The following is a 288,358-nucleotide window of genomic DNA, read 5'->3' on the forward strand; positions in this document are numbered from 1 at the left end:
AAAGAGGGCATGAAAAATGATGGAACCAGTGTCACCATTGTATGGAAGTCCTTTTGCATATGACAATGCATTATGTTGACTAAGATAAGTGAGAACCAATTAACTCCACTGCTTATAGTTTTGTGTTGTCAAGGTAATTAAATATTCCTCATCCATGATGTACTAATCAATGAGCTCCCCAAAATACAAAAAAATCAATCAACACCCACCCCCCCGCCCACAACCCCAACGTATGATTTGGGCACTTTATAGGTAGTGTGTGTACAATAGGCCACTTGTCAAAATGTACAAAGTGGACTTTTGATTTTGTTGTATACAATTGCCTTTTGAGGCTCAAATCCATCACTAAGCACTGTAGCTCAAATGTACAACAATTTTGAAAAGTAATCAAAGCAATACAGTGTAGAAAATGACCTATTTCTGAAAGTGGTATTTTCATATACACAAGCCTATAATTTGATTGCAGATCTAGAAAGTAGAACAAAAATTATTCACTTTCAAAAACATGGAACCTGATTTGGAGTCTAGATGAGCCCATACTAAGCATTTGATGTTGCAAAATTAGGATTTGTGATTTGCAAAAAATTTTAGGAATAGAGAGCTCAATCATCCTCTATAATTATTTTTCCTCAATCACCTTTGTTGTGTCTCCAAAAATTAGATGACTCTAGATTTCACCTCAGATGTCCAATTTTAGTGAAACGAAAGTTGATTTGTTGGGTTTTTGGACCTTCTAAATATGATGCCAATAACTAATTGGCACCAACAAGCTCCAATCTTCAATTGCAAAAAATCTCTCCTGCTAGCCCGATGGCTAATATCTTTCCAAACAAAATAGGCAAATCCAAAAAATAATGTAGAGAAATTGTAGAGACTGAAATAATAAAATATCTAGATCTGAAAATTAAATTTAGATGTCTAAAATGATCATACCAAATTTGTAAATTAGGTCTTCAAGTGCCAGTTTGCAAAAATAAATTGCCTCAAATTTGACTATGGCCTAGGGTAGGCAAATTTATAGTCAAATTTCACTGAATCGATGTTCCAGATGCAATGGCAAGGTCTGCTTTGGCTCTAGACACTTCCAATGACTATGATACTCTAGATCTGGGTCAAGGTGTCCTCAGAGAGATGAAGCAAGATTGGTCTTCAATGGCTATGTGAAGAGAATTTCCCTTAGCTTTGATACCATGTAAGAATTTGGTATACCTCTGATACCATGTAAGAATTTTCTTTAGGGAAAAATCACCCAAGATCAAGGAACTCAAGTACAAGCACAACAATAGACCAACAAGGTATGATTAGAATAACAATATCCAAAATTGATTTATTGTCATACACACTAGGAGTGCCTGAATATAAAGGCCTAAGGAATGCTTCTAGAATGCCTAGGAGTCAACACACTGATAAGTCTTACAACAAGGTACATGTCCATCGGGAGTGGATTATCCTCCATTAAGCATAGGAATAATTGCAATGATAAGAGGATAAACCTACAAAGGTGTAGCACTTAAAATTATGTTGTAGACACCATGTGCTAAATTAGGAGTGTGAATAACTATGTTGTCTACATGATGACTCAATTAATTATGTAAACTCCAATGTTGTAGACACCATGTGCTAAATTAGAGTTGCTTACTCCAGTGTTGTTAATGTAACAACTCATATGAGTATTCAAACTCCTAGGTGTTAACCTAATAAATAATAAAATAATGCATTGACCTAAATAAACTTAAGTAAAGTGTAAATAGTGAATAATTATTTAAACCAATAGAGTTTGAGTTAGGATTAGATTAGGGTTACGGTTAGATTAGGTTTTGAGTTTGAGTTAGGGTTAGATTAGGGTTTGAGTTAGGGTTAGGACCTTAGATTGGGTTTTGAGTTTGATTTAGGATTATGGTTAGATTAGGGTTATAATTCTAGGGTTAGATTAGAGTTTGAGTGAGGGTTAGGGTAAGATTAGAGTTAGAGTTAGAGTTAGGGTTAGATTAGGGTTAGAGTTTGAGTTAGGGTTAGATTAGGGTTAGAGTTTTCAAGTTAGGGTTAGATTAGGGTTAGAGTTTGAGTTAGGGTTAGAAATTAGGGTTTGAGGTTGAGTTAGGGTTAGGTTAGGGTTTGATTTAGGGTTAGGGTTAGATTAGGGTTAGATTTTGAGTTAAGGCTAGATTAGGGTTTGAGTTCTAGGGTTATGGTTAGATTGGGGTTATAGTTATAGGGTTAGATTAGGGTTTAAGTTAGGGTTAGGGTTAGATTAGGGTTTCAGTTTGAGTTAATGTTAGATTAGGGTTAGAGTTTGAGTTAGGGTTAGATTAGGGTTAGAGTTTTAGGGTTACAATTATATTAGGGTTTCAATTAGGGTTAGGGTTAGGGTTAGATTAGGGTTTGAGTTTGAGTTAGGATTAGATTAGAGTTTGAGTTAGGATTAGGATTAGATTAGGGTTATGGTTCTAGGGTTAGATTAGCATTGAGTTATAGTTAGTTAGAGTTAGGCTTTGGCTTATAGTTAGGGTTAAGAATTAGAGTTAAAGTTCTAGGGTTAACAATAAGGGTATATAGATAAAGTTTGGGTTAGCAAATTAGAGTTATTGTTATGTAATTACAACTTTATAATTAGGATTATTGTTATATAATTACAACTTAATAATTAGGGTTTGAGTTTGAGTCAGGGTTAGATTAGGGTTTGATTTTGACTTAGGGTTAGATTAGGGATTCAATTAGAGTTAGATTAGGGTTTGAGTTTGATTTTGAGTTAGTTAGAGTTAGGGTTTGGCTTAGGGTTAGGATTAAGAATTAGAATTAGAGTTCTAGGGTTAACAATAGGGGTATAGTTAAAGTTTGGGTTAGCAAATTAAGGTTATTGTTATATAATTACAACTTTATAATTAGGGTTACAAAAATACCTAGGTTAAATATGTAGGGTGAACTAAGGTTAGGGTTAGGGTTAGGGGTGGAATTAGAGATAGGATTACATGATTAGGGTTACAATTATAGATAGAGTTAGGATTAGGGTTAGGGTTAGGATTCTACAAATAAAGGGTTATCTAGCTAGGCTTTGAGTTTGAGTTAGAATTAGAGTTAGGATTAGGGTTAGAACTAGAGTTAGGTTTAGAGTTAGGTTTAGATTAGGGTTTGAGTTAGAGTTAGGGTTAGATTAGGGTTTGAGTTAGGGTTAAGGTTAGGGTTAGATTATGGCTAGAGTTAGGGTTTGAGTTAGAGTTAGAGTTAGGGTTTGGCTTAGGGTTAGGGTTAGGATTATAACAAGGGAATTATATATAGGTTTAGGGTTAGGGTTAGTTTTTAACAAGTATTATTATGTGTTTTCTAATGTTAAATACTAATTTTTTTCTAAATTTGTTTCCTAATATTAAATTAATGATTTTCTAATATTTTAACTTTCATTATGTTTTTTAATATTTTCTTATGTTTTTCTAATATTTATTAATATTCTAGAGTATTTTTAAAAATATTTTATAATGTTTTTCTAATATTTTATATTATTTTTTCTAATTTTTTTAAAAATATTTTTTCTAATAAAATTAATATTTTCTAAATTTGTTTCATAATTTTATACTAATATTTTTCTAATATTAGTGATTAATGTAAATTTTTAATTTTTTTTTGCAATTCTTTTTAATATTTTCTAATATTCTATAATAATATTTTTAAAAAATATTTTCTAATTTTCTCTAGACTAATTAAAAATATTTTTCTAATATTTTGTAATATTTTTTCTAATATTTTCTAACATTTTTTTCTAATTTTTTCTAATAAGAATAATATTTTTCTAAATTTGTTTTGTAATGTTATACTAATATTTTTTAATTTTCTAGATTAACAATTTTTTAATATTTTCTAAATTGTTTCTAATATCCTAGACTATTGGTTTTTTAGTATTTTATACAATGTTTTTCTAATATTTTGTTATTTTTTTAAATATTTCTAATACTCTATAATAATGTTATAAATATTTTCTAATATTTTCTAATTTTCTAGACTAATGTTTTTAAATTTTATTTTTTTTAATGTTTCTCTAATGTTTTCTTATATTTTTCTAATAAGAATAATATTTTTCTAATAAGAATAATATTTTTCTAAATTTTTTTCATAATGTTATACTAATATTTTTCTAATATTCTAGATTAACATTTTTTTAATATTTTCTAATATTTTTCTAATATTATAAACTATTTTTTTTGTAATATTTTCTAATATTTATCTAATTTAACACTAACTTTTGTCTAAATTTGTTTCCTAATGTTAAATTCATATTTTTCTAATATTCTAGTCTAATGGTTTTTTAATAATTTCTAATATTTTTCTAGTATTTTCTTATAACACTAATATATAATTAACATATACCAAAAAATTATAAAGAAAAAATTAATATAATTAAAGCTAACATTAATAAGCATTAAAAACATTAAAAACATTCATATAATGACATGAAAACATTCAAGCATAAAATATTCTTTGTAAACATCAAAAACATTGAAAATAAGCATAAAATATTTTTTGAAAACATAAAAAACATTCAAATAATGACATAAAAATATACCTAAAATAGTACAATGACCAAAATTTGGAGGAAAATGACACAAAATGATGCAACTCACTCAATACTCTGGTATGTTTGCTTCAACATCTAAAACAAATCTATACGCCATAAAAATGAATAGTACAAATGGAAAATGGGGGTTTAAAATCATAAGTCATCATAAAAATATGTTCATGCGAACATAATTGAATGATATGTTTATGTTAACATAACATATTTTACACATATATGTTTCCATGAACATATAACTCTATTATGTTTGAATGAATATAATAGATATGTTCACATGGACATGTGAAAAATGGGAATTATGGTTTGTAGAATTTCTTCGTGCCACAATAGTGGCACCCATTATTGTCCAAGGATCATCCAACATCATATAATTACCTCTCACTTTCATCAATCTACCTTTCCCCATCAAGTACTCTCCTTCAAATTTAGCCATAGAGTTGGGATCATGCGATCTACATGGATATTTGTTGCAAACTAGGGAATATATTCAATGCACACCATGGTTTGGTATACCATATATCCCTCCACCATAGAACCCTTAGGATGTGTTTTTTGTCAAACCAAGCCCTTCATAAATTTCAAGTGCTTCTCAACCATCCATATTGACCTAGTTTGTACAAGTCTACACAATTCAATCTCCTCAACTTTATGTATGAGTTAGTGTTCTTGAGCATTGAAAAAATTTGGAGGTAGACACTTTTTCATTTCACACATAAATAGGGGAATTTTTATCTTTGAATATTTTATATCTTTTTTTTTATCAATTTCTTTAGATGATAACCACCTGAAACAGATTCAACTCGTAGGAACATATAAACAAGATTCTAGAAAAATATACAATAAATTACATAGAAAGTAAAGCAAGTAGTAAATATAATATCTATACACAAATCTAAGAAATAACACTTCTAACCTCATGTATTTTCCAAGATTTTATATAACTTGTTTAATGCTATTGTCAAACTGGTGTGAGATGGGATAGAGGTAGGATGTATTGTAATAATTAAAAAATGATCTTTTCAATATATTGTAAAATAATACAATAAAAGTTACATTTAATTTTACAAATATATTATAAATAAAGAATATGACTTACCTTAATGAAGGTATGACAATCATGTGTTTTCAACGCTGGGCCAAAATCACCTTTCTTTGATAAAAGATTGCTTATATTTACAACAAATCCTTCAAAAAAATTTGTTTTTTTATGACTTCTTTTAATGCATCATTTTTTTGCTTCATTAATAACTAAGGAAAGACACTTGTATTTATGTGGTCTTCGTTGCTATTTGATTCAATGCAATTTTTTAGTGCATGATTGGATTCATGAATATCATTGAAAATTTTGGCAATTTTTTCTCTATCATGCCTTCCATCCAATATTTTCCATAGTGTCTATATTAAATTTTTTACAATATACATAATATCAAACAAATGGATGATTAGGAGATCCTTGTAGTCCTGTAACATACTAAATTGAGTAGGATAAATCTTTACTTCTCTAGGAAGTTAGTCATTAATGCCTTGCAAACCTTCACAAGCATCAATTACATCATTATTAAAAAAAAGACAATTTCAAAATATAAATTTCAAACAAAAATCATCATATAAATATTACGTTGATGATTTAGTCAATTATATTCCAACTTCCATAAATGAGGTGTCATTCTTTGTGGCCTTGATGTTATTTCTACTTTCCCATTAAAACATATTTTTCATTAATTCTATACTTATGATTATTGTGGAGAAACTGCCTAAACTCATCGAACACTTGATTTCTTAAACTTCTTGAATGATGAGATTTCATCTTTGGACCACAAATTGGACATGTGAATTTTCCCTTTGTTTGAAGACTTAAAAGATCATGTATGATTATCATGTACAAATTAAACATACAAAAATAATGTGCAAGAACTATAACATATCAAAAATATGTGACCTTAACAATATAGCATACCACAAAAATGAGTTAGCCTAGGGGCATCATGTATTGTCCATATAAGCATTGTATGGAATTTAAATTATCTTTTTCCTATTGGTATAGAGATATCATGCATAGTAACCTCATTCCATAACTTCAAGAGCTCATAAATAAGGGGCTCAACATACACATTCATATCTTTAACTTGGTACTTACCTAGTAATTGAATGAACATAAACATTACATAATTATTATGACCATTTTGATGTAGTATTTATAAATTAATTTAGATAACTATTAAATGAAAAAATACATGGTACAATCATTGAAAAAATTATGTGCTCCCTCTTTATGGACATCCAAGGAGGAATGTCATTGTTAATAACAAAAATAGGCCACACTAAGTAAAGAAATCTCATATCTCTGAATAGATTGACACTATCCACTGAATGAAAGCTTAAGCTTACAAGATTCCTTTTTAAAGTGTGGCCATATTTTTTCTATGTCTTTAAATGTAGAACCATTTGCAAACATTCACATAAAGTCATATTGACTTCTATTTTGTGCATAGAAATCTGTAAATTGTGCCAAGCTAGTGCACCTAAATAATCGTTCAAGATGTGGAATAATAGGAATATACCTAAGAACCTTGTAAGGCACCTTTTTTTTAATTTTATCTAACCAATATCTACTAATATGATAATCAATATATTTAGTTGCAAATTCATGTTGTTTATAATATAGAATGTGATCATTGGGATGTACATGTATTATTTGATACTTCATTCCAATTTGATTCATAATGGTAGATAATTATTGGTACAATGAGGTAGAATGCTTGATGGTAGTAACAAAAACTCACCTATCAACCTAAAAAAAAAAAATGAATTGTTAATATAATGAATAGCAATGGTATGCTAGCATTGAATATGACAAAAATGGCATACCTTAGCATATGTGACATTGCGACATTGGATAAACCATTCATAACCTTCAAGTTCACCAACACCACTATAGTAAAGAGAAGAGTTGTTTGGGAGACTTGGTATGGGGGCTCTTATGCCTTCTCAAGTATAAGTATATCAAGACCATCTTCATTATCATTATCAGATGCACTAGTAGCATCGTTGTGATCATCTATATTAGCTGTGCCAATACCATCTTCATCAATCATGTCCTTTGGCACACTATCAACTATGCCAATACCATAATCTTCTATTGTGTTCTTTTTCACATGATCATCTTCTTCCGTGGGAGTGTTATCTCTAGCTTGGAAATTCACACCTCCATGTTCCTCAAGTTGGAAATCCGCATCCACCAATTGACAAAAATTGTGCCCCCCTTTAATGTGACCATGTTGCCTACAATGACTCTGGGCTATTGTGATTATAATTGTTTGATTCTTTAAGCCCTTACATTTTTTGCAAGGAAAATTACATTTATTAAAATTTATTCAAAACTAAGACTACAATCTAGCAATTAACTCGTTATTTTGATCTAGGTTCATATTTCCAGGCGTGGTCTTTCTTCACAAGAAAATAGTCAAGATATAAATACAAAAAATCCAAACATACAAGAATTAGTAGTATCTTGTATACAATTGAAAACAATAAAATATTACAACGTTATACAAGATTTACAAATACACACAAATGATGCTCACGGTATTAGGCCAACCAATTTGCAAAATCATCTTTCCTAATATCTTTCCTCCACCATAATTTGGACTTAGTATTTTCATGTGATTAAGAATTTTTTCATTTGATAATACCACATCAATGTGCATGCAATGACACACACACACACACACACACACACACACACACACACACACACACACACACACACACACACACACACACACACACACACACATGCGATCACATACATATATAAAGTACAATCATGTGAAAATTTATGGAACCAAATGTGATGGAACTTAGATTAAATGGTATATGAAGGGTTACTTTATTCCTAACCAATTTTTGAAACATATGATGAGGTGGACTATGAAACTTTTACATTGGAAGTCTCAATATCAGTGAGGGGTGGTAAAAGGTGTTACATTGTTAGCATCCTTAGCATTTTCATTTCATAGTTCATGGTTATGTAATGAAAAAATTCTATTCAATAGTTCATAGTTCATGGAAAATTCTTTCATGGTTATGTAATGGAAAAATATTCACCTTGGAGGGTCATTTGATTATTTCATTTTTCATAATACTTTTAAGTTGCTCTAAAATAAAATTTTCCCCAACCTCCTATTCACTTGATATGTAGATTTAATCAAGATCACTTTAATTTTATTGAAATGAGATACTCTATTCTTCTTAATAGAAATTGAACAAGGAAATTTGAAAGTACTTTAGAGGTTTCCTTGAGACTTTTCTCAATCAAGTCCTTGGTTTGAAGTTCCCACCTCCACAAAAAATAGATAACTAGATAAATAGATAACCTTTGCCTTAATTCTTATTAGAATTTATAAGTTCTTTTATCAATAGAAATTTATATATTCCCTCCCAAAGTTCTTCCATGGTGATTTGGTGCCTCATTATGATGATTTCTATTTTAAGTAATTATTTTCTGGCTTCTTTTATGTTTTCATGGTATCTATTTAATACAAGTATGTTCTATGTAGTCCAACTAAACTATTGTTGTTGGTATTTCTAGTTTATTATTCTCTCTAACTTAAAATGTATTTACTTATGGCTCAAGGTGGCAATAGTGCTAGATACTATTGCTTCCTACATTAGAGAACCAATGCATTGACTCTATTTATGCTTTAAATTTGTGCTACAAAGTTATCCATAATTATGTAATAATGGCTTCTACAATTTGATCAAAAGACTCATAAAATATCACAATCCTCTCAAATGTATGTCACAACTCTACATACATTTTTCCTTTGATCTTCATATACTATTCTCTCTTAATTAATCTAGAGTATATATTATATACTTGATTTTCTTATGTCTTTCTCTTCTTACCCAATGGTTCTATATCTCAAATTACCTTATCTATTACATAGTTTTCCCAAATGGTTCAATACTCAATCTGATATGCTCATGTTGTTCTAGATGAGTCTCTCCATTTTATATTTGTTGAGCAAATTGCTAACTAGCTTTGTGTGCATTGTGGCTTAAAGACTGGTAGTTCTTCCTATCATTTTCTTAGGTTGTGTGATGATTTGGAAGTCTAGGTTATTGATCTATGAAGCTTTGATTTATTTATAGATTTATCTATGTGTGAATAGTAAGATGGATTATTGTACTTCTATTGCAGATTGCATATGGTTTGCAAATTGCATACAATTTCTCATTTGGTATTCCAATCTTATCCTTTTATTTTTGTTGCACATTATACCCATTGTTATGTTGACCCCATATGTATCTGTTCTTTTATTGGATTATTAATCTTTTATGCTGAGTGGTTATTTAGACTACTTGTTTGATGATTAATGAGACTTCTTGCTCATGATTAAAATAGAGTAATTAAGCTTCTAAAATAGATTTAACTAATGTTCTAAAGAGATCTGTTATTTACTTCTTTGGAAAGAACTAGGAAAATAGTTGTAGCCTTGTTTTATAAGAATCTAGACCTTAAGGTCTACAAATGTGGTAGAATTGATGTGGAGAGATTGTATAAAGCACCTTCAATAGTAGATGTTGAGAAATTTATTTGGCTAGGGAATTTCCTATTGAACAATAATGAACTTGGTTGGGACCAATAAAGAGAAGCCTTCACAAAAAAAACACTAGTTGTATATTCATGTTTGTTAACAATGTTGTTGCAAAACCTCTATAGATTCTTGCTAACAGACTTGACCTACCTTCCTAATGGGATGAAGGATTTTATAACCACCAAAAAGCTTGATCATTTATTAGAGGGATATGCTTGCACAAACAAATTTTGAAAGCATTCAACAAGAGGTGAGCAATTCAAAGGCATTACTTCTCTCCTAGAGAAAGAGTATAGGTGTGGAGGATATTTTGAATATGTGCGATGGGATTCCTTTACTCATAGATCATGCTTTTCTAGTGGTTAGAAGAATCCTTAAAATTTAAGTCTATTAAGGAATTCCTCAAAGAATCCATAGTAGCTAGTGAAGTCACTAAACATGGTTTATAGCTCTTTAAGCTGTTAGTAGTATGTTGGTATCAATTTATACTAAATGATTTATCTTTTTTGGATTTAACATCCATGTGCTATTTAATGATTAGTCTCTATATTATTTGAAATTATGCTTTATCCCATTTGATATAACTTCCTTGAAAACTTATAAAGATAGGGCTAATGTTAGGTCACTCCAAAAACAAGATAAATATAATGAAATATGAATACTCATATTTGTATTGTCTCTATGCTATTGGAAATCTTAATTGCTAAAATAAGAATATTCAACTTCATACATCTTACTAAATATGGACTATTATAGTTGTCTTACAACACATGTTAATATTGTAAAACAATAATACATAAATAATTGATTCTATAAATCAACAAAGACATACAACCTTAATATTCAACTTTCAAATGATAAATTTCATAAGATGAAACTTAGTACTAATAGGGAGAGGATATATAAGCACAAGGTGATGACGGGCCACACCACCCGTACCAACTCACAACCAAAAATGCTTTAGAAGACAAGAGAGATGACAAAATGCTTCATAAAGCATCCATTAATACATGAAATTCATTAGAATATTCTCCAAATGGAAAAACTCCAAATTCTTACAATATAAGAGAGATTTCTCACTAAGAGCTTCTACAAGAAATTACATCCGAAGAGCTTCTACTTGAAGAGCTTGTCTTGAAGAGCTTCTATTTCTCCAACTTCCATTAGAAGAGCTTCCATTTCTTGAACTTGATTACAAATGATAATAAGCCTTGCTTAAATAGGCACTTCTAACCCAAGACATTAAAAACACAACCAATGTGGGATAAAAGGTAAATACAACTACCTTTAAATAAACATTAAATTTCCACCCAAATACAACTAAGCACCCAACAAATATTAAATGCATGATTTAAGGAACTTGCCACCTACACACCTCGATTAATGGAATGACAACTATTTTTATTATTTTCTATTTATGCCACCCATGCACCTTGAAAATAGAGATTCCTCTTTTCTCCACTTTTCCTATTTTCTATTTTTAATTATTTTCCTTCCATTTTCGTCACTTCATCATGCATCACAAGGTCTAATAGATGAGATGCTAGTTGGCTTGTTAGGGGCCTGCACTTATCCACATCATCCCTAGTATGTGTTAGGGGCCCAGAAGTAAAACAAATATAATCTAAATTTAGAATTATATAAAGCCACAAAATGAATAAATTTGCATTAATATTAGTTGTTAATACGTGCATACAAACAACCATTCAATTCCTTTCACTTTAAACAATCAACCTATCCACATCACTGACATGTTCTAAAGCATAATTTATTAGGTCATTCAATACAAAAACCCAAAACATGTCAACTCAAATGATAAACATATCCAATTCAATACAACAATCCATTTACATGCAAATGAGGCTCATCACCTCAACTACAACTAATGCATTGTCACGTAGAAGTTCATTAACCCAAAATAAGTTGACAATTGTTGATTTAGTCTAAGTACTAAGACCATTAGTGCCTACTAAGACATAACCAACCTAAAACATTTGGAATGACTCTATCTCATCATTCTAGCCACACTATTTCTTCATTTTACCTCAAGTTCACATCTTGTGGTCATTTCAATTTTAAACCAAACACATTAACAAATAAAATTGGATAAGGTTAGCAATGAACATGGAAAGGGCATTCAAATATGAAATTAAAGCAATTATTAATGAATTATTACAATTAAAGCTAGAAATGAAAAATTCAAATTGATAAGAGTACCAAAATTAAAGACATAACAACAAGCTTCAAATGTACAGTTAGACTTGAAAAAAGGCATTCATCAATTCATGCCATTCAACACCCATTGAAGGTAGATTAGCCTCAACAAGAATATTCTTATCTATTGAGCTAGTTGAAACTTTAGTGACAATTTCAAATAAAATTGAATTGGTTATTAAAAATTTAAATAATCTTGAGAGTAGGTTTTAAGAAATAAATAACAACATAAAAAATTTAATATAAAATATTGACCACATGTGACATTGAGATCAAAGAACATGAAGTGCATTGTTGGCACCTTCAAATCATGTTGAAAAAATTGATTGAACCTCACAACCCCACATGAAAGTAGAGTTAAGGAGTGATCCATTGATTCAAGTGCTTAAATGAATCTACTCTAAGGCCTACAGAAGACAAAATATACTGAAAATATATTTGAAGATTTCAATCTAGTGTAACCCATAAATGTATATGATGCCCAATTCCTCAACCTTTTTTAGATGGCTAGTCCTTGTTGGTTAATGGAAACCACTTAATGGAATTTGGGTGTTTATTAAAAGTCATGGAATAAACTCCTATGTACAGATTTAACTCTTGTTAGAATTTTCCTTGCACTCATAATAAATGATGGAGGCCAGATTTGGAATGGGATTTGAGTATTTTCCAAAGCACAAATAAGGGCGTGAGAATTGGTTTAATTATTTTCTTTAAAGAAGTATGATTTTTTGCATTGTCATAGCCACATACATTTGCAAAAAATAGGTCAAGTTGAGGCATGTGGTTGAGTGAATCAAACAATTTGTGATGTCCAAATCAATCTTTGCAAATCTATTTTCATGATCTAGTAGACAAAAACTTTTGAAATCTCTATGAATGGTTACTTGTATAGTTGGGTGGAAAGAAATACTATGATAGTTGAATGAAAATACTAACCTAAAATTTCTCCCACGCACACAGACTGCATCCAAATTACCTCCTCCAATGAAACAAGAAAGTGATACCACCTTTTTTCTTTTTCTTTTTGTTTATGAATCCAATTTTGTCGAGACTTTGACCAAATTAGGTTTTGTCAAAATTTGGACCAATGCGGGCTGCATAAAAATAAAAAAATGTATTCCACAAGCTAATTAAGGACTTGGTTGAAATAAAAGGTAAAAACTTGACCTATAATGTACTAGTGATAGATACTTTGATTTGATTCTATAGTTATTTACTTCATTCTTTCTTTGGGATGTTTTATGATGCAGTGAGTGATTTAAATAGATTATTTTAATGTGGTTGAATAAATGGTCATTAATTTGATTTAATGCATTTATTGGTTTGGCTATATTATTATATGCAATTGCACTTCATCATGTTGTATAGTGTATAGGATTTATATCCCCAACAGTGACACATGGAATTAGTGATTCAATTGTTCTTACCTAGTCAATGTCATCCCTATATGGACAATGTATCTTATTTAATTGATTAATTAAATCTTTTTATGATTTAATAAATATGGGATCATTTGAATTATGTGATTATACTATTTGATTTAATTTTTTAAATTCCCAACAACCTTGTCATAGTTGAATTCCATTTAATTGGAATTACCCAATTTTGTCTAGGTTGAGGAAGGGTTGTTTTAGTGGGCTAGTTAATTTCCTAATATTATATTCCACTTTTAAAAGTGAATATATATCTCAAAATAGAATTATTTCCTTATTGCTCACTTGCAAAATAGGAATTCAAAGAGAAAATTCTAAAATCCTATCTAAAGAATTCACCATTATGTTTGTTATAGGAGCTATGGTCATGGGATCATCATGGGGTTGAGCTTGTTGGATCAAGCTCAGGGAGACCTTTGTTTGTGGAGATTTTTGAAGGTGACCATAGGGTAAATATTTTATTGTGTGTGTTCCTATTTTAGCTCTTTTGGCTGAAAGGTAGGGCTCTCATATTTTATTGTTTTCACTTTGTTTTGGAGTTTGTTTTTGGTAGGAAATAGTTTGGAGGGAAATAACTATTGTTCTCCTTTATTTTTTCATGGTGGATCTACTCGGTTGCATGGGTACAAGAATTTATATCTTTTTGGAGTTGCGGGTTTGAGGTTTTGTGTCATTTTGTTGGTCATTTTTGCATACAGACTCTGAATCCAAATTTTATTTGATATTTGTGACTTTTGTAACCAATATTATAATCGACTTTAATTTTGAGTTTTTTATTTTTTGTTTTTGCCTCAATTTGCATGTCACCCTTATTTCTTGAGTTTTCTTGGCACTGTAGTTGGCCATGGATCTAGATTAGATCTATAGGGATATCTTTTTAACCCTTCATCAATTTTTTATTGCATTGGAATTTGTGTCAAATCTTTACTCCTATATATAGGTTGGTAAAGTGATTTTTTATACTTGTGTTTTATATGTTTCTCATCCAACCCTTGTTATTTATGATCATCATGTAGTTGGTGTGCTCACTCACAAGCACATCCAAGCTCCTAGTTTCTTGTTGGTTGAGTTATGTTCATTAGGGTTGGATTGGGAAACTACATTTCCTATAGGCACTTATCGTGTGATGGGCATGAGCATGTAGGGTAGACTGGTGGAGGGGCTTCTCTCATAACCCCAGGTTGTGTTCCCAACAAGGTATACATGCAGAAGTTTCTAATAAGTGATAACTAAATAAACTCATGAGTAATTAACTAAGATAAGAAAATATTGCATACCCATATGGCTCCTCCAAAGGTATATGCTTATCAATTTATCTGAGAGCCATTGTCTACATGGCTCATTTTGGGACACAACATGTTGGCCTCCTGAGAGAATCTTGAGGGGAAAGGTTCCATACAATGTTGAGCTTGGGAGTCCCAAGTGATCTACTCTCCACTAGAATCCCTACATAGTAGATCCATAAAGTGTCTGACCAAGACCTATTTTATTTCATTATCTCAAGATCTTGGTTTTAGTCCTCTATATTGTATGGCATGAGTGTTAGCCATGAATGATTGTCTTGTATGTGTTTGAGGTCAGATCACTATCTCCATCAACACAAAGGGAGTGGGCCTATGGGTTCCACATGGTTGGGAGGCATAACTATCTTTACCACTGTTGGGGACTGGTGTATAGAGTTGGTCTTTCTCCATGTTTGGTTATAGAAATGGATGTTTGCATGGTTCTCCATATCTTCTGAAGTATATTTCTATGTGATTTATGTTATTTTAGTTGATAGAGATAGTTAATTTATGCTCATGTATGTTCACTACAATGTTACTTTTCTACATGATTACTTGATGCTAAGGATTAGATGTTTAGATGATTTATTCATCCTTTCTAGCATGCTTAACTATTTTGCATTTATTTGAGTGTTCAAGCCTCAATATTTGTGGATTTGATACTCCCTAGTGTGGAGGAATTATCCTATTTTTACACTTCTCATTTTGTTTTCCTTTGTGTTTTCATTGATCCTCACATGAGAGAGGTGACTCCTCACACAAGAATGCATTCTTTGATATGATAAATGCATTCTCTCATGTGAGAAAGACTTCTCTCGTGCAGAGAATGGTGAAATCTTGCAAATATTTTATACTCTTGCACACGGCCAAGAAGTTTCTTGTATGATCTTTTATCTTTCTACTAGAGATTATTTTGGCCCCTTATTATATTCTCTCATGCAAGAAAGCATTCTCTTGTGCACAATGAGGTACTTCCTCATGTGAGAATGTATTCTCTTGTGCAAGTTTGTAGGGTTGTGTTTCCTCACACAAAAAATAGGGAGTATTTCTAATTTCTTTCAGGAAACGTGTTTTGGTGTTTGGGGTACTCTTTAGGGTTGCACACTTTTCTAGATTTCATAACTATTTAACTTTCATGGTTGGTTGAACATGTCAATAAGTAGTGACACTTGGAGCTCATTAGATGTATGGATTTTTTGGTTAAGTCTTCCACTATGATCTTTTGATCAATTGCATGTTGATGTGTTTGATTCCATGCTTGCTCTTTTAAAAAAAATTGTATTGGCTTTTATGTATGCTTGTTTCAAGGATCTCTAAGTGGGGCAAGATTTATATGCTGGTCGATAGTGGCACATGGAGTTATTGATTTGATTGTTCTTACCTAGCCAATGTCATCCCTATATGGTTGACGTATCCTATTTCATTGATTAATTAAACCCTTTGGTGATTTAATAAATCTAGACTTATTTTTATTATGTGATTAGACTAGTGAGTGTGTCTATGCATTTAAAGGTTTTCATTTGTTGCAAAATTTATTATGGAATATTGTGATTTAATAATTTTGGAAATTTTATATTTGATTTAATTAATTTAATTCTAGGGAGGCTTGTCATAGTTGAATTCCATTTAATTGGAATTGTCCAATTTTTCTAGGTTGAGAAAGGGTTATTTTAGTGGTCCAATTACTTTCCTAATATTATATTCAATTCTAAAAGTGAATATATATCCCAAAAGGGAATTATTTATTCACTTCTCACTTGTGAAATAGGAATTCAGAGAGAAAATTCCAAAATCCTCTCTAAAGGATTTACCATTCTATTCACCATAGAAGCTATGGGTGTGGGATTGTCACAAGGTTGAGCTTGTTGGATCAGGCTCGAGGAGACCTTTATTTTCTAATATTTTTAGCAATGACCACGGGGCAATTTTTTTATCATATGCATTCCTATTTTAGTCCTTTTGGCTATGAGGTAGGGCTCTCCCATTTGATTGTTTCGGCTCCATTTTGGAGTCTTTTTTTGGAGGTAGATAACTAGTGTTCCCCTCTATTTTTGCATGCTATCTCTACTTGGTTGGATGGGATGAGTTTTTATAGCTTTTTGGAGTTGGGGGTTTGGGGTTTCATGCCATTTTGCTAGTTGTTTATACATACAAACTCCAAACCCAAAATTTATTTGATATTTGTGACTTTTGTACCCAATATTATAATGAGTTTTAATTTTGAGTTTTTTTTTTTTTCCATTTTTTTAATATCTTGATTTGCTTGTCACCCTACTTTCTCAAGTTTTCTTGGCACTGTAGTTGGTTGTGGGTCTATATTATTTGTAGGGTTATCTTTCTGACCCTTGATGAATTTCTTATTGCATTGGGGCTCATATCAAATCTATACTCTTGGATATAGGCCATTTTTGTAATTTTTATACTTGTGTTTTATATGTTTTTGATCCAACCCTTGTTGTTTATGATCATTGTCTAATTGGTTTCCCCACACACAAGCACATGAACATGCATTTATCAAGGACTTGCGTGTCCCAAGCTCTTAGTTTCTTTTTAGTTTATTTATGTTTATTAGGGTTGGGTTGGGAAACTAAATTGCATATAGGAACTCATCATGTGATGAGCATGGGTATTTAGGGTAGACCAGTGGAGGGGCTTCTCTCATAACCCCAGGTCATGTCTTAGTGAGGTATACATGAAGAAATTTCTAATAAGTGATAACTAAATAAATTCATGGGTAGTTAACTAAGATAAGAAAATACTACGTACATGTATGGCTCCTCCAAAGGTATGTGCTTATCAGTTTATCCAAGAGGAAAATTATTTACATGACTCATCCAGGGTCATAACACATTGGCCTCCTGAGGGAGTCCTAAGGGGAAAGGTTCCATATGATGTTGAGCTTGGGAGTCCCAAGAGACCTACTCTCAACTAGAGTCCTACATAGTATACCCATAGAGTATTTGACTAGAAACTATTGTATTGCATTATCTCATGATCATGGTTTCAGTTCTTTGTACTATTTGGCATGACTATTAGTGATGAAGTTTTTTCTTGTGTGTGTTTGAGGTTAGTTTTGTTAGAATATATAGTCCATTGATATAACTAAGAGGGGGGGGTGAATTAGTTATCCAACTAATATCACAAATAATAACTTTAAACAATCTTAACAATATGATTAATGTAAACTAAAACCACAACAAGATAATCATACATAATAACACTAGATACGATAACTAGGGAAACCCTTGATCAAAGGGAAAACCTCAGTGGGGATGGTACACAAAAGATGATGTAATAATATAAATATTCCTTATTAGAGGATAGATCTTGTTAGGAGTCTATTACAATATTCAGTACAAATCAATCCCTTATAGAAACTTTGAATCCCTGTTATGATATTCCAACCCTATTATAAGTTGTGCCAACCTTTTTAGGAGTTGTGGAATATAGTTAGACCCATTGCCCAAACAACTTCAATGATAAGACCAATGAACCCATTGTCCAGATGATCTATGTATTATTCCTTGCAAAATAGTAGAACTAGATTGTACTTCCTTCCTCTATCTCTATCCTATTAATTAGACTTTGACTCCTTTTGATCTTATAACCAGGTCTCAAACTGTGCATCCAATAATCCCTTGGATTGCTTACAGGCATTCAATCAAACTCTGCTTCTTTTCATACTTCACAAATACAATTATCACAATACTTCTACATTCTTTTCAAATAAGGAAAACATCTTTCCTTTATACCATATCTTCATAATAATTCCTTGAGTTGGCCTTGAGGCTTTCCCAAATAATTAAAATAAGATATATAATTAATTACAATTACAATAGCATTGTTCAGTCACAATCTCTTACAAAACATTACATGTGTGACTCTAGGTATTGCAAACTCGTTAACATTATCATCTGACTATCCTCTATCACTTATTGATTATGCATCATCTCATTATATCTTGGCTAAAAGATATAATGCAAACATTAGAGGCTGCTAAATAGATGCTATATTTTTGCAATGGTTATAGTAAATAAAACACAACTGTCATACATCTTCAACTCAAACTTTTTCCTCTTAACCAAATCATCAGGAAACTTTTAGGAATATGTCCTTAACTATGTATCACTTAACCCTTACTCAGTTACTATGTAACATAAGTTCTCTGAGTACTATTCTTCCAGTCTCTACAAAAACCATACTATGTTGTCATCATTAATAAACACAATCATGGATACAACATGCCAATGTTTTCTAATGCTTAGGATACTCCTGCAAAGTATTATCTTCAGCATTCATGCTAACAATCTCCCCCTCTACCATTGATGGATACATAGATGAAAAATAACTAAGTTTCAATAATACAAAATTGTATATCTATTGGAAGCATGAATACTAATGATACTCCTATGGAGGAGTATTGTAGAAACATGATTAAATAATTATCATGATGATATGTTACATTCATGATTGTGTTTTTCATTGATGTCAACATAGTATTTTTTTGTGGTATCTGACATAAGAACAAAATTAAAGATCAAGTTGGTACAGACAAATAATTAAGTATTTTCACTAGAAAGGTTAAAGGGAGATACTAATAAGTGTCTAGCATATGCAACTAACCTAAGGAGCAAAAGATATTAAGTCTGGAAGAAGTTATGCAAGTTTTGGTGAATACTATTATGAGATAGAGTTTATAGAAGCATGTTCTGGTAAACTTGTTATATCTCTTAGTATAGTTTTTATTTTGAGAAGTGAGATTAAAGGCATGTTGAAGACATGTTGGAGATGATGTGACTAAGCTCACTTGTCATGATATTACACATATAGAAAGTTATTCAAGTTACAAGGTGAAAAATTGATGTTATTGCTAGGTAAAACATGTTCTTAGTGAGGTCCTATAATAATTATTTGAGGCATAACAACTGACTCAAGGGAATTATTTATGGATTCAGTATAAAGAAAAGACATTTTCCTTTGTTATGTATGAATGATTGCATGAAGTATGAAGAAGAAGAAAGAGGAGAAAAGAGATGAATGCTAAGTAATTATGAAGATAAGAAGAGAAGAGCAAAGTTGAAGAAAAATTCATAGTTATTCTAGAATATTGTGATTTAATGGTTTTGGAAATTTTATACTCAATTTAATTATTTTAATTCTTGATAGCTTTGCCATAGTTGAATTCCATTTAACTCGAATTGCCAAATTTTTTTGTGTTGAGAAAGGGTTTTTTAGTGGGCCAATTAATTTCCTAATATTATATTCCACTTTTAAAAGTGAATATATATCCCAAAAGGGAATTATTTCCATACTTCTCACTTGAAGAATAGAAATTAGAGAGAAAATTCTAAAATCCTCTCTGAAGGATTTACCATTATGTTCATTGTAGGAGCTACGAGCATGGGATCATCATGAGGTTGAGCTTGTTGAATCTAGCTTGGGGAGACCTTCATTTGTCACAATTTTTAGTAGTGGCCATTGGGAAATTATTTTATTGTGCATGGTCCTATTTTTCCCCTTTTAGATGTGAGGTAGGGCTCTCCCATTTTATTATTTCCACTCTATTTTGGAGTCTATTTTTGGTAGTAAATTGTTTGGAAGCAAAGAACTAGTGTTGCCCTCCACTTTGACATGCTAGCTCTACTTGGTTGGATAGGTATGAGTGTATATAGCTTTTTGAAGTTGAGGGTTTGGGATTTCATGTTATTTTATTAGTCATTTTTGCATACAGACTCTGAACCCAAAATTTATTTGATATTTGTGGCTTGTGCACCTAATATTAAATTGGTTTTAATTTTGAGTTTTTTTGGCATTTTTTCTCCTTGATTTGCATGTCACCTTGCTTTATCAGTCTTTCTTGGCACTATATTTAGTTGTGGGTCTAGATTATCTGTAGGGATATCTTTCCAACCCTTGATGAATTTTTTATTGCTTTGGGATTTGTGCTAAAGCTATACTCCTGAAAATAGGTCAATTAAGTGATTTTTTATATGTTTCTCATCTAGCCCTTGTTATTTATGATCATCATGTAGTTGGTATGATAATACATGAGCATGTGAGCATACACTTATCAAGGTCTTGCAAGTCTCAAGCTCTCAATTTCTTGTTGGTTGAGTTATGTTTATTGGGGTTGGATTGGGAAACTACATTGCCTATGGGCACTCACCATGTGATGAGCATGAGTATGTAGGGTAGACTAGTGGAGGGGCTTCTCTTGTAACCCCAAGTCATGTTTTTGATGAGGTATATATGAATATGTTTCTAATAAGTGATAAGTAAATAAATTCATGGGTAATTAAATAAAATAAAAAAATACTACATACTTGTACGACTCCTCTAAAGGTATGTGCTCATCAATTTATCTGAGACCCAGATTGCCTACATGACTCATCTGTAGACATGACACATTGGCCTCTTGAGGGAGTCTCAAGGGAAAGGTTTCATATGATGTTGAGATTGGGAGTCCCAAGCTATCCACTCTCCATTAGAGTTCCTACATATTAGACACATAGAGTGTCTAACGAAGACCTATTGTATTGCATTGTCTCATGGTTTTGGTTTTAGTCCTTTGTACTGTTTGGTGTGAGTGTTAGCAGTGGATGACTATCTTATGTGTTTTTGAGGTCATATCACTATCTCTATTAGCATAGTGGGAGTGGGTCTATGGGGTCTACATGGTTGGGAGGCATGGCTACCTTTACCACTACTAGGGACTAGTGTATAGAGTTGGCCTTTCTCCATGTTCAGTTCTAGAGTTGGATGTTTGCACGGTTCTTCGTATCTTCTAGAGTATGTTTCCAGGTGATTTATGTTATTTTAGTTTATAAAGATAGTTGATTTATGTTCATGTATATTCATTGTGATATTAATTTTCTACATGATTACTGGATGCTAAGGATTAGACATTTAGATGGTTGATTCATCCTTTCTAGCATGCTTAACTATTTTGCATTCATTTGAGTGTTCAAGCCTCAATATTTGTGGATCTTGTACTCCTTGGTGTGGAGGAATTATCCTATTTTCTTAGTTCTCATTTTTTTTTTCAATGTACTTTCCTGATCCTTACATTAGAGAGGTGATTCCTCACCCAAGAATGCATTCTTCCACACGAGAAAGCCTTCTCTCATGTGGAGCACTGTAAAAGATTGTACAAGATTGTATACTCTCACACATGGCCAAGTAGTCCTACACATGATCTTCTATCATTCTGTCAATGATTATATTTTCCCCTTATTGTAGTCTCTCATGTGAGAAAGCATTCTTTCATGCACAACAAGGCAATTCCTCACGCAAGAAGGTATTCTCTTGTGTGAGCCTATAGGTTTGTGTTTCCTCACATGGAAAATAAGGAGTATTTATGCTTTCTTTTAGGAAATGTGGCTTGGTGTTTGGTGTACTCTTTAGGGTTGCATACATTTCTAGGTTTCTTAAGTGTTTAACTTTTAGAGTTAGCTATAAGTGTTAGTAAGTAGTGATGCTTGGAGATCGTTGGATGTATGGATTGTTTGGTTAAGTCTTCTATTGGAATATTTTGATTAATTGCATGTTGATGTGTTTGATTCCATGCTTGTTCTTTAAAAGAAAATATATTTGATTTTATCTTTCCTTGTTCCAAAGATCTCTAGGTGGGGCATTATAGCTCTCATGTTTATGATGTAAACTCATGATTTGAAAATTTAGCACTTGGATAGATTAGATATGATGATGATATTAACCCATTGTGATGATAGTTATATAAGAATTAATATTATATGACTGATAATAACTAAAATATGTGATCATAAGGAAGCGAGAGAAAGTGAATGCAGTTAGCTAATATTTTGTAAAAGATAAAGAGAGAGTTATCTTAACATGCAAGATGTAGAAGCTAAACTAAAATTAACCTTGAAATGCAAACCAGTATGCAAAAGATGTGTTTGTATGGGACACATAATTAGACTCTAATCTTCCTCATCAAGCATTATTTAGGGAAATCAAAAGATCATAGAATCATCACTAGTATAACTATGAGGATATGAATATGGTATATATTGGATAGATATGTGGGAACCCAACCTAAGAATCAAAGACATATAGGTCAAGATGACTAATGCAGTAAGGTTCCCAAAGTTTGATATAGCAAGATTACACCTATATCAAGGCATAGGCATTAGGATAACCCCTGAGTGTGGTCTTGTAGAAATAGACAAGGATGATATTTTGTGGAGCCAAAATGTCAAGTAGGATAAGCATGAATGCTCAGGATACTTTAGATCATCAAAGTATACCCACAAGTAGAAAACAAGTAAACATACCCCATGCCCCCAATCTTCTAGTCCATGACATCCTTGAGAGACTATCAGGGAGAGAACACTTAGCAAAGAAATTTTCATAGACAACACATGAAGAAAATAATGTCAATCAAGTCTCAACAAATTTAATATTCAAGTGTGTGTGTAATTTGTATGATCACTTCTTTAGGATTTGCATTTGATAGTGAGAAATATCATAGAATCCCATATCATAACTAATGTATCCAAAAAGTGTTGAGAAACACTCAATGTCAAGGGGAGCATTGAGGAACATTGTTTAACAAGTTTCCAAATAAGTAGCAACACATAAAGAGACCTTGGTAAGCTAAAAAAATTATGCCCCCTAGAACCTAGATGAGAGTCAATTCCAAGCTAGGCAAGGGAAAGTGGGAATGAAGTGAATGGACATAACGTACGACTGATAGACATAGGTGCAAGAGTCTTGAGTAGCACCTATTTGCAGGTTTTCACCACTTGGAAATTTTCTAAGGATTTTTTTATGATTTTATTGGAATTTTAAAAATCTTTTTGGTGATATATCAAAGCACCTATTGCTAGGTTTTCACTAAGATGATCATTTTTTTAGGATTTTTTTCTATTTTAAGGATTTTTCTAGCATCATATATTTTATTTTTTAAGGATTTTTTAGGACCATAGAATATGTACAAATAACTAAGAGATAAGAGCCTTTGGCCCAAGACTTCTTCAGATGAATAATGTTGATAGGCTTAGGGAGTTGTTCTCCCTTGGATGTAGATAACTGATACACACCACATCCAAATGTAGCAGTGATAATGTAAGGACCCAACCAATTAGGTTTGAACTTAGCTTTCTATTCTATGTTCTATTGATTATTTGGGTTCTCTCCAAGAACAAGCTCACCCACTTGGAATTCATGAGGATGGACTTTCTTGTTGTAATTGGTAGACATCCTCTTCTAATAAGCTTGCACATGGTCAAAAGTAGCCTTTCAGTGCTCATATAGAGCTTCAAGCTCATGAATCCTCATAGCTCTATGGTCCTCATCAATGATTAATCTATGTAAAGAGACTCATAGAGAGGGAATCTCAACTTCTAGTGTAAGGAAAGCTTCAAAACCATAGACTAGTGCAAAGGGTGTAGCCCTAATGGGAGTTAATATGGTGGTTCTATAGGCCCATAATGCCAGATTAATCTAAAAGTAGCAATCCTTTCCTGAGTTGTGAACTATCCTATGTAAAATATTCAATAATATTTTGTTTGAAGCCTCAACTTTTCTATTCCTTTGGGGATAGTATATTGAGGACCAAGATTGATTAATTTTATTTTTTTTGCCAAGTTGTCTTATGTCCTTTTTAAAAAATACCCCCCATTGTTAGTGACTATGGAAGAAGGAATACCATAGTGGAAAATGATGTTATTTAGTATAAATAGGGTAACATGTTTTCTTGTAGCAATGGAAAGTAGAATAGCTTCAACCCATTTAGTGAAGTACACATTAGCTATGATAAAGAACTTGTGTTCATTAGACAAACATGGATGGATCTTGCCTACCAGGTCAAAGGCCCATTACTAAAAAGGCTAGTGTGTAATAAAAGGGATGAGTTCATTCCTAGGAGCATGAATCAAGTTTCTATGTAGTTGACACTTCTTGTAAGATTTAGCATATTGAACAATGTCAACTTGCATGGTTGGCTGATAATACCCCACCGTAAGCAATTTCTTAGCAAGTACAAGTCCATTAGAATGTGACCCACAAAGTTTTCGTGAAATAAAATTTAGATTATGCCTTTTTCAGACTTGTCTATCTCTAGACACCTAAGGAGTGTTTTGTTTAAGCTCTTTCTATGCAGGTCACTAGAGATGAGAGTGAAGTGGGAGGCATTACAGATGAGTTGGCACTTTTTCATTATGTGTAAGGTTTCCAACAATTAATTAGTCTCACAAATAGGATAAAATGGTAGAATAGTGGGAAAAATCATGATCAACAATAGTTCAAATCATGTAGTCATAACGATAGTCATAAGCATGATGGCATAGTTCTTTCACTTGGAACTCGAAGTGAGATTCATTCTCTTGTAGTTGTAGGATAGATGCTAAAGTTTCCATAGCATCAACAACCTTTTTTTTTGCACTATGAATTTGATGGAAGGTAAAAAATGTGAAGTAATTCCTTAGGGCACCAACCATTGTTTTTTAGGGTATTAGCTTGTCATCTTTAGGTTGGTACTCATTATTGACTTTATTGAAGACAAGTTTGGAATCTCCATAGATATGTACCTCCATTATTCTCCATTCAAGAGATAGCTTGATTCTATTAAGAAGAGATTCATATTTGACTATATTATTTGTGCATGGAATAGCAGTTTGCAATATTTGGAGATGGTGTAGCAATGAGGTCTGACAAAAATAATTCTAACACCAACACCATTTTGAGTATATGACCCATCAACAAACATCTTCTAGGTTCTTTCTGTAACATACATAATAGATGCATTTGGAAAGTCAATCTGCATAGGAGCACTATATGTGATTGGTAACTCAACAAGTTAATTAGAAATAACATGTCCTTTAATGGCCTTATGTTAGACATATTGAATTTCAAATTTAGAAAGAATCATCATTCATTTTTCTAGTCTACCCATAAGCACAACCTTACTCAAGAGACATTTCAAAGGATCAGTTTTGGAAACTGGCCATGTGGTATGTGTGAGCATGTAGTAGAAAAATTATTGTGATGCAAACACTATAGCTAGAAGTGACCATTGGGTGGTTGATGTAGTATATGGCCCTTGCTTTCCCATTTTCATCATGTTTTGCTAATAGAGCTCCTAGGGAATTTGCAGTAGCTGAGATGTAGAGAATCAATGACTTCCCTTAAGTTGGAGGCATGATAATAGGTGGATTTGATAGATACTCTTTGATTTGAGCTGATATTTTATCACACTCTTCATTCCATATGAATGTTGATCCTTTATGTAGATTTTTGTTAAACAGTTATGATCTATCAACTAATTGAGAGATAAACCTCTTGATTGACTAAAGGAAGCCTTGCAGACTCCTTAGTTGACTAATAGTCTTTAGAGGTGACATTTCCATGATAGCTTGAACCTTTTTTGGGTCAACCTAAATGCCCTTAGCTGAGATTATGTACCCTAATAGTTTGCTAGATATGACACCAAAAACAAACTTTTTGGGATTAAGCCTAAGTTGAAATTGTTCCATGTGGTCTAGTATCAAACATGGGCCAGACAAGTGAGTGATTTTTTTAAAAGATTTTGTGAGGGTATCATCAACATAATCTTCCATGTTTTTATGCATCATATCATGAAATATTATAGTCATAGCCCATTGGTATGTAGCACCTATATTTTTTAGACCAAAAGGCATGAATTTCTAGTAAAAGGTTCCCCATGCACATATAAAAGCCATTTTCTCTTGATCCTCAAGGGATATCTTTATCTAATTATACCTGAAGAAGCCATCCATAAGGAAGTAAATTTCATAAATACAATCATGTCCACTAGCATATCAATATTTGGTAGTGGAAAGTCATCCTTTTGGAAAGCTTTATTAAGGTCTTGAAAATTAGTACACACTTGAATGGATTTTTCATGTTTAGAAATGGTGACAATGTTTGAGATCCATTTGGCATAATCAATATCCTAAATGAATTTAGTGCTCAAGAATTTTTCTAACTCATCTTTCATAATTAGGGCCACATGTGGATGAATATTTCTAGTTTTTGTTTAATAAGTGTGACACCAAGAGCCATGGAGAGATGGTGCATAGTAAGATTTGTATCAATTCTAGGCATGTTAGCATAAGTCCATGCAAAATAAATCTTTTTCTCCTTAAAGAACTATGTGAATTGTTATTTTTCCTTTGTTGATAAAGATTGAGCTACATGTATTTCCTTGGGAGATTCTTCAGTACCAAAGTTAATTGGTTGTGTCAGTTCTAACAAAATTGATGATCTATCCTAAAAGTAGCTGGGAAGACTACCCAATACATCATCCTTAGGAACCTCAAAGAGGTTTTCACCTTTAGATATGTCTTTATTTTTTACTCTTTTTTAGTTTAGACACCACTACAAAGTGTTTTTTGCCATCTAAACTCTTATTTTTCATTTTTCTCTTTAATTTGTTAATGATGTATTAGATGTTTGTTTTAGTCATATCAATTTTCAGTTCTCTAGTGGAAGATACCATATGTTCAATGACATTTATGTAACATGCAATCTCATAATTATTTTGGAATGAGGATAGCTCTGGTCTTTGATTTTGAATATACCAATATATGAGATTGGGGTGCATGAGAGAAAGTGAGGTGGAAGCTTCAAGGTTGTTGATGTGAGAGGAATCATCTTTGGTTATGAGGGAGGTTGAGCCTATAGAGAAGGATACAAAGGAATCCAAATCAAGATATGTCCTAAAAGAATCAACATGATCCACTAAGGAAGGTTGTGAATCCAACTTATTTGACCCTAAATGAGACTCATTAACTACATTTAGTTAGGTAAAACAGGCATGTATCACATCCACACCCAAAACACAAGAGGCTTTAGAAAGGGATTACCACTCATGACATAGTGCAAGGTAGTGGAGTCCCTAAAGGAGATTTATTATCCCTCAACTATATAACCATGCAGTGGAAACACAACAAAAAGAAGCAAAAATGCAAGATCTGATACCAAATCATAATAATATATTCATAAAATATAACTGATTACATGCAATGTGTTGGGCTGTAAAGCCTTCCCGATTATGGCCAGATACAAAGCAAGTAATAGTTCTGCAAGATCCCTCAAGATCCAAACCCAAGCCCTAGCTAGTCCAGATCCACACTCTAGTAGAAACCTCCAAGGAAGATCTCAACTTGAGCTCGCAAGCCCACCAAGCATTCTCCTTGTTTTCCAAGCTATAGCTACTAGCCCTTCTCAAAATTCACTCTCCTAAGCTCCTCCTTTTCTCCACACTGGATCATTGATTCCTAAAGACTCCCACCCCAACCCCTACTTATATCAATCTAAGCCAAAATTTGGCCTAGAACAAAAACTAAATACAAATACATAAATTAAATGCCACAAGTCAGCCTCCTACAACAATTAAATTCCCAAAATTGATGTCTTAGTAACATTGTGATATCTCCTAGATCAAAATGAATTAGAACTCGAGCTTCAAACCATAGGTAGAAATCTAGGACCTCTTCAATATTTGAAATTTTCATCCTTTAAATCATTGTGGAAAATTAGTTATATAGCCTAAAATAGACACCAAATTCCTAGACCATGCCAAGCAACCAAAGACCATGCTAAGCTCCCAAGACCATGCTAGTGAACTCCATAGACCATGCCAAGCTCCCTAGACCATACCAAGCTCCCTAAACCATGTCGAGCTCCCTAGGCCATGCTGAGCTCCCTAGGCCATGCCAAGCTCCATATACCATGCCAAGCTCCCAAGACCATGCCAAGCTCCCAGTGTATGCCGAGCACCAGTATTCACCAAGATCCATAACCGTTAACAAAAACACCTCTCAAACATGAAAGATTGTAAAAAAACCCAAGATGCTCCTACATCAGAAACCCTAGGTTCAAAAATATGTTCTAGTAATTGGAAGAACATCTTCTAGGATTCAACACATAAATCCCAAATTGGTCCTTCACATACATATCCTTTGAGTCTTCAACTTGTACACTCATTCCCTTATTTTTCTTCTTCACATCCACCACAGGTGTTCCATAGGTCTAATTTCCATGCTAATCTCCAACTTTCTTAGAATTTAGCAACTCAACTTGGCCGCAAATACTCAAGTTCCTCATACCAAGCTCTTCATTCTACAAAGGAATCAGGGAAAACTTCCTAGCACCTTTCTCAATTATAAACATATTCCTAACACAATCATGCATAACCCTGCAATCATACTGCCAAGGTCTACAAAGAAACACATGATAACTGTTCATATCCACAATATCACACAACACTTGATCCTTATATTGCCCAATTTGGAAATCAACAAGGCATTGCTCCCTCACTTCCAAAGCATGCTCACCTTGTAACCAGCCAATCCTATAAGAATAAGGATGTCTCATTCTCTTCAAACCAAGTTTTTGAACCATCTCTTCAGCAACAAGGTTATCAATACTACCACCATCCACAATAACTTTGCAGACTTTACCACCAGACTTACAATGAGTTTTGAACAAACTAGTCCTCTAACAAGAATCCAATGTCCTCTCACCAACCAATACTCATCGAGCCAACAAACTCTCTCCTTGCTCAGGCTGACTCTCCTGGGCTTCAACCTCATTCGCAATAGTATTTGTCCTACCAATTGGACATTCAAAAGATCTATGCCCCTCTTGACCACACTTGAAACAATTACCTTTGGACCCACCTCTACCTATCCTTCTCCTTAGTTCCATAGGTTTTGGTTCACCTTCTTCTTTTGATTTAGCTTGTGTTGAACTATCCTGCTTCTCCTTCCCTCAAGAACTACCTCGATTCTTCCTCTTTAGTTTCTCCTCTGCTCTCAAAGCATACTAATAAGAATCCTCAAGTGAAGAAATATTTAGCATATCAACCTCATCCTAAATATTGAATCTCAAACCATTAATATATCGTTCTACCTTCTATTTTGACAATTCTCGATGCCCAAACCGAATAGTTAACTTGTAGAATTCTTTTGTATAATCTTTTATAGTCATATTATTTTTCTTTAGATTTTTCAACCTCTTAAATAGCTCAAGTTCATAATAATTAGGAATGAACTTAGCCTTGAACTTAGTCACCATCAATTTCCATCAAGTGATCTTCATTTCACCTTCCTCTTCTCTATCTCTTTGTAGTTCTTTCCACCAAAAAGTAGCATGTCCCTTTAGCTTAGTCTGTGCCAACCTTACTCTAAGTGGATCCTTAATATCCTCAAGCTCAAAGTAGTCTTTTAATTCACCAATCTAATCAATCAAGTCTTTAGGATTCAAAGTTCCTAAAAAATTAGAAACGTCCATCTTATGCTTTAGCTTCAACTGAGATCCAGGTCGAGCAAACTGACCAGCCCTAATTACAATAGGTGTCTCCACATGATTAGATCTATCCTCACCACCAGATCTAGTAACTTCAAAGTCTTCAAAAACTTCCTCATAACTACCTTTAGTACCCACATGCCTAGGTACACCACCTAAAGCACTCACAATTTTAGCAATCATGTCACACTTCATTGATGCTATCTTTGCTCTAACATTCTCAAACTCAGATATGATATCTACTCTAACCTTCTCTGAAATCATTTCTTCTTTAGAATCAGTAAGATCAAAAATTTCCCTAGGGTCCAATCTTTTGGGAGGAATCTTCCAAAATTTTAGCAAACCCTAAGTAAAAAATCCATGAACAAAATCTACCTCTTCAACCCAAGTCCTAGTGCAAACTGCCTCAACTTCGATGATCTATCCACACACTTAGGAACAACCTTCTCTTTGATACCACCTAACATAGTGCAAGGTAGGGGAGTCCCCAAAGGAGATGTCCTAGCCCTCAACTATATAGCTATGTAGTGGAAACACAACAACAAGAAGAAACAATGCAAGATCTAATACTAAATCATAATAATATATTCATAAAATATAACTAATTATGTACAATGTGTCAGGCTGTAAGGCCTTCCTAGTTACGGCCAGATACAAATAAAGTAATAGTTTTGCAAGATCCCTCAAGATCAAAACCCAAGCCCTAGCTAGTCTAGATCCACACTCTAGTAGAAATCTCCAAGGAAGATCTCAACTTGAGCTCGCAAGCCCACCAAGCATTCTCCTTGTTTTCCAAGCCACAACTACTAGCCCTTCTCAAAATTCACTCTCCCAAGCTCCTCCTTTTCTCCACACTAGATCATTAATGCCTAAAGACTCCCCCCCCAACCCCTACTTATACTAATCTAATCCACAATTCATTCTAGAACACAAATTAAATACAAATACATAAATTAAATGCCACAAGTCAGCTTCCTACAACGATTAAATTCTCAAAATTGATGTCTTAGTAAAATTGCAATATCTCCTTGCTCCAAATGAATTAGAACTCAAGCTTCAAACCATAGGTAAAAATCTAGGCTCTATTCAATATTTGAAATTTTCATCCTTTAACTCATTGTGGAAAATTAATTATATAGCCTAAAATAAGCACCAACTTCCTAGACCATGCCGAGAAACCAAAGACCATGCCAAGCTCCCAAGACCATACTGAGCTCCATAGACCATGTTGAGCTCCCTAGACGATGCTGAGCTCCCTAGACCATGCCAATCTCTCAAGACCATGCCAAGCTCCTAGACCATGCTAAGCTCCCAAGACCATGTCGAGCTCCCAGTGTATGCCGAGCACCAGTATTCACCAAGCTCCATAACCCTTAACCAAAATACCTCTCAAACATGCAGGATTGAAAGAAAACCCAAGATGTTCTTGCATCAACTCATATTCTTGAAATTCAATACTTTAATCATGAGCCACAAGTTCAAAAATATTTCTCCTATTTTTCTTTGTAGTAGGATTATCAATGTCTGACTCATCAAATTCAAGATGCCTAGATGTGGATGCTTCAGAAGTGTTATTATGAAATAACATATCTTCTCCCCAAATAAGGTAGGTAGAATGGGTGAAGTAATCTTCATGTGTCAAAGAAATAGTAATGGGTTAGATATCATCTTTAGATTCACTATCTATGGGGACTTCTATGTCAAACTATAGAAATTTATCTTCACCATCGTAGCCTAGGCCTATAGTGACTTTTCTCTTTCATCCCTTCATGTGAGTTAGGGGTTCTAAAAGAGAATTTTTATTTCCATTCAAAGGTCCTTGACCACGATAACCCATTTTTTCAAAAATTGATAGCATTTCCCATGTCTCTTGGGAGAAATTGGGGTAGTTAAGATGATTTCAATGTTATTATCTTCCTCTTTATAGATCCAATCTCTAACAACTTGATTGTCCTTTTCATCTTCTGAAGGAATTGATGATTGAACAAAAGTACCAAAGATGGTCATAGCAAAAGCCAAAGGCTTTGTTTTCTCAGATGGTTTATCATAGGAGAGTGGAGAAATAGGTAACATTGCAATGGAGTCCAAGGTGTACTTCATTTGTATCCTCATAATTTTTATCATCTTTTGCATTCTAAAAGAGATGGTATAATGTATCTAGAGGGTTTATTATGTGGCACTAGTGACTCTATAATAGTAAGCATGTTGATAGACATAGAATTAATTCCTAGGATCACTATTTTTGCACCATTGAATGGAAATTTGATACATTGGTGATATGTTGATGGTACATCTTACATTTCATGGATCCATGGTCAACCCAAAAAAATATTGTATGCAAGTGGGATGTCTAATACTTGGAAGATCACATCATTCTCAATAGGACCCACATGAATAGGAAGCACAATTAGGCTTTTGGAAGACTATTCAACCTCATCATAGGCTTTAATAGTTACCTTGAATCTAGAGTCAATTACAAATTCTAGCATTCCTAGTTGTTGAATTACACTAAAGGATACAATATTTAACCCAATACCACTGTCTATCAATAATATTTGGACTTAGGTGTGATAGATCTATACTTTAATGTAGAGAGTGATATTATGGGGATGACTAAGAGATTTTTCATCTTCTTTAAAAAATGTAAGATAGTGAGGTGAGGAAATGTGGTTTACCAAATCTTGGAACCATTCAATGTCAATGTCTATGGGAAAATTTATAGTGCATAATTATTTCTCTAGGATCTCCTTATGCAAAGGAGACAACTCTAGCAACTCAAAAATGGATATTTGCATGAGAGTCAGCTAGAATTGACTTACAAGGTCATAAATAGATATAGTAGGTGGAGCCATTTTTTTGGAAGATGAGGCATTCTTAGGATCATTAGCCACTTTGAGAACAACCTTAGATTACCCCCTGGTGATAGCATCAAGGTCTCACCATAAGAAGAGGTAGAATCTACCACACTAGGTCTAGTGTTTTTTAAATTTTGATGAGGGTTGTGTTCTCAAGACCACCTTAGGTTTCTCATTGTTAGTATTATCATAACTAGGTTCCTCATCAAATTTAGGGCCCATCATGTATATTCTTTAACTTATGGGCTCAATCATGTTGATCACATTGTTTGTGTTGGCACATGCATTGCTAATTGTGGCGTCATTACCCTTTTTGTTTTCTTTTAATGTATCTCCTTTTTCATATTCGGATAATGGTTGTTTAAAAACCTTATTGTCATAATTCTTAACTAAGCATCCCTAACAACTTTTTCTTCATCTATAAGATCTTGGATGGAATCTTTAAGCTTGTACCAATTATCTGTATTATGACCCTTATTCCTATAGTAAATGCAATATTGATCATCTCTCCACCAATCAGGTTTCAAGTGTGAGTCATAGGGTCAGGAATTGTCAGGTAGTGTGATAAGCTTATTAGCAAGAAAATTTTTTAAGACTACTTCATATGATTTGACCATTGGTGTATAAGTGTGTCTTGGTTTAGAGGACCTCTTAGCTTTGTCAAAAGATTGTGGCGTTGAGGCCTCTTCTTGTTTAGTAGAATATATGGCATTAGATATCTTAAAGGTTGATTCATTAGTCTTAGGAGCATCTACAAATCCATCATTGAATACATTCTTATTTTTATTCCAAGGTTTACCTTTATCTGTTCCATTTCCATTACCATTTTTATCCCTGCTGGGAATAATGTCATTCTTTTTTATAGCAACATTTTTTATTGGGTAAGCACTTTCAACCATGTCATTGAATGAGGTAAATAATTTCTTCCTAAGATCATAATATAACTTGGATACATGCGTGTTGACAACAAATGTCAATTTTTTCAATCTTGGGAATGTGTCAAGGATACCTAGAATGTAATGCTCTCCAATGTTGTAAATATGTAGCAAATGGTTCCCCCTTTCTTTTATGTTACACAAATCCAAAATAGTAATAGGATGTTGTATGTTATAGGAGTACTATTGGATAAATCATTGTACAAGTTTATCAAATGGTTTAAGGGGAGGTGAAAATTTAGTGAACCACTCCATGTCTTGTCCCTTTAAGCTTCTAGGAAATAACCTTATGAGGTATGTGTCCTTATGCATGAATTCCATGATAAGATCATAGAAGCTATTATCATACTTCGGAACCTCTATATCTCAAGGAAATGACATCATGTAGAGACTTCTATCAAATGGAAGAGCACATATAGATTCCATAAAAGATGCATTGGGTTGTTCTCTTTCCATTTTTAGTTGAGCTAGATGAGTTTGTAGCTTTTAAATTTCCTTTCTTAGGATCTCAGGCTCAATTGGTTATCTTTTCTATATGATCCTCTGAATTGTTGAGGTTGTAGCTTGTGTCAGATTGATTTTATCATGAAATACCTTGTTGATGGTAAATCATCTTTAAGATAAATATCCAATATATATAATATATATTATATATGTAATATAATATATATTATATATGTAATATAATATATATTATATATGTAATATAATAAATATTACATATATGCTTAAAGATGAGTTATACATATGGTTATTCATATTATTAATATATTAACTAATGATTAATAACTATAGAGACATGTCTCTTCATGAGACATGTATCCTATTCTCATATTTATGAGTCTTGAAATCTGCATTTAGAAGATATCAATACAATGGAAATGTTATTATATTTGCAAAAGTGATCTTAGTTACTCAATATGAGCATCATAGTCATGGGGGAGTTTTCATCCCCAAGAGGTCATGTGTTGAAAGCATTGGTCTCTATTTTTATCTAAAGCCTTTAGAATAAGTTTTTGGAGAAGTTTGTCTTGTTGAAATCTCATGAGGTCCTTACTAGTGACCTAATTATCTTCCTCACTCTCATGATGTGATTGCAAAGGCCTAGGTGGTGAGGGACATCCCACAACATGTGTCCTTGGAGATATTGGTGGCATGTTATTCCCATTATTTCCATAGAATGGGTTTCTATAGCTATCATGAGCACATTAGTTTTCAAAATTAGGTATGTGGGTACTAGTCTCAACATGTGTATAAGACGTCTCTTTAGTGGCTATGTATCTAGCTTCTTCTAGTCTTTCTCTATCCAACCAAGCTTGTAATTCATTTTGCAAAAAAAATCCTCTAGGTGATAGTTCCTCTCTTGGAGATTCATGATGAGTGAAATACTATTGGTAGTCCTAGGGGTGTCAAAGGGGGTATCAAAGAAAGTCTCAAAGTAGTAAAGTGGATTATGTCAAGTAGTAGTGTTGGCCTCCTCCTACCTCTTAAGGATAGGCTCTTCCTCACAAATTTACCTATAAGGATGTCTAGTTGAAGTAGTAAATCATGAAAAAGTAAATGACAGACAACTTCCTTGATCAACTTGAACTCTAGTCACAACTGGCATTTAAGGATAAGTCTTTAGTGCAATGAGACAAAATAGGGCCTTTTGGGGTTAAAACTTGTATAGTCAAAATGATCTCTTGTCAAAAGATAGAATGGAGCAAACAGCTTATCAAAAGAGCTCAAGAATTTATAGCACTAATGATTCTAGCCAAGAATTGAGCAAGAAGATCAATAGAAAGTAGCCAAGAGAATGAGGCAAGTGAGTTATTGACAAGTGAAACATAAAAACAACAACTTTGTATCTGAGAGACTAAATCCATCTTTCATCTTTAGACCATACTAGACATGGAGATTTTAGACCAAATTGTGGTAAGACAAGGCAAAAAAGCCCTAAATTTAGCTAGAATACAATCTAAACTAATCCCACAAGTAGACAAAACCATGCGATGGTTAATAGTAAACCAAGTGATAGAAGTTCAATAGATTATATCATTTCATAGTTCATACAATAGTTAAGTGATATTTCTTTGATAGGCGATACTTCCTAGCACATTCTATAATAGTATATAACATAATAGGGCAATAAAGTTTGTCAAGCAGTGCAATACTTCTTGAAAATCAAAAGTATCATACAATATTTCTCAGAATTGGCATGAGATAAAGGGCTAGTAAAATTTGTAGTACGCGATTTGCTGCCTAAAAACATCTATGTTTTCATTCATTTTTTTAAAGTGTTCAAGCTAGAATATAGTCATGACAGAATAAAATCTAGTTTGCAATAGTAGATACAAAGGTTTGACAAAAATGGGGATATAAACATGTCTTCAAAAATTTGAACAATGGACAAAGCAACCTTGTCAACACAAGTGCTTGTGATATAAAAAATAAAACCCTATGAATACTAGCGTCATGTGTTTGTCCAAAAAAATTTCACATGTCTATCACATTAAAATACACATCAAGAAGAATTACCTAAGGGTCATAGATCATTACTCAAAAACTTGGCCCACACTTGATGACCTCTTACCTTACACAAAGTAGTTTTCCACAATAGAGGTTGGCTTTTTCATTGAGGTTCCATTGGCACAACCAAAGGGACACAAATGGAGAGTGTAAAATATTGGTGTGATTAGGTGGTCCACTAGGATTATCCTTGTACCAAGATGTTGATCAAATAATAAGGATGTCTTCTAACCCTAAGGTGTTTAGAAAGGGTCTCATTTGTAACACTCCTCTTACACCTAATAAATAGGACACCTTGTCAGAGATAAGTAACAAACCTCACAACCACACGAGTACCTTGAGCATTCTCTCTTAGTATTTTTCTCATGGTCCCAATTCCACATGTACTTCTACTAAATGAAGACATGTTCTACATCCAAATCCAAAGTGCTTCCCCCAAACGTGACAAATAGGTTAATTAAGACCACTAAAAAGTGGAATATTCCACTCACTTTTGAGATTCAATGAAGGGCCAAGATTTTTGATTCACCACAAGGGTGAAGAGCATACTCTCCTACCAAAAAATGAGACTACTTGAAAGCTTTATGTGCCTAAGAAAGAAGCAACTAGTATAGGTTGTACACGGAAAGGAAATAAAAATCAAGCATACTTGGTTTTTTTGTTTACTACTTTTCTTGGGAAGCCATAGAAAATGTGTTAGTAGCCCATTTTAGCAATTTTTCTTTGACATGCATTCTTTTTAATAAGGAATTTAGAAAGAAACCTAGGCAACCTTACAAAACTAATGAGCTAGTACACCAAAATGGTTAGCCAAAACTATAATAAACCTATAAAAGCACTGGCTAGACAACAAATAATCCAAAAACCCAAAAATAGAATGCTAGAAGAACTCAAAATTTTGATTAAAAACCTAAATTACAACCTATTTCTAGACTAGGGGATACTTTCTTCTATAGAGGTCTTGTATGATACTTGAATGTATAGTCAGGTGATACTTTATGCCCATGTGATACTCTGTATTAAGCCAAATGATAGAATCTAGAACAATAGTGTGATAGAATACCAATACATGTGTGATACTTATGACTAGAAAAGTATCACACAACAGTTATAGAAATTGTTGTATGATACTAGAAAAGTGCCACGTGATAGTTTTGATTGAAAAACAAATACATAATAAAAAGTAAAAAAATACAAAAAAGAAGGCAAAACATGGTTATTTTGACCCATGTTGGGTGTTGTTAAGCTGTCATTTTGCACGATGCTTAACAAAAGGAATCCTTTCAAACTCTTCACTTGAAAATCTCATCTAGAACCAACTCCAAGGTTCCAGGTGATCTTGCAACCTACTAGAATCCACTTAGTAGAAGATAAATGTGAGTGTTCAAAAGGAGACCTTTTTTAGTTCTAAAAAACTTTGAATAAGATGTTGAAACTGCTTACTATCTCAAAAAAGGTAATCACAAAAAAAAAATCTTTTTTAGTATTTTTTGGTTTATGATGAATGCAGTTTAACAATGCAACTATATGAATTCATAAATTAACCAAGTTTTTGTAAAATAAAATAACAAAAATAAGGTAACGAGATTTTGAAAGAAAATGACTTGAAAAATAAATCCCTAATAGACATAAGCCCTAGAAAGAAAATTTCTACTAGTTAAGCCTTTGAAAAGATCAGTAGGTAACCAATGAAAATAGGAACAATGCTTTCTTAATTCCACTGATGCAATCATCAATGGGAATTTAGTAATTGTAAGATGTTTCACTTCTCATCAAATTGTAGGGCCACATAAAGTACACTCATGCATGGCAAAAAGCTATGTATGAATAATAGGTGATCTCTTCTCCAACTAAGTACATTAGTGGAATTTGTAATCATGCAACAAACACAAGAATTAAAAGATCACTCAATCAAAATAACATAAAAAACCATTGGCTCCATTACACTCCATGAACATACATCCACAAAATATAATGCACTCTGACAAGAATCCCTACACTCAAAATGAGAGCACCAATAGAATATATTATTACATCAAAATAATGGTCTAGCATGCATATTTAATTCCTCAATTTATAGGCAATCATCTCCTCAATTTATGTTGAGAGTGATAGATTCCTTCATGAAAATATATGCTTAAAACTAATCAAACAAATCTAATTATGTACAAATTGACTCTCTAAATGGTGCTAAGTAGGACTCCACACTTGTTTATATTAATTAATGGGTGCATGAGCCTTTACATGGCTTAAGAACAATGAAAACATGAGAAAATAAGAAGGAATTTTTCAGATGATGTAAGAGTCTCTAGATATGCCAAAAATAGAATCCCAACCTTCTCTAGATGTTTGTAGGAGTTAAACTACTATCTGAATGTGTTTCTAGTACACAGAAAGCTCTAAATTTGGAATTGGTAGTTAACTTTTAGTGCACCTCTAGTTTCTTCAAAAAAATTTGGTACACCTTTGGCCTTGCACACCTTGCACACTTTTGGAGAAGTGCACCTTAGTGACAGGTCCAATAATCCAAAATTTTCCCAAGTATCAAAACTAAAATTCTAGTATATGGGTTTTCTTCCCTCTTATACGAGAGGTATGTCTAGATGTTTGGTCTTGAACTTCCCTATGATCTTTGTTAGTTTGGAAAAATATGGAAAATCCAAAGCATCATACTTATTCTTTTCTATTTTTTAGTAGTTTCTAACTTCTATGCGAGTCTCCAAAAAGTCTTCTAGATTTACATCCAATTCTATCAATGCCTCCTTTGTCTTAAATGCTTGTATAATGTCTTCATCAGTCAAAGCTTCTCCAAAGGTCTTCCAAATTTTTTTGACAACTTCTTTCATAGACATGTATTTATCCCTTGACTCATTTTCAAAAATGTCAAGACAAGAATCACTGTAATACTTCTTAGCTTCCAAAATCAGCTCTTGGGTTTGATCCTTGAGCTTATGAATATTTGTTAGGGTAAACCATAGACAGAGAAAAAAAAAAAAAAAAAAAAAAAAAAAAACTACATGCAAATATAACCAATAACAAACAATAATAGATCACACAGAAATGAACACAAGGCACCAAGATTTAATGTGGTTCACCCAATCCCTGGGCTACATCTACCAAACAACAAGTTTGATCTTATTACAATCCAGTGATTACAACTTGATTACAATCCGTAATCCCTTACAGCTCAATACTGCTGCAAGAACCAATTTTGCATCACAACATAATGAAAAATACCCAACCCTAAGCTCTTTTTATACAAGTATTAAACCACTTTAGGGTTATACATATGTCGGCTACCATGTTGGCCATGGCCCAAAATTTTTTTTCGAGGCGATGCCCTGAACCCCACTATTTATGAAGTATGTACAGTACTTTTTTGATCAGTCACCACAATCTAACAATCTCCCACTTGGGGACTAATCAGGCTCCACACTAAACAACAATCTCCCACTTGGAGACTGATCCTGTAGCAATACCACTACCACATGGGGCTACCACTGGATCAAACCACCTTGGACTCTACTATTCTTTTATTCATGTTCAGTCTAAAAGACCAACCGAAGCTGAAGAGGAGTTAAGCTTCTCCCTTGTTACAACCTTTGTCATCATATCTGCTAGATTGTCATTGGTATGTATCTTCTCCAGCTTTAACTCTCCATCCTCCAAAACTGACCGAATGAAATGGTATCGCAACTATATGTGTTTGGTCTTAGAATGCAGAGCTGAATTCTTAGCAAGATGAATGGCACTCTGACTATCTATGAAAAAATAATTATCCTTCTGAGGATGCCCCAATTCTTCCAAGAAGAACTGAAGCCATATCCAACAAAGACACATTTCTTTGATTTAGCTTCTAGCTTGGTTCTATTTTTAGAGTCTATATGAGCAAAAGCTTCACAACTGAAGGTCTTGAGAAAAGAATAACTCACCTTCTTACCAGTCCATGCTTCCTCTGGAATACCACAACCCAAAGGAGTAGAGGGACCTCTATTAATCAAATATACTGTAGTATTGACAGCCTCCACCCACATGTGTAAGGGCAACCCAACATGCAACCTCATGCTCCTTGTGTGCTCCATTATAGTCTTGTTCATGCATTCAGCCACTCCATTTTCCTATGGAGTCCTTGGAATAGTTTTCTGTCTACGAATACCATTAGTGGAGCAATAATCTTCAAATTCATGACTGCAATACTCACCACCATTATTAGATCTAAGATGTAAGGAAACTTGGTAAGAAAGAATATAACCGTTTCCACATAACCCATAATATGTTTGAAATAAACATGGAATTAAAATCCACATGCAAGAGAATAGACAACATACCCACAAAATTGTGACACAAGATATACCCTGGGAAACCCTCATTGAGGGAAAAACCCAACCTCTAAAAGCATCCATCACCATGTATTATTCAGCAAAAATACCATTTCCATATAACCATGGAAGCCTTCATGGCCATAGCCACAACCGAGAAAACTATGTGAACAAGCATGAATCCACACATCCCATGCCATGCTTCCAACCTTCACAAATGCTCCCTTGGCTAACCTATCAAGCCTTGTCCCGCTCAACTCTTGTCTTTCTCACTCTTTTTTCTCTCTCACACTACAACAACTACCCTTGTGGCTGCTTATATAGTAGCAAGTCCCAGAAAACCACCAAGTGGTATTACATAAACCATGTGCTAAAACCATGTGCTACCTAACCCACTGACCCCACATTTAATATTGGGCATTTAATTCTTTTCCCCAATATTAAATAATTACATGAAATATTATCACAATGTTACAATACAACTCATCAAGAATATTCCATGGGATTCTTTACATGTTGCACATCCATCTAGGCACAACATCACATAATAAAATAAAATAATAAAATAACAATATTATGCAATGTGTGCAACACCCATTATCTCAACAATATTCATATGTAATGTCTCCATTGCTTTATTATGAGCAAAAATCTTCTCGATTCAATAAACTATCTTATTCAATTCTTCCCTTGTATATACATCCATAAGCATATGATACTTTTGACCCTTTATTGATTGTAATGCTTGAAGTTCTTTACCCTATGTATGTACCTCATCCATCAATCCAAAATCCTAGTTTAGTATAACAACCAACTTGTCCATATTAATTTGCATATGGTGGAATAGTTTAAGGTTTCCTTGTATTATTTTCACACCTTTTTCCTCAAAACTTTCCTACCATTGCTGACATGCCTTCAAAAATGGATCCAATTGTACACCGTCCTTCTCCTTCCTATCAAGTGTTGCTCCTAAAGTCACTACAAGATGATCAAGGTCCAAATGACCAACCACTTCATGAAAATAGCCTCTTAAAAAATCATTATATTTTTGGAGTCTCAATAATTTAGACTCATCTTGTTCTAAGTGTCTAAACACTTATTTAATACTTGTGGTGACCAACACTTTAGTAGTGTCTGTAGTGGGCTTTCCTAGAAAGACTTCTCTAATTTGATAATCTTTTAAGGTTAGATCTTCAATATCTACATGTAGAGGAGGGATGGAAACATGAACCAAAAAGTCCTAATTTTGGTTCTTCATAATGAAGGCCAATATTCATGCATCACCTATAGGTGGCTCAAGTTTCTTGAGGGCTTCAACTAACTCTTTCATTCCCTCATCCACACTATAAAACAATTACCTTTTTTTCCAAAACATCACCTCCCTCTTAAACTAGCTTGGAGTACTTCCCATTAGAGACATATACTTAGTTGAAGAGGGGGTTAGAACCACTAGACCTTTTCCCTTATCTCTCCTCTCTGGAGTCTTCTCTTTTAGTGAGAGATATACATAAGGCATCCTTGTGTCTATTGAGTCCATAGTCCTCACTTCTATATCTTGAGAAGTTTGTTGAGGTTTTTCATATATTTACCCCTCTTCTAATACTTCATCAAAGGGTCTTTGTTGTGTCTCTTCTTCCTACACATTTTTTACTTTCTCTTCATTAATAGGAGGAAGAGGAGTGGCTGAACCTTTATCCAAAAAAGATAAATCTTGACTTGGTGATGGTGGGGAACCTAGAGGTCCTTGTGGAAAAGGTGGGAATTGAGTCCAATCTTCTTGCAAAGGCTAAATCATTGGTGTATCCCTTATATTGTCACCCATGAGTTTAGTACCCATACACATAAAGTCAAAATCTAACATGTTAAAGATATCAGTACCTTGACCTTCTTGTTCATCAATCCACTATTGGTGCTCATCCTCCAAAATTGGAACTTGAATAGGTTGTGTGGGAATAGATGGAAGCATTATAGTGGAACTCCTTTTCTATTCTACCTTAGTCTCCCTAGCCAAATGAGTCCTCTAAATCAATGGAAGGTTATCCTCTTCATATTCTTCATCCTCTTTAGGAATGGTTTTTGGGACTAAAGGAATAGGAGTAACCTTTCTTTGCACTTTTTGTCTTCTAGTCCTTTTGATTGGAGTTTTAGTCTTAGCTCTCTTAGGAGCTAATATAGAGGCTTCTTCCTCTTGAACATGTGGGAACACCTCTTGTGCTTCTTCCTTAATTCCTTTTCCCTTATCTGACAATAGCACTTGTGGATTATCCTAATTTTGAGTGACTTCTACATTTTTGGGCTCTTGGTTCTAAGGTGCTTCATCCCCTTAAACTTCAGGCTCAACTTGCTAAGGATTAGAATATCTTTTTCTTTTATTGTTTCCATTTTTTTCTTTAAAGTATCCAACATCCCTATCATGTTGATACATAATTTCTAGCCTAATTGGAGATTTACCTATGAATTTTGGTACTATAACTTTTTCCCCTTTTCCCTTTATTGGCTAGGATATGGCCTAGAAGACTACTGTTTGACAAACTAGGTCTAACTTGAATGACCTCTTAATCCATTCCTTGGTCAATTGGATGATATGACTCACCCTATAATTGATATCGACATTTTATTCTCTATTGATTTTTGTATTCATGATCGTTTGATTGCATATCTTATCCTAATTATACATGGGATCCAAGACATCTGAAGTATCTTGTTGAACAACCTTTAGTGGGACCTTTATTTTCAAGGCACTACCTACCAAATAAAGAGTCATCCTATAATAATCCCTAATCCAAATATTTTAGTTATCTACTCCATTCATGCAATGATCCTCTATGGCATCTTCATGTTCAAACTACTTTCCTACCAAATATTAAACTCTGCCAATATTGTCAAAACATGGATGAGGGGAGTTATAGTCCTCCAAGGGATACTGATCCCATTTTGAATCAAAATTCATGATATACTACTTCTTCTTGACTCCTAAAAAACCTATGGTGATGGGCTATATGCAAGTCTTCTTATGTTGTTTCCTCACTCTATCATATGTAGATGAGAGTTGTCTCACAATCTCTAGTAAAATGAGCCTAACCGATGAATATCTCTGGAGTTTCTTTGGATTTAAAGTTATACCTATTACCTTTAGGTAGGTGAAGGTCTTGAATTGGTGTAGTAGGCACCTATTTTTGCAATCCTTGTTGATGCTTGTATTAACATCCATTTTGCATAATCCCCCTCAATGAACTAGATTACTATAAAAATGAAAGCATCATTCACTATTCTAAATTTTTTGTTATGATTCAAGAGATTCTTCTTTACTAGCTAGAGGTATACCAAATAAGACCATTCATTAACATCTTGCATGCTTCCCCTCTTAAATAATCTAGGATAATATGTGTTCCTTGCTGCTAATAGGTATACCAAATAGGCTGTCATATAAAACCTTGGATAGGATTTGACCACCACTAGTTGCTCATCTAAATTCTCAATAAGAACTATGGCCCAATCAACTGGCATTTTGGCTATTTTGATGGTCTCAATGAAATGTACCATCTAGATGTTCAAGTGCCCTACTTTTGGTAGACCCATAATCTTGCTCAAATGCATAATGGAGTACCCAATATCATCTTTCTTGTACAATCTATTCATGTCAAATTTTCCATATTTTCAATCCATATGTGTTCTATCAATCAAATATGAGGATTGAATGATTTTTATAGCTTTCTGCTCATTATCCCTCTACCACCTTTCTGCTTGATCATAAGTTAACCTTACATATTGGTCTACCCTTGGGATATGGAAAAAATTCTTGATATTCTTTGGTCTTAGGTCTAAGATGAACTCTCCTATGATACTCTTTAGCACTCTCTCTTTCAACACATAATTCTTTGCAATGGCCATGACAAGCTCTGAAGACTGTACTGATGTAGAATGTGAAGCAACATGAACCAACCCTAACCTGATAAGTGTTGAAATGTTGTAGGGGAACCTTGAAACATAGGGCCCTCACCATCTTCAATTTTGTTGTGATATGCTCCAAGGGAGCCTTTCTACTTAGAATAAAGGTTTGAGGACCTAGGTTTGTTTTGGCAACATTAACTAGGGGATAGGGAGTCATTAAATAGCCTTGGAATCAAAGTATTCCTTGTCATAAAGTAACAAGTGATATTAAAGCTTAAGGGAGTCCTTCTCATTGGAGTCCTAGAATAGGTATCTAGCCTAGGGAAGGGTCTGTAGAATTGAAAAGCTAAGAAATAGCCAATCTGGCAAGTAGGAGATAAAAAATGAAAACAAGAAATTTTCATAAAAGTTGCTATGCAAAAAAAAAGTTACAATTTTTGCAATAAATTGCTGATTGACTTGCAAAAACACTTCCAAGCATGGTAGAGGCTGATGGAAGAACTAAAGGTGAGGGGAAAATACCTAAGAGGGCATATTTAATCTTCTAAAACCCTAAAGTTTCTAGTAGTGTGTGTGAGTGTATGGACTACATATTGGAATGTTGGTTTTTGAATGTAAAAAGGCAAAATTGAGAGTAATGAAAGCTTTTTTAGTGTTACTTTGGTTTTTGTATCACTTTGGAATTTTAGATAGACTTTTTTAGGACATCCTTGTTTTATTATAATAGGTGTGTTTTTTTTTCCTTTTATTATTTGTAAACTCTTTCCATTCTAGCTAGCTTGTTCTCCTGAATCAATCAGTTGGTACTAAAAGAGATGTAACTCACTATACCACTAGAGAAATATTACAACCTCTTGGGGATAGTGAGTGTAATTTATATACTTCCTCTTGGAATAAGGAAGGGCCCTCAAAATCCATGGAAGCAATTCTAAGCTCTTTCCCTAGGTGAGCCAATGCATACCTAGCTAGGGAGCATTAACATTGCAAAGCTCCAATATAGTAGGGTTGTGGAAATCATCAGTAGAGTAGTTATGGAGGGTAAAAGGGAATAAGTGAAGGCCCCTTATGAAGAATGATATGGTTTTGAAAATCCATTAAAGCACCTAGTGGATCCAAATAGCAGAATGGCCTTGTAAAGGCCTAAAAACCCTTAAAACCCTCACTTTCAACAGAGGTACTGTATGACCATTTTGAGGTTTAAAATCTTAAAAATCTAAGAGTGCTCATGAAATGAATGGGGCTATGAAGAAAGTTTTAATTTCTTAGTGGAGAAAATTTGAAGAATTCCTTGATCTCTAGGAATGAGAGGACTAATTGGGGCTCTTTCTTGTAGCCCTATTTTGAAGGGGAAGTGTAAAATCAACAAGAATGGTAATCATATTGAGTTACCTTGGAATAAAAAATAAGTGTATTAAAATGTCTTATATCACTCCCATGACCCTACAAGTTTAGTGTGAGTAAATTAGTCAAGAAATACTTAGAAGAACTTGAAAACCCTGAGTGTTCTCTACCTAGTAAAGGAACCCAGCTAATGACAAGAAGTGAAGTTTGTTCATGATAGGAGAGTGGGGCTTATATTGGAGGATATTTGCTAAATAGGGATCCTATAGTTGTATTTGGTGATCTTTTAAGACACCTTAGGTCTTAGATCCAGACTAGAAGCATGAACTAGTGATTAGTTCATCCACATCTCCCTATCAAGTGGTATCAGAGCCTCGTTAAAAGGTGTGGGAAAAGTAAGTGCAAAGCAAGGTGAATGTTGTCACCTACTGAATCTAGTGGTTCTAGCAAGATGGTGACCAAGGTTGAATTGGAAAAGAAGGTAGAAGAACAAGAGGAAGACAATAAGTCTTTGAGGAAAATATTGGTACAACTTGAACAATTGTTAAGCGAAGTCTAAGACACAATAGATAAAGTCAAGGAAAAGATGGAGAAAAAAGAAGAGTAGGAAGCCAAAGAGAAAGAGATTGAGTTGGAGGAAGAAGCTTGAATGCTAGACCTTGTTATACTAGAAGAGCCTTTCTTGAAGGTACTAAAGGCAATAAATAGAAAAGCCTTAGAAGACATCCCTTTATTCAATGGTAAGATGGATCCAGACCTCATCATGGAATGGATTGAAGGAATGGAGAACCATTGTAAATGTGATGGTGTCTCTGATGCTCAAAAGGTCAAGGTGGAAAATTCAAGGTTAAGAGGTACCTCTCTAACCTGGTTAAAAATTTTTCAAACAAAGAGGGAAAAAGAAGGAAAAAGTCCCATTATCACTTAGAAAGGAATGGTGGCTAAAATTAGGTTAGCTTATATTCCTAAAAATTATGAGATAGTGTTATATTGGAGAAGGCAGAATCTTAGGCAAAAAGAGATGGATGTGCACTCTTACACTAAAGATTTCCAAATGCTTAAGGTCTAAGGTGGTGGAAGATAAAAGCATTAGGTTGGCAAGATATTTGAATGGGCTTGAGTGGTCCATCCAAGAAGACATGAGTCTTGTCACCCCTAAAATAGTCCATTAGTGCTACCAAATGGTTTTAAAGGTGGAAGAGAAAGCAAAGAGGAAGCAAGACCATACCACAAAGAATAAAGGGAGAGGTAGAGATAGCAAAGGAAATAGGGAAAGCTATGGAGGTAGAAGCAATGATATTAGGTCCCAAGGTGAGTCAAAGATAATTGAAAAAAGTATAGAAACTAGTCAAAGAGGTGGTTTAATAAGAGGTAGAGGAAGAGGTAGATCACTGGGAGGAAGGGGACCATCCTACTTTGCTGCAGTGAAGTAATACCACTGTTAGCAATTAGGGCACCCTACCTATAGGTGTGCTAAAAAGGGATTAGCATCACAAGCAAAAAATAAAAAAGCATACATCCATGAAGATGCTTCAAGTGTGAAGTCACCTAATATCTAGTTGGATTCAAAGAGTGGTGAGAATTTAATGATAAAGAGGATTCTGATTAAAGAACTAGTTAAAGGAGAGCCCAAGAAAAGAATATAACTCTTTAGGGTGAGATGTAAAATTATGGGGAAGGTCTGAAAAGTTATCATAGCCTTAGGGTCTACTAATAAAATTATTTCAGAGGAGGCCATAGCTAAACTTGAGATTCCTAAAATACCTCATAGCACTCCTTGCAAGGTCACTTGGTTAAATAAGGAGCAATATATTTTGGTGAATGAGCAAGCATGGATTGAGTTCGCCATAGGAGGATATAAAGATAATATTTTATGTGATGGTTTGCCTATTGATGCATGTCACCTATTATTAGGTACGCGATGGTAGTTTGATAGAAAATCCATACACAATGGTGAGCTCAACTTATACGCCTTTAAGAAGGATGGAGTGAGTTATCAAATTCAATCACTACTTGAATTGGATAATCAAGGGAGTGGAACTGATGTACTAATCGAAAAAGAATAAGTAGTGTGTTATGTTATTATGGTGAAACCCAAGAAGGAGAGAGAGACTAAGAAGGAGGACATACCTCATGAGGTGCAATATATTTTGGATGAATTCAAGAGCATTATATCAAATGAAACATATATAGTCTTGCAACCTCAAAGAGTAATCAACCATCAAATAGACTTGGTTCCAAGGTCATCTCTCCCAAGAAAGGCATCTTACAAGCTAACTCCTGAATAGAATAGGGAAGTTGCAAAGCAAGTACAAGAACTGATGGGTAGAGGGTTGATAAGAAAAATCATAAGCCCATGTGTTGTGCCTACTATTTTGGCACCCAAAAAAGGAGGAACATGGAGATTATGCACAGACACCAAATCCATAAACAAGATCACAATCTGGTATAGGTTTCCCATACCAAGGATTGAGGACTTAATAAATTGCCTAGGAGAGGATAAATACTACACTAAGATAGACCTTAAAAGTGGCTATCACTAGATAAGAATAAAATAGGGAGATGAGTGGAAAATAACTTTTAAAACCATTGAAGGACTCTACGAATAGCTAGTCATGTCATTTGGTCTCTCCAATGCTCCAAGTAAATTCATGAGACTCATGAATGAGGTGTTGAAGAACTTCACAGGTAAGTTTGTGGTAGTCTACTTAGATGATATATTAATTTTTAGCATGAATAAAGAAGAACATGTAGAGCATATTAGAATTGCATTGTCTAAGCTAAAATAGGAACACCTAACCATCAATCCAAACAAGTGTGATTTCATGAAGTAGGAACTAGTCTATTTAGGCTTTGTTCTATCTCAAGGAGATCTTAAAATGGATGAAGATAATGTTAAATTTTTCTTTGAGTTGGCCAACTCCCAAAAATGCTAGTGAAGTGAGGAGTTTCCATGGCCTATCTTAATACTATAGAAAGTTTATTAGGAATTTTAGTGGGATATGTGATCCCATGATGGACTATCAATGGTGGAATAAAGACCAAGTTTTTGTGGACACCAACAACAAACAAGGGTTTGAGACATTGAAGAAAGAGGTAGCTACTAAGCCTATCTTAAGGTTACCTACTTATAACAAACCTTTCGTTGTAGAATGTGATGTGAGTAATAGAGTAGTGGGAGGAGTCTTAAGTCAAAGAAATAGACCAGTAGCTTTCTTTAGTGAAAAGCTAAATGCAACAAAACAAAAATACTCTTCCTATATTTTGGAGCTTTATGCACTTGTTCAATCCCTTAGGAAATGAAGACATTATCTTTTTCCCAAGGATTTTGTAGTCTTCATTGATAATCAAGCTTTGAGTTTCCTCAACTCCTAAGAAAAACTAAGCCATAGACATGTCAAGTGGGTGGAGTATTTATAGTCTTATACTTTTACCATAAAGAACAAGTAACGGCAGCTCAATAAAGTAGCAGATGCTTTGAGTAGAAGGTTGCTCACTATCCAAGAAATCCAGGTAAGGAGCATAGGGTTGGATAACTTCAAAGAACTCTACCAAACTTATGGAGACTTTGCATTCGCATACAAGGTATGTCAAGAGTACCTAAATCACTTTCATGCTGATTTTGCAAACTATACATTGTAGAATGGGTTACTCTTCAAAGGAGGGCAATTGTGTGTACCAAAAGGATCCATGAGGGAGAACCTCATTCAAGAAAAAAATAATGGGAGTTTGAGTGTTGTTTTGGCTTAAATAAGACCTTCAAATTGGTTCAAAGATACTACTATTGGCCTAAAATACAAAGAGATGTCAGAGCTTATGTTGAGAAATGCATCATATGTCAAAGAGCAAAGGGGACTTCTACAAATGCAGAAGTCTATCAGCCTCTCCCAATACCAAGGAGACCATGGGAATGTGTAAGTATGGATTTTTTGGTTGGTTTACCTAGAGAAAAAGAGTGGCTTTGATAGCATCTATGTGGTAGTTGAAAAATTCAAAAAAATGAGTCATTTTATTCCAAGGTCACCCATGATGCAAGTCATATTGCTTATTTATTTTTTAAGGAATTTGTGAGGATTCATTGCTTTCCAAATAGCATTATATTTGATAGGGATAGCAAATTTATGGGACACTTTTGGAGATCCTTATGGAAAATACTTGGTACCCATCTATCATTTAGTTCAGCCTACTATCCTCAAATTGATGGTCAGATTGAAGTGGTCAACATGACACTTGGAAACTTGTTAAGATGCTTAACTAAGGAATATGGTTTGACATGGGATTTAGTCCTTTACCAAGCAGACTTTTCTTATAATGAAAAAATTAATAGAACTATAGGCAAGAGTCCCTTTAAGATTCTATATGGGATACATCTCAAAGGTGTATGTGAATTGAGAAACCTAGATGGTCACGTACCTAATAATGATTATGATGAAGATTTTAGTCAATCTATGAAGGAAGGGCATGTTAAAGTAAAACTATCCCTCATTGAAAATAACAAGAAGATCAAGGACAAAGTTGATCTCAAGAAAAGAGAAGTGCAATTTTGTGTATAGGACTTGGTCATGGTTCACCTAAACAAAGCAAGAATGGAAAAGGGAACTTCAACAAAGTTGCAGATGAGAAGACTTGGACCATGTCCTATACTAGCCAAGTATGGGTTGAATGCTTACAAGGTTGGGCTACCAAATGATGTAGCCATTTCCCCCATCTTCAATGTAGTAGACATAGTTAGATATAAAGGACCTATTACTAAGGTAGATCAACATATGGAGGAATCTAACAAGGATGTTAACTCTACCCCATAAGCCCAAGATCTAAGCAAAGAAGATATTGGAGTCTCAGGTTCATAATAAGACTAGACATTGAACACACAAAGAACACCTCATCAAATGGAAAGGTAAACCAAACTTAGAGGCTACATGGATCCCTAAGAATTAGTTCAAGCTTTAGGGTATAGATCTCCACCTTTTGTCTCTAGAGGGGCCTTAGCTTCTTTGGTGGGGAGTATGGTGTAGGGGCACCTTGAAACATAGGGCCCTCACCATATTCAATTTTTTTGTGATATTCTCCAAGGGATCCTTTGTATTTAGAATAAAAGTCTAAGGACCTAGGTGTATTTTGTCAACATTAACTAGGGGATAGGAAGTCATTAAATAGCCTTGGAATCAAAGTAGTCCTTGTCATAAAGTAACAAGTGACCTTAGAGCTCAAGGAAGTCCTTGTCATTGGATTCCTAGCATAGGTATCTAGCCTAGAGAATGGTCCCTAGCATTGAAAATCTAAGGGATAGCCAATTTGGAAAGTAGGAGATGTTAAAAGATGAAAACAAGAAATTTTCATAAAAGTTGCTATGTAAAAAAAAGTTGCATTTTTTGTAAAAAATTGTTGATTGAATAGAAAAATAAATTATAAGCATGGTAGAGGCCAATGGAATCCATATATTTGAGGAGGAAATACCTAAGATGCCATATTTAAACTTCTAAAACCCAAAGTTTCCAATAGTTTGTGTTTGTGTATAGACTGCATACTAGAATGTTGGTTTTTTAATGTAAAAAGGAAAAATTGAGAGTTTGAAAGATTTTTTATTGTTAGTTTGGTTGTTGTATCACTTTGGAATTTTAGATAGACTTGTTTAGGACATTTTTGTTTTAGTAGAGTAGGTTTGTTTGTTTTTCCTTTTACGGTTTGTAAATTCTTTCAATTCTAGCTAGCTTGCTGTCTTGAATTAGAGAGTTGGTACTAAAAGAGATGTAACTCACTATCCCACCATAGAAATAGTATGAGATCTTGGGGATAGTGAGTGTAATTTATTTAATTCCTCAAAATCCATAGAAGAAATTTTGAGCTCTTTCCCTAGGTGAGCCTATGCATGCCTGACTAGGGAACATTAACATTGTAGAGCTCCAAAACAATAGGGTTGTGGAAATCATCAGTAGAGTAGTCACAGATGGTGAAAGGGACTAATTGAAGGTCCCTTAGGAATATGGATAGGTTTTTTCTAATCCATTAAAGCACCTATTAGATCCAAATAGAATACTAGCCTTGTAAAGGCCTAAAACCTTAAAACCCCTCACTTTCAATAAAGGTATTGTACAACTGTTTTGAGGTTTAAAACCTTGAAAATATGAGAGTGCTGATGAAATTAATGGGGATATATCAAGATATTTTGAATTTATTAGTGTAAATTTTTTGAAGAAATCCCTAATTTCTAGGAACAAGAGGGCTAATTGGGGCTCTTTTTTGTAGCCCTGTTTGAAGGGAAAGTGTGAAATTGGTAAGAAGGGTAATTATATTGAGTTATCTTGGAATTAAAAAGAAGCGTATTGCAAGGTCTTACATCACCTGCATGACCTTGAAAGTTGAGTGTGAGGATTATTCAAGAAATACTTAGAAGAACTTGAAAACCTTGAGTATTCTCCACCTAGTATGGGAATCTAGCAGCTGGCAAGAAGTGAAGTTTGATCAAGATATGAGAGTGGGGCTTAGGATTGGAGGATATTTGCTAATTAGGGATCCTATAGGTCCATTTGGTGATCTTGTAAGACACCTTAGGTCTTAGATGTAGACTAGAAGCATGAACTTGTGATTAGTTCATCCCCGCAATCCATAGTACACATATCCCACCCAAAGAGTCCATCAATGTCCACAAGTCCATAATAAGTACAAAAATTCATATCATGCATTAGGCTCTATGACCTATAAAATAGAGATACATCATGATACATCAAAAGTACAACATATCACTACTCATTAGTACCCTCATTCATTGGATCATTTTCATGAATGATATATGGATCATCACCTAGCACCTATGGTGGTCCTAGCAGTCATGTTGGAACCATCTGTTATAATCCTTGGTGGGTGGCTTTCACTAGCACCTCAACATTTTGGTGCAATAGTTTGTACCATGTTCATACCATGCCACATCCTTAATATTAGTTTATATAGGGTTATGAATAGTCAAATTTTGCCTACCTTAATTCTTAATTAAGTCATGTTATCATTATTATATTATTATTTGGGTAGGTAGGTTGGCCTAGGTGTTATGTAGGGTTGTGTATATTCAACCTAAGCATAATTAGGTATATATAAGGGGTTGCAAGTCTTATTTCAAGATAATATTGTGAAGTGTGTTTCTCATTAGAGATATTTGGAGGTTTCCCCCTTGAAGTGGCCTATTACTCTCAGCTATTATCAAGTATTTATATAATATTTCATATTATTTCTTCTATTGTGCAATTTATTTCTTTGCAAGTGGTATAAGAGCCTCCACCCATGTTCAAGTTTCAGAGCAGGTGGTAATACTGACAGTGCAGTGTTCATCCAAGGATCATATGGCCAAGGGAGGGCCCACTTTGTGGGTGCACATCTAGCCTAGAGTCTGGACTATGGAGGGTGGTGGGATGTTATGATCTTGGTGGGGCGACCTTCACTGGCACCTTAGGGTTTTGGTGTAATGGTTCATACCATAATCTCTATTGAGACCCCCATCCCCCACCCATTTTTCTCACCTCCTCTAGCCACATATCACCTAATTCCCAAGCTCCATCCCTCTTCCATTCTTACCATTGACCTTGAATCTACAACTCTATCTAGATCTCTTTAAACCACCTTTTTGATGTAATCCTCCAGTGCTCCATCTATTCTCCCACCTACCTCCATCCCCATGTTGGTAGTGGGCCAATGTCCCTCACAAGGTTTGTGACATGACTTAATTGCCTCTTTTGGTTCTATAAGACTATTGGTTGTATTGGGCATTGACAGGTCAATCTTTTGGTGCAACAATAACCCTGGCCTATCTAATAACTAGTATCAAAGCTTGGTTATAGGTTCAAATCCTATAAGCCATGACATGTGATGCTAGGAGAGGGATTATTGGTAATGGGAAAGCATCCCTCATAGGATTTTTGACATCTATTAATTACCTCCTATGGTTTTATAAGACTATTGGTTGTATCAAGCATTAATAGGTTGATCCTTTTGTGCAACAGAAACCCTGTCCTTTCTAACATCATGTGTGTGTACATGTCATACTCGATCATGTAGGCCTCCTATAGTGCTTAATCTGATCCATGGGCATGATTTCATCATACTTCCCATAGTAGAATCCCACTCCCCCCATATGATAGCTCCTATTTTCACTAATCTTGATTTTCAAAATTTATGGTGAAAATATTAATTGAGGTTGTAATTGTTAGGGTTATAAATTTTGTTTTCATTTACAAAGGAAACCCTAGCAATTTTTCCTTGATCCAATTATTTTTCATTATTATCCCAAGTGTAAATTTTAGTGCCCTAGGGCTTTAAATTTATCCCACATTATAAAATCTTCATGAAATTCAAGCTTAGATCCCTACCCTAGGTTTTGAAACTAAGTGGGTTTTCATTTTGTCTTTTACATCATCTTCTATGATGTTATGATAAGAGGTTAGGTAGAGTAACTTGGTGAAGAATTTTTAATGTCCTGATCCTAAGATAAAGTGTTGTATCATAGTATTGTGGATGAGAAAGATGGTCTTCCTGATCTTACAATTTCCTTTATATCGTATGATCATGTGGTGGTTTGACTAGTTTGCATTTTGGCCTCTACAAAATTATGACAAGGGAGGTCATTGTAGCATTGTGAACAATGAAAAGAGGTGTTATGATGTTACAAAGTAGCGGACATGTTAAGATCATAAAGGAAATACTTGGTTGTTGTGATATTACAAGACACTTATGATCATAAGATCATAAGAAGATTAAAGACAAATAAAGGTAATGACATGTTGTCAGATAGGTGTCCATTTTTTGATTGGCTAGACTATGGTATGAATACTAGATGTATGCTTAGTTAGAGTAGTGGGACTAGAAGACATTTTATAATGAGTTTTTGATTAGCATATGGTGATCTTTGATCTTACAACATATAGTTAATTGTGAGATCTCAGGGTGATAAATGATGTGTTCTAATGCCACAATCATAAGATCGTAAATGAAAATTGCAAAGCTCGTAATGCTACAATAGAAAGAATCAATAGTTTATTAGAGTATCATAGAGGTTTCAAAGGTAATCAAAGATGTTATGAGATAACAAAGGTGACCTTGATCATAAGATCATATGGTGTAAAAGGTTAAGATAAGATGCTACGACACTATTTTTCATAAGATCATATAGAAAGAAAAGGTCAGTGCTAATGTCACGACAAAAAAGGAATCATAAGATCATAGAAGGGTTTTGTCATGGTTTCTAACTAGTTGATAAGGTTTTTCCAAAGGGTTTTGTAACATCAGGAGATTTTTTCTTTAGTGGTAAGATAATACGAGAGGTTTTCTCATTAGTCATGATCATAGCATCATAGACCCTATTTTGACATTAAAAGTGTTAAGTCATTTTTTTGAGCTAGAAGCAACAATGAACTTCTTGACTAGTGAGATTCAAGCATAGTACAAAAGGTGCATGGCTAGAGAGTAATGGAGATGCTCCCCTAAGTTGATAGAATAAGTTGATATTATGTTTCAAGCATATTAAAATCAATGCAAAATGAACATTGATTTGTATATATTAAATGGTAAAGATTTTCCTACTTTACAATTACAGTTTGCTATTTACAAAGAAAGAAAATTTGAGCATTTTTAGAGCTTCTAGTGCAATACATATTATCATTTCAAAGCTTTGAGAATGCTTTCCATATACTATGTTTGCTAGCATATTGTCAAGATGTCTGGTAAAGAGGTGGGGGAAATTCAAGCATCAAACATGGGAGTTGCAGAGCCTTCAATCTCTAAGGGTGGGAAAACAAGATACAAGAAACCAAATAGATTTGTAGAGGAATGGATAAAATTGTTCCCTGGTTCTTCTAATGCCAATGCTATATATGATCAAGAATTTATAGATCCATATGCCCTTTGCAAAGATGTCATATGCCCTGATGTTACTAGTTTAGAGCTTTTCAAGTATTTCTATTATAACAAGGAGAAGAAAATTCCTATGTGTAACCTATGGAAGAAGAATTTAGTTAAATTGATTTTTCTAGAAGTATTTATAGATGTAGATTTTATGAAATCTCTTTTTCATTGCTACAACCAAGCCACTAAATCCTTTCATATGAAAGATGGAACCATCCTCTACACTCTTGACTGAGAATCATTTATTGAGGCATTTAGACTAGATGGAGCTATGGGCCATCCTATAGATTTAAAGGATTTGTAGAGGAAATTTGAGGCAAATACCAAGGCTTATACTAGAAAATCTATGCTACAACATATTCCAATGGATTTGAAGGAAGTGGGTGATTTCTCTAAGAAGGTAGAAAAAATGATGCCACAAGACAAGTTCAAAAACTATTTTGAAAAAATAGTATATGGTGTCCACAAGGTGGTTGGAAAGTATGGGACTTATGGTTTATGGAGCTAAATTCATAATTTATAGAGATGTACAAGACTCTTACCATGGTGGGAAGTATGATTATGTTAATTACATTCTGGAGGTGATGAAAGAAAATATTTCCAAGGCTCAAAGTGGGGAGCTACAACATTTCACTTTCCATCATTATTCACTACCGATGCACCTAATCCTCTACAAGACTGTGGGATATATAAGATCTAATTTCATTGATCACACTTCTGATGCAAATGAAGTTCTACTAGTTCAATTTTGGACACAAGTATGGGACAATAATTATCATTTTTTTGATTCTATCTCATTTTTCAATAATTTTAGTGTTGTAATAATGAAGATGCTAGGTCTAGGTTACTTTAGGGCACGTGAGATTTTAAAGATCCTTTTGAGGCTTTCCCTACATCTTGAGAATAAAATATTAGATCATAATTATGGGACATTTTCTTATTCCCAACCTTTTCTTTAATGAGAGTTTATGGTTGTCCTTAGCCACCCCATTTATTGCCAAAGTTTATCCCTCCTAGATTAGGTATAATTGAATTTATTTGGAAATTATTTATGGTTAATAGGGAGTATCTAGGACCCAAAGTTCATAAGGGCACTTTCTTGTGCACATGTTTTAGGATTGGGGATTTTACAATTGGGAAAGAGGCCCTTGACTACATACATACTTTCCTGCACCACTACAATTTCTCAATTGGCCCTTATAGAATGTATGCCCTTGACAATTGGATGAAGATCACCCTCAAGGAGATGAGAAATTATGTCATGCCTAGCACCAAGCAATTTCCACATGAGGATGTTATTCCAAATATGGTTGTAGAGGGTGAGGCAACTAATAGGCTAGCAAAGCTAGATGATGTTTTAAGAGTAGAAAATGAATTGAAGAGAATAGATCCCTAGTTTTTGGGATTCTACATGTATATTCCTTATCCTTAGAGGATTAGGAAGATAGTTATATACCATGTTGAGATTATGGCTAAAATGCCAGAAGGCCCAATGGGAGAAGAACATAGGGTATACCCAGACAACCTTGAACCTGATCTGACTTTAGACATAGGAGAAGAAGATGATGTCCCTCAAGCATCATGGTTACAAAGGGAAACAAAAGATAGAAAATTGTCCATATCCTTGCTTAGGTGAAACAGAGGACATTGGAGATTTTACCTTGCAATAGTTAGTATTTTGCAAATTTAAGGAAAAATTATCTCCAAAGTATGATTAATGTAGCTAAGGGTATGCTCACTAATTTAGTATTAGTAGTAGCAAGGTTGGATGATAGAATCATACAATCTCAATAGTTCCTTAAGCATGATGAATTCATCAAATCCACTAAATTCAAGAGCTTTCTATACAAGATAAAATAGAATGAGCTAGTATTGAAGATGAAACTAGGAGAATCTGATGGATAGAAGCTAGAATTGGTAGAGAAATTATAGGCCTATGATCCTAAAAGTGAAGTAATGACTCTAGAGGAGGCTAGGGATCTTGTACAGAGGAGTGGTATAAGAATTTATGCATGATCAAATAAGGAGGTAGGAGAATGTCATTTCATATGAGGCATTTGGTGCAGATGGATTGCAGAGAGGGATTGGTTTCAACATTGACACAAAATCTCTAGCAATTTGGAGTATGGATCCTTCCTCTAATAAGCCAAAAATTAATGGATGTACAAAGCACTGAATAAGGTAACATAATTTTATGAACCCTACAGGGAATCTCTAGCATAGAGATTTCTAAGGCACTGAAACACTTTTCATTTATGAATAAAGCCAAGGTAGAGGAAATAGAAACTAGACTTTCTAAATCCATACATGATTACATAGATGTGAGGAAGCTTTATGAGGATAAGCTAATAAAATCCCATGTGTATAAGGAGAGAATTTTAGAGCTTGAGGCCAAGATCCAAGCACTTGAAAATGAGGTTGCATCTCTTAGATAGCAACTTACATAGGCATAGTAGGTAGTTGTTGTAGAATAGAGAGAAGAATAGGAAGATCAAGAGTAGCTGGCTAGGGATACAACTGAAGCCCAAACACAAGAAGTGGATTTGGGGGAAGATGAAACATCAGAACCTATCAGGATGAGCACTAATGTTCAATCTACTTAGTAGGGAAGTGATAGAAGGATTGTTGTGCTTAGGAATATGATGAGCCATAGAATTGAAGCTTTGAAAAAATGTCAAATTAGGCTCACAATTTTTATGTTGCTTTACAAAGTGCTAGGCAATTTTGCAATGAGGCACTTTTATGGTTGTCACCTATATTTAATCTTTGGGGGCCATGTACTCAATTTTTGGAGAGGCTAATTGTACTAATGGCTAAAAAGCCAAATTTTCCTAATAAAATAATCATAGTGAAGGAAGGCCTAGAGATAGTAAAAGAATTAATTGGTTTCTTCACTAGGACGTTACAAACTATACATGGGAAGTTAAAAGTTTTATCTCAGGGAATACAAACCTGTATACCATCAATTATGGATACTACTAGCACAGTGATAGATTGGCAAGAGTGGTCTAATTATTTTGATAATATTTTGATTCAGGAGGCTACAATATCAATTTTTGAAGACACTTCTAAAATTTCATATAATAAATTAATTGATTCCCTATTTAAGGCAGAAATAGATTTGAATAAATTTATTGCTAAATCAAAAGCAATCATGGATGCTAGGTGGACCAAAGCCACTTAGGATTTGTAGGAGATAAAAACTATAGAGTGGCCCACAAAAAGGGAAATTTATGTCTGGGAAGTGGTAGGAGAGATTAAATCTCTATTAATAGTAAGTAGTTGAGATATTTTTCATACAGGTTAGTGAAGGACAAAGAGGAAAAAAATAAAAGGCCCAATATAAATGTTCTTTTACTATCTCAACTACTTTTCTTCTTCTGATCAATCTTTTGGAAGAATTTTCTACAAACCTTTTTGTTCCCATCTTCCAAAGTTTTTGTATCCATTCTTATTTTGACATGTGTCCTCCTCTCATCTATAGCTTGTTGCAATCCTATTTATGGATTTCCAAGATGAAGTGTAGAGGTTAGCTATCTGTAGAATTTTCTCATTGTCATGTATTATTTTGTAGTCCATCCATGTATTCTATAGTTATTTGAATGAGTTCACTTATTGTATACTTGAATACAAAAAAGGTGAACATTTGGTACCTATATTTTTTTCTTTGAGTTATATCATGAGTTTTCTATTAGTAATATAAAGATCTGAATAAGAAGGATTTTTCCTTAATTATCATTATCTTTGAGTTTTGTCTCCTTTCTCATATATCCATAATCTTGGGACTAAATGAACAAGTTTCATTTAGTTTAATGCAATTTACACAAGTTGTATATCTATTGTTGATTGTTGCTAATTTAAAGAATTAGGTGATTACTTTTTGTTATGGATAAGGTTTAGGGTTTGTGAAAAGAATGAGAATTAGAATGAAACTTAGAGTTAATGTTGACAATTTTAATCATAAATTGATTAAAAAGGTCCTAACCTACTAATATTTAACTTTATATATCCCAATGGATAAGACATTGGTCCATTTAAAAGTTCAAGAAATACATTGATGATTCACTTAATTGTAGAACATTCACAAAAACAAATAAATTTACCATTTAATGTATCAAGAACCTAAGCATTGGTCATCACTTATTTACATCTAGTTTTTGGTTATAGTTAGCTATTGTGCTTAGAAAGTTTATCAAAAAATTATAGAAGAATATTGACCATTCCTACTATAGGGGATAGCCTTGCAAAAAAGAATATCAAATTAATAAGATCAATCCCTTAGGTTTTCCTGCCTTGGCCCTATAGAGCCTAAAGTGAAGTGAGTCCTAATGACTCTGTTAATGTTGGCCCAAAACTAAGATTTAGCCTTGCTAAATATAGGATTTAGCTCATCCTTAGGTTTGTCCCTATCTTTGCTTCCTGGTATCAAGTTTAAATATACTTGGTATGTTTCTTACAACAAATAACTCCAACACCATAGATCCTCAATCTCCCCCCATAGCCTCCTCAACTAATCTATCCCTCCACCCACTATCACCTATGCCCTCAAAATAACCACCTCCACTAGAAGCATGTCTTGCTCTATCTATAATGCATCCACCCTCTCCTTGAGCATGTACCTCTCACTCTCTAGTGCCTCCAACCTCTCCTCCCACCTATTGTAATCAATCTAGAGCCCATTCATACTCAACCTATAACCTATCATACTAGCCCTACACCATGTATCACTCCCTTCAGAGTTGATCCCTCTCATCCTTAAATTGGTCCCTCTCTCATTGTGTATCTTAGAGTAGTTAACTACAATGACACATACCACATTTCTAAACCACTATCCTCTCCACTAGCCAATGACCCTCTACCACTTGATCCTCCTACCAACTCCTATGTCTTTTATGCATCCTCTAGCCCCTATGCTCCATACACATGCATAATCCCCTTCTTCTAATCCCCCTCTTACCCTACATCATAGTTCAAGTTACCTCCCTCACCACAACAAATTCTCTCAGCACCTAAGCTCTCGCTACATCCTTGGGCCTCCAAAATTGATTCTTGTAATTGTATGTAGACCTAGCATCTATTGGAACTACATGCCAATCCTAGTTGACTATTAGCAAGTCCTACCAAGATAAAAATAATCCCTCCCTACATAGGAACTATTCAAACTAACTCGATGACTCTCTTGTAACCCACTAACCTATTGGACAAAACTATTAGAACTTAAAGTCCACCAAGATAACTAATAGGGGGCAAATTAGTTATCAAATCAACATTGCATTTATCAACCTTATTAAACCTCAAGCATTTGATCAATATAAACAACAACCATAAGATGTACATATAAAATAACACTAGATATGTTAACTAGGGAAACCCTTGATTAGAGGGAAAACCCTAGTGGGGATGGTACCCAAAAAATGGTGTATTACTATATAAGTTCCTTGTAAGAGGGTGGACTCTTTTAGGAGAAAATGAATTATTTTTAGTACATATCAATCCCTAATAGGAGACTTTAAATCCATGTATAGAGATTCAAACCCTATTAGCGTTAGAAATAGATAATACTAAGAGGGGGTGAATCAGTATTCTACAAAAAAATTCCCACAACTAAATATTATTAATTACTTTATAACTTGTATATGAAATTAAACCAACAATATTGAATAGTAAATATTACCATACACATAGAGAACTCATAACACCATTATTTTTTAATTAGGGAAACCTTGGCCAAGGGAAAACCTCAATGGGGATGATACCCACTAGATGATTCACTAAACAATAGGATCCTATTAAGGATATTGATGCTATTAGGAATCTATGAAGTACATATAGTGTCTCAAGTCCTTGTTAGAGGACTAGGCCTTGTTAGAAGCCTCAACCCTATTAGGATTTTCTTCAACCTTGTTAGGAGTTGGTAGAAAAAATACAATGTATGCAAGAAGAGACCACTGCTCTAACATGCAATTATACAATTTAGTTCTTCACAAGAATAGATATACATACAATACTTTCTATCTAATGTATTTTTCACTTGCTTTGATCATATATCAGATGTATTTTGCATATCATTGACTTCACATCAATCACAAAAATCACATAGATCATATATATGTTGCATAGTTCATCATATATCACACTCTTATTTTCTCAAGATAATATTTTTACTTATACCTCTCATATTCATAAATATCTTCTCAGTTGACCTTCATGTCTTCACATGCTTGACATGATATAAAATAATTTATGGAATAATATCCACATAATTGGCTCATCTTGACTTATTAATTATTTTGTTTCCAAAATAATTCAAGTCGTACAATCCAATTCCTTGCTATGCTTTGTTTTGCTCTTTTATATCTTTCATTGTGTTGTCCATACACACCTTAGCACTTGTATACATCATCATGAAAATTTCATAGAGCTTTCCTCAATTGCACATGATCTAACTCTCACTAAGTCATTCATATACATCACATCTTCTCTCTGTGTTGCTACAAACTATCTAAAACTTAGACAATTTTCTATCTCTAAATGCATAAATGAAAACCATTAGTACATTTATCTGACCATATTTCCAACAATCTCCCCCTTTTTCATTGATAGCAACATTTGGGAAAATTTACTAATTCCCAAAATGATGTCATACATAGTAAAAAAAAAAACATGAAACTACACAAAACTACCTTCAAAAAATAACAATTTTATTCATGTTTTTATGGATCATTACATTCCTTATCACTCCTTTACTTTGATACATAAGTGTACTCCCCCTTACATATACAATATAAAAATTACTACTATAAAATTTTACTTTACATATTACTACTCCCCCATTGACATCAATGGCAAAGGTGTCAAAAAGTGTATCAACAAAAAACTAGGTGGCCTGCTACTAATCAACTTGATATTTTGGAAAAGCAATCTACATATACAAGTTTCAATCTTTCGACTTCCTTCTTCTACTTTTCTTTCAATGTATCTAAAATAATTAGTAGTGCCCATAGTACATAAGATGCCACTTCAACTTCTCTTATGTTAGTATAGGCAGATTTTTCATAGGATGTCTTTGTTGTAAGACATTCCTCCAATTGCCTCTACAAAATGCTGATCTTTCCTAACAAAATTTCTCTAAGACTAAAAAATCTCTTTGTTGCCTTCTCCTTTGTTGGAAATAGAGATGGAGTAACTGAGAGGGGAGGGGTGAATTAGTTGCCACAAAAATAAATCCACAGATCCTTAGATGTCTTAAAATATAGTTGTTGTTGACACTCGGTAACCACACAAATAAATGTTGAAACTTGATAGATGTTCTGTTAACTTATTAAGCATTTAAAGTGATTAACATGCATGCATAAAGGAAATAACATGAACATAAGAGACACCAGATTTAACGTGGAAACCCAATATGGGAAAAACCACCAAGTAACTAGTCACCAATTTTCACTCTTCTGAAGTGAGCCCTATTAGGAGCCAACCCTGTTAAAGGTTACAAAACACACTATTAGGTGTGACCCTGTTAGAGGATTTAATCACCCTATCAGGAGTGGCCTAGTTGGAAGTCTTAAGAACAATTCAACTGAATTGTCACCTTTTTAAAGGATTTACAAAATGCTTATTAAACCAACTCTGTTAAGAGATTTTGAATCAATGTTACAATGATTAGAAAGCAACAATGAAGTGATCTGAAATATATGCAACTTATCTTTGCTAAATACAGATCTTTGTTCTGCTTCACTAGATCCTCACTGATCGAATAGAACTTTGCAGCTCCATAAGGATATCTAATCCTTCCACAACATTTGCTCATATATTCAATATTTGCTCATTCCATTTACATCCATACATTCGCACTCTTATGCATCCATACTCTTGCATATATATGAATTCACAACTTGACCTTTCATATATACCTTACAGATTGTCAAGTCGGCTCAATTACAAGTTACAACTAAAAAAACATTAAATCAGTCAGCTGCAAACTTTGCACTAAATAATTAAACTTAATTCTTTAGAACAATAAAATTCTTCGCTACCCGACCCGGTTCGATGACCACTGCTCTAGACTGGTTTCCCCAGTGTTAACCAAGTGAAGCTTGGTAAACACTACAAACCTTGCAATTTCCTTCGGAGACTGAGTTAACTCAGTAAATACTGACCTTCCTTTACTTACCAAGTTAGCTTGGTAAAAGCTAACTTTCTCTTCGATGACCGAGTGAACTTGATAGACATTGACTTTCCCTTTGTTAACCTTGGGAGCTTGGTTAACATTAACTTTTTGCTACAAAATCCTTTGATGCCCGAGTGAGCTCGGTAAGAGCTAACTTACTGTGTAATGTTCAGGAATGCTCGGTAGTCACTATAAATTGCTTTGCCAACCATCTAAGCTTGGTAGACTCTATCTAATGGCTGATATGACATTTGTGTAACATCAAAGACAATACACAATTAACAATTGTATCCAACAATCTCCCTCTTTGGCATTGATGGCAACACAACATGTCATAGCAGAATAAAATTTGAAAATAAGTATTTTTTTTTTAATATGGAAACACAACATGTTAACATAAAAATTCTCCCTCTAAGATAGAAAACTCTCCCTCTTACAGTAATCTCCCTCTATGAAGGAATTACATAGCAAACTCTTTATCTTAAACAAATTTCAGATAGATATGACAGTAAAACTCTCCCTCTTTGATAACACATGCCAAAGACAACTCAACTCAAATGAATTTTAGTGTACCTTTAGTACTAATTCATATGCAATATTTTTTGATTATGCTGCATCAATTGATAGATCTTCAACCTGGTATGAGTTGATGCATCACTAAAACTTCATTTTAGTGAACTTCAGATAGGGGAGTGACCCCTAACTTACCTCTTAGATAAAATAATGCATCCTTAGGTAATGGTTTTGTGAATATGTCAGCAATTTATTCCTTTGTATGAACATATTCCAATCTGATCTCCTTATCTTGAACCAATTTTCTGACAAAATGATATTTTATTGCAATGTGCTTGGTTTTGGAATGCATCACTGGATTCTTATATATGTTGATTGCACTTGTATTATCATAGAACATAACAACTGGTTCTTTGATTTCTACCTTCATGCCTTCCAACAACTGTTTAAACCAAACAATATTAGAACAATTTACTGCTGTAGCAACATACTCTACCTCTACTGTAGATTGGGATATACAATTTTGCCTTTTGCTTGTCCAAGAAACCAACCTCTTTACAAGAAAGAATGCACCTCCACTTGTACTTTTTCTATCATCAAGGTTTCCTGCCCAATCTGCATCAGTAAACACTTTCAATTCTAGATTACCTCCAAATTTGTACCATAAACCATAATCCTCAGTTCCTTTCAAATATCTCATTATTCTTTTGATTGCCATTATGTGATTTTCTCTCAGTTTTGCTGAAAATCTTGCTATAATACCAACTGCAAGGGCAATATCTGGCCTAGTATGAACAACATACTGCAACTTTCCAATCATAGATCTATACAATGTTTGATCTACTTCTTTTGATTCATCTTCTTTGGTAAGTTTTAATCTAGTACACATATGAGTCCCAACTGGTTTACAATCTTCCATTCCAATCTTTTTCAATATCTCCTTGATGTATTTTGATTGAGTGATGTAGATACCATTTTTATTTTATTGAATTTGAAGACCAACAAAGAATTTGATTTCACCAAACATAGACATTTCAAATTCGTTGTTCATTTGTTCTAAGAATTCTTTTCAAAGATCATCATTTCCTATGAACACAGTGTATCTACAAATATCTCTGCTAAAACAATCTTATCATCTGATCCTTCCTTTATATACAAGCTACTAGTATCATTAGTTCTTTGAAAACCAATCTGAATATGATAGTTATGCAATCTTTCAGACCATGCTCTAGGGGCTTGTTTCAGACCGTACAATGCCTTGTGTATTTTGTAGACCATGTTCTTCTTATCTGGATCAACAAAACCTTCAGGTTGTTTAATGTAAACCTCTTCATCTAGTATACCATTGAGGAATGCTGACTTTACATCCATCTGATAAATTTTGAATCCTTTGTGAGTAGCATATGCTAGTAAGGTTCTGACTCCTTCCAATCTTGCAACAGGAGCAAAAGTTTCTCCATAGTCTATTCCTTCTTCTTGAGCATATCCTTTGCATACTAGTCTAGCGTTGTTTCTTGATACCTTACCATATTTATCCAACTTTTTTCTGAATACCCACTTAGTTCCAATCACATTTTTGTCTTTAAGTCTAGGTACAAGAGTCCATGTCTTATTTTTTTCTATCTATTCTATCTCTTCATTCATAGCTTCAATCCAACTATCATTTCCCAATGCATCTTTGATATTTCTAGGTTCAAAATCAGCAATTAAACAAGTACCTTTCAACTTATTTCTTGTCATGGATCCTTTAGATTTATCTCCAATGATCTAATCTACTGAATGATGTCTCCTGACATACTTAGCTAATATAGGTTCCTTGCCTTTTGAATGAATTTCATTATTATCCTCTTGCATTTCAACTTTAGGTTCTGTCTGTTTTGGCTTGGTAGATATTTTCTCTATAGATGTTGGCTTGGGTCCTTTAGACTCGGTAGACACTTGCTTGGCAGTCACTAAATTTAACTCAGTTTGTTGTGGCTCGGTTTGAACTTCCTGTAACTCAGTTACAAATGACTCAGGAGTAGAAAATTCCCGATTCTCTGATGTAACTAGTACTGTATTAGGTTCAATGAAGACAAACCTTTTATAATCTTTTGGTTCCTTTTTGCTTTCTTCTTTAGTCCTTTCTACAAACTCATCAACTTTCACATGTGCACTATCTATGACTTTGTGAGTAGACAAGTTCAAACATCTATACGCCTTACTTTTGCATGAGTATCCAAATAATATACCTTCATCACCTTTCACATCAAATTTTCCTTTTCTAGATTCTTTCAAAATGTAACATTTACTTCCAAATACTTTAAGGTAACTTACATTAGGTTTATAGCCATACCATAACTCATAGGGGGTTTTGAATGAGTCTTTCTTCAGTTGTACTCGGTTCAGGGTATGAACTGCAGTGCTAATAGCTTCCTTTCAGTATTTGATAGCAATGCTCTTTTCAATCATTAAAGTTCTTGCACAATCCATGATGGATCTATTCCTTCTTTGAGCTATTCCATTTTGTTGGGGTGTTCCAGGGGCTGATACCTATCTTTTGATTCCTCTTTCAATGCAAAATTTATTAAACTAATGTGAAATGAATTTTCCACCTCTGTCTGAACTCAAGCATTTTAATCTTTTCCCTATTTCCTTTTCTACTTTGGCCAAATACCATTTGAACTTTTCAAATGCTTCTGATTTATTTCTTTGATACATGACTATCATCATTCTTGAGTAATCATCAACAAAAAGAATGAAGAACTTTTCTCCAATATAGCTTTCAATTCCAATGGGTCCACATAAATCAATATGCACAATTTCTAATATATCTTTAGACTGATAGTTTTTACTTTTAAAACTAGTCTTTCTCATTTTACCAATCCAACAATTTTTGCATAGACCAACCTCAGGTTTCTTCATGTTAGGAATGCCTCTTACTTTCTTGAATTTTTTTATCTTTACCAAATTATCAAAATTTACATGACACAACTTTTTATGCCATAACCAACTTTCTTCAACTTGAGCAATGAAACATGTTCACATTCACCTAGTTCAAGATAGAACAAGTTACCTTTAGTTTGAGTACCTGATCCAATCAGCTTTCCTTTGCCATCCAACAGTCTTACTTTACCATGCATGAATTCTACTTTGAATCCATTATTGAGTAGTTGTGCCACACTTAACAAATTATGTTTTAGTCCTTCTACCCAATAGGCTTTGTCACATATAAGTTCTTTGGTTAGAGAGATTCTTCCTCTTCCTTTTATACAACAAGGTTCATTGTTACCAAATCTTACACTGCCACCATCGTAGTCTTCAAAGTATTCAAACTTAGTTTTGTTGCCAGTCATGTGATGAGAACAACCACTATCTATGATCCATTTATCATTTTTACTCATATTAGAAATGAGTTTCGTTTCCTCATCATTATCAGACTCATCTTTCACAGCAATGTAGACAATTTCATCTTCTTCTTGATCATTAGAATCATTAAAATCTTTAGCCATAAAACATGTTTTCTTACCTTTATCCTTGAATGATCTGAAGTCTTTCTTGCCAACTAAATTGTATCCTTTCTTCTCATCTTTGTTGCTTGTTTGGGCATCTAGCAGCACTATGACCAATTTCTTCACATGAAAAATAGATTAAAGGAAATTTACCTTTATATTTTCCTCTACCTTTAGAATATTTCCTTGCTAGTAGAGCTTCAATTACTTCAAGATCACTGTCTAAACTTTGGTCTAATTCATCTTCACTTTCTGACTAAGATTCCTTTTTCTTTTTACTATTTTCCTTGAGCGAAAGCTTGGCTTCAAATGCTGACTCAATGTTCTTAGAAGCTGGAACATAGTTGTCAAAGTTGTCTAGTTCAAATGCAGTTAATCTTCCAACTATGTCCTCTAGGTTTATCTTATGATTTGCTTCACATCTTCTTTCTTGAATTGTAGAAACTCTGATTGCATAAATGGGAAGTAGAGTTCTGAGAACTTTACTTATAACTGTCTCTTCCTTGATATCTCCTCTAGATGCTTTGATTGCACTGACACATGTTTTGATTCTTTCAACATAATTTGCAATTTTTTCATCCTTTCTCATTTGATCAAATTGTCCTCTCAGACTTTCTGCTTTGGCTCTTCTAACATTATCATCTCCTCCATAGATCTCTTTCAAATTTTCCCACATTTCAAAAGCAAATTTGTAATCCTTGATATCATCAAATTCTTCATAACTCAAAGCAGATGCTATATCTATCATCATAATGTTGCGGGTCTTCTTTTCAGAAATATCATTGACAGACAGTGTACCAGCTGGTTCTACATATTTTTCATCGAGGTATTTTAGTCCTGTGTCTCCAATAGAAGCTAGATCAAGTCTCATCAACCCTTGCCATGCTAAGAAGTTGTTCCTGTTAAGTCTTGGAATTTCCTTTTTATAAGACATCTTGATCTTTGGCTTAGATCCTTGAAATCTTATCCTGCAAGAACCAAAAGCTCTGATACCAATTGCTGGAAATAGAGATGGAGTAATTGAGAGGGGAAGGGTGAATTAGTTACCACAAAAATAAATCCACAGATCCTTAGATGTCTTAAAATATAGTTGCTTCTGACACTTGATAACCACACAAATAAATGCTAAAACTTGATAGATATTTTGTTAACTTATTAAGCATTTAAAGTGATTAACATGCATGCATAAAGGAAATAACATGAACACAAGAGACACCAGATTTAACATGGAAACCCAATATGGGAAAAACCACCAAGTAACTAGTCACCAATTTTCACTCTTCTGAAGTGAGCCCTATTAGGAGCCAACCCCGTCAAAGGTTACAAAACACACTGTTAGGTGTGATCCTATTAGAGGATTTAATCACCCTGTAAGGAGTGGCCTGGTTGGAGGTCTTAAGAACAATTAAACTAAATTGTCACCTTGTTAGAGGATTTACAAAATGGCTGTTAAACCAGCTCTGTTAAGAGCTTTTGAATCATTGTTACAATGATTAAAAAGAAAAAATGAAGTGATCTGAAATATATGCAACTTATCTTTGTTGAATATAGATCTTTGTTCTGCTTCACTAGATCCTCACTGATTGAATACAACTTTGCAACTCCATAAGGATATCTAATCCTTCCACAACATTCGCTCATATATTCAATATTCTCTCATTCCATTTACATCCATACATTTGCACTCTTATGCATCCACACTCTTGCATATATATGAATTCACAACTTGACCTTTCATATATACCTTATAGATTGTCAAGTCAGGTCAATTACAAGTTACAACAACTAAAAAACATTAAATCAATTGGCTGCAAACTTTTCACTAAGCAATTAAACTTAATTCTTTAGAACAATAAAATTCTTCGCTACCCAACCCAGCTTGGTGACCACTGCTCTAGAATGGTTTCCCCAGTGTTAACCAAGTGAAGCTCAATAAACACTGCAAACCTTACAATTTCCTTTGAAGATCGAGTTAACTCGGTAAATACTGACCTTCCTTTACTTACCGAGTTAGCTCGGTAAAAGCTAACTTTCTCTTCAATGATCGAGTGAACTTGGTAGACATTGACTTTCCCTTTCTTAACCTTGGGAGCTCGGTTAACATTAACTTTTTGCTACAAAATCCTTTGATGCCTAAGTAAGTTCGATAAGAGCTAACTTATTGTGTAATGTTCAGGAATGCTCGGTAGTCACTATAAATTGCTTTGCTAACCATCTGAGCTCGGTAGACTTTGTCTGATGGCTGATATGACATTTGTGTAACATCAAAGACAATACACAATTAACAATTGTATCCAACACTCCTTATCAGATTCCAAGAATCTAATCACATCATGTATATTCTCAACTTCTGCTCCACAGTCCTCAATGCTAGTCTCTGGGAGTTGTAACTTAGCAATGAGTATTTCAAGTTCACTCAACTTATGCTTTATTTGACTCTCTAATTAGTCAAGTACTTGTATGATAGTATGCACTATCCATACAACCTTTTTCCTTCATTAATGTGCTTTCTCAATTTCTTGATGCCTCCATCAAGTTCCTTTAGATCATTCCTCACATTGGTGCATATTGTATTAAATAATGGTGCATTATGTTTAGCATATGCTTGCACTGAAGCTACCTCTGCTAGAGTTGTGAATTCCTTATCAAAGGTTTTCACCAACTCCTTAGCCTTTGACTGCAAGTCTTTATTTGTTTTACTTTTAATAACTATCTTTTGCATTCTATCCAAGGCTTTAGTTAATGTCTTCTCTAAAGACTTAATTGATTTGTTCTTCTCAAACAACTTGCTTAATGAGCTCATCAATCCTTTCTTGTCTTCATTGTCTGATACTATTGTTGATGGGATAGCTACTGGTACTACAATAGATATAATTTTTGGGGATACATAAGGTATGTTAGCCTCATGCTAAAACACTTCCTTCCCAATTTTTGACTCCACATGTTTTAGATTGGGAAAGAATGTTGATTCTTGCATTACATTCTTCCACTTATGCTTAATTTCATAATCTTACTTTTTCTTCTCCTCTTCTTCTTTCTTTTTCTTCTCTTCCTCTTCCTTTATTCTCTTTTTTTTTGCTAATCTTTCTATTTCTTTCTTCTTCTCTTCTTATTTATTCTTCTTCTACTCCTCTTCTCCTTCATCATCTAAGCTGGAGTAAGCTATAATATTGTCAACAATAGTTTGTCCATAGACTGCAAATGGGTATTCTTTTGTGTCCAGAGTTATGTGCATACTATCCACTTGTATGGATTTAGTACCCATAACAATGTGTTGTGGGGAAAGTGCCTATTATGTCTCCTTTGCTTCTTCCTCTTCACTAGAAGGTGTACTTTCTTGTACATAGACTGAGCTCATAGGTTTGGACTATGCACTTACCTTTGGAACTATGGTCATGTATTTTACAATTGCTTCCTCTATTTCTTTTCTAACATCTTCATAATTGCCTCCCATCAGAAGAATTTCTCTTCTTTTTTTCCTTAGCAAGGTCTCAATACCCTTCAAAATTCTATTAGAGTTCTCCTTTGAGTCAACTTCATAGAATTTATTTATCATAGTGATCCTCAAATTAAAATATTCTTCTAATAATCACTTCTTAATTTTTATAAGCCTATTATATAGATCTTCTAGTATCTTATTCTATATATTCTCAAACTTTTTATTTTCCAAATTCATATTCCTTACAATGGCATTTTCTAACTATCTTCTATCCATATTATACTGTACAAGTTATAATTCTTATTCAATTGAACAAAATTATCATCATTTATTATCTATATGCTAAGGATGTCTACCTTTGGTTTCCATACTCCTTTTCTAGTTGTAGTTCTACCTTCATCCACATCTTGCACTACTAGTCTATCTCTAGCTTCATCCTCAGAACTCTCAAATTCATTAACTTGCATCATCTTCCTCCTCTTGCTTGGTCCACTAGTGGTTTTCTTAACCCTTTTCTTTGGTGATGGTGCAGGTTCTCGCTTCATCTTCATGAATTTCTCATATTTCCTCTATATTGTAGGTACTTCCACCTCTTATTTATTTCTTGGCTACCCACTTCTTGTCCTTATAGGTTACACTTGCACTACTATTGCATAAGGTGCAATGGGGGCCTATGCATATTATTTCACTATTGTCATGCCTTTTGAATGTATTGCTACAAAAATAAGAGTTTCTCCTAGCACTTTAGATTGTCCACGTTCTCTCATTTCCATTGCAATACCTTTTACCTCATTGAATTCCTTTTAGGTTATTATTGATTCCTTGAGAATGAAATTTGTCACCTTTTCTACTTTCTTCTTGCTTTACTTGTTGTATAGTTTAGAATGAACTATTCTCATTTTATCCTCATAAGTTCCCCATCTAGGGCACTCTATTTCCTTCTTAGATTGGAGTGTGATCTACACATTGTTGGAATTTACAAGTGGGAAGAACACTTCTAAGAGGGGGGGTGAATCAGAAGTAACAGACTTTAACTGCTAAATTTTTTAAACTAAGATCAATCACATGAATTTAACATATCTAATTAACATGAAAGTAAAAACATGAATGAAAATAGATAACACAAGATTTGATCACCCAGAAACCCTCCAAAATGAGAAGGTAAAACTGAGGTGGGGATGACACCTACAACTTATCACTGTAGCAATATGTAACTGGTTAAGGTTACAAAGTTTGACCACCATCAATGGTCTATCTTGTAAAAGGCCTACCCTATTAAAGGCTTTACAACCTATTAAAATTGACCTATCTAAAGGATTTACAAACATTCACTTGGAATGTCACCCTGTTAAAGGATTTAACACCTTGTTAAAGGTTCTACAAGATAGCTATTAAGCCAACCTATCTTTAGAGGATTTTCATTCTCCTAATACAATGGCTAGAAAGTTTAGTATAATGTATTGATTTTATGAGGTACAATCTTCAATTTCTAATTCCAAATCCTTGTTCTATTTAATCTAATCTAATCCTTCCTGATCTGATATAACTCTATGCATAGTGCTAATGCTCTGTTCTAATCAACTTGATTCTACAATGTTATTTTCCTCTAAGTCTTCACACCCCTTTTACTCCCTTCAAAACTTTGCTAGAATTCACTCATGCATTCCCACATGGCCTCTTAATCTACTAAATTATGGGGTATCAACCTCCTTATAAAGGCTTCAAGACTTAGGGTTAGGTATGAATCTCCGATTGAGATTCATCCATCTTTCCTACTCAACTCTTTTCATATTTCTTGATTGGTTGCCTGCTTTCTCCATTTTCTTGATTAGTTGCATGTTGATTATATAAGAAATATAATAGATTTGATCTTATCTTTTAGATCCTTCAAGATTCATCTTGAGTCAGCTCAAAAATAGTTTACATTTGAGTTTGTGAAGGCACAAACTCATATGTTTATTCTATGTTACTTGACACTTACTGATTGTTGATGCTTGACACATATAGGATTTCTATCTTGCTTGGCTCCTATAGTAACTCTGTCTCACTGGGAACCTATACTTTACTCAGTACATATACTAACTTGGCATCTATTATCACTCAACATCAATTGCCACTCAACACTTGAAACTTTCTCAGCACTTGAATAACTCAACACCTGTTGAACTTCTGGCTCGACACATACTATAGCTCAGCATCTATATTATACTTAGCATCAACCTTAGAATTTTCTGAAGTGTATTGACACTCAATTTTTAAAAAAATCTAAGACCAACATGCATAGCCTTCTATGAGCTCTATGCTCATCTCATATCCCATGGGCTCTATAAACTTTACGCTTGGTATCACAACTTCCATACAGGTGTTATCAGTTTCCACCATGAAGCATATGTCATCCTTACATTTCTCCACCATGGAGGGAGGTATTCTGTACCTCTATTTCATCTCTATCTAAAAGCTCTTTATTATCTTGTCTATATCATTATCTCTAACATTATCTAACTTTGATCTATAGCATTGAGTCACCATCTTCATTGTGCACTCATGACTATCCCAATTCATCATTCTAGGAAACTTCCTTGTACCATAGAAAAATAAATTGGTCAGTAGAGACTCAAGTCTAAAAATTTAACTCTTTGATTTCTTCACCTTTGTAATGTTATCCAACAATTACAATCTGATAATCCCACACAAATTAACTTTTCTCCCTTGTACTGCCATCACATAAGCCGCATATAAAAATCTATTTGGTACTAAGCTAACCCTTGATTCATAGTTGAACTTGTACTCTAATATTTTTCTTAGTAGCTTTACTCCTTTGTCTTGAATAGAATCTAGCTTCATTTTTCTTCCATCAAACCTTGTATTCAATTTTTTCTCAACCATCTTCCTAGCATTATTCTCATTAATAGGATTACAACCTTTGTTACTCAATCTTGTGACCTTATAAATTAGGTCACTATCAATAACTATCTGTACATCACCTAGCCACAACATATCATCATGTACCCTACTCAAAATTATTCAAGTCTAACCATAATTATCAAACTCCGTATAAAACATATACTTCACTAGATTTAAGCCATCTAGGTGCACATACTTAGACTTCAAGGTTAGATCATTGTTATACATTTTTCCCAAATCCTAATGAACATCATCATCACCAATATTTTCTATCTTGTAGTGAATATAGCTTTTGATATCCTCAACATGAAGCACATTCTCCATAACTTGCAAAAATATGCCCAATGAGTCATCGAAAAGTGAAACAAATGAATGTTTCTTAAAACATATTGTGGTCTATCACTTATGTCATACATGGTCTAACTAGCCATTGAAATTGTAACTATAAACACTAAAAAAATTGGATTCAAACTCCATGAAATACCTTAACAATATGATTTAGGGCTTCTACAATTTTATGATTGACAAACTTTTCTTCACACTTCACTATCAAATCTCTCTTCAATTTTCTCAAGACACTTTGCATCAACAAATGGTACACACTATCTTACTTGCGATCCTTAAATCATTTCAAATTGCACTACATATTAAAGGTGTATTTATGAAAAATTCAAATACTGTGTCTATTTACTAATAAGCTTCTTTTATGGGTTCCTTGTCACTGAGATCATATCTAGACTTTCACACTTGACATTTCTCTCTATGTCCTTAACCTTTTTTTAACTACATAACTTCGAACTCTCTCTCTCTCTCTCTCTCTCTCTCTCTCTCTCTCTCTCTCTAACAATAGTTCTGGCCAACTGATACACTGCCTCTTCTAAAAGTGCTTAATTCAAGTAGGATGGGTCACAAACAATCTGTGACTTCAATGTTTTATCAAGTGAATCAAAATATTGTTCCTCCAAAATATTATAAGAGATTTCTATATCCTTAGCTACCACAAATGCTTCTTTGAATTCATCAACATGTTCCTTAATTGCTTCTTCCTTCTAGCTATTGTTACTACCATTATCATTTCTTCTGTCATTTCCATTGTTGTTCCTTTTTTTATTAGGATTCCTACTGAATTTCATTCTATCCATTCTGCAATATATCATTTTGTGTCTAAATTTATTACATAAATGACATATAGGTACATTTTCTTCTCCAATTAGTTATATTGTGATTCTCGAGTGCTCTACAATTCCTTGCAATGTGTCTAGGATTGTTACATTTGTAAGACACAAACTGGTTCTTCCCTCCATTATATTTCTCTCCATCATTGGATATCTTCTATGATCTTCCTCTTTCATTACCTATAGGGTTAGTATTCCTAAACATTCTACTATTTTCATTATTACCATCAAACTTAGGTTTCTTACATTCTCTACTTTATGTCTATAACCATGAAAATTATAACAATAGAAAATAGTAATAAGTTTAAAAGACTTACCTATGCAATCTTTTTTCATATGTCCAACTTCATTAGATATGAAACATCTACCTCTGAACTCATGTATTACTTCCTTGGGTGGTTCATCTTTCTTAGGTTTATCAACTTGCTCTGTTATCTTAGGTTCAACATGTAGAACAATTAGTTCTACCTTGATACTTTAGGAGATGTGCTTGGTTCAACCTTACCCAGATCAATTTCCTTAGGGGATTCAATAACTAGATTGGGCTCTCTTCTTATTTCAACTTTCTTGACTGATTTCTCCCCAATCAGATATCTAAGTCATGTCTTGTCATAAGAAGGTCTCTAGTGATATATATTGATCTATCTTCTCACTACTAGAATAAAGTTTCTCTACTTGTTGCTTAGCTTGTCTCAATTCTTGTTTCATAATGATATTGTACTTTTCTAATTCTACATGCTCAATCTTGATAGTATTTAGTTCAGATGTAACTTGATTTAATTGGGATCTAAGATTTTCATTCTCAATTTTTAGTTCATGTTCATTCTTACTAGCATTTTTCTTAAGACTCAAATCAACAACTTATAATTCATGTTTGAAAATCTCATTTTCTTTCTAAAGATTTCCTACTTCATCATTGTCACTAGTCTATGCAGTTGATTCCTTGCCATATTTTAGGTCATCAATCTTGTCTTTTAGTTTACCAATGAAAACTTTTGCATCTTCATATCTATATTTTAGGTTATGTCTTTCTTTAGTAAGAAGGTCAATCTACTCAAGAGCTTCTTCAAGGTTTTTCTTCAATTGTTCCATATCTATAGGGATCATACTCAAGTTATTAAATTTCTTCTAAGTAACTATGCTCTGATACCAATTGTTAGAAATAGATAATATTAAGAGGGGGTGTGAATTAGTATTCTATAAATTTTTTCCCATAATTAAATATTGTCAATTACTTTACAACTTGCATATGAAAGTAAATTAACAATATTTAATAGTAAACATAACCATGCACATAGATAACTCATAAAACCATTATTTATTAACTAGGGAAACCCTAGCTAAGGGAAAACCCCTTTGGGGATGATACCCACTAGATGATTCACAAAACAATAGGATCCTATTAAGGATATTAACCCTATTAGGAGTCTATGAAGTACATATAGTGTCTCAAGTCTATTTTAGAGGACTAAGCCTTGTTAGAAGCCTCAACCCTATTAGGAGTTGGTAGAACAAATACAATGTATGCAAGAAGAGCCCATTGCCCTAACATGCAATTATACAATTAAGTTCTTCACAAGAATAGATATACATACAATATTTTCTATCTTCCATATTTCACACTTGCTCTAATCATATATCAAATGTATTTTTCATGTCATTGACTTCACATCAATCAAAAAAATCACATAGATCATATATATGTTGCAAATTTCATCATATATTCCACTCTTATCTTCTCAAGATAAGATCTTTACTTATACTTCTCATATTCATAAATCTTTGCTGAGTTGGCCTTCATGTTTTCACATGCTTGACATAATATAAAATAACTTAAAGAATAATATCCACATAATCGACTCATCATGACTTAGTAGTTATTGTATTACCAAAATAATTCCTCAAATTGTACAATCCAATTCTCTATTATTCTCTATTCTACTTTGTTGAATACTTGTATTGGTATTTCAATCATATCTCATGTCGTGTTGGTTGTATACACTTGGGTACTATTATATGTCATCATGAAAATGTTATAGAGCTTTCATCAAGTGTTCATGATCTAACTTTCAATGACTAGTCCATACACATTACATCTTTTGTCAGTGCTATTGCAAACTGTCTAACACTTAGACAATTTTCTATCTCTAAATGCATAAATGAAATGTTGAATATATGTTTCCATCACTACTACATTTAACCTCATTTTTCTACCAAAATTTTTAACTATCAACTAAATAAGTTTAGGTTGGTCAAAATGTTAAGGCAAAAATTTCTTATTTTTTTACATGTAAACCCTGTGTTGGTCAAAATTTTGACTAGGCCTTACATGTAAAAAAAAGAAACATTTCTTACTTGTATGTTTTTTGCATGCATTGGTTCATTTGGGTTTTGTGTGTTTTCACATGGTTTTTGCAATGTGTTGAGGCAAGTTTAGTTCTGGTTGGTTTTTGCATGGTTTTCCAGCACGCGTTCTAGGAAGTTTGGACTCTTCAGTGATTTTTGCATGGTTTCTTACTACTAGGTATGATTTTTGCATGGTTTCTTGCTGCTAGGTATGATTATGATCTGCATGCTTAAATCTCTTTTGAATTTAGATAAACACATGGGTTTCATAGCTAGGGTTTAGTGGATTAAAATTTGAGCAAAAGAAAAAGAAACCTCAAAATCTCTTACTCATGGATTTAGCCTATGTCCAAGGGCTTTTTAGAATTAAATTTTTCCAAAATAAAAAAAAGCTTCAAACTCACTTGCTATTGGATCAAGCCATGAATGATCATTGCAAAAGTGTGTCACATTTTGTGGTCCCACATGGCATTTAGGATTACATTTTTTTCCATTTTACACTTCCAATTTCAAAACCCTCGATCCATGACCTCTTTATTGTGTGCATACAATTCAAGAAATAACTGTGATTTTAACCCACAAATCTATAAATTTTGCAATAGATTGTAGCTTGCTACACATGAAAAAGAAAAGAAAGCTCATGGTTTGGAATTTTGGCAAATGGTTTTTTTCACTTTGCCTTGGGATTTGAAAGAAATGCATGACTTGTGTCTTAAATCCTGCCAGTAGCAAACCAAATCTATTCATAATCTCATGATTTCCCTTGTATAATGTGAGTGGGTTAAACCCTCGCCTTGATACCATATTGAGAGAAAGAGCTAATACACAATATAATATTTGTAGCTATTGTAGTGCCAATTATGTTATATAGAGTTTTAGACATGTACAAAACAAAATCTAAATGTGATACTTGTCTAAGATTGTAAATACCAAAGTCTAATAATTGCTGACATAACTGTATGGTGTGTGGTCGAGGGCTAGGTCCCCCTCTAATGAGCCCAAATTAAGGTCTTTAAAACCACACAAAACTTCATCATGTACATAATTTTCTAAAATTTTATCACTATATTTTGTGTAGCACCAAGTCCGTACCATTTCTAGTGTTTGTCAATGATGAAGACTTGAATACTCTCACTATTGTAGTCCTTATCAGTTTTTGTTACTACTTAAGATGTGGGTAAGGCCCATAAAACATTAGGGTTAAGGTCACTGGCACAACAAAAGAATCTATTCTATTCTTTTGGATGCACTTTTTGAGTTGAATGACATGGTGGATAGTTAAGCATTTCTAGTATATTCGAGAGACATGATGGAGATCCCTGAGGTTCCCAAGGATCTCTTGATGTCTCCTTGTAGTTGCCAAACAATTTCCCCAAAAACATGTAGTCTTTGAGGGAGACGTCTCAAGGACATCCCCTCATAGGAGATGGTGGCGGCGATATAGAGAGTGACATTTCTTAAGAATCTATTTGCACATCCCATGGACATCCTTTCGAGGAAATGAGATGGTGGTGGCAATATGGTTAGTGACATGTCTTAAGAATTTTTTCGCACATCCCATGGACATCCTTTCAGGATATGGTTTGTTTTTCAGGGGGATGCATCCTTGTGAAACACTAAATTTTACTCGTAAAAAAAATGAGGGCTTTTATATTTCTTTGTAAGTTTATATCCCAATAATGTTTAGTGTAAAAGGTGTAGGACTACTCCAAAAGTAGTGAGCCATGTCCCATTACATTATCTTCTACATACTAAAGAACTCCTCTTAGGTAAAAGTGAAAATAGTTAATTTTAATGTGCTCTTCTTTTCTCTTTTTAGTTGGGATTTTGAAAAAAAAAGTATTGAATTTATTTCTAATCTCTGTACTAGAATAGAAATGAAATAACAAGATCAAAATACCCCATTTTAAGAATATAGCATTAATATTTTTGTGTCCAAGTTATTTCTATCTTAAATATGGGTTACCTAATTTCCATTTACACTTATGCAATGCATTGTAAATGGAGTGATACTATGTTTTCATTTACTTGTATACCTCATTAGTCTCTTCAGCATCTCCATCATAAGTAGAAACTAGCAAAATAATTCCTCAATCGTCAAAAGTGTTGTTAGAGTGATCTGTCATTGACTAGATATACAGAGGGCTATCTATTGTCTTTTGTATGGCTAGGATCATTGCATCTTATTTACAAGGGCTACCATGGAACTATTAGTTATTTTGTAGTACTAACATCTGACCTATGAAGATTATTTTTTCTGTCATCTAGTTGCATAATATGTTGATAAATTGCTTTTTGACTGGTTTAAGATCTTCTAAAAATGAACATGTTAGATACCTAGAATAGAGTGCAGTGCATACATATTTCTAAAGGAATTAAGCAGAACATCTTTTTTATTTGTGTTGCTAGTTTTGTTGGTTTTTTTAGCCCTTAATGAATTCTATATTCAGCAGACCTTCCCCTTCATTCTTCTAGTTGGGTGGTTGTAGAGTCACAAACAAACCTCTCCACTTGCTTAATTACATCCACACCTACCATTTGCTCAAAGTTTATAAGATATCAGATCACATGGAGTATATGTTCACAATATGTTATTAGTCTAGATGGCATTCTAAATTTTCTTCATTAAACATCAATCAGGGTCATACTATATATTAATGAATCTTTATGGTAAAGTTGGTGGATTGCTTCTAAAATAGTAAGCCTTATTCTATCACATTATCTCTTACCTAATATTTAGGAGCTGAATATTTTTAAATGTTTATAGGAATCCTCATAGGTAAAAGTAAAGTGGATTTTTCAATTTTTTCATGTTCTTTTCATTTTAATCTACTAAATTTATTTGTAATCTCGTCACCATGTTGACATGAAATAACAAGACCAGAACTCCTTATTTTTTCAATTGTATATAGCATTATCTTTTGTCTCCCCAGTTGTAGTTGTTTCAATTCTGTGGTAATTGAATTCCATTTACATTTTGTAATTTTATCATTGCTATGTAAATGGCATGCTACCATGATTTTGTTTACTTTTACACCTCTTTAGTCTTTTTAGAATCTCCATAATAAGTGAGAAATATTAAATTAATTTCTCATACCTACCTTCTTGTGTGTTGTTGTTTAAATAATACTTGTTCTACATTCTATCTTGTTAACTTTATTACATAGATTAATTTGTTCTATTAGAGTAATCTGATAGAGACACACTGAAATCTGCCTTCATCATTTTGACTATAACCACTAGTCGACAATTGTTTCTAAACCTAAGAATCATATAATGTTGCTCATAAAGAATCTTATTGAACTAAATTTATAATTATTAGAGAGTAGTAATAACTTCTATACAAATTGGATATTGTGATTTCAACTTGGATGCTTTATGTTAAATTTATTAATTATCATTTCACTATTTATCTTTGATTTTCATTTAGCCAGGTGGGTTGATGATATTATCAGTAGCTTCTTTATGGTTCTTTTAAAGTGAAAATGGTTTTTTTGGCAGTAACTCGAGGAGGGCTGAGGGAATTTGTACCAAATCTCTTCTTGAGTGTTGGGGAAGTCAAACTTAGGGCCAAAACTTGCCACATAGTGACCAAGTAGTCCCCTTTAGGACCAATTATTGAGGAGGGTAGGACCTCCTCTTCTAGTACTGATTTACCAAGGGGGACATTCCTAAGGTGTACTACAATAAATTTGACTGCAATGACTAAGCACTTACCATGACACAAACCCTACGCATTGTGGAGTGCACCTCTATAATCATCATTTCCTACTTTTCACACCCAATTACACAGAGGGAATAACTAGCTATTTGAAATGCTTTTTAATATAGCCACTTACGTTGATTCATGCATTTTCCTAGAACTACTAAAACACAAATCATGCAATTTTCTAAGATTGATTGGTCTAGTGTGTTGTGAGATGATGGATCCATCATTAAATGACCTACAAAGCCTCAGGGACTCATCCTTCCATCTCATTGCCATTAAGTAATACTAGCTAAAGTTGTCAAAAGCCTAGAATATTTAGAATCATGCCTATGTTTATTTGAAAAATCCACTTTTCTAAGAGATACATGTCCAAACTCCAAAAAAATACTACCTTTCAAATTGTAAGAGCTCAAGTTCAGGCTTATCAAGGTTGAGAAAGTGATGATTTTCTCACTAATGAAAATCTAAATCTTTAAACCTTGTCTCCCAAGATCAAAGCACATTATAACAAGATCAAAGCTATCTTTATTAGTGCCATACATTCCATGTAGAAAGAGCACATGGGTCTCCATTACATCACATTTAATTAGGATTTGGAAAAGATTCTTTCAATGCTTTCATAGTTAAAACTTCTAATGTTTTAGTTGTGAAATCCATTGGAATCAATGCAGGATTCTTAAGACCACTGATTATTGGAGTTCCAGTAAGAGGTGATAACATTATACTCATTATTGGTTTGGTAAAGTTGTGAGCAGTCTGCTGCTAATGAAATGTAGTGAAGCTTCCTACTCCCTTGAAGATATCTATCCGATGTAAATTGATGTCATTGAAAATAATGTCAAACACTTGCTTCCCAACAATAGTAATACCTAATTCAATTTTTGGAAGGTGAGAAACCAAATTCTGTAGTGCAACCTTGTATCAACATACTCATAGTCTACATTAGAAGTCAATGTAAGAGAAGTTTGATACAAATGAGCTAAGAAATAATCATGAGCTTGATTTGTACTCTTTATTAGATTTTGGGTAGACAATGCCTTGCTTCCATTGAGGCTATTAACACCATTGATGTTTGATTTTCAGGCACACCCAAAATTATATGTATCATTCTTAAAGCTAGAAGCAAGAGCCACATGTCAGGTGGCAACAATTCACCAAGATTACATGCTTACCAATTGAGGGTGAAGCATAAGACAATGAAGTTACCTAATGATTTCAAATGACCCAAAAATAGGGGCATATGTAGCAATGCTATATAGGCATACTATAACTTCACCATCTTTTGCAAAAATAAAACAATCTGAATAAGCAAAAAACTTGGCAGTTTCATCTAACTAGTGTGATCTCTGACTGAAGAAGACTTCCCTTATGGAGTGCACATGGCTTATATCTGATTGGATCAATAGATAATGTGGCAATTAGTAGTCCATGCCCATGACTTAACAATCTTTGATGAATTTAAGTGCAATTTATCCCTTCCTCATGAATGCAAAAATTTGTACTTTAAACTAGTAGTTGTAGTCATTCATCCTTTCCACAATGGATGACTATTTATGAGAAGAAGCTAGGGATATATTAAAATTTTAAGAAAAGTTGGGAAATGTTTCTTCTCAATTAATATGGAGGATGAAGGTAGTTGAAGCTCAGTCAGCATTAGATTCCTTTTGTGGTTTGAGGTCTTCTAAATAGGTTGTATATGTTGTAGTCTAGCCTGTCTATAATTGATGCCTTACATTTTTTCTCTATTACTGCTACCAGCTATTATGCTCAAACTATATTGATTTTGAATATAATTTCATGATTGTAGATATGAATCAATCTTAATTATTATTTTCACAATTTTCCCATGCAGTGTTGAACTTAGTAGTTTTCTGGGCTATTTTATTGCCCCACATTTGGTAACTTTTTTTTTTCTTTTCATGGATTTGTCTAATTAACATTTATTTCAAGATAAAATTTCCTTCCATAAATAAATTACTATATGTTTATTTGATCGAGAGGCTTAAAATTATTGCAAATCAATTTTTGTAAGGTCTTTGAATAATGTAAAGCTACACTTGGTTTCTTCTTCTTGTTGAACTCAACACTTTTTAAATGCTATTTCTAGTGTTGGACTTATCATAGAGAACTAAGATAAGTGTTCTCATCTAGGTCAGTTTCGAGGCATTTTCATTTAGCTTATAATGTCATTTCTAAAATCTTACCACTTGAAAGTTAAATCCTAAGAGGCTATGCACATACTGTATGAGTTGCATAGAGATTTTGAATTCTTTGGTTTGTGTATGGTATTTTGTTAAGGAAAATGTTATTGATCTCTTATTTATAGTTGGAAGCAGCTATGAAGTGGTAAGTTAAGTCCCAAAGCCTTTCCTTGCATTGCATTTTGAAAGAAATTTTATCTTTTCAGTTCCCATTTTAACTTTAAATCTTGCAAAAAGATCCAAAATTCACAAAGGCTATTCTCAGGGATAACTTAGATGCTTTTTAAAATATTCTTAAAAGATTCCATCAAGAAAGGTTGCAGCAACAATGTATACAATAGGAATAATTAGTAAGTGAATTTTTTATTCTTTGTTGACCTTGTACATTCTACTTATGGTTTTGAACTTCTAGGTTGTGCTTGTCTAAATGAAGGTTTTCCAGGAGGAAAAATTAATTCTTTTCTTGCTTTGGCATTTAGATTTTCCATGGTAGTGCTTATTGTGCTTAATGAATTCATTTCAAGTTTTCATGTATTCTTGTAGATGAATTAAATAAGTGATGTTGTTACTTAAACATGATATTGATTGTTTGTTTCTTTTTTTTGTCAATGAATTTGTTTTATCATGAAAAATCCCCTTTTCATTTTGATATTTACTTGGAATGTGTAGCAGTCTGTAATTAGTACTTATATTAATCCTAACCTTTAGCTTGAGACATACAAAGTTTTTCTTGTTTAAGGTACTGCCTCTTTTTTCTTTTGTAATTCCATAAGGGCTTTGTATGTGGTAGGTACTTCTTAATTCTAGTCCTTTTGATATTGATGCACAATAGAAGATTGAAGAAATGATTCAATAGGTATGAATAATTAAAAAAAAACTTACTCTAACAATTGCATCCATTGATGTAGCACTATGTGTCATGTTGGAAGAGGCCTAACCCCACATTAAAAGGGAACTAGATAAGAAAACAAACTTTTTTGTATGAATTTGATGAAGATACCCTAACTAAGCTTAACCTAGCATGAAAAGAGCTACAAAAGAGCTAGATAGAAAATAACCTAATTTACACTAACATGCAGCTACATTCAAAAGAATTTTTGCATTTTCATAAGATACAAGATTCCATTTTAAAAAACTTACTTGAACAATTGCATCCATTGATGTAGCACTACATGTCATGTTGGAAGAGGGCTAACCCAACATTAAAAGGGAACTAGATAAGAAAAAAACTTTGTTGCATGTATTTGACAAAGATAGCAGGTTCACAAAATTTTATAGCATAATAGTGGGAAATACAAGCAATAGTTTGATTAGCTTTATAACACTCATCAGTTTTAGGTGGACACAATTTATGGTTGCATCTTCAAAAAGAGTAGGTCAATGGTCCAAATGGAAAATAGTGACCTTGTCCATCAACAAGAAGACAAGTGATAATGGAGGCACCCTATCACAACTTGCCTCTAGTGCTCAAAGCATAATTACCTTATCCATAAATCCCACCACTCATGCACATATCAGATGTTGCTAGCTACTATAGAGAACAAGACCAAACCATGACCAATGCCATGAAAATGACTACTAATAAAATCATTGATATAGTGGTCAATGAAATGAATAATTGACAAATTCCACTCCATCCAGTCATTAGAGTTGGACAATTTTGGCAAAAGAGAAAATGGTTCACCATGGACCAAAATCAAGAAAACTTACCTCATTTGTTACAATTAGGAGCAATGGGACCTACTACTTCTCAAGGATAAATGAATGATCAAAGAAGTAACATAATCATCCAAATAACAATTCTGGATAGAATTCTAAACTTTCTAGAAAAAATAAGATTACAGTAGTTTCTACATTTTCTTATTCTACATCTTTGAGGCCCTTCAGAGTGGAATTTGCCCATGGAATTTATCTGAATGCGCTTAAGAGTTAAAAATCATTTCCTTAGCGCATTAAAATTAGTTCATGATCTAAGCTTTAATGCTGTAAGACTTCCAAGTTCCAAGCCATATCCAAGTTTTGAATTCCAAGCTTCAGTGCATAACCTCAACAAATATGATTACATCATGATGTCTCAGAACATGGTCTAAAAGATTATTGTACTGAGTTGTCAGATCATAGTCTCTTACCATAAAAATAGCTACATGTGCAGCAGCGCCAACTATGAGAAATCCACCAATCCACATATGGTGCATGAACAAATATAGTTGGGTACCATAGTTAGCTATGGTAGGCTAACTATGGTACCCAAATATCTTTGTTCATGCACCATATGTGGATTGGTGGATTTCTCATAGTTGGCACTGCTGCACATGCATCTATTTTTATGGTAAGAGACTATGATCCGACTACTAAGTACAACAATCTTTTCGACCATGTTCTGAGACATCATGATGCAATCATATTTGTTGAGGTTATGCACTAAAGCTTGGTTCATATATGTGGACTTGTAGATGCTTATGATAAATTCTATACTTGTAGACCCAAACTTGGGCAACAAATAGTAAATTTAGAGATTGGGATCAATTTTTAGGGATTAGTGGCAATAGGCTTTGAATTGGATACTATTATTTGGTTACTTCCATGTACAATATGCCATCTTATATGCTATTTGATACATAAAAGAAAACATATCCACGAGCCCAAAACATGAGAAAAGAGGGCATGCACATGCAATTCTCACCATTTTTTATACAAGAATTTAAAAGCTACATCATAATTTATGATAATTGTCTATAGTTTAGAATGTTTGTGTATATGAATTCATAGTCAATGATTTGATGAAAATCATGTGCATGTTTTCTTTATAAATTAGAACATATTTGTTGTTGATTTACAAACTTGAATCTAGTAGAAATGGTGTCAATTAGCGATTTATTGAAATTTATGCTATAAACTTACTTGGACATTGAACTAATGCATTATTGTGAACTCTCAGGTTCTCTTATATGATGATTATGGAAAGATTTTAGATTATAAGTTCCTAACAAATAATGAGGAAATAGAAATTGGTAAAAGCCTAGAATTCGACAGTTCCCTCATAGAGATTTATGATACCATTGAGAAGGAACCACATTTTGTGGGCATAAATAATGAACATAAAGAGTTACCATTAACAAAGAAAGGATCTCTTTACAAGAAAGAGATTCATGGTACAATTGAAAAGAAACCATGTTTTCTAGGCTTAAATAATGAACAGAAAGAGATTTCATCAGCAAAACAAGGATTTCTTCACAAAGGAGTTCTTGAATGTCTAGTTATTTCAAAAGGTTAGGATCTATTTAATGTATTAATGCATATTTCTTATCTGATGATGAAGCACCACTTGATGCATAAGATAGTAAAGAATTCTTAGAGTACTAATAAAATTGTAACACATGATAGCATGTTCAATCTTTTTCCCTTGTTAGCAACAAGCATTAGGTGTTTATAGTGTTAAATAGAAAGAAATATATACTTGATAACAATTTATTGCAAAAATTTTATTATAATGGAATATGCTTCATTGAATACATTTTTCATTAGTTAAAGTGGTTGAAGAAACAAAGAAATTGGGACAGTGGGTCAATCAAGGTGAAGTCAAAAAGAAGGATTCAAATTTGGAAGGTTGGTATTCGCAAACATAGCATGAAAAATAATCTACTCTTACAACTCTAAATTTTATGTATATAATGTCCCTTTGTGGCTATGAAGGAATGATAGAACTATTATTCCAATCTCTAGTTCTTAGTTTGTCAAATAAAAATGAATTAAGAATGTAATGGAAGATATTGACACGATCTTTGATATATAGTCGATGGAAAATATATGCACAATGTTAGTTATCTGTTAATTGTAATGTCTGATATATGATTATGATGCATACAATATGTTTTATATGGAAATTGAAATGTCTAACATGTAATGGATCTATCCAATTTGAAAGATGAATTTTATCACTTGTAGTGATTAATTATGCTATCTCTGATTTACAATGGAAATATGCAATTGTTATTTATTTCTTATAGCCACATTGCAATATCTGATAATCTATAATATTATTCATTGGAAAGTAATTGGTTAGGAGCAAGTAGTGGTGTGTCTAGTTATTAATGAATTCTTACACTTAAGTGTATGTTGTCTCTGATAAACAATATTAAGTGTGTGATCTCTTAGATACTATCTCTGTTATATGATATTCATATTTGCTCTAGTAAAGCTCATTAGGCTATTGTCTTGTAAAACAAAGCATATCCAAGATGATAAGAAAAGAGAAGTAATCTATTATTGATGATTTTGAAAGATATCCACTCTTGAGGCATGAATAGACATGAGAATGGGATGCATCCGATCTCCTTGATTATCTCCATTGCTTAATGATGCCACTTATGATTATATTATCTTAGAACCATTTGTTTATTACTTGAAAAATTATTTGCAAATAGTTATTGGTGTGGACTTAGCTAATCACCATAAAATTTATTTCTCATTAAAAAGACATACAACCATGCTACCAATATCTCTTGCAATGGATCAATACCATTCAGTGGCAATTGTTAGAAATGTCTATTGATATGTTGAATCTCATTTGAACCCTATGATGGATAAATGATTGGAATCAATGCTATGCTGATAGTTTTTATTAACTAGAAATATTTATTCCAAGAAACCATCTTATTTATAAGACTTCTCGATCTCCTTACTAACTGAATATATACTAACTCCACTATATATTAGTAGGATGCTTGAGAATGGTTTCAGATCTTCTATTTACATTTTGGTTAATTTATTTTTTTTCAATTTTATTTTGAAGTTATGACCAAAATTTTGTGATGCATGGTCCAATTTGGCCAGTGCATACATGCTGAAAGGAAGGTTGAGTAAAACTACAGAGTGTTGTCATCAAGCTCTTCATCTAAATCACATCTTGTAAGCCTCTCTCTCTCATTGAAATTGTACATTTTGTATATACTTCAAGACTTGCCTGAATTTTATGGTTGTGATTTTTTTGATACACTATACAAGTTGATGGATACAATAACCTTGGAAATCTATTAAAGGTGCAAGGATTAACTCAACATGTAAGCTCTATGCTTTTTCTCTTGATGCTTTGCTAGCTGATATAAATTCAATACTTGAATGCTAGAGTTCTCAGCATGGTCCAAGAAATTTTCTTCTAAAATATTTTACATTGGCCTGATTGGTAAAGTTCAACATTGGAAATTGCTGAACATTTTTTATTATTTTAACATGATCAGGCATACTTATGCTATATGGAAGCATTGCGCATACAACCAACTTTTGCAATTGCTTGGTCAAATTTGGTTGGCCTATTTATGGAAGTAGGAGATTATATGAAAGCCCTTGCACATTATAAGGTTAGTTGTTATTCTATGTGTAGTATATTTCACACATCACTTTGGGTTTATCCACAATGGAGTAGATGTTTTTAATGAAAAAGATGTGCAACAAAATTGTAGTTTTTAATTCTCATGGGTATCTTTTCATGAGGAAAAACATCCTAGAAAAAATTGTAATTGTCATTCTAAATTGGTTGGTTTTTATATGCAAGAAGCAATCAAACTTAAACCTAACTTTGCTGATTCTCATTTGAATCAAGGGAATGTTCTTAAGGTAATTTTTTGTTGTTTGGAGCTCTACTATTCACTTTCAGCTATGGAAAATTGTGCTCATGTTCATTTTTTATATATATCCAATGTCAAGCTATGGGAAGGCCCCAAGAGGCAATTATATGCTATAAGTGAGCCATTCAAATAAGACCAGACTATGCAATTTCTTATGATAAATATTCCTTTGAAAATTTAGGCAATGGATCTTTTAGAGGGGCTTGGGTAGGGGCTAAATCACACAAGTGTCATTTGTTGTATTATGTTGTGTTGAATCCCTGTGTGGTTGTATGTTCTATGTTTTGGATGATATTTTCTTGAATTCTCAACTTTTAAGACCTACCTAAATATGGTGCTTCCTAACAATACCCTTCTCATTTCTACTTGTCCCATCCTTTTCTTTCATGAAGGTGTGCAGATTGGGACACTAGTGTTGGCATGCATGAAGTGTGTGTCTCAGCCTATAGTTTTCCCAAGTGCTTGTTTGTTCTTGAGTCCTAGCAAGGAATCTAAATTGAGTTTTGCATGTACTGTGGTTGCTAAATTAGGTTCCCTCACCATTGTACTTAGTCATTCAGTTGGCATTAAGCAATGTTGTGAGGCTACATTTATACAATCTTCACTAGGCTTTTTAAAGGAGTAGTAAACTATATTGTTATTTGCACAATTGGACAAATGCAACCAATGCCATGAGTTATGGGTTAGTTTAGTAAGAAATATTAGGCACAAGACATCTTAGGTAAGTGGTAAGGTTGATTTTAGTGATAGGGAGTTGGTGGATATAGTATGTTTTGGATTGCAGGGAATCTAGCAAGCATTGATTGTCAATCTATGGTGCAAGTTAATCAATGAGGAGGAGTTCTTAAACCATATTGTGAAATCAAAAAATATGAAGTGCCTCACACCCTTGTAAGTATTTTAATATTCTTAGCTTCTTTGAGGCATTCTATAAAATAGTTCACATGCCTTGCCTATGATTTGACATTTTGCATGCATCTTGCACTCTCTCATCCAGTTGATGATGGATTACAAGGAGTGATATAAAATGATGATGCTAAAAAAAATACACAATCAAATCCAAAATGAACTTTCATTACAAATGGATTGTGGAAATCTGATATTGTTAATGTTGCATGCATGTTAGGAAAATACCATCATGTTGCACGCATGTAAGCATGAGAAGTATTTGAAATACTAAGTATTTAAAACTTTCTAAACCAAATCTATTCAACAAGTCTTTCAAATATTTAGTCAGTGATAGGAAAATACCATCACTATTCTACACAATCTACAAACCCAAGACATTTTTCATCTCACCAATTGTGCTCATCTCAAATTCCTTCGTCATTTCAACAAAAAATTGTCACTTTCTTCATCATCACCTCCAAAGATTATATCATGCACAAATATCACAATAATCAACAAGTCATTCTCAAATTCTTTCAAATACAAATTTCTATCTACAATATTTTTAGAAAATCCTAATTTTACCAAATACTTGTCAAACCTCACATATTAGGTTCTAGGTGCTTGCTTTAATCCATACAATACTTTATTCAAGTTATATACCATATCTCCTTGTTTTGTTAAAGGAAATCCTTCAGGTTACTCAATGTAGACTTCTTCTAGTTATCCATTTAGAAATGTTAACTTCACATCCATTTGATACACTTTGAACTTGTTTGCTGCATAAGCCAAGAACATTCTCACTGCTTCAATTCAGGCAACATGTACAAATGTCTCCTAATAGTCTATACCTTCTTGCTATGAATATCCTTTGCATACATATATCTTTGTTTCTTACAACCTCTCCTTGTTCAATTATTTTATTCCTAAAACCCCACTTAGTTCCTACAACATTTTTTTTCTTAGGTATATGAACCAATTCCCATGTCTCATTCTTCACAATCTAAACTAGTTCTTCCTTCATTGCTTAAATCCAATGATCATCCTTCCAGGCTTCATATGCATTTTTAGGCTCTAATTATGAAATTAAACATCACTCTTCATGTACTCTATTTCTTGGCATAACTCCTTTGTCTTTACATCCAATATTATAATCAACTAGGTGATTCTTTGTCAAATTCTTCTTTGATGTTAATATCTCAACTCTTACTTCTACTCTAGGTTCAAATCTTGGTTCTTCACTCTATTCCAAAACTTGAACATAATTCTACAAATTATTTTTATTCTCATAAAACAAGTCAACATTTTCTTGGTTGGTCTTAGGATTAGCTTATTCATCAAAATTATAATCAAGTATTCCTTCTTGAACTCCAAAATTCTCATCCACTTTCTCATTTGTGCTTTCAATAATAGTCCTATTCCTCTAATTAAAACATATATAAAATTTTTTTTTCAATGAATAACCAAGAAATATACCTTCATCACTTCTTGATATAACACTTGCTTCCAAATATTTTGAAATAATTCATTGATGGTGCATGTCCAAACCATAATTCATAAGGATCCTTGTTTGTACCTTTTTTAGATCTACACTTTGTTCATTGTATAATTTTTTGTATTAATTGATTCTCTCCATAATTTCTTCGATACATCATTTTCAAACATTGTAGATCTTGTTTCTTCTATTACAAACATATTTCTACTCTCAACTATATACCATTCTTCTCAAGTATTTTAGGGATTGATAGATATCTTATAATACCATTCACTTCACAAAAAGTATTAAACTCATTCGAGCTAAACTCGCCACCTCTATCAAATCTTAAACACTTAATCTATAATCTAGACTCATTCTCAACTCTATTCTTGAATACTTCAAACTTCTCAAATGCTTCAAACTTTTCTCTAAGAAATGCTACCCACATCATTCTAGTAAAGTCATCAACAAGAATCATAAAGTACTTTCACCATAGAATCCTCTTTTCTTTGTAGGTCCACTCAAATAGGGGTGACAAGGGCTTTGAGAAAAGCCCCATGCTGCCCTTTTGGCTACCCAAGAGTCTTTTCTCAAAGCCCCTTGGCTGTACTCTTGGCTTAGAAAGGCCTAATTTTTGGCTAAGGGTATTCATACAAAGCCTATCAGCCAAAAGATATTAAAAATAATTTTTCCTTCATTTTTAAAATCAATACAAAATAATCTTACAAGGAATTCATTATTTTTGAAGAAAAAAGAAGAAGACTAAAGACAATTTGAAATATTTTGATAATTTTTTGAAGACCAAAGAAAATTCAAAATATTTTGATAATTTTTTGAAAATTGAAGATGGGACGACAACAAGGAAGACAATGAAATATGCAAGAAATATATCATCTGGCACAGAACAAAGAAATTGTGGAAAAGCTTTAGCAAATTATCACAAAATAAGAGAAGGAATGTACATGTGTAAATTCATATGGATGTGTATATTTTCAATTTTATAATTAATTTTCTAAATTCATTCATTTATATGCATGTAGGTCTTAACAAACAATAACAAGATGAGCAACTACATGTTGAAGAAGATTTGAATCATGACAATCTGGGACATGGCAATCTAGGACATGATAATTCAAGACATGAAGTAATGGAAGTTGGAGAAGGATTAGGATCAGTTTCCCAAATTGGCATGGATGAATGCATAAGACTACCCACAAGAGTAAAGGAAAATATCACTCATAGAAATTTAGATTATTTACTTACAATGGATGTGGATAAATTGAAATTAGTTGATGATTAAATTGTTAAGTCTTTCCAAAAAAAGAGTTTTAAATAAGATAGTAAAATAAATATCAAGTAAATTTTATGTTTTGAAAACACTTGAAAAAAATCAAGTACTTGCTCATGCTCTTTTACAAAAAAACTTGGAAGAATCATTAAAATTGCTAGGTGTAGACACAACATCAAAAAAGAGAAAACTTTCTAACATGCAAAGTCATATTATTGAAAATGTAAGGAAAGGTTTGAGCTCTATAGAGAAGAAAACTCAAATTAAAGATAAGATCACTACAAGAAGAGTTATGTTGCAATCTATTATTGGTAGTAGTATACCCCAAAATAGACAAATATCTTCAATTTCATCACATATAGGTTTTAGTAGAGAAACCATATCAAAATATATTAAGAGGAGAATGGTTTTTGATGATATCACTTTGGAAGGAAATTGGGAAATTATGTGTAGAGCTCCTCATTATGGTAGGATTGATGATAGAATAAAAAAAATTGTAATATCATTTTGGAATGATAATTATTTTCCTTCATCAAATTCTAGAGATTTTCTCAAACATGGGGGTAGAGATAACCTTTACAAAACTCATACAAAAAATTGGTTGGACATAAAACAACATGAAATGTATGTCTCATTTTTGAGTTCAAATCCTAATATAAAGATTGGGTAGACATTATTTGAAAGATTGAAGCCATATTATGTTAGGAGAAAAAAAGTTTTGAAAACTTGTTGTCATTATGATATTGAATTTGAACTCCACTATCAATTTTATTGAAAATTTATAGAAGAAACTTTTGGTTATAAGAATGCCCCTCCTAGCAGATGAAGTGAGTTCATCTCATATCATTTATGTGACAAAATAGATGATCCCATTGGTAAAATTAATTACATTAGAGGAACATGTGATATATGTTCTAATTTATCTCTTTTTCCTTTGAATAATGAAGATATTGATGTCTCAAAAATGATAACTTGCAAGGGTTACAAGTATGTAAGGAATGAAACCAAATTTGGGAAAGGTTTTAAAAGATTAGAATATGTTGAAGAGGAGATGACTATTGGAGAATTTATGGACAAATTTAAAAGTTTGATACAACCATATATTCATCATGCCTTTTTTGTAAATAGAAAGAACAACAATTTCAAACACTTAGAAATAACTTTCCACTTGGAACCATTTTGTTAGTTCTTGGCTTTGTAGAAACCTATCCATTCATTCATCAAAAGGCTATTAAATCAAACTACTATTTTTTAGATTAGATTACTATTATGGTACAAGTGTGCTATCATCATGCATGGTGAGATCTAGATGGTATTCAAATCATAGATGAAGCATGAGTCATCAAGAAAGAATGTCACTTCTACATAAGTGATGACAAAGACCATGATATTCATTATGTAGAACATTGTTTCTAGAATTTTTCTACATATATCAAAGAAAGAGGCATATGTATTGATAAATATTATGTTTGGTCAGATGGGTGTGCTATACAATTCAAATCATGTCAATCATTTTATGCACTTTTTTGATATCATTATAATGAAAATATACCACATGTATGGAGTTTCTTTGAAAGTGGACATGGAAAAGGTGAACATGATGATGTTGGAGCATGTATCAAATGTTCTCTATGAAAGTATCAAATAAATTATATAGGAATTCATATAAATAATTCACATGATGTTGTTGAATGGTAAAAGACACATTTTGTATCAAATGAGCTTGGTGGATCATCAAGAGTGAGTCAAATAGTATCATGTAGAGTCTTTTGAGAGATATCAAATTAATGTACATGCACATGTATATATTTTCTCTTATCTAATTTAAGTTATACACACATGTGAATATATATTTTCATCTCTAATTTTTTAGTACATACTAAATATGTGTCTTCAATTTTGGATATAAAAGTTATGCATGGTTGCAAGAGGATAGAAAAAATATGATCCTTAAATTATATTAACCATCACAATTGGACATTGTACATGAGAAACTATTCACAATTTTTTTGTTATTGCATTGCTAAGAATTACAATGAATGCATTGTGGATATGTAGGTCTATGGACTTTGTGCCACTTTTTGTTACTAATAAAATTAATTGAGATGAAGATAAAAAATTTGATGACATTCCTTTGATTTCTACTAATTATAACCATATATCTAGACTACTTCAAATTGGTAAGTAAAATCTTTAAAATAATAAATAGATATATTTGTTAGTTAATAGTTTGTCTTCCTTGATATTTTGGTTTATAACTTGACTCTTTACTTTCCCAATGGCTTATGGAAAATAAAAATTTAACAACATAATGGGTTAGTGTAATAATCTATCAAAAACCCTTGAATTGAAAGGTACAACTCCCTTATGAGTGCAAGATATATAATAAATTTTTCTTTTGAGTTTTGGGGTATGTTCTTAACCAGAGAGTAGAAGAGGTTAAAACCCAGTTTCTCAATACCTTAAACAACCTAGGCAAAGAAGGGGACTATCTCATAATATGAAATCTACTCAAATTAACAACATAGAAAAAAGGAAACATGTTGGACTAACTATGATAGAAGGAAGAAAAGAAATATAGTGAAGTAAGTAATTCCTAGATTACAAAGTTAGCCAATGCTTTGACAATATCTAGATTGTTTATTTCTCAGCCACTCCCCACACCAGTTTCTAGCTCCCTTATGCAAAGAACTAAACTAAACACACAAACCACAATGAATAGAAGACTAGCTTATGTTGAAGATAGTAAAGCATACAATCTATTGAACAAAAGATATAAAGCCAAGTTCATTCACATTCATTCAACTTTCAGCATTAACACATTCATTTCACAAACTCTAGTTAAACTAAATGAATAACAAAACTTAAAATAAACTCAGAGTCCCACACCATAGTCCTAGCTATAGGGGTTTTCCCAAAGTAAATTTTTCCAATCCTATTTACATCTTAAAAGGTTACATATATAGGCCTTATCAAAATGGCCAATTACATTGGATGATTTCTCAATAGAGCATTTGTGAATAGAATGATCTAAAAATAGGACAAGCCTAAATCATTGACCATTACATGGATTAAAAATGCCAAGAATGGTTATAAAAAGAAAGAGAAGGTAAGAATGATAGATGTTTGAAGAAGAATCAAAATTAGCATGCCTTCTTGGAAGTAATTTATTTAGCTATATATGCTTTCATAGCTTCAGTTACTTTATCTAGCTCTTTAACACCTGGAATAAGGATATTGTCAGCTTAGATCATCAAGTAATCATGCATCTTTGTAAGTTCATCAATTCTAGCCACTCTTAATTGGAACTTCTCCATTTCTCTTTTGATGACCGCATCCACTAGTGATAGTTATTGGATCTTGGCCACTTCAAAGTTGAGCAGGTCAACGACTTCATCAATAAATGTAAAGAATTTGGACCTCATTATTTTGATGTCCACCAACTTGCCATTAGTAGACATAAAGGACTCTGTGTGCAAGATCTTCAAGTACTGAAAAAACTTATCAATGATATTTTGCACCAAGTTGTACACATCCTTGAGTTCATTTTTAGATCTCATAGAGTTTTCTATGAAAAATTCCAAGGATTCCTTCTAGTGAAATAGTGACTCTTGGTCATTCATTAGAATCTCATGAGAAATGACCACATTGGTTTTTATGTCTATCACTTCCTACAAAAGGGCCAATTACTCTGTCAGCTTGTTTTTTTCCTTCTATATGGTTGTTTAATAATCTGAGGTAGCCTCTTTGATCTTGTGAGGCAAAGCTTCCTATGCTAGAAATAGATAATACTACGAGGGTAGGGTGAATCAATATTTTTAATCTTTTTACCCACAACTAAATATTATTGATCACTTTACCACATGCATAAGAAATTAAACCAATAGTGTTGAACATTAAAAACAACCATACACAAAGAGAGATCATAACACCATATTTTTTTAACTAGGGAAACCTTGGCCAAGGGAAAACCTCAGTGGGGATGAAACCCACTAGATGATTCACTATTTAAAGAATTTGGTTAAGGATATTGACCCTGTTAGATGTCTATGAAGCATGTATAGTGTTTCAAGTCCATGTTAGGAGACTATGCCTTGTTAGAAGCCTCAACTCTATTAGGAGTTTCTTCAACCTTGTTAGGAGTTGGTGGATCATATACAAATGTATGCAAGAAAAGCCCACTACCCTAACATGCAACTATATAATAAGTTCTTCGAGAAATAAGTATACATACAATACTAAGTTATTTGATGTACTTTGAAAATATTATAACTAATGATTCTTCACATAAGAGTGGTTGTGGACATATTAATCTATATCATATATTTGCATCATATAGCAAAGTATCGCATTCACTTGTTACTCACATTTCACAAGATCATAACAACTTTGAAATTGCTAATCACTGAATCATCATCCTCCCTTTTTTATTTCCTCACTTACTTCACAAATAAAGTTCTTTACTTATACAAAATTTTTTAGTAAATTCTTCCTTATTTAGCTCATATAATATCATTAGAGTTGGCTCAACAAGAAATTATAACTTCAAACAATAAAACATGTCATTTAACTCATTCTGCTAATATGCTCTATTTTGCGTTGTGTCATCACTGCATCACTAATTCCTTCATAACTCGAACTTGATTTAGTGTATGAACATGCGCACTGGTATATGTCATAATTGTGATGTCATGCACCTCTAGTTAACTACACAAGAGAATATTCCAAGGGAATATTTTGTTATCATCAAAATTGTCCTACTACTGTAACATTGTCTGATACTTAGACAGTTTTTCCTTCACAAGTGAACATGGCTAATCTAAAAAACAAATATGTTGCCATAAATGATAACCATAACTTACCTTATTTGATTGATTGGATATATTTCCAATAGTCTCCCCCTTTGGCATTGATAGAAACATTTTGGGAAAATTGGCTAAGTCCAAAACATGTTGTCATACCAATCAAAATAAATAGCCATAACATAAATAAAACATTTGTATTCATGTTATGAAAGATGTTTACATCCCTTATAACTTCCTATTACAACTTATTGCTCCCTCTTACATATTCCAATTACTTGCAATACAATTTTCCATATATCTCCCCCTTTGACATCAATGACAAATATATCAAAAAGAGACTATAAAAAAAATGGTAGCTACACATTAAAACTTAGAAAAACTATCACTGAAATTGGTCTTCAATTGTTCAAATTATTTCTTCCAATTATCTTTTAGTGCATCAGATACACTGATAAGCACACATAAAGAATATGCTACCAATTTTGTTGCATTCAAGTCTATAGCCACAAACTTGTCATATGAAGATTTTGCTAACAAGCATTCTTCCAATTGATTTTCTAGAAATGTTATCTTAGGGAATAAGTATACTCTCAAAAGAGTGAAACTCTTTAGAATTTTCTCCTTTTTGTCATGCCCAAACTTCGGGGCAAAAACGCACACAATTTTTTTTTTTTTTTTTAAATTTATTCATTAAAGGGTTTAAGATGAAAAGATTGAGATAACATTTTAAGTACAGGTTCTCTACATTACGTCTTAAGATTATAAACATGAGGACGGTTGCATCGTTGAGGTTTTGAAACTTTTGTTATAATAATGATATGCAGGATTTACTTAAATAACAATGTAAATGAAAAGAAAATTAATTAAATAAATTCCCCATTTAAACTTATTTCAAAAAGGCCATCAACCCTTCTATACTTTATTTAATTAGGACGGACTAAAATGATTATAACAATTAAAACAAAACACTATTAACTATACTTAGATTAAATTAACATCAATGATAAGACTAACTAAATTACATTAAATTTAACTAATTCAAAGTAATAACAATTTAGTTACATTATAAAATTTACTAACTAACTAACTAACTATATTAATAATAATAATAATAAAAGATTAAACCAAAAACTATACACAACTAACTAATAAACAAATGACAAGGTAAAAGCTAACATACAGTATAGTACAAAACCATACCTAAATGAAAACTATCTAATTCATAATAAAACATATGCTAAGACTTAAACTAATTTAGAAATGAAATTAAATAATAAATAACAATTTACTAAACTTGATTCTAATACTAACACATTACTAACATACTCTACTAATTAACTAAACCTAACCTAGGACTATCCTACCCTCAAACAACTCATGTCACCACCTACACTCTACCCTAGACTCCACTCTACACTCCACAAAAAAAACTAGCGCCTACTCATCCTGACAAAAAGGGAAAAAGAAATAGTTAAATCTAAGCCAAACAATATATCATACCCATGAAAGCACATTTTCCACTTGGCCACTTGCCAAGTTGACCCCACATCCCTATTGGACACTCCCAAGGCTCAGTGCTCTAATCAAGGAAACTGAGCGCTTCCCAAGGCTCTCTGCCCGATACATGCGCTGACCCTGGAGGAAAAGGATGCTGATGCAAGCCTGACCAAGGATGGGATGACTTGGGAAAAAAAAAAGGTGGAAGTTGGGGCTTAACTCCAATCTATTAAATCTTACCAAAAAATACAAGGCCAGAGGAACTGAGCGCATAATCATGAAGGTTAAGTCACTGCACCAGATAAGATGGGGAAAAGATAGGGGGGATAGGTGACATCATCCCCAATGACATTGCACATCAAATTTTTAAAAACAAGGCATTTGAGATGTGACACCCAAGGTAAGATGGGTAAGTATTGATATCATAAAGTTTTGTAGGTGAGTTAGGATATTTAGTTATACTTTAAGTTTTATTTCTTTAGAAGATAGAATTTTTTTATTTATTATTGTTTTATTTTGAAAGGAAAATTTGAATTAAAGGATCATTCAGAGAATATTCTTTGTTGCTCAAATTTATTAAGTCTTTTTTTTTCCTATACATTTTCCAGTGAGCAAATTTGCTCCTGGAAGTGCCTATTCTCTTTGAAACAAATATTATGAACCAAGATGCATATGTTTGAGATAAAGATTTCATTATTGAACTAGGTTCCAAGTGATCCATAGTTTCATTAATCCATTAAGCTATCATGTTAATGCAAGAGTGTGCATGAGAAAATCTCTTAGCCTTTAAATTTGAATTGCATGTTCCATGCATAAATATCCAGTGCATACTATGAGTTCTAAATTTCCTTCAATTGAATACAAAGATTACAACTTCTAAATTTCATTGATACCATATGAGAATGGAGAATTTGATGCAAGGTAAGATATCATATGCATGATTTACAAAGGTGGCGAATAATTCTATTACAACTTGCGTGAATCTATTTGTGAATTTTGACAAGAATGGATATATACCGAGGAAACCACATTGTTGAATTTGTGTTGATTACATCATAATTCTTATACAACAATCTATCAGAATTTATCATATCCAATGCTATTTCTTTCATTACCACAATTGAAATTTGAATGATCATTAATCAAGAACATTCATCTATCCACTATTCCTTCACAATATAAACCAAATTATGAATTCACAAAGAACATTGCAAGGAACTCCCAAAATCTCCTTTTTTTTCTATTATGCAATCTGGTTCAAGACTCCATCAGGAAAGAACCAGTAAGAAAAGCCAATTTCATTGCCAACCATTCACAATATAAGTTTACATATAATTACATCAAATTCACAATACAATGATGATTTCTTCAAGCTTCTTCACAATACTTTATCCCTTCAACTTCAATTCTTCATGGAACCACAAGGGGAAACAAGGCTAACCCAAGGTAATTCAACACAATCAGAAAGACCCAATTCAACATACACCCATTCGGTTTAACACACTAGATCCATCCATAGGACCTTATTAGCGGGGGGGTGTGGATTTTCCCAATGGGAGATATCAATCACCATACCTTAACATAACCCTTTCGGGGTTAAAACTCAGGAACTTTCTTTGTTCCTCAAATGCCCTTTCGAGGTCGATTCAACAAGAATTTTCTTTCCTTTCCATACTCAAGATTTCACAATATCAACAAGGTATGTGATGATCGGTAGGGGCCCATACACCCTACCCTTTTTTCCCTCCTCTCATCATGAAAGGAGACTCTGCACCACTGAGGTCCAACTAAAGCCCTACCCCCACATGGCCACTTCTTCCCTATCCAAGGGTGAGTAATGCCAAATACAACCCCATGAAAACCCCTCAATACAATACATCAAGATGAACAAGAACACATCAAGAACAACACAAAAGAACCCCTCCAAAATCAATCCAACATACAAGAAAACAACAATAACAACACAACACAATGTGCAAGAACAAGCATGATCAAAACATGGAGAAAACCAAAATACAAAGCCAAGAATCCTACCTTCACCAAGGTGTGATGGTACCAATGGAGGTTTGAGAAGAGCTTCCTTTTCCTCCTTCCCTCTCCCACTATCTTCCAAGCTTTCTCCAAAAAATAGAGATTGGGTGACCCCCACACTAGACCAAGGAAGGCCTCCAAATAAGCCTCCAACTCAACCACCCAAAAGGATTCATAACTATTTCCACCCACTAGCCACTCTAGAAACTCCTAACTCAACCTACACCATGGTTAAACCTTAAAAGGAGGTGGGGTAAGACAACTCATGACCACCACTTGCAATTTTCGCACAAAGGCAAAAAGGGGACTTTTGAGTGACCTCAAAAGTCAACAAAAGGGGCTTAGGGGTTGGAAAAGACCCCTAACCCATACCCATACCCCTTGGGTATAATTATTCCATGTTAAAAGCCTTAGGAAAGAGGTTAGAGCCAGAATTAAAAAAATCTAGGAATAAAATAGGTCTATCTAACAACTCTAACTAGAAAATTAAGCACATGAACATTTTACGAGTGTCTAGCGACACTGAAAGAGCATAATTATGAACAATAGGGTTTCCAAATTTTAGCACATGGAGATCAGTTTTGTTCCTCCATAGGGTTTCTTGGCTAAATATCTGCACACTCATTGCACACATTAGTAGGTCCCAAAAATCACATGTACATATATACGTATCAGAAATTTACATAATTTGAAACATACATAAATCAAGGTTTTCTTGCATCCTACTTATATCCTTAATCATAAAGATTCCAATTCAATGTGTTAATCCCACATTTTACTGATTTCATCAACATACATATCCATGAGCATTAAATGACAATCATCAAATATATCTGGAAATAACATCACACAATATGAAATAATAAAATATGTTCTAAGCATCAGATAATGTCTCAACATCTCGAGTCGTGAATAACAAACAAAAAAAAAATAAGGGTAATGTATCACTATGCTACGATGGGTCAGGGCGAGGCCTCACACTTTTCTTCTTGTAATTCCCTTACACTATCATGAAGTACCTATATTATATTCTTAATGGTGTTTATTTTTTGATTCTGCCTCAAAAAGTTGCCAGTGACTGTTTGAAGCTCAGTGACTTTCTCCTTGATCTAATCATCAAATTCTTTTAGATGAATGTATGCTAAGTTGCACTTAGCATAAGCTTGTTTTCCTTCCTCTATAAACTACCTTAGTGTTTTAATACATATATTCAAAGTTTCTATACCATTTCTAATATTAGTGCACATGGTGTTTAGAAGTTTACGATCATGCTCAATCTATGCTTGAATGGTAGCCACATTCATGATTGTAGTGAACTCATTATCAAAATCTTCACACAAAATTGTTGTGTGCTGTTGAATATCCACTAGGGTGTCAATAGGGCTTACTACCTTCTCCATCTTGTCCAAAACTATAGTCAAAGTCTTCTCAATTGACTTGACTAATTTCTTCTTCTAAAGAAGTTTTCTCAGAAAAGATATAAGATTCTTTGCTTCATCTTCTTCATCAGATTGTGTTGTAGTTGCTACTGTTGTTTGGGTAAGAGGAGTAGAAATTCCTACTACTATTTTTTTTGTCAGAGGCACAATTAAGGTACCTATTTCAGTGCTAGTCTCCATCTTCTTTAGTAGGCTCTTGATCTTTTTCTTCATTAGAGCTACTATAATCTACAATATTGCCAACAATGTTGACACAAAAATCCTTGAATGGATCCTCTATTTTGTCAACTATCACTTTGGTTTTATCTGTTTGCATAGATTCACTACCAATAGTGATGTGTGGTGAAGATCTTGGTGTCACTATTGGTTCAAAAATATGAGGAGGACTGCAAGCTATAGTACTATCTTACTTTGACTGCGCACTCTACATAAGTGTCTGTCTAGCTTCTTCTAGTTGTGTACTTACTTTAGGCATCTGGCTTGCCTCCTTTGTCTATGCACTATCTCTAGGCATCTGACTTGCCTCCTTTTCTTATGCACTTGCCTTAGGCATAGTAGACATGAATGAAACTATGACCTCTTGAGTTTCCTTATTAACTTCCTCATAATTTCCTCCCATGAGGAGAATGGATCTTTTCTTATGTCTTAGCAATGGTGCTATACCTTTTAAAATTTCTTTTACATCTTCCTCATCATTTATAGAGTGTAGTTTTCTCACCATATTCATTCTTATTTGTCTATCTTCTTCTATAACTCTGCTCTTCCTATTTAGCAATCTATAATACAAATCTTTGGGTACCTTCCCTTTTATCCTATCAAATCTCTTATCTTTCATAATCATGTTCCTAACTAAAACATTTTCTAGCTATCTCCTATCCATGTTATTATAAAAATCATAGTATTTATTCAATTGTAAAAAAATGTTATCATTAATGATTTGCATGTTTAGATTTTCTACCTTAGGCTTCCATACCTTTCACCCTGTTGATGTCTTAGCTTCTTGATTAGCTGCTTCAATTGGTTTTTCACTAGTCTTCTCCTTAGATTTAGACAAGCTAATCTATAAAATTCCTTTTTTACTCAGGCCACCAGTAGTCTACTTCATTCTCCTTTTAGGAGGGGTTATGATCCTTGTAGACTTTCTTGTAGTAGATGCTTCTTCTATCTTTACTAGTTTTCTTGGAGGTTGCTACTGTGCAACTATTGCATAAGGCATAGTAGGAGCCTACACACTTGTTTGGGCAACTATGAACTCTTCAGTAGGTCCTACCACTACAATGGGTGTAGGGGTTAAAAGCTGAATTTGGCCACTGACCTTCATTTCCATAGCTATTCCCTTTACCTCATCAATTCTTTCCTAGTCATCCCAAATTCTTTCAAGATATAATCAATAACTTTCTCCACCTTTTTCTTGGAGTCCTTCATTACTTGACTAGTTTTAAGTTCTCTCACCTTCTTAGTATATGTTCCCCATCTAGGAAAATTAGAATCAACTTTAGAATGAACGATTATCTATTCATACCCTTCAATCAAATCCTCACCCATCTAATATCCCATAGGCTCAATGAATTTCACCTGAGGAACTACTACCTCCATACATGTGAAATCTATTTCAACCATAAAACATAATTCATCCTTATACTTCTCTACAAGCTCAGGAGGTACCCTATACCTTTGCTTCATTTCTTCTTGAAAAGACTTCATTATTCTATCAATGTCACTATCCATGACTACTTCAAGTCTTGACCTATAAGCTTGAGTGATTTTCTACATTGTGCAATCATTTTCATTCCAAACTATGATACTAAGAAACTTGTTAGTAGCATAGAAAAGTATGTGTATTAATAGGGATTCGAATCTAAAAATTGCACTCCTTGATTTCTTGATTCTTGATATGTTGTCCAACAATTATGTTCTATCAATATCACACATGTTAACTTCTTCACCTCTTACTTCCAAGTAAGTTGCATAAAGAAATCCTATAGGGAATGAATCTATCCTAGATCCATGATTATACTTATATCCCAAAATCTTGCAAATGAGTCTCACTCCATCATCTTGAATTGAGTTGACCTTCATGTTTCTTCCATCAAAATATGTGTTGAGATTTGCCTCAACAAGTTTATACACATTCTTAATATTTATTGGATTACTGCCTTGATTGCTCAATCCTATGACCTTGTGAATTAGGTCATTGTCAATACAAATGATAGAATCTCCTATCCATAGAAAATTATTATGTACTCTACTAAGAATTATCCTAGTCAATTCATTATTGCCAAAATCTGTGTAGAACATATGCTTAACTAGGTTAAGATGTTCTAGAAATCTATGTTTAGGTTTCAATGATAAATCATTGTTGCACATCTTCTCTAAATCCTTATGAATCTCTGAGTCACCTATGCTTTCAATTTTACAGTGAATGTATCCTTTGATATCTTCTACATGAAGAACATTTTTCAAAACTTGCAAAAATGTTCTAGTGGAGTCATTGAGTAAAGAAACAAATGGGTGTTTCTTGGAATTGTACCTAGGGCTATTGCTTATATTATGAACTTCTTTTCTTGCCATTCTTGAAGGATTATGCTTAATAATTTAGAAAATACCTCAATTTTGCATACTAGGGTTTCAGGTGACTTTGCGTGATTGAAGGCTTCTTAAATTCTTCAAATCTCACTTCAATCTTGCACACAAACTTTGCACAAGAAAATGATGTATGCAAGTTAGTTTGCATCCTTTAAATCTTCCACAATCTATACTTGTGCAATAAATGCATATCTGCCACTAGTTTAGTATATTATCTCTGTGCAATAGAGAGTTTAATCTTCTTATATGTCCTTATCCTAACTTTATCAAGGAATGTGCACTTTATTATAGACCTCTATCAATGTCTACTACATGTTTTCAACTGCACAACCTTTGATACTTCCTCTAGTATTAGTTATCAACAACTAGTACTCTATTTTATTGGGGATGCTTAATTCTGGTAAGAAGAGTAAAAAATAATAAGTGACTTTATTGTCTTGTTAGGTACATCTTTTGGAATTGTATGAGAGCTTCCTGGTTCCTTTGTCTTTACAAATGATTCCTTTAATTCATTTGTCTACTCCTTCATTTCTTTCTTCAAACTATCATTATTCCTTCTATTGTTCCTTCTATAACTTTGATTCCTATTTAGGTCTCTTCTATCCATTCTACAAAACCTCATTGTGTGTTCAAAGTTATCACATAACTGACATATAGGTATGCCTCCTTTCTATTCATTTAGCTTGTCATCAGGTATTCTACAATTCCTTGTAATATGTCCACATTTTTTGCATTTGTAGCAAACAAATTGTCTTCTTTCTCCACTTTCATTTTTTTGAGGTCTTTTGTTTCTTGCATGGTTAGTGTTCCTATGCATCCTACTATTTGCATTATCACTATCAAATTTAGGTTTCTTACAATATATTGCATAGTGACCATATCCATGACAACTATGAAAATAAAATTTTGAAATAGGTTTGAAAGACTTACCTTTGCAATTGACTTTAGTGTCTTTAGGTTCATCACACCAGGAAAAAGATTCCTTTCTTTTGTTATTCATATCTTGATTAGATTCTTTGACTTTCTCTGAGTGAGCAGCATTCTCTTTTTCTTTAAGTGTATCACTTGTCTTAGTTAGATCCTTATTGACTTTAGGAGTAACAAGTTCTTTTCTTTCAACAAATTTCTTGGTGGATTAACCAAGAAAGAATATAAGTCCAATCTTATCATAACTGTGCCTTTGTGCACATATTTATTCTTCAATCTTATCACTACTGGTATATAATTTTTCAAGCTACTACTTGGTTTGTGTTAGAATCTGATAAGATTAATAACCCAGAAAACTAGTGCAAAGAGTAAATATCTAAACTATGAATGCAAATGATATAAAATCAAAATAGATACATAGAGTTAGTCTCCAAGAGAGTAATGCAAATGCTGGAAGAAAAATAGCATTAAGAGGATGCAAAAACAAGAGATGCAAATACAAGCTAGGTAGCATGCTTATATAGGCTAGGAAGAGGGAGGAGGTGGCAACACCAACCAATGAGGAGCAACCATCTATCGGACTAAAGATAGAAAAGTATCTTTCCAAGATAGCTAATGGATGCTCACATGTAGGAAGGTGACACCTCACAACCATTCACCTAATAAGACATGCATTATTAACCTAAGCGAGATTATTAAAAGTGTAGGAAAAACCTAGCAAAATAGGAAAAATAAAAAACTACACTAACACCCCCCCATAAGCGAAGCTTAGGTGGATATAGAAATGGGTCTTGGCAAGTCAAGCCTAATGAGGTACCCATGTACATAAAATTCCCCCAAAAGAGAGAGAAAAGAGACTCCCCAAAGAAAATTAGGACTCCAAGTAAGAGGAAGAGGCCCCCCCAAAAGATGAAGCATCCCACACCCCCAATAAAGCTTGCAAATTTTGTCCGGTAGATCCACTTACATTGATCAAGTTTTCTTCCCTTAGGAAAAGGGACAAGATCCCAAGTGTGGTTCCTCATTAAGGAACTATACTCTTCCTGCATAGCTGTATCCCACTCAAAAATACCAAAAGCCTCATGAAAGGACTGTGGATTTGAGGCAGTAGAAATGAAGATATGTAGAGCATCCTGGAATTGTGAACAAGTCTGCTTGGTGTCTAATGGATCCCCAACCCAATCACCTACAAACTGCAAGGTCTGTCTAGCCCAAAGTGGACCAGAAGATGGAGAATCTAGAGGAGAATCATCAACTTGTGAATGATGACTAGGAGAGGAAGGAGGTGAGTCCTCTGAATCACTCTCTGCATCAAAAGTGGAGGTAGAAGACTGCTCAAGTGAATCTGACCCATTAGAAGATCTATCATGTATTCCAAGTGACTCCAATGTCAAAGTAGAAGGCAACCCTATGACCATGCTCTGTTGGTTAAGTTGATGCCATAATTTTCTCACATCATTAGAGTGAGTGAGTGAAGCAGTCAAAGGAGGATCAAGAACAAAGTGAGAAAACATATAGATTCATGACTGATGATCTGCTCTCCCAACTGCAACTGTAGAATCATTGTGCAACTCACGTATCTCCACTGAATTAGGAGTGAACTCAACCCGCTTGCCTAAACTTGTGTGAGTGATCTGGTGTATCGATAGGAGATTAGTTGACAATGAGGGTACACAAGGAACATCATGGAATGTGCCATCCCCCACATCAATAGACCCTCTCCCACTCACCTCAACAAGAGTGTTATCACCCATCAAAATAGAAGGCATAGTACATGGCTCCAAGGATGCAAGTCCTTCCTTAGATGAAGCCATGTGGTGTGAAGTACCCGAATCAAGAACCCAAGTGGATGGTGAGGAAGCAACTGCAAAAAGAGCCTTGCCTTTTCCTTTCCCCTTGCTATTTTCTTTTTCTTTGTTAGACCCTTCATTAGAACTTTGTTTGATAGACTCAGGAACACTGATATTATTCTTCTCAAGAATGTATGTCAAGTGATCAAGTTGTTTCTACAAACATTTATGTTCATCATGACCAGGTCTTTTACAATAGGCACATTTTATCTTTTCTTTCTTAGGCTTATCGCCCTTGGAAGATGGTGTATCAATAATTTCTTTTGAAGAAATCGATATCTGATCCTTCTTCTCCTCGCTATTCTTTTGTTTCTTGTCCTTACTATAGTTGTTACTGCTTTGTCCTTGTTGTTCTTTTGTGCCTTGGTTGGCAGCCAAGGCATGTGACTTAGAGGACTTAAGAATGCCCATCTGGATTAGCTTGTCCTATTCTCGAGTGAGATTGACAGCAAAATCATCTAAAGATGGCATGGTGAATTGAGTACCAAGTGCACCCTTAGTAGCATAGAAGGTAGAGACAAACACAGAATATTCTAAACTTAGCTTAGAGAGAATACTAAGAATTAGTTGTTCATCTTTCTTTTCAATTCCACATTGTTTTAACTGCAGCCTTAGTTATTTCAATTTGGTGAAGAAATCTTGGATTGTGTTGAAATTGCTTGGACTCAAACTAATTAATTCATTTTCCAACATATGACCCCTCATTGAATCTTGTGTGCCAAATAGTGTTTCTAGCTTTGTCCATTGGTGTATCCAAAGACTCAATGTGAAATAGCAAGTCAGGAGAAATAGACAAACACAATGTTCCAAATGCCTCATCACATTTGTTAAACCACTTAGGCTTATCTTCATCTTTAGCAGGTTCAATTTCAAGTCCCATAGTTATCCTATTTAATCCATCTTTCCTTAAGTGAATTATCATGTGTGATTTCCACTCAAAGTAATTGTATGGAGTTAGGATGGGCATATTTGTTTGATCCATGATGAAGAAATGCAAAGAAATGCTAAAAAGAAGAGAACCCAGCCACGACAATGCCCCCCCCCCTTTTACTCAATCAAAGAACCCCCCCAAAGAAATATGATTTGACATTTTATTTTAGTGCATTTACAACTACCACTAGAAAGAGATACTTAGTGGTCTTGATTTCAATGCATTACAAACCCTCATGAAGAGCATATGCTAAAAGTGAAACTTGGGCACAATAATCAAATAAACAAATAGCACCACTGCGATCTACACAAAAAATCATGCACTTTCAAAAAAAGAATTGCCTCGATACAAGGTCGTATGAGAAAGTTATGATCCTCCGAAGTTTCCAAAATGAGAACTGTGCACAGTCACGGCTAAGAATCTGCAATTTCTGAAGAATTCATGCATGAAAATCAAAAACCAACTTCACTAGTGGATAGAGCACAAAAAAATAGCCAAGTTCATAATAAGAATCATCAAAATCGGAGTCTGTATGAGCAAGAATGAGACATTTGAAAACTGCATTCAAATCTGTGACTGCCAACGGAGAGGGGTATGGCTGTAGCTTTGCATGCTCGATTCTGAAAAATATACAGCTTGCATGCAAAATCTAAAAGATACCCAAATAGTTTTTCAGGGCTGCGAACAAAACGCAGAAAGCATTTTTCTTGCTGATGTACAAAAGATGTTGCTATAGTGTAAATCAAACGCCTTTAACAGTAAAAAATGGCTCCAAAAATCAAAAAATGACCCCAGCAACCAAAATATAACATGCAAATGCTGGATCAGCTTCTTAAGTCCATCAATGGCATGCTGGAACCTGCAAAACTGATTGAAAACTCCAAATATGCAAGTTGGTTGTTAGATTTGAGATTGAAACCCCAGAGAAAAATTGTTTTTGTCAAAACTTTTCTGATTCTCAGGATCATCCAAAGATGCAAGAGAAGAGCATACTTCATTTTTCAAAAAACTATAATAAAGTTTATTTGCCCCCCCAAATCTCTCAAATAAGGAAACTAAAATCTACTCTTGCACATAGAAAAGCTCTGATACTATGTTAGAATATGATAAGATTAATAACCCAGAAAACTAGTACAAAGAGTAAATATCTAAACTATGAATGCAAATGATACAAAATCAAAATAGCATCATAGAGTTAGTCTCCAAGAGAGTAATGCAAATGCTGGAAGCAAAATAGCATTAAGAGGATGCAAAAACAAGAGATGCAAATACAAGCCAGGTAGCATGCTTATATAGGCTAGGAAGAGGGAGGAGGTGGCAACACCAACCAATGAGGAGCAACCATATATCAGACTAAAGATAGCAAAGTATCTTCCCAAGATAGCTAATGGATGCTCACATGTAGGAAGGTGACACCTCACAACCATTCACCTAATAAGACATACTTTATTAACCTAAGCGAGATTATTAAAAATGTAGGAAAAACCTAGCAAAATAGGAAAAATAAAAAATTACACTAACAGTTTGTACCAACTCACCTTTCACAATAGTGTTATATTTTTATAATTCTACACATTCCAACTTAATAGACTCTAGTTCAGATGTTACTTTTCTTAACTGGGATCTTAGATTTGCATTTTTAGCTTTTATTTCAGAGTCAATCTTTGCTCCATTTTTCTTAAGACTCAACTTAAGTTCAACTATCTTTAACTTATATTTTAAGATCTCATTTTCTTTATTCAAATCTTCAATGTCATCATCATTGATTTGATTAGAAAGTCCTTTCTATTTTAGGTCATCTATTTTGTTCTTTAATTCACCAATGTAGGCTTTTGCATCCTTGTATCCATCTTTGAGGCCATCTCTTTCATCAATAAGAAGATCAATTTGTTCAAGTTCAGGTTCAAGATTCTTCTTTAGTTGTTCCATATCCATAGGAATCTTATTTAGGTTGTTAAGCCTCTTTTGAATAACTAAGCTTTGATACCAATTGTTAGAAATAGATAATACTGAAAGGGGGGATGAATTAGTATTTTCAATCTTTTTACCTACAACTAAATATTATTGATTACTTCACCACATGCATAAGAAATTAAACCAATAGTGCTAAACAATAAAAACAACCATACACAAAGAGAGATCATAACACCATATTTTGTTAACTAGGGAAACCTTGGCCAAGGGAAAACCCCAGTAGGGATGAAATCCACTAGATATTCACTATATAAAGAATTTGATTAAGGATGTTGACCTTGTTAGGAGTCTATGAAGCATGTATAGTCTCTCGAGTCCTTGTTAGGAGACTAGGCCTTGTAAAAAGCCTCAACCATGTTAGAATTTGCTTCAACCTTGATAGGAATTGGTGGATCATATACAAATGTGTGCAAGAAGAGCCCATTGCCCTAACATACAACTATACAATAAGTTCTTCAAGAAATAAGTATACATACAATACTAAGTTATTTGTTGTACTTCAAAAATATTCTAACTGATGATTCTTCACACAAGAGTGATTTCACACATATTAATCTACAACATATCTTTGCATCATATAGTAAAATATTGCATTCACTTGTTACTCTCATTTCAAAAGATCATTACAACTTCACAATAACTAATCACTGAATCATCATTCTCTTTTTTTTCTCTCACTTGCTTTGCAAATAAAGTTCTTTACTTATACAAAAAAATTTAGTAAATTATTCCTTAGTCAGCTCATATAACATCATTAGAGTTGTCTCAACAAGAAATTATAACTTAAAAAAATAAAACAAGTCGTTTAACTCATTCTGCTCATATGCTTTGTTCTGTTATGTGTCATCACTACATCACTAATTCTTTCATAACTCAAACTTGATTTAGTGTATAGACATGCGCACTAGTATACATCATAATTATGATGTCATGCATCTTTGGTTAATTACACAAGAGAATATTCCAAGGGAATATTTTGTTATCATCACAACTATCCTACTGTTGTAACACTATCTAATACTTAGACAATTTTTCCTTCACAAGTGAACATGACTAATCTGCAAAACAAATATGTTACCATAAATGAAAACCATAACTTACCTTATCTAATTGATTGGACATATTTACAACATCCTAGATTCTCAACTAGTGGGGGACCTTGGGCCCTTATCTAATCTACCCATTCTTAGTATAGTTACTCAAATTGTCTTTCTTGATATAGCTTGAGTAGTAAGTAATTATCCTCTTCTACATTTGAATCAAATTGATTGGAATAAATACTCCCAAGTGATAATTTTATGTCTTCTACCAATTCTCTATTGGAGGCCTTCAATATCTCCTCCAACTTGTCCTTAATCTTTCCATCGGTTGACTTCTACATATTCACCATAGAGTCATGAACTGGAATGCCAAGACCTAGTGTTCTGATTTGGAAGTCATCTTTTGAGAGGTCATGAAATCTTCCTTCCTTTTGAGGCTTTGCAATTTTAACTAGCATGTGGTCAGTTGTTGAATCTATAGATAGGTTAGTGATTGTCTTCTTCTTCTTTATTTTCTTTGATGGCTAAGAGGAGGTGACTTTTGTGATCAAGTCCTTTGATGGGGTTGCATCTTCATATCTCCTCTTCTTACTATCAATGGTCTCTTTGATCCAAGACTCTATAGAGAGAACATTGCTAGTAGATTGAAGTGTAGATAGATAGAATAAGTTCCTTAGAATCAATAGAGTTTGATTGCTTTGGGAAGCAATAGGGAAGATAGCTACCTTGGTTACTGAAAGGACTAATTCTTGGCCATACATGAGATTCCTACCACCATCCAAATTGATGACTTAAAAAGGGGAGGATGGCTTAGCCACTAATTTCTCGTGTTCCTTCCCTTTATACTTGTCATCTTCCTTCTCTCATGTCTTCCCAATGTTCAAAAGATGGCTTGCTCAATAAGTGGGAGTAAGTGGCATATTCTTTTCTAGAGATTTGTTTCCTCCTTAGCTAATACATTGTTATGGCCCAATGGATGTTGTTATAGTGGTCATTATAGTCATAGTTGTAGCTAACTAGGTAGCTCTAGTTGATACTCCATATGTTGAACTGGAAACTCCAGTCCTTTTCTTCCTCACCTAGGTCAACTTCACCCATTTATCTATTCTTTTAATTATCCCTTGCATGAGAACCTCCATTGTATCAATGACTAGATTAGTAGGTGGAGTATGTAGAATATGTGTGTTCTTGATCTTCTCATAAGATGTGGGGTCCATGTAGGCTCCATCATCTACAAGATTAGAGACATCAACAAAATCATTATACAATTTTATTTCATCAATAGTAAGTCTTGACCAAAATCTCTCTCAAGTTTGGTACTCATTGAGACACCCAGACCATAAATCTTCACTATCCAAGACATGTCTATAGGCATACCCAAACTTTAAATGTTCCCTTATAAAATTTACTGGATCATATTGAGGCTTGAGCATCTCCTAGTCTATCAACTTGATCTTACATTCAAAACTCTTTACCAATTTCTTAGCATCTAATATGGAGGCACATGAATATGGGCCTACCACAATAGAGAATGGAATAGAGAATGGAATCTTGGCAAATTTCTTAACATTTGAACATAGGGTGTTCACCTCCAAAATTAGTCAACATAGCTTGAGTAGAACTACCTTGTCCTCCAGATATCTGGGAAATATTTCAGGAAAACCATCATAGGCTCCAATTGAGAAATAGTAGAAGCTCTAAAACTAGATGAATAAGCATCCAAACTAGCTCTTGGGTGAGAATCTCCTCTCAAGGAAACCTTGCAACTCCCAACACAATCTCATCATAAAAGCATCATTGACAACTACATACTCCTCATAGCTCCTTTGCAATTGTAGATGTGGATAGATCTTATAGACCTTGGTGTAGTCATTATAGTTTGGGATACTTGGGAGACCATGCCACAAATGGTGTGTTGTCAAAGTATAGACCAAATAAGAGGACATGTAAAATTACTTGAATCTTTTGATAGAATTTAACCATGAATCAAACTCATCATAGATGATCTAAACCTAATCAATCTTCATATCTTCAATGTAGATATTTTGTATCAAGAAGAAATGGTGCTTGATAAACTCCAAAATATCCTCTCTTCCCTCTAGTCTAAGGAGGAGTGCGAGGATGTCCATGAATTCTTGCTTTAGATTTGTGCCAAATGAAGTTTTTAGCATTTTTCTGTTCTTTGCGTTGGTGGTCTAGAACCAAGTTCAGTACATGTCCTCCTATCTAGCATATTTTTCTCATTAATCATGGATGCAGAGGATCCAAAATCAATGTCACAATACTACTCTTATGCAGGGATGTCGAATGTTGACTACATCAATGCCTTGTTATTTGACAAAAGAATGGACTGATTTGGAAACAAAATCTTCTTTATTTCTAGACCATATCTCTCTATGCACTCCTTTACTAGATTAGGTGCACAAACTACCATTGGGAAGTTAGATGCCTCTACTAATCCACTCTCTTTGAGTTTCAAAGTGATTGGGTGAATGAGTTGGGAATTTAGCCTCCTATGTAGATCACCCAAATTGTAGAACTTCAATGATGTATCTATATAATATTTCAACTCACTTTCCAATCCAATTAATATTTTGTAACCAGCATCTCAAAGTGTCATTTGCTTATGATTACACAATATGTAGCTCTCAATAAATAGTCATTAAATAAACTTGTAGAAACCAATTACATGCAAATCCAATGAAATAGCTTTAAGGAATTAGAATGTTCACACCACATGGACAGAATTAATTTTGGCCAATGATTATAATAGTCAAAATTGCATTTAATTCCTTAAGCAATGGCTATTTAAACTTTACAATAACTTGCACTTAAAATATTAAGTTCCTGAAAGAACTCTTACTTTACTTAAAGTAAAATTATATTACTAAAGTCATTAAACAACATAAATACTTACCTTTGCAAGAAGTGGCTTGCTTTGCTTCAAAAATTGAAATAAAGATGTTCTCAAAAATATTAGTATATGTAATAGAGAAAGAAACACTTAGCTTTTTCACAAATCCATTTTTCCTTATATTCAAAATCGCAGCATAGGGGGTAATCCGTTTTCTAGCTTATGCATTTCATTTTTCCACTTTCTACCAAAGGTTTTAACACTACTTTTTGTTCATAATGGTTTCACATTTTCAACACTTACTTCTCTGGAAGTATCCTTTGGGCTTCTTCAAAGGATATTCAAATTTTTGAGTAACTTGTATTTGTATTCTCAAAGACTCTGGAAAATCAGCCCATTTTGCTACCTTTAGGTCGAAAACTCCTTTCTGAGCAACATTTTTCAGACTGAGGCAAAACAAATAGTATTCAACTTTTAACTTCAATCTAATGAGCTTGAAGAAAGAACTCAAGCATATCTCACTTATTATGAGCCTTCAAGTAGTTTTATGAACACTATGCTGACATTAATTGATCATTCAAACTAACATTTGGCTTGAGTTCATACATTCTCAAAAACAAAACAAAACATCTCCATCTCCATGAATATGCAACAATGGAAGTATAAACCCATATTTCTAAGCAATATTTAATCTTATCTCCACATATCTGAATAAGTATCAACTTGGCCTCTATCTACAACTTCATAAATTATTGGGAATTGGGAAAAACATACTCACAAGCTTTTACTCACTTTCTATGGCTTGATTCTTTGGATTTGCACTTGGTGTAGTTTGCTTTGATGAGAGAATTAGTTCAAAAGCTCAAAATTTGTGAGCTATACAATGCTAGGAAAATATTACAGATAATAAGGTGTAGAACACTTACTTCTCATTGTGAGGATGCAAGATCACACCTCAACCATGTCTAAACTACCTAATCCTTGTGCAAAACAGAAAAATAGGAAAACTCACATAGAAAGGTTAGGTAAATGTATTGTAAAGGGAGACATGGAAAATAAAGATAGCAGACTGTTTTAGGAAATATGAGAAGCAAGTGGCCTAAAATAGACTTAGACACCTCTTACTCATTTTAACCAATAACCTCAAGCTTTAAAAGGGGAAGACTAAAACTTGGTAACAATATTTAAGTCACAAAGAAAATTTAGAGCTCACATCTACATGTATGGTATTTATTGTATGTTGGTGAAGTCTTTGCTACTATTGCGAAACCTAGAAATATAGAAGTAGTGAGTTACTATTTATTATGTGCACTACATAAAGGATGAAGTTAACTAAACTCAAAGAAAGTGATGGAATGCTATTCCTTACATGTATATTTTTGAGTTTATATATAAATTATGTGTGTTTATTATTAAATGATGAATTTATTTATTACATGTACACATTAAATTAACTTTTAAATGCATGGTGTGCAGGTTTAGTTGTTTTGAAGGGAACATATTTTAGCCAACAAAAATTAGTGAAACATGGAATTCACTTTGATGATTACAAACCTAAAAATAAAATACTTCAATATAGTCACCATGTTATTGCTACATCCATTTCTCTACATCTAGTTAAACATAAAGGTGGATGTTGCAAGTGGAGATTAGATACTGAGGACCATGAGAGAATATTAAATGTTCTCCATGAGCATATAGAACCACTTGACATATTTCAAATTATCACTTGCTTAGATATTTCATATTTCTAGGATTCACTACATTTAATACTTCATATTTATAGTAGTTACTTAGATATTTCATATTTCATATTTCATTTAATACATTTTATGTGTGTATATTCATTTCAAGTAACTTAGGACAATTATATGTGTAGACATGTGTACATGTTCATTTCATTCATAACTTATAGGACTTATATCGAGTATATGTATGTGTTAATTTCATGTAACGTGGGACTTACATATGTATATATTGTACATGAACTCATTTCATGTTACAGATGTAGGACTTATATTGAATACTTAGATGTTTATTTAATATGAATTTTAGGATTTTATATATGTACATATACATTTTCATCAATTGTGCCTCTTTAAATAATTTTCATCATGCATTTTAATGTTGAATCTTGTATATCTAACCACAAACTAAATACATATATAATATATCTAATCATAAATTGAACCAATCATGTACATTTCTAACCATAAAATAAATACATATATGATATTTCTAATCATAAATTGAAATTACAATCATGTATATATAACCATAAATGAAATGCATATATCACATGGACCATAAACTAGAAATATATATCATATGTCTAATCATAAATTGAACCAATCATGTGTCTAACAAAAAAAAATCATAAACACGCATGTGAAAATATCAATATGTATATATAAATGTCAAATTATAAATGTATATGTCTTGATAAGGTTAATGATAAATTAAAAATGTGCATGTGTCCTAAACTAGAGAGTCATGTAGACACATACAAATAGAGTGACCCTCTAATTGAGACTTGTGAGGACCACATGTCTATGGAGTATCAATTGAGCCATGCAAATTAAAATACAAAAATGTGTTAGACATATACCTATACATATACATGGGAACTAGTTTCAAATATTTGTACAAATTTAAATTCATTGATGCAAGTGCACATGTATGTAGTATTGAATTAATTTAAATTTTTATTTAAAAAACACCTAAGACTAGTGGGTGTCACATCCATCATATTTGTACCCCCATGAGTAGTATGCCTTGCTTTGATAACATTTCTCCTCCCACTAGGATTAGATCCCACACTGGAAGAAGCATGCTCTTCTACTTGTGCCTACAAAAATATAATTCATTTGGAAATATGAGTACACAAATATATACTTGTGAATAGAAATATTTTATTGTAAAAAGTAAACTTAAAAGAGTTGTACTTGGGTCTGAGGAGCAAGAGGGTCATCAATGATATGTACAAAGGTGTCATCGATAGAAACTCCATCTCCAATAGTTTGAATCCTCTGTAATAGTGAGGAATGCAAAAGAGTAATAAGCTAGGATGGAAGTGGTGTAAAGTCAATAGACTAAAATAGCATGTCCATGTATGATCCTATCTCAGTGGAAACATGAATCTAACTAAAATCTCACAATTGTTGATCAAGTATGTCAAGTATTGATTAATGGAATTATAAACAAGATAACAAGATACTAAGATGGGGGTGAATCAAAATTTTAAGAAATTTTTCTTGTCACCAATTCATTCGCATTCATTAGTTAACTTATGCATGTAAAACTTGTAATAATAAGCTTGTTGTAACATGCAAATCTAATATGTCACATGCATGAAAATAAACACATAACAATTTATTTTTTACCTAGTAACCCTCCAAGGTGAAGGTAAAACTAGGGTGGGGATGACACCCAAAAATCTTCACTACTACAATAATAAAGTGAACTTATTAGGGTTACAATGTTTGATCATAATATATGATCTACCCTATGAGGGATCTACCTTGTTAAAAGCATTTGAGACTATTAGGTCTCACCTTGTTAGAGGATTTAACACTTTCAATGAAGGAAGGACTCTATTAGGATATTTACAAAATATCTGTTAAGAGATTTACCCTGATTCAAGTTGATTAAAATTGATTCAGTACCTGACTCTTGGTATTCTTTATAAGTTGATTTTGAGTCTTCTCCTTGCTAACTGATCCTCCTCTAATATGATGATACTTCCCTTTCCCCTTCACTACTCCAAATAGGTCACTTGCTCTATTAAGAGATAACATAACACTTTCACTAACTTCTAATCTGATCTTGATCTTTTGCTTCATCATTTTTATATTTCTTCTTGTTCACATGCACAGTCTTCTCTTATCATCTCATTGCCTCATCACACACCACATGATCAAGGTTAAGATGTTCTCTATTTAAAGAGTTTCATAACTATTTTTCTAGATACTTCCATATTTTTCCTCTCCATCTAAATCATTGATCATAAACCATAAGGATGTGTGATCCATGTCATAAATACGTAAAAAATCTCTATAACAACCTCTCCATATATTAAATGTTCCTTCCAAGTTAACTAGAAAATGATTTACCTCAAAATTTGTACCATTCTTGATTTTTATGTAAACTCTACATTGCTTGGCCTTTACTATTTTCTGATACTCGGCATTGGTGTTGCTCAATCTACATTGTGCTCAACTCGTACTATGTAACTTGACATTTGTATGCTTTGTAATGTCAATTGATGATGATCAATGAGCTCATCTCCTATAGAAAATACTCGATGACCATACACTTACTCAACTCTTATAGAGCTTAACATATATATACCTATTTACATGACTCATCCTATATAGAGTAGCTCATCGCAGCAATGATGATCTAACTCTACCTTGTAAATGACTAAGTTTCAAACACTAATAGAAAATAATGGTTAGAGATACCAACAATATACCCCTTTGAGATTAGTGTAAAAAATACTTTTTCTTATATACATCATTATAAATACAATTTGATATTGAGCTCTCCCCCTGAGTCTTATGACTTATGCCAATGAATAGTGAATTAACAATGTCCACATACTCTGCTCTATGACAATAGATTCATTCATTTCCCCTTTAACAAATTTATTTCCCCCTTATTTTTGAACACTTCTGTCATGGATGTTGGGATTGAGTGGGTGGAAGAAAACCATATTTATCAATAAATGTTTGATGAATTTAAGTGATCATGGATAGTGGTGATCCAATGTGATTCTTATCACTTCCAGAATGTGATTCTGCGACTATAATCTTGCAACTAAGTCAATTAAGTTGTCATCCACTCAAAGATTGTGATCTTCTTTATAAGATCCTAGAATGATTGCATCTTCGGTATCAACATCACTTGAATAGAGACCAATTTAGATAACATTGTGATGTTAGTTGTCTAAAGCTTGGCCAATGTGCCTTGGGTGTTTAGTAAATTATTGTAATGATTAATACTAGATCCTACTGACTATGAAATAATATTGTTGGATGTCTTCATCTTAGCAGGAATCTAGTGTACTTATGTTTGAATGTCATTTTTGAATCTTGGCACATTTGACAATATGTTATGCTTTTTGTATAAGTTCTATCATAATCTGTACACACTCTTGCAATTAAACTTTCTTCTCAACAATGGTTATGGACACTTTATCCACAACCTTATTCTCAAATATTCTTTCTAACCAATCTATCAAATTTTCATTTGATTCCATATTACCAGCATTCAATTTTAAAATAATATTTATAAGCTAGGTAATAATAGGGGCTTCTTCTTCAAAATTTTCAATATCAAAAGCATCAACAAAAATTTTTTTCACATCATAAAGTACCTACTTTTTCTTATGCTCACTCCTTAACTCTTCATGTCATTTCTTTTTTGCCAAAATCTCATGTAACAATTTTTTCTGCTCTAGGGTGAGATTTGCAAAATCCAATTGTGGCATCTCAATTATTTCATATAGACTAACTTCAATATCTAGTGAAGTATATGCTATTCTTTTTCTTCACAAAGGAGTGATGTTTCTCGACACTAATTTTAGAGTTGTTGAGGGAGTTTTACCACTCAATCATACTTGTGCTTTGGTTCTCAAGACAACAATGGTCACACTCAGTTTAGCTCTACCTGTTTCTTTATTTTCCTCAATGTGAGGTGTTGAAACCATCTAAAAAACTATACATGTGTCTTTCACCTTAGTTTCTACTTATGTATTTGTGAGCCTTGATTTCTTGGCCTTTGGAGTGTTAGGGGTCTTGACATATACTGGTGATATGTTGCATTGCAAACTTAGCATGCTTGAACTTTCTCCACTATTGTGGTCATTTTCAATGGTCACAATTTTAGTTTCTTTCTCTTTCTTTTCTCCCTTAGTTGATAGACCAAAAATGCTTTTCCAAAGAAATTAATCCTATTGTGCTATAGCTTCCATTTGATTCTATAAAAAAAAAAAAAATCTATACTTAGGAATAAATATTTACCTATACTTTGTCAAAAATGTGTCCTGTTGGTCCTGGGATAGGTCAAGCATAACTTTGACTAAAGTTTTAGTCCTTATTTTTTATCTACTTCATTTTCCTACTGCCATCTTCTTTCTAGTCTCTTATATAATTCCTTGGATATATTATTCTTAATTTCACTAGGATCTAGCTTCTTATTTGAAATCATGTCTACCATAACCTCCTCAACTTTGGTTCTATCAATATTCTCTAGTGAATTATATTTGATAAATCTAAAACTATATAATCCTATAGATCTTCTAAGATATGTACATACCACTTTAATGGACCTATTTTTCCTTATGGATGGTCCTTTGACCAATCTCCTTCTCTTAGGTTTAGGGGCACTAGGCTCTATAATCTGCACTACTTTTTGTTTTATAGTCTTCTCGATACTATAGCTTCCCTAGTTCTTGACTTAGATAGTGGAGGAGGAGAGAGGGATGTCACTACTAGCTTCTTCTTAGTCCCTTGAGCCTTCTTTCTTGATGGAGTAACATGAACTAGGGATTTACCCTTGTCACCTTCTTCTTCTTCTTCTTCCTCATCACCACTATCTTTTTCTTCATCCTCTCCAAGACCTTGTGTTATCTGCAATGCTTCATTTTCCTTACCTAGGGTTCATATTTTTGCTTCTAGGTCTTCAATCATTATTTTCCTTTTCATCTCCTTAGAAGTTATCTTGATATTTATAGTTTTTATAGCCTTATCTTCCTTATATCTTCCAAAATATTTAACCTCAGCATCTATTTTTTCTTTCAATAGTTCAACAATGTTTGCACTTACTAAATCAATATCAATTTCATAACCAAAACTTTGTAACCAAGACTTCCTCGACTTTAATACCTACAAAAATGTATTGCATGTATCTACAAGAAATCATATGTCATTGTAATACCTTGTGACCAATTCTTCAAGTATCCTCATCCTCATCTTCATTCTTTTCTTGAATTCCTCAAAGTAAGCATCCATGACATTCTCAAAGTTTTCTCCTAATTGAGTAATGTATTTTCTTATCTATCTAGTCACTAGTTTTTTCTATTCCCAAAAAATATCACCAACACCAAGAAAATATTTTTGAATAGAAAAGAAAATAAATACAATGAGGGATACAAACTTACACATTGAATCCTTTGATTTTCTAATAGATGACACATTCTCTACTAGTTACAGTCTTTGTAGCTTGGCAAGATCATATTCATGATCTTTCATCACTATCTTCCATGCTTGATCCAATGCCATACATGAAACAATATTTAATTTTCTTGACTGATAAAATTTGTGAGCTATAACCCTCACAAAAAATTTGATTAGTGGATCAAAAAATTTTGTAAAGGACATAGCCCATCCATTCCACTTGGCACCTATGTTTTCCTCAATTTCCTCTTGACTCAGGCATCACATGGTTTTCATCTTATCTAGGGTTGGATAGCCTATGACTTTTTGAATCATTTTCTTCATGATCTCCATGGGTCCATTCTGTATCTAATACTTCATATTATGGATTGTCCTCAAAAAAATTTTAATCCATTCAATATTCAATTTTTTTAGAAAATCTAGGGTACAAGTTAACCCTTTCAACAACTTTAAATTCATCCTTCAAGATTCCTTCATTACAAAACTTCTCATATGCTTCTCTAATCTCATAGTCTCCCACTTTTGTGATCTTACACATGTAACAACTCCTAACATCATTGATCATAATAACTTTTGATGGTATCAAGGATAGTGCACCCATTGAATATCTTTTTATTGCAATTTTTGGAATAGCACGAAACTTTGGCAAAGGACAAGCATCACTCTTCACAAGTTGAATTTTACTAACCTCTTAGGTCATTCTGGTGGAAGATGAAGCTACCATATTCTGTGTTAGATTTTGAAGTCTATTTTGAATTACTTGATATAGTTTAGATCTCTACTCATTCAAGCTTCTTCATACAAATCACTCTTGAAATATTTTGCTAGTTGTTCAAATCTCCAAATCACTCTATACCTTCTTTTGTTCAATTTAGGGTCTACATTAATTTTGTGGACTTAGGTAGGTGGAAGCTAGTTGTCTAGGTCAAATAAAATGCCTTTGAACTAGGTTACAACTCAATCTCTTCCATACCACTCGATCTCTACCATTTCACTCCGTCCATGTTGCAATGCTCGGTCAACATAGACAATTCTTACTAACATTCAACAACCTTGCATAAATCTATTCTTATGCATCTTTGTATATGAAAATATGATATATCAATAAAATATACATTTCCATATAAACCTTTCTTATGTAGTTTGAGATGACATGATCACCTTCTCCATTGTATCAGGTGACCTCAGCTCCATTTTCTCTAGTATTTCCAAACTTATGACATTTGGGACATGTATTTCCAGCTACATAAGTTTACCTTTTATTTGTCCAAATAGGTTTTGTCTGAGATCTACATTCATATGCTCTATGCCCATAATTTTGATAGTTATAGGAATATCTTTCAAATCTAGGTGTAGTAGATGCATTCCTCAATCTTGAACTACAAAAACATATTTGGTGTCCTTGTTTCTTTCATTAAAAGTAGTAACTAGTAAACTTAGGTTTAGGATTTTGCATACCATGTTTTCTTCAATAGATGTTTTTGGTATGACCAAGTTTTCCATAGTGATAGTGTTAGTTTGTGGTGACTGATAAGGAAAGTACTATACATACTTCATAAATTCTTTGGGGCTCAGGGCATTGCTCCAAAAAAAAATTGGGCCCTATTTTATCAAGATTTTAGACCAACATGTAATTATTAATTATAACCCCAAAGTAGTAAAATACTTGTATAAAAGGGCTTAATAGGGATTATTTCATAGTTGTGATGCGAATATTGGTTATTGCTGTAGTATTGAGCTATAAGGGATTACGGATTGTAATCAGGTTGTAATCATTAGATTGTAATAATATCGGACCTTCTATTTGGTGGATGTAGCCCAAGGATTGGGCGAACCGTGTTAAATCTTGGTGTCTTGTGTTCTTTTTTGTGTGATCTATTATTTTTTGATATTGGTTATATTTGCATGTAATTGTTATTTCTCTCTGTGGTTTAATCCTAACAAGTGGTATTAGAGCCTATTTGTTTTTTAGTTATCCTCTACAGGAAAGTGTCACAGTTGAGTAGGAGTATCACAGTTCAGTGGGAGTGATGGCAGATGAGGGTAAATTGAGGGTTGACAAGTTTAATTTGAAAAATTTCCAGTTATGGAAGATGAAAATGGAAGACTATCTCTATTAGAAGGATTTATGGAAGTCATTGGAAGGAAAAACCAAGAATCAAGAATCTATGACAAATGATGAATGGGATCTTTTGGATAGAAAGGCAATTGGAAGCATTCAATTATACTTGGCAGCATTGGTGGCATTTAATTCTGCAAAAGTGAAGACAATAGAAGAGTTGATGAAAACCCTAGTGATACTATATGGAAAGCCCTCTACTTCAAACAAGGTATCTCTCATGAAGTGTTTATTTAATATGAAAATGGTAGAAGGTGGATCTGTTGCAAATCATCTAAATGAGTTTAATAATATTACTAGTTAGTAATGTTCAGTGGGTATCAATTTTGATGAAGAAATTAGGGCTCTCTTGATTTTGTGTTATTTTCCTTAAAGCTGGAATGGCTTGGTAATGGTTGTGAGTAATTTCATTCTTGGATCTAGTACCCTAAAATATGATGGTGTGATTGGTGTTGTTTTGAGTGAGGAAACTCGTAGGAAAACTTCAAGTGGAGCTACATCAGGAAGTGCTTTGAATGCACAAAGTAGGGGCAAAATGACTAAGAGAAGAAGTAATTCTGGAAATCATGGGAAATCAAGAGGGAATTCAAAGGGGAGGAGGTCTCAATCAAGAGGACTAAACAACTGTTGGTACTATAGGAAACTAGGGCACAAAAAGAAAGATTGTTAGAATTGAAAGAAAAATGAAGGAGATAAACTAGATGGAGATAAGGAGGAAAATGTGGTAGGTAACAAATCTGAAGAGGATGCTTTGCTTTTTTCTTTAGAAAGTGTTGATGATTCATGGGTTTTAGATTCTGGTGCTTCATTTCATGCTACACCTTATAGAGGTTATTTCATTGATTATGTCCAAGGGGATTTTGGACTTGTTTATTTGGGGGATAATGAACCCTATGAAATTGTTGGAAAGGAAAAAGTTATGATTAAGTTGTAGAATGGGAATCATTGGCTACTACATGAGGTAAGACATGTTCCAAGGCTGAGTATGAATTTAATTTCAGTAGGGCAACTTGGTGATGAGGGTTGTGTAGTTACTTTTAATGATAAAAATTGGAAGGTTTCAAAGGTTCCCTTATACTAGCAAAAGGTGTGAACGTATGCACCTTATATCTTTGTATAGGTCATATTTTTCCTTCTACTTTAATTGTTTCAGAGAAAAATGAATGTTCAGGAACAATTGTTGTAGTTGAGTAGAGAGAACAAATAGCTACTATGAATTTTGATACAACACTATGGCACAACATACTTGGGCACATGAGTGAGAAAGGTATGAAAGTACTTCATTCCAAGAAAGTTCTACTAGGTCTGAAATGTGTTAATATGGATTTCTATGAAAGTTGTGTCTATGGAAAACAAAAGAGAGTGAGTTTTGTGAAGACTTGGAAGGAAAACAAAAAGGATAAATTAGAGCTTGTGCATACCGATGTATGGGGACCACCTCAAGTATCTTCCCTTGGTGGCTCTCATTATTATGTTAAATTTATTGATGATGCAACTAGAAAGGTATGGATTTATTTCCTTAGACAAAAATCTAATGTATTTCAAACTTTTAATAAATGGAAATGCTTGGTTGAAAATGAGACTAGTAAGAAATTAAAATGTCTTAGATCTGATAATGGTGGTAAGTATTGTAGTCATGAATTTGAAGATTATTGCCCCACTAATGGTATTTGTAGATAGAAAACTATTCCAATGACTCCATAAAAAAATGGAGTTGCTGAACGCATGAACATTACTATAATGGAGCGTGTAAGGAGCATGAGTTTGAATGTTGGGTTGCTAGGTTGCCCTTACACATGTGGGTAGAGGCTATCAATACTAATGTATATTTGATTAATAGAGGTCCCTCTACTCCTTTGGGTTGTGATATTCCAGAGTGAGTATGGAATGGTAAGAAGGTAAGTTATTCTCTTCTCAAAACCTTTGGTTGTGAAGCTTTTGCACACATAGATTTTGAAAATAGAACCAAGCTGGAAGCTAAGTCAAAGGAATGTGTATTTTTTGGATATAGAATTAATAAATTTGGTTGCAGGCTTTGGGATTTTGAAAATCATAAAGTTGTAAGAAGTAGGGATGTCATATTCAATGAGAAAGTGTTGTAAAAAGATCTGTTGCAGCATAGTGTTGGATGATACTCCAAAAGATGATGTTCCAGCCATTCCTCATGATGTGCAACAACTGTAACAACAAATACCACAAACACTAGTGAATGTTAGATGATCAATAAGGAAAATTAGACCCATAGAAAGATTTTCTCCCTCTTTGTATTCTATTTTACTTACTGATGCTGCTGAACCTAAATGTTATGATGAAGCTATGCATGTCAATACTAAGATTCAATGGGAGTTTGCAATGAAAGATGAAATGGACTCTTTGATGAAGAATAAGACATAGGATTTATGGCAGTTTCCTATAGGTAAAAAGGCTTTATAGAATAAATTGGTTTATAGGTTAAAAGAAGAGGATGGAGGTAAGAAAATATTTAAAGCCAAGTTAGTTGTAAAAAGATTTGTATAGAAAAAGTGCATTAATTTTGATGATATATTTTCTCCTATTGTTAAGATGACTTCTATCCGTACTATTTTAAGTCTTGTGGCTACTGAAGATTTGCATATAGAGTAGCTAAATGTTAAAACAAACTTCCTTCATGGTGATCTAGATAAAGAGATATATGGCTTAGCCATAGGGATTTGAGGTCAAAGGTAAGGAGAACTTAGTGTGCAAATTGAAGAAAAGTTTATATGGCTTGAAGCAAGCACCTTGGCAATGGTATCTAAAATTTGATAATTTTATGCATGAGCATGGATGTAATAGGTGGCATTTAGATCATTATGTTTATTTTAAGAGGTTGGATGATGATAGTTACATTATTTAATGTTTATATTTTGATGATATGCTTGTAGCTGGGTCTAACATGGATCATATTAAGGGGCTAAAATGCTAGTTAGCACATGCATTTTGTATGAAGGATTTGGGGGCAGAAAAACAAATCCTTGGTATGAAGATTTGTAGAGATAGGAAGAAGAGGAAATTGACACTATCTCAAGCTAATTATGTTGAGAAGGTGTTGCAATGTTTCTCTATGGAGAATGCTAAAGTTGTCAACACGCCTATACCTAGTCATTTGAAGTTGACAAAGGAGATGTGTTTCAAGATACAAGAAGAGGAGGATTAGATGTCCAAGGTACCCTATGTTTCAGTTGTAGGAAGCTTGATGTATGCTATGGTATGTACCAATCTAGATGTTGCACATGCAATGAGAGTTGTTAGCAAGTATATGAGTCATCCAGGAATTGAACATTGGAATGAGATCAAATGGATTCTCATATATTTGAGAGGAACATACAATAAGTCTTTATACTTTGGAGGCTCTACTACTGATTTATAGGGCTATGTTGACTTAGGTTTTATAGGGGATATTAATACCAAGTGGAGTACTATAGGTTATGACTTTACTGTTGGTGGGGTAGCCGTGAGCTGGGTTTCTAGGTTACAGAAGGTTAATGCTTTATCCACTATAGAGGCAGAGTATGTAGCTACTATAGAGGTAGCCAAGGAGATGATATGGCTTTAGTTCTTCTTAGAAGAATTAGGACACCCTCAAAAGGATAATTATTTGTTTACAGATAGTCAAACTGCCATTCATCTTGTGAAGAATTCAGCTCTGCATTCCAAGACCAAACACATACAATTGTGGTACCATTTCATTTGGTCACTTTTGGAGGATGGACAATTAAATTTGGACAAAATCCAACAGATATGTTTACAAAAGTAGTAACAAGAGAGAAGCTAAACTTTTTTAGTGTGGAGCCTGATCAATCCCCAAGTGGGAGATTGTTAGTTTACGGTGATTGATCAAGAAAGTATTGTACATACTTCATAAATTATTTTGGGCTTAAGACATCACCCAAAAAAAATTTGGGCCCTATTTTATTGGGATTTTGAGCCAACATGTAATTCTTAATTATAACCCTAAAGTGATAAAAATACTTGTATAAAAGGGATTAAGGTTGGGTATTATTTAATAGCTGTGATGTGAAAATTGGTTCTTACAGCAGCATTGTGCTATAAGGGATTACAAATTGTAATCAAGTTGTAATCATTGGATCATAATAATATCAAACTTGCTATTTGGTGGATGTAGCCCAAGGATTGGGTGAACCATGCTAAATCTTGGTGTCTTGTGTTCTTTTCTATGTGATCTATTATTTTTTGATGTTGGTTATATTTGCATGTAATTGTTATTTCTATCCATGGTTTAATCCTAATAGATAACATGTTGGTTTATCCTTTGGCTTTGCATTCCTTAGTTCTCCATTCCTAGATGATTCTCCTTGCTTAGTGTATGAATTTCTTGAGTCATCGGTTCTACTAGATGACTTGATGACTTCTTCAAAGTTACTATTTATGAGCTTTTGTACATCTAATATCCTTTCTTCAAGTCTAGTAGTCATTACCCTTTTGTCTTCTTCAGCCATAGTCTTGTCTTCTTTAGCTTTTTTCTTTTGTTCACTCACTTCAAATAATCTTACTGATTGGATTTCATGTTCTCTTTCCAATCCTCTTATTTATTCATTCAAGAGTTTTTCCTTTTCAACTAGATCTATAGATGTCTTGTCATTTGGATTGATTGATTCAAATAGTCCTTTAGTCTCAGCTTCTTCATAGGAAAATTATTTATCCTGGATAGCCAATTAATTTCTTCTTTTTAATGATTTCTTCAAATATCATCTTTCTTTCTCAAGTTTCTATAATATGAGTTAGATGTCAATCACCTAATTGTCAATAACCTTGTCCAATTTAAAAGCCTCCATCTCCAAGATCTAAACTCCAAGCAATTAAAATTCTCTTAGAGAACTAATGCTCAGATACCAATTATTGATTGATGGAAGTATAAATAGGATAACATGAACTGAGAGGGGGGTGAATCAAAATCTCAAGTACCTTTTACTTTTCACCAATTCATTCACATTCATCAATTAACTTATGCATGTAAAACTTGTAATAATAAGATTTTTGTAACATACAAATCTAATCTATCACATGCATGAAAATAAACACATAACACATTTTTTGTTAACTAGAAACCCTCCAAGGTGAAGGTAAAATTGGGGCGGGGATTACACCTACAAATCTTTGCTATTGTAGTAATAAAGTTAACCTATTAGGGTTACAATGTTTGATCATAATATATGATCTACCCTATGAGGGATCTATCCTATTAAAATTATTTGAGACTATTAAGTCTCACCTAGTTAGAGGATTTAACACTTACAATGAAGTAAGGACTCTATTAGGAGATTTACAAAGATCTATTAAGAGCACTCTATTAAGATATTTACCCTAATTCAAGTTTATTAAAATTTATTTAGTACCTAATTCTCAATATACTCTGTAAGTTGATTTTGAATCTTTTCCTTGCTAATTGATTCTCTCCTTTGATCTAATGATACTTTCCTTTCCCCTTCTCTACTTTGAATAGGTCACTTTCTTCGTGAAGAGATAATAGAACACTTTCACTAACTTCTGATCTAATCTTGATCTTTCACTTCATCATTTCCATGCTTCTCCTTCTTCACATGAACACTCTTCTCTTCTCATCTCATCACCTCATTGCACACCACACACTCTAGGTTAAGATATTCTCTATTTAAAGAGTTTTGTAACGATTTTTCTAGATACTTCCATATTTTTCCTCTCCATCTAAATCATTGATCACAACACATAGGAATCTACGATCCACATCATAAATGTGTAAAAACTCTTTGTAACAACCTCTAAATATATTAAATGTTCCTTCCAATTTAGCTCAAAAATGATTTACCTCAAAATACGTACCATTCCTTACTCTTATTTAAACTCTTCATTGCTTGGCCAATGATGAGCTTTTCTCATATAGAAAAATAATTGGTGACCATACACGTAATCAAATCCTATTAGAGCTTAGTACATACATACTTATGTACATGACTCAACCTATATAGAGTAGCTCGGTCATAGTGATGACCATTTGACTCTACTTTATAAATGACTAAGTGTTTAACACTAAGAGACAACAATTGTTAGAGATACCAATAGTCAAGTCCACTATTAAAAATAGAAATACCTCAACTCCTAAGCTCCCCTCAAGTGGAGCTATAATATAATTTTGTGCATCTAAGTAGAGTTAGGGTTAGACTGCTAAGTTCCAAAGTGTTGTGTGAAGTGCTCAATGCCAAAGTCCTATATATAGTGTTGTGTACTCTGGTGTGCATGACCTAATGGTATGTCATGGGTTGCTCAAAATATAAGTCTCTATAAAATCATTTATGTGACAGTATATAAAGGCATCCCCTCTATATCTATGATATACAAATATTTCTATAAAATATCATATAGAAGATACAAGGCCATCTCTATATGTATGTGCTCTCTAGTGATGCCATGTATATCTCCTAGCTAGGGTAGGAATACATGCAACTCTATAGATCTCATTCATGGGAAAAGTAGTACTCAATGATGCCTTAGAAGATGATCATTGGCTAGGTCTACTCAAAAGATATCTTCCTAGAGTGTCAAATGTAATGATCCTAGTTGTAGATGCAACATGTCCTATTTGATCAACTACTTTCCTCGAAGAATAATGACAACTCTATCTATAGTAGCAACAATCACTAGAGTCTCTATTGGGGTCCTAGATCTCACCAATGCATGATGATGAGGAATAATATGAGACTACTCATGGTACACATGATGATCACAAAATCTACCAAATCCTTGACCATAATATCTTAGAATATCTAAATAGTTGATGTAGTGCCCCAAATGGATCTCCATGTACACCTGCTAAGAAAAATATAATGGAATTTGGAAATTGTTAGGATAACACCCATGTGCTTTTAGGAATCAAGGGTATATCATACAAAAAATCTATGACACAACACATCTAATAACCTGATATGACTTTACCTTGGTCTTCCCCTCATAAAATAGGAAGAGCTCTCATTTGATTATCTCCATAGAAACCAAGCTCTGAGCCAACCCTAAGGAGATATCAACCAAGATCTCTTCTCTAAGATCTACAAAAATCCTATCTATAGACTATGGTGCAAATCCAAATTGTTATCTAAGCCTATTAGTAAGCTCCTCAAGACTAGTAAAATTATGCTAACATATACCTCTATATAGATGATCCTGAGATCTCTTAATAGTTGATCTCAGTCTAGCAGTCTCTATGGTCAAACATACTAGATTATAGTTATCTTATTAGGAATGTGAGGGTGGAAAAGTGTACATCAACATGTGGTCCCTATCTCTATCCTTGAGCCTAAGCATGTCCTTGTCCATATCCTTTTCCCTACCCCTATCCCTATTCTTGATCATGTCTCTATCCCTAACTCTCTCCCTATCCTTGATCTTGAGGCTGAGGCTGAGGTTGAGGTTGTCCATGATCATGAGATTCCATCTACATGTACAACATATGAAAAATAAATGTTGACTTAATATTACAAGAACATAAGGGGTCAACAATGGGATGCCATATAATTACAAGATATGTATTCAATAAGGGGTCATGATAGGTTCTATTATTAATCTAAGGTCATAAGAGGTCCTATTAAGTCTTATAAGTACTTCTAAGGTCTTAAGAGCTCATGTATAAGGTCTTCATAAGTCATATTAATAATTAATCATAATAAATTAAATGTAGGAGAGATAAATTGAAGAGAAAGTGAGAGAGAGGAGAGAAAGTGAAGAGAGAGCGAGGAGAGATAGTGAGGAGAGAGAAAGTGAGAAGAGGGAAAGTGAGGAGAGAGAGTTCAAAGAGATACAAAGTAAGAAGAGGCAGAGTTCAAAGGTGAGGAGAGAGAGGGGGAGAGAGAGACGAGAGAGTGAGGAGAGAGAAAGTGAGAAGAGAGAGAAAGTAAGAAGAGGGAGAGAAAGTGCACAGAGAGAAAGAGACGAGTGAGGAGAGAAAAAGTGAGAAGAGAGAGAAAGGAGAGAAAGTGAGAAGAGAGTGAGGAGAGAGAAAGTGAGAAGAGAGTGAGGAGAGAGAAAGTGAGAAGAGAGAAATTATGGAGAGAGAGAGAGAAAGTAAAGAGAGAGAGAGAGAGTTCAAGGAGAGAGAAAGTGTGAGGAGAGAAAGAGAGAAGAGGGAGAGAAAGTTAGGAGAGAGAGTGAAGAAAGAAAACACTCTAGAGAAGAAAGAGAAAGAAGAGGAAGAGACGGAGAGTAGAGAAAGAGAATGAAGAGAGAGAACACTCTAGAGAGAGAGAGAGAGAGAGAGAGATTTCTAGGTATCCTAAGTTTTTATTATTTTATTCATCTAGAGTTTTAAATCATTTTTTTTGCATCTAATCCTATTTTTGGTTTTTACTATTTTTTTACCTAGCATTTTGTATTTCTAAACATATTATTTCTTCCATTGACTACAATTTTAACTATGATTTATCAATATTTTCCAACATTTAAACTAAGTGTTCAAGGAGAGAGATAAAGAGAGAATATGGAGAGAAAGTGTGAGGAGAGAGAGAAGAGGGAGAGAAAGTTAGGAGAGAGAGAAAAGAGAGAGAACACTCTAGAGAAGAGAGAGAAAGTGATGGGGACACAACCCAAAAACCAAAATGGACACAATAGAAAGGGAAAATTGTATTAACTAAGAAAATAAGCTATTACAAATAGTACAAGAAAATAAACTTCGAAACATGCCCTAAGGGCTTACAATAGCATAAATTTGGAGATAATTTCTCCTTTCAGTACCTCCTCTCAAACTCCACTCCCAACTGCCTTTTACAATGCCAAAAATCTCCTTAAATAGACCTCGAAGGGTTAAGGACTAGGAGTACATTCTAGAAAGTGCTACTAGGCATCCACCGACCAAATAGAAGGTTCTAGAAGCTGCGTTAGAAGTCGGTGCAAATCTAGAAGAATCCAAAAATGGTAACCAAACTTTTGTGAGGCATAACTTTTGAACCGTAGCTCCGATTGACGAACCGTTTACATTTTCGAAAAGCTCTTGAAGTGCTCTATAGCCCTATGGACAAGTTTCACTCATCCCCCATTTTTTGGCCCTTTTCAAGGTCATTTAATGCCCCTAACCTGACTTTGAAGCATTCTTAGGAGGTCTCCAAAACTTGAAAAATTGCAATAACTTTCAAACCGTGGGGCCTTTTGACCTGATTCTTTTTCTGGAATGCTCTAAATTACAATTACATTCATCTGGCCAATTCACACCTTCTAGTTTACCAAAATGATGGCCCAATTACATGCTCCTATTTTTTCAAGATTTTCAAACACACTAATAGTGGAACTGTGAGAGTTGGAACCTTTATTTGACCTAAATGGGTATCCAAAAATGAAAACACATGAAACAGAAACTAAGTCTAAGTACATTTTTTTGGGTGACACAAGATTACCCTTATACCTCTGGATACTCCTACATCAGACACCCAGGGTAGATTGAAAAGTGACCCTATCACTTTATGAATGGTAAAGGAAATCCCAAATGGGAAACCTTAGCTGCTGAAATCCAAGTTGAGTCCTCGATCGGTCGTCCTTTCCATTTGACCAAATACTCTTCATACTGCCTGTTTCTGGTACTCCTACCCACACGATGATCTAGATTTTCTTCTATCTCCTCCTTCTTAGAAGCAGGAATTGGGCATGGCTCTAACACCAGCTCCTCATCTGCACCATCATCATGATACTCTGTTAAATCTGCAATGTTGAAAATGGGAGAAATGTGAATACCATCTGGCAGCTCCACTTCATATGCATTTCCTGAGTCATGTTTCTTCAAATTTTTGGAAGGGCCAAATTTCTTCATTTTCAGCTTGTTGTAAGTACCGGCTGGAAATCTTTCTTTTTGTAAGTGCACCATGACTAGATCCCCTACTTGAAATTCCTTATGTCTTCTCCTTTGATCAGCCCTAGCTTTATACTCTTGATTCATCTTGGTAATGTGTGCTTGAACCTCCTCATGTAGACAGTTGATATGTTCAGCAAATTCCTCAGCTTCAGCACTTGTCCTCTCCCCTTGTTCTATCTTCCTCAATTCTGGTGTAGTCCTTGGGCTATTCCCATATACAATTTGAAATGGTGATTTTCCAATACTCCTATTTATAGAGTTATTTTAAGCAAACTCTGCTTGTGGTAGAATCAAATCCCATCCCTTGGGCTTATCCCCAACTAAACATCTCAGCAAATTGCCCAGACTTCTGTTTACCACTTCTATTTCGCAATCAGATTGTGGGTGATGCGTGGAACTAAATTTTAAGTCTGTTCTCAACTTTTTCCACAATGTCCTCTAGAAATACCCCACAAGTTTAGTATCTCTGTCAGAAACTATGCTCCTTGGAAGACCATATAGTCTTACCACCTCTTTGAAAAACAAGTCTGCAATATGGACAACATCATGAGTTTTGTGGCATGGAATGAAATGTGCCATTTTGGAGAACCTATCAACCACCAAAAATACTGAGTCATTACCCCTTTGTGTCCTTGGCAATCCAAGAAAAAAATCCATACTTATGTCCTCCCATGGCCTTGATTGAATAGGTAATGGCTGATATAGGCCAGTATTGTGACTAAACCCCTTGGCAACTTGACAAACCTGGCAACTCTGTACAAACTTCTTCACATCCTGTGAAATTTGAGGCCAAAAATAATGTTCTCTAAGAATGGCAATGGTCTTATCTCAACCAAAATGTCCTGCCATCCCTCCACTATGTTTCTCCTTAATCAGATTTTCCCTCATGGAACTTCTTGGAATGCACAATTGACTACCCTTGAACAACATGCCATCCTGAATCAAATAGTCTAACCACTTGGTTCTATCTACAGCAACAGGTTCTTTATAAGCTTTCCATGCTTTAGCAAAATCAGGATCCTCAAGGTACAAATTCTTGAGTTCATCAAACCCAACTACTTCAACCTGCATTACTGTAAGCAACAACTATCTCCTACTTAGTGCATCTGCAACCCTGTTAGATTTTCCACTTCTATGCTTCAACACAAATGTATAACTCTGCAAGAACTCTACCCACTTCATATGCCTCTGATTCAATTTACCTCGGCTATTTAGGTACTGTAATGCCTGATGATCAGTATAAAAAACAAATTCCTTTGGCAATAAATAATGCCTCCATTTTTTTAAGGCCTGAACTATTGCATAGAACTCTTGATCATAAAAAGAATACTTCTTCTTTGCATCATTCAATTTTTCACTAAAATATGCAATAGGCTTACCTTCTTGGCTTAATACAACCCCAATAGCATTGCCACTAGCATCACAATCTACCTGGAAAACCTTTCTAAAATCTGGAAGTGCCAACACATGCTGTTCTGTTACCTTCTTCTTCAGCAATTCAAAACTTCTCACAGCTGCTATAGTCCATTTGAACTCTTTTATATCCCCTCTTATTGTATCAGTTAGGGGTGCACATATGCCACTAAAATTCTTAATAAACTTCTTGTAAAAACTAACTGGACCATGAAATGATCTTACCTCAGTAGTAGACCTTGGAGTAGGCCATTCCAAGATGGCTTTTACCTTCTCTGGATCCATTTTGAGACCTTCAAGTGATATAACAAACCCCAAATAGACTAACTCCATTTTTGCAAAGATACATTTCTTCAGATTAATTAATAGTTTTTGTTCCCTTAGCCTTTCAAGGACACTACGAATATGCAGTAAATGTTCTTCCAAAATCTTGATGAAAATTAAAATATCATCCAAATAAACAATAACAAATTTTCCCAAGAACTTCTTAAGTACCTCATTCATGAGCCACATGAAGGTGCTTGGGGCGTTCGTCAATCCAAAGGGTATGACTAACCACTCATAAAGACCCTCCTTGGTCTTGAAGGTTATTTTCCACTCATCTCCTTCTCGAATCCATATCTGATGATAACCACTCTTCAAATCTATCTTTGTGAAGTATTGAGCTCCACTCAAGCAGTCCATAAGGTCATCCATCCTTGGCAAAGGAAATCGGTACTTGATGGTTATCCTATTTATAGCTCAAGAATTTGTACACATCCTCCACTCTCCATCCTTCTTTGGTGCAAGTACTATAGGTACTGCACATGGACTTAGGCTCTCTCAAATCAAGCCCTTCCTCAACAACTCCTGAACCTTTCTATTTAGCTCCTCTATTTCAATTGGAGTCATCCTATGAGCAGCCTTGTTACGCAAACTAGCTCCTGGAATCAGATCTATCTGATGACTAATTTTCCTTATTGGTGGCAATCCATCTGGAACATTATCAGAGATAATATCTCCAAACTCCCCTAGTAAATTTGAAACTTCAAGTGGTATTTCACTACTACCTTCTTTATCTTTCCTAGGAATCAAAGCATAGCACATATGCTGATGTTTCATGCCATCTAAAAACTTCCTTCCATCAACAAGACAAATCCTAGCACTGCTACGTACCTTTTCACCTTCCTTTTTCATGGGCTCCAATTTGTGGCAAACTCCATCCTTTGTTAGAGTATGTGTTTGCATGTCCATCATGCACTGCATGTCTATCAAACTTCCATGGTCTACCCAACAATTGATGGTAAACATCCATCAAAATAACATCACAGAGAACTTCATCATGGTAACTCCCAATTTTGAATTTTACTAAAAATTGTTCACTTACCAGGACCGTATGATCATCTTTTACCTAAGCAATCTGATAGGGTTGGGGATGTTTCTCCCTCTTGAGCTTCAGCTTAGAGACCATCTCTTCTGATACCAATTTATCAGTGCTACCACCATCAATGATCACGTCACAAAATTTATCCTCACACTTGCATCTGGTATGGAAAATACTCCTCTGTTGTCCTAGTTCAATCTCACCATTTAGTAGGACTCTTTCATTTACCAAGGTCTCTCCTCTTTCTGCATCCTCTGAATGTGATGATTGTGCATCCTCATCCACATGAACAACCCTAGCTTGGCCCTCAGCTCTCCTCTCCTTATCGTTGAGGGCATTCAAAGGCACGATGACCTTCTTCATTATAATGGAAACAGGTACCATAGAAGCCTCCTCTTCCTTGTCCACATCCTCTACCTTTTCCTCTCTGATTTCCAAAGTCTTGGTCACAGGAGCGGTTGAAACCCTCATTCCTCTAGTTCTTGCTAGTACCCTCATCTTCATTTTTCTTTTGGGTTTCATTGCGGCCTCCAGATGACCTACTGCTTCCCCTTCCTCCTTGACCACACCCTCTTTATCTTCCTTCAAACCTTTTATTTAGCTTCTCTTCAACTCATAGGGCAAACTGGTATGCCTCTTCAACGCTGGTCATTCTTACCAGACTTAATTCCTCCTGGATGCTAGGTCGCAACCCACTGATATAACGAGCAACCTTCTCCTTATTTGCTTCTGCATGCCTCGCTCTAATCAAGAGTCGGTAAAATTCCTCTGTATATTCTTGGACTGATCTTCCTGCTTGCTTTAACCCATGCATCTTCTTAAACAAATCAAGCTCGTAGTCCACAGGAATGAACTACTTCTTCAATTTGTCCACAATGCGATCCCATCTTGTGATCTTCTCCTTTCCTCTTCTGTTTCTTTCCACTTGAGCCTCTTGCCACCAGATTTTGGCATGGCCTTTCAATTTGGCCTTTGCAAACTTAACCCTATCTGGGTCCCTAATATCCTTATACTCAAAGTATTCTTCTAGTTCATTGATCCAATCGATCAACTCATCTGGTTTCAGATTTCCTAAAAATACACCCACTTCAATTGTGGGTCTTTTCCCAAACTTAATAATGGCCCTAAAAAGCCTTTCCTCTGCATGATTTAGAAATTCCTCATCAAATTCCCCTTCTAGTTCCATTACTTCTTCTTCATTGTCATCCTCACTATCGTCACCTGCGACAACATTTTCTCCTCTACGGAGCTCCTCTTGTAATGCTTGCACCTGCCTTTGGAGGGCTCTAACCTCCTCAGGATTAATAGCTCTAGCCCTTTTGCCACACTCTCTTCATGGAGGCATCTTCTAACTCAATCCCACAACCACATAGTCCTAGTGCAAATTGCCTCACAGTCGGCGCTCTATCTACACACTCAGGAAAACCTGCTCTAATACCACTTGATGGGGACACAACCCAAGAACCAAAATGGACACAACAGAAAGGGAAAATTTTATTAACTAAGAAAATAAGCTAGTACAAATAGTATAGGAAAATAAACTTTGAAACATGCCCTAAGGGCTTACAATAGCATAAATCTGGAGATAATTTCTCCTTTCAGTACCTCCTCTCAAACTCCACTCCCAACTGCCGTTTACAATGCCAGAAATCTCTTTAAATAGACCCCGGAGGGTTAAGGACTAGGAGTACATTCTAGAAAGTGCTAGTAGGCATCCACCAACCAAATAGAGCGTTAGAAGTCGGTACAAATCTAGAAGAATCCAAAAATGGTAACCGAACTTTTGGGAGGCATAACTTTTGAACCATAGCTCCGATTGATGAACCGTTTACATTTTCAAAAAGCTCTCAAAGTGCTTTATAGCCCTATGGACAAGCTTCACTTGTACCCCATTTTTTGGCCCTTTTCAAGGTCATTTAATGCCCCTAACCTGACTTTGAAGCATTCTTAGGAGGTCTCCAAAACTTGAAAAACTACAATAACTTTCAAACCGTGGGGCCTTTTGACGTGATTCTTTTTTTGGAATGCTCTAAATTACAATTACATTCATCTGGCCAATTCACACCTTCTAGTTTACCAAAATGATGGCCCAATTACATGCTCCTATTTTTTTGAGATTTTCAAACACACTGATAGTGGAACTGTGAGAGTTGGAACCTTTCTTTGACCCAAATGGGTATCCAAAAATGAAAACACATGAAGCAGAAACTAAGTCTAAGTACATTTTTTTGGGTGACATAGGATTGCCCTTATACCTTTGGATGCTCCTGCATCAGAAAGTGAGGAGAGAGATAGAGAGAGATTTTTTCTAGGTATCCTAAGTTTTTATTTTTTATTCATCTAGAGTTTTAAATTTTTTTTCTACATCTAATCCTATTTTTGGTTTTTACTATTTTTCTACCTATCATTTTATATTTCTAAACATATTATTTCTTCCATTGACTACAATTTTAACTATGTTTTATCAATATTTTCCAACATTTGATCTAAAATAAAACATATAAACATAAAACTAATTAATGTATACTAAAATAATAAATACCCATAAAAAACTAAATATTCATTAAAAACAACTAAATATTCATCAAAAACTACTAAACATTCATCAAAATCAACTAAATATTCATTAAAATTACAAAAATGAACATACATTGTATGTTGAATGTTCAAAGGAGGTAAAAAAATGGTAGGTCAGAATGATGATGCAACTAAAGATGTTACGATGTTCACTCTAAGCCCTATTATAAATTTGTCACTATAAAAATGAACTCAAATATCATAAAATGACAATTATAAAGCCAATTTTGGTGATATACTAGGGTTTCAAGGGACTTTGAGTGAAGTATATTAGGCTTCACATGAAGCCCTTAGGGATTTTACACAAAGCACTAGGCTTTGAGTGAAGCCTCGATGGGCTAGCTAGCTCGTTGGGCTTCATGCAAAGCCTTGGGCTTCATACAAACCTCAACCCACATGGCTTCATGTGAAGCCATGTGGACACTTTGATCAAAGCCTTTTCTTCATGTGAATCCCTCAAAAGACTTTTTCTTTTCTTTTCATCAGCTTTGTTCATAGTGAAACATGGGAACCAGTAGCATGGCCTAACCCATATGTCTATTTCAAGAAGCTAGAATGATAGAAGATGAATATATAAGAAGTTATATTAGGATAATATTAGATATTTTTGTAGGAAAAAAGGCTTGTGAAGGAACTAAGGAAGATGATGAGATCAAGTGGAAGATCTTGAGAAATTTGACACCACCATTTAAGCAGACAATTTAGATGATTGAGGAAGTGATACCTTGTACTGAGAGATTTTCTAGAGACACTCTTCTTCAAAGATTGGAAGCAACATAAATAGGGTTGAAATAGTCTAGAGATTTTCCTACAGTAGAGACTATCTTTAGTACATTGAGTTTTCATCCTTCCCTATCAAGGAGTATAATCTCTAGTGGAGATTACGCTATTAGTAGTAGATCAAGATCTGAAAAAGATAGAAAGATTAAAGAAGGAATTGTCCAACTTCTGAGAAGAGAACTAGAAGGTAAGAAAATATTTAAATTTTGGACTTGTAATGAATTTGGTCATTATTCTTCTAAATTTCCTAAGAGAGTAAAGAAGTTTAAGAATAATTTCAAGTCTAGAAGGCCTAGAGAATGTTTGTTTGTAAATGATGATGATGAGTTAGGATTTGTTGCTATAAAGGAAGAAAATATTGAAAAATAAGTTAGAGAAGAGAAATACCTCATATTATAGGGAGAATAAATCTGATTGGATCATAAATAGTGGTTGTTCATATCATATGATTGGTGATATGAATAAATTTGTTGAGTTCAACAGTTGTAATGGAGAAATTGTTAGAGTTGGTAATAATATGGCTTAGCATATCAAGGGAATAGGTTCTATTACTCTTGATGGTAATACTATTATAGATGATTTTTATTTTGTTGATGGACTAAAACATAATCTTCCAATTGTTGTATAGTTGGTTGACAAGGGATATCAGCTATAGTTTACAGAAAAGACATGTATCATCAAGGATAAAATGGTAATATGATTAGCACTAGCACAAGATCTAGACATAATTTTTTTTATTTGAATCCTACAAAGATGACATATTTGGTTGCTAAAGATGACAACAACTAGTTGTAACATAAAAGGTTTTGTCATATAAATTTTGATAATATTGTGAAAGTAACTGGTAAATTTGTTGTTAAGGATTTTCTTGAAATTGTATAGCCTACTAATGTTGTGTGCAAGGAATGTGTTATGGATAAATAGATGAAAATATCTTTTGCTAGAAAGAATTATACTAAAATAGAAAATTTGGAGATTGTACACATTGATTGGCTTTAGTAGTTTCTTTAATTTTTCTTTCTTCTAATTGTATATGTGAAATCCCACCTATTGGGGGCACACTTAAACAAGGCAAATGTTAGTTATACATGTCCATATATCAAGATTCAAACAATGAAAAAAACTAAAACTACTTGTATTTTACTAAGCTAATCAACCAATAGATATGAGTCCCACACAACCTCAGAGAAGCTCAACAAGGGTACCCATGTGAACCTTGTTGGTGTGCTATAGTTGGAGGATGTAGATGTGCTCTCCCAAACATAATGGTTGAATCCCAAGATTATTGAAATAAAGTGAAAGATGCATGAAAATAACTAGATTTGAGGAGAACACTTCAAATAATGGTGATGGATGCAACCATGCTCAAAGAATTCAAGGACGATGAAGATGGATGCAATAAAATAAACTAAGTTAACCATGCAAATAAAATGAAGCTAGAAACTACCAAAGGTTATAAAAATTCATAAAACTAATAAAAGCTCTAGAATTATACTAGCATGATAACAATGCAAATGAGGGAGATGAAAAATTCTTAAGACAAGGGCTCTATTTATATTCTTGAGGGAGACCTTGAGTAGGTGGCATCTATGTGGCATCCACATAGATGCCATAAGGGAGACACATGGGCTATGAGAACAAGCCATGCAAAGGTCAACATAAGTCTTTTTGTGATTAAGATGGCTCAAGGTGTGTTCATACATGTGACCAACCTTGGAGAAAGGAAAGGGGGACAAAGGTGTAAGAGGGTTTTGGAGGAATTAATAAAAGGGGGGCTTTCTTGGGCTTTGAGTTTCTCACAAATGTGTGAGCAAAAACTTAGGGGCTAAAAGATGTTTAGGAGGGTATTTATGATAATAAAGTGGGATTAACTTGTGGGTAGGCTTAGAAGGATGAGAGTGATGGGTAGTAGACTAGGTTTTTGGGATTAGGATTAAATTAAATAGGTTTTAATTTAATCATTGGATTATATAATTTAATAAAGTGGAGGGAAATTAAATAAATTGGAATTTATTTAAAAGGGGATTTATGGAGCACTATGCATTAAATAAATTTAACACACTTGAGGGGAGTACTTAAATTAAATTTAAATAAATTGAGGAAGTGAACCTATTTAATTAAATAAGTAGAAGAAGATGACATATATAATTAATTAATAAATAATCAATTATATTGTAAATCAATTAATATAGTGTTTAGGACAATTTTAAGTGTCTACACTAATATAGTCTTCCCATTCTTTTTTACCAACCAATATCCTAGACCCATGCACAATAGATGCATATTCATCTTCTATTTTCATCTATCATAGTTTCATACATAAAACCTATTACTATCTTTTCTAAAATGACCTACCATTGATCTCCTTAAGTTATTAAGCTTTTTCTTCAAGGACCTGATGCTCTAATACCATTTGTTAGAAAGTAAAGTCCCCCAAGATAACTAAGAGAGGGGATGAATAATTTATTAGATCAATATTACTTTTGTCAACCTTATTAATTCTCAAACATGTTATAAATATAAACAACAACCATAAGAAGATATACATAAACAATAACACCAGATATATTAACTAGGGAAACCCTTGATTAAAGGGAAAACCCTAATGGGGATGGTACCCACAAAATTATATACTAATATATAAGTTCCTTGTTAGAGGATGGACTCTATTAGGAGCTAATGAATTATATTTAGTACGCATCAATCCTTGTTAGGAGAATTTCAATCCCTATGAGGAGATTCCAACCCTGTTAGGAGTTATGTCATTCCTGTTAGGAGTTTTAGAAGGCATATAGACCCACTATCCAAATAGCTTCATAGGAAAGATCACCAAACTCACTATCCAACTAGTATTTGTATTATTCATTTTAGAATAATAGAAATGCAACTAATTTTCAGTAACTCAAACTCTTGCTCTATCCTCATACTATGCCTCTTCAACACCAAACACTTCTCAAATCTCAACACTAGATCTAAAAACTTACATCAAAATAATCTCTTTGATTGCTTACTCATATTTACCAATACACTTCACTTATTACATATACTTGATACTTTCACACTTAAACACTTCATCACAAGGAGAAGATATTTCCTTTATACCACATCCTCAAACTAATTCATTGAGTCAACCTTGAGGATTTCCCAATTACAATTGCAGTAAGACCTCATTGCAATAACATGCAACATTACATCTATTCATAATTACATAATATTGTTGGCTAATAGTAATTACAACTTCTCATATGTATAATTTTGAACTTCATGCACTCATTGATATCATCATCGAGATGTATTCTTCCTCTATCTAATTGTGCTCAAGTAGCTTATATCTCTATTAGGAGATATAATCCAATTACCAAAAACCACTTCTCAAGAACTATGTCTCCAAACTATCTTTTGTAAATCTTGAATAACCATCACCAGTCTTTGAATTTCTACATGCACACTTAACCACTAAATTAGGGCACACTGTAGAACATGTCCCCAACTGCAATATTTGATCTATACGACCTCAAACATTATTTGTTACTCTTCCAATCTTCTCATTATGTTGACATCAATGACAAGCATAGTCGTGAATGCAACACACAATCATAATGTCAATATCTCCAATGCTCCAACAATTCTAGGATACTCCCCCATAGGAATATCATCAACATTAATGATAACAAAAATATGGTGAGATAGTATATGGAAAATGCTCTTGCTCCTTCAATCATGGCTTGAGAGCCATATATGATATCTATGTAACAACTAAAATCTTATCTATCTAAACTCCCTAGTAGTCAATATCCTCTATATGATGATATGTAAGAAGATCACCCCGGTCTACACTATAATCTCATAGGCCTATCTGTCATGGTGCTCAACTAGCCAAAGCACTACAGTGTGCTCTCATCCCCACACCTAGATCAAGGTTGTAAACCCTATACTCATCCCCTAGTATCCTTGCCCCTGGTAATAATTCTATGTATATCTCTGCCAACATCAAGGATCCCCAAGTTGTTAGGACCCCTTCATTTGTGATCTATATGATCATCAAGATCAAGGAAAAAGTCACACTTGTACCACCTATTTTTGGGGTAACATACCCTAATACTAGCCCATGCACATAGAATTAAATGTGCCTCTCTTGCACTACAACATCCAAATTCTCATCCAAAAAAAACTAACCTGATCAGAGCCTAAATGGAACTTTAGGCCCCACTAATCTCTACACCACTCACTCCTTAGTAATACCTCTCATTACAAGCACCAACATCCCATGAGTTGGTAATATGAAGATGTGGTACACATCCTCTAAGTTGATAGTCATCTCCTCCATTGAAAGATGGAATGTCATAGTCTCACTATGTCATCACTCACATAGAGATGTAACAATGGCCATGTATGTATGTTGTGAGGTAACCTCACTAGGTACCCCAACCCAATCACCTCAACCTAGGCCCACTATGTTTATTTGCATTTCTCTCCTACCTATAGTATGCTTGCACACCTCTCCTATGATACAAGTGTTTCCACATACCACTACACACACCAACACTATTATATGTTAGTCCTTGATCCCAAACATCTAATTATCTCTACTAATTTTCCCTACCTCTTAACTAAGCTTTTCATGCCTTTTACATAATCCCATAGGCAAGAATGTGTTCTCATAATCCAAATTTGATCTGTCATTATCATAGCCTTGACCACTAGTGAGAATGCTTCCTACTAACCCTAACCCATTTGTCAATGTGGACAATGTTCCCACATTGACTCCCCCTAACCCAACCCTCTACCCGTGGGACTATGTTCCTACTAGCAAGAATGCAATCCAACATCCAAACTCGCAAACCTACATAACATACATGTAGGAACACAATCCCTTGAAAAATTATTCTAACCACCCTTGTGCCCACCTCGACTCTAATTTTTCACAAGATCGCAATCTCGTGAATCCCATCAGCATTCTTGTCAAACCCAAGCCCATAGGAACACTCTTTTGGCAAGCAATAAATGCAAAGACAATAAATTGGAAAACTAAAAGGAAAAATTTTAAGGCCTACCACTCTATTTGGTGCCCATCCTACCTAGATGCACCTTGCCATGTTTTCTCAATGTTGTACTTGCCTCTATCTAGCCATCTACACAATCTCAACTAGAGCTCAGAAACAACAATATCTTGGTAGCCAAATGAGAATAGTTATCCTTCCTAAGTCCTCTTAGCTCTTCTGTAGGCTCTCTTTCACACCTATTTTCTTTTTACTCCTACCCAAGTGACCCCTTTTTTGTCCTCTCCCTATTATTTTTCCTCTTAATCACAATTTTAACCATCCTTTAGTTATTCTTATTCCCCCTGTGCACCCTAATTTTTCTTACTTTTCAAGAAGCTATCAAGCCTCATTTTCTCTCCCCATTGAATTCTTGAGGGGGAATTACATAGTCCAATCTATCCTCTTTCTACTCGAGACTAGGGAAAGTTAGTTTCTTTAAAAATCTTCTTTGTGTCATCTATCTGCAGTCTTCTTCAAAATATTATTGTTCCAACACTATGTGAAAGAGGGGTAAACTATGGACACTAAATTTTGATTACACCATTTAAGTAATCCTATTTAGTTATTTTCTAGGGCATTATTTATCAAGTATTTAATACTTAATTAATTTATGTCATCCCCTAGTTAATTAATATAATTAATCAACTATACTCCAATTAATAATCAAATGACAACATATAGTCTAATTTATTAATTAATCCCTTTTCTTCTACTAAATTAAATAATTGCACTAACTTATTTAATATAATTCCATTTTCATCATTTGATTTAATAATTTAATTAATTCAAATCTCCTAACCATTGACTAAACCCCTAGCTCAAGATCTCTAACCTAACCCACCTCATTCACCCTTACTAATCCATCTCATTAGCTCATTAACCTTATCTAATTAACCAACCCACTTGAATATCCCTAACACCAATCCTTATCTCCTAATCTATCTCCTAGCCCAAGCCTAATATTTCCCTAAATATTTGTACAATTTTAAGCATGGATTAAGACTTCCTAATCTAAACCAAAGTCCACCCTCTTGTCACATTCCTCACATCCCCACCCATATGTGTTAAATGCTCTTATAGAAACTTAAAGGCCCCTTACAAATCCCTTATAACTCCTCTTTGTCCCCTCACATCTCCCAAAATGGTCAAATTCCCTCCAAAATTATCATCCTCTCACACTTACTCCCCTTGTGACAAGTGTCATCCTCCTATTGGCTACAAATAAGTACAATCCATGTGCTTCCTTTTCACAACATCCTAGCCCTCCCTAATTTTTCCTCCATCTTTCATCTTGGCCCTCCATTTCACTACCCCTTGGCCAATAAATTGAACCCTTCCCCTCCTTCATTTTTATTCACCTTCCATTGCAAAGTTATAATGCTATTTTAAAAGTCTAAAAACTACCAAAATACCATTATAATGCTAAAAGCCTCCACACATACACACTTAATCTACATTAGCATCCTCCATTGTTGAAGCCACTTTGAAGCTCAAAGAACACTAAGCATACATTCTTGATGTAGGGGCATCCCAGGTTGTCTTGTAATCCTGCACTTTGGTTTCTTTTTTGGAAATTTCTACCAAGTTGTAGTTGTTGTTGAGCACCAATTTGCAATTGATGTCAAGTTCCTAGTTGATGCTAAGTGATCTTTGCTGATGAGTTCCTTTAGTTGCTGAGTTATTACTTTGGTAGCTAAGTTCCTTTGGTTTCCAAATTATTTTCTATGGCTGTCAAGTTCCTTTGGATGCTAAGTTTGTGTAGATGTCGAGTGTTAGTATTTGCAAAGTCTTCATTCACCGAGTATTCTATGTCTAGTTCCAGTTTGGGCTAACATTGCTTGAATTTAATTTTGGTATAGGTAGTTAATATTGGTTGTGAGCTAACTTGTGGCTTCTCTATGTTCTAGAATGTTCTATAAGCCATTTGGGCAAGTATAAATAAGATTTTTAGGCTTAGAATTAGGTAGATTTGGGTGAAGTGGAGAGAAAAGAGAATAGAGAAATAATTGGAGATCCAAACTAGAAAGTGCAAATGTGAAGTTGGTTCTTAGATCTTACATGTATTTTGTATTTGATTGTAACCTAGAAGGCCTTGCAACTGGGCATGTATGTTGATATTTCATGAATCTATAAAGTATCCTTGTTCTCTCCCTCCTTGGTGTTGTTCCTTGTTGTTTTGTTTCTGTTGTGTTAACTCTTGTAGTTTGGATTGGATTAGTTGGGTGTGCCTTTGGCCCTAGTCTTATCCCCTCCTACCTATGTTAAGTGGTATCAGAGCTTGTGGTTTTTCCTTTTAGAGATTGGATCATGTAGAAATCTATTTCAAATTTGGTTATAGGATGGCAGATCTGCAGATTCGACCTATAACTTGCAGAGGGTTACAATCTTGTAGGAACCTAGTTTGTAAAGATGGTTAGAGGTAGAAGAAATGATCATAATGCAATATTAGATAAATTGAGAAAAATTGCAGCCAAATTAGATTCTATGGAGATAGCCCAGAGGAGAGGAGGGCATCTTGATGATGTAAGTGATGATGAAGTAGTGGCACCAAACCCTAATCTAGAGCTTGAAGAAGACTAAGATGAAGCAAGGTTGTTGAGAGTGTTGTTTAGGGTAAGTTCAAAGCTTGTTATGGAATTTTTTCCTTATGATGGGAAATTGGATACTGATGATGTATTATATTAGATCTTTGAAATGGAGTTCTTTGAGTATGAAAACACTCATGACAATAGGAAGGTGAAAATTCTAGTTACTAGGTTGAAAGGACATGCCTCATTGTGGTGGGAGATTTTGCAAACTGATAGAAAAAGGAGAGGAAAGGAGAAAATAAAAACTTGGCCAAAGATAGTTTATTTAGGAGGATCTTTGGTTGCACTACTATCCTACATGTTTTTAGTTTTTATTTTACTGTTGAAACTGGGTTCTGCTGAAACTATGTTTTCTGGTTTATGGGTGCCTATTGCAAATCATGTAACTAATTTTTTATAATTAATGAAGGGTTGTTCACTTTAGGGATTCAAGAGGGTGTAGATTAATATCTATATTCTAGATTGAAAGTCCTAAATAATTATATTTTGGGAGATATGGCAATTCTCCCAGAATATCAATTTCTGGTAGTTTTGTGGGACAATTTTTGTGCTCAACTTTTAGAATGGATGCACAATTTTTCTTAATGAATTATATCTTAAACACTTAAGGGTTTTTAGAGGACATATATATCTACCCATAGTTTGAAGTGTGAGTTCCAACTCAATCAGAGCTAGGAGATATCACAATTTTACTTGGATATCAATTTTAGGATAGTTAATCGCTGATGCAGCCCAACTTGTGTATTTAATTTTGGTTTATTTTCATTTAATAATTTTTGAGAGATGACTTGTGGCTTCTCCATGTTCTAGAATGATCTATAATCCATTTTTTCTAGTATAAATAAATTTTTTAGGCTTAGATCTAGGTAGTTTCCAAAGGAGTTGTTAGGCAGTTGTAGAAGAGAATTACATAGCAGAATTGGAAAGTGCGAATTGTTGTTGGATCTTGGTATATGAATGTATTTTGTGTTTGGATGAACCTAAAAGGCCTTAAAACTAGGCTTGTATGTTGAATATTTGAAGAATAAATGAAATCATTTTACTCATCTTCCTCCTTTGGTTGCTACTCTTTGTGTTTGCTTCCTTTGTGTTAACTCATGCAAGGTGGTTCAGAGAGCTAGGTGTGCCATTGGTGCTCATTTTCCACATCCTTCCTTGCATCAAGTGGTACTAGAGCTTGAATTTCATCCTTGTGGAGATTGGATCATGTCAAACCCTAATTTGGATTTGGTTTTAGGGTAGAAGATCTATGGATTTGATCTATAACTTGCAGAGGGTTACGATCTTAGAGGAACCTAATTTTTAAAGATAGTTCATGGTAGAGGAAATGTTGATAAATCTATAGTAGATTAGTTGAGATGAATTGTAGCCAGATTAGATGTTTTGGAGATAACCTAGAGGAGAGGAGTGTATCTTGATGATGTGAGTGATGATGAAGCAACCACACCAAACTTGAATCCAAAACTTGAAGAAGATCAAGATGAGAAAAGATTGTTGTGAGTGTTGTCTAGGGAAAATTCAAAGCCTGTTGTAGAATTTGTTCCTTATGGTGGAAAATTGGATTCCAATGTTGCATTAGATTGGATCTTAGATGTGGAGAAGTTCTTTGAGTATAAAAACACTATTTATAATAAGAAGGTGAAGATTGTAGTTACTAGGCTGAAAGGTCATGCTTCACTATGGTGGGAGCATTTCCAAACTAATAGATAAAGGAGAGGAAACAAGAAGATCAGAAATTGGCCAAAGATGGTGAACAAGGTAAAGAAAAAATTCCTTCCTAATAATTATCAAGTTATCTTGTTGATAAAGATGCAAAATTTGAAACAAAAGGACATGATTGTGAAAGAGTATACCAAGGAATTCTGTAATTGGACATCAGATCTAGACATGTGAATGGTGATGTTGAGAAAATTGCAAGGTACATAAAAGGATTGAGATCTAAAATTCAAGATGTAATAAGTTTTGTGAAGTTGGAAAGTGTTGAAGAATCATATAAATATCCCTTGAAAGCTAAGGAGATCTTAGCAAAGCAGCATGAATAAAGACAAAGAGGTAGAGGTGGTAGATTCTAAAGAGGTAGAGGCATATCTTATGGTGAAGGCAGTGGATATAAAATTTTTGTGCAAGATAAAGGGATATTTGAATGGAAGAATGATGACAAAGATAAGATCGAGCATAAAGGTGGTAGCTCATATTGAGGAGGTACTAGATCTTACCAAGGAAGAGGTAATGCTTATCCTAGAGGTGGTAAAGAAGGGCATAGATCTTTTGAATGTAGATCTTCTAAAAGTGGGAAGAATAATAGAAATATTGTGATTCAAGAAGACATTTAGTGTTCACCAAGTGGACCTTAGGCTATAGAAAATCTAATGGTGAGAAGAACCTTATGTGATAAGGGAAGTGATGAGGAAGTTGTCCTTAGAAGAAGTCTTTTCAAGACCAGATGTAAGATGGATGGAAAATGTTGCAAGGTGATCATTGATAGTGGAAGTTCCACAAATTTGGCATCAGAAGAGTTAGTTACAAAGTTGTATTTGTAGAGGTTGAAATATCCCAACCCTGTCATGTTTCATGGATCAAAGATGAGCATAAGATATTGGTAAGTGAGCAATGTCTGGTGAAGTTCAAAATTGGACATTACTTTAATGAAGTTTCGTGTGATATTATACTCATGGATTAGTGTCATATTTTTTTGGTTAGACCTTGTAAATATGATAGATATGTTGTGCATGATGAAAGATTGAATCAATATACTCTTTGGGTAAATGGGAAGAAATAAACATTGTTGCCTTTGATTGAAAGTCCAGATGAGGTCAGTTGTATGCAATAAAAGTTTGCATGGTTAATGGAAAGCAATTTGAAAAGGAAGTAAAAAAGAATCAAGCTTGTTTTGGTACAGTTCCTAAAGGACTGAGTCTTGGTATTAATGACCATGTAGAAAAAGTTGGTGTGATATTAGAAATTGCAAAATTTCTAAATGAGTATAAAGATATTGTTGTTGATGATACTTCTAATGGTTTACCTCTAGTAAGAAGCATAAGTCATTGTATGGATTTGATTTTTGGAGCTAGTTTTCTAGAAAAAGTACCATATAGATTGACACCTACAGAGAATGAAGAACTTAATAGACAAGTGCATGAGTTGTTACAGAAAGGTTTGATCAAAGAAAGTTTGAGTCCATGTGTTGTACCTACTATATTAGCACCTAAAAGGAATAGAGAATGGAGAATGTGTATTGATTCTAGAGCTATTAACAAGATCATAGTGAAATATAGGTTTCCTATGCTGAGGATGGATGATATAATGGATTGTTTGAGTGGAGCAAAGTATTTTACTGAGATTGATTTGAAGAGTGGCTATAATTAGATCAAAATCAAAGAAGGTGATGAATGGAAGACTACTTTCAAGACAAAAGATGGTTTGTATGAATGGTTGGTTATGCCTTTTGGTTTAACTAATTCACCTAGTACTTTCATGAGATTTTGATTGTTTATTTGGATGATATTTTGATATTAAGAATAAGGAAGAAAATCTTGAGCATATTAGACAAGTATTGCAGAGGTTGTAAGAGGAAAAGTTGTTGATTAATATGAAAAAGTGTTGCTTTATGCAAGAGGAGATTATGTATTTGGGATTTTAGCTAATGGATTGAATATGGATCTTGAAAATGTTAAAGAAATTTTGGAGTGGCCTACACCTGAGAATGTGGGTGAGGTAAGATCATTTCATGGTTTGGCTAGTTTTTTGATGGGGACACAACCCAAGCACAGAATGGACACAACAGGAAAGGGGAACTTTTATTAACTATGAGAAAATGCTAATACATTTAGTACAAAGAAAATAGACTTCAAAACATGCCCTAAGGGCTTACAATAGTATAAATTTGGAGATAATTTCTCCTTTCAGTACCTCCTCTCAAAATCCACTTTGAACTGCCTTTTACAATGCCAAAAATGTTCTTAAATAGACCTTGAAGGGTTAAGGATTAAGAATAGATTCTAGAAAGTGCTAGTTGGCATCCACCGACCAAATAGAAGGCTCTAGAAGCTATGCTAGAAGTCGACACAAATCTAGAAGAATCTAGAAATGGTAACCAAACTTCCAGGAGGCATAACTTTTGAACCGTAGCTCTGATTGACAAACCGTTTACATTTCTAGAAAGATCTCGAAGTGCTTTATAGCCTTATGGATGATCTTTTCTCTTCCCCCATTTTTTGGCCCTTTTTGAGGTCATTTAATGCCCCTAACCTAACTTTGAAGCATTCTTAAGATGTCTCTAGAAATCGAAAAACTACGATAACTTTCAAACCGTGGGGCCTTTTGACCTAATTCTTTTTTTGGAATGCTCTAAATTAAAATTAAATTCATCTGGCCAATTTACACCTTTTAGTTTACCAAAATGATGGCTCAATTACATACTCCTATTTTTTTGGCATTTACACATATCCCAAGGTGATTAAAAACTCTAACCTAGAACATTGATAGTGGAGCTGTGAGGGTTGGAACCTTTATTTGACCCAAATGGATATCCAAAAATTAAAACACATGAAATAGAAACTAAGTCTAAGTACATTTTTTTGGTTGACACAGGATTGCCCTTATACCTCTAGATGCTCCTACATAATTTTTACAAAAAGTTTATAAAGAATTTGAGTGCTATTTGTAATGCTATGACTAAGATAATGAGGGAGATAAAAAGGAATTCAAATGCACACATGGAGCTGATAAGAATTTTAAGACTTTGAAAGAAAAGGTTGTTGAATTACCTGTGTTGGCTTTGCCTAATTTCAATAATGTATTTCAAGTTGAATGTGATGCAAGTGGTAATACAATTGGAGTTGTATTAAGTCAAGAAGGTAAGCCTATTGTTTTCTTTAGTGAGAAGTTGAATGATGCTAAAAGGAAGTATTCTATGTATGATCAAGAGTTTTATGCTTTTGTTCAAGTATTGAAGAAGTGGAGAAATTATTTAATTCCTAAGAATTTTGTGTTATATACTGATCATAAAGCTTTAGAATACTTGAGAAGTCAACATAAATTGAATCAAAGACATATGAAGTGGGTTGAGTATTTGTAAAATTTTAAATTTTTCATCAAGCACAAGAGTGGAGTTACTAACAAAGTTGTTGATGCATTGAGTAGAATACATTCTTTGTTAACTAAAATGAAGGTTGTTGTTCTTAATTTTGATGAAATGAAAGAATTGTATGATGTTGATCCTAATTTTTTTGAGGCATAGAGAGAGTGTAGAGAACCAAATCTAACCAATCACATAAGTAAGTATGATGATTATTTCATTCAAGAAGGTATTTTTTTCAAAGGTATTCATTTGTGTATTCCTAAAAATTCTATGAGGTTGAATCTAATGAAGGAAAAGCATAGTAGTGGATTGTGCTAGACATTTGGCATAGATAAGACATTGAGTTTGTTGAAAGAGAATTATTATTGGACATAAATGTATAAGGATGTTCATAAATTTGTAAAGAGTTGTATAGTTTTTCAAATTGCAAAAGGAGTGAGTCAAAATACTAGTTTGTATATAGCTATTACTATTCCTGAGAAACCTTGGAGTGACATCAGTATAGATTTTTTTCATTCAATTACTTAAGACAATACATTGGTATGATTCCATATTTGTTGTAGTAGAAAAATTTTCTAAGATGGCTCATTTCATACCATGTAGAAAGACATTAGATGTTGAGCATGTTGCTAAACTTTTCTTTAAAGAGATTGCGAGATTGCATGGATTACCAACAAGCATTATTTCTGATAGAGACAGTAAGTTTGTTAGTTTTCTTTGGAAGACTTTGTGGAAGAAGATAGGTACTAAATTGAATTTTAGTTCTATATTTCATCCATAGATAGATGGAAAGACAAAGGTTGTAAATAGAAGCTTGGGTAATTTTCTGACATGTTTAGTTAGGAATAAGCCAAGTAAGTGGGAGATGGTATTAGCACAAGCTGAATTTTCATATAATAATTCTATGAATAGGAGTACAAGAAAGACACATTTTGAGATTGTTACTAGAATGAAGCCTACAGGAGTATCAGATTTGAGGGATATTGCTAGTGAAGAAAAGAGAAGTGCTACAAGAGAAGAATTTGTTGATTATATGGAGTCTTTGCATAAGGAAGTGAAGTTGAGAATAGAACAAAGTAATCAGAAGTATAGGGAGAATCTTGATTAGTGTAGAAGACATTATGATTTTTAAGTTGGTGATGAGGTGGTGATTCATCTAAAAAATGAATATTTCTAGTTGGAAGATATAGTAAGCTAAAGATGAAGAAGTTTGGACCTTGGAAGATCTTGAAAAAATTTGACAGTGAAAATGCTTATGAAGTTGAGTTACCTGATGACATGGATATATCTCCTATATTCAATGTTGAATATTTATACAAGTATCATGAATTAGATGATGAAGTTACTATATCAAAGGATATCCTAGAAAGTATATTGAAGAAATTGAATAGATATTGGATTAGATAATGGGTAAGAGCACAAGGGGAAAAGATTATTATGAATATCTAGTGAAGTGGAAGAATAGACCCATGGAAGATGCTTCATGGATTTCTCAATATAAGTTGGATTCAACTTAGGGTTTGGCATCCCAATGATTCAAGAGAATCATTTCTTCCAACCCTAGTTATCTGATGTAGGAGTATCCTAGGTTGCACTACTATCTTACATATTTTTTGTTTTTATTTTACTACTGAAACTGCATTTTCTAGTTTTTGGGTGCCTATTGCAGATCATGTAACTAATTTTACATAATAAATTAAGGGCTTTTCACTTTATAAATTAAAGAGGTCCTATATTACTATCTATTTTCTAGATCACAAGTCCTAACTCCTTATAGTTTTGGAGATATGGAAATTCTCCCATAACATCAATTTCTAGTAGTTCTGTACGACAATTTTTTGTGCTCAACTTTCAGAATGGATGCACACTTTTCCTTAAAGAATTAGACCTTGTGCACTTAAGGGATTGTAGAGAACTTATATATCTACCTATAGTTTGAAGTGAAAGTTCTAACTCAATCAAAGTAAGGAGATATCACAATTTTTCTTAGACATCAATTTCAAGATAGTTAATTGTTGATGCAGGCCAACTTGCATATTTAATTTTGGTTTATTTTCATTTAATATTTGTTGAGACCTGAATTGTGGCTTCTCCATTTTCTAGAATGATCTATAAGCTATTTTGGCTAGTATAAATAAATTTTTTAGGCTTAGAGCTAGGTATTTTTTGGAGGATTTGTTAGGCAATTTCAGAAGAGGATTGCAAAGCAAAATTGGAAAGTGTGAATTGTTGCTAGATCTTTGTGTATGAATGTATTTTGTATCTAGTTGTAACCCAGAAGGCCTTATAGTTGGGCATGTATGTTAAATATTTGAAGAATCAATGAAAGCATTTTACTCTTCTTCCTCCTTTGGTTGCTACTCTTTGTGTTTGCTTCCATTGTGTTAACTCTGGCAAGGTGGTTCAAAGACATGGGTGTGCCATTGGCCCTAGTTTTCCTCATCCTTCCTTGCATTAATGGTGAACAAGGTAAAGAAAAAATTCCTTCCTATTGATTTTCAAGTCAACTTGTTGATAAAAATACAAAATTTGAGACAAAATGACATGAGTGTGAAGGAGTATACTGAGGAATTTTATCGATTAGACATCAGATCTAGACACGTGGATGATGATATTGAGAAAATTGCAAGGTACTTAAATGGATTGAGATCTAGAATTCAAGATGAAATAAGTTTTTTTATGTTGGAAAGTATTGAAGAAGCATATCAATATTCCTTGAAAGCTAAGGAGATTTTGACAAAGAAGCATGAACAAAGACAAAGAGGTAGAGGTGGTAGATTCCAGAGAGGTAGAGGTAGATCTTATGGAGAAGGTAGCAGATATAAAAATTCTATGCAAGATAAAGACAAATATGAATGGAAGAATGATCATAAAGGCAAGACCAAGTGGAAATGCAGTAGTTCATACTAAGGAGGTACTAGATCTTATGGAGGAAAAGGTAATTTTTATCCTAGAGGTAGTTTTTTTGGTAATTATTTTAGATGTGGTAAAGAAGGGCATAGATCCTTTGAATGTAGATCCTCTAAAACTGGGCAAGGTAATAGAAATTCTATGATTCAAGAAGATGATGAGGGTTCACCAAGTGAACCTAAGGCTGGAGAAAATTTGATGGTGAGAAGAACCTTATGTAATAAGGGAAGTGATGAGGAATATATCCTTAGAAGAAGTCTTTTCAAGATAAGATGTAAGATGGCTGGAAAATGCTACAAGGTGATCATTGATAGTGGAAGTTCTATAAATCTTGCATCAAAAGAGCTAGTTACAAAGTTGTAGTTGTAGGGGCTAAAGCATCCCAAACTCTATCATGTTTCATGGATCAAATATGAGCATAAGATATTGGCAAGTGAGCAATGCCTTGTGAAGTTCAAAATTGGACATTACTTTGATGAAGTCTTGTGTGATATTATGCCTATGGATTCTTGTCATATTTTGTTGGGTAGACCTTGGAAATATGATAGATATGTTGTACATAATGGAAGATTGAATCAATATACTCTTTGGATAATTGGGAAGAAACAAACATTGTTGCCTTTAATTGAAAGTCCAAATGAGATTAGTTGTACTGCAATAAAAGTTTGCATGGTTAATGGAAAGCAATTTTAAAAAGAAGTGAAGAAGAATCAAGTATTTTTTACCATAATTCCTAGAGGACTGAGTGTTGGTAGTAATCAATGAGTAGCAAAAGCTGGTAATGACTAAGTGATAGTAGTTAGTGGTACCTGAGTACCAGATGAAATTGGAAAATTGTTGAATAAGTATAAGAAGATTGTTGCTAAAGATATACTTGATGGTTTATTACCAATAAGAAATATAAGTCATTGTATGGATCTAATTATTGGAGCTAGTTTGTCAAATAAAGCACCATATAGATTGACACCTACAAAGAATAAGGATCTTAAAAAACAAGTGCATGAGTTATTGTAGAAAGGTTTGATCAGAGAAAGTTTGAGTCCATGCATTATACCTATTGTATTAGCACCTAAAAAGAATGGAGAATGGAGAATGTGTAAGGATTTCAGGGCTCTTAACAAGATTATAGTGAAATATAGGTTTCCTATGCCAAGGATGGATGACATAATAGATTGTTTTAGTGGAGCAAAGTATTTTACCAAGATTGATTTGAAGAGTGGCTATCAAAAATTAGAATTAGAAAAGGTGATGAATGGAAGACTACTTTGAAGACAAAAGATGGTTTGTATGAATGGTTGTTATGCCCTTTGGTTTGAATAATGCACCTAGTACTTTCATGAGGTTGATGAAAAAAGTTCTAAAAATATTTTTGGGTAAGTTCATGATTGTTTATTTGGATGGAATTATGATATTTAGCAAGACTAAGGAAGAACATCTTGAGCATATTAGACAAGTATTGCAAAGGTTGAAAGAGGAAAAGTTGTTGATTAATCTAAAAAAGTGTTCTTTTATGCAAGAGGAGATTGTATATTTGGGATTTATGATCTCAGTTGATGGTTTGAAGATGGATCCTGAGAAGGTTAAAGCAATTTTGGAATGGCTTACTCCTAAGAATGTGGGTGAGGTAAGATCATTTCATGGTTTGGCTAATTTTTACAAAAAAAGTATAAAGAATTTTAGTTCTATTTGCAATGTTATGATTGAGACAATGAGGGGAGATAAAAAAGAATTCAAATGGACACATGGAGCTGATAAGATTTTTGAAACTTTGAAACAAAAGGTTGTTGAATTATCTATAATGGATTTGCCTGATTTCAACAAAGTATTTGAAGTTGAATGTGATGCAAGTGGTAATGCAATAGGAGCTATATTAAGTCAAGAAGGTAAGCTTGTTGCTTTCTTTAGTGAAAAGTTGAATGATGCTAAAAGGAAGTATTATGTGTATGATCAAGAATTTTATGCCATTGTTTAAGCATTGAAGAAGTGGAGAGATTATTTGATTCCTAAGGAGTTTGTGTTGTATATTGATCATAAAGCTTTACAATACTTGGGAAGTCAACATAAATTGAATCAAAAACATACGAAGTGGGTTGATTACTTGCAGAATTTTACATTTAGTGGAGTCACTAACTAAGTTGCTAATGCATTGAGTACAAGACATTCTTTGTTGACTAAAATGAAGGTTGAAGTTCTTGGTTTTGATGAAATGAAAGATTTGTATGATACTGACTCTAATTTTTTTGAGGTGTGGAGAGAATGTAGAGCACCAAACCTAATAGATCACATAATTAAATATGATGAGTATTTCGTTCAAGAAGGTATGTTGTTCTAAGGTATTCAATTGTGTATTCCTAGAGGTTCTATGAGGTTGGATTTGATCAAGGAAAAGCAAAGTGGTGGATTGGCTAGACATTTGGAAATGATAAGACATTGAGTTTGTTGAAGAGAAGTATTATTGGCCACAAATGTATAAGGATGTTTAGAAATTTTTAAAGAGTTTTGGAGTTTGTCAAGTTGCAAAAGGAGTGAGTCAAAATATTGGTTTGTATACACCTATTACTATTCTTGAGAAACATTGGAGTGACATCAGTATGGATTTTATTCTTGGATTACCTAAAATAGTGAAGAGGTATGATTCTATATTTGTTGTAGTGGATAGATTTTCTAAGATGGCTCATTTCATACCATGTAAGAAGACATCAGATGTTGAGCATGTTCCTAAACTTTTCTTTAAAGAGATTGTGAGATTGCATGGATTACCAAGAAGTATTATTTCTAACAAAGACACTAAGTTTGTTGGTTATTTTTGGAAGACTTTGTGGAAGAAGATGGGTACTAAGTTGAAGTTTAGTTCTACATTCCATCTGTAGATAGATGGATAGATAGAGGTTGTGAATAGAAGCTTGGGTAACTTGCTGAGATGTTTAGTTGGGAATAAGCCAAGTAATTGGGAAATGGTATTAGCACAAGCTAAATTTACATACAATAATTTTGTGAATAGGAGTATAGGAAAGACACCTTTTGAGATTGTCACTGGAATGTAGCCTAGGGGAGTATCAGATTTGATAAGTTTTGCACAGCATGCATTTGCTGAATTTATGGAATCTTTACATAGGGAAGTAAATTTGAGGTTGGAACAAAGTAATTAGAAGTGTAAGGAGAATGTTTATAAGTCTAGAAGATACCATGATTTTCAAGTTGGTGATGAGGTGATGGTTCATTTGAAGAAAGGAAGATTTCCAGTTGGAAAATATAGTAAGTTGAAGATGAAGAAGTTTGGATCTTGTAAGATCTTGAAGAAGTTTGACAGTGGTAATGCTTATGAGATTGAGTTACCTAGTGACATGGATATATCTCCTATATTCAATGTTGTTGATCTATATAATTATCATGAGTCAAATGATAAAGGTGTTGTACCTAATGATTATCATAAGAAGTAGATTGAAGAGGTTGAATAGATATTGAATGAAAGAGTTGGTGAGAGAACAAGGGGAAAATATTACTATGAGTATTTGGTGAAGTGGAAGAACAAACCTATTGAGGATGCTACATGGATTTCTAATCTGAGTTGGATTCAACTCGGGTTGTGACACTTGCATGATTCAAGAGAATCATTTATTCCAACCTTAGTTGTTTGATGCAGGGGCATCCTTAGTTGTCTTGTAATTGTGCACTTTGGTTTCTTTTATGGCAGTTTCTACCAAGTTGTAGTTGTTTCTAAGCACTAGTTTGTAGTTAATGTTGAGTTCGTAGTTTATGCTGAGTGAACTTTACTATCGAGTTCCTTTGGTTTCCAAGTTTCTTTGATTACTGAGTGATTTTCTTTGGTTATCAACTTCCTTTAGATGTCAAGTTCATGCAGATGCCAAGTGCCAGTATTTATGAAGTCTTCATTCACCAATTATTATGTGTTTGGTTCTAGTTTGGGCTAACATTTCTCACATTTAATTTTGGCATCGATAGTTTATATTGCTTGTGACACTAGTACAAAAACAACAATATATTACTAAATAAACTATTAAGAATTGTAGATATGTGACTAATTTTCATCATGTGACTAATGGTAGTTAATTGCCAGACATTTATCTCCCAACCAAATTTATGACTATACTATTTTAATCATTGATTAGGTCATTGATTTAGTCATTTATTTTTGTTATTTGGTAGTTTATATGATAGTTTATTTGTTAATTTTTTAGGTAGTATATTTGGTAGTTGATTTGGTAGTTTTTTGGGTAGTATATATGGTAGTATATTTGGTAATGTTTGGTAGTTTATTTTCTAGTTTATTTAATCATTAATTTAGTCATATTAGGGCGCGATGGAATTGAACCACCATCCTCCTACTTATAAAGCAGGTGCTCTTCCATTGAGCTAGTACCCTTTAAAGAATCAATACAAAAGTTTGACAATGTTGTCTTCCCAACATTAGATCTACCATGACCATGGTTAGTGTAACATGATATACTCTTCTCAAAAAACACAAATTTTAGTTATTATGGAAAACAATAATCTAATTTGGATCACTTTGTCCACACACAAGTGTTATTTCTTGTGCTAACTTCTTAGAAAATATGCAAATGATTATATAATTTATGTCAAGAAAATAGACCTTTGCATTAAATAAAAAAAAATACAACAGTCGAGATGTGAATGTGTTGAATAATATCTATTGAGCCTTTGGCTCAATTAATTTTTTTGAAGACATTAGAAGTATATGTGGAAAAATACCAAATATAATCAAGAAAATAAAATATTATCATATTTACACTCTGTATGAACAAAATCTTCAATTCTATTCAACACAGTTAGAAGGTGTAAATAGGATTCATTAAAAAATAAAATAAAATAAAGGTTCAAGAAATGTAAGCTTTGCCAAGACAAGATTTAGATATCCCTTAGTTAAATCATTATTATCCCAATAAGAATATTATGGACCATTAAAAAAGTCTTAGCATGAACATATTGTATTACCAACAGCTCCTTATCCCTCCATGCTACCACAACTAAACAATCCAGAGAAACAACAACAATAGAACTAATTTTTTAGAAAACACATGAATCTTGAAGCATGAAAATTGACAAGAAATATAGATTTCAAAATGAAAGATGATAACTTACCTTTGCAAGCAATGAGTTTAGTAGGAGTTTCTGCAAGAGACAGAGGAACACTACTATCTCTACTCTGAAAATTCTTGTTGAAAGAATCAATTTCTATTCCACATGGAAAGGTGCAATCAAGGAAGAGAAATAGGTAACTCAAGCATGAGACCTTACAACTATAGAAGAAATCATTTCAAAGACTAAAATTATATTTTAAAAATTATCAAGATAAATAACTAACTAGTACACCTGATTCAACATTTGATATGCCTTTTAAGTAAGTTGATGTGACATATCCTACCTCTTCGTAGGGGCTTCAACAAAATGAGAAAAATTGAGCAATGTGTGATGTAGATCCAAAAATAAACAGAATTCTTTATTTTTTTGTAGTAACTTCTTCATATCATTATCACGTAACTGTGCAACTTCTCTGCTTAAAATCCTAAAAAATATTTACATATGAAATGGTTTCAATTATAGAAACATATAATTGAATTTTATTTTTTGAAAGATCAATGCAAGGACTTATACAAGGAAAATTTAAGAAGAGTTTTATTGTCTATAGACAGTTAGTTTGTAAAAACATTTAAGAAAATGCTCTTTATTATTATAATTGAGTCACAATTCAAAGAAATTGAACAAATAATTAAATAATGCAATTGGATTTCATAAAATAGATACCTTATGAATATATTTAAGAGCAACTCTAGTTTGATCATCTGAATCTGAAATTGGTTTCATCACACTAAATCGGATACAAACTCCCCACAAAATCCTGGATGGGGAGGGCATGTTGGTCTGCTACTAGATTTTGCATATTGATTGTAAGAATATAAAAAATAAATGAAAATGTCGCTCCTTCTCACTGTTTACTGCTATATCTTATAAGTTACATACATGAAACAATAATAAAGATGGAAATGTGTACCAAATATAGGAGTAAAATATATCATTATTAAATTATTGGTTCATGAATTTATTGCTGAGAAAAAGACTAGAGATGGTTAGCCTAGCATTACAATTTATCCGACTATCCCATACTACTTTTCTTGATGATGCACAACATATTAAAGGACCTGATGGTTGCTAAAAGTAACATAATTGTCAACCAACTGACACATAACTACCCGAGAGTGGAAACCAACTTAATATGGACAATTAATACATCGTTGAATCACCAATGTTGTCAAACATAACAATAGGCATTATATGTTGAAAATATCCAAAAATTGAAAGCATTTCTTTCCTGTGAATACTTGCCAAATATGACTGTAAAAAATGCCAAACATGGCTATATTTCACATGCCTTGTCTCTGATCTTTCACTGTAACTTTTCCTTCTTTGTTTTTATTTTAACTTTGGTTTTAGTTGCCTGATTTGATTTGTTTGTATTTGTAGTATGAGACTACATCTACTCTTCATTTATTTATCATGTGAGTAAATATAATAAACTTGGTTTTAACTATAGCTTTTCAACTCAAAATCAAAGTGAAAAGGAAATTTTTCTCATGACAATAAATATAAATAGTCCTCTTGACAAAATATCAATACCTTAGGAGAAAACAAATCATATTAAAGTTTACTAAGTACACATGTTGATTCCCATGATACCAGCTATTAAATTAAGCATAAAAGTAGTGAGAAAAGAAAATACTTTAAATTAAATAATGATGGTTTCTAGCATACATTTTCCTTAAAGAAAAAGAAAACATGCATACAAAATGAAAAATATGACCAAGGCACAATTATCTACCACGATGGAGCTTCTGTAGATATTTCCAACTTACCATACAATACTTGTTTGGAATGAACAGACATTCCCTACCCAAGGTTTTAAGTACTGGCTATAAAAATAGTAAGAAAGTTGGCTTTCAATGAAACAATTGTTAAATATATTAGCTTTATATGTAATTCTATAAATTATGATTCAATAATTATTTAACATTAAATTTGATGTAATGTTTGGACGGAGATATTTGTTTGTGTCTTATATAGATTTAGGATATATTACATGTCAAACTTGGCTATATTCTGGGTCCCACACACCTTGCTGGAATCGGTCATCATCACTCAGTAGTTACGTCTTGCTGTGAAAGATATGGATGAAGGCTATTTGTTATCAGTTACATTATATTGCTATCAACGTGCCTTTATTCCTTCTTGCATCACTAGTCTCTTTAAATGGCAGCAGTTATGCTATTAGTTAATATCATCTCACAGCAGCAACTATAATGTTTAAATATCCTCTCACAGCTTTTCCTAGCACCCTGCGTTGGCAAATTAGAGAGCACTCTTGACAAGAATGGTTTGGTCCATTATTTCCTTCATGTGGATATTGGTGTCTTTAGATATATATTTGTTAGTGTTCTTTTTTGATGGTTATTCTATTTTCTCATATATTGTAATTGATGTTTTGCTGACGTGCTCAGAATCATCAAGTCTTATCTACCATTGATCAGAGGTGATTGATTCCCTCTCATGATTTATATGATCATAGAGCAGCAGCTCTGCAAAATGTAATGGAAGATTTTTCATATCAATAAAGGATTCATCTTTGAGGCTGGGTTGTTTCCCTCAGTGAAGAGGGTTTTTACCAAGATAAATGCTGATGTCTTTTGTATAAGTTTCTAGTCTAGTTTCAACAACAATTATCTAAAGATGGTAAATCCATCTAGCTAATTTCTCTATCCAAAAGGAAAATTGCTAGACTAAATCAACTGTACATAAATTCTCCAAGTATATAATAATTTTGTATTATGACTAGTGCTTATGTTTATGGTGAACCCAAATGGAGTTTTGATCTCATTACACAAATAGAAATGGTTGGCTTTTGATTAATTTAGATAAAAAGAGTAGGAAGTAAATAAAAACAAACAAAATGTAACAGCTACTTGCAATGAGAAAAATGATTTATCTAGCAAAAAATGGTGAAACATACCTTGGAAGGTGAATATGATCCTTGTTTTCCATTTCTCTTTCCTTCTCCCCTCTGATCCTAGTCACCAACAAAAGAATCCATCCAACAAAAATTGATTCACCCTCCTCCTTACAAATCCTTTTCTACAAACCCATATTGTACATATCCTGTAACCATTTCCATAAGATGACATCTCTTTGGGACATTTTTTCAAATAATCTATCTTATCTATGCCTCCAAAATGTCTACAAAAGTAGTTGCAACATTTGGCAAATATCCTATATCCTTTATTCTCTAATGGATGTCCATTCACTATTCCATGGCTCCCATTTCAATACAAGTAGGGAGGATTCAAGAAAATGATGTGAAATCTAGCATTACACCTATCTATTTCTTTTTCTTGAATGTTTATAAAGACATTTCATCAAACCCATTTCATTCTTAGGTCTACACAATACTCGTGATCCAACCAACATAAAGCAGATTGACATAGCTCTAAACATTTTGATCCAAAATAGAACTAGATTGAACATGAAGTTTATTGAATTCAATGTCAAAATGTTTACAAGCTTGAGAAAATATGCATCTAATAATGTAAGCATCACATCTCACTTCATGCTTTATAAAAGAATGAGCATCTGTGTATCTCTGCAGTTCAACTGGAACCACGACTTTGATTGTAGAATTCAAAAATTATCTAACACCTTCTAAAGTACTAGCAATTGGTTTGCACATATGAGAAAATGTACAGGAAAAATTGATGCTTTTATTTTTCATCATATTTTGCAAGATTGGCTTTGTTTTGAGGAGGTACTTAGTATCAATTATATATGCAAAATGCTTGTGAAGAGATCTTTCAAATTCAACCATTATTTCTAGAAGAGGGGTTGCTATGGATATGAGCAAAATCTTAAAGGAAGTTATGACTTGCAAAAAGCTTAAATCAATGACATACTAAAATCCTATTTCTTGTTGCACTTTGGACTCCAATATTGTGTGTCTATCTTCATCAATCTGTTTCATTATTTGCCTCCTGTCCTATTCAAAATACATAAATACTACTTGCTTTTTGAGAGCTACCAATTTATCCAGAGCTACTATATATACAGTATCCTTAAAGTACCTTCTTAATGTCTTCTTGAATAATATTCTTTGGTAAGAATTCAATCATTATTTGCCTCCTATCCTGTTCAAAATACATAAATACTACTTGCTTTTTGAGAGCTACCAATTTATCTAGAGCTACTATGTATACAATATCCTTAAAGTACCTTCTTAATGTCTTCTTGAATAATATTCTTTGGTGAGAATTCAATCCATTTAGTAGAAGAGATGGATGTTTAATGTAAAATTTGTTCTCTGATTCACATCCTTGCTTATGAAATTCAATGTTTCCAACAACTTTAACACAATGACTATTGTTTTAGTCTCGTAGAGAATTATCATACAACTAACAAAATTTAATCTTCACCCCTTTAGAAAAGATAACATCAACAATACTAATCTTGAAGGTAATTCTTTTACTTGATTTATGCTATTCTCAAAATTACCTTTCTACTTTTCATCAGCATCTGGTGAACCCATTTTATGTCTAACTTCACCTTCCTGATGTTATTCTAAGTCAGGAACTCAATAGATCTTGTCTAGCAGAGAAAATCAAATGAAATGACCAGGACCAAAATTGAAAATTTGATGAACGCGAGTCTCAAAATTTCCTTTCTTTTACTATTCAAAGAAATGCCCAGGGCCAAAATATAAAATTTTATGATCTTATAATGCAGATATCCTACCTCCATAACATTGTAGACATAGTTTTAGGGCTTAGGCAAGGATCTTCCCCCAACATGAACGTCAACTTCAACATTCAAGTTTTTGAAATGCACTTCAACCTCAGGCAATTTTATCCCCATTGTAAAATAGAATTATACGCATCCTAGAAATGTCAACAATATGGAAAACAATCAAATAGCCTTGTCCATCTTGAAAAAATGAAAAATAGAGGAAAAGACAAAGACCATTCTGAAAATTCCAAACCTGTCAAATTGGCAAAGCGTTTGCAGAAGGTGTTCATTGTCCTTATCTGCAACTTTGAGAAGTTTGTCCATCAGTAGTTGTTGAGTCTCTAGCTCCATATTCCTTGCATCTATCTCATCTAGACCACGAATTTTACCATTTTTCTAACTCAAATTATTCAGAATGGAAGTTCTGAGGTGATCATAGGTTGTTATGGTCATTATTGATAAGAATTGACAGCCTCTATTCTATATCTGGAATTTACTGTTGCTGAAAATTTATAATGAATTTTCCACCCATTTTACTTGTTATGATTTGCATCATTTGTGTTTCTCCAGATGTAAGAACAACTTTCAAAAGGATTTTGAAGACGCCAATAGGTGCAGACATTTTAACAAACACTTGCCATGAATTCCAAATGTTATAATTGGTGTTAGTATCTCCTAGCTCGTTATTGCTTGCACAGGCGATAAAGGTTATGGAATTTTGTGCAACTAACATTAAACTTGTGCATGGTCTGTTATCTTATTACACACTTACATTCGCATACCATATATTCCACTAACAATGTCAACAATATGTGCCATACATCTCTGCCAAGAAATACTTATGATCTACTTGACAGTCTATAGTATGAAAAAGGGGATAAAGTGCGAGATGTGATGTTGAGTTGGTATTGAATGGACCTCGATCAATATGTGTCTCCTTCATTTTTTGTCTATATGATAATGAAAGAAATTCTTAAGCAATGTAACATGAAATTTAGACTCATTCTATTGATGAACCGTAACTACTTTAGACATATGAAAATATTGTGATATTGCTGTCAAGATTTAACTGTGTATTTTTTGAGTCCCACGTTTCATGAGTACACGGTCACATGAACCCATATCTCTCATGAGTAGGGGGTCACATGAACCCATCTCTCATGAGAATCAATAGAAAAATTAGCACTCATTGGATCTAGGAGATGCTCATCGATGCTAAATATTTCATTCATTCTCATGAGAGATGGGCTCATGTGAACCATTACTCATTAAACTTGGGTAAATGTGTTTGACTCAAAAACTATATAGTTTAATCCTAGTAGAAATATGCTATAGTTATATCCTACTTATTATATGTAAATCTTGTCAATGTTAATGAATACACCAAGTCTAATGAAAAGGCTAATGAATTATTTGTTATAACTATATTGGGCACCCAAATGTCGATTTTCCATCACAAAATATTCAACAAAAAAATTATAATCAACTACTCTCCATATGCAAGATGCCATAAAATTATTGAAGATCTACTAATAATATGTTACCACGTGATCTTGGAAGTTACAAGTTCCCTCATAAAAGTCTCATATTCTATTTTGGAATGTCAATATAAAATAAATATTTCAATATATAACTAATAGTGCCCAATCATGTAGTGGATAATCGTGATGCGACAATCTAATGAAAGTTTTCATGAATCAAACTTTAGTTATGATAAACATGACTCTGCAGCTATATTTATTGTTGTGTGTCGATTAAATAATATTTTTTTGTTGAAACCAAAAATTATAGTATTGAAATATTAAAATACAAAATTTAAGAAATGCTAATTTTTAAATGTCAAAGTTGAAACTTATATTACTAAAAAATTAAAATAAATTCAAGAATAACTACATTATATTCCTACCATCTTAATATATGTACCTTTATGAAGTAAAACCTAATAAAAACTTACACAAAATTTACAAATATTTGTAAACTAATTTACTTTAACAAAAAAAAATTGAAGTATGAGTGCAATTTATGGTAATTTAGAGGTCATATCTAGTTCAATATCTATTGAGAGGACATTTGAGAAAGTTAACTAATAATGATGTATCGATTGGACAAAAACTCCATTGGTGAAAAGAAAAAGTTAAAGAATGTATTTATATGATAAAAAAATCCATCCATCACTTATTTAGGCATTTGTTTGGCTGATTAATTATTAGTCACCAGTCATTTATTTGATCATTTATTTAATCATGTATCTTTGTCTAACCTTGTGATTTTACTTGATGACCAAATTAGTCATTTATTTAGTTACTTGCACTTATTAATTGCAAAGATATACTAGTATTTTATCAATTTTAGTCATGTGACTAAAAATTTTAGTCTTGTGACTAAGACTTTTGGTCATATAGTCATTTATTTGCCAAAATTCTACTAGTGTCAACTGACTCGTGGCTTCTCTATGTTCTAGAATGTTCTATAAGCCATTTTGGCAAGTATAAATAAGATTTTTAGGCTTAGAATTAGGCAAATTTGGTCAAAGTAGAGAGAATAGAGAATAGAGAAATAATTAGAGATCCAAACTAGAAAGTGCAAATTTGAAGCTAGTTCTTAGATCTTGCATGTAGTTTGTATTTGGCCATAACCTAGAAGGCCTTACAATTGGGCCTATATGCTAATATTTCATGAATCTATAAAGTATCTTTCTTCTCTCCCTCCTTGGTGTTGTTCCTTGTTGTTTTGTTTCTATTGTGTTAACTCTTGCAGGTTGGATTGGATTAGTTGGGGGTGCCTTTGGCCCTAGTCTTATCCCCTCCTACCTATGTCAATCCTCTATTATTAGTCACATCCAAAAATCAAAAAGGCTTTCAAAGAACTTTCCTTTGGTTTACATCCCCTTTTATTTCTTTATTTGGTCTAATTGTATATGTTGTTGTTGTTCTTAGTTTGTGAATGTTAATCTTAGTTTAATGTTCTTTGGACACTAATTTCATTGCAATACATTCACCATATAGAAAAAAAAACTCTTCATAAGTGGCTAGTTTATGGACAACACTACACCAACATAATGAGAAGATGCATATGTTTCAAAATACAAAAAGATATTAATATCCCAACTCAATTTTCATTGCCCCTACAATATCCATGCAATTCATCTCAAGGGCCCTTCATTGTATTTTAGTATCTTGTCATTTTGGGTGTGGATGTTGTAAGGATGTACTTGATAAGAACTCTTGGTTTTTGATAAATGGTCAGTGGAGGCAATAAAACCATTGGAATATTGGCTTGAATCAACTTATCTTGTCAAGTTTGACTTTCACCTTCAACTCATGTAGTAATTTTTTCAAGTTGTTTAGGGCATTCTCAAATGGTTATGTCCTCATTTGAACCTGGGCTATGGTGTATACATATGCTAACTCCTTGAATACTCTAATTTCATCCTCATCCAACAACTCAATAAAATTCTTTCCTATCTTCATGATGATAGTCACCTACATAGTAAGTTTATGGTAAATGATTTGCTAAAGAGACTAAGTAAGGTTTCTAACTATACCATTAAAAAAGTCTTCAAATGTTACACATTTCCCAAATGGACCATAATATTTCAATAGAAAGAATAGACCAAAATAATTTACTACTACTTTTTAGGCTTAAGAACTATCTAGATAGTGTATGCAATTAATTTAAGTTATGGTGTAGATACATGATGAAGATCCCCCAAACTTCCATGACAAAGAAATTCAAAGAAAATGTGGAAAATAATTTCAAAGATTTTACAAAAAGAACAAATGTTGGTATCCACATTTGTATTTTTAATAGGAATTTATGCAAGAAAAAGCACCACACAAAGCATGTTTTCTTTAGTTCAATAGGTCTATATCACAAATCTATAAGGTTTTTGCTCCATTCTAATGGTTCAATATTCATATTCCATCGAGAGTTAAGATGTTCAAAAATTTCTTGGCTATCAAAAATTATTTTTTAAATAAGTTTATCTTTTGTGTTGGGAAGAATGGTACCATCATAACACTTAAGGGAAGATATTGATCATTTTTTATCTCACAATATTTTTTAAGATTAAATTTATAGTAGGCTTCCGTCAACATAGAATATGTTCTCTAGTGTGAGTAAGGAATATAAAATTTTCTTTCTAACTCCTTCCATCTAGTAATCCTACTCCCTTGAATGATATCAAAGAATTTATTTATACCCTTGTTATCCCAACTCCACGAAAAGAAGCCCTAAATAAAATTCATGAGTTTATCACCATTCTTAAGGTTCCACCATATTGAATTATGCTAAAATATATTGTACATATTCTCATCAATGTTGTTAGAGTGGGGTTTTCATTGCATCAAAAGATTAATTTTTTAATGCCTAATACAACCACTCAACTTACAATACACAAGAGATGGTTAATCTCTTGTCACAAATTTTTAGGGGAGAACTGAACAAATTTCCAACAATCTCCCCCTTAGCATTAAGTGAGGGTCTGAGGACTCAAACCTATGACTAAGAACTAATACCACTTCTTAGAGTAGGTTCATTGTTGCACCAAAAGACCAATCTATCAATCTCTGATACAACCATGCAACTTACATTACACAAGAGGAGATTAAGCCCTTGTCACAAATCCTAAGGGGAGTGTTGAACAAATTTCCAACAATTGCAACTATTATTTATGATCAACTTCCAAACATGTTCCCAAATTTTTGAAATAGTTTTAAATAAATTAGATACTATAACTTTTATTATAAATTTTCTAGTTTTAAATACATTAGATCCTATAATTTGATTATAAATTTTCTAGATATATAATTATTAATGTGGATCCCCTTCCATGTTGAAGTGTTTATAGGAGTAGCCTTGGCTATATTATTTCTCAAAAAAACCTTCCATTTTTTAGGCTAGGGAAGCTTTGGTAATCCACTTGACCTTACACCCTCCTTTTATAAGGTCTTTTGGCCCCAACCCACTAGTGTTCTTACTTACAGTGCACTGTGCCACTAAACATGTATTTTTTTTTGTTCCTCTTTCCATCAAACCATAAGACATATATTTTTAATCAAATTAAATTATGCTTTCTTAAACAAGTAATTCAAGGCATAATAAGTAGTATAAGAGGATAGAATCTTTTGACATACTTGGAATCACCCAACTAGATAGAGATAAATTTAGTTTCATTTGTTTAACTTTCATTTTTTTTGTTCTTAATCTAGTTTCACATCTCTACCAAGTTGGATTTGACGAAAAGTGAGATACCCAAATATTTCACTTGATTATAAGGGCTTCCCCATGTGAGCTCAAACTTGTTGCACCAACTAGGAGGTTGATCAATTCATCCTAGGATTATTGATTTAGGTAAAGAGATGCTTTGAGAGTTTACACAAAATAGGTCAAGATTGTTCATAAGGTTACAAGTATTTCCTTCAACAAGTTCAATCATGATTTTTGTGTCATGAACAAATTGGATATGATAAATTTCCTCTCCACTGGTAATATTTATGCCCTTAACTCCTGTGGATAGTGAGTTATCTTTGTTTATGTAATACAAAGCACGTGAAACTATTTAAAAAAAAATATTGGTACAAATAGGTAAACTTTTCTTATTAACCTAGATGGTTCAAATGCTTTATATCTCACTTCATTCACCTTTACTCATGCTTTAGCACCATTCATTAGGGTTAGGACCAACTAATAAAAAAATAGAAAACCCCAAATTCTAAAGCATCATAGAAATAAACTTTCATTCAATTATGTCATAAACTTTCTCATAGTCTAGAAGAAACATGCAAGCCTACTTCTTAGATTCTATATCCCACTCCATAGCCTCCCAAAATATGATTAGATTCTTTAAGATATACTTTCCTTTCACAAAACTCTTGAGTAGGTTTGATGACATGAGGAAGGACATTTCCTATCCTTAAGGAAAGGATCTTGGCCATTTTTTTATAAGTTACATTCAAAAATGTAATAGGCCTCCAATTATAAATTAATATTTTGTCTCTTTCCTTTGGGATAATTTTTATAAAACTAGAGTTAATAATTTCCTAAATAGAATTCTTATCAATAACTTTTGTATATACCTAAAAGAGTTCATTTCCAGTCCAACGTATATTATTTTTATAGAACTCTACATGAATTAAATCCAACCTTAAGACCTTTTCATTACTCAATTATGAATAAAATTATTGATTTTATCCATAGCTATAGGTCTATCCACTATAACTGCCTCTTTAGTGGACACCACCTTAGGAATAGCACCACTAATTTTTGTTATAGTATTTTCCACATCTTGGACAACATCTTCAAAATTGAAGTGTTTACTATAATAATCTATAAAGGCCTAAAGTATGTTCTCTTGGGAGTTAAGTTCTTTACATGCCTCCCAAATAGTCTCAATCTTGTCTCTAGCTTCTTTAGATCTAAGGATTTTAAATAAGTATCTAGAGCATTTTTCCCCATGGTTGATCTAGTTTTGCCTCCTTGTATCTTGATATTTTGTAACCTCTTGAGGGAGTCTATGGATTGGCCCATAAACTCTTTGGCGTGCACATTAGTTGGGTCACTTTGCAAGTATTATATGGTCTCTTAATAACACTTTCATTCATTAGAACCACTTTTTAAAACCATCTAATTCTATTGACAAAAAATTTAAAATCCTTATCTTTCAACATGGTAGTATTAAAAGTAAATCCATTATTCCTCCTCTTCTGTATACAATTCTTACATGTTTGAAAGATGTTATAAATTATAGTTTGGTGGTTAAAATATGGTCTAGGGGGTGACTTTAACACTAACACCCCTATCATCTTTCCTAAAACTAAACACCTTTATTGACTTAAAATTTGTCAAGGATACCAAAGGTTCTCTCCTAAATATTATCTCCACTAGAACCCTCTTGAGAGACATCATTTCCATATACCTCAAGCATTTGGATGGTAATATGGGAGTGAGTTAAAAAAGTGGGGGTCAAAGGTAAGAAAGGTTTGGGGAAGTGGAGTAGGCATGATTACAAGAGTGAAGCGTAAGAACTTGTTCACCTTTCCATAAACCTCTTAAAGGGATTCTAATTCATTATACAATGAAAAATAACTATCATAACTATGGACTTTATCAACTTGAACCACAATTCTCTCCAAGGGCTCATAAAACCTTAGTGCATTACCATCCATGATATCATTAATATTCATATGGGAGGGAGAAGTGGCAATCTTCTTAGATGGCTCCTTAATCAAAGAGGGGAAATGGGGGAAGAAAGACCCTCCATAATGTATAGAAGAGAGGTTTATTTTAAATTTAAGCTATTGAGATCCTATTAATCCTTTAGTGAGAAATTTTCTCTAAATAATGAGTCTTGTTTGTATGCCAAAAAAATAGGGATCAACACTAAAGTTTAGAGCATTAACATTTGACAAATTTTGCAAGATGAAAAGACACTTAAACTACCTTAAAGGTATTAATACCTAAAAAAGAAATAACTATTGTATCCCTATGAAATAACCATTATTTCAAGATGGAAAGACACATAGACTACCCTAAAGGTATATAAATAGAATCCTCCAATACATACTAAAGGTTATTTCCCTAGCTTCACTAGGATTGAATCAAACATGTCCATACCCAAATCAAAATACAAAATAAAATCATTTTATCTAAAAATGAAGACCTTGAATTTTTTCCCTTTAATTCTAAGTAATTTAATTGACAAGCCAATTCATTTTGCTAAGATAATTATCCCTAATACCAAAATCTCTATGTATCCTTGTCTTCCTAAACTTGTACCACTTCATGATACCATAAATTTTATTGCATCACATATCAAAACTAAAACCATTATAATAGGCCATATTCATCATAAATAGCATATCCCTAGAATTATAAAGTCATATGATCATTCCCTTTCATCATTGACACAAATAGTCCAGGTATACATTGTGAATCCTTCTTGAATGTAGAACACTTATCTAACTCGATAAAACGTGTCATCATGACTAGCAATCATACCAAAGATATATGATGTCATCAATGATAACACATGTATGGTTGCATGACATACACTTAACAACAATCTCCCCCTTTGGCAATGATGGCAAGATTTAGAGGGAAACATGGCTAAGTAGTCACATAGCATACACTTTCCAATAATATATTCCTTTGGCTTTGATGACAACACTAAGTGAAAAAATTGGTAATGCCAAGAAAAAAATGGCTCTTATATATTTGATCTAACATTTCTCCCCCTACCATATGATATGTATACATATGTATATGTCTCCTCATAAAATATTATAAAACATTTTTCGCTCTATCTCTCCCCCTTTGACATCAGCAACAAAGGAAATTACAAAGACTCTACCACTTGAATCTCTCTTGAAATGCATATTTTGTTGCCTCTATATTTGTGGGTCTAAGAACCACATGACTTTTGTGCTATTTATAGCACCTCATGCTTCTATATAAATCCTATCTTAGGAGTAATGAAACTCCTCAACTTAGCAAACCCTTTTTGTAGCCTTCCCTTCACATTCAAGAACTCTCATCTTATCCATCAACTTTGATACTTCCTTATCAAATTTAGAGATAACTTGGTTTAATGATGCATAATTATTTTCTAGCTTCTCCAATCTCTCCTCATCTTCTCTGATAAGTTTCTCTAAATGTGATAAATGTTTAGTTGATGTAAAAAACAACATATGTTTTCCTCCCTTCTATAATATAATCCTTAACATCCTTTATATGCCCATCTATTCATTTGATATTATTAGTAATGGATTTTCATACCTCGATAGATCTATTGGTCTTGTATTATATTCTTTCCCTCTATGTTTCTGCACGCTCAATTTATTTGAGGTAAAAATTGTATTCATTGAGAAATTTATCTAAGTTCTATATTGCATCACCAACTTGGAAGACATAAAAATTTGCAATAAATTATTCAAAGTGTCTAACATTCTGACCAAAATTCTTAACTTATTTTCAATTATTTTTTCAAAACTTTCCTTTTCCTTTAGAAATGACATTAATGAAAATTTCATGAGTTGGTTCTCATCATATGTCTCTAAGTATTCTTCCTTCTCAACTCTAGCTAGTGCCTTATCTAGGTCACTTATCAATAATGGATCTAAACTAGATTCCTCACCACTAGAAGAAATGAGAATCTAAATAAGACTTTCCATTTTCTCTATCACCTTCTTCACTCCTAAAGGTTGATCACTTACAATCATGTAAATACGAAGCACATCAACTTTGGAAGGTTGAGTATCCAATACATCACTAACTTATGTTGTATCATGAACTATATCATAAATAGTAATAATTGAAGGATTACCTTAATTTATCACCTACCTTATCTCATCCTTGGTCATTATTAATTTAGTCTTGACCTTCTCTTCATCTGGTTCTTGTTCTCCTTCTACTATTTCCCATGTTTCCAATAGGTTTTCTCTAATTTTATCATTAGAGATGTAGTTATCTTGAAATAGATTATTTTCCTTAATATCAAGAATATGATGTGTATCCTTTATAGCTTAACTGATAGTCACTAAAAGAAACATTCCCAATAAAATCAAATAACTTTTTTTTCATTAAGACAATCTCCTTCAAGCTTTCACTACTCAACATGCTAACTCTTTATGCTCAAATGGTGATGAATTATTCTATATAACACATTTAAATCTTGATATGATACTACATTCAATTTCTTAGGTGACAATCTTGCAAAAACTTTCTACGTAACTAGTAACTAAGAAATCAATGGTGATAATACTAAAAGACTTGTTGAAGTTGACAAAAACTCAACCCATAACTCCCAATAATAATTGCATACAAAAATTTGTCATAGAAAGAGAGGAGAAAAGCCATGGAGACTAAAATTCCCAAATCCATAAGAGAGGAGACATTTCATTTGAATCAAATAAAAATATATTGAATGAATTAATTATTATAATGAGATCAATCCTTGTAAAGGAGATCAAAATACTAAAAGGTAAAACCTAAGTTGCATGATAATAACTAATAAAATAAATAATTATCATATGCCTAAAGTTTAGCTTAATAAAACTAGAGTTAATAAGATAAAACCTTATTAATCTAGCATCCCCCTTTAAGATAAACTTAGGGATTAGCTAAAAGACCCAGAAACTACTACTAAATGTAAATTTGGATCTTGACAATAAGGCCTTATAAGGTACCCAAGCACAACCAAATCCTTGTAAATGGTAGAAATAGACGAAAAAACATGGGGAAAACCTTGGTCAAAGAAGAGATGGAAATAATGTAGAAAGACTAGTGAATATCCCAGAAGATAGGAACAAAAAGGATGATCATGAAGAACACCACTAAAGCATGAAGAAGCTATAAAGCTCTATCAAAAATTAACTAATGATCTTAATAATCTCCACTACAATAGAACCTAGCCATGTAGATAATACTATAATGTACATGAGTGTCATTAGAAGACACTACTCCAATTAGGAGGAACAGAAAGGACAACAACTACACTTGAAGATATAGATGGCATGAAACACCAAAGCCTAAAGAATTTTTAATCAATCAAACATGGAAGGATGCATCGAAAGTAGGAACAAAAAGAAGAGTGTATATATGGTAGATGATCCATCTCACCAAATGCATAAGTACCTAGTCACTACATACTCCTAGTACATATGAACAAATAGTAAACACATAGTTCACTCCAATGAACCAAGAAAGCATAAGAATCAATAGGAGAAACCTCCCCCCAATACAAACAAGGATGAGGTGACAGGAAACTAGAAAGTGAGCTAATAGAACTGCATGTCAAGGAACCATGCTCAAGATGCAAAAAAGAATACATATGTGTGTATTGAGGTAATCAATCTTAGGAATGCCATAAGGCTAATGTCATAGAAGGAATACTCAATGTAAAATAGAAGATGCAAAATAGATATGAAACATCAACCTCCCATGAAACTTAATTAGAGTAGTTTATGTACAATAAGGCACAAGATATGTTAGATTCAAAGAATATAATAATCTATATGAGTGTCCTTAGATGACACTATTCAAATCATAAGGCAAAAGTAGGCAAAACAACTGAAATGAAAGTATAGATGGAATATGGAACTGTATCTCAGTGTGTTTGGTGATATGAGATTTTTTTGAAGTGAAGAATTTGACACAAAACAATCATGTTTTTCATTGATGTCAAACCTGCTACTTGCTGATATGACAACTACTTAGTTGATTTCAGTACTATTGTTTGCTTGATTGTTGAAGAGGATTTAATCAAATCAGATAACAAGAGCACCTAGAGGAAATTTTGAGTTATGGTATAAAAAAGGAGTACAAAGATTAGTTAAGACAGTGATGATATAGTAAATTATTTATCTTCTTAAGGTTGCAAAGGTTGGAAACACTAATTAAGTCTAGAAGAATAAGTAAGAAGAATTGTGTATGCCAAGAATAGTTAGTGCAAGACAAGAAGAAAAATAGTTGGAGCTAAGCAAAGTGAAGATTCAATGTATGCTGAGTGAACATAGTGTAAGCTAAGTAAAGTTTAGTTGGTGTTGAGCATCAATAAATTTTATTGTTCATTGAGTGAACTAGTGTAAGACGAGTGAAAGAATAGTTTGGAATCTGAGTGACAACATATTGATGTCGAGAGCAAGTATTCATGTTAAATTATAGATTTGATGAATATGAGTTGACTATTTTGTTTTCTTGAATTATGTGAAGTGTGTGGAAGATAACTATGATGAGCGTGGCATAGAATTCAAGGTAAACCATTTTGTAGCAAATTTGAGGGATGATTGAAGAAGAATTTTCTAGAGGAACCAAATGGAAAAGTGGGAAGATTCATTGTATCCTACCTAACGCTAAAATGGACAATTATGGTTAAATGGAAAAAGATCTTAAATCTCTATTTATATATAGAGTTGGTCAAGAGTAAAGGTTTTCATGTGTGAGAACCTAAGGAAGATGAGGAGTCTAGGGTATTTCTTCATTTAGTGGTTGAACTAAAGAGACTACAATTAGCATGCAAAGAAAGAAGGCTTAAGAGTATGAATTATTGAAGGGTGAACAAGCTATCATATTTTAAGAGTATGAAAGCCAAGAAAAATGGAGGACTAAAATAGAGATTTATAATCTACAAGTGAGGGTAATTTATTATCAGATCAAGCCTTACTATTACTTTCTAATCATTGGATTAGTCTAGGGTAAATCCTTTGGCTTAAGGTTGACCTAAAAGTCATTTGTAAATCCTTTAACTGGGTGACACTCCAAGTGAATGATCTAAAGTCCTCTAACAAGGCTCACTCCTAATTTGGTTATGGAAATCCTCTAACTAGCTCACATTTAATAGTGTGTATTGTAACATTTAATAGGTTTGGCCTTTCACAGGGCATCACTTCAGAAGAGTGAGAGTTAGTAGCATGTTACTGGTAGTTTTTCCCAAATTAGGTTTCCATGTAAAATCCTTGTGTCAAATGTGTTATTGAATCTATTATGCTTCATGTTTACATTTCTGCAAAGTTGTTTTGACCAAGGTAGTAACCTAAAAAGTTTAAGAGTTGTATGATCTAATGGAGACATGCATAATAAAGTTTTGTGGATATGGGTCTACTAAGAATTGAAAAGCTTTATTTGTACATCTAGACCTTGGATAACTTACTCACCCCCCTCTCAGTTATTCTAAAGAAATCCAACACTGTTTATATAGATGCATATAATAGATGTCCACAAAGACCAAAAGAGATATAAGGCTAGTACAACATATAGTACAATCAATGATGAATCATATGAAGCAAAAAATGATCCCTACATGTAAAATAACCAAGATATCCACTAGAATGCAAAGCTGCAAAAAATTGAATCAGATATACCTCGAGAATAATCTGGAAAAATAACCAGCATCACTAGAAAGAGAACAGAGAGACCTTTCCAACAAAATTAGAGATTGGATGCTCAACATATGTCTCCTAGTATGAAAAATAGAACTCCTAAAATTGATAATGAAAAAGCACATCAAACTAAAAATTACATATGCCACTATGATAGACTAAAAACTAGATTTTTGATGATATCTCATTGTTGGAAAATAGAGATCATATGCTCAAGCTATGAGAAAAAACCACTGATAGGTTTGGATTGAGACAAGAGGGAAAACATGTGTGATGATTAGGTGTTTATGTCATTAAGTGATGAGCCAAAAATTGATAGTCAAATGGACATTGAGGCAAAAAATGCCTAAAAAAATTCTAGGATTCCAAATAAAATCACTTTACCAGAAAAAGACTAGGATACCCAAAAAAAAGTCATTGAAAAATATGCTAGAGCTAGGAATTAACTAGTTTCCATCAAGCATCATATGGGAAATGCCAAAAAAATTGTTGTGATAAGGCATAAAAACTCCGTGCTCACCAAAAATGTCATTGAAAAATTCCCAAGAACCTTAAACCACCAGTAAACATGATAAAAAACTAATTATCCACATAAAAATTTATCTTCTAAAACTAGAAAGCATAGTATAGAATAAAGTAAGGTGTACATGGGTATGAGAAAGTTGTAATGGGCCACACAGTCAATGGACAGCCCAAAAAAGGGTTGAGTGTGGAGTTGGCATCAATGTCAAAGTAGGGCACACAAATATTGATGTAGTTTTTGCACATAATAGGTTGTGTGTGTTGGGTTTGCACAAGAGCTACGGGGTCTATGAAATAATAAAGAGCCCCTCAAACAAAAAAATTCCCCCAAATAGCCAAATGCCAAAAATAATCATTGAAACAAGGGCCTACTCTCCAAAAGAATTTTCTTGCACTTCAAAAAGAAAATATATGGAAAAAAGTTGTGTTGGTACAAGTTCTTGGGGAAAAGGTCAATGCAGGGCCCAATGGCTTCCAAGTGCATAAGAGGCATTAGGGAAGAGGTCATCAATAGAGAGAAAGGTGCATCAATGATGGGATTATCCTTGGTCAAACTATTATGTGTGTCATGGAAACAATAAGGCAAGGGGAGGGGCTTGAAGCAGATATTGACCTATATGTTAGTATGCCCAAAAAAATGGAGGCACCCCACATAAAAATGCACCCATAAAAAAGCACTAAGGGGAAGAGTTGTAGCTAGTCATTGTAGCTTAGTAAGGCCTTGGAGTACCCAAATTCACATGGACCACCAAATAAAGGGCTTTTAATAGTTTGTGTTATTGAAAATCAAAAGATCTCCCCATAAAATATCTTTGTAGACACCCTAAAATTAGCAAAGACCTAAATAATGTGAATCTCAATCAAATAAAAAAGATTAAGGACAAAATCAAATAAATGAGGAAAATAACAGACTTTGAAATCAATTACAACATCAAGTTGTTTGAGTAATTGATTGATTAATTGTCTAAACCCTTGATTCCTTTTTAAAAATTAAAAACCAAAGTCACTTTCAACGAGGAAATTCAATTCATAAAATCAAAAAAAAAATTAAAATTAAAATGAAAAATATAAAGACAAAAATTGAATAGAAATGCAACATTTAATAAATCAATTAAAATCATTATCATCTCAAAAGTAAAATCCACTCTTTTTGGAATTTAAAAGAATTGAAAATCCCTATTTATCCTCACAAACCAAGTCTACTGGAGTTTTCTTCTTCGGGTGTTGTAAGATATTTTCAGTTTCACTCTTACCCATAGTAAAAGATAAATCCTAAATCTTTACCCTAACCCCCTTCTAAAATCCTATAAATAGAAGGGAAAATCAAGAGCAAAGGGACCTAAGTTTTATGCATCCTTACTATGGGCATGTTAGTTCTAGCATTTTGATAATCCATTTATCATTATTATAGAGGATTTTAGCATAATTTTAGCCTCATTTAAGCATTATCTAGAATTTTTTAGTCTCATATGTATACATATGTTTAGCATTTTTGTATTCTCATCTTGGTATATCTTGCATTTCATATAGATCTCATATAGTCTTGCATAGATTTGCACAAATAGCATAATCCCATTCTAGAACTATCACTAAGATGCTAGTATGAGAGTGATTTTAGAAATTATAGTTAGGTAAATATGAGATGTTCATGGACTTCTTATTTGATAGTTGTTTCTTGGGTCTAGCTTAGTTCACTACTATACTAACTATATTCCACACTAACGTCTCATGAATATGCATTTCTCCCATGTATAAAATGGCACCCACTGTGGGGCTTTGTTTTAAAGGTTGATTCTCATTTAACTTTTCATGCTAATCATTGGCTTTCTTTATAGATCTATGTGTTACTTTTATTTCTTTTGGAGACATGACTTATTGTAGGCTTAGCAGTGTTTGGAAAGGCTCATAACATGTGTAGCAACCTCTTGAACATGCTTTCAAACTTCCAAATATTGGATCTAGGATAGTTTTGATGTTTTAGCACTTTTGAACAATGTTTTAACATTTTTAAATTCTTTTATCATGCATTTGAAGCATTATATAACAAATATACATCTTTATATAGCATATTTACAAGCTTTTATAGCACATTTGGAAGATTCTATAGTGCATTTACAAGATTCTATAGTGCATATGAGTATTTTTGTAACACATTTGATCTGATCTAAAATTTTCCATACCTAACATGAAAATTTGGTTTCTGGGTTCTCACAGGTCTCTTCTAAACTAAACTGGAGCTTCCAAATCATCAAAATTGTGGAAAAGAAGTGAAGAAGACTTAAAAATGTACCTTCTCCTTTTGCTAGCTCTAAATCAGGTAAGCCTAAACCCTCTTGGCATATAATACTTAAACTGTGGGATTGCCATTTCCAAATCTAGTTTAAGCTAGATAAATCTATTTTGAATCTCATACTTGGTATTAGGCCTATGCTCTTCACTCTTAGGAGTGAATCAGAATACCAAAAATGCCTAGTTTTTTATAAGGATTAGCTAACAAATGAACAAAATTCCAAGTTTAATTAAGAGCCTCTTGACTTCCTTGGATTAGAGGCTCTGGAAGTAAATGGGTCATATCTAGTACATTAGGAAGTCAAGATAGTAGGGATATGCTCTCACCCTAATTGGGTGATCAGACTCCCAAACCTATTTTGATTTCAATCTTTCTTGCTCTTTCATAAGTATATTAAAAGTTCATAGAAAGGCATATCTCCTCAGAATTGTCTTAGAAAGTTCGGTGAGAGGGAAATCCTTTTGACTTGTATTCTTAGTGGAATGAAAGACAATTCTATTCAAAATATAGGGTCTTCCTCTAGTACTCTTATAAGAGATTAATCCAAACCTCCCCGGTGTTGGTGGGAAGCTCTCCTTCACAAATAGGTAAACTTGAACATAATTGGATAATACTAAAACCTTGTAATCACCAACTTTAGAAAAGCCATTGTTAGGAAGCCATTTTACATTATAGGTTTGTGCTTGGAATCTTTCATTTTTACTATTGTTGTGATTCAATGTGCTTGTTTTGGGATAAGATAAAGAACTTAAAATTGTAAAGGTTTAAAGAAAATTTAGACAAGACTATAGACATACCCTAATTTGGCCAAAAAATTGTTGTATGCCTTGGAATAACACATATACAACCTAAAAAAACTCATTTATGCTCTTTTACAAATCATTTGAAACATAAAACAATGTATTTATTCTCTTTTAGAGCACATTTGAAATAAGAAACAACACATTTGAACAATATGATAAAGCATTTGGAAAGTAAAATAATACAAATGTATCTATAACATTTCTTTCATCCTACAAAACCACACCTAGTAAATAAAAAAATGCATCGAAGCCCTAAAATAGCGCATATAACTATTCTTGTAACACTTTTGAGAGAATTTTCAAAATAGTGGCTACTTGTACACAAAATATCCCAAATCTAAGAACATTTCTAAATACCCTTTTTCTTTGTTAATCTTCTAAAAGTATGAGGAACCTTAAACATGACCAATACCTTCAAAATCAAGAAAGAAATTTTCCATTATCCTATTGTGGTTTCACAACACATGCCCCATTTCTCCTAGAAATGGGGACCCCCTAGCATAATTTTTTTAGCTTTCTAGATCCTTAGTCTGGGGTCTGAGTCTTTTTAGGTTTCTACTTGGTGTATAAGCCTATACTAGCCCTCTATTTAAAAACCCATTTGCTAGAAATTCAAATTTTAAGGAGAGGAAAATGAATTTTTTATGCTTAGGGGCACACTAGCACACCTAACACACCCTTCAAGGTGTGTTGGTGTGCTAAGTCCCCTAGTGTGAAGCACTTCCCTTTGGAAGTGCACACATGTGCATAGGCATAGGTGTGTACCCCCAAAGGGTGCACTTCATCCTAAGCTTATAAATGCCCAAGATGCCCCCTCCTCTTTATTCACTTTTTTCTTTTGCATTCAATCGACTACACCTCCATACTTTGTGAGGTGTGTTGATCTCCATTGAACTAACACCTGCACACATAAGCATTAAGTTAGAAAGCTATACACCTTGCAAACCTATCCAAGGTGTGCAAGGTGTATCTTTTTTCATAAAAAATTTATCAACTGAAGAGGAGGGTGTGAATGTGAGCACCTGTCCAAGGTGTGCACATGCACATCTTTCAAAAGTCAAAGAATCCCCTTTTGAAAAATAAGGGTGCACACATAGTGCACCCCTTTCAACACAAGTTTTCTTTGCACTATCCAAGGGTGCACACCTAGCACACCCCTCAAGGTGCACTAGGTGCGCATCCTTAGTTTTGAAGGTTTTCTTGGGACAAAGGTGCACCTAGAAACCCTTAAGGTGCACAAGGCACACCCAAATTTGTCTTCTAGAGGTGTAAAATAGGTTTTTTAGGTGTTCTGTGAATAGTTTTTAGGATTTAGGATTTTTGGGTCTTTTTTTTAAGTATCTAGAGTTTATTTAAATTAATTTTTTCCAGCTTATAGACTAATGGATGTTTTTTTTGAATAGATTAAATGGCTTCCTCCTCATCCTCCCTCACTACAAAGATTGCTCCAAAACTAGCGGTCTTCAAATTTCAAGGTGTTCCATCAAAGTCACACTTCTAGGATGCATATTCAAAGATCCAAGACACTGAGCTAGGCCATATTGACTACAATTCATTCTTGGTCATTTGAAACAAACCAAATGAGAGGTTTCCAATGGTATTTGCACTTATCAAATCAAGAATATTAAACACAACTTCACACCATGTTCTAGTACAATCTTTCAAGTTAATCATGCCACTAGCAAAAAAATATGTTTTAGAGGAAAGGGTGGTAAAAAGCATAACTAGAGAGATCATCCTAGATCTAAGGCCCAAAAATATAGAGAAATTTTTCCATCTTTCGAGGGTAGATTAGTATATTAGGTTGACATACCATCAAGTAGAAAGGTAGTAGAGAGAGCATGAATCAAAAGCCATGGAGATCATTCAGTCATTATATCTCATTGATAGGACTCCTCTTGGGAAAAATGTTGGGAAAGAAAATATCATAGAGGTTATATGAAAGATGATATTAGACATTCCATAGTGCTCCTGAGTAGAATCATGGGATTACCAGTACCAAGACACTTAAACATATGGATGGTACACTTCACTGAAACCATCAGAATGGTGAAGATGCCTATTGACTGGGCCTCAATTTTCAATGAGAGTTTAGATGAACAACTAGTGGTGGTCAAAAAAAATCAAAGGTTCTATATGAAATTTTATTTGGTATATTTGTTAGTTGCAAGAGCACTAGATTATTTGGGGTTGTTCAAAAGGGACAACTTGCAAGATGCTAATGCATGGCCTTATGTGGTATACTCCTAATTGGTGAGGAAAAAGCTTTCAGATCACAACAAGGAATACAAAATAGTGAATGATGCTTTCATTTTTGCAATCATTCAGTTCATTGAGAGAGACTCATATTGCTAGAGATTTCATGACAACTCTCATCTACATATGAGAGTAAGGAAGCAACATAATAGGACCTAGGTATGGCCCATCACTATAGGTTTTTTTGGTGTTAAACAAAAGTAAGATATCATGACTTTTGAGTCTGAATGGGATCAGTATCCCTTGGAGGATTATAACTCTCCTTGTACCTATTTTTATAACATTGATAGAGTTTAGCACAAGGCAAGAAAATAGTTCAAACACGAAGATGTCATAAAGGATCATTGGATGAATGTAGTAGATAACTACAAAATCCAAATTAGGGATTACTTTAGGATGACTCTTTATTTGGTAGGCAATACCTTGAAAATGAAGGTCCCATTAAAGATTGTATAGTAAGACACTAAAGATGTCTTAGATCCCTTATATAATTGAGATAAGATCTATGATCGACCTATCATGAATACCTAGATATTGATAGAGAAGAAAATAAAAATATCAATCATAGGGTGAGGGATGTTATCTAGTTAACTAAGGAATGGATTAAGAGACCATTCAAGCTAGATCCTATTCCACAAATGATAGTTTTCCAAGTTGTAGCCTGCCCAATGAAAGGTAGAGAAATGAAGGTGATAGTGCCAATATTCATAACTCGGTCTCCAATAAGGCAAGAAATGGTGAATTAGCTTGATAGAAGTTGGATAATTCAAGGCATAGAGGGATAAAAACAAAAGGAAAAGAGCTTCCCCTCAACAATTTGAGCCTGAAGAAGAGGCAACTGAAACACCAGAGGACCAAGGTGCAGAAAATGTAGAAGTCATCCAGACTTAGGCTAATCTACCAATGCCACTGCTAAACCAAGGGAAAGAAGTTGAAGTAGAAGTAGATGAAGTGTCTATGCTTGCACAAGAGGAAGAAGCCTCTCTATTGGCTCCCAAGAAAAGAAATATGAATACTCCAATTAAAAGGATAAGGAGACAAAAGGTAATAAGAAATCTTATTCCTTTTCCATTAGTCCTAGAAGTTATTCTATAGGAAGAAGAATAGGATGATGAAGATGAAGAGGACTTGTTCACCCATATTGCTATCCCTCCTCTACCTATAGATATTGAGGATTTGACCGCAAAATATTATCAAATCAATGAGGTCTTTCTTGGAAAACCCATTATGGATACTACCAAATTGATGGTCACTATAGGAATCAAAGAAGTGTTTAGGCACTTAGAATAGGATGAGTTAGAAGTGTTAAACCTATAGAAGTAGAATGAACTGATAAGAGGTTATTTGAATGAAGTAGTTGGTCTATTGGATCCTAAAGTTTTTGAGGAGACTCTAAGCATGGCACTTGATAAAAGTAATAAGGAGAATGTACAATTAGATCCATTTTTGAAGGCTTGTCAGCAATGGCAAGAAAGTCTTGAAGAAAAAGGTGTACAAATCATACAAGGAAATCTTAAGTTTTTGCATCATATGCAAGATAATGCAGACAAGCCAGTTGCTATTATGAACTAGGATTCTGGGTTGATGGATGAGATACATACTTGGGGTAAAGACTTGTAAGCATTACAATCAATAAAGGGTCAAAGGTATCAAATGCTAATGGATATATATACGATAGATAAGTTAGATAAGATAGATGATTGGATAGAGAAAATTTTGGATGGTAATAAAGTAATGGAGATATTACATGCAGATATTCATAAGCTCAAGGATCAAGCCCAAGAGAAGATTTTGGAAGTAGAGAGACATTGCAATGATGCTTGCCTTGAAATTTTTGAATATGATTCAAGGGATAAACTCATGATTATTCAAGTAGTTTTTGAACAATTTTAGAAGACTTTTGAATAAACTTCCACTAATGAGTATATTAGATAGACATTTAAGTTTGAAGAGGCATTACAAGAATTAGATGTCAAATTGGGAGATTTTGTAGAGACTTGCATAGAGGTGGGTAAATATCGACAAAAAATTAAAGGATAAATATGATGCTTTAGATTTTCTGGATGAAACTCAAGTGATGAATATTATTGATAAATTCAAGAGAAAATACATATACATAGCTCTAGTATGAAGGGGGACAAAACCCAGAAGCTAGAGTTTCAGTTTTGACACTTGGTAAAATTTTGCATTTTTTGGACCTATCTTCCAAGGTGCACAAGGTGCACAAGTTGTGCTTCTTCAAAGGTGTGCCAAATGTTTTTGAAGAATTTAGAGGTGTGTTTATAGTTGACTACCAGTTCCAAATTTAGAGCTTTCCATGCATCAGAAACACATTCTGACAACAATTTAACTCCTACAACTTCTAAAGAAGGTTGACCTTATATTTTTAGCATCTCTAGAGAATCCTACATCACCTAATGGATTTATTTCTTATGATTTCTTTTTTTTAAGACATGTAAAGGCTCATGAACCCATTAAATGATATAAACAAGGTTGGAGTCCTACTTAGCACTAGTGAGAGAGTCAATTTGTACATAAATAGATTTGTTTTATTAGTTTAGAAGTATATATTTGCATGAAGGAATCTCTTATTCTCAACTTAATTGAGGAGAATATTTCCTATAAATTGAGGAATGTAATATGTATTCTAGGCCATTATTTTGATGCAATAATATATGTAATTGGTGCTCTCATTCAGAGTGTATTTATTTTTACCTGAGTGTGTTATATTTTGTGAATTTATGTTCATGAAGTGTAATGGAGCCAATATTTTTATTGAGTGATCTTTCAATTTTGGTTTTTGCTATGTGTTTACAAATTCTATTGACATACTTAGTTGGAGAAGAGATCACCCTATTGTTCTTGCATGAGTGCACTTTTATGGCCTTGTGATCTAATGAAAAGTGAAACATCTTACAGTTATTGAATTCCCATCGATGATTGCATTAGTGGAATTAAGGAAGTATTTCTCCTATTTTCATTGGTTACCGATCAATCTTTTCAAAGGCTTAACACACAAACATGTTGTTTCCCTGGCTTATGTCTATTACGGATTTACTTTCAAGTCATTTGCTTAAACTTCTTGTCACACTATCTTCATTATTTGCATTGAGTCAAGAATATAATATTTCTAATAGAATTTAGAGCTCGCTGACATAATGGATAAACTACTAGAGAGACATAAAGAGTGCCACCTATTATTGTTGGCTCAATTGTTGGAAATTACAATGGGAAATTAAACTCTAAGAGGAAGGGTGAATTAGCACTTGAAAAATCTAACCATAAAACATTCACCACACATCCATCTCATCATTTAGCATGTAAACTAAAATATATAACTACACATGTTCATCCATAGCATGAAAAAAATAATGCATAACATAGTAAATTTATTACCCAAAAACCCTCCAATGAGAAGGTAAAACTAGGGTGGGGATGACACCCAAAAATCTTCACCATAGTAGCTATAAAGTATAGAAAATTAAAGTTACAATAAGTTTTATCATAAACTATGATCTACCCTATGAGTAGTCTACCATGTTAAAGGATTTCAACACCCTACTAAAAGTGTGCCTAGTTAGAGGGCTTAAAATTACAATAAAACAAGCACTTGGATAAGAGATTTACACAAATCTATTAAGACTACTTTATCAAGAGATTTACTCTGAATCACCTATCAAAATGATTTAGCACCATGATCCTTTGGTTATCACTCTATTACTAGATGTCAGATATTCTCTTTCTTGATAAATCCTTGATCCTTATGATTATATATGTCTCCTATTTCCTCTCTCTACTCTCCTCTATTCTCTCTAACTGATTCTATAATTTAGATCATTATCACAAACTACATAGCCACCATGAATGCTCTCTCTACACTTAGCATTAGTCTCCTTCCATGCATTCACACAACATACAAACTTCTTACAATTGTCCTCCTTAAGTAAACATAGGTGGGCTAGGGTTAGGTAGGAATCAACAGCTATGGTTGATCCATATTGCCGCTTAGAATATCTATCAACTTGATTGGTTGCATGTATTGCATAGGGATTCATAATATACCTCCATACATATCTTCTAGAATTATAAACAATCATTGTGTTAGGCTAAAAATGGTTTTCATAGAAGTTTCTGTCATTACAAACAACTATGTCCAAAATCATTCACCTGGCATTTGAAGACTTTGATGCTTGGCCATCACTGTATTCATAATGTTGTAACTTAGTTCCTAAATGACTTAGCATGTTTTTTTTACTCAGCTTCTAAACCACTTAACATGTATAGTTTTCTAGGCTCATGAGCAACTTGACCCAGACTAGGTATATTACCCAGCATGTATTGTTTGGCAACTGATGCTCGGCATGCTTCAATCACTCAGCTTGTACTAATTTTTCAACTCGCTCTAATCACATGGTTTGTATTGTAATACTAATAGATAATGATTGAGTGTTTGTTACTACCTTGTCAAAACCAATCTGAGATTTAAAATCTCCCCCTTTTACATGAGTGTTAGTAGCCCCGTTTTCATCAATAACAATCTTTTGCATTTTTGTGGTGAAATTTTTTAATTTTGTTTCAATAGGGTGGTAATTCTATTCTCAAAATATGATAAACCCTAGTAGATTACACAATTACCCATTTTTCCCTAACCCTAAGCCATAAATGGGTGGGTTTTCTTTTTCTAAGGTGCATTATTTTTCTTATGATGTTATGATGGAAGGTTAGAAAAATATCACAAACAAGTGTGATGACCTTTTGCAAACTCACAATAGGTGTTGTATCATGTTATCGTAGACATATTCATTTTCCTTCTAGATCTCATGATGACCTTTCTATCATAATATCGTGTTGTGTTATATTTTGTCCATGAACAAGTCTTTTCTAATGTTTCAATAGCCTGATGTAGCCGTTGAGGTGGAAGAGGAGGATGCACCCCAAGCATCTTGGATGGAAAAGGGGCATAAAAGATAGAAAATTGTGCAAATCCCTCCTCATGTTAGGTAGAGAACTTTGCAGATTTTACCAGGGTGCAGTCAGTATTTTGCTGACATAAGGTAGAACTATCTCCAGACTAGGGCTGATGTAGCAAAAAATAGTTTGATAGATCTTGAGCTGGCAGTAGCAAGATTGGATGATAGGATTTTCCAAGCTCAAAAATTCTTGGAGGATGATGAATTCATCAAATCCAATGAATTCAAATTTTTTTAAATACAAAATCAAACAAAGTGAACTTGTCCTCAGGATGAAATCTAATGAATCTGATGATAGAGGATGGATTTAATTGAGAAGCTACAAGCTTATGAACCTGAGAGTGAAGTGATGACTCTAGAGGACGCTAGGGATCTTGACCAGAGGAGTGGCATGCTATTAGTACCAAGTTGGGACTTGGAGCAAGCTTTCATGCTTGATCAAATTAGAATATAGGAGAATGCCATCTCCTATGAAGCAATTGGTGTTGGTGGTTTAAAAAGAGAGACTAGTTTCAATATAGACACCAAGTCCTTAGTGGTTTGGAGCATGGCCCTAGCTTCTAAAAAACCAAAATTGATGGATGTACAAAGCACAGAGCAAGGCAATGTGATAATTTGGACTCTGCATGGCACCTCTAGCTCAGAGATATCTAAGGCCTTGAAACATTTTTCATTTATGAATGAGGCCAAGGTAGAGTAAATGGAGGATAGATTGTCCCAAGCTATACATCACTACATTGATGTTAGAAAGCTCTATGAAAATGAGCTCAGAAGTAGTCATGTATAAAAAGAAAGAATTGCTGAGTTGAAAGCTAAGGTCTAGGCACTTGAGGATGAAATTGTATCCCTTAGTGAGCAGTTGATATAAGCAGAATAGAGAGTACCTCTAGCTCAAGAAGAGGGATAAGGGACTTCAGTGCCAACTATAGATATTATTCAGGCTTCGATGCATACTAAGGATACAAAGGAAGGTGAGTCCTCACAACCAAGGAGGATGAGTATTAACACTTAGTCAGTCCAACAGGGTGGTGATGTGAAGATTGGGATCCGTAGAGCTATGACTAGCCACAGGGTTGATATTTTGAAGAACCTCTCACAACAGGCTCATTGTTCTTTTGTTTCTTTGCAAGGTCCTGAGCAATTCTACAATGAGGCACTCTCATGGTTGACACCCACTTTTAGCCTTTAGGGCCCTTACATTTAGTTTTTGGATAGGTTAATTATGATAATGGCTAAAAAGCTAGATTTACTAGACAAGATTTTCACAGTCAAGGAAAGCCTAGAAATGGTGAAAGAACTAAGTGGCTTCTGTTTTGGTAAGTTGCAAGTTATACAAGGAAAATTAAAGATATTGTCAAATAGAATGAAACCTTGTATACCTTCAATCTTGGATATTACCAATACAATAAGAAATTGGTAGGAGTGATCAACCTCTTTTGATGACATTTTTATCCAAGAGACTACATCAGCAATTTTTTAGGATACTTTTGATTCCCCTTTTCATTCTTTAATTGATTCTCTCTTCAGGGCAAAGAAAATTTTGAATAAATTTATTGTTGAGTCTAAGGCAATTATGGATGCCAAGTGGACCAAGGCTACTCAAGATTTACAAGAGGTAAAGAATACTTACTGGCCCACCAAGAGGGAGATTTATGTCTAGGAAGCAGTAAGTGAAATAAAGGCTCTGCCAGCTAGAAGTAGCTAGGATATTTTGTGCATTCAGGTAGCAAAGTGAAAAGGGAAGAAAAAATCAAGAATTCAACATTAATGTTTTTCTACTTCCTCAACTACTTACCTTTTTTATCGATATTTTGAAGGCTAATCTTTGTATTTATTGTATTCACCTCTCAAAACTTGTGTTTTCTATTTGAATTTTGACATGTTTCCTCCTCTCATTTGTAACTTATTGCAATCTTATTTATGGATTTCCAAGATGAGCAGTAGAGGTCAGTTGTCTGTGGAATTAATATATGTGTCATATATTATTTTGCAGTCCATCCACTTTTTGTTCTATAATGATTTGAATGAGTTTACATATATGCATTTTTAAATATAGAAGAAATTTTTGGGACCAATGGCTTTATCTCTATGTCATACAATGAGTTCTATTGGTGGTATTAAGGTTTTAAATTGAATCATTACCTTTGTAGTTTTGTCTCTTTACCATATAGTTGTAGCTTTAAGACTAAATAGATAAGTTTCTCTTTAGTTTAATGCAATCCATAAGGTTGTATTTCTTTTATTGATTGCTACTAATTCAAGAATTAGGTAAATTACTTTCAATAATTTATAAGGTTTAGGGTTTATGGAATGGATAAGTATCAGAATCTAACTAAAAGTTTAATGTTGATACTTTCAATCACAAGTTGATTAAAATGGTCTAACTACTAATATTTGACTTTATATCCCATTGGATAAGACACTGGTCCTTTCTAAATTTCAATAGTATATTGCTGGTTCATCTTTATATAAGAAATCACAACAACAAATCAACTTATTTTTATGCATTTAAGAAATAGAAATGTCAGTCAAGGCTTGTTAGGTGTTAATTTCCTTGGTTATAATTAGCTACTGCAATCAAGAATTTTTTAGCAAATTATAGAAGAATATTGACCATTTCTACTATAGGGGATAATTTAGTACAGAGAAAACATCAAGCTGACAAGGTAAATATCCCTTAGGTTTGCCTGCCTTGGCTTAGCAGAGCCTAAAGTGAAGTGAGTCCTATTGACTCTGTCAATTGGTCTAGAACTAAGATTTAGCCTTGCTAAACATAGGATTTAGCTCATCCTTAGGCTTGTCTCTAGTCTTTGTTTCTTGGTATCAGGTTTAAATCTACCTAATATGTTCCTTACCAGAAAGAACTCCAACAAAATGGTGACTCTACTAGGGAGTTAAGAAGAAGTTACTATCAAGCTATTTTACAAAATACCCAAGTCCTAGTGTATTATTTCTTTTCTTGGTTTTACTTCATATTTTTGAATATTGGGTGGCAACTCAAGTAAAGGTTTTGTAACTAGTGCTAAAAGGTTTAAGAAAATTCTACAAGAAATGGCTGAGAAAAAGAAGAATACACGTCTTTACCAAGCATCATCCTAAGATACCATTGTTAGGTGAATTACCTCCTAGGGTAAGAAGGAATCAAAATAAGAAGAAACCTAATTTCAATTCTACACCAGTCCCTTGAAGTAATTTGTTAGCTCAGTCATTATATCATCCTATTGAGGAGAAGGAACCTTCCCCTAAAAGTACTGAGTTAAAAGGAGTTGCACTCTTGGGAGAAATATTCTCAGCCCCACCACAGATTTTCCAAGATAAAAGTGTGTCCCCTATGATCAATTTTTTGCATAGATCAAACATAGTAAATGAGATAAAACATAGTTGGGGTTTTAGGGAAAACATGGAAATGGACTTTAGTTCTAGACAAGAACCGCATGTAGAAAATCTTATAGATTTTGACCCAATGGATTCTGAGGCTATTACTATAGATCATGAGGAATTATTTCCATAGCTTGTCCTCCTCAAAAGGAAAGTTGTAGATGAGGAAACTAGGCACTTGTGTTTAGAAAAAGAGAAAGAAAAGGTTATTATGAATACTATAATTGAAAGGGATAACTTTCTTAGGAGAATGGCTTCATTGCAGGAACAAAATAAAAAGTTGGAGGAGAGATCTTCTAATCTACACTCTGACATCTTTGGGGATATGGGTGCTTTGAGAACTGATGTTCAAAGACAAGAACAAATTCTTAGAAAAAGTCAAGATCCTAGTGTTGCACAAGTTCAACTATATAGGCCTTTGGAGACTACAGTCAAGGAGCCTCAAAGGAGAGATTTGGACAAGGGTAAATAGAAGGTTTTTGGAGTACAAATCAGTGAGCCACATCTCCCTAGTAAGTCCACTTCCTTTGTTATGTCAAAGCTTGACCTAAATCTGGAAAAATCAAGAAAAGAAAGGGAGGACTTGACTAAGGAACTTGAGAAAGTAGAAAATGAAGCCCAAGCTACTAAGGTTAGAAGAAAAATCATGTTCATCAAGTCAAACTTTGCTTTAATAGCTCAACCTAGTCAGCCTGCATAGGTTTTACCTATTTCATCTGGTGTTGGTACTCTTACAATAGGTCAAAGTGCACCACTCTTAGCCCCTTTTACAACTCCTGCTACTGCTAGTTAGTTTCCCCTTCTCCAGCTTCCCTATCAAACTCAAATCCCTTTCCAAAATCAATTTTTTGGAACAAGTTCCTCAACTATCCCAGTCTTCCAAAGAAAACCAATTTATATGGAAAGATATAAGTAGATATCCTTCTTAGCAATCCTTGGTTTGCTGAAAATAATGTTGTTACTAGTGAAGAGCATCTCAAAAAGTTCATTGATATGCTAAATTATTATAAGGTTGAACATGAAGATGTAGTGATGAAGCTTTTTGTTCACTCACTAATTGAAGATGCTAGAGACTGGTTTAAAAGACTGCTTGATGATAGTATCAACTCATGGAATGATCTTGAGACCCTATTTAAAGGGCAATACTGGGACAAGAAAAATGTTGGTTTTATGTTGAATAAATTCAACAATATCAAGAAGAATTTAAATGAATCAGTCTTTGACTTCAATGTCAGATTCCAAAAAGGTATGTATAAACTTTTCCAAATAATGAGATTGAATGAAGATGTGTGTCTTACTAGTTACTTCAATGCTTTTGATAGTAAGATGGCTTATGTCCTTAGGGATAAAGATCCAAAAACACTAAGGGATTCTTATATAATGGCTATTAATATTGAAAATAATAGGAGAGTTGAAGGAAAGCTTGGGAAAAGGGATGACCCTAAATTATTCAATTATAGAGGAAAGAGAGATAATGACAAACATGTTTCAGGAAAGAAACTTGAAGATGACCAAATGGGAAAAGTTTTAAATTTTTTTAAACAATTAAATTCCCCAGTTCCCTTAGCTAGCAAGCTAAATATCTCAGAGAGGGTCCCTTTTAATAGTAATTTTAATAAGCAGCCTAGAATGCAAAACTATCCCTATACTACTCAATGGAAAGATGGAAAGCCAATTCCTAATCCTACGCAGGGGAATAGAGGCAAAGGGACACCAGACCCTTTATAGAGAAACTCAGTAAATATGAATGATGAAATCCACTAGTGTCATGTATTTTAGTCACCACATTCCCCTAATTTTTGTGTTGTTGCTTAGTCCTTTTGTGATAATCAGCAATTGTAGAATGATGAAGACATAAATAATAAGGATCAAGAAGATATTACTTGCAACATGATCCATCTTTGTGACAGTGTTGGGGGTTAGATGTTAGTGAGCCTAGCCTTGAGATTAAAAATTAGAGAATGGTGTATCACACACATCACCAACAAGTCTTTTCTGACAATGAATACCAAGATAAAAATGTTATATGTAACACCCTAGCTGCTACTGATCCCATCAGCCTGAGGAAACCTTCCATTGACAAAATTGATATAATCATTTTTGAGTTAGTGGTACAAGTCTAGAGTACATATAATCTAAGGAATAGGATTATAGATGGTGCCCCTCCTAAGTCATCTGGCATTTTCATCAAGGAAAACATAGAAAAAGTTTCCCATGAAAATAAAAATATTTCTCCAGAGGTTCCTAAGATTAAAGAAAATAAGAATAAGAGATGGGAACCAAAGAAAAGGGTGCATTTCCAAAATGAGGAGATTAGTAAGCTAACTACCCTAGAAAAAGAAACAAGTTCTAATGTTGTGAAAAAGAATTCATTTGTCATTCAAACCACTACACCCTTAGATGTTAATATGAAGAATACTTCTTATGATCTAGTTGATATGGTCTCAATGTTATCACAAATCATTGTTAAGGTCCCTTTAGCATAAATTTTTAGGATAGAGTAACATAAAAGAAAGGCCTTATCTTGGTTGGGAGGGATACAAGAGAATGATATGGTTACACAGACACCAACTAGTACATTACAGATCCCAGTGATTGACAAAGAAAAGGAAGACATTGGAGTAATGTCTAAGATACCCCAAATGTATCTAGACAATTCATCAGTTGCATATTTGCAGGATACTAATCCTTTTTTCTTAAGTTTGATTATAAAAGGTAGGACACTAAAAAATTGTATGATTGACTCAGGTGCTTCAAACAATATAATGCCTTTTAAAGTTATGTAGGCCCTTGGTCTAGGAGTTGATACTAGACAAGGCAAGTTTAGGGCAATGGATGCTAGAGAAGTACCTATCATAGGTACTATTAATGCTTTACCCTTCAGACTAGCTACATATCCTAATGAGGAACTAACTATGTCAGTCTTAGTAGTAGATATTCCCCCCACTATGGGATGTTACTTTCAAGAAAGTGGAGTGCTACAATGGGGGGAAGTAGCAATGTGATTTATCATATGCTACTTTCAAGGTAAAGGAAAAGGTCATCAAGGTTAACAGAGAACCTAGAGTGACTCATATCTTTGAGGAAAATATTGACAAAGATACAACTTGTTTTATAGACACAGATGTGAATGCATTTAGAGCTAAGTTGATAATCCAAGAAGTGGAAAAGTTTCTTGCCTTAATTGAACAAGAAGTCACATGTTGCTTAGATTCTCCAAATCTCTAGAGCATCTATTTTGATGGAGCAAGATCAAAGGAAGGATTAGGAGCTGGAATTATCTTTATTTCTCTAGAAAAGAATACATTCGAGTATTCCTTTTCTCTAAATTTTACATGTACCAATAATGTTTCAAAATATGAGGCTCTATTGCTAGGATTGAAAGTTGCAACACATCATGGAATCAAGAAAATACATGTTATTGGAGATTCTGACTTAATTATCTCCCAAGTTAAGGGTATTTATGTGTCAAAAAAAAAATCAAAGAAATATAGGAATGTTGTATGGGAAATGATTGAATCTTTTGATGCTTTTGAGATTATATGGAAAGACAAAAGTAATAATAAGATGGTAGATCTTCTGGAAAATGTGGCCATAAAGCTTGATGATATGTCATTTTCTAGTGTATCCACCATAGAAGTGTAGAATAGGCCTTCAGTCCCAGATAATGTATGTAGTTGTGACAGAGATATCCTAAATTTTCTACTCAATGAGGATAAGTATCATGGACAAGAGCTTGATTGCAATGGTGGAGAAAATTGATGGGAAAGAAATAATTTTTGGACAAGAGATTTTACGATTAAAAAATAATAAGGTACCAAAAGGTCTAGTTATATTGGAAACTGCTTTTGACAATTAAGACAAGATACTTTCAAATGCAAAAAATGATAAACCAAAGGAATTAGAGGACATTAATTTAGGTATAGCTGATTCCCCAAAAAAGGTGTACATTGGAAAAAATTTAAACCCTAAGATTAGAAAGTCTTTGATTAATTTACTAAGAAAATTTAGACATGTGTTTGCATGGTCTTATGATGATCTCAAGGCTTATAGGCAAGATTTGTTCCAACATGTTATACCACTTAAGGAAGATGTAAAACCTCTTAGGCAAAAGCAAAGACCTGTGAACCCTACTCTGGCCCCTAAGATGCAGGAAGAATTATTGAAGCTCAAAGATGGAGGAATAATTAAGCCAATTAGACATTCTTCATGGGTGTCTAATCTTGTACCTGTTAGAAAAAAGAATGGTGACATCAGGCTTTGTGTTGATTTTAGAAATCTAAATATTGCATCTTTAAAAGACAATTATGGATTGCCTAATATGAAGGCCATGCTTCAACAAGTAACTAGTTTAGAATTGATGTCCACGATGGATGGTTTTTTAGGTTACAACTAGGTTTTAGTTGATGAAAATGAGCAATTCAAGATAGCCTTCACCACCCCTTGGGGAACATATGTGTATGTAAGAATGCCATTTGGCCTCATAAATGTTGGGGTAACTTTCCAAAGAGCCATGGATGTTGCTTTCAAAGGCTAGATTGAAAAATTCATGGTAGTGTATCAAGATGACTTGACTACATATTCTAAGAAAGCTGAAGATCATTGCAGGCATCTTGAAAAGATTTTTCTCAAAGCTTTGGAGTATGGGATATCTTTAGACCCAAGAAAATGTACCTTTGGGGTAACCAAAGGGAAACTTCTAGGTCATATTGTTTCAAAGGAGGGGGTTAAGATGGATCCTAAGAGGGTAGCAGCAATTGACAAAGTCCAAAAGCCAAAAAATGTTAAAGGTATATAGTCTTTCTTTGGATAATTTAATTTCTTGACAAGATTTGTGACTAACTTTGCTGAGGTTAGTAGGCCAATCTCAAAAATGCTCAAGAAAGGTGCTACAATAAATTCAGAGGGTGAGCCTTCTATTGCTTTCCAAGAAATAAAAAGTGCTATTAAGAATACTCCAGTTCTTAGGACCCCTAATTATGGAAATCCCGTGCATATCTTTTCTTTTGTGTCTTTTCATACAAGCGCAGCAGTTTTACTTCAGAAAAATGAAAATGGGCATGAACAACCTATAGCATTTTTTAGTAAATCCCTACAACCTATAGAATTGAAATATGTTATCAGTGAGAAACAAGTGTATGCTCTTTTCAAAGCTATCAAGACTCTTAGGTGTTATCTTGTAGGGGTTGTTGTCATACCTTTTGTGCCAAGTGCAACAGTGAAGGATATTTTTTCTTAGTAAGAGATATCTAGTAGAAGGTGTAGATGGATTAACAGAATCCAAGAATTCAATATAGATATGAAAATTACTAAGCTAATAAGAGGTTAGGGATTGGCAAAGCTCATGGCACGAGAAAATTTGGATGCCAACCAAATCAATGTTAAAAATCAAGATCTTAGCCTTAGCACATGTGACATGGAATATTGTGATTGGTATAAAGATGTAATATACTACTTGCAACACATGTAGTCTCCAACTCACCTAACAGAAAATGAAAAGAGAACTATAAAATTGCATTCAGTTAGGTATATTATTGTAAATAGAATGTTATGGTGGAGAAACTTTGAGGCTATACTACTAAAATGCATTGATCGACAAAAGTCTAAAAAAATATTGAGTGAAATGCATTTAGGTATATGTGGAGGACATTATATGGAAAAGACTACAACCCATAAGGTCATGAGGGCAGGTTTTTGGTGGCCTAATCTATTTAGGGATGCCCAAGTTTTGGTGAGTGGTGGGACTAAAACTTGCATGGTCAATTTTGAGTCACATATTGAAACTTTTGAAGAATCAATGCCCTAAAGTGCCTTTTATGCATATGTAGTTGGTTGTCGGTTTGAGGCCTAGATGGTGTTTGAGTGGCTTTACACCTTTCATTTGACATATGCATGTGATTCGCAATGTTATTTTTCCATCTCGAATCATTCAGTGAAGTCCCATTTTAAGCTAGTGTCAAAATTCACAATTCTGCCCATGTCAAAATGCATACAGTAGCCCAGTTTGTCTTTGAATATCTTTTACCTAGGAATGTGTCATGGCCCACCACCTTGGGGATGTTTATTATGCATATCAAAGAACATGTTTTCCAATTTTTAGCCCATTTGAAATCCATTTTCCTAGGTTTCAAACCCCTCAAAGTTGGTCATTTATTGGTTCGTGCATTTGTGTAGTTATTCACAATTCTGGGTAGCCTTGTTCGACCAATGATATCTTTGACCTAGTTGACCCAAATGAAGAAATTATTTTTGTATTGTGTTCTAGGGGTCAGACACTTCATATTTTCAAATTTTGAGGTCATGACGAATCCATTTGATCAATTTTCTAACATGATTAAAAACCTAGTTTGCATTGTTTTGTTACAGCTAAGGTATCCAAATTGATTTGTACCCTTGTTCGGCACATTATAACTTTGATCCCATGATTGGAAAACCTAAAATAATTGTACCATTGTGTTGTGTCCTGAAAGTCCTTCAAGTATGCCAATTCTCAAGTCACGATGAATCCATTTGCATACTTTCTTATGTCCATCTGTTTACCAAAAACTACTTTTTGACATATTTGCAAGTTTAAAATTACCAAGTGCCTGTTTTCAAAAATTTTCCAAATGCGTACTATGATTCATCATGAGCCAAAAACATAGAATTATTTTCTCATCATGGCAAAGAACCTATATCCTAGTTTTCAAAACCTCAAATGATCAATAACCCTGTTTATAGTGTCAAACTCGAGCCTAATTTATGTTTTTTAACATTGTTTGCCTGTAGGATAATTAAAGTATCGATGTTCGACAATTAAAATCTTGACTGGGAATTTTTCATGGGATGAGAATTTGTAGTATGGTAGAGTAGGTAGGATTGAACACTCATGCCGATTTCCATGGCCTGGTTACTTGATTGAATCAGTTTATAAGGTCAGATGGCGGGCCTCCAGACACAAAATCACAATTTGTAGAATTGATTAAAAATTGATAAAATTAAGGAAACTGAAGGTGTTTTAAAGAGGAGAATGGTAATGTTTTGAGTAGATCCACAAACGCATAGAAGAAAAGAATTTTCTTTTGTTGCATGAAAAATTGGGTGTCAACTTTTATTTAAATGGAAGTTGTTTATGATTTTGGGGAAATAAAGACTTTGGAATAAAGGTAAATGAAAGACCCTCCTCACATTAGTGTCTTATTCCCAATCTACGCACTAACTCATGGCACCAATTTTCCAACATGGCCTTTTATAAGGTATGAAGTGCATTTTGCAATAATGTGGATCTAAAGTGGATGTAGGGTTGCCAACTTCACCTTTCCATTACATTCTAAATTCACAAATGAAGGAGCAATCCATAGCAATCAGCAATATTGCAGAGGTAAAGAGCTTCTACAGGGAGAATTGGCAAGGGAGGCTTTTGTTTTGAAATTGAAAACTGATGCATAAATATTTAGAAATTTCATGCAAAAGAACAAAGCAATAGCAAAAAAAAAAAATTTAAAATAAAATGCAGCCATAAGAAAAGAAAGCCTTCGTGATTAAACAAGAGAAGGCACTTGTTGAGACATTTTACATTTGCAAAAATGTTTCAAGATCTCATTGAAATTTTTGAAAGGGAGGAAATGATTTTCCATGACCGAAAAAACCTGTGCATAGTCTCTTTGGTGGAGACAAATCTATTGGTATTATACTTTGGAGTTCAACAATGAAAAAGAGAGCAAATCCAAAGAGGCAAGGCATGGTGACAGCAAGAAAAACCCATATATAAAAAATTTCTTCTTGTTTTCTCATGCTACTAAACACAAGTAAAGTCCATGCTCACTACAATTTGATCTTGGTTGGATGCCAAATAAAATGGCAAAATTAAAGCAAGGGTAGAGCCTCACGTGTAGAGACTTAGTGAAAAATAGAAAAGCTTATGTTGAAGATGGGTCTCTTAACCCACTTAGCCACTAAGTTTGAAGTAAAGTCAACAGCATAAGAAGAAGATTTTCTAGTCAAATGAAGAAGCCACAGTGAAAACAAAAGAGGGAGTTTGTGCAAAGAAAATAATGTGGGAGAAGAGAAGAGATTTTTAATTCATCAATGCTTGAAGAGGTAGACATTGCAATCAGTGTTGAACTTCCATGTTTGAAGAGGAAAAATGCATAAAGAAGAATAATGTGCAACTAGGAACAAAGCAAAGAATAGTCTAAAACATATATCCCACATTGGCTGGGGAGTGAAGCTTTTTCATCTTTAAATACTATTTCTTACACTATGCATTGTATCTAAAGGACAAAGGATTTTGAAAGCCAAGGCTTGTCGGTGGGGCCCCTGAATATGGATGTTAGCTGGTAGGTCACTTGAAGACATTTTGGACAGGCATGCAAAACAAAAAATGTATCGAAAAAGCCCATTGAAAAATAGAAAACGACCAAAAAAGTTCAAAATCTGGCAAGTCACCATAACGCTTGCCAAAAAATTTCAAAATCTGGTGAAAGTCCAATGTGCAATGTGGGGCTCGCTCAATGAATATGGGATTAACACTTGGCACTGTGGCAGATTAAGGGGAAGTAGAAAATGATTTTAAAATCATATTTCATAATGTTTGAATGCTTGAGTTTTAGATTTGAAAAGATTTGGAATATTTTTTAAAGTTTTATAAAGTTTGACTATATGAACTTTTTAAAAAATTTCATTTTTTAATGGCTTTGTTTAGTCTAGGAGGCAATTTTTCAGAATGGTCTCAGGGGGGGAATTTTTACCTAAAATGTGTAGTGTAATATACCATCAAAACCAAAAAAGAATGAATTTTCTGATTATGTAGTTAGTTTCTGTACAGCAAGTAGTTGGTTCATGCTACACAAGTTTTTCTCTCAGAGATTGAATGGCATGTTTTATCAAGTGTTTCAAGTCACCAGTTGTAGAATTCAGTAAATAAATACCTTAAAACATATTCAGCGATCCTGTATCTGATTATTTTAAGGATTTTTTGTGTTTGGCCCCAAATTGATAATTTGACACATACCCGAGTTCAATTATCAAATCTTTGTCTTTCATTGAGATATTTCTGGCTTTTGGAAATCAAATGATGTAGATTTGATTCTAGCAATTAAGGAGAGAGGGTAGAAAGAGGTTTTTCATCTTCTTAGGAAGGATTTTTGAATGGACACCTGTCAGTTACAAATTTCAATTTGAGAATTCCTTCCTGCTATATCTTTCCCTTTCTTTCTCATTGTAGAGGTTCCAGTTTTGAGAAGAAAATCACTCACTACTGAAACACCATTCTTTAGCACTTCTTCTTGTATGAGAAGCATTTATGTTTTAATGTAGATAGTTCAAATTCGTTAGGTGATTTTTGAATTAGTTTTCTATACATCTTTCATGTATTTGGTTTCAAGGAAAACAAATAAAGAGCAGTAAAGGGTTTTAAATTCAGTCTGAATCTTGTCTCATGTTCATGGATGTGTAATTTCTTCTAATTTGTGAACCAAGAGAATGAATTAGGTTGCATTTCATTTTGGAATGTATGTGGTTAAAATGTCTTGCAGATGGAACAAAGAGCCATGTAATTGCTTGGTGTTTATCATAGGGTTTGCAGATTTCATGATGGTATGAGATTCAAATCTGAAGTAGATGTCTGTTCACAAGGTGAAGGATAGATCAGGGATCTTGATGTAGAGATATGTCTAAATTTCTAAAATATGTATGGATGTAATTCATCTAATTGCCCAATAGATAAGGCACAAGTCAGAGATAGGATCATTACATTTTGTTGCTTATATTTGGATCTTGTTGATATCAACATTATTAATCAAACACTTTTCCCCTTTCATGTTGAAGAGCTATAATAGAATGCCCTTGCTCAGCTTATGAGATTCATAGCTTTGCATTTAGCTACTATAGATCTGTGTCATTTCATGAGTCACTAGGAGAAATAAGGGTTTTTATCTACTTCATATTAGATTCAGTGTATGCTTTGATAACTAGTACCATATAAAGAATCTATAGGTCCACTTGCCTCGGTCTAACAGAGCCTAAAGTGAAGAAGGAGTTATGCCTTAAAGTTGGCCCAAGTTCTTGGTGAAGTGTGTCCATTATTGGAGATAGCTTCACATAGATGCATTCTTGCCTTGCATACTTGGTTGTTTAAACATTGTTAAATTAGGAGCCAACAGTGAGAAAGTGTGATTCATGCCAGAGGTTTGTAGGAAAGTTAAAATTCTTAGGAAATACACCTTTGCAATCAGTTGAGGTCTAGGAACCTTTCCAACAATGGGGAATGGATTTTGTAGGTGAGATCTCACCTAGCTCCAGTAGTGGCTTCTCTTGGATACTAGTTGCAATTGATTACTTCACAAAGTGGGTTGAGGCAATCCCTAATAGAAATTCAACCAGCAAAGTAGTGAATAATTCCCTAGTCAACAACATCATTACAAGATTTGGATGTCCTAAAAGAATAGTGACTGATAATGCTATGTGCTTTAGATCTGTGAAATTCATTAAATTTTGTGAAAGATGGCATCACTAGATCAGTTTCTTCACCTTATCATCCACAAGGAAATGGGTAGGAAGAATCTACAAATAAAAGTTTATTTAAAATCATCAAGAGAACCTTGGATAATAACAAAAAGGCTCAAGATTCAAAATTACAATTAGCTATTTGGGCTGATAGAGTAACAGTCACGAAGGCAATAGGTGTGTCACCTTTTTACCTTGTATATGGAATTTAGGCTAGAATGCTTCAAAATAATCTGATAGGCCTATATAATTTTATTCAAATGTATGATGATGACATCATTGATGATATGCATGATAGAATTGATTAATTGGATGGATTAGTAGAAACAAGGAAAGAAGCCTCTGCAAGGAACATGAAAATACAGCTACAAACAAAACATTTGTATGACAGAAGAATAGTAATTAGGAAATTCCAAGCTGATGATCTTGTTTTGATGTGGAATGCAAGGATACAAGAGATGGGTAAACATGGAAAATTTGATCCCATTTGGTTAGGACTTTATTTGGTTGTTTCCTTTTGGGGTGAAGATTCATATTTCATTAAAGATTTATCAAGTAATCTTTTACAAATGCTAGTTCATGGGTAGTTTTCGAAAAAATACTTCTCTTAAGGACTTCTCGTTTCCTAAAAGAAGATTTTTCTCTGTAACTACTTGTACAAATTTGTCTATTTTCTGTATATATGTACATTCTTGTTAATAATTATTGTTTCCCTCTCAAATTTTTGTGTGTGGTCTGCTCAAACTAGAAATTCTTTTTTCTTGCATGGATACAAGTTATCCATCATCCCCAACCAGAGCCACTGGTAGCCCCTTTTTCATTAGTAAAAATGTTCTGCATTTTTGTAGTGAAATTTTTTAATTTTTTTTCAATAGGGTGGTAATTATATTCTCAAAATTTGATAAGCCCTAGTAGATTACACAATTACCCCTTTTTTCCTAACCCCGAGCCATAAATGGGCAGGTTTTCTTTTTCTAAGGTTCATTTTTTTTCTTACGATGTTACGATGGAGGGATAGCAAAATATCATGAACAAGTGTGATGGCCTTTTACGATCTCACAATAGGTGTTGTATTGTGTTATCGTAGACATATTTATTTTCCTTCCTGATCTTGCAATGACCTTTTAATCATAAGATCATGCCACGTTATGTTTTGTCCACGAAGGGGCCTTTTTTTATGCTATGATAAAGGTTTGTTCATGGCATTTGGAATAGTGAGCAAGGATAGTTATGACCCTATGATATAGGCTTCATTGTCAAATCATAAGGCAAAAGATGGTGCCCAACAATATTATGGTGCTTATCGCATGATCAAAGGGTGTGATTTTTTAAGTTGAGATGTTATGACATAAGCTTTGTCATATGATCGTATGAAGGATCAAGGCATGTTGAGATGGTGCAACACCCTATTTTCATAGGATCGTAAAGGTCATAAAAGTAAAACATGTCATTAGTGGTCAAGATAGATGTCAGTTTCCTATCGAGAAAGGACAACATACATATGCCAAATGTATTCATTATCAACATCTGTGGGATTGAAAGTTTTTAATATGGATAGTGGATGTAGTCTTTGATCTTATGGTAGCCCTTTCATCATAAGATCTCAAGGTTTTAAGATAGGTTTTTCTGATGCTATGATTCATGGGGTTTGTCGTAGGATTGCACCAATGGAACAATAAACTGGCAATGTAATCATGTGATGTTTTCAGGCTAACTATAACATCATAGAAGGAAACATGCATGGTTATGATGTTACAAGGCAGGAAGCAAAAATGTGATCGTATGATCATAGGGCATAAGAAGATAACCTATGATGCTCTAAGACCACTTGTTGTGAGATCATAGAACAAGGTAGAGTAAGTTGCCAATGTTGTGACAATAAAGGGTATCATATGATCGTAAAAGGTTTTGCCACTTTTTTTGATTGCCTGATATATATTTTAAAAGGGGTATCATGGGGTCAAAGAACCATTGATACAATATTATGATGCTACAAAAGGTCTTTTCAGTCACCTTGTCATAATACCGTAGAATCTAATCTTTATAGCAAACATAATGATGAGAAAAGAAGTATGGGATTTTCAGCCAATCAATTTTGAATACTGTACAAAAAGTGCATAGTTGGAAATTAATGGTGATGCTTCCTAAAGTTGACAGAATGGATTGAGATTATTCTCACATATGTAAAATCAACACACCTTAACATTCATCTCAACATATAAACTTATAATATTTTCCATTCCCATTGTCACTATTCATCATTCACATAATTAGATTTTGAGTTCATCGTGTGTTGTCTGTGTGTGCTGCATTATTATTTCCAAGGCTTGTAAGAGACAAAATTTTCACAATTGCAGACAATTTAGTTGCAAATTCACAAAATGTCAAACCAAGAATTAGAGGAAATCTAAGCCTCTGAAATGGCAGTATCAGAGACATCAACCTCAAAGGGAGGTAAAACTAGACAGAAGAGGCCCAGTCATTTTCTGAAGGAATGGATAAAGTTGTTTCCAAGATCAACCAATGTGAACTTTGTAGATGATCATATCTTCTTTGACCCCTATGCTAATTGCAGAGATGCTAGGTGCCTTGGTACCACTAGTTTTGAGCTCTTTAACTTCTTCTACTGCAACTAGGACAAGATGGTTCCTGTTTGTAATCCCTGGAAGAAGAACCTAGCCAAGCTAATTTTCTCAAAGGTATTCATAGATGTGGACTTGATGAAAGCCCTATTTTGATGCTACAATCCTGCCACCAAGTCTTTTCACAAGAATGATGGAACTATTCTATGCACCTTAGATAGAGAATCTTTTATTGAGTCTTTTGGGTTAACTGGAGCAATGGGCTAGCCTCTAGGTTTGAAGGACTTATAGAGGAGATTTGAGGAAAATCCCAATGCTTTTACTGGAGCCTCATTGTTGCAACATATTCTTGGAGAGTTAAAGAGGGTGGGTGATTTCCCAAAGAAGATGCCCATGGACAAATTCAAAAGTTATTTTCTCAAAACCATATATGGTATCCACAAAGTTGTAGGAAAGGATGGGTCTAATGAGGTCTAGGGGGTTGAATATATAATTGCTAGAGTTGTACAAGATGCTTACCATGCCTATGAATATGACTATTTTAGTCATACACTAGATATAATGAAGGATAATATTGCCAAGGGGAGGTCTGGAGAAATGAGGGAGTTCACTTTCCCATATTACTCTCTACTGATGCACTTAATTATCTACAAGAATGTGGGATACATTAGCTTTGATTTCATTGATCAAACCTTTGATTTACATGGAGACTTGCCAACACAATTATGGACATGGGTATGGGATACCTCTTATAACTTTTTTGACTCTATGCCATTTTTTAATAATTTTAGTGTTGTCATAATGAAAATGTTGGACCCAAGGTATTTAGGGCTTATGAAGTTTTGAAATATCTCTTGAGACCATCCCTACTACCTAAGGGAAAGAAATTAGATCACAATTGGGGGAATATTTTCTTATTTCCAAATTTTTCATTAATGAGAGTCTATGGTTGTCCCTAGCCACCCCACATTTTACCAAAGTTTAGTCCTCCTAGATTAGGGATAATTGAATTTATTTGGTAGTTCTTCATGGCTAACAAGGAATACTTAGGCCCTAAGGTACATAGGGGAATCTCTTTGTGTAGATTTTTTTAAATTGGTGATTTTACTATTGGCAAAGAAGCCTTAGAGCCTGTTCATTCTTTTTTCAATCATTATAATTTGTGTATTGGCCCATATAGAATGTATGATTCTAAGGGATGGATGAGGGCCACATTGAAGGAAGTGTGAAATTATGTGTTACCCAATTCCAAGGAATTACCCCATGAAAAAATCACCCCCAATATAGTAGCATAAAGGGAGGTAGATGATAAACTTGCAAAATTGGATGATGTACTAAGGGTAGAGAAGGAATTGAAAAGGATTGATTCCCAGTTCCCAGGTTTCTACATCGATATCCCTTACCCACAAAGAATTAGGAAGATGGTCATGGATCATGGTGAAATAATGGCTAAGATGCCAAAGGGCCCAATGGGAGAGGAGGAAAGAGTGTGCCAAGATAGCCCTGAGATTGATGTAGCCCTTGAGGTGGAAGAGGAGGATGCACCCCAAGCATCTTGGATGACAAAGGGGCATAAAAGATAGAAAATTGTGCAAATCCCTCCTTAGGTTAGGAAGAGAACTTTGCAAATTTTACCAGGGAGCAGTCAATATTTTGTTGACATAAGGCATAACTATCTCCAAACTAGGGCTGATGTAGCATAAAATAGTTTGTCGAATCTTGAGCTGGCAGAAGCAAGATTGGATGATAAGATCATCCAAGCTTAGAAATTCTTGGATGATGATGAATTTATCAAATCCAATGAATTTAAAAGTTTTTTAAACAAAATCAAACAAAGTGAACTTGTCCTCAGGATGAAACCTAATGAATTTGATGAAGAAAGGATGGAGTTAATTGAGAAGCTACAGGCCTATGACCTTGAGAGTCAAGTGATGACTCTGGAAGAGGCTAGGGATCTTGTCCAAATGAGTGGCATGCTATTAGTACTAGGTTGGGACTTGGAGCAAGCTTTCATGCTTGATCAAATCAAAAGATAGGAGAATGCCATCTCCTATGAAGGAGCATGGCCCTAGCTTCTAACAAACCAAAATTGATGGATGTACAGAGCATAAAGTAGGGCAACATGATAATTTGGACTCTGTAGGGCACCTCTAGCTCAGAGATATCTAAGGCCTTGAAACATTTTTTATTTATGAATGAGGCCAAGGTAGAGGAAATGGAGGATAGATTTTCCCAAGCTATACATGACTACATTGATGTTAGAAAGCTCTATGAAAATGAGCTTAGAATTAGTCATGTATACAAAGAAAGAATTGTTGAGTTGGAAGCTAAGGTCTAGGCACTTGGTGATGAAATTACATCCCTCAGACAGTAGTTGATACAAGTAGAATAGAGAGTACCTCTAGCTCAAGAAGAGGGGCAAGGGACTTTAGTGCCAGCTAAAGATATTGTTGAGGCTTTGGTGTAGACTGAGGATGCAGAGGAAGATGAGTCCTCACAACCAAGAAGGATGAGTATTGACACTTAGTCAGTCCAATAGGGTGGTGATGTGAGGAATTGGATCCTTAGAGCTATAACTAGCCATAGGGTTGATATTTTGAAGAACCTCTCACAATAAGCTCATATCTCTTTTGTTTCTTTGCAAGGTGTTGAGCAATTTTGTAATGAGGCACTGTCATGGTTGACACCCACTTTTGGCCTTTGGGGATCTTACATTCAATTTTTGGATAGGTTAATTATTCTGATGGCTAAAAAGTTAGATTTACCAGACAAGATTTTCACAGTCAAGGAAAGCTTAGAAATGGTGAAAGAGCTAAGTGGCTTCTTTTCTAGTAAGTTGCAAGTTATACAAGGAAAATTAAAGACATTTTTAGATAGAATGAAACCTTGTATACCTTCAATCTTGGATACTTCCAATACTATAAGAAATTGGTAGGAGTAGTCAACCTGTTTTGATGACATTTTGACCCAAGAGACTACATCAGCCATTTTTAAGGATACTTCTGATTCCCCTTTTCATTCTTTAATTTATTCTCTCTTCAAGGTGGAGATAAATTTGAATAAATTTATTGTTGAGTCTAAGGCAATTATGGATGCTAGGTGGACCAAGGCTACTCAAGATTTACAAGAGGTAAAGAATACTAATTGGCCCACCAAGAGAGAGATTTATGTCTGGGAAGCAGTAGGTGAAATAAAGGCTCTATTGACTGGAAGTAGCTAGGATATTTTGTGCATTTGAGCAACAAAGTACAAATGGAAGAAAAAGATCAAGGATTTAACATTAATGGTTTTTTGCTTCCTCAGCTACTTACCTTTTTTATCGATATTTTGAAGGCTAATCTTTGTATTTATTGTATTCACCTCCCAAAACTTGTGTTTTCCATTAGAATTGTGAAATGTTTCCTCTTCTCATTTGTAGTTTTTTGCAATCCTATTTATGGATTTCCAAGATGAGCAGTAGAGGTTAGTTGTCTATGGAATTAATATATGTGTCATGTATTATCTTGTAGTCCATCCACTTTTTGTTCTGTAATGATCTGAATGAGTTTACATATATACATTTTTTAATACAAAAGAAATTTTTGGGACCAATGGCTTTATCTCTATGTCATACAATGAGTTCTACTGGCGGCATTAAGGTTTTAAATTGAATCATTATCTTTATAGTTTTATATCTTTACCATATAGCTATAGCTTTGAGATTGAATAGATAAGTTTCTCTTCAGTTTAATGCAATCCAAAAGGTTGTATGTCTTTTATTGATTGCTACTAATTCAAGAATTAGGTAAATTGCTTTCAATAATTGATAAGGTTTAGGGTTTATGGAATGGATAAGTATCTGAATGAAATTAAAAGTTTAATGTTGACACTTTCAATCACAAGTTGATTAAAAAGGTCTAAGACTGCTAATATTTGACTCTATATCCCATTGGATAAGACATTGGTCCTTTCTAAAGTTCAATAGTATTTTGTTGGTTCACCTTTATATAAGAAATCACAACAAAAAATCAACTTATTTTTATGAATTGAAGAAATAGAAATGTCAATCAAGGCTTTTTTGTTGTTACTTTCCTTGGTTGTAATTAGTTACTACAATTAGGAAGTTTGTCAGCAAATTATAGAAGAATATTGACCACTTCTGCTATAGGGGATAATTTAGTACAGAGAAAACATCAAGCTAATAAGTTACATATCCCTTAGGTTTTCCCACCTTGGCTTAGTAGAGCCTAAAGTGAAGTTAGTCCTATTGACTCTGTCAATTGGTCTAGAACTAAGATTTAGCCTTGCTAAACATAGGATTTAGCTCATCCATAGGCTTGTCCCTGGTCTTTGTTTCTTGGTATCAGGTTTAAATTTACCTAATATGTTCCTTACCAAAAAGAACTCCAACAAGTGGAAAAAACACTTTGTCATGTATATAGAATCCTTATTATGAGCATAACTTAGATAATATATATGTGACTCAGCTATCATACAAAATTTAAAAACTTCTAAATTTTGCAAAATGGATGACTAATTGTCACACCTTATTTCTCCATTTCTCCATTACTCCCCCTAATTAAATATTCCTTACTATATCTGAATATGATTCTCCTATTGAGTAGATCTTGTTGTGCCCTAATTCTACATTATTACTCCCCCTTACTCAAAAATTCACTATCCCTTTATCAACAAAAACTAAAACTTATAATCCCCCTTTTTTGACACTTATGACATGGGTGTTATGCTGATAGTGTGGTTATCAAAAAATAATTTATGGATCTCCATTATAATTGTCAGGGTTGCATCCCAATTTTTGCATGCTACCTCTAGATATTAATACAAAATGTCTAGCTAGGTAGCAAGGTCAACTAAGCCACCATGAGTAGAAAGCTTATTATCTTTCTTTATCAATGTCTCAGCATAGGTTATTTCCTTATGTATCACTTCCACATATGTGGTCACAATGGATTGGATACTTATCAACGTAGCTCTAATAGTATCATCATGTGCTTGCAACTCGGCAAGCCTACCTTGTGTGGATAGCGGTCTCTGAAAATGATACTGACTTTGACTAGGAGATAGTTTCAAGGTATTACAATAAGCTTTAGATCTCCCTACAGTTGATCAAAATCCCTATAAACTTCTTGTGTGAACATATTTACATCACATAGCTTGGTGTAGAGAGAGAAAATATTCTCTAACACCTTCTTCACACTCTCTACTTTGGTTGCCAAATCAACCTGTTTGAGTAAAATAGCACTAGAAATATTTTCAAGTACCTTTGAATAAAATTTCCTTTTAGACCATTCTAAGAGTTTCACATTGGAATCTAGGTATTCATCTTTTATTTTGTAAATAATACTAGAAAGTTGTTCAATGATGGGCTTGTCTTCATTCATCTCAGGGAGATGAAAGGCATCATAAAATATGTCTTTATTTTCATGCAAAACTTGTTTTTTCTTATGCTCCATTCTCATCATTTCTTGCTTCTTCTTTCTCTATAGAACTTCTTGTAGAATTCTCATCTCTTCAATTGTGATTGTTGATAGATCAAACTTGGGCAACTAAATCACCTCATCTAGACTTACATCTCCAAATGATGTATCTTTTTCATGGTATGTGCTAGGGCTAGGCCTTGAAATCTATAGTGGGGTAGCATCTATACTTAGCCTTTGAAGAGTATGACTAGTAAGAGGATATATAGATACTGGTAGGGTAAGCAATGTCTATATAGAAATTTTTTCCTCTGGCTTAGTGGGAACCTCTAACTCTTCAATCCTACTATCTTCTTTTACTTCTTTTTGAACGTCACCTATAACATGTGGAGTAGGTATAGGAATTGCCTCCTAACCTATGTGAACTTCAGTTCCATCCTCTTCAATAGTAACAATGGTAGGAAAATCTAAAAATTTTAGGCTAGGAAATGATGTGTCATTTTTTTGTGCCTTGACCTCTTTCATTTGAAAAACTATAATGGGAATTGTAGATGGTGTCTCAGTTGTATCAATAGGTTTTACCTCTATTGATTGAGGGGGCACATTAGTTGTTTCTTGTGGCTTCTCCCCTGTAGATGTTAGTTATACCTTCTCAATCACATCTACTCTCACCAAAATAGGATTTGTGCATAGTTTTATTGATGTAGTGGAGTCAACCAATATCTTCTTGAGATCTTCCTCAATTAAAGGATTGATGTTTTGAGCTGATGTGCGAGGAAATTCCTTGATTTTTATTGTGTCCTATTGACTCTCTTGAACTCCATGTGGTGGACTATTACTAGACACTTGTGCATCTTGTTGCTCATCCGTAGTTGTGGCCTCTTCTACAATTTCCTTAATCACTTCCACATTAGCCTCTTTGACTAGAACTTCAATATCTTGAACATCTTTATTTGCATCACTTTCCTTGGGTTGCTTTGTTCCTTCATCTACCTTCCTTTCAACTATTGTAGTAGGTATCCCATAGATAGTCTTCCAAAGAAATGTTCCTTGTGTTACCATTCCTTCTACATTGTTCCTCAAAATCTTGAAAGCTCTATATTTGGGGCAAAATCTCCCCTTATATTTATTCATGGCTTTAGCTATCATCTACTTGTCCAAGGCAGGCATAACTTAGGATAGTTGTGCCTCTCTTATTTTCCTTTCTATGGTAAAACTAAATTGCCACTTTTTCTCAACTTAGTCTATACATGATTTGTAGTATGCTCAACTAACATAACAAGCTTGACCAATACTAATAGAATTCCATCAGTCAGCAATAACTGTGAATCTTTCCATGTTTGACAACAACATGGAAAACTAACAAAACTATAGATTTCTTCCAGTTCTAATCAATACATTGCATCTTAATTCATGCATATATAATATTTTTAGATCTTTGATTCTTGGAACTTATGTATAATATATAACATTTAAAATATTAGTCCCATACATATTTCTTGATTGCTTAGTTGGGAGTGTTGGAAATATTCAATACTATTCTAAGCTACTAAGAGGGGAGGGGTGAATCAATAACTTTTAAAACTTCTACCAATTTCAATTTAGTAAATCAATTAATACTTAGTTCATCACATCTGATCTAATTGCATGCATGGGAAATAAGAAACAAGAGAGCATCCACAACACTTGAACACAATGATTTGATGACCCAGAAACCTTCCAAATAGAAAATAAAATTGGGGTGGGGATGATACCCACAAACTTTAGTATTGCAATATAATTTGGCCGATTAAGGCTTACATTGATCACTTCTGATGATATGCCCTGTTAGGAGCAAATAGGACTGTTAGGTCCACCTTGTGAGAGGATTCAAAAACACACAATGAAGTACACACTCAGTAAAGAGATTTATAGAAGACTTCTAGTTCTACCTTGTTAAAGTATTTTGACTAGTTCATCTATTAGGATGAAGCATTAGATCTCTAACTTGAAACTAATTTTGCTAATAGATGTTCCTTTGTGTACTGATCACCTTTCTATGATATATTTGACTCTGCTACTCCTTATGCTAATATGGCCTTCATAATTCTTTATAACTTGACCTTTTCACATTCACAATACATATGCTCACATTCACATTCTTGCTTTCATACTTTCATGCTCATACATTTGAAATGATACAATGCATTACATATATATATCAATTCAAATTACAAAATTACAAAGTCAGCCATGACACAAGTTAAAACAAATATTACAAAGTCAGCCCACATAAAGATACTTGGGTCCCAAAGACTAACTCAGCGAGGTTTTGATACTCAACATCAACTATCACTACTTGGCATCATCATGCTCTTGGAAGATGTAGAAGCTCAATCCATCTTGATCACTTTCAAGTAATATTGAACTTGGTCTGCATTGGTGACTCGGTAGATATTGTGCAACTTGGAAAACACTAAATCACTTGGTTACCATGAAGTGGCTCAATTAACACTATCTTCACATCACATGAACTGAGAACTCAGTAAACACTACAATGCTTAGTAACCACTGGCTTTGCATCACATGAACTACAAACTCAGTAACCATTCATAAACTTGGTATACACTGAAATACATGATTTGAACTATTGAACTTCATACTAACTGAATATGCTCAGTAACCACTAGAATTGGTCCAAAGGACTCGATATAAATTGTAGAACCTGGTGGCTACTAAATTACATGGAAAACACTATAAACTATTCAGTGAGCTTGGTAGATGTACAAATTCTAAATAAGTGTGTGTCACTAATAACAAACTTGATTGATATGTCAACAGGGGGTGATGTGATCACTCGATCCATTAGATGAAGTGACCTCATCTAAACTTAATGTGTTGCAATATTTCTTCTTATTCTTCCATGTCTTGTTCATTTGCACTTTGACATTCTCAATATTGATATTTTCTTTACCTTTATTATTTCCATTACTTGGTGTTGGTGACTTAATTGGACATTGTTTGTTGATATGACCAATCTTGAGATAATTAAAGCATGTAGCCTCACTCAACCATCTATTATAGTTTCCTCTAAAATGTGCTCTAATGCAATTCTCATGAATATGTCCATACTCTTAACAATAGTGATAAATGTACCTTGTATTGTAATCCCAATCATAGGATTTTCCATTTTTTTATACCTTTATCTTCTTTTTTGATGTCCACTTAGCATTAGATCTGCATTCATATGCTTTATGTCCATACTTCTGACAATTGTGGAAGTATCCTTCAAAACTTTATGTGATCATGGTCTTGGTCCTGCATTCATGTGCTCAATGTCCTTGCTTATTGCACCTATGACAATAATCCTTGAATTTCTACTTAGGGCTCTAATTTGCATTGTTACTCCTACAAACATTTTTTTTATGACATATCTTTCCAAAATTATGACGATTGGGTTTTTATTTCTCACTTTGTTATTCATTTTTTCACCACTTTTAGATGATTCTCCTTTCTTAGTACTAGTGTGCCCCAATTTAGTAGTTGCATTGTTAAATCTTGGAGATCTCATTAGTTTCTCAAAGTATTTGATGGTTTTAGAAACTTTTAGAAAATTCCTTTTCTATTCTTAGTTCATTCCTCAATTGATCATTATGTAACTTCAGGGTTGTAATCTCAATATCTTTTCATTCACTTCATGGTTTGCAATCATCAATTGATTCATTGTATCTTGTTACATGTTGGAAAGCTTTTGTGCAACTAATATCTTCTCTTCTAGTATGATTTTTAGTGTTCTTTTGTCATCTTCAATCATGACTTTTTCTTCCTCATCTTTCTTTTTCTATTTGGTCACATCACATAGTAATACTAATTGGATATGTTTCCTCTATCCTCACTATTTTGTCCTATGTTCTCTCTAACTAATTCTGCAATTCAAATCATTATCACAACCTCCATAGCCACCATGAATGCTCTCTCTACACTTAGCATTCATCTCCTTCCACCCATTCATATATAATACAAACTTCTTAGGGTTTTCCTCCTCAACTAAACATAGGTGGGTTAGGGTTAGGTAGGAATCAATAGTTGTGGTTGATCCATATTGCCACTTAGAACATTCCCCAACTTCATTGGTTGCATGTATTATATAGGGGTTTGTAATATACCTCCATACATATCTTATAGGATCGTAAAACAATCATTGTGTTGGCCCAAAATTATTTACATAAAATTTTGTGCCATTACAAATAACCATGTCCAAAACTATTCACTCAACATCTAAAGACTCTGATGCTCAATCATCACTATATTCACAATTCTATAGCTTGGTTCCTAAATGACCCAGCATACTCTATTTACTCAGCTCCTAAATCACTTGACATGTCTTCTTGGCTCATGAGTGACTTGGCACATAGTAGGTATATTACTCGGCATGTATTGTATGGCAACTGATGCTCGACATGATTTAATCACTCAGTGCATACTAATTTTTTGGCTCACTTTAATCATTGGCTTGCACTATAATACTGATAGATAATGACTAAGTGTTTTGTCACTGCATTGTCAAAACCAATCTAAGATTAACATCAACAAGGTGAAAAATTGCCCTTTAATTTTGATATATCTAACCTCAAAAAGGATCAACGGGATTCATTGTTAGATGGCATTACCCAAAAACTCCAAGATCTGCAAATATTAATATAAACTATGAAGAGAGGGAAAGTTCAACTAGCAAAATTTAGTCTAGAAAAGATATGCCCTGTCCCATTTGATAGAAGTGTCATCTTGACACTATTTCCCTAAAATATGCAAATGCCAAAGTATGACAAGTACTTTGGTACATTAGATCCTCCAGATCACTTCCACCAATTCTACACATTAAGTATGGAATTTGTACATGATACAACCTACCTCATGTGAATATTTCCTAGGAGTTTGGGAGGGAAAGCCATGGAGTGGTTTTCTAAACTCCCCTTGAATATTTGATCATTTGACCAACTGGCCTCTATTTTTATTTCATAATACTCCTACAATATTGAAAGAGAGGTTACCATGATAGAATTATGAAGCAACTTCTAGGAAAATCTTTCAAAATTTTCCTACAAATATGGTGGTATACCTTTGCCAAGTACCATCATGACATCCTGGACAAGGAGAAAATTTATATATTCATCAATAGCCTATCTAAACCCATTAACTATTGGCTACAAGTGTGGAATATCCCTAAAGACTTCAAAATGACATTGGGAAATTTACCCAAAGTAGAAGAAACCTTAGTGAACAATGATATCATTAAAATATCAAAAGATGGGCAAGGTTTTTCCAATAACTCCTCACAACAAAACAACTCATCTGGTCAATCAAATGATAAACAAAGTTCTTGGTGGAGAAATAACAACAAGAACATGGTAAATTATGAAGTGGTAGAAGCAAACAATGTTAAACCATAGCTTTACCACCCCTCCCCCATCCCAAATCAACATTCTCCCAATGTCAATAACACTGATGTGTCTACCCACTAAAATACACAATGACAAGAAAATATGCATCCATTCTATCAAAAAAACATGACTACTTTACTTAGACCAAATACTTCTAATCAACAAGTAATGTACAATGAAGTAGCTCCACCAAAAAGGTATAAGTCTACCAACCTACCTAGAGTATACACTTGAATAGGTGAGATGTATGAGAGAGACTTAAAAATGCTCTTGGTTGATGATCTTATCACACTACTAGAAGCTAAGCCCTATGAACACAAGTCAAACCTTTGTGGTGGAACAAAAAACATTTTTGTGCTTATCATTGAAATCAGGAACATTTCACCAATAACTACTTTTCCCTTAAGGGAGCTATCCAAAAAATAATTGATGATGAAACCATCGAAGTCCATAGTCTTCATTCCAATGAAGACCATGCTACATTCAAAAATCCCTTCATTAGCCATGAAAAGGGAGAGTCTTCCAAGAATAACCAGAACAAATCTTCTGATGTGATGGGACTCAAAATTGCATTTCATTTTGAGTACCATTCCAAAATTTTGAGTCATTTTGAGCCTTATAAGTGCATTTTCTTTCTTATGTACTCGACTATCATTTTAAGGTCTAATAGGTGTTTTATCTATCTATCAAATTGCAAATATTTCTATCCATCCTAGAGTGATAAATTTTCATTTTGAGTCATTTTGTGAAGCTCTTTTTTTAGCAGTGGTCATTTCTGCATTTTTACCCAAGTGTAAGTAGCAACAAAAGGCCTAGTTTGCATCTAAATATCTCACACCCGGTTATGTTTCATGACTCACCACCTTGGGAGTGTTTTTTATGCATATCAAAAAACCTATGTCTCAATTTTCATGTCATTTTGATATGTTTTTTCTAAGTTTTGAATCCCTTGATGTTGACTATTTATTGTTGTCATGCTGATGCAAATTGCCCTAAAAATTTCTTTTGTATTATATTCTAGAGGTCACACACTTTCTATGTTCCATATTTGAGCCTATGATGAATATATTTGATTGGTTTTCAAACACGATTCCAAATGCAATTTATAACAATTTATTGGTGTCAAGAAATGTAGATTGATCAGTACCCATGTCTAGGATGTCATAAGTTTGAAACCATGAATGATGAGATCAAATGGTTTATACCAGTGTATTATATTCTAAAAATACTTTAAGTATGCTAGTTTGCAAGTCTTGACCAATTCATCTACACATTTTTCCAAGTTAATTCCATTTTCAAAAAATCATTTTTTTGTTGATGTCCCTTGTTCTGTAATTCTGAGTACCCCAATTTACATGCTTTCCAAATGTGCCCTATTATACATCATAAGCCCAAATTATAGAATTATATTTTTCTCATGATAGTGAACTAGTACCCTTATTTTTAGGTCTTCAAGTATCCGTTTGAGTTTTTTTTTAAGACAAATCCAAATGCACTTTCCAATTTTCTAACATGTTTATATGCAAAAAATTTTAACTAGGAAACTTTGATGGTCAATATCATTTGACCAAGAATTCATCATGATATGAAATCTGATAGGGTGCAAGAATGTGGAACAAAGAACCAACATGTCAATTTTCTAAGCCTAATTATCCATTTCAGTTAGTTTTTAAAGCTAACTTTCAAGCCTCTTAGTCAGAAAATCACAATTTGTAGCTAAGTGATAAAATGAGTTCTAAATGATGATTTTAATGCTCAAATTTGATTCCAGTCAGTACCAAAGTCTCAATGGATCAATTTGAGGTATCAATTGTTTTAGTTCAAAAAAAATTAGCTCACCCACTTTGGGGTCCAACTAACTTTGCCAAACTAAATTTTTGAGGGAACACAAGATGCTTAAAGAGGTTTAGAGTTTTAAATCTTTTGCAAGGTTTTCAATGTATGCATGACACCATTTGAAAGGGTGACATTTAGTAGTCACAAAATAATGAATAAAAAGTGAAAATGCATCTCAAAGAAATGAATTAGCTGGTGCTAATGAGGAATCTCCTAGGGATCATGTTGTACTAAAATTGGTTATAATAAAAATATAGTAGTCACAATGAGATGAAATGGGCCAAGGTAGTTGGGAAGATGTTTTTAATTGATCTTGTTGGAAGTAAACATAGTGTTGATACTACAAGCCTTCTGCAAATAAATTTGTAATAGCAAGGTGTAACAAGTTTTGGTTTAGAGAACAAGCATTGGGGACTTGTAAGTATTACAAAGGGAAAGAGTTGAGAAACGGTGTGCTTGGTTTTGTAAGGTAATGTGTTGACTCCAAAGCCCAAGATAGAGTACCTGATAGGTATCAAGCTCTAAATGGGAGTTTGGGTTTTTTTTCACAACTTTCTAGATCATGTAGTGATGCTCAAATTAATAGCAATCATGGATACTTGGGATTCTCACAAGAAAGAGAGGTAGCTTATTGGACTCTGAGCAGAGTTGCCCTATTTTTAAGATTGATAAACCAATATGAGGAGTAGTAGGCTAGGTTGAATGAGGAATTCTTGTCTAATCCTTTTGGAGTGATCCGATGCACATGCCTAGACAAATGGCAGAAGGGGAAACCTTTGGAGGAGCAACATGGAAAGTTCTTTGCATCTCAAGAACCATGCTTAGTTAATGATTTAGTTTGTAGTTTTCTCACATCATTTTTGGAAACCTCTTTTCCACTACAAATCATGTTGTAGCCAAGGGATTTCTCAATGTTTGAACTTTGTGTGGGTAGTATAGCAATGTGTGGCACCTAAATTTGGTAGATCAACACTGAGAAATAGAGGGAGAGCCCTTATGTAATATGTGAGTACTAACACTAGTTTGAGGAGGAATAGAATAAGGAAAATCTCCATGAACTGAGTAGAGCATCCACATTAAGGGCACATCTAGTAGTAGCATGAAAGATGGAAGGGAGTTGAGCTCCACTGACAAGTGAATCCATGGTAGAGGTGAATAGGGCTCTATGGGGGAAGGTAGAGGAAGAGATCTCTAACAATGTTGATGGTGTTGGAAGAGGTTAGAGGAAGATGATAGTTGAAGAGAGACCACCACTGTAGAGGGAAGATAGTCCATGGCTAGAATTAGAACAAAGCACTCCCATGACACAAGAAGAAGAATGGAGATCCATGCATGAAGGAGATGACTGGTGGAGCCAATTCCATGTTGGCTATGGATGGCACAAGAAGATAATCCATGTAAGAGTGAGATGAGGGCAATTTCAACGTAAGGGTGTAGGGAGATTTTTAACTTACAATAACATGGCATGTGTCTTCACACAAGGAAAATCCAATCAATGTTGGCATACCAATAGGAAGATTGTTGAGAATCAAGTTGGAGTTTTAGTTTGACATTTTTTGCACATGGTGACTAATTGTAGAGGCAAAAGCTCTATTCGAATCAAAATGGTGTTTGGGATGTTTATCTCAAATTGGGCATGAGAGGAAATTATTTTGTATTTTTAAGTCTGAATACATAATATTCAAGTGTTTTCAAGACACCGTGCATTTTAAAAGTTGCAAGTTCATATGATGGGGTCCACTATGACCAGGTGGGCAGAAAAGTCAACAAATTTTGACCTTGCAAGTGCAATTAGAGGAATGACTTGGCAGTTCCATGTGGTGGATTCTAGAGGCTCATCATAAGTTCACGAGGAGGAGAGAGAAAGTGATGCAACCATACACCAATTTGGAGATCATAAAGCCAAGGAAATAGTGTTAGGATCTCATGCTTGTTGTGAGATCATAACATGGAAATTATTAGGTTCTAATGTTATCCTTGGTCATATGGTCATGAGTAGGAGAAAAAGGGAATACATTGCCACACAGGCTTCGTAAGATTGTAAGGCTCATATGGTCAGGATGCCAAAGTTCCAAGGTTCTAATCTTACACCAAGGAAGGTAGGCCTACCTAGGTTAGATGGCCAATAAGAATGTGAGAAGTGGCATCCAGTGGTATGGGGAGATTAAAAAATATAAATTTGTGAGAAATTAAAATCAAATGATTTCTAATCTAAGTGCACACTCACATTGAAGATTTAAAAGAAATTTTATAAATATTATATAGTCTCAGCTATCTAGCATTTTAATTTTTCAATTTATAATTCTTTGTTCATGGCATAGGCATGAATTCTTCAAATGAACCTCAGAGGCATTATTTTTACCTAAAATATGCAGTATGATATATTGTCAAAATTGGGAGATGTACTCTTCATTTCTAAAGTTATATTTTACATAGGTCTCCATCAGAAGAAGCTATAGGAGGTTTTATGTTTCCAGAGCATCCTCAGTTTAAATGTAGATTTGATGCGTTTTAGATGAGATAAGATTAGGATTAGATTAGATTTGGATGGAATCATATGCACTAACAACCATAAAGGAAGAATAAAACATTTTTTAGAGCAGTTGCAAGAATGAATGTTTTGTAGACAAGAGCGGTTGGAGTTTCATGAAAAGGAAAAATAAAAAAATAGAATTAGAGTGTAAAACTTATACACATCTTATCAAATATCATATTTTTTCTTCAGTAGGGGTTTCACTGATTACTTTAAGGAGATATTTTGAAATATTCTACAACAACAATCAATCCAGATTTGATTTGCTAACAGATGGAGAAAATACAATTTTCAACAACAACATAATGAGGCAATTCAGCAAGACACATGGAAATATCAAAATTTAATCCAAGAACCTTCTTCCTATCTATAAATTTCTCCTCTTCTCTCTTTGTAAGGGTTTCAATTTCCGTTTTTTGCAACTAAGAAACCACAAAGTTGGTTCTAGTCTAGTCTGGTTACTATGATACCATTATTCCTCAATATTCCTCTATTATGAACAATAGCAGTTGTATTTCTCTTGAAGAATTTAACTTATAGTCATTCATAGTGTATATTTTGGGTATAGATCAGATGTCTGAATTACAAGTATATTTTGGGTATCCATGTGTATGTTTTTGACTTATTGAATGCCCAATGGATAAGGGACTAATTAGATTGGAGGTTACATGTTCTTGTTGTTGCATACCTGGGTTATGTTGATTCAATCATTAATTGAATATCTTTCCCTTTCTATTTAAGAGTTGAAAAGAATTTTTTTTCACTTAGTTTATCAGATTCATGTGCCCTATTATTAGCTATTTCATGTCCATGAATGTTTTCATAAACATATAAGATTCAGGGGTTTTTATTTGTTATTTAGATTTAGTTATATGCCTTTACACTGTTACCATATAAAGAATCTAAGGTCCACCCACCTAGATTTTGTAGAGCCTAAAGAGAAGAAGGAGATTAAATAGCCTTATAGTTGGCCCTGGTGTCTAAATAGGTGCATTAAACATGCAAATTAATTTCCCCTAGGTGTATTCATTCTTATCATTGGGTTATTCAAAAGTTGTTAATTTAGAAGCCAACATGAGGAAAAGATCAATTATACCCATAATTATGATAGCACAATCAAGATACTATCTCGATTTGATACATCAATTTTATAGTTATCAATGATAAATATAAAAAATAACCTTTGGATGACATCACCTGAGATCAAGCCTCTAAAGTAGTCTTGCCAGGGGCAACCACCTATTTAGATCAAGCCACTACAAGATTTTCTATCTCCTAATATAGTTTGGTCAATCAACTACTAAAAAAACCTACTCATATCTCCATTTTTGAGTTGTTACAGATATCTCTAGAACACAAAAAGATTCCAACTAAATCCCTAGTGCCCAATAATCTAGATGTCAATAGGTTCAAAAACATGGTGAGTAACCTCATTGCACCCCACTGTGTATCCTTCTCTAAAAAAGATGACATTTCCTTCACCCATCCCAAAAAAATTCCTTTACATATTGAATTATTTGTGCATAGAAATAGAGTGAAGAGAGTATTAGTCAATAGAGGGGTAGGTGTTGGAATATTCAAATAGGAAGAATGCTTCTGGGGGGGGGCGGTGTGGTGAATCAGAAGTACTGTATTTTGACCATTAAAACTTTTTAATTCAAAGTAGATTGCATGCATATGAACACATCAGACATTTATGAGAAACACATAAGCATCACCACATAACACTTGAGATTTTGGTAACCCAAAAACCCTCCAGAAATAAGAAGGTAAAACTGGGGTGGGGATGATACCCACAAAATCACTGCAGTAATAATATTTAACCACTTCTAATGGTTTTCCCTGTTAAAGGCTTTACACTGTATCAATAGTGACCTAGTTAAAGGATTTACAAACACTTTACATGAAGTGTCACCCTATTAAAGGATTTAATCACCTATTTAAAGGATCTACAAAATAGATGTTAAGCTAGCCTATCACCATAGGTTTTTTCATTCTAATACAATTGCTAGAGAGTATTAGGTACAATAAACCTGATAGCTTACAATCTTTCGTTTGCTGAATATAGGCACTTGATCTACTTTCTCTAATCTTGATCCTCTGAGAGCTGATACTCTTTACTCTAAAATAGTGTTCCTTCCACACCCTTGTACATCCACTTCTCTTTCTAATGAGATTTCATCTTCCTTATAAAGACATTCGAAGACTTAGGGCTAGGTATGGATCTACAATCCATATTGAATCTTTGCTTCCCGCTCATTCCTTACACTTTTCTTATTGGTTACATGCCTTCTCCATTTTTCTTATTGGTTGCATGTAGATTGCATAGAAAATACAAAATATTCGATCTTATCATTTAATCCTTCAAGATTTTTCATATGTTGGCCATGAAAATGGTTTACATATGAATCAATGAAGTTACAAACTCATATGTACATTTTGTGTTTCTCGGCACTTGCTGATTCTAGATGCTCGGCACTACTATCAAACTGGCTTACTTGGATCCTATTGCATTTTTGTATTGCTCGACATCATCTATGACTTGGAACTTGTATCATGCTTGGCACCTAAAGTCATTTAGCACTTGAACTTTACTCGGCACCTGATCTTCACTTGATACCTGAAGGCTACTCGACACCTAAAGATCACTTAGCACCTGAAGTCTTTCTTGACTCGGCTCATGTTGTGGCTTGGCATACATGGTGTACTCGGCTCCAATATAGAAAGTGGTTAAGTGTATTGGCAATCAAGTGTCAAAAACCATTATGAGTTTAACAATCTCCTCCTTTGAAAAGAGTGACAAAAACACTTAACTGATCTTATGAGTACATTAACTAATCCACTTGGTATATATAGAGGTTTTAAAAACCTTTAATCAAAATTTATGTAACTTACAATATATATGCCTCAAAATTATTGTAACTCCCAAAATTATTGTAACTCCCCCTTAGTTAATAAGATATATATCTCCCCTTTTTTGATACTTATGTCAAAGGATTTTAAGGGTTAAGACCATATTTTGCCAAAATTGTGTTGTTTACCTCCATAATCATCTTGAGAGCTGCATCCCAATTATTCAAAGCAATTTCTAATGACTTGTGCTAGATGGAAGTGTCTGTAGCAAGATGAATAAGTCCATATAAAGTAGAAATATTGGGATCTTTCTTGAGAAAAGTTTCTAAATAGACTTGTTCTTAATGGAGTATTTCCAAATGTGAGGCAATGGAGGACTGGAGCTGTATCAGTTTTGCCTTAATATTGCCTCATCTACTATTAATATAGTTATTTCTTTCTGAGTGTGAAGTGATTGAGTAAAATGCTTCTCACTTTGAGCTGGATCTTTTGGTAGCTACATGCTTGAAATAGTTAAATTTCTTTCCAAGCTCAGTATCTTTTGGCTTGTCTCCTGTGTGAAGTATGAAAAGTCACACAACTTTTTGTACAATGAGAATATGTTCTCAAGTACCTTTTTCACTTTGTCTATTAGCTTTGCCAATTCAACCTGGGAGAGTGCAATTTGACCTGATACTTGCTCATTTACTTTTCCCTGGAAATTCCTTTTAAACCATTCTATAAGTTTTGTATTTGTCTCTTGGTCTTCATTTGTCACATGGTCAACAATATCTTATAATTGCTCAATGATATGCTTTGACTCATCTGGTGGCTGCAAATTGAAGGCATCCATAAAGATCTCCTTAATATCATGTAGTGTTTGCTTTTGTTTATACTCCCTCCTGAGTATCTCTTGTCTCTTTATCCTATTTAGTGCTTCCTACACCTCATTGATTTGATCAATGGTTATTTTTTTTGAGTCATATCCTGGTATGACTATCTCCTCATCTAATATAAGGTCTCCATAGTGAAGTACCCTTGCAACTTTTGTAGTACTAGATCCTGGTGCAGATATTTGCAATGGTTGTTGTGAAGGAGTTCCTGGGGTAGGCAAATTTACCAATGTCTGTATTGCCTCTTGCTCTTTAAGGGTTTCCTCTATTTTCTCCTCCTATTGTCTACTACCTTGATCAATTATTGTAATCTTAGGAAGTGCACCTTGTGTTTGTGCTGTAGGATCAGATGTAATAGTCTATCCTGTTTGTTCTATTTCTTTTTCTACAGCTACACTCAGCTTCTATATTGAGGTGTCAACTATGCCTAATGAAATAACTGTGAGCATTTGAGGTTGACACTAGTAGTTGTAGAGATGATGGATGGTGGTTCTTGTGGATTCACCTTATCTCTAATTGCGCTTTCTACTAGTTTTTGTAATTCATCCATACTGACCAATACTAGATCTGTACACAATCTTGCTTGTTGCGTAGATTGGTCAAGGATTCTTTTGATGTCTTATGTAGTTAATGGATTGATGTTCTGACCAAAAGTATCAGGAACATCTTTTATAATTATAGTTTCTGCAGGTGTGATGGGTACATGAGGAGGGCTAGAGGGTGGCAATTGTGTGTCTTGTACACTCTGGTCTGGTTGCTACTCTTGCTCAGTTGTTGCTATTACATCTTTTTTTTTTTGTCTCTTCCTCCTCTCCATCTATCTTTTCTTCTTCCTTCTTCTCTTCTTGTTCTTTCTTTTCTTCTTCTTTCTTCTCTTCTTCTTCTTTCTTTTCTTCTTCTTTCTTTTCTTCTTCTCCCTTCTCTACTACTATCTTCTCTTCTCTCCTTTTTCTTCTCTCTTCTGGTGGAGCAGCAGCTTCTTCCTTGTATTCTTCTTCAAGAAAATCCTCAATCTTTTTGTACAAGTTTTTCCATGATTTTATTGTTCTTTGAACAATTTCTTCCATCTTGTTTTGGAGAATGAAGAATGCCATGTACTTAGGTGTAAACCTAGTATTATGCCTTTTGACTACTTTCTTTATTTTTTCCTTAGTCAAATCAAGCAATACACTTGCTAGGGTTGATTCCCTCATCTCCTTCTCCATTTTCAAACAAAAATGCCATCTGTCTTCTACAATTTTAGATAGTTCTTTTGGCAATTGTCCATCTAGTTCAAGAGGAGTGTACTTGAACTGTGCCATCATTCCATAAACTATTTCCTCTATCTTATTCTATTCTTCTTTAGTAACTTATTGAAATCAACTTTATTTAAGTTGATTAAATCACCATTTCCAATATTTTTACATAAAGTATCAACTAAAAAATGGCTTACCTTTTCAAATTGATCTTCTTCATCAATATCAGGTTGAGCCACATATCTTCTTCTTTTCCTTAGCTTGTCCTATGTTTCCTTGATTGGTTTCTTCTTTGTAGCTTCCTCTTTAGCCCTTTTTGTGGAGGCCCTTGTTGCAGCTCGGGTTGTTGGCTTTTGACATGATGGCATAGTAGATTTCTTTGGTTTTTGCTAAGTTGGAGGCTATTCTGTTGTCTTCCTTTTCTTTCACTCAGCTTTAGTTGGTGCTTCCTTGGCTTCTTCTTCCTCTTTACCTTCCTCCTTGTCTTCACCTAGGCCTTGGGTCAATTCCATTAGGCCTTGTTTTTGTTCATCTTCATCATCATCATTGTCATCTTCTTCTTCTTCTACTTTAGCCTCAATTTCCTCACCAAATTTCTTCTTAATCTTTTTCAACAATTTTTCTTTCTTATTTAATGTGGAGGTAGTCTTTAACTCCATATTTATCTTTGATCTTACCACATCATAAGTGTCAAAGTGTGGATCATTCTTATCTATCTCTTCTGCGAATAATGCAGTCATTGTTGTAGAAGCTTCATCTATATTGATTTCATATCCAAATGGCCTTAGCCATCTCACCCTTGGAATTAATGCTTGAATATAGGTAAAATCAATGTCAACTAAGAAGCACAAATCATTAGTATGTTTTTCCACTAAGGAGACTGGTATTCTTGATCTTTGCTTCATAGATTTCTTGGAATCCTCAAAATAACTTGTCATCAGGGTATCAAAATTTTCTCCCATCTGTTCTATATATTCATTGATTTGGGCAATGATAGTTCTATCATTCCTCCATGTAACTTTGCCAAAAGAGGGAAACTCATTTTGAACATAAAAGAATATACAAACTAGAATTGCTCAAATTTGCATTGAGCAACCTTTGTCCTTCTTATGGCAGCTAGGTTTTAAATAATCTGTTATAGTTGCAGTTCTGCAAGATCATAAGTATGATCCTTTTTCACCAATTTGTAACCTACATCTATTGCAATACATGACACACTATTGAGTCTACTAGATTGATAGAACTTATGGGCAATGACTCTAACAGCAAACTCAACTAGAGGATCCTGAATGGTGTGAATTGTCATTCTTCTTTTATTCCACTGAGCACCAGTGTTCTTTTCAATAACCTCCTTTGATTCACTTCTCAAGGTTTTGAATTGATCTAGGGTAGGGTACCTAGTTACCCTATGTATGATTCCTTTGGTTAATTTGATGGGAATATCTTCCAACCAAAGACTTCCACCATGAATTCTGCCTAACACAAGTTTAACCCACTCTATTTTGAATATGTTGGGAAAGCTCAAAACTCAGGTCAAACCCTTCCTTTCAACAATTTTGAATTCATCTTTTAAGACTCCATCTACTCACAATTTCTCATAGGCTTTCCTTATCTCCATATCTCCTAGGGCTCCTATCTTACAATTGTAGCATCTTCTCATGTCTTGAACCATTACAACTTTTGGGGGAATTTGGGAGAGAGCTCTGGTCGGGTCATTTTTGTATGCAACTTTAGGAATGGGACAAAAATCAGGTTGCTTGACCTCATTGGACACTAACTGAACTTCAAATGACTTTTTGTCCTCGATTTTCTTGGAACTTGACGCCATTTATGCAAACTAGGGTTTCCTTTTTACGAAATATGAAACTGCGTAGCTCGACACAAATGAAAATACCTCAAGATCGATTAAAATGCATTGAGAGATGTTGCAATCTGCTTGAAATGCTGGATTCTCTGCTATAAAGTTGCTCTTCTCTCTTTCTCTTCTTTTCTTATTGATCGCGATGAGGAAAACTGATTGGAATCACGATAATATACCCTATTTTCATCACATTAAATGCTCAACTGTCAACTCGGCTTCTAATGGATTTTAACATTACTTAGCTTATACTACATTTCCACTTTACTCGACTTGCATTGGAGTTAACCAACTCGACATTAGTTATCAACTCAATCACTGCTAGGAACTTGGCATGTGTTGGAGTTTAGCTCGGCATCCAAAGACAGCTCGGCAACATCATTTAGATTTTGTCTTGACATCTTGTCTCATGCAGATTTATACTTTGCATTGCTTCTTTGTCTTGGGACTGATGTGTAATATAACTTTGTATATGAATCCCATATACTTCTCATGCTTAGTTTGATGAAGTGTGATCACTTGACCCATTGGGTGAAATGATCCCTCCACTTGATGTGTTGCACTCATCTTTCTTTTTCCAAGTCTTATTCATTTGCCCCCTTATCTTTTCAACATCAATCTTTTCTTTTCCCTCATTTTCTTTAGTCTTGGGTGCCTTTGACCTTGTAGGATAGTTTTTGCTGGTATGACCAATTTTCAAACAATTGAAACATGTGGTTTGATTCAACCATCTTTTATAGTTCCCTTTGAAATGTGTTCTTATGCAATTCTGGGGTGTATGTCCATATTCTTGACAATAATGACAACTATACCTAGTGTTGTAATCCCACTGATAGTGACTTTCATTTCCTTTTGATTTTGCTGGTTGATTTGATGTCCACATAGAATTTGATCTGCATTCAAATACTCTATGTCCATACTTCTTGCAATTATGACAATTTCCATCAAATCTTTGAGTCCTTGTGACATTGGATCTGCAATCTTGTGTTATGTGTCCTTGCATATTGCACTTGTGACAGCAACTCTTGCTCTTGGGTGTATTTGGCTGATTGAATCTCCTACTCTTGCAAATATTAGTAGTATGTCCCTTTTTATTACAATAATGACAAGTGGGTTTAGAATCCTTACCTTTGTCACTTCTTTGCTCAACACTCTTTGATGATTCTCCAACTTCAGTGCTATTGTATCCAAGTCCTGATGTATCATGGGCGGATCTTGGGGATTTCAGCAACTGTTCAAAATACTTGATGGCTTCACTTGACTTGTTGAGATTCCCTACTACCTCTTTTTCTCTATTTAATTCATTCTTTAGTTGTTCATTATGCACCTTCAAAGTAGAGATCTCAATATCTTTCATATTGAGTTCATGATGAAGGTTCATCATTTGGGCAAGTGTGTCCATTTGCATGTTTGAGATCCTTGTTAATTCAGTACATTTTTCTTCAAGTCTATTTTCAAGATTTCTTTTGTCATTTTCCATCATGACTTTTTCCTCAACTGCTCTTTTCTTTTGCTCAGTGATTTCACATAACATTATGGCCTGTGATTCATGTTCCATCTTGACAGATCTTATCTCTTCTACTTGAACTTTGTTTTTCTCCATCAGTTCTGCTATTGCTACATCAAACTCTTTGGGTATCTCCATTGGCACACAATTTTGTGGTATTAATCTCCTTGTAGTTTATGTCATTTTTAGCTATGGCTATATCCTTCCTTTTCTTCAAGGATTTTCTCAATTCCTCCCTTGCTTCCTCTACTTTGTGTAGAGCCAATTGCACATCAATCACTTGATTGTCAATAATCTTCCCAAGTTTTAAGACTTCCATCTTTAGATCCTTTTCTCCAAGTTGTTAGACTTCTTCTTGTGAGAGCCTTGCTTTGATACCAATTTTTGGAATATTCAAATAGGAAGAATGCTTCTGAGAAGGGCGGGGGGGGGGGGGGGTGAATTAGAAGTACTGTATTTTGACCATTAAAACTTTTTAACTGAAAGTAGATTGCATGCATATGAACGTATCAGACATTTATGAGAAACACATAAGCATCACCACATAACACTTGAGATTTTGGCAACCTAGAAACACTCCAAAAATAAGAAGGTAAAACTGGGGTGGGGATGATACCCACAAAATCACTACAGTAGTAATATTTAACCACTTTTGATGGTCTGCCTTGTTAAAGGCCTGCCTTGTTAAAGGCTTTACACTGTATCAATAGTGACCTGGTTAAAGGATTTACAAACACTTTACATGAAGTGTCACCCTGTTAAAGGATTTAATCACCTATTTAAAGGATCTACAAAATAGTTGTTAAGCTAACCTATCACCATAGGTTTTATCATTCTAATATAATTGCTAGAGAGTATTAGGTACAATAAACTTGATAGCTTACAATCCTTCATTTTCTAAATACAGGCACTTGATCTACTTTCTCTAATCTTGATCCTCTGAGATTTGATACTCTTTACTCTAAAATAGTGTTCCTTCCACACCCTTGTACATCCACTTCTCTTTCTAATGAGATTCCATCTTCCTTATAAAGACATTTGAAGACTTAGGGTTAGGTATGGATATACCATCCATATTGAATCTTTGCTTCCCACTCATTCCTTGCACTTTTCTTATTGGTTGCATGCCTTCTCCATTTTTCTTATTGGTTGCATGTAGATTGCATAGAAATACAAAATATTTGATCTTATTATTTAATCCTTCAAGATTCGTCATATATTGACCATGAAAATGGTTTACATATGAATCAATGAAGTTAAAAACTCATATGTACATTCTATGTTACTCAGCACTTGTTGATTCCAGATGCTCAGCACTAATATCAAACTAGCTTACTCAGCTCTTGTTGCATTTTTGTATTGCTCGGCAGCATCTGTGACTCAACACTTAAATATCACTCGGCACTTGTATCATGCTCGGCACCTAAAGTCATTCAACACTTGAACTTTACTCAGCACCTGATCTTCACTGAGCACATGAAGGCTACTCGACACCTAAAGATCACTCAGCACCTAAAGTCTTTCTTGACTCATCTCAGGTTGTGGCTCGGCATACATGGTGTACTCGGTTCTAATATAGAAAGTGGTTAAGTGTATTGGCACTCAAGTGTCATAAACCATTATGAGGTTAACAGTAGGCCTATATATTTATACTCTAAATTTGGTAAGGGTACTAGGATATACAGAAGATATTATTGACCCTAAGAAAAAAATCACAATCAAGGCTTATGATGATGAGAAAAGATCCTCTAAAGGAATTGTCATCTTCCCAACAAGGGTTGGCCTGATTATGAAGGAAACTATTTGTCAAGTTCTAGATTTGTAAGTTAACCTACAATATGTTATTAGGAAGACCCTAGATACATGACATGCAATTTGTTCCTTCTACTTACCATCAGTATTTGAAGTTTCATTATTTGGTTCAATAGGTCACCATACCCAAGGATCAAAACTACACACAAGATTGCAACTCCCTTGTTCCTCATAATAGGGAAGAAATCCCTCTCATCAAAAGCAACACTAACTAGTTTATGCCAGTAGAGGCTTCAACCTCCAAAATTCAATATAATAGCCACTCTTCTATAATGACAAAGGGAAAAGACAATTTGATTTTTTCTAGTCTCTCAAACCCATCACCTCTCCCACCAAAAGACTCCAAACAAAAATATTATGGCGAAATGAGTTGTTTGCTGAAGAATTTTGAACAAAAACACAAGATTCAATGCAAATGGGTGGGATAATACTCAACTTATTTATTTTAGCTACCAACATCTCCTAAATCTCATGGTAGACCGACTTCCACTCCTTCTTGATCCTACTATGAACACTTTATCAAAGGTAGTAGTATATCCTCAAGCATAAAGGAAGAGGAAAGTAAGAGGATACAAAATATTGACATTTCCCCCCACCCTTTTGGTAAAGGTTATAGCTTAATGAAAAAATGGGCTACTCTAGTGAAGGTCCTTTGGGAAGAGGTGCAGGCATTATTAAGCCACTTGAAGCACATTTCAAGCCAAACAAACGTAATACATGATCAAAACATAGTCTAGGAAGATGTAGAAGATGTTGGGACAAGCAAAAATGAGAAAATACTAAAATCTATTTTTTTTGGTATTTTCTATGTTCTAGTATTTTGCATTTTTAGAGGCCTCTGGAGAATTTTTGGGCTTTGGCAGGGCCAAGATGTTATAGCACTATGCTAAAGACTTCAAACAAAAAATGTAGAACTTTAGAAGATCTTTCCAAAAAAATTAACAGTTTTTGTTTTCAAGCTATGAGTAGAAAGTTATGATGTTATGACTTCTACAAGTAGACGTATTTTTTAATATAGATTTTTGTAGTTTATAATAGTTTTTTGGATTTATTTTTTAATTAATTATCTTATGGACTCTTCATTTTCATTTCCAAGGGATAGTGATGACCCTTGGGATCCATCATACTTGTATAAACTCTATTTTTGAATGGAATGGATCACTTCTTGGCTTGCAAATCATCTGTTGTGGCATTTTAATGATTTTTCAATTAATTCACAATACCTTAGGTTCTACACCAGGTATTGTAATCTTAATTCTTAATATAGATCAATATAGGGGTAGGATATTCAAAGAAAGAACATGAAATTTTGTCACTCCATCCTAGGCCACCATCTCTTGATAAACCATAGCCTAAACATGGGGATTCCTCCTCCTCCACCTTGATTTGGGTACCTAAAGATAAAGATTCCATAGATTAGGAGGCATCCAACTTAGACAATGTAAACTTATTATTCCCTAATATCCACCCCATAGAAGATCCACCCTTGAGTACTACTAATAATGAGGATAATGATGACTCCACCAAGTGGGAACTTGATTTCTTTTCTAAGGAGTCTACCCATGACAAAGAATGTGATGTGGTTCACATTTCCATATAGAGAATTGCTACAAAACAAGAACCTTCTTCCAACTTAGATTTCAATTAACCACAAAGAGCCACTTTACACCAGGATGGTTTAGAAACAAGTGTGGAATAGGCACTTGATCTTTCACAAGAAGGTTAGATACATGAAATTCCCATTTAGTGGCCACATGATCTTATGCCACATAAGGACAATGAACATAATAATGTGTTCCACTTTCATACCCTTTTCCCAAATTTCTTTTTAATAGAAATTGAAAATGAGGATAGTGAGCAGCTCAAAGACCCTAGTTTGCTAGACAGTTTAGAGGAATCCAATGTCATAGACCTCCATTATACAATGTATGATCCATCAAATGAGGTCATATCTTTAAATCTATTCAAACTATATCAATACATTGATTCATTATCCTTAATCCATCTTGAGCTTATCAACTAGGAAAAAAATTGAGCCTCATAACATCCCTAATTTTGACATAAATAGAGACTTTTTATCTACATCAATGTGGTTGAACCATCTCCAAAAATAGAACCAAAGAAAGTGTCTATAAATAAGTCAATTGTCAATTATCTTAGTCACACAAGGAAAATAAAGCATATCAAAGATTTAATGACTCATATCACATTGTGGTGGGTCTAGATGTGAAAATACAAGAAACCAAAAGTGACATATATGAGGATGAAAACCCAAAATGTGGCACCCAAAAATGAGATAATTGATACTTTACCTAAATATTCAAAAGAGAGGTCATCCATTCTAATTGAGCCAACAGAAAAGGCAACATTGGAATAGAGACATAACATGAGATTATTCATCTAGCTCAGTCACTAACACTAGAAGAAAGGAGTGAATTCATTCACTTCTTCAAGGAAATGAAAATCAATTTTGCATGGTCCTATGAAAATATGTTGGGCTTAGATCCTAATTTGACTCTCCATCATTTTAATATTGTCCCAAAGGCTAAACTGGTCAAACAAAATCTTAGAGAGATGCATCCACACATTGCACTATTAGTAAAATTAGAGTTGGAGAAATTACTTCAAACCAACTTTATTATACCATTGGCATATGGTTCATAGATTTCAAATAGAATAGCAATTTCAAAAAAGGATGGCAGTATACAAATTTTCTTTGATTTCTGTGATTTTAAAAAGGGATGTTCAAAAGTTGACTTCCCACTACCCAATATAGATGTCATCATGAACCTGATAGCCAAACATTCCATGTTCACTCTTATGGATGGGTTCTCACTTTCACATGGGGAACATTCTATTGGAATGTTATACCCTTTGGTCTCAAAAACATAGGGGCCACCTATCAAAGAGCCATGACAAACATATTCCATGACATGATGCATACATTCATGGAGGACTATGTGGATAACATTTTCACCAAATATTATACCTAAAAAAACCACCTTCTAATACTTGAAAAAATATTTACTTGCCTAGAAGCTTTTAAAGTTTGGCTAAATCCTACTAAGTTTTCCTTTTGGGTGCAATCTAGGAAACTCTTAGGTTACATTGTCTTTGAAAAAGGGATAGAAGTAGACCTATCAAAGGTACAAGATATTTTTGACATGAAGCCTCCTAAGAATTTGAGCCAACTATGTTCCCTCCAAGGAAGACTCTAGTCTATCAGAAGATTTATTTCTCAATTGGCCAAAAAAAGAATTCCCTTTACTCACCTCCTCCACAAATATGTGGTCTTCAAATGGGATAGTCAGTATCAAGAAGGTTTTGACCTCCTCAAGCAATACTTAATGAATCCACTTGCCTTGGTGCCTCCTACTCAACACAAATATTTGTTTTTGTATATCTCCCCCACTAATAAATCAATAAGAGCCCTATTGGTAGAAGAAAATGACCAAGGAAAAGAAAGATTCATCTTCTATATCAGTCAAACCTTGGTCAATTATGACCTCAATTATACTTTCATTGAGAAGGCATGTCTGGTAGTAGTATTTTCTTGCCAAAAACTATGTCATAACCTGTTAACACCTAAAGTAAATCTCATAGCAAAGATAGACCTTTTAAAGTACCTTCTAAGAAAAACAACATTAACAAGAAGGATAGCCAAGTGACTAATGATCTTGAGTGAGTTTGATCCGGGGGATACTTTCATCAAAATTGAAGTATCTCCAAAGCTCCAAAAATCAGCATCAGATTAAACTCCTTGAATTTTTGGACCCAATGCAATTTGAATGGACAAAAACGGAGTCCATATGCAAAAGTTATGGTCAGTCAAAGGTTGGTCAAACCAAGAACGAAGGTCATCAAAAAGGTGAAAAAATAATCATCTCCAAAGTGGTCAACAATGGATTTCAAAATAAAGAGCTCGTCGAGAGCTTTCCGATGGTGTTTGTTTCATCGAAAACGGAGCCCGTACGTGGAAGTTATGCCATTTTGAAGTTCAAGGTAAGAGATGAATATAGTTGATGTCATCATGACGTCAGCAAAGTGGGGAAATAGGGAAAAAAGAGTTCATGGTCAGATTTGAACTCATGACCATTTACCTTCAAAATTGATGCCTTAATCGTTGCACCAAGCACGGCAACTTTCTTTTAAACATTGGCTAGCGCCAATTTTAAACAAAGGAGGCCACCGGCGAGGTTGGAACCCCCGACCGGTGGTCGCCCCAAAATGGCTTTTTCCGTTGCGCTATTTAAGCGCTTCAAAATTATGATGCACAAGTTTTTATTTAACCTTTGACCATAAACCCACCAACCTTAGCAAATTAAGGTTATTTGTTATTTTCTTACCCCAAAATTGACATGAGCCAAATCTGTTAAAAATGGCTAAAGGTTAATTCGAAGGGAGGAATTAATTGAAGGGTCTAATATTATATAATTTTTTTATAGCCTTATTTTGGCTAATTTCATGTATAAAAAGGGGGTTTAGGAGACTCTTATGGGCATTCAAAAAAAGGAGAGAACGTCAAAGTGCTGAGAGTAAGGGAGATTTTTGAAGTGTTTATTCCTATACTTTGAAACAATGTGATGTTGTTGTACTTCAAAGGAATGACTTTGTAAACATTTGTACTCAATTTTTGGAGATAATTGGATCGATCCCCCTATTGGAGCCAGACCCGGAGATGTAGTCCATACGGATGAACTCCGAGATCAAATTGTTTACGTCTTCTTTCTCTCATTGTCTCTTTTATCAGCTTAATCTTTTTGTTCTCTTATTTCATTTATGTTAATTTGATTCGTTAAAATTTTTAAATTAATTCTATGTAATAAATTAGCATTCCTCTGTAATAGTCCTAGATTTTAATCAAATCAGAGTTCGACATAGAATATTTTGATAGGAAGGCTATCAAAGGACATTTTAATGTAGATTAGTTAGCAAATACACCATTGGAAGACTTGAATCCTATCTTAGTAGATTTTTTAGATGTGCATATTCTCCATCAAAATCTAATCACATGGAAGCTTTACTTTGATGGTTCTTATATACATCATGGCTCAGGTATGAGTGTTCTATTCATTACACCTTTAGGTGTCACCATTCCAAAGTCCTACAAGCATTCATTCCCATGTACTAACAACATGGTGTAATATGAAGCATTGGTTCTTGGCCTCAAACTAGCACTAGAATGGAAGTTAATAATAATAGATGTCTATAGAGGCTCTCAGTTGGTCATAAATTAGGTTAATAACACATATCAAATAAAGATAAAAAATAGTTTCCCTACAAACATATCATTAACACACTCAAAATGTGTCACTCATATCACCTTTGAGAAGATTCCTAGACATAAGAATAGGGTGGTTGATGCTATGGCTACTTTGGCCTCTTTGTGATGCAAAGCATGCAGCAAAAGCAAAACAAACTCTTGCAATCCTCCAAACAACATCTTAACTTGCTTTCAACCACCAAACAGAAACTAGGCCTTTCTTCCAAGATAAATTACTGATCCAATGGGCTCTCAACAAGGTAGACTCTACCTTGCAAGTAGACTCCACTCTATAGACCCAACCCTCAAACCTAGGGTACTCAAACAACTTGGTTCAACTATCACACTTAGGGACTCCCTATTACCAATAAGCCTAAAATGAAAAATCCTTCTTGAATGGTTTCAACACTCAAATTTTCTGATAGAAATGGTATTAATAGACTCAAACCAATGAGAAAAACCCAACTTTGAAGTTTCTCAACACTCAACAATCATATTCCAAAACTATTACCAACACTTCCTACTAGGACAATTTCTAGTTTTAATGGTCAAAATTCCAAATCATGTAAATTACCCCCCTCTATTTTTTCACTTTTAAACACTCTTCAAAATCCCCTAAGAGATTCCAAAAGATCAACCACCAACTTGGGTCCAGCATCAAGTTATGCCCACTTTGTGTCACAGTCCTAAATGGCCAGTTTAGGCTGGGTTACAAGGAAAACATAAAAAAATGGGTTCACATACTTGGTTCAACCCCTTGTATCTCTTCTACCCATCTAAATTTTCCTTCTACACACTTCACCTTGGTTAGATTAATCATTTTGGGAGTCAGATCCTTCTTTTTCCTTCAAATCTAGACTAGACATAAGATTGTGTTTAGTCTAGGACTTACTAGTAAAAATAGGTGCAATGATCCTAAATCCCTAAATCTCTTCCATCTCAAATAACCCTCTCATAACTTTCATTTCACAAAGTGGCATTGAAATCCCACAATGGGTTTGCAAGTTAGGAGGCCATCTTGCCGAAACCCTCAAATTTGGAGTAAATCTGACCTACCTGCACTAAAACTGATATAACTTTTCTTGTTTATAATATAAAGCCTTCAAACTAATTGCAATATAATCTTGACTCGACCCTCTATCCAACCATATAAGACTTGTACAACAAAAAATCTGTACAATCTGTACAAAATTGAAAAAATATTTTAAAACATAGAAAATCTGAGTTTCTTATTCACCAATGTTGTCCATCGTTTGTACAATGACCTTTCCCACTTGTGGAGACCTTAAATAAGTGCCTACCAATGGTTAAAACTTCCATTTGGATGGTTGGAAGACCATACAACCTCCTTTTCAATTTGACAAAAAAATTTGCAAAAATTGCTCTTTAGCAACTTTTGCATTTTGCAATTTTTTGCACTTTTTTTGCAATTTTCACAAACCTTTAACCCAATGGTGTATTAATGAATAAAACACATATTAAACACCCTAAAATCATCAAAATATTCAAAACTACTTAAATTATGACTCTTTGGTTACAAATGGTGACTTGGCTTATAACCACACCAAAGTGCCAATGTACCTTATAAGTGAGTTGTTATTACAAAAAAGGACCAATCCTCATTCCTAATGATTCTAATCTATCAATCAACCTTGAATTCATTCCTAAGAGCCTTAGGTTCCCTGCACCACTTTGCTTCTATTACCTGACCAACATTAACACTATGAATTCTTAATAGAGGAGGTGTTTTAACCTACATTTACTAACCTAAATGTCACATTGTTTTCTTCCTAGATACTCTACACTCCCCTTGGTATGATCCAATTTCCACCTACTTGTGAGATAACATTTTTCCCATTGATCTATCATGGAACCAAAAATTAAACTTTATCTACCAAGCCTCATGTTACATGTTAGTGGCTAACACATTGTATCAAAAAGGTCTTGATGGAACTTTGTTTAGATGTCTAGGAAATAACGACTCTAGAGCTTCTCTATAAGATGTTCATGTGGGTATTTGTGGGTTGCATTCTAGTGGGTTCACTTTGGCTTAAAAAATCCTTAGGATGGGCTATTTTTGGCCCACCATGGAAAAGGATTATCTTAATTATGTCAAAAATTGTAAGAAATGTTAGATCCATGGTAACCTCATTCATGCACCAGCTCGGGCACCATGGACTTTTTATTAGTGGAGTTTTGACTTAATAGGCATGATTCATCCACACTCCTCCATCTTCCATAAATGGATTCTCATGGCAATAGAATATTTCACCAAATGGATGAGGTGGTGTTTTCTTATAGATGCCACCAGAAAACAAATTTCCTTATTCATTCTTAACCACATCATTTTTTGGTTTAACATATCTCATGCCATCCTAACAAATAATGAGTGATATGAAAATTTTCATATCACTCACCATTCCTCTTCAATTTATTATCCCAAAGGTAATGGCCAAGTAGAGACACCAACAAAAATATCATCAAAATTCTCAAGAGAACCCTCAACAAAACTGGTAGGGATTGGCATTTACAATTGAATCCTACACTTTGGGCCTATAGGACAAATGTTTGAATGCCTATAGGGGAAACCCCTTTTTCTTTGGTCTATGGTAGTGAATCAATTCTCCCTTTGGAGGTTGAAATCCCATCCTTAAGAGTCACCTTACATGATGCCATGACAGATGAAAACTACAAAGTTCTCATTTAGAACAATTGGAATTCCTAGAGGAACATCAATGCATCACCCATGAACACCTCAAAGTGTATCAAAATAGGTTATCTAGACATTATAACAAGAAATTAAACCATGTGTCTTCCAAGTAGGAGATCTAGTTCTTCAAGAAAACATTAAAAATCAGGATGATTGAGAAAAGAGAGAGAAGAAGGAAGCCAACGAGATTGGCCCTTACATCATCACAGAGTCTTTTAGGATAGGAACCTACAAGCTTGTTGATTGTGATGGGGAATATCTTTTAAAACCCCTTAACAACATCTATCTCAAAAGGTTCTATGTATATAGACTTGAACAATTTCCACATATGACAAAAATACCAAAAACAAATAGAAAATTTTCACAAAAAAATGTTATAAAAGAAGTTAGAGATAACACCTTTGAGCTTTCTCAAAAAAAAAACAAGTCCTTTAGTATGAAACCTAAGACAAAAGGGTCTATTTTCAACCAATCATTTTGTGTCTCCCATGCCAATTTTTGTTCTTTCTCACCTTTCCATTGCTTTCTTTGGCATTACCCAGCACAATTACTGGAGGATAGGAAAAAGGGACAAGGGGTGTTGCACTTGATTTAGTTATTCATTCACACAAGGAGATAGGAAGAACTAGGGCCAAAGGCATACCCAGCTATTCAAACCACCTACTTAGAGCCAACACAATGGAAATAACAACAAAACAAACAACTTAAGAGATAGAGGAAGAAAATGCCTTCATTTACATATACATTCAATGATCAATTACATGCCCAGTTGTAAGGTCTTCGAGGTTATAGCCAGATATCATTTAATTACAATCTTCGATGATCCAACTTTGCACTCAACTTCTTTTCTCTCCCTCTCTCTCTTGAGGATTCAAACCAATATCTCTTAAATATATGTATGGCCACAAATCAGCCTGTTACAAAATGCAACTAGATAAACTCTCATATTAAATGCTAGGCTAAGCCACAAGTTGGATCACAATAGCTATCTAATATTAAATTAAATGCAAAGGTTGGCCTCAATAGGAAACTACCCATAGATAACTTGGAAAATGAAGCCTCCATGAAATACTAACACTTAGCATTCAAACAAACACTCAGCAACCACATGAACTTAGCAACCAAATATCACTCAATAACCACACAAACTCAACAACCAAAGGATGACTCAGTAATCAAAGAACACTTGGTAGAAACTATGAACTCAGCATCAACCAAAAAGCTCATATCCTCTAAACACATGGCACCCATTGAAACTCAGTAATGCAAGACATTGCAACTCAGTAGAACTGAAAAGATTCAAGATAGAGTGCAACCCAGGTTGCTCTTACATCAAACAACCATGGTAGAAAGAAACGATTCTCCTAAATCATGCAAGTGTCACAACCCAAGTTAAATCAAACTCAAATTGATAAATCCATGTAGCATCTTCACTAGGTCTATTTTTCTATTTTACCAAATACTTATAGTAGTATTTTCCTATTGTGCTCTTACCAACTCTCTACTCCAATATCTATTCAACTTCTTCAATCGTCTTCCTAGGATAATCATCTAACACATCCACTTCATCTTCTCACTCATGATATTTGTATAAATTAGCAACATTGAATATAGAAGATATATCCATGTCATTAGCTAACTCAACTTCATCTACATTATCACTATCAAACTTCTTCAAGATCTTACAAGGTCCAAACTTCTTTATCTTTATCTTACTGTATGTTCCAATAGGAAATCTTACTTTCTTCAAGTGAATCATCACCTCATCACCAATGTCAAAAACATGATGTCTTCTAGACCTTTTTAGCATTCTCCTTATAATTTTGATTACTTTGTTCCATTCTCAATTTTACTTCCTTATGTAAAGACACCATAAAGTCAGCAAAATTCTTCTCTAGCAACACTTCTCTTCTCTTCCCCAGTAATATCCCTAAAATCTAATATTCCTCTAGGCTGCATTCTTGTAACAATCTCGAAAGGTGTCTTTCCTATACTCCTATTCATAGAATTGTTATATGCAAACTTAGCTTGTGCTAATACTACTTCCCAATTACTTGGCTTATCTCCAACTAAACATCTTAATAAGTTACCCAAGCTTATATTCACAACATTTGTCTATCTATCTACCTGTGGATGGAATGTAGAACTAAACTTAAACTCAATACCCATTTTCTTTCACAAAGTCTTCCAAAAATAACCAACAAACTTACTGTCTCTGTCAAAAATAATAATTCTTGGTAGTCCATGCAATCTCACAATTTCTTTGAAGAAAAGTTTAGCAACATGCTCTGCATCTGATGTCTTGTTACAAGGTATAAAATGAACTATATTAGAAAATATATCCACAACAAAAAAATATAGAATCATACCCCTTTATTGTTTTAGGCAATCCAAGAACAAAATCCATACTAATATCATCCCAAGGTTTCTTAGGAACAATAATCCGTGTATACAAACTAGTATTTTGACTTACTCCTTTTGCAACTTGACAAACTCCATAGCTCCTTACAATTTTTTGAACATCCTTATACATATGTGGCCAATAATACTTATCCTTTAGCAAACTTAATGTCTTATCAATTCCAAAATGACCAGCCAATCCATCACTATGTTTTTCCTTAATCAAATTAATTCTCATGGAACTTATAGGGATGCACAACTGAATTCCTTTGAACAGCATACCTTCTTGAATGAAATATTTATCATACTTAAGTGATCTATTAGATTTGGTGCTCTACACTCTCTCCATGCCTTAGAAAAATTAGGCTTAGTATCATACAATGCTTTTATGTCATGAAAACCAAGAACTTCAACCTTCATTTCAGTCAACAAAGAACATCTTCTAGTCAATGCACTAACAACTCTATTAGTAACTCCACTTTAATGCTTGATTAAAAATGTAAAACTCTACAAATACTTAGCCCACTTCATATGTCTCTAATTCAATTTATGTTGACTTTCCAAGTACTGTAAAACTTTATGATCAGTATACAACACAAACTCCTTAGGAATCAAATAATGTTTCCACTTCTTCAAGGCTTGAACAATAGCATAAAATTCTTAATCATATGCAGAACATTTCCTTTTTGTATTTTTCAAATTTTCACTAAAGAAAGCCATAGGTTTACCTTCTTGACTCAATATAGCCCCTATTGCACTACCACTTGCATCGCATTCAATTTGAAATACCTTATTGAAATCAGGAAAAGCCAATATAGGCAACTCAACAACCTTTATTTTCAAAGTCTCAAAACTCTTATCAGCTCCATGTCTCCATTTGAAATCCTTTTTATCTCCTCTCATTGTCTTAGTCATAGCATTACAAATAGAATGGAAATCCTTACAAAGTTCTTGTAAAAACTACCCAAACCATGAAATGATCTTACCTCACCCACATTCTCAAGTGTAGGCCACTCCAAAATTATTTTGACCTTCTTAGGATCCATCTTCAAACTATCAATTGAAATCAAAAATCCCAAATACACAACCTCTTCTTGCATAAAAGAATAATTTTTCAGATTAATCATCAACTTCTCCTCTTTCAATCTATGCAATACTTGTCTAACATGCTCAAGATGTTCTTCCTTAGTCTTACTGAATATCAAAATTTCATCAAAATAAACAATTACAAACTTACCAAGAATCTTTTCAGAACTTCATTCATCAACCTCATGAAAGTACTAGGCACATTAATCAAACCAAAATGCATAACCTAGCATTCATACAAACCATCTTTTATCTTTAAAGAATTCTTCCACTCATCACCTTCTCTAATTCTGATCTGATGATAGTCACTCTTTAAATCAATCTTGGTAAAATACTTTGCTCCACTCAAACAATCCATTATGTCATCCATCCTTGGCATAAGAAACTTATATTTCACTATGATCTTATTAATAGCTCTAGAATTAGTACATGTTCTCCATTCTCCATTATTCTTAGGTACAACACATGGACTCAAACTTTCTTTGATCAAAGCTTTCTCCAACAACTCATGCACTTGTCCATTAAGTTCTTCATTCTCTGTAGGTGTCAATCTATATGATTCTTTGTTTGGTAAACTACCTCTAGGAATCAAATCCAAATAATGACTTATACTTCACATTGGAGGTAAACCATCAGGTATATCTTCTACAACAATCTCCTTGTATTCGTTTAGTAAATTTTCAATTTCTTCTAGTACTCAGTCAATGCTACCAATCATCACTTGGTCACCACTGACTGGCACTTGATTAACACTATTTTCTAGTACTTAGTTACTATTGACACAACTCAATCTCCTCATAATTACAATAAAACAAACTTGATTCTTTTTCATTTCCTTTAAAATTGTTTCCCACTAACCATGCAAATTTTCACAGTAGTACAATTAACTTCATCTAGACTTTCAACCAAAGGCAACAATATTTTTTCTTCCCATTCACCCAAAGAGTATATTGGTTGAATCTTCCATCATGTATATCATATCTATCATATTGCCAAGGTCTACCCAACAAAATATGACAACAATCCATAGGCATAATATCACACAAAAATTCATTAAAATAATGTCCAATCTTGAACTTCACAATATATTGCTCACTTACCAATATCTTATGCTCATCCTTCATACATGAAACATGATAGGGTTTAGGATCCTTCAACCTCTGCAACTACAACTTTCTAGCCAACTCTTTTGATGTCAAATTTGTAGAACTTCCATTGTTAATGATTACCTTGCAACATTTTCTAGCCATCATACATCTAGTTTTGAAAAGACTTCTCCTTAGGATAGTTTCCTCATCACTTCCCTTATTACATAAGGTTCTTCTTACCATTATATTTTCACCATCCTTAGGTCTACTTCATGAACCCTTAGTGTCTCCTTGAATCACATCATTTCTATTACCTTACCAATTTTCATAGGATCTACATTCAAAGCATATATGCCCTTTACCGCATCTAAATAAATTACCATGAAAACCACCTCTAGAATAAGAATTACCTCTTCCTTGGTAAGAACCTATACTTCCTAAATAGGAATTACCACCTTTCCACTTAGTCTTACCTTTATCATCATTCTTCCAGTCAGTTTTCTCTTTATCTTGTATAGAATTGTTAGATCTACCACCTTCTCAATAAAATCTACCTCTACCTCTCTAGAATCTACCACCTCTATCTCACTATCTTTGTTCATGCTTCTTTGTCAAAATATCCTCAACTGTCAGGGCATATCTGTATGTTTCTTCCACACTTTCCAATTTCACAAAACTTATTTCATCTTGAATTACAAATCTTAATCCATTTATGTAGCTTATAATTTTCTCAACATCATCATCCACATGTCCAAATCTGATGTCCAATCTATAGAATTCCTTAGTATACTCCTTCATAGTCACGTCTCTATCTTAAATTTTGCATCTTTCTCAACAAGCTAACTTGGTAATCAATAAGAAGGAATTTATTCTTTACCTTGTTCACCATTTTCACCCAAGTTCTAATCTTTTCCTTTCCTCTCCTTTTTCTATCAATTTGCAAATGCTCCCACTATAGTGAGGCATGTCCTTTCAATCTTGTAACTATAATTTTCACCATCCTATTATCAGGAGTGTTTTCATACTCAAAGAACTCCATTTTAGAGATCCAATCTAGCATAGCATTGGTGTCCAATTTCCCATCATAAGGAACAACTTCTATAGTAGGCTTTAAATTTTCTCTAGACAATACTCTCAACAACCTTGCTTTATATTGATCTTCTTTAGGTTCTAGATTAGGGTTTGGAACTACTACTTCATCATCACTTACATCATCAAGATGTGCTCATTTCCTCTAGGTTGTCTCTACAGCATCTAATCTAGTTGCAGTTTCTCTCAATGTATCCAATATTGCATTATCAGCATTTCCTCTACCTCAAACCATCTTTACAAATTGGGTTCCTAAAATATTGTAACCCTCTACAAGTTGTAGGTCAAATCCTCATATCTACTATCTCACAACCAAATTCACTTAGGGTTCTACACAATCCATTCTCTACAAGGATGAACCTCAGCTTTGATACCACTTGACGTAAGGAGATAGGAAGAACTAGGGACAAAGATAGACCTAGCTACTCAAACCACCTTCTCAGATCCAACACAATGGAAATAACAACTCAGGAGATAGAGGAATAAAATAAATTAATTTCCATATATATTCAATGATTGATTACATGCCTAGCTATAAGGCCTTCTAGGTTACAGCCAGATATCATTCAATTACAATCTTCGATGATCCAACTTTGCATTATACTTCTTTTATCTACCTCTCTCTCTTGGTTTCAAACCAAGGTCTCTTAAATGCATGTATAGCCACAAGTTAGCCTGTTGCAAAATGCAACAAGATAAACTCTCATATTAAATGCTAGGCTAAGCCACAAGTCATCTCACAATAGATATCTAATATTAAATTAAATGTAAAGGTCGGCCTCAATAGGAAACTACCCACAAAAAACTTGGAAAATGAAGCATCCATGAAATATTGACACTCGATATTCAAATGAACACTCAGCAACCACATGAACTCAGCAACCAAAGGGTGACTCAACAACCAAAGATCACTCGGTAACCACATGAACTCAACAACCAAAGGATGACTCAATAACCAAAGAACACTTGGAAGCAAATATGAACTTGGCATCAACAAAAAATATTGGCATCCTCTAAATGCTTGGCACCCACTAAGACTCAATAATGCAAGACATTACAACTCAATAGAAATCAAAACATGTAGGATAGCAGTGCAACCTAGGATGCTTTTGCATCATTCACATATTCAATTGAGAAATACTTGTGGATTTTAGATTAGTGATTTCTCATCATTAGAAATAGCTTATAGTAGAGACAACTAGCAACACAAAAGGCAGTGGCTCAAAGGGAACATGGAGTTTGGTTATGTTTAAAGATACCATAGGAATAAATTGCAAGAAGATTAGTGCACATCTCAAACTTGTAAAACATATCATGGCTCCTCTATGAAACCAAAAATCTATTTTTAGCTTCCATAAATACCCATGTAATCCCCAAAATCTATTTTTATCCTCCATAAACACCCATGTAATTCCAAATTTTCCTTTTAGCCTCCATGCCTATCCCATGCAATCTCAACAATCCAACAAACCTCACATCATTCCCCTTTCCACTAACTATGTGTCAAAAACAATAAAAATAAAATAAAATAAAAACATTAAAAAAATGTTTTCATTTGCATAAATTATTTAAATATATTTCAATCTGATGATCCATTGATTTCATGGCGAGCTGGTCTCTGTATATAAGTATCACTCCTTTAGAATGGGTTTGCATAACTCAACTAGTTTTATATGAAATGAACAGTGAGGCCCTACATTGAAAAAATATTTATATATTTTATAGCAGAACCCTTGTCCCATTATCTCTTGATAAAGATGTCAATACCACCCATTTTTCTACAAGAGATTAAGAAGCAACATCATTATGTCTTGAAATATATCTCTGGGCTTGGGAAAATTTCGTACAACATGGATAGTAGAAGAGGGTTTCCTATGTCCTTCTCTACATGCTTTTATTGACTAAATATAAATCAAGAAGGATTTCTAAACTTATTAATGTTGTAGAGGCCATGATTGATCAATACATTTCAACAAATATATCAATGCTATCCTCAAAAGACCTCATAATGCCACCTCCATTTCTATGGTTTGGAATATGCCTATAGGTTTGGAAAACTGGGTCACTTAGATTATTGTAGAGATCTATCACACTCTTGCATCACCATCAAGATAGGCTGTCATTTTGTACACACAACAACAATGTTTCTAGCAACCTACAAGTTTTTCCTACTTCCCAATGTCATGAGGGTTGGACCCTTGACCCTTGGAGCCAGCAAAGCCTCAGAACAAATAAGCATTGATTTTGAGAGGTTGCATTAATTTCTAGTGCCTTTTTAGACCCACATCACCTTTTTAGGCCCAAAGCACCTTCCCCCCCCCAAGTGCTTTTTGAGGCCCATAGATCCTTTTTCAAGGCCATGACACTCTTTTCAGCCCCAAGCATGCTTTTCAAGCCCCATAGCACCTTTTTAGGCCCTCCAACACCTTTTTCAAAGCCTTAGCACCTTTTTAGGCCTTCTAGCACTTTTTTGGGGGGACCCCTAGCACCTTTTTAGGCCCATAGAGCCTTTTTCAAGGCCACAACATCATGTTCAAGACCCCATTGTGCATTTTCAAGCCCGAAGCACCCATTTCAAACCCCATACCACCTCTTTAGGCCCAAAGTAGCCTTTTTGGGCCCCATAGCACCTCTTTAGCCCCTTTGGTACCTTTTTCCAAAGCTATAGCACCTTTTTAGGCCCAAAATGCCTTTTATAGCTTTCTCATGCCTTTTTAAAATCCATAATTACCTTCTTTACTAGCCCCAAATATGACCCTCTCAGCCCACAACTAGAGAACAACCATTATTTCCCTATTTGGCAAGAGAGGACCACTTTTCTTGATCCTGGTTCTAACTTGTTTGCCAAGGCTTTCAATACACATAGAATTTCTCAAATCAAATTTTGTCTGCAATTCATGAGTTAGCACTTCCTTCTTTTTTCAACCTAGTACACTTTAGCCTTCTGAATTTTGCACAAGTCTGTACACATCTTTCATTCAAATCCCCCATTAGATTCATTTTTCATTCTTATCAACTATCGGTAAAACTAGGTTATAACATATAAGTAAATGTTAGTCTTCCTCTAGAGGTCCCTCATTTATGTATTTTTGTCCATTTTGACAACTTTCCATCAAGTTCTTGAAAAATACCAAAAAAATCTAAAACAGCTTCCACAATACCAAAAAAAAAAAATCTCAAAAAAATTACCAAAAACATCCAAAAAAATTCAAAACTCTCAAAAATACCAAAAAATCAAAATCAAAATCAAACACTTTTAACAACATTTCACATTGACGTACAAAGCACAAGCTATCCATTTGTCTATAATAAAAATACATTTTAATTTATCATGGGGGCAATGCTACAATCACAACCAACATAAAGCCCTAGCGAGACACTCATTATGACCTTCCTTATGGAAGTGACATGGCTAGATTCTCAGCTAGGGACATTTCCCTAGGCATACTCTCAAAAAATAAAGCTCCTAGCATTGATCCTCATCACACCCAAACAACATCCATTGGTATGGGGAATTCTGCACTACATAGTTGAGCTTTCAACAAATGAGTAAATTGCTTGTCTTTGAACTAGGTCTCTTATAGCCGCTCCAATGAGATTGACTATATAGCCTAATGTATTGTGCGGCTTCCCAATGCACTTCCATAGTCCTTTACATATCCTCAAATGCATTGTCCACTAGTTTATTTATACCCAGTGTAGTAATTTCCCATTGAGCCACATCACACTCCTATAACATCTGTACAGACGCCATTTTCCAATGCTCTACATCATCTTTATCATCACCAAGCCATTATTGATATTACCTCACATTTTCCTCACTCACCATCAACCACTCTTGCAGCTATAATGACACCATGTTCATTTTTTATATTGTATCCTTAAAAATCTTTAATTGCACTTGAAATAACACCAACTCATTCTGTGTACTCTCCAAACCTTCTTGCACCATCCTCAAAGCATCTAGCAATATTTGTTTCTATTCTCAATCGTCCTAAACCCTCACCTCATTTCCTTCTACTCATGATCTTTCTACTTGCAGCTCAGCTTCCACAACTTGCACCCAAGTTCATTCTTCATTTAAAACCACTTTGAGGCATCTAGCTTCTATGTGTGCCCCATCCTCATGTGCATTATCCATCAAGCCCAAAAAAAATAAAACTTCTTGTTCTGCATTATCTACTTGAACTCTCTCTACATCCAATGCTTTCTACAGCTCCTCCACTTCATATTTTGATTATGCAACACCCTTAGGCTTCAACTTTAGCTTTTCCATACCCAATAATCCCTTTCCTTGCTTGCCAACCCCTATACTAGGATCCCAAGGCTAATCAAATGACTTGTTATGCTTGGCACCTCACCTGCACTAACATCCTTTGTCTTTCACTTCCCTTTTCCTCCAATCTTCCTTGGAAATTCCACCTCCCCCACACTTGTGGATAATTCTTGGGAAATTATTGTCACCCCAAGTGGACTACCTTCTACTTATATCATGGGATCAAGACCCATCTTCTTCTGCACTGCATGTTTTTCTATAGTCCCTAACAACATAAACAAGGCTAACAAGGGAGATTCTTCCACTCTAACTTTTGAGCCCCTAAGATATGTCTTTACTGACTCTAACTAACTCAACTCACCATGCTCACAAATCAATGCCTAGAGCTCAAGTTGATTCACCAATTCACTCAATGTACAATGACCATGCTTTTCCCTTTACCCTTGCATCACCCATCCTTCATGATTGACATCCCCCATCTCTGTATCCTATTGTAACTAGTCTAGTAAGCCCATCATGATAATAACCTTACACCCACTTCACCTCTCCAATGATTGAATCTAAAATAATTGTGATAATTATTCCCTTGTTATACTTCATTTCACATGCTCATACTCATCTATTTATGGCCATCACTCAACAATCCTTACACCTTTTCCTCCTTGCCATCCATTCACTCTATTAGCATGAGTGTTGATTGTATTCCTTTGGGGGCATATCCTAAACATTAGTGAGCATGTGGAAATATTGACATGTTGTATTCATGACTATTTCTATCATTAATGTCAACATGGTAGTAATTCTATGAAGACTGGTAGAGTAGTTGCTAGAGATCAAGGTTGTACAAACTAAGTTTTGATTGTTCGGTGATGCATGGGTAAGAACATGTTGCATGTTGTATCTTGATGATAATATTCAATGTGCATAAATTAATTCAAAGATTTATAGAAGATATGCTTGATTTATAGTGAGAAGTACAAAGAAAAAGTACTTGAGAAGTGGTTTCTGGTGATTGCATTATATCTTCTAAGAGAGATATAATCTAGGGATGTGCATCTTATCAATGATAGAAGGTAAACATCAGCAAGTGCACAAGCCCTAGTGTCACATGTGTGATCAGTTGTATAGACTATAAGCTAACAGTGTTGTTGTAATTACAGAATAATTGATTATCTTATTGTGAATAATTGGGAAAACCTCAAGGCCAACTCAAGAAACTATTTTGATGATACAATATAAAGGAAAGATGTTTTCCTTGTTTGTAAGTAGTGTGTCATTAAGTATTACATGCAAAGTAATCAAGGAAGTGTGAAAAGAAGAAGAGTATTTGGTGAATTTGAGTAAGTGATCCAAGGGATTATTGGATGTGAAGTTTTTGATATGGTATAATACCAGAAGGAGCAGAATTCTAGTTGGCATGATAGAGAAAGAGGAAGGATAAATACAATTCAATTCTATTATTCTACAAGGAATAATAAAAAGATCATTTGGATAGTGGTTTCATTGGTTTTTCCCCTAAAACTATTTGGACAGTGGGTCCATCTATCTTCCACAACTCCTAACAAGGTTAGCACAACTCCTAATAGGGTTGCAATCTCCCAACAAGGATTCAAAGTCTCCTAACATGGATTGATATGTAAACAAGACTACTAATAGGGTTCACCCTCTAACAGGGAATATTTATATTAGTACATGATATTGTGGGTACCATCCCCATAGGGGTTTTCCCTCTAATAAAGGGTTTCCCTAGTTAACATCTTGGTATTATTGTGTATGAGTATCTTATTTATATAGTTTCTAATTATATTGCTCATACGGTTAAATTTTATAAAGGTTGATAATTGTAACAATAGTTGGAGAACTAATACCCCCCTCAATTATATTGGTGGATGATATATTCTAACAATTGGTATCAAAGTCTTAGCTCCTTGAAGAGAAACCTCACTAGCTTTGGGAGATCACTGGTGAGTCACTTTAGAAAAGAAAGTCCCAAGTTTGATGGAGGAAATTTTAACACCCATCAGATTGAGCTTCTTGGCAAGATATCATAAATGTGTGAAGAACTGAGCATCAATTTTCTAGATCTAGAAGCCTTCTGTTGCATTCAAAAGAACAGGAGTACAAGTAAAGATAGATCCAGATCCAAATAAGACATGAAGATCAAGGAAGGTATTTATCTTCTTATGAAAAGAGATCCATAAGATATGAAAAAATTTAATTGTTGGACATGTAAAGATTTTGGTCATTTTTCATCTAGATGTCCTAAGAGAGTAAGAAACACTAAAAATAATTTGCTTCCTAATGATGATGAAGAATTTAAATAAAGTATGGAAAGTTTATTGAATGATTGTGATGGTAAAGATAATGAGCTTGAAATGGTTAAGAAATGTGAAGTATTAGAGTAGATAGCTTTGGTAACTATTATTGATGATGATGAAGAAGAAGATAATACTTGAGTTGTTAGAGAGAATGTAGAATTTATCATTGAGACTAACAATGATTTGCATAATGAAAATTAGATTGAGGAGTAAAGATCTGATCCTAGAGTAGAGTAAAGAGTTGAATGGAAAATTCCTAGTAGAAGTATAGCAAAGAATCACCCTCCTGAATAGATCAGTGGGAGAAGAAATAGAAATAAGGTAAATGAAGAAGTATGTGAATAATGTTTGTTTTCTCATGTTGAACCTAAATATATAGATGAAACATGCAAATATAATTAGTGGATTAAAGCAATGAAGGAAGACTTATATTATATTGTGAAGAATGACATGTGGGAATTAGTTCCTAGACCTAAAGACAAGAATGTTATAGGAACCAAATGGATATTCAAAAATAAGATTAATGAACAAGGTGAAGTTTTAAGAAACAAGGCCAGACTTGTATGGAAAGAATATTCATAGTAAGAAGGAATAGACTATAAGGAGACATATTCCCATGTAGCTAGAATGGAAGTAGTCTGAATATTCTTGGCTTATGTAGTGAATAAGAAGTTCAAAGTGTATCAAATGGATGTCAAGTCAGCTTTCTTGAATGGAAAGAAAACCTATAACACACCAAGGATAGATGTGAAGAAGTAGAAGAAGATCAAGGGAAGAAGTGTACAAGTTGAAAATTTGGAGGATATGTATGTGAAGAACCAATTTGGGATTTATATGTTGAAACCCATAAAATTTTCTTCCATCTATTAAGAACATCTTTTCAAAGATGGGGTGTTTGATGTGAGAGCATCCTTAGCTGGCTAGCAATATTACGTGTTGGTGTGGTTTGACCTTGGAGTTTGGGACTTGGCCGACACTAAGTTGGTTTGGTTTTTGTGTTAACTGAGTGACTTGGTTAATGAAGATGTTTGATGATGCTTGGGGAACTCTACAAATATTGCGAGCTCACATTGCACTAGGAGCTTGGTAGTAGTGTTTCCCAAGCAACTTGGTCAATGAAAGGGCTTGGTTTCTTCTAAAGGACTCAAAACATTCTAGTTCTTGGTTAGTAAAGGAACTATATTATGCTAAGACTCGGCATGGTTTTCTTTAACACTTGGTTTGGCCTTGGTTCTTGTGGTGCCTAAGTTGTTAGTGAGCTGACTTTTGGAATTTAATTTATGTATGGGTATTTAATATGTGTTGTGGCCAACTTGTGGCTTATGCAAACATTTCATGTGAGGGTTTATTTTAATTTTTGATGGGCTAGGCTAACTTTTGGTTTATTTGGGTATAAGTAAGAAGTCTTGTAGAGTCTTCAGTCATAGTAATCCAGCTTGGAGAAAAGGATGAAGTGTAGGAGAAAACTCTGAAGGGCTAATACCTGAGGCTTGGTAAATGAGGAGATTACTTGGGGAGCTTGCAAGCACAAGTTTATATTTCCTTGGAGTTTTCTACCAAAGTGTGGATCTAGACTAGCTAGGATTAGAGTGGAGTTGGATCTTGATGGATCTTCAAGAACTATTTTGTAATTGTTTTTTATATTTGGCCCTAACCTGGAAGGCTTTATAGCCAAGTACATTACATGTAAATAGTTATTTTATGAATGAAGGGTTGCATTTGGTATCAGATCTTACTTTTTTGTTGTGTTTCCATTGTGTGGTTATGTGTAGGGATTTTTTTTTACCTCCAGTAAAGGTACCCTTAGATTCTCGCTACATCAATTTTTGATAATAGTAATATTTCTTGATGAGATAATATTTGGAGGTAATGATGAAGCAAGTGATAAGTTTTCTAAAGAAATGAAGAATGAGTTTTAAATGAGTATGATAGAAGAAATGAAGTTATTCCTAGGTTTGCAAATTATACAAAATAGTGATGGTATTTTTATTTCACAAGCTAAGTGTCTGAAAGACTTGTTAAAGAGATTTGGACTGGAATTTTGGAAGATTGTTGGTACACCGATGATAACTAGTCACAAGTTATCTATCAAAGATGAGACACCTACAATGATTGGAGGTTTGAAATATCTAACTCACACTAGACCAGATATAGCAAATACAATTTGGATTGTTGCTAGATTTCAAGCTAATCCTAAGGAGTGTCATTATGCAACAGTAAAGAGAATATTTAGATATTTGAAGGGAACATCTATTTATGGAATATGGTATGATAGATCAAGTGATTTCACTTTGTGTGCTTATACTAATGTAGATTGGGAAAGCAGTATGGATGATAGAAAGAGAACTAATGGTGGATCATTCATTCTTGGAGGAAGATTGGTTTCTTGGCTCAACAAGAAACAAGATTGCATTTCATAGAGTACAATTGAGGCAGAGTATGTAGCAACAACAAATAATTGTAATCAAATGATGTGGATGAAGTAAATACTAAAAGATATTAGGATAGAATTTTTATAACCTATTATCATATATTGTGATAACACAAGTACAATAATTATGTGTAATAATATTGTATTGTATTCTAACACTAAGCATATATCTATTAAGTATCATGTCTTGAGAGAGAAGGAAACAGAAAAAGGATATTAGATTGGAGTATGAAGGTACTAAAGATCATATTGCAGATATCCTGATAAAGTCCTTACCTAAAGATACATTTGAGTACTTGAGAGGTATGCTTGGGGTTATGCCCCTACCTACTTCAGAGTAGATGATGTAAAGATTTCATCAGTCTAGTGGTACAGAGCACTATTATTTTACTAGACTAAATTTTGATGCTTCCTATGTGGGGCATTAGTTGTGATGAGCGGATTCATTGAAGACTCTTGGTATTTAGTATTAAATAGTCTCTTTGGACACTTGAGATGATTGAAGTCTTGAAGCAGCAAATTGACATAATGAATCCTTTTTCATTGATGTCAATGGGGGAGAGAATGCATGAAAACATCTCCCAAGTACGGATAGGGGAGATATAGTTATTATGGATTTCTAGAAAGATTCATGTAAGTGAGATAAAGGAATATCTCTATTGGGTAGATATGCAGCATGAAGAGTTTCGATTAATGGGGGAGAAATCAAGAAGTTGCTTAGTAAACAACTCATGATGTCAATCTAGAAGATGTAGAATAGAGTATTGTTCCAAAGAATTTTAGATTTGATTGATGAAAAGGATTTGAAAATATCAGAACAATAGCAGTAGCACTAGAGTATTGTTTTGTATTCTTGGAACCTAGATATTTCTCATCTATGTTTTCATCAATGCCAAAGGAAGAGATTGTTAGCATGAATATTGATGGTATTCCTTTGGGGAGTATCCCAAGCATTGGTGAGCATGTGGTAATACTAACATGTTGCATTCATGGTTGTTTTTGTCATTCATGTTAACATAATAATAATTTGTGAAGACTAGAAGAGTAGCTGCTAGAGATCAAGGTTGTACAAACTGAGTTTTGATTTTTAGGTGATGCATGGGTGAGGACATGTTCCACAATGTTTCCTCATGATAAGTCTCAATGTGTAGTTGGTTAGGTGATAGAAGGTAGTCTAATGGTGATGCCAGTGAGTGCACAAGCCCTAGTGTCGCATGTGTGATAACTTGTATAGACTATGAGCTGACAGTGCTATTATAATTATGAAATAATTGATTATATTACTATAATTAATTGGGACATCCTCAAGGCTAACTCAAGAAATTATTTTGAAGATATGATATAAATAAAAGATGTTTTCCTTGTTTGTAAGTATAGTGTGATTAAGTATTGAATGTCAAGTAGTCAAGAAGTGTGAAAAGGAGAATAGTGTTTGGTAATGCGAGTAAGAAATCCAAGGGATTATTAGATGTGAATATTGTGATCTGGTATTAAGATTAGAAGGAGCAAATGATAGGTTGATAGGACAGAGAAAAAGGAAGAAGGAGTATAATTCAATTCTATTATTCTACAAGGAATAATTCAAAGATCATTTAGACAGTGGGTCATTGGTCTTGACCATGAAGTTGTTTGGATAGTAGATCCATCTACCTTCCACAACTCTTAATTGGGTTGGCACAACTCCTAAAAGGGATTCAAAGTCCCCTAACAGGGGCTGATATGTATTTAATGTAGTTATAGAATCCTAACAGGGTTCATCCTCTAACAATGAATATTTATATTAGTACATCATCTTGTGGGTACTTTTGGCCAATTTTGCCCTCCCACCAAAATGGAGAGATTTGAATTCAAACATAGTAACATTCACATATTTAAAAAATTCAAATTAGGGTACACAAAAATATATTTTATAACCTTAGGTTATTCCTTATTTCCTAAGTACTGCATGTTTTAATATTTTTGTAGGCCCATGTTTTATTCATTGTCATATGCAAAAGGGTCTAGGGTTGTTGCTTTATTGCTATCAAAAATTGTAGTCTCTTTTGGCATAGTGACAAAACAATAGACTGCCACATAACACCACAGGCCCATCCCTCTCCAACTCAGTGCTATTGTTAGTGGGACCTTTTTTTCATCGTCAGATCTTTCGTGATCTATGATCATCCCTTTGTCACTTTGTAGAAGTGCTCATTCTTTATTTCATGTGAAAAATTGATGTCATGACACATGTTCAATGTGGGTCCTATTTCTTTTGTGGGTCACGAACGAAGTAGACAAAGTGTTAGATGAGCTAGTGTGGGGCCATGTTTCCTATTGGTAGTTGTTTTGACAAGATTAATGCATTTTCAGAGCCGTCAAATATGAGAAGATCCATGGTTATCACTTTGTCACTTTGTGAAAAAGCAAGGTAGTTATTTCATGTAAAAAAGTAGGTGGTTGGCACATATACATAGAGGGCCCAATTTGAAGGGTAACAATTGCAATCATATAAAAATTAAGGTTAACAATGTTGTAAGTCATCACAATTAAGTTTTAAGGGTGGTGCAATTAGTTGGTTAAAATGGTTAGACGCATGAAGACCACACAAGCTAGAAAAATGAAAGAATATTATTGGTCCATACAATGCCTTTTGGTTGCAAGATTTAGTTTGACTATTGACCTTGTTGATTTGTTGAGCCAACAATGAAGAAAGATAAGGTTTCTTGTACAATCTAATCTTTCTAGTCAACCCCAACCACCCCAAAGTTATTATTGTACTAGAAATAATGTAGAGGCATTCCTTCCACTACCTAATTATCCACTTTGAGGAATTTTGGCATTGATTGGCACATTTCTATCACTTCAAGATTGCTACAATCAAGGTTTCTATGATTTTCATGTCTCTGCAAGTGTACTAGATTAGATTTATTGCTTGGATTGTCTTGATTGTTCTCAAAAGACTTAATGGTAGTAGTTGTGGAGTAACTTTCAATCATAAATATCCTAGTTGTGCTTGCACTATAAAAGCAAAGTTGTAATTCTTTATAAAGTTGACTCTTCTCTATTTTCTTTGATATTGCTCTGCAAGTTCATTATAAATCCCCTTTGCCTTAGACCCAATGACATTATGACTTATCTCCTTTAGCCATTAATGACTGTACAAGATCTATTTACCTCTCTTCAATGTTTTATGTCTATCTGCAATTTGCATGATTGTATCTCTTTTGACCTATGAATGATATATAAGTGAACTATGTTCTTCCTTGTGTTATTCATTTTGGTTGTCTGGTTTGCATGTGATTATTGGATTTAAACAAGTTTGAATCTATATATCTTTGATGTCATAATAGTTCAAGTGTGCATGTATGGGTAGAGATTGGTTTGAACACTCTATTTTGGTGCATCACCTCCTTAGGATAAATTAGGTTAGTGTCTTGTGTATGCCTTCTCCCCTTGGCCACCCACCCCCCCCCTACAAGAGTAGTTAGTTGCATCTTGATAGTAAAGAAAGTCAGCCTTATCCAAAGACTCAACCTCATAGTCCATGTCCCATAGCTTGGAGGTTGTTTCCATGTTTCACAAGGTTATACTTAGGTAAAAACTTTGGACAATGGTGCAAGATTTGATGACAATAATTTCATGCATGCCTAGTGGGACAAATATTTAGAATATTTCAAATTCTACTAGTGTCATAAGAGAACTTAATGCTGATAAGATAGTGCTACTCTTAGTGTTCTAGGACTTCAAGATGCTCATTTCCACAAAGCACTTGGTGACTCTACATCATTCACATCTGGTTGCAGACCATAGTTGGTGTTCCAGGCCTTCAAGAGGCTCATTATCCAATGATTAAAACATTTATCCACCTTAAATAAACTTTTAACCATTCAACCAAAGTAAAAAACAACCATACAAAGATGCACATACACAATTACACTAGATATGTTAACCAAGGAAATCCTTGATCAAAGGGAAAACCCCAGTGGGAATGATGCCCACAAGATTATGTACTAATATAAATATTCCTTGTTAGAGGATGGACCCTATTAGGAGTCTATTACAACATTTAGTACATATGAGTCCCCATTAGGAGACTTTGAATCCTTGTTAGAAGATTCCAACCTTGTTAGTAGTTGTGCCAACCCTGTTAGGAGCTGTAGAAGACAAAAGTACCCACTGTCCAAATAGCTTCTAGTGAAAGATAACTGAACTGACTGTCTAACTAATCTCTCAACTATTTATTGTAGAATAATTGTATGTAGTATACTTTAACTTCTTTCCTCTATCCTATCAACCAGACCAATCACTGTTAGACCTTCTAGACTAGGTCATGAACCTTGGATCCAAGTATCTAACTTTAGATCATATAATAAAATGTTAGCAAAAAAGTTTCCTTCACCTTTACTCTACTCTTCTCAACTTCACATCCTTCTCTTTGTGCTATTTATAATAATTTGTACATATAACATATTCATCATAGATGATAAAGGAAAATGTCCTTCCTTTATATGAAATCCATAAAATAATTCCTTGAGTTGACTATTACAATTTCTCAATTAATTATTATAGGACCACATTAATAATGTGTTACACTTAGTGATAACATTAATTTTTGGCCTTGTAAATTAAATAATTTTTCATACACATATCATTATGATGATGGAGCTTGGCCATGTCATCTCCAACATGTCTTCTTCACATCTTTAACTTTGGCTTCTCAGAATAATAACTCTTCTAATAGATATAACAAGTTTACCAAAACTTGCCTCTGTAAACTCTATCTCAAAATAGTCTTTAACAAAACTTGCATAACTTCTTCCATACTTAATATCTTATGCTTCCAAGGTTAGCTATGTATACTAGACATGTAGTATGATCTCCTTTTAACCTCTCTTAGTGAAATTTCTCAACTGTCTATTAGTACCAACTTGATCTTTCTGTTATTCTTTTGTTAGATACTATAGAAAACTACTATGTTGACATCAATGAGAAACACAGTCATGAATGTAACATATCATCATGATAATGATCTAATAATGTTTCTACAAGACTCTCCCATAGGAATATCATTAGCATTCATGCTTCCAATAATCTCCCCCTTTGGTATTGATGGCAACATAGATGAAAAACATCTAGTTCCAAGAATACCAACTGCAAAAGACTATTAAGCTTTCTTTTCAAATCCTCTTCATCAATCATTCTTCCATGTTGTACTTTTCTTGTTGTACTTCTTTCAAACTAATTTTTTAAACATATTGTACTTATTTTTCATGTTGTAACTTTTCCCTATTGACATCAATGTCAAAGGTTTTGGCAACCAATAATCTCTGTAACAACTATTTCTAACTAGCTCAAGTGTCCAAAGACGTTCAAAAACAACATCCAAAAAGAGTCCTAGATGACTCCATCCAACACAGATACTCCCCCATATAGGATGCATCAGCATATAGTCCAAACAAATAATAGTGCTCTATTACACTAGACTTATGCATCCTTGCATCATCTACTCTAATGTAGGAAGGGGCATAACCCCTAGTATACCTCACAAATACTCATAAGTCCCTTTGGGAAGAGTCTTAGTGAAAATATCTACAATCTTCTCTTTAGTGCTTACATACTCCAATCTAATTTCCTTTTCTGCAACTTTCTCTCTCAACATATGATACTTGATAGAAATGTGCTTTGTCTTAGAATGCAACACTGCATTCATAGACATATTTACTATGCTTGTGTTGTCATAATGTATGACAATAGGTTCACTAAATTCTATCCTTATATCCTTCGGTATCTACTTCATCCAAACAACTTGATTAATTATTTTTTGCTAGTGCAACATATTCTACTTCTGTTATGCTTTGTGAGGTATAATCCTACTCATTTCTTAGCCAAGAAATCAATCTTCCTCGAAGAAAGAATGCTCCACCACTAATGCTCTTGTTGTCATCCATACTACTTACCCAATCAGCATTAGTATAAGCATATACAGTGAAATCATTAGATGTCTCATACCACAATTCAAACTTTGGTGTTCTTTCATGTATCTAAATATCCTTTTAACTACTACATAATGTGCTTCTCTAGGGTCTACTTGAAATCTTGCAATAATTCTAGCTACATTAGCTATATTCAGCCTTGTGTGAGTCAAATATTGCAATCCTTTGATCATATATCTGTACCTATGCTGCTCAACAGTAGATGTCTCATCCTTTGTAGGTAACTTGTGTCTAGTTACTATAGGTGTTCCAAATAGTTTACATGTTTCCAAACAAAACCTTTCCAATAAATCTTTTAAATACTTAGTCTAAGAAATAAAGATTTCTTCTTTCTCCTACACAATTTGTAATCCTAAAAAATAGTTCATCTCTCCTATCATGCTCATTTCAAATTCCTTCTTCATTTCTTCTACAAACTTGTCACTTTTATTATCATTTCTTCCAAATATGATATTATCAATAAATATTACCAAAATCATCAATCCATCATCAATTTCTTTCCAATAAAGATTACTATTTTTCGTACCTTTACTATATCAAAGCTTTGTCAAATACTTGTCCAACCTTGCATACCAAGTTTTGGGTGCTTACTTCAAGCCATAAAATGCTTTCATCAATTTTCATGCTATATACTTGTCACCTATCAAAGGACAACCTTTAGGTTGTTCCATGTATACTTCTTCTTCAAGTTCTCCATTCAAAAATGTTAACTTGACATCCATCTGATATACTTTGAATTTATTATATGTTGCATATGCTAAGAATAACCTTACTTCTTATATTCTTACCATAGTTGCATAGGTCTCATCATAGTCTATTCCTTCTTGTTGTGAGTAACCTTTACATACCAATCTTGCTTTGTTCCTTACAACGTCACCTTGTTCATTCATCTTGTTCCTAAATACCCATTTAGTTTCTATCACATTCTTGTCTACTAGTCTGGGAACTAATTCCCATGTCTCATTCTTTATTATTTGTTCTAATTCCTCTTTCATAGCTTGTTTCCAATAGTCATATTTACATGCTTCATCTACATTCTTAGGTTCAACTTGGGATATCAAACATAGTTCTTCATTAATTCTACTTCTTGTCATCACACCTTTATCTCTACTTTTGATGATCTACTCAGGTGGATGATTATTTTTCATATTCTTACCCAAAGTAAGAGTTTCTATCTCAACTCTTAGCTTTGTTGAAGGTTCTAAGCTTTGTTCCTTCCTTGGCTCTCCCTCATTCTGCAAATAATTGTTAGTCTCAAAAATGCTTTATCATTCCTTGGTTTAGTAGCAACATTCTCATTATCTAAATTGTAATCAATTGGTCTTTCATGTATCCTAAATTTATCATCAACTCTCACATTTTCACTTTCCATAATGGTCTTAGTTCCTAGATTATAACATCTATAAGCCTTTATTTTCAATGAATAACCAAGAAATATACCTTCATCACTTCTATCATCAAACTCACCAATATCATCATCTCTTTCAATATAACACTTACTACCAAAAATTCTAAAATACTTAACTATAGGTGACTAACCAAACCATAGTTCGTAAGGTGTCTTGTTTGTGTCTTTTTGAACTTGCACTTTTTTCATAGTGTAGACTATTGTATTCACATCTTCTCTCCAAAACATCTTGGATACATCATTCTTAGATAACATAGCTCTTGTTGCTTTTTTTGCTGACCTATTTCTTCTCTCTACTATACCATTCTATTCAAGGGTTCTCAACTCAACTCTTTCTTCTACTGTAGGATCATATCTCTTCTCTTCAATTTGATTCTCATTCTGCAAATCATTGGTAATGATAACTTTCATATTTTTATGGTTAACCTTTGGATTAAAAATAGTTACCAAAGCTATCTCTTCTACTACTTCCTTTTCCTTAACTAATTCAAGCTCATTATCATAATCATTCAAGAATCTTTCCATACTTGCTTTAAATTCTTCATCTTCATTAGAAAGTGAACTCCTTCTAGTTTTTCTTACTCTATTAGGGCATGTAGATGAAAAATGACCAAATTTATTACATGTCTAACAAGAAAAAACTTCCATACCTTCTTTCTCTCTTTTCATAAATAGATCAATACCTTCTTTGATCTCCATATCCTCTTTGGATCTCAGTCTATCTTTACTTGTGCCTCTAACCAAAAATTCAATGCTCAATTTTGTACACGATTATGATTTATTACCAAGAAGCTCCATCTTTGAGGAGTCAAAATTTCCTCCATCGGACTTAGGACTATTTTTTCTGAAATAATTATCCACCAATCTCCCAAATTTGTTAAGCTTATCCTTCAAGGACTTGATGCTTTGATACCAATTGTTAGAAACAATTGTCCACCAAGATAACTAAGAGGGGGGGTGAATCAGTTATCCAATGATTAAAACATTTATCCACCTTAAATAAACTTGACCATTCAACCAAAATAAAAAAAAACCATACAAAGATGCACATACATAATTACACTAGATATATTAAGTAGAAAAACCATTGATCAGAGGAAAAATCTTGGTGGGAATGATTCCCACAAGATGATGTACTAGTATAAATATTCCTTGCTAGAGGATGGATCCTGTTAGGAGTCTATTAAAAAATTTAGTACATATGAGTCCCTATTAGGGACTTTGAACCATTGTTAGAAGATTCCAAAACTATTATGAGTTGTGCCAACCCTATTAAAAGTTGTAGAAGATAGAAGGACCCCCTATCGAAATGGCTTCTGGGGTAAGATCACCGAACTCACTATCCAACTAATCTCTCAACTATTCCTTGCAGAATAATTTTATGTATTGTACTCTAACTTATTTCCTCTATCCTTTCAACTAGACCAATTAATTTTAAACCTTATAGACTAGGTCATGAACCTCGGATCCAAGTATCCAACCTCGGATCACACAAGAAAATCTTGGCAACAATGTTTCCTTCATCCTCACTCTACTTTGCTCAATTTTGCATTTTTCTCTTTGTGTTGCTTATAGTCATTCATACATCTCACATATTCATCATACATGATAAAGGAAAATGTCCTTCCTTTATATCAAATCCATAAAACAATTCCCTAAGTCATCTATTACACTTTCTCAATTAATTATTATAGGAATACTTTAAGAACATGTTACACTTAGTAATAACATTAATCTTTTGCCTTGCAACTTAAATAACTTTTAATATATGTATCATTATGATGAGAAAGCTTGGACACATCATCTCCAACATGTCTTCTTTACATCTTTAACTTCAGCTTCTCAAAATAACAAATTTGATAAGAGATGTAACAAGTTTACCAGAACATGCCTCTGTAAACTCTATCTTAGAATAGTCTTTACCAAAACTTGCATAACTTTTTCCAAACTTAATATATATTCTTTTGAGGTTAGCTACATATACTAGACACACAGTATGATCTCCATTTAACCTTTCTTAGTGAAAATTCTCAACTATCTATCCATACCAACTTGATCTTTTTGTTGTTCTTCTGTCAGATACCATAGAAAATTGCTATGTTGACATCAATGACAAACATAGTCATAAATTTAAAATATCATTATGATAATTATCTAATCATGTTTCTAAAATACTCCCCCATAGGAATATCATTAGCATTCATTCTTCCAACATCTTTATCACTAGTTAGTAGTGCAACATTAACAAATACCCCTGCAAGATCCATTTCCACTCCTATTTTTGCATCTCAACCTAGAATATCATCTACTCATATCAATAGATCACTTGATTACATGGATATATCTCATGCTTTTGACACCTTTAATGGTTGAAGTCCTCTCCTATTATCCTAAAGACATGACATACCAGTATCAGCTCTTAAAAGTATACGTAAGTTTACTGATAAAACTTTCATTTCTCCCTTAGAACATATTCAAGAGGTTGCAAATGTTTGTAATATACATGGAATATCTAAAGATGATGTAGTAGTTAGGATCTTAGCTTCATCTTTAAAAGGAAAAGCCTTACAATGGTATAGAGCATTGCCTCACAACTCTATAATAGATTGGGATGGGCTAGGAGCCTCCCTATGCAAACACTTTGAGGATAAAAGTGACTACCTATCACTTTTAGAGCATTTGACTACTATAAAAAGAGCCCCCCATGAATACATGACTAATTTTAACTATAGATTTCAGAAAAAAATAATAATAAAGGGAGAAAATACCTACTGCGTTAAATTTGACCCCTTGTAATGCTTTCCTACATTACCTTAGAGCTTTTAACAGTGATATTGTCACTACAATCTAAACCATGGGAGAAGATATGTTACTTGATGCTTATGAAATAGCAATAAAAGTAGAAAATATATTGATACAAGGAGGAAATTTAGCCCCAACGCATCCTATGCCTTTCTTCCCTAATATTCCAAATCACCAACCAATAGTAACCCCTATTCCCACACCTTCAACATCACAACCCCTTGCTCTAGCCCCTCAATCTTCCACATCTTCAAATGGAATTGATGAAATTAAGGAGATGATGTAGACTATGATGTTGAACATGGATAAGAGATTGTAGGGTCAAAAGAAGAAGTTGGAAGATAGCTTCTTTTCAATGTAGAAAGTAAGCAACAAAGTGGTGACTTTCAAGAGATAGTAAGCCCAGGGTAATAAGGCTCCTCAAGTACAATATCAAATTCCAAAAAATGGTAGGCCTCCAACTCATAATCATGGGAATACTCCTTTTGATTAGAATAGGTATAACATTCATGCCTCCACCTCAAATGCAAATCAAAGTAGGGCCTTGGTCTCTTAAAATAATATGGCTCGGGATCAAGGCTTTTGTTCATCCTTCAATACTCCTATGCCTATTGTATGTTTCAAAAGGTTGAATATTATTCAATGTTGACCACTAAAGAGCCTATAAAAGTAAAATCATATAAGGAGAGCCAATCTAAAGATGCCTCACATTTGTAATGACAAGGTGATTGCTCCTTCATGAATCATCAAGTAAAAGAGCATTGTAATGTAAACCAAGATTTCATTTCTCATAATACTAGGATCAAAAGAAGAGTTGTTGAAGATGTTACCCCTCCTCCTCCTTCTGATTGGGCCTCAAAATCAAATATAATACCTTATGTACAAGTAGTACATGACCAATCCAATTCTCCCTACAACAAAAGAAAAATAATAAAAGAGGAGATGTGAATGGCCTTCAAGTTATTCCATTTCAACCTCCTACACATTTAGCTCCCAAGGTTTCTATCAAATCACCTAATGCCTCATTCGTGTGGTAGAACATATGAAGAAAATAGATGTAAATATTTCTATGTGGGATGTTGTTTCTACTATACCTATGTAGAAGAGATTGTTGCAACAAGAATTAGAGAGCATTGAACCAAAGGATCAACCATCTAGTATAGAGAGTGCTACAAGTCTTGTACAACCATCAAGGGAGATAGAAACAAGTAAAAAGTTTAGACTTTCTCCAATTTATGTTTCTCTAATTATAGGGAATAAATTAGTCCACAATAGCATGATTAATTCAAGGGCTAGTAGTTCAGTAATGCCCAAGTGTGTAGTTGATGTCCTAGAAATGAAATATGAGTCTATTGTTAAGGATGTGTTTTAGTTGGATGGTAGTACTATCAAGATTGTAGGAATCCTTAAGAATGTTGAAATGGCCCTAAATTCATGCCCTATTTGTACTATAACTCAAGATATATTAGGTGTTGAGGTTAAGCCTCACTTTACCATCTATCTCTCAAGAGATCTCACTACACAAATAGGTGGTTATATATCTTTTGATTGGTCATATGTGTTTTTTAGAATGAGATATGGAACCAAGGCTTCAAATAGACTAGAGCCTTTATCCCTTCATTAAATTGAGCCCTACACTCCTAATCTCATCAATATGAATTGCATTGTCCAAGAGATTTATGAAAATGATATAGTAAATGAGCCTACTACCTCCCTAGCAGAGACACCTAATTTTCTCTTAGATGAATGGGCTAATGAATATCAATTTAATCCTATATCAAAACCCACTAAGATGAGCCTTGGTAAATATTATACATTAGAAAAGGATGCTCTTGTCCCTAACCTTATGAAGACCAAAGAAGATACAAGTGGGATATGGAGTATGTACTTTGATGGCTCAAGGAATAAAAATGGGTCAGGGGTTCATGTGATGTTGATTTCTCCTATATTAGAGAGGTATTATTTCTCCTTTAGGCTTTAATTTAGTTGTACTAGTAACATAGCAAAGTATGAGGCATTGATTAAAGGTCTCCTAATTTCTCAAAAAAGAGGAATTAAAGCATTAAGTATATATGGAGATAGTGAGTTGGTTGTCTATCAAGTGAGAAATCAGAATGACACCAAGAATGGTTTGCTCGAGTCTTATAAACATAGAGTATGGAATTTTCTTGAAGGTTTCAATGCATTTAATATTCAAAGAATCCCTAGAAAAGAAAATAGACACTTTGATAGACTTGTAGTAGCGTGTGCATCTTATGATGTGTCAAGGAGCCTTGAAGATGAGAAGAATTAGTAGATTAGAGTGGTAGTTAGTCTTTTTATCCTTGATAATAATATCAACTAGGAAGTGTTTAAATCTAATGCCCAAATTGTAAGTTTCTTGTAGAATGAAGTAGAATTCTCATAAAGAAATTAGTCGAGGTTGCATTACTAGTATGGGGATCAAATCGCCAATCTCAATTCCAATAAGTTTCTTAAGGGTCTCATTACCTTAGAGAGTGTCTTCAATCTTGATGACCAAGCAAGAGATAGAGGCATGAACTTTGCTACAAGCAAGGATGATCACATGCTACTCATGATTGTAGATGGAAGGACCCTAAACATGGAAAAGGTATGTCAAGAATTTAATGATGTATTTGCCTAGACAAATGATGATTTAAAGGGGTTTCCCCCAAGTTTGTTTCAACATACCATAGATTTAGTTTATAATGTCAAACCTATTAGGTAAAAGTAGAGGCGGGTGAATCCCAAGATTAAGCCATTAATGAGAAAGGAGCTATCCAAGTTAACTAAGGCTAATATCATTTTTCCTATCAAGCACTCATCATGGGTAGCTAACCTTGTCCCCATTTGGAAAAAGAGTTGAGAAATTAGAGTCTGTGTAGACTGTAGGGATCTTAACTAGGCCTCCCTTAAGGATCATCATTCCCTCCCTTCCATGGAATAAATATTGTCTAAGGTTAGTGGTTTAGAGAGATTCTCTTTCTTGGATAGATTCTCTAGTTACAATCAGGTGTTAGTCAAAGAGTCTAACAGATATAAGACTACATTCACAACAAAGTGGGGCACCTATGCTTATAATAATATGCCTTTTGGGATTAAAAATGCAGGTGACACATTTTAAAAGGCAATGAAGATGGCCTTCAAGAATGTGATTGAAAGATTTGTGTTGGTCTAACTTGATGATATTACAGTATATTCTAAGAATGTAGCAAATCATTTTGGCCATCTCAGATAGGTATTCATAAGATGTAGAGAGTATGGAGTATCCCTAAATCCAAGCAAGTGTCTCTTTGCTACTAATCAAGGAAAATTGTTAGGACATATTGTATCCAAGGATGGTCTAATTATTGATCTTGAAAGAACTAAATTCATTCTTGCTCTCTCACTTCCTAGCCACAAGAAAAGGCTACAATTTTTTATTGATAGGATAAATTTTGTGAGGATATTCATTCCTAATTTGGCTACCATGGTAAAAAATCTTATAGATATCCTCAAGAAGAACATGCTCTTTGCATGGACCAAGGAAGGGAAAACAAGTTTTGAAGAGATCAAAGTAGCCATAGCCTCAGCTCCTACCCTCATCAACCCAAATTGTGAAAAGGATTTCATTCTCTATACCTTAGGAGGATTTCTACTACTTTAAGTTAGTTGAATGATGAGATTGAAGAAAAACCAATTACTTTCTTTAGTGAAGGGCTTAAAGAGTACGAATGCAAATATAACTATGTGGAGAAGCAAGCCCTTAAAGTTATAAGATCTTTGAAGAAATTTAGACATCTTCTATCCCATAATAGGATCCATTTGCTCATGCCTCATGATAGTGTGAAGGATTTCCTTTTAAGCAAGGATATTAGTGAGAAAAGAGTAGGTTGCATGACTAAAGTGATTAAGTATGATGTGTGTTGGAAGCATGAATGTTGATGATATTCCCATGGGTAGTATTATAGAAATATGATTAGATCATTATCATGATGATATGTTACATTCATGACTATATTTGTCATTGATGTCAACATAGCAGTTTTCTATGGTATTTGACAGAAGAACAATGGTAAAGATCAAGTTGGTATAGATAGATCATTGAGTACTTTCAGTAGTGAGGTTAAAGGGAGATTATGCTATGTGTCTAGTATATGTAGCTAACCTCAAAAGCATAAGATATTAAGTTTGGAAGAATTTATGCAAGTTTCAGTGAAGACTATTCTATGATAGAGTTTATAGAGGCATGTTGTAGTAAACTTCTTATATTTCTTAGTATATTTGTTATTCTAAGAAGCCAAAGTTAAAGATGTAAAGAAGACATATTGGTGATGATGTGGCTAAGCTCACTCATCATAATGTTGCATGTATAGAAAGTTATTTAAGTTGTAAGGAAAAAGATTAATGTTATTGCTAAGTGTAATGTGTTCTTAATGTGGTCCTATATAATTAATTGAGAAGGTATAATAGCTAACTCAAGAATCGTTTTATGGATTCCGTATAAAGGAAGTACATTTTTTTTTATCATGTATGATGGATGTATGGAGGAATGTGAATGGTTGTAAGTAGCATAAAGAGTAGAATGTGAAGATAAGAAAATCATAGTGAAGGTGAAGAAAACTTCATTGCCAAGGTTTTATTGTGTGATTTGAAGTTGGATACTTGGATGTGAGGTTCATGACCTATTTTATAATGTCTAATAGTGATTGGTCCAGTTGATTAGGACAAAGGAAAGAAGTTAAATTATAGTACATACAATTATTTAGGAGTAGTTGAGAGATTAGTTGGATACTAAGTTCAATGGTCTTGCCCTAGAATTTGTTTGATAGTGGGTCCTTCTATCATCCACAACTCCTAACAGGTTTGGCACAAATCTTAACAGAGTTGGAATCTTCTAACAAGGATTCAAAGTCTCCTAATAGGGACTCATATGTACTAAATGTTGTAATAGACTCTTAACAAGGTCCATCCTCTAACAAAAAATATTTATATTAGTACATCATCTTGTGGGCATCATTCCCACTAAGGTTTTCCCTCTAATCAAGGGTTTCCTTAGTTAACATATCTGGTGTAATTGTCTATGTGCATCTTGTTATGGGTTTTTTTTACTTTGGTTGAATGGAGAAGATTGTTTAAGGTTGATAAATTTTCTAATTATTGGATAATTGATTCAGCATCCCCCACCCACCTCCTTAGTTATATTGGTGGACTATTGTTTCTAAAAATTGGTACTAGAGCATCATGTCATTGAAGAGAAAGTTTAACAACTTTGGAAGATCCATGGCAAACATTTTCAAGAAATATAGTTTGAATTTTGATGGAACAAATTATGATAGTTGAAAGGAAAAGATGAAGATACATCTATTGTGTATGGGTCCAAAATATTGGATTTTGACAAAATCAGAAAAGATAGTCATTGCTAAAACTAATTTAGAAACCTATATTGAGGGAGAGAGAGATATTTTTATGTCATTAGACTTAGAGAAGCATTATTTTCTACACTTCTTGAAATTGAATACAACCAGATAAACTCACTTGTTGCTTCTCATTTGATTTGGAAAGCTTTGGAAAATAGTTTTGAAGGTGATGAACATTCTAAGAAATTGATGCTAAGAAGTTGGATTTGTGCATTTAAAGATGCTAAAATGATGAAAGATGAATCTATAAGGACATATGTAGGAAGGATATCAAAAATTACTACAGGTATTAGATCTTAAGAAGGAACCAAAGAAGATGATGAGGTGATATGGAAGATATTGAAGAGATTAATAGTACTATTTAAGTTAGTAGTTTAAATGATACAATTGTTGATATCTTGTACCAAAGATTTCATAAAGGAGACATTGCTTGGGAGACTTGAAGAAGTTGAGAATGAGACTAGATAGTCTAGAGAATTGTCCAAAATAGAAACAACTTTCAGTGCCTTGAATATTTGACCTAGTTTATTGAGGAACACTAGTGCTAGAGGAGACTTTCTTAGCAGCAGCAAATATGATGAGGATGGAAAGATTGAAGGAGTAGCCTTTTTGGTAAGAATAGAAAAGGATGGTAAGAAAATCTATAAATGTTGGACTTGTAATGAATTTCATCATTATGCATCTAAGTATCCTAAAAGAGAGAAAAAGTATAAAGGAAATTTCAAACCTACAAGAGATAGAGAGTGTCTATATGCAAATGAAAAAGATGATTCTTATGAATAGGCAGTAAGTGCTAGTGATGATGAAATAGGATTTGTAGCAATTAAGAAGAAAGTCCGAAGAAAATAGCTTTGATATCATAGGTTGAAAAAAAATCTGATTAGATAATTGACAATGGTTGTTCACATCATATGACTAGTGATATGAAAAAGTTTGTTGACTTCAAAAGTCATGATGGAGGCATTGTCAAAGTTGGAAATAATATAGCATCCATGTTAAAGGTATTGGATCTATAACTCTTGATGGTAAGACTAACACTTAGGATGTTTATTTTGTTGATGGTTTGAAGCACAATCTTCTCAGTATTGGACAACTAGTGGATAAAGGTTATCAGTTGTAGTTCACAAAAAACACATGCATTATCAAAGACAAAGATGGAAAGGTAATTGGAATAGGAACCAAATCTAGACGTAATGTATTTCAGTTGAATCCTATTGAAATGACATGTTTGGTTGCAAAGGTAGATGATAGTTGGTTATAGCATAAGATATTTTGTCATATAAACTTTGTTAATATTGTGAAGACTAGTAGTATATTTGCATTTAGAAATTTTCCTAAGACCATAAAGCCTACTAACACAATTTGCAAAGAATGTGTTTTGGAAAAGCATAACTAAACTTCTTTTCCTAGCAAGAAGTTTACTACTATATAAAAATTGGAGATTGTACATATAGATCTCAGCAATTCTATGAAGACTAAAGGATTCTATGGTGAAAGGTATTTCATGATTTTGGTTGATGACTTTTCTAGAATTATGTGGGTTGCATTTCTTAAAGAAAAATCTAAGGATTTGATTTAAGTTCAAGATATTCAATAGTAGAGTTGAGAATGAATCAGGCATAAAGATTAAATGTTTAACATCAGATAAAGGAGGAGATTTTACTTCAAATGAGTTTAACATCTTTTGTGAAGCTAATGGAATCAAAATATAGTTATCAGCTCTAAGAATCACTAAATAGAATGGTATAGCAAAGAGAAAAAACAAGTTGGTAACAGAAGTAACAAGAGCTATGTTAGCTGAGAATGATGTATCCAAGATGTTTTGGAAAGAAGTTGTGAATATAATAGTATACACTATGAATAGAGTGCAAGTCGTGAAAGACACAAATGAGACCCCTTATGAACTATGGTTTCGTTACTCACCTATAGTTAAGTATTTCAAAAAAATTGGCAGTAAGTGTTATATCAAAAGAGATGACAATATTGCTAAGTTTGATGCTAGAAGTGATGAATGTATGTTTCTTGGTTATTCATTGAAAATAAAGGCTTATAGATGTTATAATCTAAGAACCAAGACTATTATGGAAAGTGCAAATGTAAAAGTTGATAAGAAATTTAGGATACAAGAAAGAGTAGTTGATTACAATTCAGATGATGATGTTGTTACTAAACCAAGGAATGATGAAGTATTCTTTGAGACTAACAATGATTTATAGAATGAAGGATAGCTAAGATAGGAACAAATCACAAAATCTTCAACAAAGCCAAGAGTTGAGATAGCAACTCCCACTTTAGGTAAGAATATGACAAAGAATCATACACCTGAGCAAATCATTGGAAGTAGAGATAAAGATGTGATGACAAGAAGCAAAATCAATGAAGAACTATGTTTGATATCTCAAGTTGAACATAAGAATGTAGATGAAGCATGTAAATATGACTATTGGAAATAAGCTATGAAAGAGGAATTGGATCAGATGGTAAAGAATGAGACATGGGAATTAGTTCCCAAACTAGCGAACAAGAATGTGATAGGAACTAAATGGATATTTAGAAAGAAGATGAATGAACAAGGAGAAGTAGTAAGGAACAAGGAAAGATTGGTATGTAAAAGTTACTCATAGTAAGAAGGAATAGACTATGATGAAACCTATGCTCCTATGGAAAAAATAGTAGTGAGGTTATTCTTAGCATATGTAGCATATAAGAAATTTGAAGTATATCAAATGGATGTCAAGTCAACATTTCTGAATGGAGAACTTCAAGAAGAGGTATACATAGAACATCCTGAAGGTTGTCCTTTAACAGATGACAAGGACATAGTATGTAGATTGAAGAAAGCATTATATGGATTGAAGCAAGCACCCAAAACTTGGTATGCAAGGTTGGACAAGGAATTGACAAAGCTTGGATATAGTAAAGGTATGGCAAATAGTAATCTCTATTGGAAAGAAATTATTGATGGATTAATGATTTTGGTAATATTTGTTGATGATATCAAATTTTGAGGAAGTGATGATGAAAGTGACAATTTTTCATAAGAAATGAAGAAGGAATTTGAAATGAGCATGATAGGAGAAAGATCATACAGGAAAAAGAAGGAATCTTTATTTCTCAAACTATGTAATTAAAAGATTTACTAAAAAGGTTTGGTTTGGAAACATGTAAACCCATTGAAACACCTATGGTAACTGGACACAAGTTATCTACAAAGGATGAGACACTTACTATTGAGCAAAAAAAAGTATACATCTATGATTGGAAGATTGTAATATCTGACTCACACAAGCCTAGATATAGCAAATATAGTGGAAATGTTGCAAGATTCTAAGTTGATCCCAAAGAAGCACATTATGCAATAGTCAAAAGGATATTTAGATACCTAAAAGGAACACCAGAGTCCAGATTGTGGTATGATAGATCTGATGATTTCACTATATATGCTTATATTGATGTTGATTGGGCAAGTAGTATGGATGATAGAAAGAGCACCAGTGGTGGAGCTTTCTTTCTTGGAGGAAGATTATTTTTTGTGCTAAGAAAGAAGCATGATTGTACCTCACAAAGTACAATAGAATTTGAATATGTTGTAGCAGTAAACAATTGTAATTAAGTTGTTTGGATGAAGCAAATGTCAAAGGATATAAAGATAGAATTTAGTGAACCTATTGTCATACTTTATGACAACACAAGTACAGTAAATATGTCTAAGAATATAATGTTATATTCTAAGACCAAGCACGTTTATATCAAGTATCACATGTTGAGAGAGAAAATTGCAAAAAAGAAAATTAGATTGGAATATGTTAACACCAAAGAGTAGATTGCAGATATCTTCACTAAGCCTCTTCCCAAAGAGACTTTTGAGTATTTTAAAGGTATGTTAGGGGTTATGCCACTTCCTACATCATAGTAGAGGATGTAAGAGTGCATCAGTCTAGTGTAATAGAGCACTATTGTGTATCTAGACTAAATGTCGATGCTTCATCTAGGACTCTTGTTGGATGTTATTTTTGAATAGTGTCTTTGGACACTTGAGCTAGTCAAAAATAGTTGTTGCAAAGTTTGATGGTTGTTGAAAACTTTGGCATTGATATCAATGGGAGAGAAGTTTAGCATAGAAAAATATTTTGGAAAGCATGGAAAACAAGTACAACATGTTCAAAAAATTAGTTGGAAAGAAGTACATGGAAAAATAGTTTGATGTTAAGCACATGGAGTTATATCAATGAGGAGAATGATTGATTTGAAAATAATTAATGAAGAGGATTTGAAAAGAAAGATTAATAGTCTTTTGTAGTTGATATTCTTGGAGCTAGATGTTTTTCATCTATGTTTGCATTAATGCCAAAGGGGGAGATTGTTGGAAGTGTGAATGTTGATGATATTCCTATGGGGATATTGTAGAAACATGATTAGAACATTATCATGATGATATGTTACATTAATGATTGTATTTGTCATTGATGTCAACATAGTAGTTTTTTATGGTATCTGATAGGAAAACAATGGTAAATATCTAGTTGGTATAGATAGATCATTAAGAACTTTCAGTAATAAGGTTAAAGGGAGATTATACTATGTGTCTAGTATGCATAGCTAACCTCATAAGCATAAGATATTAAGTCTGGAAGAAGTTATGCAAGTTTCAGTGAAGATTGTTCTAAAATAGAGTCTATAGAGGCATGTTCTAGTAAACTTGTTATATCTCTTAGTAGATTTGTTATTCTAACAAGCTAAAGTTAAAGATGTGAAGAAGACATGTTGGTGATAATGTGGCTAAGCTCATTTATCATAATGTTACATGTATGGAAATTTATTTAAGTTACAAGGTGAAAGATTAATGTTATCACTAAGTGTAACATGTTCTTAATGTGTTCCTATAATAATTAATTAAGAAAGTGTAATAGCTGACTCAAGGAATTGTTTTACGGATTTGGTATAAAGGAAGGAAATTTTCCTTTATCATGTATGATAGATGTATGGAGTGTTAGAATCTGATAAGATTGATAACCCAGAAAACTAGTGCAAAGAGTAAATATCTAAACTATGAATGCAAATGATACAAAATCAAAATAGCATCATAGAGTTAGTCTCCAAGAGAGTAATGCAAATGCTGGAAGCAAAATAGCATTAAGAGGATGCAAAAACAAGAGATACAAATACAAGTCAAGTAGCATGCTTATATAGGCTAGGAAGAGGGAGGAGGTGGCAACACCAACCAATGAGGAGCAACCATCTATCAGACTAAAGATAGCAAAGTATCTTCCCAAGATAGCTAATGGATGCTCACATGTAGGAAGGTGACACCTCACAACCATTCACCTATAAGACATGCTTTATTAACCTAAGCGAGATTATTAAAAGTGTAGGAAAAACCTAGCAAAATAGGAAAAATAAAAAAACTACACTAACACCCCCCCATAAGTGAAGCTTAGGTGGATGCTAACCTAGCAAAGCTATGAAAGCAGGAAAAGATGGGTCCCAGCAACAAGGCCTAATTAGGTACCCAAATACAAGAAAAAGAACTAGATGAAGGAAACTAAGCCTCCAATCTAGGAAATGTCCCAAAGAAAGGAACAAGAAAGAGCATGAAGCATCTCTGAAGCATGAAGCTGCAAACACTGTCAGAATAAACTGTTGGAACTCCCACTGAAATAGTGCATGACCAGGTAGAGAAGACAAAGTCTGAAGAACTGATCAATCGAAGAGGTGACCTCCAAAGGTAGGAATGAATGAGTGTCTATATAGTAGATGAACCATCTCAACGAATTGCATAGGTGCCTAGCCACTGCATCCGCCTAGTACATAGGTACAAAAACTAAATACGTAGATCACTCAACCAAACCAAGGAAGCAATAGAGCCAACAGGTGAACCCCCCCATAATGTTGAACAGGGAGAGGGGTGAAAGGAACACTAAAATGCAATGCCAAAAACATTTGCAAGAAGAAGAATCAGGAACACCAATAGTGCAATAGAAGTACAAGCACAGGATAAAGGGCGATGTCACCGACACACTGCATGGGCTAATGTCGTGGAAGAAAAAATCACTTGACAAAGGTGGATGAGCACAAAATGGCAAAACATCATGACCCCCCATGGCACTTTATAACTGAGTGCAAGTACAAACAAACACAAGGTGTACAAGATCCCAGATATGCAAAAGTAGGCACTTTATCTCAGTGCGTTTACAGAAAAAGGAATGTAATAGAAAAGAAGCATATAATGCTCAGAAGTTAGAAAGAAGAGTGAGTCAAAAGAATAGAAGAAGAGATTCCAGGACCTGTAGAATCCAAATAATCCGCCAGAGTGCGAAAGTGCAAAACTTGAAGGAGAAAGAACTTGGAGTAGAATCTGGATAAAAGACCTTTGCAACTAAATAACTCATAGAACCAGCTTTCCAAAAATATCTGGCGAGCCCAGAAAAGAGTCTGAATGAGCGAGATATGGCTCCTGGAAGGCAAAACAGAACATATGGCTTTGACTTCCAAAACAGGCAACCAGACTATAGAAAAAATCAAAAAAACTTGTACCATCATCTCCATCTCAGAACCAACTTTTTGACGCATTTTTTGGATCAAAAAAATACGTCTGTATGCTCAAGTTACAGAAGAAAAACTGACAGGGCCTCCTCATGAAGAGCATATGCTAAAAGTGAAACTTGGGCACAATAATCAAGAAAACAAATAGCACCACTGCGATCTACTCAAAAAATCACACACTTTCAAAAAAAAATCACCTCGATATGAGGTCGTATGAGAAAGTTATGATCCTCTGAAGTTTTCAAAATGAGAACTATGCACAGTCATAGCTAAGAATCTATAATTTCTAAAGAATTCATGCATGAAAATAAAAAACCAACTCCACTAATGGATAGAGCACAAAAAAATAGCCAATTTCATAATAAGAATCATCAAAATTGGAGTCTATATGAGCAAGAATGAGACATTTGAAAACGGTGTTCAAATCTGCAACTGCCAACGGAGAGGGGTATGGTTGTATCTTTGCATGCTCGATTCTACAAAATATACAGCTTGCATGCAAAATCTAAAAGATACCCAGATGGTTTTTTGGGGCTGTGAACAAAACTTAGAAAGCATTTTTCTTGCTGATGTACAGAAGATGTTGTTGTAGTGTAAATCAAACACCTTTAACAGTAAAAAACGGCTCCAAAAATCAAAAAATGACCCCAGCAACCAGAATATGACATGCAAATGTTGGATCAGCTTCCTAAGTCCATCAATGGCATGCTGGAACTTGCAAAATTGATTGAAAACTCTAAATATGCAAGTTGGTTGTCAGATTTGAGATTGAAACCCCAGAGAAAAACTGTTTTTGTCAAAACTTTTTTGATTCTCAAGATCATCCAAAGATGCAAGAGAAGAGCATACTTCATTTTTCAAAAAACTACAATAAAGTTTATTTGCCCCCGCCCCCCCCCACCCGAATCTCTCAAATAAGGAAACTAAAATCTACTCTTGCACATAGAAAAGCTCTGATACCATGTTAGAATCTAAAAAGATTAACAACCCAGAAAACTAGTGCAAAGAGTAAATATCTAAACTATGAATGCAAATGATACAAAATTAAAATAGCATCATAGAGTTAGTCTCCAAGAGAGTAATGCAAATGCTGGAAGCAAAATAGCATTAAGAGGATGCAAAAATAAGAGATACAAATACAAGCCAGGTAGCATGCTTATATAGGCTAAGAAGAGGGAGGAGGTGGCAACACCAACCAATGAGGAGCAACCATCTATCGGACTAAAGATAGAAAAGTATCTTCCCAAGATAGCTAATGGATGCTCACATGTAGGAAGGTGACACCTCACAACAATTCACCTAATAAGACATGCTTTATTAACCTAAGCGAGATTATTAAAAGTGTAGGAAAAACCTAGCAAAATAGGAAGAAAAAAAAACTACATTAACATGGAGGAATGTGAATGATTGTAAGTAGCACAAAGAGTAAAATGCGAAGATAAGTAGAGCAGAGTGAAGGTGAAGGAAACTTCATTGTTGAGATTTTATTGTGTGATCCAAAAGTTGGATACTTGGATCTGAAGTTTGTGACCTAGTCTACAAGGTCTAATAGTGATTGGTCCAATTGAAAAAATTGAGGAAAGAAGTTAAAATATAGTACATATAATTATTTTGCAATGAATATTTGAGAGATTAGTTGGACATTGAGTTCTATGGTCTTTCTCCAAAAGCTAGTTGGATAGTGGGTCCTTCTATCTTCCACAACTCCTAACAGGGTTGGCACAACTCCTATCGAGGTTGGAATCTTCTAACAAGGATTCAAAGTCTCCTAATAGGGACTCATATGTAATAAATGTTGTAATAGACTCCTAATAGGGTCCATCCTCTAACAAGAAATATTTATATTAGTACGTCATCTTGTGGGCATCATTCCCACTAGGGTTTTCCCTCTAATCAAGGGTTTCCTTAGTTAACATATCTGGTGTAATTATCTATGTGCATCTTGTTATGATTTTTGTTTACTTTGGTTGAATGGATAAGATTTTTTAAGGTTGATAAATGTTTTAATTATTGGATAATTGATTCACACCCCCCCCCCCTCTCATTTATCTTGGTGGACTATTATTTCTAACAATGTGGGCATCTAGATTATCAAGTTGGTAAGATGGAAAGGATTGTACAAGTAGATGGTATCATCTCAAGAATCAAATGAGGATGTTTCCTTGGTATTGATAGATCAACAAGAAGTAAGAGATGAGAATCGAAGGAGTTGGATAGATGATAAGATGACCTTCTTGTTAGAAAATGGATATCATCAGGGATTAGATAGGGGAAAAAGAAGATAGTTCTAATTGCAGTCCATTCCTTATGCCATAGTTGATAGTATCATGTTCAAGAAGGACTTTAATGGAGCTTTGTTAAGGTGTGTTGATACAAATCAACCTGATAGAATGATCAAGGAGCTTCATGATGGTCCTAATGGTGGCCACTTTTTAGCCAGAACAACTGCTATGAAGATAATGAGAGCAGTATATTACTGGCTGCCCTTATTCAATGATTGTCATAATTATGTCAAAAAATGTGAAAAATGTGTTTTTTTTTTAGGTAAGAAAAGGCTTGCAGCCCTTCCACTTCATCCTATTCAAGTGGATCAACCCTTTGCACAATGGGGATTTGATTTCATAGGTCCCATTGATCCTCCTTCTAGCTCTAGTCATAAATAGATTTTAGCTACTACAAATTAATTTACCAGGTGGACAGAGGTAATTGCATTAAAGGATGCTACTAAGAATTTAGTTGTTGAATTCTTAGATAGAGTCATCACAAGGTTTGGCGCTCCTTCCACCATCATTTCATATAATGCAAAATCATTTTTATGAGCTCAAATATGTGCATGGGAAATTGATCATAGTATATACTTGAGTACTTCTAATTACTATCCCCAACGTAATGGCTTGGTTGATTCCTCCAACAAAAATTTGATCAAAATCATAAAAGGGACAATAGAAGATAACCAAAGGTGTTAGCATTAAAATTTAATAATAGCCCTTTGGACTGATAGAATAACACCTAAAAGGGCTACTAGAAACTCACATTTCATTTTGGTGTATGGCAAGGAAGCAAGGCTTACTATCTCATTGGAGTTTCCATCACTACAATTAGCTCATCAATTGGAACTAATTGAGAATGATGTTATGTCTGGTAGAATAGCAGAACTAATGGAGCTAGAGGAGAAAAGAAAATAGGCCATGTAGACCTTGGAAGCACATCAACAATAGATGAAAAGACCCTTTGACAAGAAGGCTAAAGTTAAAAAATTTAGAGAAGGTGACCTTGTGCTGAAATGGGATGCAGACAGAGAAAAAGTAGGGAGGCAGTCAAAATTTGATGCACTATAGAGTGGTCCCTATGTGATTATCAGTTGCAAGCAAGCCAATGCTTTCCAATTGAGTAGGCCTAATGGTGAAATCTTGCCTATTCTAGTAAATGGAATATATCTTAAGCCATGTTTCTAATATAAATGAGTGTTTCGTGTATATAGTAGGTTAGTCTTCTCTCTATTTGTTCCTTTTTTCCAAGAAGTGCATGATTGCATGGTTTATTGTAGAGAGTTTTGGTTCTTGTTTTACAATTGCAGAGAGCAGTTTTGAGGTTTTACTCAACATGTTTTTATGCAATTTTAGGGCTTTTCTAGGTGGATCTTCATGATTTCTATAACTATGTTGCCCAATGGATGTGGAGGCTACTAGTCCATGCATAGCAAGCTTGCATCCCCCTAAGTCACTAGAATTGTTGGCCAATTTTGCCCTCTAACCAAAATGGAGAGATTTGAATTCAAACACAGTAATGTTCACATATTTTTAAAAATAAAATTAGAACATGCAACAATATATTTTATAACCTTGGGTTATTCCTCATTTCCTAAGTATTGTACATTTTAATTTTTTTGTGGGCCCATGTTTTATCAACTGTCAGATGAAAAAAGATCAAGGGTTGACCATTTATAGCGATTAATATTTTTGTGGGCCCATGTTTTATCAACTATCAAAAACTATAGTCTCTTTTTTCATAGTGACAAAATGATAAACTACCATGTAACACCATTGGCCCATACCTCTCCAAGTCAGTGTAGTTGTCAGTGGGACCTTTTGTTCATTGTTAGATCTTGAGTGATCTACGGTCATTTCTTTGTCACTTTGTAAAAGTCCTCATTCTTTATTTCATGTGACGAAGTGAAGTTGTGACATGTGTCTAGGGTGGGTCTTGTTTCTTTTGTGGGTGGTAGGTGAAGTGGACAAAGTGTCAGATGAGCTGGCATGGGGCCATATTTCCCGTTGGTTATTGCACTCACAAGATTAATGTATTTTTTGAACTATTAGATTTGTGAAGATCCATGGTTGTCACTTTGTCACTTTGCAAAGATACAAAGTAGTTATTTCATGCAACAAAGTGAGAGGTTAAAACATATACACGGTGGGCCTAGTTTGAAGGGTAACAACTATAGTCTCATCATGATTAAGGTTAATAGTGTTGTAAGCTATCATAGTTAAGTTTTAAGGGTGGTATGATTACTTGGTTAAAATGGTCAGACAAGTGAAGACCTTGTAAGTTGGAAAAAATGAAATAATATTATTCATCCAAGTGGCACTTTTTGGTAGCAGGATTCAATTTAACTATTGTCCTTGTTGATTTGTCAAGCCAAGAATAAAGAAAGATAGGGTTTCTTGTGTGATATGATCTTTCTAGTTGACCCCAGCCACCCCATAGTTATTTTTGTACTAGAAATGATGTGGAGGCATTCCTTCCACCACCTAATTGTCCATTGTGAGAAATTTTGGAATTCATTAGTGTCATTTCTATCACTTTAGGGTTGCTCTAGTCAAGGTTCCCATGATTTTCATGTCTCTACAAGTGTACTGGATTAGATTTATTTCTTGGATTGTCTTGATTGTTCTCAAAAGGCTTAATGGCAGTGGTTGTGGAGTGAATTTCAGTCAAAAATATCCTAGTTATGCTTGCACTATAAAAGAAAAGTTGTAATTCTTAGTAAATTCAACTCTTCTCTATTTTCTATGAAATTGTTCTACAAGTTTACTGTAAATACCCTTTGCCTTTGGACCTAATGACATTTTGGCTTATCTCCTTCAGTCATTAATGACTGTGCAAGATATATTTACCTTTCTTCAACATTTTGTGGCTATTTGTAATTTGCATCATTGTATCTCTTTTGACTTATAGATGATATATAAGTGAACTCTCTTCTTCCTTGTGTTATTCATTTTGGTTTTCTAATTTGCATGTGATTATTGGATTTAAATAAGTTTGAATCTATATATCTTTGATATCATAATAATTCAAGTGTGCATTTATGGGCAAAGATTGGTTTGAACACTCTATTTTGGTGCATCACCTCCTTAGGATAGATTAGGTTAGTATCTTGTGCATGCATTCTCCCCTCTCCCCCCCACAAGACTAGTTAGGTGCATCCTAATAGTAAAGGAACTTGGCATTCTCTAGAGACTAAACCTCATAGTTCAAGTCCCACAACTTGGAAGTTTTTTTCTTGTTTCACAAGGTTATCCTTAGATAAAAAGTTTGGACAAGGGTTTAAGCTTTTGTGATAACAGGTACCATGCCTACAAACTTTTTCCCTTTGGTCAAGGGTTTCTCTAGTTAACATATCCAGTGTTATTTTGCATGAGTATCTTGTTATAGTTTCTAATAATATTGCTCACATGGTTAAGTTTTTTAAAGGTTGATAATTGTGAAAATAGTTGGATAATTGATTCACCCCCTGCCCCCCTCTCAATTATATTGGTGGACTTTATATTCTAACAATTGGTATTAGAGCATTAGGTCCTTCAAGAGAAATCTTAACAGCTTTGGGAGATCACTGGTGAGTCACTTCAAAAATAAAATCTTAAGTCTAATGGAGGAAATTTTGACAAATATAAGATGGATCTTCTTGGTGATACATTAGAATGTTGGCATGAATGTTGATGATACTACTTTGGGGGAGTATTCTAAGCATTGGAGAGTATTGATATGTTGCATTCATGATTTTTTTGTTACTGATGTCAACATAGTACGGATAATGGTTTGATTTTTTGGTGATGCATGGTTATGAACATATTTAGCACAATATCATGATGATGTTGTTCAATGTGTAGAGTCTAAGTTGAAGACATGAAGAAATTGTACCTAATTTATAGAGAGCAATTTAGAGACAAAGTATTGGGAAAGCAATTCCTAATTTTTGTTTGCTATCTTACATATGAGATGCAGTAAAAAGAATCAAAGTCAAGCAATGACAAAAGACATAAGACATATATATATATATATATATATATATATATATATATATATATATATATATATATATATATATATATATATATATATATATATGTACACATACATATATATATATATATGTACACATACATATATATATATATATGTATGTTACAATACATATATATATGTATGTTACAATACATATATATATATATGTATTGTAACATACACACGCACACACACACACACACACACACACACACACACACATATATATGTATGTGTACACATACATATATATATGTATTGTAACACACACACACACACACACGCACACACACACACACGCACACGCACACGCACACGCACACGCACACACACACACACACACACACACACACATATATATGTATGTGTACACATACATATATATATATGTATATGTATATGTATATGTACATATACATATACATATATATATACATATATATATGTATGTGTACACATACATATATATATGTATATGTACACATACATATATATATATTTATGTATCTACATATATGTGTATATACATAGATATATGTATATATGTATATATATAGATATATGTATATATACATATATATATTTATATATATACATATATATACATATGTATATATATATATATAGAGAGAGAGAGAGAGAGATATATAGATAGAATGTCAGTAAGTGCATAAGCCCTAGTATCACACATGTGAAGTTTTGTATAGATTGTGAGCCGATGGTGCTATTGTAATTGTAAGTAATTAATTATCTTATTATAATTAATTAGGAAAGCCTCAAGGTCATCTCGAGGAATTATTTGGAAGATATGGTAGAAAGGGAAGATGTTTTCCTTGTTTGCAAAGTATTTATTATAGTATGAAGTTGGAAGTTTGAAAAGAAGTGGAGTGTTTGGTAAATACATATAAGTTATCTAGAGGATTATTGGATGTGAGATTTATAATTTGATTACAAGATCAGAAGGAGTAGAGGTCCAGTTGACATGAAAAAGAAAGAGGAAGGAGGTACATTTTATTTTTATTATTCTACCAGGAATAATACATATATCATTTGGAAAGTGGGTTCATTGGTCTTATGCTTAAATTTTTTTGGGCAATGGGTCTAACTGCCTTCCACAACTCCTACTAGGGTTGGTCCAACTCCTAACAAGGTTGGAATCTCCTAACAGGGAATGATACATACTGAATGTTGTTATAGACTCCTAACAAAGTTCATCCTCTAACAAGGAATATTTATATTAGTACATCATCTTGTGAGTACCATCCCCACTAGGGTTTTCCCTCTTATTAAGGGTTTCCCTAGTTAACATATCTAGTGTTATTGTGTGTGAGTATCTTATTGTGGTTTCTGATTATATTGCTCATATGGTTAAAGTTAATAAGGTTGATAATTGTGATAGTAGTTGATAATTGATCCCCCCCTCTTAGTTATATTGGTGGACTATATATTCTAACAATTGGTATGAAATAATTATGTACTTGAAGGATAAACTTAATAACTTTGGAAGATCATGGAAAAAAAGATTAGTCTTAAGTCAGATACAAGAAATTTCAACACCCAGAAGATGGAGATTCCTAGTGAGTTATCAAATATGTGTAAAGATCTAAGCATTGAGTTTCCAAATCTAGAATCCTTTTGTTGCATACAAAATAATATAATCACAAGAAATGATACAACCATATCCATAGAAGAAGGTATTGATCTTATTATAGAGCTAGAAGGTGTGAAATTTTTCATTTGTTGGATATGTAAAGATTTGGTCATTTTTCATCTAGATTTCCTAAGAGGGTAAGAAAATCTAGAAAGAGTTGACTTTCTAATGAAGATGAAGAATTTAAAGCTGGTATGGAAAGATTCTTGAATGTCACTAATGATAAAGATAATGAGCTTGAATTGGTTAAGAAAGAGGAAGTATTAGAAGAGATAACTTTGGTAACTATTTTGATCCAAAGGATAATCATGAAAATGTGGAAGTTATCATTGAGACTAACAATTATTTATAGAATGGGAATTATATTAAAGAGAAGAGATTTGATCCTAGAGCAGAAGAAAGAGTTGAGTTGATAACTCCTAGCAAAAATATATCAAACAAGATGAATGAACAAGGTGAAGTTGTAAGAAACAAGGCTAGACTTGTGTGCAAAGATGATCATTGGATTCAAGAAAAGAAGGAAGAAGCATATCAAATGGATGTTAAATCAGCTTTCTTGAATGGAGAACTTGAAGAAGAGGTATGCATAAGGTATCCTAAAGGATTCGCTCTAACAAAAGAAAAAGACATGGTATGCAGACTCAAGAAATCTCTATATGGTCTGAAGCAAGCACTTAGAACCTGGTATGCAAGGTTAAATAGTTATTTTGCAAAGCTTGGATTTGCTAAAGGTATAGTAGATAGTAACTTGTATTTCAAGGAAATTGAGAATGGTTTGCTAATAATAGTAATATTTGTTGATGACATCATATTTGGAGGTAATGATGAAGCAAGTGATAAGTTTGTTGAAGAAATGAATGAGTTTGAAATGAGCATGATAGGAGAAATGAATTTTTTTCTAGGATTGAAAATTGTGCAAAAATAGTGATGGTGTCTTCATTTCACAAGCTAAGTATCTAAAAGACTTGTTGAAAAGGCTTGGATTAGAAAGTTGCAAACTTATTGGTACACCTATGATAACTAGTCACAATTTATCCAACAAAGGTGAGACACCTCTAGTAGAGCAAAAGAAGTACAGATCCATGATTGGAAATTTGCAATATCTAACTCACACCATACCAAATGTAGAAAATGCAATTGGGATTGTAGCTAGATTCTAAGCTGATCCTAAGGAGTATCATTATGCATCAATAAAGAGAATATTTAGATATTTGATGATCCTAAGGAGTATCATTATGCATCAATAAAGAGAATATTCAGATATTTGAAAGGAGCATCTAACTATGGAATTTGGTATGATAGATTGAGTGATTTCTCTCTATGTGCATATAATGATGTGAATTGGGCAGGCAATATGGATGAAAAAAAGAGCACCAGTGGTGGAGCATTCTTTCTTGGAGGAAGATTGGTTTCTTGGCCAAGCAAGAAGAAAGATTGTATTTTGTAGAGTATAGCTGAGGCAAAGTATGTTGCAACAAAAAATAAATATAATTAAGTTATGTGGATGAAGAAAATGTTGAAGGATATCATAATTGAGTTTGAAGAACTTGTTATCATTTATTAGTGATAACACAAGTACAGTGAGTATGTCTAAGAATCATGTATTGAATTCTAAGAGTAAGCAGTGCTAAGAGAGAAAGAAATTGAAAAGGAGATTAGATTGAGTGTGTGAGTACTAAAGATTAGAATGCAGATATCTTTACAAAGCCTTTGCCTAAAGATATGTTTGAGTACTTGAGAGCTATACTTGGGGTTACGCCCCTGCCTACTTCTAAGTAGATGATACAATAAGTCCATTAGTCTAGTGGTATAGAGCACTATTGTTATATTGGATTGAATATTGATGCTTCCCATATGGGGAAGTATCTGTGATGATTTGAGTCATTGAGGACTCTTGGTATTTGGTTTTGAAAAGTGTCTTTGGACACTTGATCTGGTTGAAGACTTGGAGTAGCATGTTAGAAATTGGTATGTTGTAATATTGAGGCCTTTGACATTGATTTCAATGGGGGAGATAATATACATGAAAAATATCTCCTAAGAAATAGGGGAGAATAATTCCTAAGTATGAATGGGGGAGAGATATCTCTTGAGGGAGATTTAGAAAGATTCATGTAAGGAAGTAGGAATATACACCTGATGTATTGTCAGTTGTTTAGTGTGAAGTGAACAATTGTTTTCGATCCTAAAGAAGAAGAATTGATGTGTTGAGAATTATTAAGTGAACAATTGTTTTTATCCTAAACAAGAAGAACTAATGTATTGAGAATTATTTAGTGTGTGAACAATTGATGTTGGTCAGCAGCAGTAGTAGCAGAACACTATTTTGGTATTGTTGGAACTTAGATGGTTTTTCATCTATGTTGCCATTAATGGCAAAGGGGGAAATTTTTTAGCATTAATGTTGATGATACTACTTTGGGGGATTATCCTAAGCATTGGAGAGTATTGACATGTTGTATTCATGATTATGTTTGTCATTGATGTCAACATAGTAATATGGTTTCTATAAAGATTGGTTGAGTAACAGATAGAGATCTTAGTCATGTGAACAATGGTTTGATTGTATGGTCATGCACAGTTATGGACATGTTTGGTACAATTTCTTGATGATGTTGTTTAGTGAAAAAAGTCTAATTTGAAGGCATATAAAAGTTGTACTTAATTTATAGAGAGAATTTCAAAGAGAGTATTGGGAAAGTAGTTCCTATGCAGTAAGAAGATGTGTAGTGACAAAAAATAGTTTGTTGATGATGTTAGCAAGTGTGCAACCCCTAGTATCACATGTGTGAAGTTTGTATAGACTATGAGTCAACAGTGCTATTGTAATTGTAATTAATTAATTATCTTATTATAATTAATTGGGGAATCCTCAAAGCTGACTCAAGGAATTAATTTAAAGATACGATATAAAGGAAAGATGTTTTCCTTGTTTTCAAAGTATCCATTGTTGTATGAAATGAAAAGTGCATAAAGGAGCAGAGTGTTTGGTAAATACGTGCAAGTGATCCAAGGGATTATGGGATGAGAGATTTGTGATCTAGTTTCAAGATCAAAAGGAGAAGAGGTTTGGTTGATAGGATAAAGGAAGGAGAAGGAAGTACATTTTATTTCTATTATTCTAAAAGGAATAATATAGAGATCATTTGGGCAGTGGGTTCATTAGTCTTATCCTTGAAGTCATTTGTGTAATGGGTCTAGATGTCTTTCACAATTCCTAACAGGTTTGTAATATCCTAATAGGGGTTCAAAGTCTCCTAATAGGGATTGATATATTGAATGTTGTTATAGACTCCTAACAAGGTCCATCCTCTAACAAGGAGTATTTATGTTTGTAAATCATCTTGTGGGTACCATCCCCACTGGGTTTTCCCTCTGATCAAGGATTTCCCTAGTCAACATATCTAGTGTTATTGTGTACGACTATCTTGTTGTGGTTTTTTATTACATTTCTCATATGGTTAAAGTTTATTGAGGTTGATAATTGTGATATTAGTTGGGTAATTGATTCACCCCCCCCTCCCCCAGTTATATTGGTGGAATATATATTCTATCACAAAAATGTGAAAAGAACTGAGCATTGAGTTTCCAGAACTAGAATCCTTCTATTGCATTCAAAAGAATAGGGGTGCAAATAAAGATAAATCTAGATCTAAAGAAGACATGAAGATCAAGGAAGGTATTGATCTTCTTATGAAAAGAGAGCTAGAAGGTATGAAAATTTTCATTTTTTGGACATGTAAAGAGTCTGGTCATGTCCTAAGAGAGCAAGAAAAACTAGAAAGAATTTTCTTTCTAATGATGATGAATAATTTAAAACAAGTATGGAAAGATTTTTGAATGAAAATGAAGATAAAGATAATGTGCTTGAATTGGTTAAGAAAGATGAAGTATTAGAATAGATAGCTTTGGTAACTATTATCGATGATGATGAAGAAGAAGATAATATTAGAATTGTTAGAAGTTCTTGGCTTATGTAATGAATAAGAAGTTCAAAGTGTATTAGATGGATGTCAAGTCATCTTTCTTGAATCGAGAATTTGAGGAAGAGGTATACATTTAGGTTTCCCTCTAATAGAAGAAAAAGATATGGTATGGAGACTGAAGAAAGCTCTATATGATTTGAAACAAGCACCTAGAACCTAGTATGC

At 33.8% G+C, this 288,358-nt stretch overlaps 1 pseudogene; it reads right to left on the reverse strand.

The window, feature by feature from the left end:
- Positions 1 to 82,110: 82,110 nt before the first annotated feature.
- On the reverse strand, positions 82,111 to 212,622 carry LOC149580461 (receptor-like protein 4; annotated as a pseudogene).
- Between the last annotated feature and the right edge of the window lie 75,736 nt (positions 212,623 to 288,358).

This window comes from Cupressus sempervirens, chromosome 1, assembly GCF_028749045.1.
Source record: "Cupressus sempervirens isolate cs-2001-9-10 chromosome 1, ASM2874904v1, whole genome shotgun sequence".
NCBI lineage: Eukaryota > Viridiplantae > Streptophyta > Pinopsida > Cupressales > Cupressaceae > Cupressus > Cupressus sempervirens.